The sequence below is a fragment of the Scardinius erythrophthalmus genome (genome assembly GCF_964197995.2).
Source record: "Scardinius erythrophthalmus genome assembly, chromosome: 7".
Lineage (NCBI taxonomy): Eukaryota > Metazoa > Chordata > Actinopteri > Cypriniformes > Leuciscidae > Scardinius > Scardinius erythrophthalmus.
The window spans coordinates 3836891-4125248 of record NC_138227.1 but is presented as its reverse complement, the minus strand read 5'-3'; the positions used below and the strand labels follow the sequence as shown (position 1 = coordinate 4125248).

The following is a 288358-nucleotide window of genomic DNA, read 5'->3' as shown; positions in this document are numbered from 1 at the left end:
TGAGATGAGGGGTGTGAGTGATTCTAATACTTATTAATTTTTCTTTCATGCTATATCTAGTAGTAAAGAGGAAAAGATACTGGTCCACTCACGCTCCGCTTGAACTGTGGTGCTACAGCGATCTGTCACGCCACGTTAAATAGTGTCAAAACTATATTTATTGTTTGAATTTCGTTAAATTTGACAGAATTTGAAAGCTGAGGCTTTTTCTCATCAAAAGTAACAAAGCATATTGCGAATTTATTGGACTGAAGTGGCACCGCACTACAAATAATGTTTAGTTACGTTTTATTCATGCATCAACTGAAAACAGCACAAACTACATTTATGGATTTTTATTAGTTCATTAAAATAAAGATATATTAAAGTCTTGAAATCAATATTCCGCATTTCTGAGCATGGTTAAATTATACATTTCTATTCTAACACATTTTATATGGTTACAAGCATATGTTTAAGGTTTGAGCAGTTGAGCATCAACTCTCTCTCTCTTATCTGCAAGGTCAGAGCACACAGGCATCACACAGCTGCACCTTTTTGTAGCTGCCTGGTTTAAGAAAGGTTGGACTCTTCGACTGATGATTCTCACACACTTTATTTGAATGTCCGTCATCACATACGATCACCGTCGGACACCATTGACTCGTTGAGAATCAACGTAAAAGCTTGTACAAAAGAAAACAAAATACCAAAATGAATAAACCTTGAAATGAGCATACATCAAAACCAAATAAATAAAGATTAAAAACTTAAATATACATAAACAACAAAGCAACAACCAACAATTAATCTTGATACAAAGAAAATAAATCAAAACAAAACATAAAGATAAAGATAACAGGAAGTCTATAACCGTACCTTGTTCTCCATTTAAACCAGGAGCTAAATCCTTTTAAACTCCTTGCAAACCGTAGACCTTTGATACCACAATCATGTACGTCTGGGTCTCGTTCCATACTGAAATGTTTGGACCATATGCGCATTATATCCGCTCACGCGGGCGAACGTCAAAATAAAAGACCTCTGTTACCGTAACACAAATAACCCAATATCAGAAAATCAAATACCATACAAAAATAAACAAACAAAAAAAAAGTAATAATAATTAAATTTAAGGACTATATTATTTACATACTTTCAAAACAGACAATATAACAAAGTCATTAACACTCCCACCAAATTATGAGTGCAAATCTCACACCAAAATGTACAAGCACGAGTAATTTCCCTTTATCCTTTTTTTTTTTTTACTTTTTTTTTGTTTTTATACTTTTTTCCTTTCTTTTTTTTTTTTTTACAATTTAACCTCAAACCAACATTAAAAATTCTAAACCATGAGTTAAGACATTAAAATGATACTCATTGACCTCTCAATCTCTCAATGGGAAATGTTCGAATGAAGAACACTAATGTCCCTCCATTAGTAAAATTAGTTTTTGCACTGGTCTTTCAATTACGGACGGTTTGCTAACACGCTTGCCCTTTGTATTAAGCTTCGGATCGCCTAGAAATATCTTAGCTCTTCTTACAAGTCCATCATCGCTAGAAATAGTTTCCTTTATTCTGCCAAGCCTCCATTCGTTTCTAGGCATTTCCTCTTCTTTGACGATAACAAGATCATCAACTTGAAGATTTCTCTTAGACACATTCCACTTCTGTCGGGCAGCTATATTCGCAAGATACTCTTTGCGCCAGCGACTCCAAAATTGTTCCGCCAAATACTGCACATGTCTCCATCTTTTCCGTGCAAATACATCCTCCCTAACGAAATTTCCTGGTGGAGGCAAAGCAGTAGTCGATTTTAATGTAAGCAGATGATTTGGAGTGATTGGTGCTAGACTTTGAGGATCAGTCAGGCAATCAACAGTGAGCGGCCTATTATTCACAATAGCCATTGCTTCATACAAAAAAGCTCGTAAGGAGGAGTCATTTAACCTTCCCGGATGAAGTGCAAGAGTAGCATTTAACACAGATCTGATTGTTCTAATTTGACGTTCCCACACGCCGCCAGCATGACTTGCATGCGGTGCATTCATGACAAAATCGCACTGCTTCTCTGATAAGAAGGTTTTCACTCTTTCCACATCCATTTCCTCAAGTGCATTCTTTAACTCATTTTTTGCTCCCACAAAGTTACTTCCTTGATCGGACCTTAACTGCTGCACAGTACCTCTCATGGCAATAAAACAACGTAGAGCATTGATGAAAGAATCCGTTGTCATATCAGTGAGCATCTCAATGTGTACAGCACGGGAACTGAAACAAGTAAAGAGAAGACCATACCGTTTATGAACACTTCTGCCCTGCTGGATAAGAAACGGGCCAAAGCAATCCATGCCAGTATATGTAAATGGAGGCGATGGAACCACTCTCTCCATGGGGAAATCCGCCATTTTCTGTTCTTCAACTGGTCGCCTGTGCTTTCTGCAAATTATACAACTCCTAATACAGGATGTCACAATCTTGTTGATTCCTGGTATCCAAAAGCCATTAGATCTTATCTCATTTACAGTAAATCCTTTGCCTTGGTGCGCAACTTTGTTGTGAAAGTGAGCAACAATCATTTCTGTGATCTGATGATTTCTTGGAATTATTATAGGATGTTTCACAGAATCTAGAAAGGTTGAGCGGCAAAGTCTACCTCCCACCCTGAGTAAACCATCTTTATCCATGAAAGGGTCAAGAGAGTACAATGCACTCCGAGATGAGATATTTCTTCCACTCTTAATCACCTTCAGATCATCCTTGTAGGAAGTATCTTGCAGACATTTGATTATGTGAAGTTCTGCCTTTTGACGCTCAAGCATAGTACTGAGATGATTAGATTTGTCTTTGTTAGCTCTCCTTAAAAGACGAGCTACAGCTCTGACTGCCTTTGACCAAGAAGAAAACTTTGAAAGAAGGTCTATCAAGCTCAGATTCCTTGTGCAATCAGTATTCAAAGCACAACATATTTTTACCTCTGGATCTCCAAGCAGAAGTTCAGGAACATGTTCTTCTGGTACAGACATTTCTTCATCCCACAAGAACTTAGGACCAGTGAACCAGTTTGAGGTGAGTAACTCCTTCACTGTTAAACCTCTGGATGCATGATCAGCAGGGTTTTCCTCTGTTGGAACATATTTCCACTGCTGGGGAGTCGTACTGAGATGTATTCTTTGCACTCGATTGGCAACAAAAGTGTGAAATCTGCGTGCCTCATTACTTATATATCCCAATACTACTTTGGAGTCTGTCCAGAATGTCTCCTTGACAACAGCATAGTCCAGTTCTCTCTTAAGCATACTGCTTACTTTAACAGAAACGACGGCAGCTGTTAACTCTAATCTGGGAATTGTTGTAACTTTAAGAGGTGCAACTCTTGATTTCCCAACAACCAGTGCACAGTGAATATCTCCATCCTCATTTTTGAGTCTCAAATATGAACACTGACCATATCCATGGACACAAGCATCAGAAAAGTGGTGCAATTCAATTTGAATAGCTCTTCCAAAACTAGAGGGTGCGTATGTTCGTGGTACATCTATGTTCTGCAGATGGTTTAAATCTCGTCTCCATCGCTCCCACCTTAAATTCAGTTCATCTGATAGAGGGTCATCCCATCCACTGCCACGCTTGCATACATCCTGCAGTATTCCTTTTCCACTCAACAGCACGGGTGCAATAAGTCCCAGAGGTCTGATTCTCTTTCCCATTGTATGCCAAGAGTTCTTTCCAGGGGTAACTCGTCAAATGAAAGATCAACATTCTTCACATCAGGGATTCTTTCTGAGATGGGAATGCTATCCAGCACTACTTTACTGTTTGACACAAATTTGTGGAGCCGTAGGCCACCTATAGCACAAAGCTGCCGTGCCTCATCTGCAACTTTAACAGCTTCTTCAGCATTCTCCACACTGATCACTCCATCATCCACATAGAAATCTCTTCTCACGAAATGTGAACCTAGTGGATACAACTCACTATTTTCAGTTGCAAGATGTTTCAAGCCATAATTTGCACACCCTGAGGATGAGGTGGCACCAAAAAGATGAACCTTCATGTGAAACTCGCTTGCAGGCTGGTTGAGATCGCCATCTTTCCACCATAGGAAGCGCAGGAAGTCTCTATCAGATTCGTTGACATGAAACTGGTGGTACATTTTCTCTACATCACACATGAGTGCAACGGGATGTTGACGAAATCGAATCAAGATGCCATTTAGACCGTTTATCAGGTCGGGACCTTGAAGCAGGAAATCATTTAAAGAATACCCCCTATACCTGGCAGAGCAATCAAACACTACCCGCAATTTATCTGCCTTCTTTGGATGGAAGACACCATGGTGCGGTATGTACCAGATTTCTCCCTCCTTGCCGCTGTCACGTACTTCCTCTGCATCTCCTCTCTGCAAGATTTCGTTCATGAATTCATTATAACGTTTTTTATACATCTCATCTTTAGTCATCTTCCTTTTGAGATGGTTGAGTCTGATAATGACACCTTGTTTATTGTTTGGTAAGTTAGGCCTCACTTTAAAAGGAAGTGGCATTTGGTAATGGCCATGAACATTCATCTGTATACCTTCCTTTAATTTCTCAAGAAAAAGGACGTCATCCTGGGAAATCTTTGCACTCTCTTCTTCAGTGTCTTTAAAATCACTCTCAAGGACACGAATGACATCACCTGGCGTGATAGAAGGGAGCTCCTTAACCGCAATGCGGTGACACAATCTACTGATTTCAGGTAGATCAAGGTGTGGTGAAGAACAACCTACTATACTCCATTCTAAGTCTGTCTGAATGGCGTAGGGTTCATCATCTCCTCCCACTATTACTTCTCTGGGGATCATTGACCTTGAGCAATTGTAACCTATTAAGAGAGCAACATCACAGTTCTGCAATGGAGGTATCCTGTCCGCAATGACAGTGAGATGATTCCAGTTTTTAGCGACTTCACAAGTTGGAATATGGCTACGATTAGCTGGTATGCAGTCTTTGGTGTAAGCAGGTGGTAAATCAATATAATTACCAGATTCGTATGCTCTCACTTGGAGTCCTGATACTCTCTCACTCTGCAGGATAGTATCTTTACCAAGCATGGTGGTAAGCTTAAATCTTACTGGAAACGTTGTTGCCTGTAGAGCATCGCACACTTCTCTGTCGATAAACGTAGTATCACTCTGAGAATCCAAAAGTGCATATATCAGCTTCTCACAACTTGGATTTTGTTTTACAGATACCCAGACAGGTACAATCATTGAAGTATAAGCATTTCGCTCTTCCGCTTTTACACTCAAAGTCACTGCACTCATTGTACCATCAGGGTCACTTTGAGTCTGAACTGCAGAAGATAAAGTCTTTACCACTTTCACAAAGTTGTCGTTGTGTAAACTAGTTGGATGCTTCCTTTTACAGGTATTACAAATGAGACGACAACGACACTCCTTTGCACTGTGACCAGACTTCAAGCATCCATAGCAAAGCCTCTTCTCTTGGATAAATTTCCGTCGCTCCTCCAACGGTTTACTGAGAAAGCTGAAACAATTGTCAAGTTGATGGTTATCTTTCTGGCAAAGCATACACAACATTTTATTCACTGGTTTGACAGCTTTTTGACTCTCGATGTTTGCGTGAGTGGTGAAAACTCTAACTCTGTTTCTTGTAGTTGTTTTCAGATTTGACTTTTCAGTGAAAGGTTCTGCAACGTGAAGAGCATGAAATGAAGTAACTGGGTTGCAAGCAATCTCTGCTTCAGTAGACACAAAAGCAGCAAATTCTTTAAAAGTGGGATACTCGTGATCTCCAGAAAGAGATTGTGTGACTTGACGATTCCATCTGCCAATTGCCCAATCTGGTAATTTCAGCACAAGTTTCTGATTTTCTTGATAATCACTTAAAATTTGAAGGGCCTTTGACATGTGGCATGGCATCTTGGCATGCATTTAAAAAGTCAGAGAAGGTTTGAAGACCAATGGCATCCTTTTGATGAATTTTAGGCCAGCTTGCCAGCTTTTCTCTGAACGCTTTTTGTATCACAAATGGTTGGCCGTAACGATCGTTCAGTCTGCTCCACGCATCTTTATAGGCTTCATCATCTGCTCTGAAGAATGTTCCTTCCAAAGCTTTCCTAGCAGGACCACTCACATACTTCTTGAGGTAAAACATCTTATCAGCAGGAGAGACAGTTTTCTTGTCAATAAGTGCAGAAAAGGATTGCTTAAACTCAATGAAATGAATGGGGTCACCAACAAAAACAGGAGGCTCTGGCACCGGTAACTTACTCATGGTCATGCCATCTTGAAATGCTTGAACAAGAAGAGGTATATCAGTTGCTGATGCTTCAACTCTCTCCCTTTTAGTTTCATGACACACCCTTTGAAACGTTTCTTGCCTTTTCACATTTGTTTGAGAGAAATCTGATTCTGATCCGTTTATGCTGCTACAATCTTTGGACAAGTTAGTCTCTTTCTCAACCTCTTGATTATAGACTTCTAGTTTAGCTTGAGCTGCTTTCAGATCCTTTTGCGCTTTAATCTGCTCTAGTTCCTTCAACTCGACGTCAAGAGCCCTTTTATGTTGTTCTTCTAACTGCTTTATCTTTTCTTTTTGCTTTGATTCTTCTAGCAAAACATTATATGCAGCTTGCTTAGCTGCCACTTCTGCCGCAGCGTCTACACGTTTGGCTTCTAAGCTTGATACAACAGAGCGATGACTAGAGTAATTACTAGTTTTCTGACTAACTCGTGAAACCGTTGAACCAAAGATTGAATGGGCATACTGATGGTCTAATAAGGTACGAAGACGACTTCTCTCCCTTTCACCATCAAAATCTCCATCTAAACCTGTTATTCTTTCATAAATGATTTTAATGATGTCAGCTGTAACTGCTTCACAAGCATCCATTTTTCTCCTCATTTCAATAGCAGGTGATACACGCTCTCTAAAGTCTTTGTAAGCACTCAGAACTTTGTTTTTGGCCGCCTCCAAAGTATCAATCAAAATAGCCAATTGAGTCCCTAGTGCGTCTGATTTAAGATGCTCACATGCACTACGAGCTTCTATTTTCCATTGATTATATAAAGATACAACCTTTTTCTCCTTCTTTGATAGCTCTTCTTGCTGATACGCTAACATTTTTTCAGTAGGGACATGCGTGCGCTTTGAATGGCGTGTACTCTCACTTTGAGTTTCTACTTGATGGCTCTCAGTTTGCCTATCTGCCTCCTTTGCACCTGCATCTGATTTTGACATTTTCAGTTCACCAAATTACATAGCATTATTCACATATAAAATTCAAATCAATTTGTTAAAATATGTTCAGCAAGTTCACTTTAGCCACATGTGCTGAAACATAACCCTTAAAAGTGAAACTCGTTTGATACACTTTAGTCCTTTAGTCCATTAATAGACGATCTACACGCGGCAATGTTCATTCACCCTTTAAATCAGACACGATAAATGAGAAAAGATTTCTCTTCAGAGTTCATTTCATATCTTTGTCTTTGGTACTCACTGCGATCCACCAAACAATTTGGAACAGTTCACGTCCCTTAATCAGTTCATTAAATCGCTCCAACTGCTGCCCGTAGGTTTGTAGAGCCGTCCTCTTGAACTTCACTTGAAACTTGATCCATATAGAAAACAGTCAATCACCTAGTCCATGACGAGCGCCGACATAAGTTCCTCAATCAACCATGGCGTTCCTTGAAGCAGTACAGCGGTTTGATGATGGCAAGCTTTTACTGTAGCTGCCTGGTTTAAGAAAGGTTGGACTCTTCGACTGATGATTCTCACACACTTTATTTGAATGTCCGTCATCACATACGATCACCGTCGGACACCATTGACTCGTTGAGAATCAACGTAAAAGCTTGTACAAAAGAAAACAAAATACCAAAATGAATAAACCTTGAAATGAGCATACATCAAAACCAAATAAGTAAAGAATAAAAACTTAAATATACATAAACAACAAAGCAACAACCAACAATTAATCTTGATACAAAGAAAATAAATCAAAACAAAACATAAAGATAAAGATAACAGGAAGTCTATAACCGTACCTTGTTCTCCATTTAAACCAGGAGCTAAATCCTTTTAAACTCCTTGCAAACCGTAGACCTTTGATACCACAAACATGTACGTCTGGGTCTCGTTCCATACTGAAATGTTTGGACCATATGCGCATTATATCCGCTCACGCGGGCGAACGTCAAAATAAAAGACCTCTGTTACCGTAACACAAATAACCCAATATCAGAAAATCAAATACCATACAAAAAAAAAAAAAAAATAGTAATAATAATTAAATTTAAGGACTATATTATTTACATACTTTCAAAACAGACAATATAACAAAGTCATTAACACTTTTCTCTCTGTTAGTCAGAAAGTATGTGCTAAGCAGTACATGGAAAATTCATAAGCCAACAATTATAATAAGTAAATAAAATGCATACCAGCTATAACAACATTATAGCATCTTTATCCAATTGCATATATAATATAATAAAAGTATCCTGGTAATGAATAACATCAATACACTGCATAAGTGTAAGCATCATAACATCAAATGTATTAAGTTCAGGTGTAATTTTGCGGTTGTCCTGCAGGTGACTGCTTGAGTCTGTCTCCAACACAGAAAAGCAGATTACGAATACTTCAGAGCACTCAAGATCTACAACTATTTTAAATGCTACTTCAGTTACGATGGTTTTGGCCAGAGGTGTAAAGAGTAGCTGAAAACCGTACTTGAGTAAATATCATACAGCGGAAATGACTCCATTACTAGTTACAATTAATCAATTCCAAAACGACTTGAGTAAATGTCTTAGAGTATCTGATTTTAACAGTACTTAAGTATTTTACTCATACTGAATATATTATTATTATTATTATTATTATTCTTTATTTCAGACACGTGAATAATGGTTCATATTACACACAAGAAGAAAGAAAAAACAAAAGAAAAAAACAAATGATGTGGCTGCTGCAGCCGAAACCAGCACATCCAGTGCAAGTCTTTGCAGTTTAATTTTACTTAACATTATTTTATTTATCCGTTATATTGAAGATAACTTTTTGAATTGATATTGGTTTACTTATGCCCTTTTATATAGGCTCAATGATGCACTAGTTCTCAACCAAAAAGAGACATGCCAGAGAAAAACAAGAAACAGTTGATTTGTGAGGAGAGCAATCATGTTTATTTTCTAAAATCAAAATAAAACTGAACACCTAAGCATTGCAATCAAGGTCATCACAACAGCCTCTAAAACATCTGCAAGCACACTGTAAAAAGTTTAACTATTATTTACTCAATTTTATTGGTGAAACATTTTTACACTCAAAAAAATTTAGTAAATTTTAAAGCTGTGAAATCAATGAAATATACTGCATGAATTGAGTAAATGCAAGTAAACAAATTAAGTAAATCTGAGTAACTGCATCAGGTACATTTAAAAAATAAAATTGAGTAGAAATAATTTAACATTTAAACATTTAAAAAACAATATTTATGAGTAATACTAACTGTTTTTATTAATGAGTAATATTAACTTTTTTATTTTCTCTAAACCTTTGTAAAATAGTATTCCACACAACCACCAGTATACATGACATTGGCCTTTATTGTCAATGACGAACTACAGCAATACAGCACATTTTACACTGTTTTTAACATGTATACAATATTGCTTGCATTTAAACTCAGTTGACAAACATTTTATAAGTAAAAATGAAATATTTAAACATTCAGGTAGCCTAATTCAAATGTAATCAACCAGTCTGGTATCCAATATCCACCGAATCTGCGCTGGTCCTCGTGCCGGAGACGGACTCGCCTCTCTGGGTGAACTTCAAACTTCATACCGCCGTCCTGCGTTTCACTCAGCCGAAAGATACTGCGAGCGACTGACATAACCTGCCAATAAACAAAAAGTGACAGTTCTGAGGACATTTTATCATCCAAATGATAATAATTATTTATATTCATTATCATTAGTAATGAAGTCGTGTGTTTATGCAAAGCGTTTCAATCACGCAAAAAGACAGGCGCGACTCTCGTTTAGGTGTCGAATGTATGTTGTTTTGCGTTAAATATGATTTAAAGCACAGTAAAGATTTTATAGATAAAATAAAACATACACAAACCTGAATTTCACAGAGGAAATGCACCAAATCTGCGACGCTGAGAAGAGAGCTGTTGTTCTGGAGACTGGAGACTGGAGAGAGTTCAAACAGCCCGCGCTCACTCAACCAACCGTCGAGTTGTCGTCACGTCAGAGGGTGGGGGAGGGGTGAATTATTTTAATTGAGTAAACTTACTCAATTTTAAGAGTGTGTTAAATATATTAATAATATTGAATAATATTTGAATTAAGTAATATTTTTGTTTCTTGAAACAGATCAGTTTAATTCAACATTCTCAAATATTTTGATAGAAATTTCACAAATATATTAAGTATATTATACAGAAATAATTGGTTAGTCAAATGCTAGTCAAGTCAAGTCAAGTCATCTTCATTTATATAGCGCTTTTAACAATGTAGATTGTTTCAAAGCAGCTTTACAGAGATAAGCGTATAATTTAAGGTAACAGAGATTGTTTTTGCTTTATAGCAGAGTTAAGTTATTTTCCATCTAAAGGTATTTTTGATTGATTTGCTTCCGTTGCAACGATCTCTCTTTAGAAAATACTAAATCATTTTATTGAAAAGAACTTAAAGGTGCTGTATGTAGGATCCAGCGGCCTCTAGCGGTGATGTTTCAGATTGCAACAACAGCGCTCGTGCTCGTGCTCAAACTCAAGAGCGCACTCACTACCGGCCACACTGAGACTTTCAACACAACGGAGAAAGCATCACACAACATGCTGGAAACTCATGTAAACTCCATGTCATTAGCTGCAGTGCCTTCGCATAGACTGAATAAAAAGGAGAGAGGCTCGGGAGCGCGCATGCACGTCACATCCGGTGGATTTTGCAGAAAATCCAACCCAGAGACTTCACATAAAAATAGGAATACTGGCCTTCAGAGGTAATATCAAAACACGACAAGTGGATCATTGTAATGTGTGATTACAACCCCTTCACAGAAAGGCAATAAAAAAAGGATTCATTTTATAAAAAAAAGTTACATACAGCACTTTTAAATATATCTGTAAATTTGAGATAAAATTAACTGTTGGATTTTTACTCAATTATTTTGGTATGTTTAACTCAAACAATCAAGTAAATGATATTCAGAGATTTTATTAAAGGTGCTCTAAGTCATGTCACGCGTTTTTTAGGCCAAAACATTTTTTGTCACATACCGCAAACATCTCCTCACTATCCGCTAGCTGCCTGTCCCCTGAACACACTGTAAAAAAACGCAGTCTCTGTAGACACCCCAGGCTCCACAAACTGCAACAAAAACAAACTGAGCAACAAACAGAGCGACCCGCAGCACGAAACATAACAAACTGTTCCAGCCAATAACCGACAAGAATGATGTGGGGGTGGGGTTCGGGGGTTAGTGCGCGGATGAGGAGGAGGGAGGGTCTAGCTAGCCTCCGTTTTGTTTGACAATAATTCGAATGTCAACATGAAGAAAAGTCTCCCGGGATCGCTTAGACAACCTTTAAGTTAATAAAGTTAAAAATTTCTGTAATATTTACTAAGCCACAGAATTATTTTTTACAGTGCACTCTCAGTTTGTACAAAAGTTTCAGTTAAGCTCAAGTGCTCAAAAAGGGCATAAACCAATATCAATTCAAAAAGTTATCTTCAATATAACGGATAAATACCCTAATGGGTAACCCTTCCTTTTACAGTCCCCTAATTACTAGGTATTTACCTGGTAAATATATGGTAAGTTATAGTTGGTTATTGGTAATTACCACAGGTAACAAGTATGTAAATGCAGAGAAACTACAAACTAATTACTATTTTTTGGGTGAAGTATTTACCTGGTAAGCATATGGTAAATTATAGTATTTTAGTGTGTAATTACTTAAGGTGATTAGTATGCAATTACAGAGAAACTACCAGGGAAAAAAAACAACACTGTTAAATATCAACTCAGTTAAGTAAAGTACGGTTGCACTTTACTTACTGAGTAAATTGTAAAAACATCTGCAAGAACATACCCAGTATTTAAGATGTGCCATGACATTAGGGAAAACTGTTCCTGTGGGGTAGTTACCAGGTAAGTGTAAGGTAAATTATTTGATAAACCCTCTATAATGGGTGTAGCAATGAACAACAACTATGTAAGACAAGGTAATTTATTGGAAACTACCGTCTTAATTTCAAGATAGTAATAAATAAACATGGACTGTTACCAACATAACCCTAGGGTAACTGATGGGTAATACTGGAGGTGTTTCAAAAAATTGGCTGCCTACATTCTGAAGAAGTACACAATTAAATCAGAGTTATTACCAACCTAAACAGGTAACAAGTACACAGTACTTTGTTGAGTTGATATTTAACAGTGGTGTTTTTTCCCCTGGTTTCTCTGTAATTGCATACTAATCACCTTAAGTAATTACACACTAAAATACTATAATTTACTATATGCTTACCAGGTAAATACTTAGTAATTAGTTTGTAGTTTCTCTGCATTTACATACTTGTTACCTGTGGTAATTACCAATAACCAACTATAACTTACCATATATTTACCAGGTAAATACCTAGTAATTAGGGGACTGTAAAAGGAAGGGTTACCAAATTGTCATAATTTAGAAATAAAAGGCATTTTTCCTAGCCTGATTTTAGCCCTCTGATTTGAACGCTCTATTTGAAGGGGCGTGTCTGCTGTGATGCTCAGTGTAAACGCCCACTGCTGTGATTGGCTAACAGCTCTGCATATGAATAGCTAGTATTACATGTGTAACTCTCTCGAAAAGATTTTAACATGTTTTTATTATTACAGCTCTCAATGTTAACTACTCGTGAAAAGTGATCATTATAGCATTACAATTAGATCTATGCCATTATATTTAGATTGTAGCATTTAAAGATTGCAGTGATGAGCATAGCCAATCACAGACATGCAGCGATCTTGCCGTTGCTATCATTATAACTAACAGTGCAAACTAAATATAAATAAGAGATTTGTTGATTTATTATGGGAGTTTTGGCGTGAATCCAGAACTCAGTCAATGATAAACACGCGCTGTTTGATTGACTGCTACAGCTATTGTAAACAGAGCGTTCTTTGATCACTTTCTATATATAATTCAATCAGTTTAATTAAAAGATTATTTACACACTACTAAGAGAAACAATGTGAAGTTGACAGATTTAATTTACTGACAGGACAACGAACATCTGACTGTAGTAACATGAATTATTACATCAGAAATCATTGGTCACAGATCAGGCATTAGAATGAAGGGTTACTTACATATTGTGGCAATATTGTCGAGTCAATATCGTAAAAGCGTGCAAAGCCTGCGCCGAGATTGCGGACTGATTTACCAAAGAATCCAGAGAAATGTACTGCATAAATAATGTTCAACTGAAACATTCACATTGTTGAAAGTAAATAACCAAATTCCTAGCATTAGGATCCTTTGGACTGTAATGTTATTTTTAGTCCAGTCAGTGACCTTATGATCTTGTCTCTTCCTCATCTCACTAACGCCAGTGGGTGGGGCCAAAGTAAATTTTCTTCTGCAGAGGTGGTCGTTCACCCTATCTATGACGTCATAAAGAGGCACATTCCAGAATGAGTCGTTCCCTGGGCCTAGTAACAATAAAAGCTGATTTTGGACTAACAAGGAAATTTTCAGTTCTGAAACTTTCAGGATATTCTTATAATATAATGACCTCTTATATTTCAAAACCTCAAGGAAAATTTTATTTCTCTGTTCATGACCCCTTTAAACAATAAAGAGCTGGATTTAATCGCATGCAGTGATACTTTTAATGAAAACTCAAAACAACACTTCTTATGAACACAATAATTGCAGAGAATGCGAACAGAACAACCATCATATTTACAAATGCGATTTTAATAGGATTTCAAACCACGTGTATGTAGCTCTTTATTATTTGATTATTTGTAATAATCACATTTCATGTGATTATTTTTTTTTTGCCATTCACAATTGCTAAATCTGATCAGATCTATACAAAAATGTCGGCTAAAATAACTAGCTTCCAGCAGATGGCCGTACGCATCGATTTACGCCAAAAGAGTAACCCTTGAACTTGACGCACAACTTCAAACAAACAGGGCTGGGCAACCGCGTTCATCATTATGTTGTGTGTTAAGTTCAAGGGTTACTCTTTTGGCGTAAATCGATGCGTCTGGCCGTCTGCCGGAAGCTAGTTATTTTTGTAGATAAAGTTTTAAATATGGATATTTTTCTAACACGAACGCATCGCTTTTTTCTTCAACCGTTTCCAGCACTTTTATCATGGATGGATAGGGTTTGATGGACTTCCAAAAAGTATATCCATTGACTCCCATTATAAAGCTTGGAAGAGCCAGGACATTTTTTAATATAACTCCGATTGTATTCGTCTGAAAGAAGAATGTCATATACACCTAGGATGGTTTCAGGGTGAGTAAATTATGGGCTGATTTTATTTTTTGGGTGAACTATCCCTTTAAATAGACAGACAGACAAACCAATCAAAGAAACGAGAAACAGCTGAAACTATTTAAACAATGGGTAACCAAGTAAACTAACTGAAACCTGGGGAAACAACTGAAAACTAAGACCCAGAACTGAAACATAATACAAAACCCACCCAAACAGAACACAAACTCAGAATACCTGTGACAGCAAAATTGCTTCTTTTGTATCAGAAATAAACTGCAACAGAAAAAGTTAGGTGCCATGCAAAATTTAACAAATAATTGCATTACTCATTACAAACGTATTGGAGTAAAGAGTACATATACTTATTCAAACATTTAATCTATTAGAAAGTAAAACTTGCTTATGTCTTTGATACTCAGTAAAACTATAAAGTAGCCAAAAATATACTTAAGCACAGTAACTAATTACATTTACTCAGATACTGTACACCACTGGTTTTGGGAAACCTACTGTAATTTTAGGATGATTCATACAATTGTTTCTACAATCTACTTAGGTTTATGATGTTTTTGGGAAATGCGGCCCTGTATGTTTTGATCTGAGTTAGTGAAGAGTGTGTCTTTGTTCTCTACAGGTTGATTAATTGTGGTGTCACAGGTAAAGGTTGTGCTGCTCTGGCTTCAGCTCTGAGATCAAACCCCTCACACCTGAGAAAACTGGATCTGTCTGGGAATAAACTAGGAGACTCGGGAGTAAAGCTGCTTTCTGCTGGACTGGCGAATCCTCACTGCAAACTGGAGGAACTGGGGTAAGATCATCTCTCTGATAGTCACATGATTTGGTGCTCAGAGAGACATATTTTAAATAGTTTATATTGAGAACAAATCAGTGATTGTAATTGTAATTAGCATATAATGATTTTACATGAATCACATTCAACATAATAACAGTTAATGTGTTTGAAATTTGAAGCTAAAGCTGATTTCATTCATCTTCACTCTCATCACATCAATGGCAAGGCAACATAAGGCCTGGGAGGCACTGGCCCACTTAGGGTGTATTCAGACCAGGAAAGTCCGATAGTTCACTTGCTTTGGTCCGGACCAAATAGAATGTTGATTTTTTTTTTGTTTGGTACGGTTCGCTTTCACACTGCTCTTTTTGCAAGTGAACCAAAATGTGTAAACAAAACCACACGTGTGCTAAGGTCGTCCATTCATTGGACAGGAATTCTCAAGCAGGGAAAAGCTGGAAGTGCACAAACAGGCTCAGCATGGAGATATTTCGTAATGTAGCCTAATATTTGTTATTTTACTGATTTGGTGTTATTCTCTACAAACGTAATATGAAGAAACTATATGGTATAGATAAAAGCCCGCCCGCACAGACAATTGATTGCTTGGGTCCTTACATGCGCTTCGTGAGGCACACTAGCTGGCACATACACGCAAGGTCTCTCGCTCCCTCTCTCTGCTGTGCGCACGCTCTTGCTCGCTTGTAGATTCCCGGAGATTTGAACTGATTCGCGGATATCAGGGAGCCGCTATCGACATGCGGGAGACTCCCGGAACTTCTTTATTATGACATTATATTACTGCAGGATTATGCCAAAATGTCCGTTTTGTTAAGTATCCTCATAAGAGCAGTCAAATAAAAAGACGCAGTTTTCTGCAGTTGGGTCGGTTCATGTTCACACCGTAAACGAACCGTACCAGAGTTCGTTTGGAACCGTACCGAGACCATCTCTTCAGCTGGGTCTCGGTTCGATTGTTTGGTCCGCACCAGAGTTCGATTGCTGTATTCACACCTGCCCAAAAGGTCCGCACCAAGGGGGGAAACGAACTAAGGGACCGTTCGGTATTTATGGAAGGGGCCACCGGAGGAAAATAGGGGAGGGTCATGTCTTTTTATTCTTTGTTGAGGGGAGGGTCATCCAACTTTTTTTAAGTCTAAGGGGAGGGTCACCCAACTTTTATATTCATGAAAATAGCAACATTTCAAAGTGGCTTGTTTGGTGCTATTTTGTTCCATTTAGCTCCATGGCATGTTGATCTCGCGTTATCAGCCCCCCTTCGATATCAGATGGGTCTGACCCAACAAAAATCACGTTTGCCGCTGTTCGCGCACTTCAGTTCGTGCTTAGAAAAAGTGCATCATGTCAGAACAGAATGCCAGAGAAATGTTTACCCGGCAAAGCTTTAAAGCACGAGCTAATAATGAACTTTTGTGAATGCGAATAAGTGCACAGTGTCCTGTGAGTGTACCTCTACCACTGCATTAACATGTGATGTGAACGTACGTCGAGTTTTACAGTATTGGGACTGAGGCAGAACTGCAGATAGAATGTGCGCTAGCGCGATACCATAGGCCTATTTTAGTTTCTATTCTTATTTTGTTTCCACGATGTGTAAGATGTAGGGCTACCACATCTTTAAATTACTATTAGTATTATTTAAGTTAACATTAAATACATAGACCTACACCACAAAAACTAGTTGAGGATAAATTTGGTTAAAATTGGGCGATTCCAGTGTTATGGACGTGACATTTGCAGTCAAAACTTGAAATATAAATTCTCAGAAAATGCATTTAATACCAATATGTTGAAACGTCTGAAAGGAGTCAAGACATTAGAAAAATATCAGTCTACAAATGCGTTTTATATTTAATATGAGGGAAATACACATGTGACGTGACACAAAAAATCTTTAACTTTTAGGTGGCAAAATATTTGTTAGTAATTCTATAAATTACACTGTGCAAACCAAAAGATATATACACACCGGATGAATAAAGATCGGCCTCCACAGAACATCAAATATTAGGCTATTTTTATTTTATTTTTCGTGTTCGCATTTATGTGAAAAAATAAAATAAAAACAATGTTACGGGCGTGACAGTTCTCCATTACAGACATGACTGCTCTGCGTCTGAAAGCGACTTTTAAAATATCCCAGAGACCTCAAACAGAAAGCACAAAGCCTTTCTTTAAAGTGAATTTCGATTCTTTATTAATTGTATCTTAATTTTAATCAATGTTTCATCTGTATTTAATAAATAGCCTAAGAAGTAAATATAGTAGAACTGTCTAGGTCAGGGGTTCCCAAACTTTTTCATTCGAGGACCCACCTAGACAAGTATAATCAATCTCAAGACCCACTTGCACTGGTGCTACCAACTTTCTCAGTTGGTCGCACCATGATTTGGTTGCACATTTTAAAAAAAAAATTTTTTTTGCTACATGCCATGGGATTAATCAATGCATGCTGATGGTCTTAATCTGTATACCCTAGTTTTGCACTGATGTAAAAAAAAACTGAGTGACAAGACCTCATGTTAGCAAAATATTTGAAACTTTTAACTCTTAAAAAAACATAAAAAATAAAATAAAAAAACATGAATTTTCTTTAATGTTTGATTATAATTTTACCGTCTTCACATAAGGATGGGAAATGATAAGATTTTATCAATAATAATAAGGCCACTGACGATTCTGATTATCGATCCGATTCTGATTATCGATCCGATTCTTTAACGATTCTCTTATCGATTCTTGATAGCACTGTGTGGAAAAATGTAGTCATGCTTTTAAAAAAAAAACAAAAAAAACAAGTGGTTTTATTTATTTTAAAGCCTAAGCTTGAGTAAGCAAACTGTACTTTTTATATAATTTATGTAATAAATAGAACCTATTGTAAAGTGTTACTGATTATACACCGATTCAGACGTCTCCTGAGTTCACTGTTGGAAAGATCAGTTGTTTAAAACCATTCATTAAAATGAATCGTTCAAATTTGTCGCGAATTGGACGTGTTATGAGCGTTGTGTGATTATCCCAGCAGTTAGGACATGGACATCCAAGATTTGTGTCAACACAGAAAACATTTCATCACTGGATAGTTTTTTTCGTTTAATTAAAGTGTTGTTTTATGTCAGCTGAATGTCCGGAACGCTTTTCAGAGAAGATAAGGCAACTTATTTAGCACAATTCACACCCAGCGGTAATTAAGGAAAAAAAAATCTCCGAATGCTCCACATGAAACTTTGGTCTTCCGACCTTTTACCACCGTGTCGATTTATTTTGATTAATATGTGCGAGGGAGAGAGAGCAAGACAGCGCTTAGTTTGGAGACGGTGAAGTCTTGTTTACACTTTCGCCTGGCTCCGAAGAGAGAAAGAGAGCGCGCGCGACCGAGTCTCTCTCTCTGCTCGACGTTCTTTCAGTTAAACATGCACTGTGACTCTGTCACAAGCGCAGCGTTCATCTACATTACTCACCGATCAAATAAGACTTTGGCGGGACAAAAATTCACTTTGGCGGGCGCTAAAACTCACTTAAGAGTCGTTTGGTCATTAATCGGACTGGTTTTGTTTCACTCATCGTAAGGTAAATTTAGCTGTAGCTAAGTGCCTTTGTGCGACCCACCTTTTCTCACTGTGTGACCCACAAGTGGGTCGCGACCCACAGTTTGAAAACCACTGGTCTAGGTGATCATGACACGGAGGCGCGGGCGAGTGAACTGGACTCTTGTCTCATAAATGAACCGAAACTCAGCGTAAGGTAAGCTACTTGCCTCACAGACCTGAGAAATATATAGAAAGCTTGAAATGTCTACTTTTAAACAGAACAATTCAAAACGAAGGAAAACAGACTGCTTTCTGCTTTTGAAATGTGCATTTCTCTCTGGCGCGTTCTGAGAAGATCAGGGCGCATCGTCAACTTCATTGTCAACTTCATCTTTGCAGTCGACACAGAACACACTTGTTTATTAATAAACAATTAAAATGTCTCCTTACTATATTTGCTATATCTGACATATTAGGCTAATAATCATTACTTTTGCCGGTTATTTTGTGACAGCTTTTAGATGTTTTGTTGGCAGCGCCACCCACATGGTGAACGAGTCACACCGCATCAGCACCGAAAACATTATTTTTTTCAAATCTAAAATCAAAAATCTTGATACGAACCGAATCGTGGGTTTGGTCTATCGTTACAGCCCTTGTAAGATGAGAAAGCAAGAGTTTATGGTGTAAAAAAAAAAACAATGGCTATCTGAACATCTTTGCAGAAGTAGGCTAATCAATAAATTATCGGGGAGGGTCATGCCTTTTTTCACAATCATTTTGGAGGGTCATAGAAAAAATTATTGCTGGCGAAGGGAGGGTCATGTCTTTTTTGACAACAGATCTCAAAACTCCTCCGGTGGCCCCTTAAATAAATAACGAACAGTCCCTAAGTTAAATGGACTAAATGGACTGCATTTTTATATAGCGCCTTCACAGACCTATGGCCACCAAAGCGCTTTACAAGGCCTCACATTCACCCATTCACTCACTCATTCACACACCGATGGCGGTGTCAGCCATGCAAGGTGCCATCCAGCTCGTCGGGAGCAGCTGGGGTTAGGTGTCTTGCTCATGGACACTTCGACACTTGGTCAGGTGGAACCGGGGATTGAACCACCAACCTTTCGGTTTGTAGACAATCTACATGAACCACTGCCGCCCCGTTCAATCGAACCAAACGAGGCAGGTGTGAATACACCCTTAGATTGACAGCTGTTCCACCTGATCAAGTGAGACACAAAATAGTTTATTTGAGGGAAAGGAGAAAAATCACACATAAATGACTATAATTACTGCTCAAATTCATGAATTTAGCGGATATCACTCCTAAAACTTTGCAGTGTGTACGTGGCCGCAAGTCATGCATAAAAAACTAAAGATTTATTCAAACTGAATGGATTATATATAATCTAGAAAGCTGGCAAAGAGCGCTCCCTTATAATCACTAAAACGATGTCACTCATCTCAGTTCATCGCGATGACGATCTCATGAAGTTGCATTATAATCAATGAAGCTGTCCACACTGCACAATTAATCTCTTATTTACAAAATGACTACACTTTGTTATAATGAGAGGATTTACGAGCGTGCAGAACTCAGCTCTCAACAAAAACTCTGACTTTGAGCAGTGAGTGGATTCTAACTTTAAACACCTCTGTTTGGCCATTGAGTTCAAGAAATCAACAGACATATCTGTTATTGGCTACATTGCTTAACGCTGCAAAAACATGTAAATAGAAACCTTTGATGCTCTGCCTATGATTATTTATCTTCATTTATTGTTATTTTGTTCATTGGTTATTTTATTTTTGAAAGGATTTTGTTGTTTTCATGAAACTGTTAGTGTGCTGGTTTCGGCTGCTGCAGCCACATCCTCATCTCATGTATGAAACACCTGCAATTCAGAAACTACCTGCTAATGCACTCGCATTCACGTAAAGTAGTCTTGTTGACAAGTTTGGGTGAGTAAAGGCAAAGCACTCAAAATATAGTACCTTCAGTGCCCTGTAGATGGCAATTGTCAGCATGGGTTGCAGATTAAACAATAAAGAGCTGGATCTAATCGCATGCAGTGATACTTTTAATGAAAACTCAAAACAACACTTCTTAGAAACACAAGAATTGCAGAGAATGCGAACAGAACAACCATCACAAATAGAAATGCGATTTGAATAGGATTTCAAACCACATGTGTTGGTAGCTCGAAACATATTTGTAATAATCACATTTCATGTGATTTTTTTTGCCATTCACAATTACTAAATCTGATCGGATCTATACAAAAATCGGATTTGGATGGACAGTATGAACATAGCCAATGAACAGAAGAAACACAAGGCTTAAATAGACAGACAAACCAATCAAAGAAACGAGAAACAGCTGAGATTATTTAAACAATGGGTAAACAAGTAAACTAACTGAAACACAGGGAAACAACTGAAAACTAAGACCCACTGAAATGAAAACTGAAACATAATACAAAACCCACCCAAACAGAACACAAACTCAGAATACCCATGACAGCAAAATTGCTTCTTTTGTATCAGAAATAAACTGCAACAGAAAAAGTTAGGTGCCATGCAAAATGCAACAAATAATTGCATTACTCATTACAAACGTATTGGAGTAAAGAGTACATATACTTATTCAAATATTTAATCTATTAGAGAGTAAAACTGGCTAATGTCTTTTATACTCAGTAAAACTACAAAGTAGCCAAAAAGATACTTAACCCTCTGGGGTCTGAGGTGTTTTCTGGGCCTGGAGGTGTTCTGACATGCTCTGACATTTGTGCTTATTTCTGTTACTTGTGACATTTTCATGGCTAAAGTCTGATTACACTGTATTCAGCACAAACTCTGCTACAATAATATATCAGCAGCATGTATGTAAAAGTTTGTAGTTTTGAGATAATGACATTTATGCGTGGTTTGTGAAAATACAAAAAAAAAATTGTCACTGAAATAAGGCCATGAAACCCATACTGATTATTTCTTCACAAGACTTTTGAAAATTGTATCACGTAACCTAGAATATTTGCTCCAAAACTATGTGAAAATCATCCTGACTGCTCATTCAGATAAGACAATTTATTGATTTAAAAACTGTAAGACGTGTTTTGTGTGAGAAAGCTTTATGCGAAGGGGCGTGATCACCTCATTAATATGTCAGCTTTTCACACCTGAGAAAGACAAAGACCCTCCCTAATGGCCCTATTAGGAGCTATCAGGCCCTATCATTCTGAGCGACCTTGCACAAAGAATGAGATTTAGAAAAGAATGGCTTTTTGATTGTTTGGATTTATTTACAACACAACATAATCCAAATATACACAACAAATGACAAAAAAAGCACATTATATAACACACTGAACTAAAGACAGAGACTTAACCAGTCACACACCTTTGTGTCATTACTGAAACATAGTACATACCTTTCATTTCCTTGGTGTTAGATTTTTCACTTTACCATGTTCATGTACAGAGACTTATGTGAATGTTGAAGTCAACAGGACTCCTCAGTGGGGCATCTGGTCCCTAAAAAAAAAAAAAAAAAAACGCTGTGAACATACTGATATCAAGAGAAACTATAAGGAACTATAAAAAAACTATAAAAAAAATGAAGCCTATTGTTTGGCACATTTTGCTTTTCAAACGCATGCAGAGAACATTTACTGAAGTGATCAAGCCGTTCAAAACTATTAAACTAATTATTGTTACCATATTATACATCTACGTTTGAGCAGATATCCACAAACACAGTATTTAACAGTAAACACGGTACTAAACATTATAATATTCACCATAGTAAACACTCATACTAGCCTACTTTTATCATGCTGTGTTTTATTATAGAATATAAAAACATCCTCGTGTCAGACATTAGCACTGAAAGGTTGCCTACCAGTCTAGTTCACATTTCAACAAGTTGTCTATTTATAGATACATATACATGTACGATATTAGGCTTAGTTCATGTTTTTACTACAATCTCATTTCATAACATACATTTTAATCTGGCACCACCAGTTTAACATGTCATACCTTAAAAATCGTCTCATCTTCAAATCACGTTCTTCTAATTCTTCTGAGGTAAATCCAAGTGAAACAGCACAGCACAGCACAAAAACAGTCTTCCAAACTTGATGAAAAGCAGAGAGGAGTAAGTTACCGAAGTCTCTGATTCTTTGTTTTGAGGTGATGAGGGCGTTTACAGGTCTGCGTTTCTCCGCGTTAATCATTTGCATGTCAAACGCTCGTGCGCGCATGGGCGTGGTCATATTAGAGTTAATGAGAAAGCGTTTGAGAAACTGTGCATGCTGCTGCTTTCATACAGATTACTTAAACAGAGAATATTTGTTTTTTATATAATTTACATACTTTAAAAATAGAGACTCCAAGCGTTGTATAGACATGCGTTTCAAGTCTGTGTGTTACGACCACGGCCATAACACAAGAGAGGACTTAGACAACTCAGCTCGTACAATAGGGGTTTATTAACAAAATGATATAGACATAACGATAGGAAAATGAACCGGGGTAGGACACCACAAGAGAGCACACAGAACCGCCGCCACGCAGGTTTGGCCGCTTAGACTTCTTATGCCAAACATACAGGATCCACAGGTGCCGGCAATCAGTGCCTAATAAAACAAAGACACAACATACTCGCCCCCTAGAGGACAAACCGATCATAACATAGAATAAATTAATCACAAATACATGAATATGTAACACCTTCACCCCCCCAAAAGTGAACCTTCACCTTTTTCATTACCTTTCTAGTTTATGCCCCTAACCCACCCGGGACAGGGCATCAGCCACCAGATTATCCTTACCTCGAACGTGTTTGATATCGAGGTCATATGGTTGTAATGTCAGACTCCAACGCATAAGACGCTGATTAGTGTTGCGCATTGAATTCAAAAACAGAAGAGGATTGTGATCACAATACACAACAATAGGATGAGAGCGAGGACTAAAGCCAAAGCCTCCTTCTCAATAGTAGAATAATTCCTTTGGGCAGCAACGAACTTCTTTGAAAAGTTACAGACAGGGTGTTCTACCTCATCAGAACCCCTCTGCTGAAGAACAGCTCCCGCACCCACGTCACTCGCATCCACTGCGAGGTTAAAAGGTCTTAAGTGATCCGGTGCCATCAAAACAGGCGCTAAAATCAACAAGGATTTAACATTCTCAAAAGCACTCTGACATGAGTCTGACCAGTGAAATAACAGCTTAGGACTTCGCAAATCAGTAAGGGGTGAAACCACAGTTGCAAAATTTTTACAGAACGCTCGATAATAACCGACCATCCCTAGAAAGCGATGCAGTTGTTTTCGATCGACAGGTGATGGAAACTCACAAATTGCGGTAACCTTTGCCGCCACTGGACGAACCTGTCGCCCACCAATCACTTTACCTAAATAAATTAGGTTAGCTTTACCGAATTCACATTTACTTAAATTGACAGTCAGATTTGCACGTGCCAAACGGGAAAAAACCTCCCTAAGCAAGTTCAAATGCTCATCCCAGGAAGAACTGTATAAAACTAGGTCGTCCAAATAGGCTTCACAACCAGTTACGCCTGCCAGAACAGTATTCACTAGTCTCTGGAACGTGCTAGGAGCATTTCGCATTCCGAAAGCCATTACCCTATAATTAAGGAACGCATCAGGAGTTACGAACGCTGAAACCTCCTTAGCACGATCCGTTAAAGGTACCTGCCAGTATCCTTTTAACAAGTCCAGTTTTGAGACGTATGTAGCGAAACCTACACAATCTACACAGTCATCCACTCTCGGCAACGGATAACAATCAGCCTTGGTTACAGCATTTACTCGCCGATAGTCAGTGCAGAATCGATAACTACCGTCAGACTTCTCCACCAACAAACACGGTGAACTCCAGGGACTAATACTAGGCTCTGCGATTTGATTCTCTAGCATATACTGAACTTCTTTATTCAAAAGAGATCTTTTAATTGGATTAACACGATATGGATGTTGCTTAATAGGTCGAGTGTTAACCCTCTGGGGACCAAGCTGTTTTTGGGGTCCTTGAGATGTTCTGACATGCCTTGATATTTGTGCTTTTTTCAGTTATTTATAAACATGTTAATGGCAAAGGTGTAAATTCACTCTATATAGCACAAACAGGGCTACCATAATATGCGAGCAACGTGTATGTAGATGTTTGTATTTTTAAGAGAATAATGTTTATGCGTGGTTATTGGAAAAAAATAAAAATGAAAGTTGCTGATTTAAGAACACAAAACACATATTGGGCCCTATCTTGCACCCAGCGCAATTGACTTTGTACACCGACGCACGTATCATTCCTATTTTGCACCCGCGCAAAGCGCGCTTTTCCCTCCACAGAAGCACGTCGTTAAACTAGGGAATGAACTTGCGCTCCCTGGGCGGTTCAGCGCAAAAAAGGAGGCGTGTCCCGGCGCAAACGTTCCTTCATGCTATTTTGCAGGTTTAGAAAACAATTGCGCCACAAACCAGGAAAAAATAGTTTAAAGTCAGTGGCGCGTTGCGCATGTTATTCATATGCTATTTTAAGGGCGCATGCTTGGCCATAATCAATGTAGCGTGTGCACAACGCGCATACACTTTGATTATCTCATATACACAGAGGCAGCAGTTTTCATTTTTGCAAATCATACATTATTACGATAGATAGATAGATAGATAGATAGATAGATAGATAGATAGATAGATAGATAGATAATTTATTATAAAAACATACATCTAGCTTACACATTTACCCAAATTATCATACGCCTTTTTAACCGAAGTTAATTTGGGTGGGTTTCTCCATCCCCAACGTCCCTGACGAGTCCGTTGCTCTCCTTGGCTGTGAACCGCTCCTGGCGCGCGCCTGGCAAATCCGCCGTTAGAATACGAATACGCTTTAGAACAATCCGCCTGCTCTTAAAGGGAATGTGAGATGACGCTCTGATTGGTTTATTTCATGTTACGCCCAAACCACACCTATGAATAATGAAGCTACTTCAGACCAACCCATTTTAGACTTGCGCCTGGCGCAAATGTCATTTATCCCGCCGGGAAAATAGCAACAGCGCCAAGACCCGCCCACAAAGTTACTTGCGCTTTGCGCTTTGACACTTGCGTTTCAGATCGTTAAAATAGGGCCCATTAAATATGTGTCAACAAGACGTTTGACTAATTGATGTTGTCCCTTTAAGTTCTAGCTTCAAAATTATGTGAAAATCATCCTACATAATTGTTCACATAAAACACTACATTGATTTAAACATTGTAAAACAGTTTTTTTGTCAGAAGAGGTTTATGCGTGGGAGTGGTAATGGGCCATCAATATTAATGAGATTCAGACCAGGGGTGTGACATAGACGCTCCCTCAAGTGCTAATGGGCCATCGAGTGAGGCAGCCTGAACAAAGAATGAGGAGATTCAAATGTTTTGTTTTTCAATCTGTTTTATTGTAATTTTGTAAAAACAAAAGTAAAGGCAGGTATCTCACAGTAAATGCTTATGCCCCGTTGATGCGGGCTCTAAGCAAATCAAATGTGACCAAAATAAATAATCAGTCGGCTATAAACAAAGCAATTGTGAGCGATAAATAAACAAAAGTAAAAGGCAGGTATCTCACAGTAAATGCTTATGCCCCGTTGATGCGGGCTCTAAGCAAATCAAATGTGAGGAAAATAAACAAAAGTAAAGGCAGTTCGCTATCCTTCGCAGACCACGCCTGCTATGCTAGCGGGCTAAGGCTAGTAGCGGAAGTTTGGAAAGGTGGATATAAGTAGTGAAATTAAAGCAATCCGATTGTTTTGAGAATACAGTTACATGTCTTGGTGCCATTTCTGAAAACAGTTCCTGTTCAGCTGAAGACACAAGTGAACATTACATGCCTGGCATTTCCAAGGTGTGTCCTGCCTTTTACCAAGCTGTCCTTTGCAAAGCACACAGATCTTGCGTCCAACTGTGCAAATGTTCTTTGCATCTGAGATCAGCTCCGCTCCTGGAACCGGCACATGGTCACTACTGGTTTGTTTTGGTGCTACTTTCTGTGACACACCACAGAGCTCTGCAATAAGCTGTTCCATGAACTGTTTATGGGTCATGTTACCAGATAGCTCTTTGTGGATAAGGAAAGCATTGGTGGCAGCAATGTCCAAGAAGTGTAGAAAGATCTTTCTGTACCACTTCATTGTTTTGTGTTGTGCAGTGTAGTACTGTAAGAGTTGATCGGACAGGTCAACACCACCCATGTGTTTGTTGTAGGCAGTCACAGGTGCAGGACAAGGAAATGTCATTGTCCTCCATGTATCTTGTGTTTTCACCCTCCTTTGCACAGTCTCACCAGTATAAGCAGATTGAATGGTGGAACAGACAGATACCTCACGTGTGTCCATCCACTTCACAAATACAAGAGGTCCATCCCGAATCCACCTGATGGATCCCCTGGCAGATTTTTTTGAGAGTGAATTAGTTGTATCACGTGGGCAGTCCTTCCTGTTGTCCCTGTAAGTACCACATGCACCAAACTTCATTGCAAACAAGTCTTTTAGGAGCTTTGGGCTTGTGTAAAAATTGTCCATGTACACATGGTACCCAGAGCCTAAAACTTTACAGTCTAAAAGAGATGTTACAGCATCATATGACAGTCCATGGCCTGTGGGAAAGTTGTTCTTTCCAGTGTACACAGAAAAGTCCACAGTGTATCCATTCGAGGAGTCTGCAAGAACAAACAACTTGAAACCCCATCTGGTTGGCTTAGCTTTCATGTACTGTGTCATACCTGTGTGTGCTTTGCATGCCACCATTCTTTCATCCACAGCTAAGTTTCTTCTAGGATGATAGATGGATTTACAAGCATGACGGATAGTTTCCATGAGAGGTTTGACTCTGAAAAGACGTTCATGTTCAGGTGTGCCCCTCTTTCTGTCATTCTCCTTATCTGCATCTGGGTGACTCATGTGCACATTCCATGAAATGGTGCGGTATCTCTCTCTTGCCATGATTGTGGCAGGAAAAGGCAAAGAGAAAAGACTGTCTTGCTGCCAGTAGTCCTTGATGGAGCTGACCTTCACCATGGCCATGTAAAACACCAGCCCAATGTAGCGGTACATCTCACTGATGCTGACATCAGTCCATTTAAATCTGCGCCCCTTTGCAATTGCACCAGCAGCCTGAGCATTGGTGTTGTGGCACAGAGTTGAAACTGCATTCTCAGAAAAAAACATTTTGAAGAGAGTCTGTGGAGTGTGTGTGTCAGCAGAACTCAGCTGTGGTCCAAGTTCCCGGGCAGGCAGGAATCTCAGAGTCTGTGGAACCATATCAATGTCAGTCTCTGTTTTCCATGACAGAGTGGACTCCTTGTTGCTCGTCTGAATGTTTGTCTTGGCCCTCTTTGCCACATTCCTATAAAAATAATAATATTAATAAAGGTTAATAAAGGTTGATCAAAGTAGTATCAGCATGTCAGGGCAGGGCAATCAGCATGTTGATAAAACAAAAAATATATAAGCTCTTTTATATTAACATTACCAATCAATAATTGTAATATTGTGCATGCATAACACATTTTTTGCAAAGCCACAGTAGTCGGTAAAAAAAAAATAGTAGATAAATATGTACTTACTCTTTTTGATTTCCGTTGCTCCGTGTCCTGCGAGTTGCAGTGGAAGGCGAGAGTGAACAAGCTACATTCCTTTTAAAAAAAGTTGAAAACTATTTTTATCATATATTTTACAGAGTACTATTCCAGCACATGCATAACTGATGGACATTTAGCAATGCTGATAAAGCAACACAATATAAGCTCTTTTATATTAACATTACCAATCAATAATTGTTATATTGTGCATGCATAACAACACATTTGTTGCAAAGCCACACAGGCACATATAGGCTACATTTGTATCATCACTAAGTATATAAACAAAATGTAACTAACATCTGTAAAATAGTAGGTAACTATGTACTTACTCTTTTTGATTTTTGTTGCTGCGTGTCCTCGTTGCAGTGGAAGGCGAGAGTGAACAAGCTACATTCCTTTTAAAAAAAGTTACAAAACATATGTAACATCAACCAATCTCCAAAAATAAATAATAAAGTCATACAGGCTCATATTATTAACACTAAGTATAAACAATATTGAACTAACATTTGTAAAATAGTGGTTAAATATGTACTTACTCTTTCTGATTTCTGACTGTGTTGCTAAGCGCACTCCGAGTTGCAGGCGGAGGTAGTGATGAAGCTACATTCCTTTTAAAAAAGTTGAAGAATATTATTACATAAATATAACTATAGTAGCATTAGTCTATAATGAATAACTGATGTAAATAATTTTAGACGCGTGCAATAAGCCTATATGCGTGTCAATGGGCCATTACCGGAGAGGCACACCGCAAACATTAGCCAAACACATTTGTGCACATCATTAACTGAGTATATTTACACATTTCAGCACATTTACACACATTTACAACTGATATTTGCGAGCATGCATCGTTAATGATAATGAGGCAGCATTTATATAGTCAAAATATAATCAAAACACCTACTAGGCCTACTTTCTAAAATAATTTCTAAATTCTATCTTTCATAGATAATGATCTAAACATATCATTTAGGCTACACATACAAATACAAATTTCCTAACCAAGGGGTGTAGCATATGTACACAAAAAAAAAACAAAAAAAAACATTTTTGACGTTGAAATGGTACGAGGTATTAAATTCATGGTATAGATATGCACTTTCATTAGATCGTGTTGAATATAGGTAGATATCAAATGTCAATACTCTGGATGGCAAGTCCATCCAGTATAATATGTAAGCTCATGTTTTGAATAGCTTGTCAACTAATGCAAGTAAGAATAAATACTTACTCATCCGAAATTCTATCCACGGCTGCATCAAGTCGCTCTTCAAAATACAAACGGTCGTCATCAGAGTAGTCGCGCTCCTCTTCTGATGAAAATCTGGACTCTTCGTCGCTAGTATCCAGGACGAACTGAAGGGCTTCCGCACCGGTGTACCGTGTCATCTTCCCAATGCGCAGGTGACAAAATGATGAAACTTGAAGCGTTTAATGCATTTGCTTGGGGGCGTTTACCTGTTTTGCATAGAGGGCTTAGCACATTGTCTTGTGAATAGCGCGCTCCGTGAGTAGGCGTGAACGAATTAAAGTCAATGAGCTCGTAATTAGCTCGACTGGAATCGCTCTCTTTTTATACAGATTACAGAAGCTGATAATATTTGTTTTTTATATAAATGACTTCATTTAACAGATGCGATCTCAAGCTTTATGCCCGTGGGTCTGTTTGCCTGTTTGACTGAATTTTCGCGGAGTTATAGATCATTTTCGAACGCGTTTCAAATGGGAGTTTACTACCAGACAGAAGGCAGAAATCGCATCATGTTAAAGTTTCTTTATTTGTCAAAAAGCTAAATACTTTATTTTTATTGTGAGTATCCTGAAAAAAAATAGAAACTGAACAGGATCGATTGATGTATAACACGAAAATTAAAGATCAAAATTAACAGAGCATTTTGTGTTTATTTTTCATTGCTAAAAAAAAAAACGAGCAAAACGCGCCGGCGCGTTTTTGGTCCCCAGAGGGTTAAGTCCCACATCTATATCGTGCTCTATAACAGACGTTTGAGTAGGAATATCACCAAACAATATCGAGAAGTTCTTCACTAATTCCAAAACGTCAGTTTGTTGCACAGCAGACAAATGTGATAGTTGACTGGACAATGTTAGTAACACTTCAGAATTTCTCAACCGACCCTCAACTACACATCTAGAAGGTCCCACCTCTTCATACAACGGTTCCTGTACAGCCAAGCATACAGCAGCAGTCAGGTCAACTGGTTTTATGCTGGGAGGAACACATTTCAGAGACTTCTCAATACTCAACTCCCTCTCATGATAGGTCTTTATCATATTAATATGGAAAACTTTGGAACTTTTACGGCGATCTGGGAGATGAATAACATAATCACGGTCGAAAAGATTCTTTTACACTACATAAGGACCACTATAGCGGGCTTGCAGCGACCCTCCCAGCACAGGTAACAAAACCAGCACTTTGTCACCCGGTCTGAAACTTTGTTCTCTAGCTTTCTTATCATACCAAACCTTCATTTTACCTTGTGCTTTCTCAAGATTTTGTTTAGCTAATTCACGGACTCTATGAAGACGGGTATGAAAATCAGTAATGTACTCAGGAAGAGATTTACATTTTTAGTTCGGATAGCCAACTTTCTTTCAAGACTGTCAAAGGTCCACGCGGAGTATGGCCGAAGACCAAATCAGCGGGACTAAACCCGAGTGATTCCTGCACTACCTCGCTTGAAGCAAAAAGTAGGCATGGAATTCCCTCCTCCCAATCTCGTTCTAACTCGAAACAGTAAGAGCGAAGCATAGATTTCAAGGTCTGGTGAAACCTTTCTAATGTGCCCTGACTTTCAGGATGAAATACAGATGAAAAATTATGTTTAATGTGGAGACGTTTAAGCACTTGCGAAAACATAAGAGATGTTTTCGAAACCTCGAAAACGAGATGATACATCTCAAGGGGTTAATCCTAATAAATTCCAATAATAATGTAAAATTAGTACCTTGATCGCTCTGGACTACTTTCGGTAAACCGAACAGTGTAAAGAACTTAACAAGTGCTTTAGATATCGTTCTCGCCGTTATAGTACGTAAAGGTACCGCCTCAGGAAAACGTGTAGTCGCACACATTATGGTCAGCAAGTATTTACAACCAGACTTTGAACGAGGAAGAGGCCCAACACAATCAATGATTATGTGCTCAAAAGGTTCAGTCACCACAGGAACCGGAAACAACTGAGCAGGAGGAATAGTTTGATTAGGCTTCCCAACCATTTGACAAATATGGCAAGTTTGACAATAGCGGGACACTTCTTTCTTCAAAGCAGGCCAGTAAAAGTTACGCAAAACACGATGGTATGTTTTTCTTACACCCAAATGACCAGCCGTACCATCATAAGCCACACTTAATATAATGTCTCGATAACCTACTGGAATCACAATTTGATCAACAACATTCCAGATATCAGACGAGTTAGAAGGCACCCACTTTCTCATCAACATCCCATCTCTGAGAAAGTAACCCTGGGGTGCATTCCCAAACGTCTGCTCTGTATGAGGGACTTCAAATAATGACGCAAGCGTAGGATCTGACCTTTGAGTGGCAATTAGTTTATCAGAATACGGAACTTCTGTAACTCCCATTTCGAAACCTCGAACTAGAGCAAAAGTACCAGTAGCGGTCTTCTCAGACAATGGTAATACTCCCTCCAAAATGAATGACAAAGCAGCCCCAGTATCTCGGAGGATGCTAACTGGCACATACTCAGTAGAACTAGACACGGACACAGTTCTACTATTCAGGAATGGCCCATATCCAGCCTTCTCGGGCTGAATCATGGAGTCAGATGAAAGAACAGATTTCGAAAGAAGATCACCTGAAATCAAACCAACAGACTTTGGGCTGGACTTCCTTTTAAGAATGGGACAGTTTGCAATTAAATGTCCTGAAGCTTTACAATAAAAGCAAGCCCTGTCATCATAAGGAACGACTGTTTTATTGCCAGATGATCTTTTCGAACTTAAAACTGATGAAGAAACAGGAGATCGGTCCCACGACTTCTTAAATGCTACCTTATGCGTCAGCACAAAGTCATCAGCTAACATAGCAGCACTCTTTCTCATGCGCAAACTCCACATTAGTCTGATCAGAAGGTTTTACCTAATGTCTGAAACGCTGTCTATACGCCTCCGGAACCAATTCTTAGGCTTTTAGAATTGCTGATTTCACGGTTTCATAATCTGCTGCTTCGTCTATAGTCAAGGCAGAGTAAGCTTCTTGTGCCTTACCAGTGATTACGCATTGCAGTAATAAACACCAAAAATCTGCAGGCCACTTTAAAGTAATCGCAACTCTCTCAAAATGACTAAAGTATTTTTCAACATCCCTTTCGCAAAAAGGAGGAACCATCCTCCGATTTCGTCCCACATCAAATTCAGAGACAGCAGCACCCTTCTTAGTGGCCATTTCTAATTCCATTCGTTTTAATGCAAACTCATGATCCAATTCATGTTTTCATAACTCTAACTTTGCATTTTCAAATTCCAACTCTTTTTCTTTCAAAGCTAATTCTCTCAAACGAATGGCATGATCCCCCATAGAAGGACCAGCCGTTTCCTCTGCTAAGGGCCTTTCTAGAATACCCAACTTAACCAGGTTACATTTCAGTAAGCTCCGCAAAGTTTCCGTTAAATTCCTGTCCTTAGAGGTTATTTCTATTTTATAAAACTCTGCTATCTGCAACAACTGCTCCTTTGTATACAATGAAAGCAGTTCTTCAGAAGGAGATTCTTGAAAAATATCCACCACCGAAGCCATTTCAAACTTTTATCCGCACTCGAATAAACGAATGAATATCAAACGTACATGCACGTAAGCAAACAACTCGCTCTCACTAATTAACCCTCTGGGGTCTGAGGGGTTTTCTGGGCCCTGGAGGTGTTTTGACATGCTCTGACATTTGTGCTTTTTTCAGTTATTTATAAACATGTTAATGGCAAAGGTATAAATTCACTCTATATAGCAGGGCTACCATAATATGTGATATGTGATCAACAATACAATAGCATTTTGTATTTTTGAGAGAATAATGTTTATGCATGGTTATTGAAAAAAAATTTAAATGAAAGTTGCTGCAATAAGACCACAAAACACATGCTAAATATGTGCCAATAAGACTTTTCACTAATGGATGTCATCGCCTAGTGTTTTTTCTTCAAAATTATCTGAAAATTATCCTGCCTAATCGTTCACATAACACAATACATTGATTTAAACTTTGTAAGTCAGTTATTTTGTCAGAAGAGGTTTATGCATGGGAGTGGTAATGGCCCATCAATATTAATTAGATTCAGACCAGGGGTGTGAAATAGACACCCCCCCAATGACTAAAGGGCCATCAAGTGAGGCAGCCTGCTCAAATAACAAAAGAAGTAGAGGTTCAAGATTCAAAGGTTTTGTTTTTCAATATGTTTTATTCTAATTCCTCTGTGGAGGAAATAAATGTTCTAAATTTGCTCTAAGCAAATCAAATGTGAGCAAAATAAAAAAATAAATCAGTCGGCTATAAACAAAGCAATTGTGAGCGATAAACAAAAGTAATTTGTACAATCCGACCCCCCAAACATGAAAATAGTTTAAAGAAGTTAAAGAGAAAACAAATAACGCACACTATAACCTTCTAAACAATTATATGTTATAAATTATATGTGATTTTTAATACTGTGGATCAGTAGCCTACTATTCCCGGAAGCAACCTCCGAGTGGCCCAGCCCATGGTCCCGTGTCGTCAAAAACGCATACGTATATTCGAAATAGTGCGCGCAGAAGCACATGCGCAAAACCGTTTTGTAAAATTATATATTAATTATTTTTATTTTATCATGTCATTTTACAAAAGGACATTTTACAAACCTACGTTTTGCGCATTTGCTCCTGCACGCACTTTTTCCAGTCAGAACACAGCAATCAGAGGATGACGCGCTGAAAACTGTAATGCTGTTCTCTTCCTTCATAACTCGTACTGAGAAGGTTTGAGTTGCAGAGGAATTTGTGACTGTTATACCTGTTCAACCACATCAAAGTTTCGTAATTAGTAAGTCCGTGCTTTTTCTCTTTTTGTTCTTATGTGCTGAAGGGCTGCTGTGCCTTGGTGAAACGGTGTTTGTACGTGATGAGCTCTTTTCCAAAACGCCATAAACCTAAAAAGCTGCCTCAAAGATCCACCAAAAGTAATGATTATGAATATGTAAAATATTGCAATACGACATTTTAATTGTTTATTAACTTCTGGCAAAGATGAAGTTGACGATAGGCTATTGACGGATCGGATCTTCGCAGTAGGCTAGTGAACGCACCGGAGAAATGCACATTTATTAGGCTACATAGTTTTTTGTTTTGGATGGTTTTGTTTAGAACCAGCTTTCTGTAAATATATTTCACATTTTTTAGACCTGTGAGGCGAGTAGGCTACGGTCTGGTTCATGATGATATAATCTCCAGTTCAAGCACCTTATGTTGTGATTGCTAGCCTATATTTACTTTTTAATGTATTAAATGTATTAAAGTAAATTTGTTAATGAAAAAAATATTAAAATTAAGATACAATTAATACAAAACGAAATTCGTTTTAAAGAAAGGATTTGTACTTTCTGTTTTGAGGTCTCTGTGAAAGTTTGAAAGTCTTTTAGTGCACTTTCAGAGCGCTCGCGCACATAATGGAGAACTATCACGTAATATTGTTTTTTCCTCATAAATGCGAACACGAAAAATAAAAGACAAAAGACTTTTTTAAAAAGACAAACGTGCGAGGCATAGATTACCTAAACTATTTACCATGTGAATAGCGCCGGGGTCGGGGCAGCCTCAGCTCATTATAGAGATAATGAAGGGAGAAGGAAAAACGGTACATCTCCTTGCTTTCAAACGGATTACATGAGTTGAAAACATTTGTTTTTTTTATATAAATGACTTCATTTAAAAGAAGAGATTTCAAGCTTCATAAAGACATATCTCACGTGTCTGTGTGAGAAGTATTCGCTGAGTTACAGTTCATTTTCGGACGCGTTTCAGAATGGAATTCACTTTCAGAGAGAAGGCAGAACTCGCATCACGTTTATTTTTCTTTATTTGGCAAAAAGCACAACACTTTGTTTTTATTGTGAGTATACACAAAAATAATACACATTTAACAGAATCGATTGATGTATGAAACTTGCTTGTAATATCAAAGTCAACAGAGCAAAATTAATTTCTTTTGAACTGAACTGAAAAAAAACGAGCTGGTATCGCCGGCGATACCACCGACCCCAGGGGGTTAACAATCGCATACACAACTAAACAAACGCGGCTAACAAACTAATTGTAACTAACAGCGATCCCACAGAAAAATGTATTTACCCTATAACAATTTTATTTTTACCATCTAGTCGTCAGTGGCATTAGGGGCTCGGGACGACTTTAAACGCTAAACTCATGCCCACCTGCGCACCGATCCCATTAACAAGATCAGCCACACGTGAACTGAAACGTACCCCCACTCCGAAGAACCACTAAAAATAAAAAAGGCAAAATAACAAAGTGGCAGGTCCAACCTACCCGGCAACTACAAAACTATAGGGCAAATACTCACGTGGGACCACAGCAGTTACACCAAACACTTTCCAGGACGGGCAAAATACGTCACACATTTTCCTCCACACATGAAAAAACAAAATAAAAACGTAATAGTTTTGGACGAGCCCCCAATTATTTTATGACCATAACACAAGAGAGGACATAGACAACTCAGCTCGTACAATAGGGGTTTATTAACAAAATGATATAGACATAACGATTGGAAAATTAACCGGGGTAGGACACCACAAGAGAACACACAGAACCGCCGCCGAACACCCCGCCCGCCACGAAGGTTTGGCCGCTTAGACTTCTTATGCCAAACATACAGGATCCACAGGTGCCGGCAATCAGTGCCTAATAAAACAAAGACACAACATACTCGCCCCCTAGAGGACAAACCGATCATAACATAGAATAAATTAATCACAAATACATGAATATGTAACACTGTGTGACAAACATTCGCTGAGTTACAGGTCATTTTCTGTCGCGTTTCAGAATGAGTTTCAAATTGAGAGAGACGGCAGAACGCGCATCATGTTTATTTTCTTTATTTTACGAAAAACAACATTTTGTTTTTATTATGAGTGTACACAAATAAAAGAAGACATTTAAGTGTTTTGATTGATGTATAAAACTTACATATAAAATCAAAATCAACAGACTATTTTGAGTTTCTTTTTTTCTGATACTGCCGACCCCAGGGGGTTGAGTACAGTAACTAATTACATTTACTTTCATTCAGTTGTTTCTACAATCTACTTAGGTTTATGATGTTTTTGGGAAATGCGGCCCTGTATGTTTTGATCTGAGTTAGTGAAGAGTGTGTCTTTGTTCTCTACAGGTTGATTAATTGTGGTGTCACAGGTGAAGGTTGTGCTGCTCTGGCTTCAGCTCTGAGATCAAACCCCTCACACCTGAGAAAACTGAATCTGTTATATAATAATCTAGGAGACTCAGGAGTGAAGCTGCTTTCTGATCTGAAGGATGATCCACATTATAAACTGGAGAGACTAGAGTAAGAATAGTTTTTAATAATTTTCATAATATTTTCATTTTAAGTTCAAATAGCTGTTTTACTCATTAGAAATAAAATGAAAATTGTGTGTGCATATTTTGTCTGAGATCATCAGATAATGAGTCTTAAATTCAGCTTCAGTTTCTGTAGGTCTCTGAACTTTAAACTGTGTTTGATGTTGAGTTTAATTCTGCTCATAGTGTTGTGACTGATTGTAAAAATAATATTTTCATCATTTTCCTTTAACTGTCTTTATGTGTGTGATAATCTGAGATATTCTGGGTTGTTTGTTATTAACTGATATTAAATTTGTAGTGGAGTGTACCACAATCATTTCTGCTGGTTCTGTATCAGCTGTCCGTTGTGTGAAAGTGACCTTTCATGTCCTTTTAATTTTATAAAAGTGACTCTGAACATCAAATAGAAGCTATATTATCATGTTTGAGAATGAATTAATATATCTTATCTAGTTAGTGCAAAGATTTGACAGACGTAATGTCTCATACTGCATATATGACTGTGTGTTTTATTTTAGGACTAACTTTCAGATGAATTACTGTCGGATCTTCTGATGATCATCTGATGGTGAATAAGGATCCTCTACAGAGACTCACAGTCAACAGAATCAACAGAGACTGAAGATACAGTGACTTCACTGTTATAAATTAAGACTTCATTTAGATTTCATTGATCCTTGGACAGACCCGATGAGGTGGCAGTGAAACACTTTTTATTCCACAGCAGCAAATTACAGTTTCTCATTCATAGATTAACCATTTTATTTGTATTAATGCACAGTATAAATTCAAAAAGGTTGGAGTTTTGTTAGAGAGAAAATATAGAATCTGAATGTGTGTTTTTGTTGTACCAGGAGAGGGAGATAAAGACTAATGAAATATAAATTTTCTCACCCTCAAGCCATCCTAAAGGGCCGTACACACCGGGACGAATATCGACGCGCGTTATTCGCTAGCGTTTTTCAACACGTTTTTGTGTTCACACCCAAGCGATTTTCGCTGACGATGAGCCGAGTGAACATGCAAATTCATTCCCTGACATTAGATGGCGCTTAATGTAAAACAGAACAGTTCTCTTTTATCAAGATTTTTGTAGTCGCTGTCGCGTTTGTCATATAGTTAGTTATGTTCCGACACCAACGAGACCAGCAGCTCTACATTCATCTTGCCTTGCATCTTCCTTGTTTTATTTCTTCCTGGCAGTGTAGACGCTACTTGGTGTATATCTTCTTCGCCGTTACGTATGTGTGCTCGGCAAGACCGTTTTGTGCTTGAGCGCCCCCAAGTTGTGTTTTACTGTAACTTCAGAAGCTCCAGACACGTGAGCAAAAGCGCCAATCTCATTGGTCGGATAGTTTTTGACGCCGCGCGTCAAATCAAAAAAACAAACCCGAGGCGTTTTAAAAAAAAATATGCTTTTACGCGTGCCGTTTTTCGCGGCGGTGTGCACTGGCGCCCTTTGTTTAGTCACAAGGCATTAAACGTTGGCGAATATAGCGCACAAAATTTGTCCCCGTGTGAACAGGCCTTAAGTGTATATGACTTTCTTCTTATAGTCACTATGGCCGCACTGAGAACGGAACTGTGCATATTTACATCATTGTACTATAGATTTAGATTTTTAGAGTACTGTATCCTATTATAATGTATTTGTGTCATTTTTTGTGTCAATAGCCAAATCTAAGAATAGCTATCAGCACATCTTAGTGCAACTAAAATTATTACCAACAATAATATTTCACAATATAGTTTTAAAAAACTATAAAGGAAATTGAAAGTGCAGCACCTTTAGCTTGTACTTGCTGGATTGATAAACAATGAATATAATTTCATTTTATATGTCTGGTTATTCATGTTTATTTTTTTTACTTAAATGAAAAAAACTTTGAATTAATGTTGTACTTAAAATACATACAGGTTTAATTTTTTCAATATCAGAATGATCCGTGATGATCATATTGGATCTGTGCTGATATAAACTCACTGCATCTATCCTGTTAAACACATTCCCTTGTTTAAAGTTTGTTGCCCATAAATCAACTGTGAATTGTTGTGCAGGATTCCGGCTCCTTCATTTGTTGATGAAATATTTCTCAATCCTGTAGATCTGCAGCACAAGAGCAACACCAGATATATCATGCAGACATTAGATTGGATTATCTTTATAAAGGTCTGTGGAACGAGCTTCTTTTGAGCTGCATTTACATGTTTACAGGTACAGCGTCTCTCGTCTGCAGTGCAAACGGCCTCCCCAACTAACGGGACCTTCTTGGAAATTTAGCTAACATTCTGTAGACACTGGAATCATCTCGAGAGAGGAAACATGGAATCTCTCGACGATGACCTTTGGAACCAGTGTTTAACCACACAAACTCTTGATAGTCCGTCGATACAGGGATCCAACCCGTTTGTCCTGACAGTAAAACTCTCAATGATACTGGAATCACCCCGAGTGAGGAAACATGGAATCACTCACCGACAGGCCCGGGGTGGGTAATCGGGAGAACTGCGAGAATTCCCGGTGGGCCGCTTCACTTTTGGGCTGGTCGAGGAATTTTTTTTTCTTTTTTTTTTTTCACATTTCACTTTTCACGTTAGTTACATTAGGCTACACATGTTCCGCATTCTGACACCGCAGCGCGCAGCCTCTGCATGGGTTGTACCACGTGAGGGAGTTCTCCCCTCCCATCCAGCTGCGGTGATGAGGGAAGTGAGTGCAGGTGTGGATCCAGGGGGATGCTGGGAAATGTAGTACTTGACAGGGCCAGGGAAAACGAGGGAAACCGTGACATCTATTTACAGTTTGAGGGTATTTTTTAAGTGATTTATCACGAGTAGGCCCATTTGATCTTATTTAGCACCAAATCTGGTGTCTCTGTTCTATTACTAGAGCAAGAGTTCCACCTAGTGGTTATTAGTTTAATTTTATTTAATACTGCAATTCCCAATTCAGTGTTACTTATTACTGCAATATATATTTGCCAGCTTTGTATTTAAATATTTGATTAATTTATTTAATTTATTTATTGTTATTCATTTATTTCAGAAACCACACACACACACACAAACACACACACACACACACACACACACACACAAACCTACAAACTACTTGTGGATTTATTGGAATAAATCAATACTTCCCAACCACGGCAGCTCGTTCCATCCCCCTTGCAAGAGGATTTACGCCATATGCATATTAGTGAGACTTTTTCAACTCCTGATAGACTTTGGACTGAGCAGTACACTGAGACTACAAGGTTTCGTAGAGTTGAGGAGTGTGTTTGGAATGTTCAAGAACAACTCAAAGAACTACAAACCACATTACAAATGTCTTTAGAGCAAGGCAAAGCTTCACCACGCATGCATCAAGATTTATTAAACTCTCATGCCGCAGGTGCTGGACATCAAAGGTGAGTCCCTCACTCAGGCAGTCAGCAGCAGTCCATCCAGCAACGTAGTGCCAGCTTGCCTTTTCTCTATGCAGACACAAGACCATGTACACAAAGCCCTGATAATCTTGGAAAATAAAGGTACTCCTCTCAAATGATACCTGCACACTCAACCACAGGATTACCTCAGCCACAAAGTCAATCTCCAGTCCACCTGCCACCACGGTTATTACCTCAGGCTCAACAGCCCTTGTCTCGTCCAGCATCTGTCCCTGTTACAGAGCGTCATGTAGCACAACATGTCAGCCTACCAGACCCCCAGAAGCAATACTTCAGCAACAGCCATATTCTGCAGCATTCTCTTCTACTGTACAGCCAACAGTTCAAGTTCCAAGCATGGTGGATATGGCTATCGCATCCTCTTATGGAATACCTAAGCCTAAACTCATTAATTTCACCACTGGGAAGGAGAGTGACTTTGCTCTGTTAAAAAAGGGACTTGATGGCATTCTTGGCCCAAATCTTCATTTGACAGAGGACTATAAATTCAAGTTTTACTTGACCATCTCAAATTACCAGCTGCCTTCCAAATAGCAAAGAGATACATGTATGATCCCATGCCTTATACTCGAACCATGCAAGCCTTGCAACATCACTATGGGCAGCCCCAACAACTGGTACAGGGAGAAATTGGCAACATTCTCCACACACCTCCACTGAAACCAGGGGATGCTCAAGGTTTTGAGGACCTTGCTTTATCAGTTAGCACTTTGGTTGGTCTCCTCAATACATTGGAGGGGCCTTCCAAGACTGAACTTATGTGTGGTTCCCATGTCGATAGATTGCTCACCAAGCTCACATCCTCTCATAGAGATAGTTTTGTTGAATACTGTATGGCCAAGGGCATTCTCCAGAATGGCACTGATATACACTCTTCCTGAGTTTGCAGAAAAATCACAAGCACTTCAGATATCGAGGAGAGCCGCTGAGATCTACAGTGTATATAGACCTCGCTTTGAGAATAGAGAACAAAAACCACCAAAGGTACAATCCACAATTTACCATGGCATGGAACATGCGAAAGAGAAGCCTTCTGCCTCCTCAACTTCATCTTTCCAGACAAAGGTAAAGAAATGTGAAAGTTTTAAGCCGTACTGCCCCTCCTGCAAATGTCAGCAGCATTACCTCAATTCTTGTCCTGAATTTGGCAAATTAAATGTTGCACAAATAACAACATGGATGTTACGACCCTTCATGATTTTAAAAGTCTAGGAAGGTAGAAGGGAAACATTATGTCACCCGTCAACAACCTTTACTATGAGAACACTGGGAAGTGAGTGATACAAGGAAGCAGCAGTACATTTGAACACATTTATTATGTGCGACTAGTCAAATAATATATCTATATATAAACATATATATATAGATAGTTAAAAAAAACAATTAAAGTTGTTTACAAAAAACAAATAAACCAAACAAAACAGCAAATTATATTATCCCAGACCTGGAAGGAGAAAAAGGGATTAACTGGACAGTGCCAACTCAAAAAAAAGAATAAAACAAAATAATCTTTCTAAGTCGTTTGAAACTAACCTAACTAACACGAAAGAAAAATGTAGAAAGGAAAAGTCTTCGACGTCCTAGACGTCGTATACTTCCCTACCCTAACTATCAAACAAAAATACAACGAATGGCACTTGCCCTCTTACTAGTGTATCTAAACAGAAAATAACCCTAAGTGCGATGTACGTCACGTGACATCTCTTACCTGTCCCTTTTCCTCTATCATTCCCAAAACACAGCGTTACCGCTCTCAAACATTTAGATAAAAGGAATAGGACGGCAACACAACGAGATCTCACATCGAACACATTAACAAAGCTTGATAAATTCTCAAAAGTTGAAAACAAGCAAAAACCAAAATCAAGCTTAACAGAAGAAAATATACTAAGCACACAAAGTCAAGTTCACAAACAAAAAGGCCGCCGCCGTCTAGTGCGTCCATGACTCCTTTTATAGTCCCCGGGTTTCCGGTAACCATAGACTGGATCTCACATGCAGACGTCAGCACGCCAGGACCCTCCTCTCCGATGGTTGTCAGCCAATCAGGCGACCGATCAGCACATCGCCTGCGAGAGCGAAAGTAAAACAAACAGACAGCGGCAGAAACAATACAAAAGAAACTAGAAACACCCAAAATCGCACAGCTTGGTGTCACATAATATCGTAACACCCCCACATTTAAGAACAAACATATATTGTTTGTTACAAAAAGAAAAAAAATAATCTTAACATGAAACAAATCATAACTCACCCGCTATAAGCCCTTTTTAAACCCTGGAAAGAGCGTCAGCCAGAACATTCTCAGACCCCTTTTTATGATGAATTTCAAGGTTATAACTTTGTACAAACAGAGCCCAACGCATCAAACGTTGATTGGTATTATACATCCGAGAAAGAAAAACAAGGGGGTTATGATCCGTATACACAACCGTAGGCAGATTGGAAGAACCTAAATAAACTTCAAAGAACTGCAAAGCAAGCAGCAACGCCAAAGTTTCCTTTTCAACTGTAGAGTAATTTCCTTGATGCTTATTAAACTTACGGGAAAAAAAACTCACTGGATGGTCCACGCCATCCTCGCTCTCTTGAAGCAACACGGCTCCAGCGCCCACCGCGCTCGCATCCACTTCCAACTTAAAGGAGCGATCGAAATTTGGAGCCGCCAAAACTGGGGTGCTGTACAGCAAAGCTTTAATACTCTCAAATGCAATCTGGCACTCGTCAGTCCACGTAAAAGCTCGTTTTGGGCTAAGAAGATTCGTAAGGGGGGCCACTACTGTGGAGAAATTTTTACAAAAATTACGGTAGTACCCGGCCATACCTAAAAATCGTCTCAATTCTCGCCGTGTCGTAGGTACTGGAAATTCCGTAATAGCTGCAACTTTCGTTTCCACAGGCTTCACTTGTCCCTGTCCCACCTGCTTGCCCAGATAGGTGACACTAGCTTGACCAAACACACATTTTGACAAGTTAAGGGTTAGTGCAGCACTATCTAGCCTCTCAAACACTGTACGAAGTAAGGACATGTGTTCTGTCCAGTCCTTAGAAAAAATTACCAGATCATCCAAATAAGCGTTGCAGTTGGGCACGCCAGCTAAAACTATCTGGATTAACCTCTGGAATGTAGCAGGAGCGTTTCGTAACCCGAACGCCATAACATTGTATTGTAGGAAGCAGTCCGGGGTTACGAATGCAGAGATGTCCGAGGCACGCGGTGTTAAGGGTACCTGCCAGTATCCCTTAAGTAAATCAAGTTTACTAACGAAATTAGCAGAACCTATATTATCGACACAATCTTCCATCCTAGGAAGAGGGTAGGAATCAGGTACGGTCACGGCATTCACTTTCCGGTAGTCCGTACAAAAACGGAACGAACCGTCAGACTTATTTACCAAAAGGCACGGAGAACTCCACGGGCTACAGCTGTGCCGGGCCAATCCATTCGTCAACAGATACGCAGTCTCCTCCTTCATGACGGATCTTTTGATAGCGTTAAGTCGATAAGCATGTTGTTTTATAGGTTTCGCACCACTAACATCAATATCATGTCGCAACACCTTCGTCTGAGATGGAACGTCAGAAAATAAAGCTGGAAATGCGGTGATAAGATCTACCACATCCTGCAGTTGCCCATCGGGTAGATGAGAAAGATGAGAAGACAAATTTGTTAGAATAGCTGAATTATCCAACTTATTACATTGTTGAGGAGTATTTCTCAGCACTAAACCATCCTCATCTGCATCCGCTTCACCCTCTGCAACAGATATAAATTCCGTCATTGCCATAACAGGTGCAATTTCTTTCCCAAGATCACATTGCACTTGTTCTCGTTCATGATACACTTTGAGCATGTTGACATGACAAACACGCGTTTTACGTCTTCTCTCCGGTGTACGTACAACATAGTCTGTCTCACTAAGTTTACTGACCACTTCATAAGGGCCAGTAAATCGAGCCGACAATGCAGACCCTTGAACGGGTAGTAACACTAAAACATTGTCACCTGGCTGGAACGACCGTGCGACTGCTTTGATGTCATAACGTTGTTTCATTTCACACTGAGCACTTGTCAAAGATTTCTGAGCAAGATCGCAAGCCTCGTGAAGCCTTTTCCTGAACCGACTAACATAGTCCAAAATATTAATTTCAGACTCAGAATTAGTCTCCAGCATCTTATCTTTAAGGACCTTTAATGGGCCACGGACAGTATGCCCAAAAACCAACTCGGCTGGGCTGAAACCGAGTGATTCCTGCACTGTTTCACGTATGGCAAACAACACCAAAGGGATTCCCTCATCCCAATCCTTGTTTGTTTCCATACAGTACCTTCGAAGCATCGCTTTTAAGGTCTGGTGAAACCTCTCAATTACGCCCTGGCTCTCAGGATGATAGGCACTTGAGACTCTGTGCTTTATAGACAAAGACTTAAGAGTCTGATCAAAAACGCGTGACAAGAAATTCGTTCCCTGGTCTGTCTGAATCACCTTAGGAAGACCAAATGTAGAAAAGAATTTTATTAGCGTCTTCAAAATAACAGGAGCAGTTATTTTGCGCAGCGGTATTGCTTCTGGAAATCGTGTCGCTCTACACATAATAGTGCATAAATACTGGTTACCTGATTTTGTCTTCGGTAAGGGACCAACACAGTCTACAAGCACTTCTTCAAATGCTTCACCCACAATAGGAATAGGAGAGAGAGGAGCGGGAGGAATTAACTGATTCGGCTTCCCGGTGATTTGGCATATGTGACAAGTTCGGCAAAATTTTGCAACATCACGTTTCAAACCTGGCCAAAAAAAATGGTGTAAGATACGATTGTAGGTTTTAGTTATTCCCAAGTGTCCAGATAATACATGCTCATGAGCCAGACATAATACCTGAGAATGAAAGATACTTGGAACAACCACCTGATACACAACATTCCAATCCAGATCATCATCGACCCGAGAACACCACTTTCGCATCAATAATCCATCATCTTCAAAATACGCAACATGTCTTGTCTTAGCAGCCTCATAACTAAGAACAGTCGAAAAACATTTACGCAAGGATGGATCTTCCTTTTGTGCTGCGATGATTTGAGACCGAGTGATGGGCAAATCTAACGAATTCAACTTCCCCAGAACAGTTTCTGAAGTTTTGAGATCAGTGTTTTGTGAGCTCTCTTTTACTTTCATTTCAGACCCAGAACTTAACACGCCGTTCGTTAGCGTCTGCCCCATCAACGAGTCAGCCAGAGCAACTTGATCTGTCCTCGCTAACTGAGCGCGCGTAACAGCACAGGCAGAAAATACATCAGGATATAGGCTAGCCACATCATCAGAAATTGCACACACATTCGGAGAATCAGTCACCTCTGGCACGGGCATGACTTTGCCTCCGGCCAAATCATTTCCGAGAATAAAGGTTATCCCTTTCACAGGCAACGAATTCCGAATACCGACCTTTACAAATCCTGAAACTAGTGAACTATCTAAGTGCACACGATGCAAAGGAACTGGTACAACCTGCATTTCAATACCACGAACTAGAATATTCGAGCCACAGTATGATTCCTTGGAAAAAGGCAAAACATCACACACCATAAGCGACTGCATAGCCCCTGTATCTCGGAGGATATGGACTTCTCTCTGATCTTCTATCTTTCCAGACAACGAAACTAACCCAGTCATTACAAAAGGTTTATAATTTGCATCAGGAACATCAGTACAGCTTGATAATTCGGATGACCGTACAGTTTTAAGTAATGCAACACTTTTAGGAGGCTGCACCTGCTGCTTTCGTTTAAGTATAACACAATCCGCAATCAAATGCCCCTGCTTATGGCAATAAAAACATTCTCTTACCTCCCTAGATTGTGAAGTTCCAGGCTTTATTCGGACACTCGGATTTTGCGGCGGGGTGCCAGTCACACTCCTTTCAACACGCGTTACGGAAAATACCGCCTTATGGGTGAGTACGAATTCATCTGCCAAGACAGCAGCCCGTGACAGTGAATCAACTTTTTGTTCGTTTAAGTACACCACCACCCGCTCAGGCAAACATGTTTTAAATTCCTCCAGCAGGATTAACTCTCTCAGCGAAACAAAATCATCAACTTTACTTGCATTACTCCACTTATCAAACAAAATACTCTTATCCCTTGCAAACTCTACAAAGGTCTGGTTAGAATTTTTTTTATGGCTTCGAAACTTTTGTCGATATGCCTCTGGGACCAGCTCATATGCACGTAAGATCGCCAATTTCACAGCATCGTACTTTAAACTATCCTCCAAAGAAAGAGTGGAAAAAACTTCTTGCGCCTTCCCAATCAACCTGCACTGCAACAGAAGAGCCCAATCCTCCTTAGGCCACCCAAGAGACAGGGCAATGCGCTCAAAAGCGTTGAAATACGAATCCACCTCTGTCTCTCTAAAATGTGGGACTAGTGTAATGTGCTTACTGACGTCGAACGACCCAGTTACTAACGACGGAGAAGCAGAAGACACGGTTGGTAACGGTGGAGTATGAGCAGAAGACACGGCTGCTATCGGTGGAGTATGGGCAGGAAGAACGTTATCTCGAGACGGATGCCGTTGCGCAGCAGATCTACCCACAATTTGCATTGCCTCGAGCTCCAACTCTCGCATTTTTACCTGTTTATCTGCCTCGATTTCAAGTTTGCGAATTTGCAATCGCAAATCCAGCTCACCCTGGCGATTCTGCGCTTTCTCCTGTGCTTCCAGCTGCAATCGGGCCAAACGAACTTTCAGTTTCGTTTCTCCTTTTGAGTTCAACGAAACAGGAGAGAACGGTTCGAATTGAGGTAACCCCGCTCTAACATCGGCTTCTGCTACAGGCAAAAATTCCTCACCAATCTCGTTCCCACGCCTCGGTGTTTCCACATCCACACCACCTTCAGCTAGCTCTCCCTCATCTGGTACCACGAGCACATTCGACTCCACTAACTGATCATATATCATGGATTTTATCTCCCTCTTAAGAGACTGCCGAGCCACAACAATCCGAAAATGATTCGCAATCGCCAACAAATCATCTTTTCTGCAGCAATCTAACATTTCTACACTTGGATTTTCAATAAAACTCTTCAAGTCAAACGCCGCCATCATGCTACCAATAAAGGCCACTAACCTACCACAAAATCAACTGTATACACTCACCACGCTTCCAGTGTAAAAATAGCAAATATGCCTCGAGGTGACTTATATTAACTAATCCGATATTAATTAATTTCCAGGATAAATTATCCCGGACGAGCCCCCATTAATGTTACGACCCTTCATGATTTTAAAAGTCTAGGAAGGTAGAAGGGAAACATTATGTCACCCGTCAACAACCTTTACTATGAGAACACTGGGAAGTGAGTGATACAAGGAAGCAGCAGTACATTTGAACACATTTATTATGTGCGACTAGTCAAATAATATATCTATATATAAACATATATATATAGATAGTTAAAAAAAAACAATTAAAGTTGTTTACAAAAAACAAATAAACCAAACAAAACAGCAAATTATATTATCCCAGACCTGGAAGGAGAAAAAGGGATTAACTGGACAGTGCCAACTCAAAAAAAAGAATAAAACAAAATAATCTTTCTAAGTCGTTTGAAACTAACCTAACTAACACGAAAGAAAAATGTAGAAAGGAAAAGTCTTCGACGTCCTAGACGTCGTATACTTCCCTACCCTAACTATCAAACAAAAATACAACGAATGGCACTTGCCCTCTTACTAGTGTATCTAAACAGAAAATAACCCTAAGTGCGATGTACGTCACGTGACATCTCTTACCTGTCCCTTTTCCTCTATCATTCCCAAAACACAGCGTTACCGCTCTCAAACATTTAGATAAAAGGAATAGGACGGCAACACAACGAGATCTCACATCGAACACATTAACAAAGCTTGATAAATTCTCAAAAGTTGAAAACAAGCAAAAACCAAAATCAAGCTTAACAGAAGAAAATATACTAAGCACACAAAGTCAAGTTCACAAACAAAAAGGCCGCCGCCGTCTAGTGCGTCCATGACTCCTTTTATAGTCCCCGGGTTTCCGGTAACCATAGACTGGATCTCACATGCAGACGTCAGCACGCCAGGACCCTCCTCTCCGATGGTTGTCAGCCAATCAGGCGACCGATCAGCACATCGCCTGCGAGAGCGAAAGTAAAACAAACAGACAGCGGCAGAAACAATACAAAAGAAACTAGAAACACCCAAAATCGCACAGCTTGGTGTCACATAATATCGTAACAATGGATAAAGGACAACAACAGATGCTGGTAGAGGACATGAGCCTTCAAACTGCACCCTGAAAAAGCCATGTTCCAATTGCGGTGAACAACATTTGTCAGTTCTCCATGAAATTGCATCCAACATCAATAAGAGCGCCCTTACTGTGAACACAGTGCCCCGCACAGTTTACCTTGATCAGGTTACTCATTCTGGCCGTGTCATGTTGAAAGTGGTTCAGGTCAGACTCTATAGCAAAGGGAGAATATTGGACACGTATGCCATTCTAGATGATGGGTCTGAAAGGACCATAATCCTTCTCACAGCAGTGCATTACCTTGATCTGGATAAGGCAGATTAATCACTTGCCCTCAGAACAATTAGACAAGAGGTAGTAAAGATCCAGGGTGCATCAGTCTCATTTGAAGTGTCTGCCTCTGTGAATTTGAGCATTCGTCACAAGATACACACTGCCTTTACGGCACAAGAGCTGAACATTGCCAAGCAATCCTGCCCTGTAGAGATTCAAAAGCACAAGTTTGCACATCTGAGAGATGTTCCTGTTTTACCTTACAAAGAGGTATAGCCCATGCTCCTTATCGGTTCTGACTACCCATAACTCATCACACCGATAGATCCAGTATGGGCCCATTAGGCAGTCCTATGGCAGTTAGTACACGTTTGGGCTGGGCCATCCAGGGTCCAACTATATTCCTAGATCAGCCATTGGAGACTACCTGTTTAAACATCTCGCTGTTCCATGCTCCTACACAAGATCTGTCTCATCATGTTGAAAAGTTATGGCAAGTAGAAATACTTCCCTTTCAGTCTATGAAAGACATTACACGATCTAAGCAAGACAGGGATGCTCTTCAGATGCTGGAAATGAAAATGAAGAGAGTAGAAGTAGATGGAGTCTCTCACTATGCAACTCCTCTTCTTCGCAGAGGTAGTGCAAAGGTCTTGCATGCAGGACCAGAATCAGTCATGGCTCTTTTAAGGGCCACTGAGCGTTGTTTGAATCAAAATTCAGAGCTAGCAGATGTCTACAATAAGGAAATCCACAAACTGGAGCAAGCAGGATATGCAATAAAACTCACTCCTGAAGAGGCTAAAGGTACAAAAGAGTCTTGGTTTATTCCCCACCACCTCGTGTATCACAACAACAAAGCTAGGGTTGTGTTTAACTGTTCTTATCAGTTCCACCAAGCTTCACTGAATGATCAGTTACTTCCAGAACCTATGTTGGGTCCATCTTTACTGGGAGTTCTCCTCAGATTCCGACAATATCCTGTGGCCATCAGTGGTGACATGTGGATTTATTGGAATAAATCAATGCTTGGGAACTGGAGCTGTCATGAACTTCTTTGCTTACAAACCTTCTGATCGAGGTTGAGGATTAGATGTTGACAAACCAGTACATATTTGCACATACAACTTTAACAGTTACAGTGTATATTTACCCAGCCCTTGGGTTGCTTTTAACCCAGTGTTTTTTAGAGAGTATAGATTAACTTGATTACGCCAGCTGGACTAAAAGCAGACTGCACAACCTGTCCAATTTAGAGCTAAATCGTGACTACAGATCGACCATGTTATGAAATGACACTATGTCTTGTATGTCTTCTACCAAATCCATGTGAAAATAGTTTGTATACATGAAACAAAAGAAAATTACCCTAATAAAATTGTAGGAGCCGTGACTTTAATAAGAATGCATGGTTCGTTACTTCCAGCCTGTGACGTTTGCAGCAGGATCCCTCTCAATTCAATTCAATTCAATTCAATTCAATTCAATTCAATTCAAATGTGCTTTATTGGCAAGACAATTATTTAAATGTATTGCCAAAGCATTTCCAATCATCATACATATTACATACGTATAAAATAAATAAATACCTTTAAAAAAACAAGGTAAGTTTAAAACAATTAATCAAAATTTCAGAATTCTATAAACAATTTAGAATTCATTGAGTGTTTGTGTGTGTGAGTGCGTGTGCGTGTTGTAACGCAAAGTTGAGATGTGGCCCAGAGAGAAAAAAAAAACAATAGGTGTAGGAGGAAAAGATGCACGAGAGACGAGAGATGGTGTATTTTCCCCGTGTTTAATAAAATTACTCAAACGTCACACACGTCCGTACACATGGGGATCGAGTGAGAAAAAGAATACATACAAACATCCAACTCTGGTCACAAAATATAAAAGGAAATAAAAGAAAGAGTAGGCTACAAAGGTCGGTAGAGCGGTTATCTCTTATCCTATCCTGTCAAATCTACAACTGACACTCTACGCACATGCGCAGCTCTCATCCCACCTCACATGAACTCAAAAACACAAAGTGACCGTTACAGAGTGAACTCTGTAACTCTGGTCACAAAATATAAAAGGAAATAAAAGAAAGAGTACAAAGGTCGGTAGAGCGGTTATCTCTTATCCTATCCTGTCAAATAAAATCAAACTGACACTCTACGCACATGCGCAGCTCTCATCCCACCTCACATGAACTCAAAAACACAAAGTGACCGTTACGAGTGTGTGTGCATGAGTGAGTGAGTGTGTGAGCGCATTACTGTTTAGTCGACTCCTCCCTCTTTTTGTGACAGGCATCAATATATCTGTCTGCTAGTAGGATACAGTCTATTTTTCCACAGAATAAATGTTTAAGTAGTGTTTTATTGTTTAATTTTATGAAGCTAGGGCAAAGTATTTAAAATTTTGTATGAATCTCTCTCTCTCTCTCTCTCTCTCTCTCTCTCTCTTTCATTCTGTGTGTGTTCTTCATATAATTTAAATGGATTAGTTATTAAAAACGTCACCCCCCTCCCTTCCGTTTTGGATTCAGTACAGAAACGGGAATATTGACCTTTGGTTCCGAAATTTGTGTCGCAGTTGGAAAACTGTAAACTGCACAACTTGAGCTCTGCACGACAAGATCGTTTGAGAATTCGAGATTCAGTGTCTGTGAGTTCAATGTTATGTCTGTGAGTTCAATATTATTATATTATGTTGATTAGATATCAGTATAGAGATAATCGAGTATTTTGTTCAGAAATCTCAGAAATTATGAACCATGCAAACTTACGTGTCAAAACCTCATTTTGGGTACAATGTACAAAAATTCACATGTAAAAGAATAGTGATTTGTTATTTGTCGGAGGGAAGAAAAGGCAGAGAGAGAGAAAACACCAAAACAAAAAATATGGCTCTAAGAAGAAAGGAAAACTATGAGGATGAATAACAAAATGTCCCTTTTAATATGGGAGAATTAAAAGGAGCATTAGCTAAAACTTGGAAAACAGGCTATATCATGTTGAAACGTTTGAGGATAGAGAAGGTAAGGAGAAGCTGTTAATGTTATTTAATAAATTATACACTATACACTATTTAAAAAGCATGTTTAAAAGCATGTCAAGTCATTACTTTGTTTTCCCCACAAGAAAGTGTTTATTTTAAAGAAATTGTTGGTTATATTTTAATAAAAAACACAAAGCCATTTTTTCATTTTAAAGAAGACCGAAGCCTCAAGTTTATATATATATTTTTATAATTTAATTTATTAAACAATTGTATAAATGATGGACCAAACAAAACTGATAAAAACAGTGGTTTAACTTTATTTAAAAATAAAATAAAAATAGTAACAGGAATGAACATTTGGTAACAGGAATGAACATTAACAGGAATGAGTGTCCATATGTGTGTGCATGTGTGTGTATAAGAGAGAGTGTACATGACTTTGTGTGCATAAGATTTCTGTGTTGAAGTGATGTACCATGTGCTAGTAGTACTTCACAGTGAAGGATGTGGAAAGAGAGAAGAAGAGAGAGGGAGAGAGAAAGAGGGAAGTTAAGACAAAAAAGGGAGAAAAGAGAGGGTTGCGGTGTGTTTTGCTCCTTCCATTGAAATATGCCATAGGTGGGTGTTTCTGGCACCTGCATAGTATGGGTTTTCTCCATCTTCTACAAAACATAGCCTAAAAAAGACAAAGACAAAATGTTTAAGTCACTTCGCGGTGGACTGGCTTCCTGGAAGTATGGTGTTCACATTGTAAACTAATGCTAATGTCTACAATATAAGTAATTGCAACCTTAAAACTCATAATTCAGGTGAATAGTATTATATCAACTAATATTTACAGCATTAAATCAACAAAACAGAGGACTCTACTCACTTCTGTTAATTAAACTCATTACTGTTATTTTTCATACAAGTAACAGTTACAGGACTGAAAGTAACAGGATTGAGTTTTTAAGCAAAAAGTTATCAAATACATGGCATATGGCCACATAGCATAGCCTACATGCTAATAGCATAAGGACACTGAGCAAATTCTAGTGACTTACCAAAATTTTATATTTTAAAATAAACAAATAAAATCTAAGGAATAATTTAGGTAACAGGACAGTATAGAAATTGACCTTCTCAGTCATAGTTACAATTTCATCAAATATACAGAAATTAAAATGAGAGGACTTCTTATTTCCTTCAGAAGATCCAGATGATGCAACTTCCTGTTGAAAATGTATCTTGTGGAATATTCCAAGTTTTTCAGAAGGGGGGGATGTGTTAGGGTAACATGACTGAGTGAAAACCCGGGGACACGAATACAATGTGTATTTTATCTAAAATATTATTTTCTCATAAAAAAAAAAAAAACATTTTAAAGCATAGAGTGGATATTAAGTCAGACAACAATGCAAAAAAAAAAGATTTCTTAAGGATTTTAATCATTACATTTCATGGTAAAATTTAGAGATAGACGGTGGGGACATGCAGAAAATGCTATTTTTTAGTGTTCTATGTAGTGTTGCTTTTGTCAATGAAAATTATGACTAAATATCGTCGCCAACAAACATTTATCACCTGACGAAAACGAGATGAGACGCAATGTAGGCCTAAATGCTGGTCATGTGATGATGACTATAATTAAATGTATAATGCAATTATAATGCAATTGTTGACGAATAAAAATTAGACTAAATGTGATTTACAAAATAAAAACCATGTTAAAATGTCTCTTCATTTTCGTTGACCAAAACGAGATAAGACAAAATGTTATAACGTCACGACGAATGAGAGAGTTGTGCATGAGTCGCTGATCTATATAGAATGACTGGATAGCTCATGACGTCATAAACAGTGAAGCCTCCGTGCCGCCATATTGGTATTCCCTAGTGAGCTCGGGTAATGTTTCAGAAAAAACTGAAGCTTCCCCGGGGGCCGCCATTGATTAGCAGACCATCACCTGCTGTTAGCATTCCATTAGTCTCAGCCTCAGTCGTCACGCCCACAGACCGTTGGCTGAACGTCTGATGCATATGGCACACTTTTCTGGAAACACTTCAGGAGTTTCGAAGTCGCGATCTGATTGGTTGAATTCTACAGGATGTCCGGGAGACGTGTGTGTCGCATTCTTTATCGGCCCGCCTGGAAACAAATGCTGTGATGCCAAAACCCCTCGTGGAAGAAGAAAGCCGTTGTGTTTACAACTGTGACAATGAGCGCTTGCCAGGATCAATTAAACGCTGGATTTTCAAAAAGTATATGAAGTTCGCGTTCTTGAATGAATAATTTATTAGGTGCACACCGGTCTGTTTTTGTAGGGACGTCGACATTATATTGCCACGCCCCTAAACATGACGTGGAACAAAGCGAACTGTGATTGGTTGCGTTACATGTCAGTCAAACGTCCTCTTGGGCGGTCCTTGGCCAACAAAAGCTGCGATAGAGTCCAGACCTTCTGCTGTCAGTCTGAAGGTCTGGCTACACGAGACTAGCATTCCATTAACTCCCATTCATTTTGGCGTCACTTTGACAGCGAATAACTTTACATCTGAGGTGTTTAAAGACTCCATTTGTCCATTATTTATTTCTAAAGAAACACGAAAATGTATAAAAGGCTCCATTACCTTGTATCTTACGTTATGGCCCCGTAGAAGCAGTTTTTGTAAAAATAGGCTAACGATTGCATCATAACCACACGACTCTCTGTCGCACATTAGAGAAATTACCGTATGGACAGGAGGAGAAGTTCGCGGGCAATCGGGGGGACGTGGAGGCAAAATGACAAAATAATTAATCAGAATACTTAGCAAAAGTTTCTCCTGCTCCAAGCTCATAGACAGCTCCTACTCACACTCTCTGTCTCTGCAAGTTTCGGAAGGGAATGATTCAGATTTCTCTTGGCACAGCTACTAGAAGACAGACAGGTTGCTCACGTCACATCTACGTTGCCAAGCTCAGTTTGAGTCTGCGCAGTACGCTCAGCCATCAGGAAGTGAGAGCTTCTAATTGATTTCACTTTTCTCCGTTGAATCCAATGGGGTCGCTGTGTCCATTTCTTTTACTGTCTAATGGGTATTTGTTTAAAGTCGAAAATGTTTCCTGCTTATTAAAAAAATTAAAAACGGCAATTTCTTTGCAAAAGGAATAAAAAGCTGTACGAGAACACTAGTTGGCATTCACTGAAGAGCTATCTTCACAGGTAAGAAAAACAGTTTGATACTATTAATTAAATAGTGAATGCTAAAGATCTATATTTTTGTGAATGGGTGAATATTCAGGTGAATATTGTTTTGTGGCCACGATTTAATAATAGGCTACCTCAGCATGTTTTGCTAATTTGTTCCCTAGTTTTACTATATTGTGGCCACGTTTTAATTCGTTAAATCAAAATGAGGGAGGGAATTAGTTAAATGTCCACGATTTATTAAAACGAGGGAATAAATAAGTTGTAACAACAAATTATTTAGATCAGTGGACAGGGCACATATAAGAAAGAGCAGAGAGAGAGAGAGAGAGACATGGCCGCGCGCGTGCACTCTCACCGTCTTCAGACAAAAGGAGAGCTATATTGCTCTCCTCGTGCATATCAAAATCAATTGAACAATAGTAAAAGGTCGGAAGACCGATTGTGTTTTAGTAGATCAGTAGATCATTTGTTCAAATAAAGTGTTTGATTAGTTAGCAAGTACATGTTCAGGAAATGCAAAATACAAATTGTATGGGTTAATGTAAGTAACGGTAAACGGACTCTGCACAAAGCTCATTGGAAGCTGTCAAATGGTGTTGCTATTGGACACCAAGTGGTGGTGATCGCAAAGAACACCAACCACTTGGTGAGTTGCACAGTTTTGAAAACGAATATTAAGAGTTGTTTTATGCATATCGTGCATGCCCGTAGCCAGCCACTCTGATGCGGTCAAAGGCGATTCTAAACGAGTCAAAAAGTCGAGACAGGACCCATCGTCAAAATTTCTGTGTCCACCACTATAGTTCATCCAAAACAAACCAGAAAAGAGACTCAAAGTGCTAAATTCCTGGAATTATCCTTTAATAATAAAAAGTATTTTAGAGTTAATTTTCATTAGCCTGGAAATCCAGACCCAAATCTGAAAGATTACGGGTCTGCCATCTAGTAATGAAAATCGGCCAGCTGGAGTGGCGGCAAAGCATGCATTTGAAAAACGTCCTTCTTGCAAAGGAACGATTCGAGCGTTTCTGTTCCTCTTTAGATAAAAAGCCAAGTCTAACTTGTTCATTGTAGCGGCCAAAGCCGTTTCAAACAACTGGTGTCCATCCATAGCCATCTTGCAATGTTTACTAATGACTTCGACGTCACAGCGCTGTTGTCATCTGTTTAGCCCGCCTCTGGCCCGCCTATATCAGATAACCCGATGTGATTGGTCCAGCTCGGATACAAGGGTATATTTAATGAGCATCATTACCCGACGCCAGAGTAAAATCGCTGAACAAATTCAACTTGTGCTCTCGCAAGAACTCTGGATTTCCAGGGAAAATTTTATACATATAATGTCCTGGGGACTGATTTTTTTTTATTTTTCACCCGACTGAACATGTTCAATTAGCGTTTTTCAGCGGTGTCAATAGGCCCATGAGCTTGAGTTAACGCAGTCACATGATCCCTTTTCTCCCCCAATCGAGATACAGTATGTTCAGCTAAATTATAAAGGTTGTTTAATCAATTATTTAATTTAGTGTGTGAATGTTTCTTTATTCAGAGTCAGTGGAGGAGATCAAACTCATCAGATTCTCCTGCAGCTTCATCATGGCTGATTCACAAGGATCAAGAGAGGAAGATTTTTCTCCAGGATGGAGGTACTTTCAACAAACACGGTTAAATAATGTATTACATAACAGGAAAAAATATTTTTGCACCCCCCCCCCACACACACACACAAATAAACAAATCAAAGAAAGTTTACAGAAAACATGTTATTTTAATTTTACCTATTTTTGCCTGTGTTTTTGTTTTGAAACTAACAAGAAATATTAAATAAAAAGATCATAAAGTTTCCTCAAAATGCTTTAAGATGAAAATGTTCATATTAATATGGTTCCTCTAATAAAGAATGAACACAGTAATCTAAAGAATTAAACTGAATCTGTTCTCTGTTCCAGTTCAGTCCAGCAGAAGAGCCCAAAACCAGAGTCCAGCTGTGTGTCTATGAAGAGTGACAGGTCAATGGATTCACCAATAAAGCTTAAGAGTGGAGACAAACGGCCTGGTCTCAGGTATGTCATTTCTATAAAAGTTATGCTTATAGTATGACATTTTTGAATTAGAAGCAAAATGTATCAATTAGTCAATCTAATTCTAGCAATGACATCAAGTAAGTGTAAGCTGAGGTGTTTTTGTTTTGAAACTAACATGAAATATTAAGTAAAAAGATCATAAAGTTTCCTCAAAATGCTTTAAGATGAAAATGTTTATATTAATATGGTTCCTCTCATAAAGAATGAAAACAGTAATCTAAAGAATTAAACTGAATCTGTTCTCTGTTCCAGTTCAGTCCAGCAGAAGAGCCCAAACCCAGAGTCCAGCTGTGTGTCTATGAAGAGTGACAGGTCAATGGATTCACCAATAAAGCTTAAGAGTGGAGACAAACGGCCTGGTCTCAGGTATGTCATTTCTATAAAAGGTATGCTTATAGTATGACATTTTTGAATTAGAAGCAAAATGTATCAATTAGTCAATCTAATTCTAGCAATGACACCAAGTAAGTGTAAGCTGAGGTTTTTTTGTTTTGAAACTAACATGAAATATTAAATAAAAAGATCATAAAGTTTCCTCAAAATGCTTTAAGATGAAAGTGTTTATATTAATATGGTTCCTCTCATAAAGAACGAACACAGTAATCTAAAGGATTAAACTGAATCTGTTCTCTGTTCCAGTTCAGTCCAGCAGAAGAGCCCAAACCCAGAGTCCAGCTGTGTGTCTATGAAGAGTGACAGGTCAATGGATTCACCAATAAAGCTTAAGAGTGGAGACAAACGGCCTGGTCTCAGGTATGTAATTTCTATAAAAGTTATGCTTATAGTATGACATTTTTGAATTAAAAGCAAAATGTATCAATCAGTCAGTCTAATTCTAGCAATGACATCAAGTAAGTGTAAGCTGAGATTTTTTCTACCTTTATATAATGGAGTAGGTGTAAAATTAAGCAGATTTTTCTAACTGCTGGTTCAGATTTGTTGAAAGCTTCACAGTGTCTGGTCAGAACAGTGATGCTTCACAGCAAGAGTAATGTTACAAGAGCACAGTAAGGTGGTTTATCTTTATAGGTCAGCAAAACATTGGTCTCTTAAGTCGGTTGAGCCTTCATCCTCCATTATGGCATTGAGAAGAGTCATGTGATCGTGGTTGATGTTCACTTGAGTTGAAGTCATTCTATAATTTTATAGTTGTTTTCAATTTGTTTGTTTTGAATTCCTAGTTCATTTCTCAAATAGTTATAATCAAAGTTTAAGAGACAGTGCAAAACACCACTGAGTTACAGACGTTAAAGCAAAAGTGTAACAAAACTCCCTGGTCTTTCCTAAAACAGAATATTCCTGTAAAAGTGCACAACATAAGTCTGTATACTCTTTATTTTACTTAGTTCTGAACTAACCAGTTCAGTTGAGCCGAAGAGATCAAAACCAGAGTCCAGCTGTGTATCTATGAAGAGAAACCGCACTATGGATCAGCCAGAAGAATTTAAGAATGGAAACACACCGTCTGATCTCAGGTATATCATTTCTTTAAAAGATATACTTATAGTATTTGATTTTTATGAAATTATTATTATTATTATACAGCAGTTTAATGATCTGGATTTGAACTGAATAATTCTAAGTTGAAAGTCTATTAATGATTACCATTGTGTTCTTGTGTAAAGCTCTATGTATTGTGTTGTTAATACATTCACACACTGTTAAAGCTGTTGGTCTGTTACTCAGTTAATGACACACTTACATCAATATCAGTGTGTCGGATTCTTTACCCTCTTCATTCTGATTTAAGGTCAAATCCTCCATCCAGACCAGTTGAAAACAAAGTTGTGTACAAGCCTGTGAGGCGACCACTAGACTTTAATGAAAGCATGTGTCCTGGTTCCAGGTAAAATGTAGGACTTTTTTTGTTGTTTAATTTTAGGTGCTGCAATTCACAGATCACTCAAACACATTATTATTAATTGAAACATTTCAGAAACCTAATGATGTTCTGTGTCCCATAATACAGCAAACAAACAATCAGTTTTGTAATTTATGGCTGTTTACTTCTCTAACTTTTGTAATGATCTGGTATTTTAATCTTACAGCCATGACTCTAAACCTGCTGAAGTCCTCAACACATTGAGATCAAATCTGAGAGAGAAGTTTGAGTGTTTGTATGAGGGAATATCAAAGCAGGGAAACCCAACACTCCTGAATGAGATCTACACAGAGCTCTACATCACAGAGAGTGAAAGTGGAGAGATCAATAATGAGCATGAGGTGAGACAGATTGAGACACAGTCCAGGAGAGCAGAAACAGAGGACACACCGATCAAATGCAGTGACATCTTTAGACCTTTACCTGGACAAGACAAACCCATCAGAACTGTGCTGACAAAGGGAGTCGCTGGCATTGGGAAAACGGTCTCTGTGCAGAAGTTCATCCTGGACTGGGCTGAAGGGAAAGAGAATCAGGACATCCAGCTCATATTTCCACTTGCTTTCAGAGAGCTCAACTTGATGAAGGACAAAACACTCAGTCTTTCAGATCTTCTTCATCGCTTTTTCCCTGAAACTAAAGAAATGGAAATATCCAGTGATGAGTATAAAGTGTTGTTCATCTTTGATGGTCTGGATGAGTGTCGTCTGTCTCTGGATTTTCAGAGCGATGTGAGGTTGTGTGATGTGACTGAATCAGCCTCAGTGGACGAGCTGCTGACGAACCTCATTGTGGGGAATCTGCTTCCCTCTGCTCTCATCTGGATCACCTCCAGACCAGCAGCAGCGAATCTCGTCCCCTCTGAGTGTGTCCATCGAGTGACAGAGGTACGAGGCTTCAATGAGCCACAGAAGGAGGAATACTTCAGGAAGAGAATCAGTGATCAGAGTCTGGCTGACAGGATCATCTCACACCTGAAGTCCTCAAGGAGCCTCTTTATTATGTGCCACATCCCAGTGTTCTGCTGGATCTCAGCCACTGTTCTAGAGAAGATGTTGAGTGAAGCAGAAAGAGGAGAGATTCCCAAGACTCTCACTCAAATGTACACACACTTCCTGCTCATTCAGACCAACATCAAACTTGAGAAGGACTATGAGAAGAAAGTGAAAGATGAAGACATGATTGTCAAACTGGGGAAACTGGCTTATCAGCAGCTCGTGAAAGGCAACCTGATCTTCTATGAGGAAGACCTGAGAGAGTGTGGCATTGATGTGGCAGAAGCATCAGTTTACTCAGGATTGTGCACTCAGATCTTCAGAGAGGAGTTGGGCTTGTGTCAGGGGAAAGTCTTCTGCTTTGTTCATCTGAGCATTCAGGAACATCTAGCAGCTCTATATGTGCATCTCTCCTTTATCAACAATAACATCAATGTGTTTGACCAGATTACCAAACCAACTAATGGAGACAAAGTGTCACTATCTGATCTCCATCAGAGAGCTGTGGATGAGGCTTTAGACAGTAAAAATGGGCAGCTTGACCTTTTCCTTCGTTTCCTTCTGGGTCTGTCAGTGGAGTCTAATCAGAGTCTCATACAAGAACTAAAGACACAGACAGCAAACAGCTCTCACAACAATGAGAAAACAGTTGACTATATTAAAGAAAAGATCAGTGAGAATCCCTCTCCAGATAAATACATCAATCTGTTTCACTGTCTGAATGAACTGGGTGATCTTTCTCTAGTGAACGAAGCTGAACCTCATATGAGCCGTGGAGGATTACGTAATGTGAAACTCTCCTCATCTCAGTGGTCAGCTTTAGTGTTTGTGTTGTTGTCCTCAGAGGAGACACTGCAGAAGTTTAACCTGAGGAGCTTAATTGGAGCAGAACATGATGAGTAAGTAACACTAAGTACAATCATTACAGTCTAAAACATTATGAACAAAGAGAAACAAAGAGATCGGAGGTTTTTAAGTCAAGGGGCAAAGATTGATTTCTGGGGTATTGTACATAATTTTCGGATGTTTCTCAAACGGAGGCTGTGTCTTAGTAAGGCTGCATATCTCGGCTGCCACGTCATCAAGCGCCTCTGAAGGCCGTCTCAATTTCAAGGATCCTTAGAAGGCATCCTTTGTTTCGCGTCTTCAATTCAGCTCATATTTAAGGATGCATCAAGTGTATCCTTCGTGTCCTTCAATTGCCTACAATGCTTTGCACACATTCCAATTCACGAAAAAGAATTGATGGAAAATGAGTCTTAATTTTACAGTATGTTCACTTATGTGTACTTAGAGTGTACTTACCTAAGAAAGTACTGGTTAATATAATGTAACTACATGGGTATAGTTTAGGTTTAGGAGTAGATTCAGTGTTAGTACCTAGTTATTATGGTTTTCGGATAGCCCGTTTTCACTGTTACATAGTAATTAAAGAACAAGTTGCACATGTTATTCATATGCTATTTTAAGGGCGCATGCTTGGCCATAATCAATGTAGCGTGTGTACAACACGCATACACTTTGATTCTCTCATCTACACAGAAGCAGCAGTTTTAATTTTTGCAAATCATACATTATTACGATAGATAGATAGATAGATAGATAGATAGATAGATAGATTTATTATAAAAGCATACATCTAGCTTACACATTTACCCAAATTATCATATGCCTTTTTAACCGAAGTTAATTTGGGTGGGTTTCTCCATCCCCAACGTCCCTGACGAGAGCGTTGCTCTCCTTGGCTGTGAACCGCTCCTGGCGCGCGCCTGGCAAATCCGCCATTATAATAGGAATCCGCTTTAGAACAATCCGCCTGCTCTTAAAGGGAATGTGAGATGACGCTCTGATTGGTTTATTTCACGTTACGCCCAAACCACACCTATGAATAATGAAGCTACTTCAGACCAACCCATTTTAGATTTGCGCCTGGCCCAAGAGTCATTTATCCCGCCGGAAAAATAGCAACAGCGCCAAGACCCGCCCACAAAGTTACTTGCGCTTTGCGCTTTGACACTTGCGTTTCAGATCGTTAAAATAGGGCCCTATATATGCTTATTTAACATTTTATTAGTGTTAAATAAAAAGTACCGTCAGATGAAATCCTGCAGGTGTCATTGCTTTCTCCCTCCATGCAATATATGCACATCCTTGAATGAGCACGGATTTCTAGTGCATTTACTTGAAGTTCTGAGGTAATATGGTTCGACCCATTTGAGAGGCGACCAAAATCAGAATTCAAAATGGACTGAATACAGCTCTCTACGAACTTGACAATGCCGCGCTGACTGACATGAGCACACACACACACACACACACACACACACACACACACACACACACACACACACACACACACACACACACACACACACACACACACACATGCGCGCTCAGATCAATATTGTAAGTTACTGCATAATACATTTTTAACTAACAGAATAATACAGCATCATGAAACAGTCTCACTTTTAGCTATGTCTTTATAGGAGTACTAAGGGCAAAAACATGAACTTTAACTATTGGCTTTACATCAGCTGTCACTTTAGCACAAGGCCCTGTGCTGTCGCACACTTGGCACAGCACTTGCAACTGTACTGCCAGTAGCATATAGCATTAGCTTCTTAGCCTGAGCTAACATGATCACGTCAAGCTAGCTGGGCGTGGTTTCAGCAACCAGGCTCCTCAGCTCCACCCACGTCCCACCTCTTTGCCCATTTTGTGTTATCTGGGAGTGATGTAGATGAGTGACGCACCCAAGATCAAAATGCGGGAGACTCCCGGAAATTTTGGGAGAGGTGTGATGTCTGAATATGGGAGTGAATTCACTAAATTATTGTTTTCTGAGTCACTCCTGAAATTGCAATGGTTGACAGAGATAACCAAAGCAACGGACAGGACACAAATATATGAAGGGCCCTATCTTGCACCCAGCACAATTGACTTTGTACACCGACGCATGTATCATTACTATTTTGCACCCGCGCACAGCGGACTTTTCCCTCCACAGACGCACGTCAATAAATTAGGGAATGAACTTGCGCTCCTGGGGGCGGTTCAGCGAAAAGAGGAGGCGTGTTCCAGCGCAAACGTTCCCTGATGCTTTTTTGCAGGTTTAGAAAACAATTCCGTGGCGTGTTGCGCATGTTATTCATATGCTATTTTAAGGGCGCATGCTTGGCCATAATGTAGCCTAGCATGTGCACAGCACAAAAATAATGTCAAAATGGATCTGTGCACTGTTAGTGTAAATGCAGACTAATAGACCGGCTACAGCAACATTTACAAGAAGAAGAATAAACAAATCTGTGTTGGCTTAATACATTTAGTAGCTTCCACAGTTAGATACAGGCTGCTGTCTTTACTTTCATTTTGTATTCATTTTATTTTATTATTAAAAGTCTTTAAATGTTTGCTGGTTCCCGACTCCTTTCTCCCATTCTGTGAAATTTGTGCTTGCAGAGTGGTATGTTTGTTTGTTTTTTGTTTATTATAGATTATAGACACAATGTTATCCACCATTTAATCATATTTGTCAGAAAACTGTGGTAATACAAACAGTAATTGATCACAAAATCATGGATAATTTTCCTAAGGGGTGGTGAACCATCTTACAAAAGCACTTGCTTACAAAAGCTACAGTAAACTAACACACTACGTCAATACTGTAATGTTCTCTAAAGCAACCTAACATGGCCTCACCCCCTTTTTTGTGTGTTCCTGGGGCCAGGGTTTATGTAAATTTTAGGGTTTGTGATGTCACCAACCTGGGAAGAAGCTCATTGTAGTCCCTATCAGCTGTTTGTTGTAGTCCTTAAGAAGCGATTTCTGTAAAAGAAAATATCTCCATTTGCATTGAACTTTTAGCATCGTAACTTTGCATATATTATTTATGCTCAAACAGCAACATTACACACTAATTAAAGTCAAAAAAGTGATATCATAACCAAGGACCCCTTTAATTGAAAAATATTTGAAGGTATTTAATGTAGTATTTACTTAAAACATGAATTATTACTATTATAAGCATTAATGATTAACTTATTTATTTTTTATTTTCAAATAGTGATGCATTTGTCACCCTGAAAGCACAAAACACAGCGGATGAAGTTCTTCAGAAGCTGCTGCCTGTGGTTACAGCAACTAGATCAGCTGAGTAAGTAACACTGATAACAATCATCACTGTTAAAACATTAGAATTTATAACATCATTTATAACATTATAAATTATTGGTTTAACAAAAACTATGAGTGTCACACTTCAGGTTTTAAATCCTCCAGCTATCTGACCTGCAAGACTTCTGTTGTAAGAGCATTACTTTAAATGTTTTTCTGTTCATTTTTACACACTGAGAAATTAAAATTAATTACTGTTATGTTTTAGCTGAAGTAAATATATGTTCTGTGCTGTGAGTTGAGGTGACTGAGTGATTCTAATATACATTCATGTTTCTTTCATGCTATAACTAGTAATAAAGAAGAATAGATAACCCGTTCACAAATGAACCAGTAATCAGGTAACAAGATGGGCGGGGTTAGACAATCGACAGGAGACCACATGGCACAAGGAAACATACATAACAAGCCATGTACTCATAACAAACATGACTAAAACACAAGCACATGGTCAGTAAAACAGATCACAAGCCATGTGCTCACACCAAAACAAGACATGAAAGCACACAGCCAGTGAAAAACACAAGCTTCTACTACACAGCACAAGACAAAACACAACATGAAAGCACACGGCCGATGAAAACACGAACCGCATGCTACAAAGAACACAACAACAGGCATGGACAGAAGACGTATGGCACGTGTGGTCCGAGCGAACTCGAAACTGCACGCTCACATGACAAGACAGAGCCCATGAGAACTAGCGAAAGCTCATCCTGTGCGCTCACAACAGAATACAAACAAGTGGAGCATGAGTTTCTGAATCCCGACGCAGAACCGAAGCCAAACTAGACCGAAGTGCCGGGATAACAGTAATTAACAGAGATGGAAACTCGCGTCGTACTTAAGTCGCAAAAAAAGAAACTTGTGACTCGACTTGGACTCATGAACGAGTGGCTTAAGACTTGACTTGGACTTGAAGACAGAGACTCAAGAAAAACAAGTAATTTTGGTCTGTCTGTCTGACTCATTCCCACAGATCGGTTTGTTGAGTCAGGGTATTATGTTGCCTTTTTAACATCCTTCGATGAGATGTGAAATCGAGGTCCTGACTCTATTTAATATATTTTAAAATGCCATTTATTCCTGTGATCAATTTTTAGCATCATTACTCCAGTCATATTATCCTTCAGAATTCAATCTAATATGATTTGCTGCTCAATAAACATTTTTGATTATCAATGTTGAAACCAGTTGTGTAAAAAATAAATAAAACAGGATTCTTTGATGAACTGAAAGTTCAAAAGAACATTTATCTGAAATAGAAAGATTTTTTAACATTATAAATGTCTTCTCTACTGTTACTTTTCAATATCAGGCATCCTTGTTGAATAAAAGTATTAATTTCTTTAAAAAAAAAAACTACAGCAACAAAAAAACTAAACTCTTACTGAGCCCAAACTTTTGAATGGTAGTGAATAATGTTACAATAGATTTCTATTTAAGATAAATGCTGTTCTTTTGAACTTTCCATTCATCAAAGAATCCTGAAAAAAACGTGTACACAACTGTTTTCACCTTTCATAATAATAAGAAATGTTTCTTGAGCATCAAATGAGCATATTAAAATCATTTCTGAAGGATCATGTGAAACTGATGTCTGGAGTAATAATTTACATCACAGGAATAACTTGGATTTTAAAAATATATCCAAATAGAAGTCTGGAAATAGTCCAACGAATATAAACAAAACTTACTAATCCGAAATTTTATCCACGGCTGGATCAAGTTGCTATTCAAAATGCAAACATTCTGTACCGCTCTTCTTCTAACTAAAATGCGATCTCTTCGTCATATCCAGGATTAGCCAAAGAGCTTCCTCACCTGTGTAGAGTGCCATTTTCCAAACACGCAGGAAAGTGAATGAAACTTATGATGAAACTTTATGATTTTTAAAGCATTGTTGGGGGCATTTACCATTTTACATAGATCACCTCAACACATTATCTTATGAATAGCGTGCTCTGCGCGTGGGTATGACCACATTAACGATAATTAGCTGAGCCTGGAGAAACTGTACATCTCTTTAGTTTCATACAGATTACATTGCAGTAGAATATTTGTTTTAAATGTGAATTATTTTATTTCAAAGTAGATATTTCAAGCTTTCTTTATACGCATGTTTTATGTTTGTGTGATAAGTATTCGCTGAGTTTCAGTTAATTATTCAGACAGCGACAGCTGAAAGTGCACCCTGTTTATTTTCTTTATTTTACAAAAACACAAGGATTTGTAGTTATTGTGAGTGTACACAAATAAAAGAGGTAAAGATGTATAAAAACTTATATGTATGGCCAAATATTGAGTATTTTTAAGTTGTTCAAGAACGTCCATCGGGCTCAGAGGGTTAAGTAACACTTTGTGTGCTTTATTAGACATTTTTTAAGTGGAAATAAGTTTTCCACTTATTTTCCACTTCCTCAATTTTTATATGTCAAAACACTGTTAAATACAATAACTAGCTGAAGGAACTATTGCTAAAAATATAACAAAGACTTGAGACTTGACTGGACCTTGGCCTTTAGGGACTTGTGAACATGTCTGGTAACTAATTATATTTGCTCAAATACTTCACACCACTGGCTTTGGGATATGGCCCTATATATTTTGCGGCCCTCTATGTTTTGATCTGAGAGAGTGAAGAGTGTGTCATTGTTCTCTACAGGTTAAGTAAGTGTGGTATCACAGATGAAGGTTGTGCTGCTTTGGCTTCAGCTCTGAGATCAAACCCCTCACACCTGAGAGAACTGGATCTGTCTGAGAATAAACTAGGAGACTCAGGAGTGAAGCTTCTCTCTGTTGTACTGGAGAATCCTCATTGTAAACTGGAGAATTTGAGGTAAGATAATCTCTCTGATAGTCCCATGATCTGGTGCTCAGAGAGACAAATTTTTAGCAGCCTTCGAAGGATGCATACTCTGAATTGGGACACAGCTATTGTGGTTTCTCTTTGTAGCACACTGTATTTTATTTTTGCATCCTCCTTTTAATTCTATATTAAACTCAAATGGCACTGAGAATTGGGTAAGAGACAAACATAAATTACTTATTTAGTTTAGTTTGACATGTAATTAAACTCAAGGTTCTGTGGGGTGCGGACTGGATCGATTCCATTCCTAGAGCTTCCGAACAAATTTTTGGGGTGCGGACTGGTGGGGAAGTGAACCCGAGGTTATCAGTCCTAGAGCTCCTCCTGTCCGATCTTAGGGAAAAATATTGGAGTCTATTGGAGACATCCGATAGATTTCATAGGCACGCCAACAGAACATAACAGACACAGTGTAATCACCATGGGAAAATCTCAGAGTAAAACAGGGAGCTGTGAAAAATATGTACCAGTGTTTTGCCAGATGAGAAGTTTATTTATGTATCATGTTTTTACTCTTTTAGTTCCTTTTACAAGTGTATCATTTTTATATCTCTCTTAATTCCTTTTATAACTTTTAATTTTCCTTGCTTTTATTTTGTGATTATTTTAATTCATTTTTGTGTAAAGCACTTTGAATTACCATAGTGTATGAAATGTGTTATATTAATAAACTTGCCTTGCCTTGCCTCTCCTACATTATATACAGAGATGCTTTATCAGTAATCTTTAAAACATATATGGGTTACAGAGAGAGTGAAGAGTGTGTCATTGTTCTCTACAGGTTGAGTAAGTGTGGTGTCACAGATGAATGTTGTGCTGCTCTGGCTTCAGCTCTGGGATCAAACTCATCACACCTGAGAGAATTGGAAGTGTCATATAATAAACTAGACTCAGGAGTGAAGCTGCTCTCTGCTGGACTGGAGAATATTCATTGTAAACTGGAAAATTTGAGGTAAGATCCTGTCTCTGATAGTCACATGATCTGGTGCTCAGAGAGACACATTTTTAAACAGTTTATAGTTAGACCGAAACAAAACGAATGAAATAAAATATTACACAAACAAATAAACACTAACAATAAACATGATGATGAAAATATAGGTGCAGAAAGATAAGGAAAATGTCTCATTCTATAACACTGTTAGTATGAACATGATTAGATGAATATCAGCTACATTATAGCATTCAAAGATCATTTGTTAATCTTTAAAACATATATGGTTTACAGAGAGAGTGAAGAGTGTGTCATTGGTAATTGTTCTCTACAGGTTGAGTTATTGTGGTGTCACAGATGAAGGTTGTGCTGCTCTGGCTTCAGCTCTGAGATCAAACCCCTCACACCTGAGAGAACTGGATCTGTCTGGCAATAAACTAGGAGACTCAGGAGTGAAGCCACTCTTTGCTGTACTGGAGAATCCTCACTGTAAACTGGAGAATTTAAGGTAAGATCGTCTTTCTGATATTCACATGATCTGGTGCTCAGAGAGAAATATTTTTAAATAGTTCATAGTGAGACCAAATTCAAGTGTTTTTGATAATGATTTTACATGAATCGCAAAAATCAATATAATCACAGTTAATGTGTTTGAAATCTGCTAAAGCTCTCTCATCACTTCAGTGGCAAGGCAACATAAGGCCAGGGTCAGATTGACAGCTGCTCCCCCAATCAATTGAGACTCTAAATAATTTATTTGTAGGAAAGGGGCAAAATCACGCATAAATGACAGCAATAATTGCTCAAATACATGAATTTAACGGATGTCACTCCCCAAACTTTGCAATGTGTACGTGGCCGCTGGTCAAGAATAAAAAACAAAAGATTTATTCAAAGTCGTTGAATAAATGGATTATATATAGCCTAGAAAGTGTGCGAAGAGCATGCCTTTATGATCACTAGAAAGCTGTCACTCATCTTAGTTCATCACAATGATAATCTCAAAAAGTTCTGTTACTATCAATGAAGCTCTCCTCACTGCAAAAAGAATCTATTTTTTACATAATGTCTACACTTTGTTGTAATGAGAGGATTTACAAGCATGCAGAACTCGGCACCGGACAAAAACTCTGACTTTGACCGATGAGTGGATTCTAACTTAAACACATCTGATTGGCCATTGTGTTCAAGAAATCTACAGACATGTCTGTGATTGGCTACATTGCTCAACTTTGCAAAACATGTTGTAATTTAAAACCTTTGATGATCTGCGTATGATTGTTTATCTTTGTTTATTATTATTTTCATTGGTTATTTTATTTATAAATGGAATTTGTTGTGTTTTCATCAATTTGTTGGCTGACAAAAAAATCACATTTAACTATCTTGATTTTTACAAAAAAAAAACTTAATTGTCATTATTTTTATGCCATGTGTTGTATAATGATGTAATCTGAGAGTAGGCATTGAGGTTGGCTCTATTTCACCAAGGTCCACTCACTTTAAAATTCCTGGCCTCGTCACTGCATCACACAACACCTTTGTTGGAGACTGTTCCCTTTCAAAAGCTACACTCAATGCTGCGCTGAACTGCTTTAGAAATACATCTTTATATGACCAGCTATGAATAATGTGTATAACACGTCAATGATATTGACATTGAACTTGACAGCCTCAGACGGTGACGTCATTGGAATGCATGCTCTTCAGAGGCTATAATTAGATGTGCCGTAGGTGCATCCCAAGGTTTCTTTGTCTTCAGAACCATACTGTTTGTGTGTGTGTGACAAGCTCTCTTTCTGTCTCCCTGCTGGGAGTTAGTCTCGCTATGCAGTGCACAGAAAACTCTTTCCTTCTCCTCTCATTCTTTGAAGAAGAAATGGAAAGAGAAAAGAATAATGAGCGACGTGCAAGGGGGGTAAGAGCATGCAGCCCTTGTGTTTGAGCATGGTGAGTGTGAGCATTGTGAAACATTAAAGTTAAAGTGCTTTGGCTCGCTTTGCTTATTTCCAAGGATTAGCACCCACTTTGAGATCATGGGGCTCATGCGATCTGGCTGAGAAGTGAGAAACGGGTGAGTCCCTATCGCTCACTCTCTCTCCAGATCACAATGTCCTCTCCAGATCACAATGTCCTTTTGCCTGGCTCTGAAGTGTGCCCCTGCACTTCATCGGCTCGGGCGGAAGACTCTGAATCTCTCATTTCGGTTGGAGTGGAATGTGAGTTTGCCGCCCTTGACCTTTCCTCCCACAATGACAAAGTTAGAGGAACTACTCGAGATGTTGACTTGTGCATTGATCAGATTGCAAATAGACTGGCCACACAAGAGCTCCCCAAATGCTCTAAATTAGAGGACAGATTTCTGTTGGGTGGCAAGGAGGAGGGACCTCAACAACGGTCTCTCCTCTTCTTTGAGGGAGTAAGGGAAACCTTATACATTGCGGGTCTTTCTGCTCTCGATGTCTACATATTTGACACATCGTGGGCGTGAAAGCCCACGTTATACGATGATGCCTCAGGTTGAAGAGACACTCGTGAGCTATCTCTCCTCGGCATCTGCAACTGCATCATCATTAAAGAAACCAAATCTCCCTACCAAGCCATGCAGGACAACTTCCATGCTGGTGGGAAAAATATGGCATCAGGCATACCAGATCTGCTGAAGGATTTGAGTGCGACTGGTACGATCGACGAAGAAGCTTTCTCTGAGCTTCGCCCCTCACCTTCCAGTCTGTTTGACAGTAGTCATCAGATTCCGGGAGATGAAGAAACATTAAGTGGCTTTTGTGAAGTTTCTTCTTTGCCACACTTAACCTGTTAACTGTTGCCAGTGCGCCCGCGCACTGAAGTGTTTTTTTTTTTATTTAGTTCAAAGTTACTATCAGATTTAATGTTATACCTTTACAAACTATACATCATTAAAAAGATAAAAGACTCAGGTTTCAGTATTTGACCACTATTGTATTCTGAGAAACTCATAGTGACAGTTATGTCTTAGTTTGTGTCAGGAGTTATGAAATGAAAAAATGAGTCAGTACCTTTAATATGAATAATGCGCGTCAGCCTCTCCCATTAAAAAAAAACTCTGTGCTGTCCTCATGACAGCGATTCACAAAACAACGTCCCTCAGGGCTTTAGCTAAATATTGATAGATTCTCATAGATTTACGTCGATATATTCTTTATGAGAGTTTGGTACTCTGATTTACTGTGTTTTCAATTCATACCAATAGCCCGATGGCGCTATATACACAGTAATAGTCCATATATGGAACATGAAGAAGAGCCATGATCATGTGGCAGTCCAGGAAGCCTCGAACACACACACAGCTAACAGAGATCTCGCTGTAACATGCAGATAAAGATGTTTTGAAGACAATAAACATGATTACAATTATATTTGATTTACCTGTGTTCTTCAAGCCATGCCAGGTATTTTCATAATAATAGATTATATTTATAATGTAATGCTAATCTATATAGACTTTATCATCATGCAGAATACTATAAAATAATATATTTTCTGTCTGATTTTTTTATCTGAAGCCAAATTAGATCACAGAAGATTATTTAAAACACTCGACTTGTGTTATAAAGTAAGTTTGGAGCATAAACATGGTTTTAATCTCATATATTGTCGTGTATTGATGGTGTGCTAAGCTAACATGCTAGCTAGCCCCAGGTGCACCTGCCACCTAGCAGTTATTCTTTTATGATTTTTTTCTAAATAGGAATGCTTACTGAAATGTTTCTTTATTCCAGAATGTCATTTGTTACAGTTTCAAATGTGAAGTGAGAACTTTGATAAAAGAAATTAGGGTTTGAAACCCTATGAATAGCCTGTGAATAGCCAGTCGTTAGTAACTATAATGCAGACAAAAGAAATGCATATTTAAAGCCATAACCAGGGCTGGAGAGGTGTGAATGTGTGCAGGAGAGACTGAGACTGAATGGGGCTCGTTTGCACCACAAAACAATAGAGACAAAAGACTGAATGGATGCTTAGATGATGACTAAACATCAGTAGCATTTTAGAGTCTAATCAAAATAAAGTCATGACATGATCTTGAAAAACATTTAACTAAATACAGAGTTTTAGACTTACCATCTTCAGATTTTAAATATAAAATGTTTAGACGTGGCTTTAGCTGTAGTGCATTTCTAGATTGCTACAGTGCCAACTTCAATTTTATTTTCATGAGGATAATTTTCATTATGACAATAATTAATTCTACATTTTTAATAAACTGCCAGGTGTCAGCTTTCAAATGAGATCATACTTGTGCTTTTAGTACAAAGGGTTCATGAACTGTATCTGTTTCAGTTTGGATATGTAATTTCTGGGGATTTTTCAAAAGTGGGGTTGCAGCTTAACAGGTTAAGGGGAGGGGCTGTCGACCAGGTCTGTGGGGGTGGTCCCCCTCAGGACAGGGCACGTAAAGATACATCAACCAGCTCTTTCCCGGCATCCTCACGAAACCACTCCAACACCCCCGCCACCTATGGTGATGTTTTGCTTCCTGCTATCTCTCAGGACAGAGAACATTTAACATCCCCCCCCCAACAGGAAGTATTGAAATTGGAACCCCTTTCAGAGAACTTGTCAGCATGAAAAATACTGTTGGTTATCCCTTCTTGGGTCTTAAAGACAGTTACAAAATTTTTATTTTTTTTAAATAATAATTAAAAAAAAGTGTCCAGAGGAGAACAGGCCGACTGAGCCTGGTTTCTCCCAAGGTTTTTTATCCATTCTGCTGATGGAGTTTTGGTTCCTTGCCACTATTGCCTTTGGCTTGATTAGTTGGGGGCACTTCAATTTTAATTTCACCACCCTCCGAATTTCAACGCCGTGGTCTCCACTACTGTACCGGAGCATGTGCATTTGCTGTCACAAGAGCTGTAATCTCTTCTCTCCCTCTTCGCCTCTCAAGGGACAGTGCAATGTCCTCTCTGCTTCTCCCTGAAAAAGCGGGAACGTGACGCTGCGCTTCTTTGCAGCACTGAGGATGTCCTAAGACCATTCTTCAGACAAAGTGATACCTGAGGATGCACCTCTGACAAGCATGCACTCCAATGAGGTCACCATCTGAGGCTGTCAAGTATGAAGTCAATTTCATTGTGTTACGCACATTATTCACAGCTGGTCATACAAAGATGTATTCCCAAAGTGCTCCAGCACAGCATCTCTTTCCCACTTTTTTAGGGAACAGGGTTATAGTAAAGTAACCTGAGATGATTTATTCACAACTAAACTAATGGAACAAAAAATAGTACACAAACAAATAAACTATCAAAAAACATGATGATAAAATAAGAGGTGCAGAAAGATAAGCAAAAGGAAGAATATTTCTGATAACTGAAGAGGAATCTCATGAGCAATGTTATATATTTTGTTGACTTGGGTATTTGCATTATCCCAAATGTTTCCAAAAATGTTTAAATCCAGAGAATTCTGGAATTTTAACCAGTGTAACTGCCTGTGTCATTGTGTCACCTATCAATGACGTCATATCCATGTTACCCTCTATTTCCGAGGGAAAATGTGAATTCCTTAGAAACCATGGAAATGCCAAAGATTTACTAAACAGGGTAAATTAGCGTGATTGCAAGCACCGATGGGAATGGAAAGTTCTACACATGATCTACTGATGGCTTGCAAAATTAAAGAACACAGATTACACTTTCTGTAAAGCTGCTTTGAAACAATATGTATTGTGAAAAGCGCTATACAAATAAATTTGAATTGAATTGAATTGAATAGATGCAGTGGGATCTTTCCATAGTGATTAGCACAATCTACCAAGAGCAGTTCAAATTAACATCTGGTTTATGGTAAATCATGTTGCAAATACCAGTAATTTGACTAGTACAAACCTTAGTAAATCACCTTGTGTGATTCATTTAAATACTCTCCTCCCAAAAATTCTGCGTCTGAAAGGGAAACTCTTACAAATGCATATGCAATAAGGTCAGCCGCAAAAATAACCCTGTCCACACCTTTTCAGTGCTGATTTTTCACTGCTTGTCTTTAGTAAATCCTGACAGTAGTTTTTTTAATGCTAAAAGAGGGTTTGCACTGGTACAAGCTGTTAGTAAATCTAGCCATATGTGTTTTATTAGACAGGTGAGCAACTGTTTGGTTACCTTTATCGTCAGAAAACTAATCATTGTTATATAGCTCAACACGGTTAGTCTTGTTGTTTGTATACCTTGTTTTCTTGATTTACCGCAAGTAACATGTTTGTACCAAGTGGCTAAAATAGTATAATCAGAAAGAGCTATATTTGTAGTAACAGCAATACAGCATTTTCTCTTCCAAACAATAGATTTTAAAATTAATTGCATGCCATTTAGCAACACAAGTCATCCATCTTTTATTAATATGATATTCTAATATCAATCTAACTTACTGCAATGTGAAAGTGTCTTATGCCAACCACCAAGCAGATGCACAGAGTAACGTTATAACATAACTTTCAACACAAAGTAGAAATTGTTTTCACCAAGTAAAAAAGCTGTGCTACCCCACAATTTTATTTGGTCAAATTAAGTGACCTGAATGAGTAATTCAGCACGTAAGGCTATTTCATTAGAATAGAATAAATTAAAATAATGTGATTTTAAGTGATCAAACGTAACTGTAATAAAGTTCAGGGAAGGAAGAGGCAGACGTTAAATATAACTTTAATTGTACAAATAAACAAACAACAAAACGAAAGAATCAGCATTGGCTGGCTGCGGCAAATAAGCCACATTTATATTGCTCAAATTCACCTTTTCTCATTTCCTGTTTTCATCTATAACACTGTTAGTGTGAATATAAGATGATATTAGTACATTATTTCATACAGAGATGCTTTATTAGTAATCTTTAAAACATATGGGTTACAGAGAGTGTGAAGAGTGTGTTGATGTTCTCTACAGGTTGATGAAGTGTGGTGTCACAGATGAAGGTTGTGCTGCTCTGGCTTCAGCTCTGAGATCAAATCCCTCACACCTGAGACAACTGTATCTGTCTATGAATACTCTAGGAGACTCAGGAGTGAAGCCACTCTCTGCTCTACTGGAGAATCCTCACTGTAAAGTGGAAAGACTGTGGTAAGATCATATGTGACTCACACATGAAACTGAATCACTGTGAATTTTGCCGTTTCAATAATTCATAAAGTGACATCAAAATGGAATAAATTGCAGGGAAAACAATCTATTATTACATTCATTACAAGCAAAATGTCGACTGTAACGTTGACTAAGAAACGACTGTAACCTTGGTTTCCTGAAAAATAATTGACACTGTCAGAACGCTGTGTGATTGCATTGTGAAGCACATATGGCATCAGTCCAATGGCGTGACAGGATGCCATAGGCGGGTGACGCCACAACCAGGAAACTGTAAAGCATGCCCAAACCAATCAATGCTAGCTTCTGATAGGATGAAGACAGGCATGCAGGAAGTATGGTAGTAAGAAATATAACTTTTTCAGGGAACCAAGGTTACAGTCGCAACTGAGATATTCCCTTTCAAGAGAACTCACGCTGTGGCGAGAACTGATGCTGTGGGAATGTTTATACCCATGCCACCATTATGACAGGTGCCTGCCTTGTGTGAAATAGAGAAGAGCAGCTCTAAGATGACAGCACCTGGGACACTGGTGTAGAGTTCAAGTCTAGGTTGTAAACCCTAAGGAATGTGTACGGAGAAGAGCAGCCCACCACATCACAAACATCTTGTAGGGATACACCTGATAAAATAGTAGAGTGGGCCCAGACTGAGGTGAAGTTTGCCCTGCCAACTCGTATGTAAGAGAGATAGCCTTAACTATCCATTTGCTTATCCTGTATGAACACATGAGCTGCTCCTCATTAAGGTGTTACTGCAGTACTGATAGTCCCATTGAAAAACATATTGATATCAACACCATTAATTTTAATGATGTTTTATTAACAAAGTTCGGGAGGATCACGTTCAAATTATCCATCCAATCATCACGTCATTCCAATCATCATGTCTCCTCACACTCGTACTTTCCTTACCAGAAATTCAGGGGGAGTACTCTGGGTTCAGGTCAAAATACAGAGCTCGGAGCCTTCTCCTCGGACAGCACGCCAAATACACATACTACTTTATCTGATTATTTGTAAGTGTGAACTCAAATTCACAATTTTTTGGAGAAAACTGAATAATGTTGAGATTTTTTCCAGGTTTACATCGTGTCAGTGTCACAGATTATGACATGGTGAAACACTATAGTACATTGATGACACATCAGTGTCATAATCATTCTTATTCTATGAGAAGACGTTGGTCCTAATTATTCATGACAGTATGTGGGGCTTTCCTATGACAGATCCTTCAAACTGTTAGATCACGTAGTAGTTCAGAGAGGCGTTCATGGGTTGCAAGTGTTTATGTCCATAGTGTAAGAGTTTGAGGGTGTTGCGTGGCTTTCCCTGCGATGCTGTCAGGGCTAGACTCTGACTGTGGGCGGATAGTTGGCCATCAATTATCCATCTTTATTTTCAGTGTTCTGAAGGTACATAGATTTGTATGTTGTATGAGTGTGTCATTGTTCTCTACAGGTTGTTGGACTGTGGTGTCACAGGTGAAGGTTGTGCTGCTCTGGCTTCAGCTCTGAGATCAAACCCCTCACACCTGAGAGAACTAAAACTGCCATATAATAATATAGGAGAATCAGGAGTGAAGCTGCTCTCTGCTGTACTGGCAAATACTCACTGTAAACTGGAAGAACTTTGGTAAGATCATATCTACCATTTAGACTCTGAGTGAATAAGGATTAATATAAAGATACATGTGCATGCAAATTTTCCTTTGGTGTAAACCCCATTCCTGCTTGAACTGTCAGATCCTGCCAGTGATAGAAGGCAGGGGTGAGGAGTCTACCCAAAAAAGGAACATTTAGAACTTAATATATTATTATCCCCTAGAATAAAGCAGAAAGGGTTATAGTGAAGAGTTTTTGTTTTTTAAATCACAAATGTTTGGTGTAAATCAACTTACCTTGCAATGCTTGTGCAAACAGACCCTCCTTGCAAAAGTGTGAGCATTGTCTCAAAATGTGTAGCTGCAACACAAAAGGGGGAAGTGGTGTGTGGTTCACCTGAACCAGGGCTGTCACAATATCAGATTTATCACTACATGATTATTGTGGCCAAAAGAATTCACAATAACAATACATTGCCATAGCTATAGAAATCCTGAAGAAGAAAAAAGCTGTCAAGTCAAAATCATCTTTATTATTATAATAAACATCACTGTTAGTTTGAATGTGATCATTAGAAAGTCCTTGTTGATCTAATCTGTGTGTCTGATCTGAGAGAGTGAAGAGTGTGTCTTTGTTCTCTACAGGTTGAGTTATTGTGGTGTCACAGATGAAGGTTGTGCTGCTCTGGCTTCAGCTCTGAGATCAAACCCCTCACACCTGAGAAAACTAAATCTGTCTGGGAATAATCTAGGAGACTCTGGAGTAAAGCTGCTCTCTGATCTGAAGGACGATCCACATTATAAACTGGAGGAACAATGGTAACAATAGTTTTTAACAATTTCCATCATGTATTCATTTAAAGTTCACATGGCTGTTTTACTCACTGGAAATAAAAGGAAATTGTATCAGTTTCAATAACACCACATGTGTGTGAATATTTTTCCTATGATTATCAGGTGAGTCTTAAATTCAGATTTGGTTTCTGTACGTCTCTGAACTTTAAACTCAGTTTAATTCTGCTCATAGTGTTGTGACTGTTTGTAAAAATGAAATAAATGTTATTTTCAGCCTTTACCCTTTAACTGTCTGTATGTGTGTTATAATCTGAGATTTGGGTTGTTTATGAACCTAGTACAATTTCCTTAACTGATATTAAATTTGAATTGGAGTGTAATGATAATTTCTGCTGGTTCTGAATCAGCTGTCTGTTGTGTGAAAGTGACCTTTAATTTCCTTTTCATTTTGTAAAGTGACATAAGATAGAAGCTATAATATCATGTTTGAGAATGAATTAATGTAGTATATCTAGTTAGTGCTAAGTTTTCTTATGAAAATACTGCGTATGTGACTGTTTGTGTGTTTTATTTTAGGACTAGTTTTAGATGACAGTCTGATCATCTGATGGTGAATAAAAATCCACTACAGAGACTCACAGTCAACAGAATCAACAGAGACTGAAGATACAGTGACTTCACTGTTATGAATTAAGACTTCATTTAGATTTCAACGATCCTCTGACAGAACTGATCTGGTGGCAGTGAAAAACCTTTTATTTCACAGGAAATTACAGTTTCTCATTCATAGATTAACCATTTAATCTGTATAAACACACAGTATAAATTCAAAAAGGTTGGAGTTTTGAGTGTAAATATAGAGCCTGAATATGTTTGTGTTTGTGTTGTACCAGCAGAGGGAGACAAAGACCAATGAAAGATGTATTTTTCATGATTATGAAAGAAAAAAAAAATCAGTTCAAGCTCACACATAATGGAATCTTGAGTATGTACATCACGTCTTTAATAGGGCTGTCAAAATTAACACATTAACACATTTTTTTTCAGTTTAATGCATTCAAAATATTTAACGCAATTAATGCAGCATCCTTTTTTTCTGTCATCCTTTGGCTAGTGTTACTTTATCATGCTCTTATTCATGTTAATGAATTTTAAACTTTGAACTTTTTTTTTAACTTTTGTAGCTTTAATAAGGATTAATCTATGTTTAATTTATAATTTATGCAGTGCAGACTTTTTGATAACTTTATTCAATTTCTGTATATTTCCTATCTGTTAGACATTTATTATCATGGGTTTATGGGAGAACTGTTTTAAGTTCACTTACATTAAAAGTTGTTAAATTTTTAAATCCTAATAAAATGTTCAGCTTTCAATTATACTGTAATATACTGAATGACTATAAATAATGTTTAAAATTAAAAAAAGAAAAAATCAAAAATGCTATTAAATAAATATTTTAAATATACTGTATGTTGTTTCTACATTAATTTGGAGATTAACTGGGAAATTACATTATAAAATATAATGTTTTTAATCGTGACAGTTTTTTAATGATAGTTGAATAAAGCTTTGTTTCATGTGCTGTTGACTTGTACATTCATTTATTTATTGTGATGTTTACTTTTATTAATTATTTTACAAATTTATTCATGTTTCCTATTGTTTTCAGTCAATAAAATATAATTATTTAATATATAATAGAGGTGGGGAGCTGTTGACCGCAACTGGGGATGTCTTTGGACGGTGGAAGGAATACTTTGAGGGTCTCCTCAATCCTGCCCTCTCGTCTTCCATTGAGGAAGCAGAGGCTGAGGGCTCAGAGGTGGACTTGTCCATCACCCAATCTGAAGTCACCGAGGTAGTCAAGAAACTCCTTGGTGGCAAGGCACCGGGTGTGGATGAGATCCACCCTGAGTACCTCAAGTCTCTGGATGTTGTGGGGCTGTCTTGGCTGACACGCCTCTGCAGGATCGCGTAGCGGTCGGGGACAGTGCCTCTGGGATGGCAGACCAAGGTGGTGGTCCCTCTTTTTAAGAAGGAGAGCAGAATACGGCCGATAGTAGAACCTCGGATTCAGGGCGAACAGTGTGGTTTTCGTCCAGGCCGTGGAACACTGGACCAGCTCTATACCCTCTACAGGGTGCTGGAGGGTTCATGGGAGTTTGCCCAACCAGTCCACATGTGCTTTGTGGATTTGAAGAAGGCATTCGATTGTGTCCCTCCCGACGGCCTGTGGAGGGTGCTCCGGGAGTATGGGGTCCGGGGCCCTTTGCTAAGGGCTGTCCGGTCCCTGTACGACCGAAGCAGGAGCTTGGTTCGCATTGCCGGCAGTAAGTCAGACTTGTTCCCGGGGCATGTTGGACTCCGGCAGGGCTTCCCTTTGTCGGCGGTTCTGTTTTTTATGGACAGAATTTCTAGGCACAGCCAGGGGCCGGAGGGTGTCAGGTTTGGTGACAACACGATTTCGTCTCTGCTCTTTGCAGATGATATTGTCGTGTTGGCCTCATCAAACCAGGACCTTCAGCATGCACTGGGATGGTTTGCAGCCGAGTGTGAAGTGGCTGGGATGAGAATCAGCGCCTCCAAATCCGAGGCCATGCTCCTCAGTCGGAAAAGGGTGTCTTGCCCACTTCAGGTTGGTGGAGAGTTCCTGCCTCAAGTGGAGGAGTTTAAGTATCTTGGGGTTTTGTTCACGAGTGAGGGAAGGATGGAACGAGAGATTGACAGATGGATCTGTGCAGCTTCTGCAGTAATGCGGTCGATGTACTGGTCTGTTGTGGTGAAGAAAGAGCTGAGCCGCAAGGCGAAGCTCTCGATTTACCGGTCAATCTACGTTCCTACTCTCACCTATGGTCATGAGCTTTGGGTCATGACCGAAAGGACAAGATCCCGGATACAGGCGGCTGAAATGAGCTTTCTCCGCAGGGTGGCTGGGCGATCCCTTAGAGATAGGGTGAGAAGCTTGGTCACTCGGGAGGAGCTCAGAGTAGAGCCGCTGCTCCTCCACATCGAAAGGGGTCAGCTGAGGTGGCTCGGGCATCTGTTCCGGATGCCTCCTGGACGCCTTCCTGGGAACGTGTTCCGGACGCGTCCCACTGGGAGGAGACCCCGGGGAAGACCTAGGACACGCTGGAGAGACTATGTCTCCCGGCTCGCCTGGGAACGCCTTGGTGTGCCCCCGGAAGAGCTGGAGGAAGTGTCTAGGGAAAGGGAAGTCTGGGCATCTCTGCTTAGACTGCTTTTCCCGCGACCCGGCCCCGGATAAGCGGAAGAAGATGGATGGATGGATGGATATTTAATTTATGCATTATTTCATTATTTGAATGAAAATTGAGATGTATTCACATCAGCGGTATGACAAAATGACAAAACATATTACATTTAGCTTGTTTTACTAAAATAAATAATTTTCAGTAAAAAAAGTAATATAATTAAGTATTGGTCAGCATTTATCATTATTATTGTGTGTAAGTTTTGGGGTGGGCTAGCAATGCAATTCATTCTCATTTGTGCAGACATTACAAACATTGCAAACGCAAGAATTCTCCACTGGATTCATGTGTCTGAGGGATGTTTTGGGGTTTTTGGAGCTCCAAAATCGTACTTGCGGAAGGAATTTTCGTGTAGCTTTATGATGTTAAAGCTGGAGGATTTGAGAACCTGTATCTTTGATGAAGGTGAGTGTTCATGTGTGGTGACTTTCTCATATTAATTTGAATCTCTGGAGGACATTTTAAGTGATTGTTTGTTTGATATAAATCTTTAATAAAGGGTTTCTTTCACTTCAAGGTGTTTCACTTCAAACACTTCTTCTGTGTTTGGTGATGTCTGTGATTTTTCAGGAGTTTAACAGCACATGTGTAAACATGTATAACTGAGCAGAGGTCATTGTATTTCAACAATCCTCTGCAGACCTGATGAGGCGGCCGTGAAACACTTTTTATTCCTTGAGAGCCACCAGAGGGCACTCCACATCAGACTTTTATGATTCACTCACAACTACATTTCCCATAATTCACGGCCTGGACTCATCTGCACTCATTATCACATTCACCTGTGTCTCATTAGCCGCATTTCCACTGTCGGGCCAGGGCCGGGCCAGGGCTTTAAACGGGCCGTGCCGGGCTAATAGCCTCGGGCCAATAGCACCGGGCATGCGTTTCCACTGTCGGGCCAGAAGCTCCACAGCGCTTCACTAAAACACGCCCGTAACACGCCTCTCTGGGACAACGTCACACTAACCCATCATTTCACCAACAAATGGAAGTTTTATCAGAAAACTAATCAGAAATCACTGGAAACAGCGTTGAAAACAAACACGATAAAAGTGGCCGTTTGCTAGCTTTTTTTGTTTGTTTGTTTAGCAGCTTTACAATAAAAAGTGATACATTGATCATGATGAATTAATTTAGGCTATGTAAAAATTGCACATTATTCACTCAGAAATAAATTACCGTTAGGTCTATTTCACAAAAGAAAGAGGACACACTTACTTTTTCAGTCGCGTCTGTTTCTTTATCATATTTACATCACATTTAGAAAAAAATGATAATTTCTACAAATATATGCCACGACCTGAGGAGCTTTAGCAATCTCTCGACTCCCATACAGATATTTTTAGTCATGAAACAGAGGAAGCTCCCGAAAAAAAAGTTACTTTATTTTATGATAGTCCGGTTTAAAGAGACGAGACGTAGGCTATGACAGATAAAATAAAAACATGACTGTCATAGCCTTTAAGATTGGTCTGATTTCTTCAAGCTTTCGCATTTTTACTATGCGTATCTTCAAGCGTTTACTATGTTTACTATGGTAACGGTTAGCGCGCATAGTCTTTTGCATCACAAACAGAAGGCATTCAAACATGAACGCGAGTTAAATTATTTTATTTTTAAGTCTTTAAGTCTGACAGAATCATCCAGCGCTGGTAAACTCCTCCTCTGTTGGTAACCACTCCTCTAGCCCGAGCTGGCCCGCTTTGGCCCAAGGTATTCGACGGGCCAGAAATCCTGGCCGTTGTCCTCGAGTAAGCCCCGATCAAGCCCCGGAAGTGACAGTGGAAACGCGACTGGCCCTGGCACGCACTAGCACGGCCCGGCCCTGGCCCGACAGTGGAAACGCGGCTATTGTCTTGTTTAGCTCACCCCATATAAGCCTGGTTCACCCCATTACTCACTGTGAAGTTTTTAATGTTGTTGTGCTGCATTTCTGAGCATTCTCCTTGGTTTCATTGTCTCTTGGTTCTTGTTTTTTTGCCTGTTTCTTGGATTCGCTTTTTGCCTCTGACCCCTGCCTGCCTGTTTGTTTGTTTGTTTGTTTGTTTGGATTGCCTTCCTGTGTTTGACCCTTTGTCTGTGTTTGATTACGATTCTGGATTACTCTAATAAACTGTATTTGGATCTCAACCTTCTTGTCTCAGTTGAGCTAAATATGAAGTTATTTTACAGAGAAAATAAAGAGCCTGAATATGTTTGTGTTGTACCAGTAGAGGGCAAGAAAGATCAATGAAGGATTTATGTTTTATGATTATGAAAAACAAACAAAAACAGTTAAAGCTCATAAATTGAGTTTCTAAACACTTAAATAAAAAAACAAAAACAAAAAAAAAAACAGCATTTTTCAGAAGACGGGACTAATTCACCTTATTGAGCGTTGCACTTTCTCCCATTTATAGAAATACGAGTTCAACATCTTTGTGTATCTTAAGTCTTCGGTATAATAAACCATGGTTAAAATTATTAAGAAGAGTATATCATAATTAACCATATCATAATTAAGAAGGATTATGTCTGTACTGAATTAAATGTTCAAGGCTTTTAAATCTAAATACAAACTACATGGATGTGAACATTTCACAGATATATGAGCTTTTGATTTCAGCTCAGAAATTAGCATGAAAATAAAAAAATATAAATGTGTAAATGTGATGTATGTGGTCCTGCACATAAAGCACAGCTGACATCATATGACAACATGCCTGATGTTCAGTCAGCATTTGTGTGAGTGTTTGGTGTGTGGAGGAGCACAAGAACTGGTAGAACACACTCCTGATAGACGTTTGAAGCACAGATGAAGGTCTGATTTCAGGCTTTTGGGATCTTGTCCTGTTTTTATGTCTTTCTTTCAACCTTTCCAGTTCTCTTTCACTTTGTCCACCGTCTCTTCAGGATTCTCCATGATTCTCTTTCTTCCTCGCTTCTTATACTTTGCTAGTTATTATTGCAATATGTTACAAGACAATGTTTTTATTTTTCCAACATTAAGTCATAGATCCTAAATAATATGCCTTAATATTGTTATGATAAAGTCACTAACAAAAATATTTAAAGGTAAAATATGCAAGAATTTTGCATTAAAATATCCCATAATCTCAAGGCCAGTGTTATATATGTTGTTAAGTTGATTACTTACAATATCCCAAATGTTTCCAAAAACATCTTGCATATTGTAGCTTTAAATTCAGACACTCTCAGAGGAATCTTGTCCCGACTGTCATCTGAAGTGTATAGAGTGTACGGTATAATATAAAGGGGCTATAATGTGTAATAAATTACTTTTTGGCTTATATTAAGTTAAACCACCAACTTTATCAAAACTGTTCCAATGGTATAAATCTACGGTGGCCCAGTAGTGCACAACACAACGAAATTTAAAAAGCAAACATAAGTTCACAACACATCGAAATCAAGTCACAAAAAAACGGAAATGCTCTATACCACCAGAGGGCTCTCGAGTCCTCTGTAAAGTTTTTTTTTTCTTGCCCAGTGTTTCCCTCACCATTGTTTTAACTTGACAGAAATATGTATTCTGGTGTACAGTAGAATTTAAATATGTCTCAATGTAATAATAATAATAACACTAATACAAATAAATTATCATCAAAACTTTATTTTATAAGGAATAACCCTTTAAAGGAAAATATTTTTGGGTATATATTTTTTGGAAGTCCATCAATGCGCATCAATCCGTGATAAAAGTGCTCTACATGGCTCTGGGGGTTAATAAAGGCCTTCAGAAGTGAAGCGATGTGCTTGTGTAAGAAAAATATCCATATTTAAAACTTTATCAAGTCGACAGCGGATCTACAGTGGAGGCTTATTCAGGGGGAGATAGCTTACAGACACGAGGCACACATGAATCCAGCAGTGGGTGGGGTTTTGTGGAAACCAAGAAGACAGAGCATTTCTTTTTAAAATATGGAAGATTATAAGGTCTTTTTAATTTTCTTAAAGATTTGTTAAAAGATTTTGATGAGGAATTTTCAGATAAAATATTTATTGGAGGTGATAAGTATAGGTATTTTATGAGAAGGATGACATGCTTATTAAATTACTTTTTGGGAACAGCAAAATTAACAATCTGGAAAATGAGAATGAATAAAGGAAAACAACTTGGGACTACTGAGGTGGAAATGATGTTTAGAAAACTAGTTGGTGTATCAAGATTGCATTTGCATACTACAAACCTACTACAAACAACAAAATGTGATATTTGGTGTTTTAAAGATATCTTATGTGTTGTTTTGAGGGTCAGATGGTTTTGAATATTAAACATTTTTTATGTTTTTTTTAATTTATTTTTATTATATTATTTCTGTGAATGTGTATGAGATATAAATAGTGACTAAATAAAAGTTTTTAATCCCCTCTCTCTCTCTCTCTCTCTCTCTCTCTCTCTCTCTCTCTCTCTTTCTTACACACACACACACACACACACACACACACACACACACACACACACACACACACACACACACACACACACACACACACACACACACACACACACACACACACACACACACACACACACACACACACACAAACAGAAAGTGAAAGTAAGTTAGAGTTCCCGTCACCATTTTAAACAGTTACAATAGGAATACGATACGGAAAAACAGAGCATCAAAGTTTTAAATAGAAATGTTTGTCAAAGTTTATTCAGGAATTTCCATGTAGTTGTTATGTATGATGTTAAAGCTGGAGGATTGGAGAACCGTTATCTTGTAAAAGTTTGATCGAGGTGAGTGTTCATGTGTGACTTCCTCATATTAATATGAATCTCTGGAGGACATTTTAAGTGATTGTTTGTTTGATATCAAATCTTTAATAAAGGGGTTCTTTCACTTCAATATTTTTTTTCTTTCTATGTACTTTTTCTGTGTTTGGTGATGTCTGTGATTCTTCAGGAGTTTAACAGCACGTGTAAACATGCATGACTGAGCTTGAGTTAACGCAGTCACATGATCCTTTTTCTCCTACACTCCAGAAATTTTCAGCTAAATTATGAATGTTGTTTAATATAATCATTTATTTAGTGTCTGATTGTTTTTTCATTCAGAGTCAGTGGAGGAGATCAAACTCATAGATTCTCCTGCAGCTTCATCATGGCTGATTCACAAGGATTCAGAGATGAAGATTTTTCTACAGGATTCAGGTACTTTCAACAAACACTGTTAAATATTGTTAACAAAAAGATAACAGATTTTTTCTTTCCCCTATTAGAGCACAGGAATTGTTTACATAAAATATTTAGCCTATGTTTGTCTGTGTTTATGTTTATTTTAATACTTACATGAAATGTTAAATAAAAATCCTTAAGTGCTTTTTGATGAAAGATGAATGTGTTTATATTAATATGGTTCCTCTCATAAAGAATGAACACAGTAGTATAAAGAATTAAATTGAATCTGTTCTCTGTTACAGTTCGATCCAGCAGAAGAGCTCAAACCCAGAGTCCAGCTGTGTGTCTATGAAGAGTAACCAGTCTATGGATCAGCCAATAAAGTTTAAGAGTGGAAACACACAGTCTGATATCAGGTACTAAGAATAACATTTCTATAAAAGATGTGCTTTTAATAATATTTTATTTTATAATTTTAGAATATACTGTAGGGAATATTTAGCTCAAAGGGTTAAAATTATTATTTAGTATTAAAGGATAATTAATTGATTCTTTTGGGAATATTTATCAATTCAACAAACCTTGAAGGAATCAAATTCAGATAATTAATCAATGTATTCATCCACCGAATCTCTCATACAAATATCTGTCAGTTCTATTAAATTATAACTGGTCCTTAAACAGTAACTATTTAATATTGGTCAGATTGATATTCTGTGCACGGTAGTAGGAATCTGCCCGAACCAGTGACCTCTATTTGTGAACATAAAACCAACAAACATCATCATGTGAATACAAACAAAACTTACTGAATACTCTAAGACACACTAACACTAAAAGGAAATACAACACATTAGTCTTTTAATGACAGATTATTCAAGTAATTTTATAGAAAAAAACAAACATAAAAACGAAACATGAATCAAACCTAAAACCATTATCCTTAGTTACACCCACACATTTCATAGATTATAACATGGGATTCAATTTTTCTCTTTCGTCTACTTGATACATTGTGTTTTTGCTGAGCATGGTGTTCAGATCCTGACATTTCTATCTAGTTCGGTTTCAGTTCAGTGTCTGGGTTCAGACATTCATGCTCCATGTTTTGTCTCTTGTTGTGAGCACACGGGTTGAGTGTTCATTCACTCGCCGTGTGCTCTTGTCTTGTGTGTTCTTGTCAAGTGATACACATATAGACTAGGCATTCTCATTGACCAATCTTTTCCCTGTTACAGTTCAGTCCAGCAGAAGAGCTCAAACCCAAAGTCCAGCTGTGTGTCTATGAAGAGTAACCACTCTATGGCTCTACCAGTAAAGTTTAAGAGTGGAAACACACGGCCTGATCTCAGGTATATTATATTATTTTTTATAAAATGTAGGACTGTTGTTGTTGTTGATTAATTTTAGGTGCTTCAATGCACATCACACATCTATCAAACAAATGAATAATGATTAAAACATTTCAGAAACCTAATGATCTGTGTCCCATAATACAGCTTTTTGTAATTTATGAATATTTACTTCTCTAAATTGTGTAATAATCTAGTATTTTAATTTTACAGCCAATACTCTAAACCTGCTGAAGTCCTCAACACATTGAGATCAAATCTGAGAGAGAAGTTTGAGTGTTTGTATGAGGGAATATTAAAGCAGGGAAACCCAACCCTCCTGAATGAGATCTACACAGAGCTCTACATCACAGAGAGTGAAAGTGGAAATGTCAATAATGAGCATGAGGTGAGACAGATTGAGACACAGTCCAGGAGAGCAGAAACAGAGGACACACTGATCAAATGCAGTGACATCTTTAGACCTTTACCTGGACAAGACAAACCCATCAGAACTGTGCTGACAAAGGGAGTCGCTGGCATTGGAAAAACAGTCTCTGTACAGAAGTTCATCCTGGACTGGGCTGAAGGGAAAGAGAATCAGGACGTCCAGCTCATATTTCCACTTGCTTTCAGAGAGCTCAACTTGATGAAGGACAAAACACTCAGTCTTTCAGATCTTCTTCATCTCTTTTTCCCTGAAACCAAAGAAATGGAAATATCCAGTGATGAGTATAAAATTTCGTTCATCTTTGATGGTTTGGATGAGTGTCGTCTGTCTCTGGATTTTCAGAGCGATGTGAGGTTGTGTGATGTGACTGAATCAGCCTCAGTGGACGTGCTGCTGACGAACCTCATTGTGGGGAATCTGCTTCCCTCTGCTCTCATCTGGATCACCTCCAGACCAGCAGCAGCGGATCTCGTCCCCTCTGAGTGTGTCCATCGAGTGACAGAGGTACGAGGCTTCAGTGACACACAGAAGGAGGAATACTTCAGGAAGAGAATCAGTGATCAGAGTCTGGCTAATACAATCATCAAACACCTGAAGTCATCAAGGAGCCTCTTCATTATGTGTCACATCCCAGTGTTCTGCTGGATCTCAGCCACTGTTCTAGAGAAGATGTTGAGTGAAGCAGAGAGAGGAGAGATTCCCAAGACTCTCACTCAAATGTACACACACTTCCAGCTCATTCAGACCAACATCAAACATGAGAAGGACTATGAGAAGAAAGTGAAAGATGAAGACATGATTGTCAAACTGGGGAAACTGGCTTATCAGCAACTTGTGAAAGGCCACCTGATCTTCTATGAGGAAGACCTGATCGAGTGTGGCATTGATGAGACAGAAGCATCAGTTTACTCAGGATTGTGCACTCAGATCTTCAGAGAGGAGTTGGGCTTGTATCAGGGGAAAGTCTTCTGCTTTGTTCATCTGAGCATTCAGGAACATCTAGCAGCTCTATATGTGCACCTCTCCTTTATAAACAATAACATCAATGTGTTTGACCAGATTACCAAACCAACTAATGGAGACAAGGTTACACTATCTGATCTCCATCAGAGAGCTGTGGATGAGGCTTTAGACAGTAAAAATGGTCATCTGGACCTTTTCCTTCGTTTCCTTCTGGGTCTGTCAGTGGAGTCTAATCAGAGTCTCTTACAAGAACTAAAGACACAGACAGCAAACAGCTCTCACAACAAAGAGAAAACAGTTGACTATATTAAAGAAAAGATCAGTGAGAATCTCTCTCCAGATAAATACATCAATCTGTTTCACTGTCTGAATGAACTGGGTGATCTTTCTCTAGTGAACGAAGCTAAACCTCATTTGAGCTATGGAGGATTATGTAATGTGAAACTCTCCTCATCTCAGTGGTCAGCTTTAGTTTTTGTGTTGTTGACCTCAGAGCAGGCAATGCATCAGTTTAACCTGAGCAGCTTAATTGGAGAAGAATATTATCAGTACGTAACATGAAGTACAATCAAACAGTCTAAAACATTATGAACAAAGAAAAACAAGAAGTTCAGAAATCCTGCAGATGTCGCACAGAGTGTTATTTTATTTCTCTCTCACACAAACACTCCCAAAAATCATCCCTCAATACAGAAAGAAAGCACAGGGATGCATACTTGTCTGTTTTGAATCTGAAATAGGTCATTTGTGTGATTTTTGTATGAGATTTTGAAAATGGGGGGTGGGAGGTCTTTAAGGAGTACAGACTCAATTTTGTACCGCATAGAGACTACTGCTTTAAAAAAATTGTTTATTTAAGGAAAGTGTTTAATGTATTCTTTGCTTATATTATATATATATATATATATACAAACTGTATAAATTAGTGCTGGGCAAAGATTAATCGCGATTAATCACATCAAAAATAAAAAGTTTGTGTTTGCATATGTGTGTGTACGGTGTATAATTATTTTGTATATATAAATACACATATATGCATGTATATATTTAAGAATTTTTCTTTATTTATATAAAAATTATATTTATATATAAATTATGTATAAATATATATACAGTATATACATGCAAATATTTCTTAAATAAATACATGCATATGTGTGTATTTATATAGACAAAATAATTATACACCGTACACACACATATATTATGCAAACACAAACTTTTATTTTGGATGCGATTAATCTTTGCCCAGCACTAATATATACAGTATATATATATATATTTCAACTTCTTTATTATTTATTTTTAAATAGTGATGCATCTGTCACCCTAAAAGCACAAAACACAGCAGATGAAGTTCTTCAGAAGCTGCTGCCTGTGGTTACAGCAACTAGATACGCTGAGTAAGTAACACTGAGAACAATCATCATTGTTAAAATATTATAACATTTCTTACTTAAACATGATAATTAATTGTTTAACAAAAATATGATCGTTACACTTCAGCTTTTAAACCCTCCAGCTATATGACCTGCTAGGATTCTATTGTAAGAGCATTACTGTAAATGTGTTTGTTCATTTTTACAAAAAGAGACATGATAAAATTTACTTTTTGTATTATGTTTTAGTTAATATGTTTTAGCTGAGGTAATTGTATGTTCTCTGTTGTGAGATGAGGCGATTGAGTGATCCTAATATTCATTTGTTTATTTCATGCTATAACTAGTAGTAAAGAGGAAAAGATTGCCGGTTAATTTTCTGGACTTATGGACTGATATCGGTTCATTAAATTAAACATAGGTAAATTTAACAAACGTAATGCAAGCGGAACGAAACTGCTCGTTATTGTGTGGTTGAGGGACCGTTTATCAGTTTGGACCAGTGCAGCGCCAGCTGATCGTGATCATGCGACACTGTTACTACACAGCGCTAATAAGAGATCCAGTAAAGAAAGCATTTGAATTCGCCACAAGTAATAAGATCGCTGCGAGATCTAGTGAGATACATTCATGTGGAAACCAGGAAGAAACATTATGCCATGAATGAACTATCCAGTGTCCACAGATCAGCAACATTCACCATGGATTTACTGTAGTAACACTAACTGCAACCATGGAAGTTTGGCAGGAATTGTCACAGTGTCTGGTTGTGTTTCCCCGGGTACCCACTAGATGTCCTCCTTACCCCCACGGTGTCTTGCACTAGGAACTACCTTTCCCACAATTCCAGTCTGTTATTGCACCCAGGTGTTTGTAATCTGTTTACCCAGCTGTCTCTCGTTGTCATCTCGTCTGTTCATGTATTTAAAGCCCTGTTTGTCCCATGTTCTGTGTTGTATCATTGTTTATGTCACACCGCGTTTGGTTTACCGTGTTCCCTGCCTGAGTCTGTTTGTTGTTTTTGTACTGCCTGTCTGGATATCGAACCCTGCCTGTTTTTGACTACTCTTTTGGATTACCCATAATAAACCTCAATTTGACTGCACTTGGATCCACCTTGTTTTTTCCCTTGAGCGGATCGTGACAGAACGATACAACCATGTATGGATCCAGCAGTACGGGGTTTCGGATCCTTCCCCCCACCACTGAGAAGGAGAGGAGGGGAAGACTCCAAAATTTAATGGCCCTACACCAGCAGGGTCAGACAGTGAGTTGTTTGTCTCAAACTTTTTGGACCTTATCGAGAGGCATGAACTATAATGATGCAACCTTGAAGGACCTTTTTAACCACTGTCTTGATGACCCGTTGCCGCAATGGGAGATGAAGGGGCTGGAGATCCTTGACTTTTGGGGGTTTATTAGGTATCTTCACCATCGTAGCCAATGGGATACACCAGCCTCGCCTTCATCTCCAAGCGAGAATGCATCGCCGCTGCCCAGCCCGGAGAGTGCATCGCCGCTGCCCAGCCCGGAAAATGCATCGCCGCTGCCCAGCCCGGAGAATGCATCGCCGCTGCCCAGCCCAGAGAATGCATCGCCGCTGCCCAGCCCAGAGAATGCATCGCCGCTGCCCAGCCCGGAGAGTGCATCGCCGCTGCCCAGCCCGGAGAATGCATCGCCGCTGCCCAGCCCAGAGAATGCATCACCGCTGCCCAGCCCAAAGCTCCATCAGTCATTAATTCTGTCCAGACCTGAACAAGCATCTCACCATCGAAGACGGCGGAGGGGGAGGAAAACCTCGGGCCTCTCCAATGACCTGGAGGCTGTCCCCAAGCAGTCCGTCGTCGTCCCGGAGGTCGTCCCCGAGCAGCCCGCCGTTGTCCCCGAGCTGCTCGTCCTACCGCCCCCGCCCACACCTGCCGAGTCTGTGTCTTCGGACAAGATGGCCGCCGCCGAGCCTATTCAAGTCACGTCTGCCCAGCCAGAGACTGTTCACGTCACGTCTGCCCAGCCAGAGACTGTTCACGTCACGTCTGCCCAGCCAGAGACTGTTCACGTCACGTCTGCCCAGCCAGAGACTGTTCACGTCACGTCTGCCCAGCCAGAGACTGTTCACGTCACGTCTGCCCAGCCAGAGACTGTTCTCGTCACGTCTGCTGAGCCGGTGTCTTCTGACAAGATGGCCGCCGCCGAAAGTGTTCCCGTCACGTTTACCGAGCCGGTGTCCATGGACAAGATGGCCGTACAGCCTGTGTCTGAGCCGGTGGTGTCTGTTCCAGAGTCGGTGGTGTCTGTTCCAGTCTCTGGGCCGGAGCCAGTGTCTGTTCCTGAGTCGGAGCCAGTCTCTGTTCCTGAGCCAGAGCCGGTGACATCTATTCCTGAGCCCTCAGTGACCGCGACACTGGCCATTATGGCCACAGCCATGTGGTGTGTGTGGGCTGCGCGCACGCTCGGACCGGTGGTGTCGGTTCCAGGGCCAGTGGTGCCAGTTCCAGTGCCCGAGCCGGTGGTGCCAGTTCCAGTGCCCGAGCCGGTGGTGCCAGTTCCAGTGCCCGAGCCGATGGTGCCTGAGCCAGTGGTGCCAGTTCCAGTGCCTGAGCCGGTGGTGCCAGTTCCAGTGGCCGAGCCGGTGGTGCCAGTTCCAGTGCCCGAGCCGGTGGTGCCAGTTCCAGTGCCCGAGCCGATGGTGCCTGAGCCGGTGGTGCCAGTTCCAGTGCTTGAGCCGGTGGTGCCAGTTCCAGTGCCCGAGCCGGTGGTGCCAGTTCCAGTGTCCGAGCCGATGGTGCCTGAGCCGGTGGTGCCAGTTCCAGTGCTTGAGTCAGTGGTGCCAGTTCCAGTGGCCGAGCCGGTGGTGCCAGTTCCAGTGCCCGAGCCGGTGGTGCCAGTTCCAGTGCCTGAGCCGGTGGTGCCAGTTCCAGTGCCCGAGCCGATGGTGCCTGAGCCGGTGGTGCCAGTTCCAGTGCTTGAGCCGGTGGTGCCAGTTCCACCGTCCGAGGGGTCGTCTCCGCCGTGGCCGCCCGAGGGGTCGTCTCCGCCGTGGCCGCCCGAGGGGTCGTCTCCGCCGTGGCCGCCCGAGGGGTCGTCTCCGCCGTGGCCGCCCGAGGGGTCGTCTCCGCCGTGGCCGCCCGAGGGAAAGTCTCCGCCCTGGCCGCCCGAGGGAAAGTCTCCGCCCTGGCCGCCCGAGGGAAAGTCTCCGCCCTGGCCGCCCGAGGGAAAGTCTCCGCCCTGGCCGCCCGAGGGAAAGTCTCCGCCCTGGCCGCCCGAGGGAAAGTCTCCGCCCGAGGGAAAGTCTCCGCCCTGGCCGCCCGAGGGGTCTTCTCCGCCCTGGCCGCCCGAGGGAAAGTCTCCGCCCTGGCCGCCCGAGGGGTCTTCTCCGCCCTGGCCGCCCGAGGGGTCTTCACCGCCCTGGCCGCCCGAGGGGTCTTCACCGCCCTGGCCGCCCAATGGACTGTTCGCTTTGCCCCGACCACCCGATGGACTGTTCGCTTTGCCCCGACCACCCGATGGATTGTTCGCTTTGCCCCGACCACCCGATGGATTGTTCGCTTGGCCCCGGCCACCTGAGAGACTTTTGGCTTTCCCCTGTTTCCCCATTCTATTGTCCATGTTTCCCTGTCCCCTGTCTTATCCTAGTTCCCCCGTGTTTGTTTCCCTGCATGGACCTGGTCCCCTGTCCCTCCCCTGGATCCTCCACCGTGTTACCTCCCTCCTGATCTCTTTGTTTGTTCTGTGTTCCGTCTTGGAGTGTCTGGGAGCCACTCCGTAGAGAGGGGGTCATGTCACAGTGTCTGGTTGTGTTTCCCCGGGTACCCACTAGATGTCCTCCTTACCCCCACGGTGTCTTGCACTAGGAACTACCTTTCCCAGAATTCCAGTCTGTTATTGCACCCAGGTGTTTGTAATCTGTTTACCCAGCTGTCTCTCGTTGTCATCTCGTCTGTTCATGTATTTAAAGCCCTGTTTGTCCCATGTTCTGTGTTGTATCATTGTTTATGTCACACCGCGTTTGGTTTACCGTGTTCCCTGCCTGAGTCTGTTTGTTGTTTTTGTACTGCCTGTCTGGATATCGAACCCTGCCTGTTTTTGACTACTCTTTTGGATTACCATAATAAACCTCAATTTGACTGCACTTGGATCCACCTTGTTTTTTCCCTTGAGCGGATCGTGACAGGAATAGTAGGCATAATGCCTTCAAGTAACATTGCGTCGGTTTTATTTTGACATTATGAATACAATTGCTGGCCTCAAATGTTAATCTGAACTAAAATAAACCTGTTTATAACAGGTTAAAATAATGGTAATAATAAAACAGGTCTGGAGCTTTTTTGTTTTATATGCTCCTAAGAAGAGTCAATTATAGCTCTAGAATTGCTCAAAGTAAAAAAAATCATACTTTATGATGTTAGTTTTAATAAAAAAAAGAATTAAAAAAAATTAAATCAAGGAAATTTCTCTGGCATTTCTTTCTTTTTGCTGTATCAAAAACGTACCGAACTGAACCGTGACACAAGTGTATCATATCGAACCGAACCGTGAATTTTGTGAACCGTTACACCCCTAATATATCTATATATATCTATATATATATATATATATATATATATGTAGATATATATATATATATATCTATATATATATATATATATTAGTGCTGTCAAACGATTAAAATATTTAATCGCGATTAATCGCATTAATGTCATAGTTAACTCGCGATTAATCGCACATTTTTATCTATTCTAAATGTCTCTTGATTTATTTTTGTCCCATTGTTTTTTTTCTCATTTTAATCCTCTTATCAACATGAAAAAAGCGGATTGGCTTGCTTTGTGCAGATTTTTTTATTATTGAAAACAACATTGGCAATACTGTGTTCAATTTCACACTAACATTAGAGCAAATAATCTCTCACACAATGTAACACTGTCCATCAATAAAAGGGTGAAAGAAATCCTGACGAGGTCCTGATATTGACAAGGGTTTGGAGAATTCGCATCAGCTGTGTGTGTGTGTGTGTGTGTGTGTGTGTGTGTGTGTGTGTGTGTGTGTGTGTGTGTGGCCATCATCAAGTGGTGTTTCAGACTGGACGTACTGCGATGATGATCGCTCAGTTCACAACGACAAAACACACAGATCACGTTGGTCTAGTCAATGGAACCATTTGGCAACTTTTTAAAAGTAAACTTTCCATTCAGAATCTTATTGGCATCCATTTCGGCATCTCGCGCTCGTCATCCACTCAAAACGTAACGTTAACCTACTATTTGGCCGGCTCGCAAGCCCAAACAAGTGTGTGCGCGTGCCTGCTGTTTTGTTTCCGGTCTAGCTAGATCCGCTTGCGCTTTGGTCGACGAAGCAACAAAACGTCCTCGCGCTGCGCAAGCCATTGAAATGAATGGGTTTCATAGAGCAGCGCCGCGCATGCCGCGTCCTGTTGCAAAAGCATGTGAAAAAAAAATACAAAGTTTGCTAGGACAAAAAGACCGTTAATCTCGCGATAAAAAAATTAATCGCGTTAAAATGGGTTTGCGTTAACGCCGTTAATAACGCGTTTAACTGACAGCCCTAATATATATATATAGATATATATCCATGTATGTGTATACGTATGCGTACGTATGTGTGCGTATGAAAGTATCCTGATATTAATGTCACATCAGCCATATGCCAGCAGCCATATCACCCTGTAGCCCAAGACTGGTTGCCCACTGAAGCTAAGCAGGGTTGAGCCTGGTCAGTACCTGGATAGGAGACCTCCTGGGAAAACCAGGTTGCTGTTGAAAGCAGGGTTATTATAGTTTTGCATTTTTCATTAGTTTTTATTTTTATTTCGTTTTGACTTTTTGTTTTCAAATTCAGTTTAGTTTTAATTAGTTTTTAAAGTGGGTTTGCTAGTTTAGTTTAGTTTTTATTTTTTGAAAATGCTTAGTTTTATTTTAGTTTTTATTAGTTTTAGTGTTTAATTTTAGTCTTTTTTTGTAATTTGGGTTATTTGTCAGGTGCAAGATTCAAAAAGGTCGGAAAAAGTATTGTGTAATAATAACTCAACAAAAACATCATACAATTTTAGAAAATAGCCAATAGCCTACTCATCTGGATTTAAGCAGGAAACATTCAGTGTAAAAGTAAAAAAATGACATAACATTATTTAATATTTGAATCAAAGCTAATATAGTGTTTTGACATCGACAACCACAACCAAAAAGTGCATTTTACCTCAAACTTGCGACTAGTTAACTTTCTAAAGAAGGCCAATCGCTTCTCGGGTCGACATTAACACACTGACAAAATTATATTCAGAATTTAAAATATTTTTATACCAATTTTTAATGTGTGATTGTGTAAAGGTGTTCACGAGATAGAGATACCAACCTTTCGCGAACTTGCTTTCAACGTCGAACGAACACTCGTTCTCATGGAGACGCGGTGTGCACGGAGGGGAGGGGCTCTGTGTGTGTGTGTGTGTGTGTGTGTGTGTGCGCGCGCGCATGTGAGAGACGCATGGGGAAAGGAAATGCAGCTTAATGAATACGCTGCGTGTTTTAAATAGCGTTAAAAAATGAAAGACCTTGACAAAGACGAAAACTAAGGACATTTACTCTATAATTTTATTTTATTTTAGTTAGTTTTGCCAAACACACATTACAGTTTTAGTTAGTTATCGTTTTTTTTGCAATGCCTCGTTTTTATTTTTATTTCAGTTAACGACAATGTTTTTTCCCACCTAGTTTTCGTTTTTTCGTTCGTTTTCGTTAACGATTATAACCTTGGTTGAAAGAGGTGTCAGTGAGGCCAGCAGCGGGTGCCCTTTGGTCTGTGTGGGTCCTAATGCCCCAGTATAGTTATGGGGAAACTATACTGTCAAAAAGCACCGTCCTTCGAATGAGATGTTAAACCATGGTCCTGACTCTCTGAGGTCATAAAATCCCAAATTTACCCACCCCTGACCATCAAGTCAAGTCAAGTCACCATTATTTATTTTTACAATACAGATTGTTTCAAAGCAGCTTTACAGAGATAACAGGAAAATAATGCAACAATACTTGTTTCCAGAAGAAAATAGCATCACAGTCCAGCTTAAGTAAGGTCAGTGATGTTTCATTTTTGTTGTAAAAAAGTTAATTTAGTTAATTTATATATATATATAGCCACTCTGGAGAAAAACGTGATGTCATCGTCCAGCTCAGTTCAGTTCTCATATAATGTTGTTAATGCAGGCAGATCAGCAATATTGTTGAATATTAAATGTCCCCAACTAAGCAAGCCATAAGCCAATGGTGACAAAGGTGTAAAAAGCGACAGTGGCAAGGAACCAAAACTCCATCAGGTGACAATGTAGAAAAAAACCTTGGGAGAAACCAGGCTAAGTCGGGGGGGCAGTTCTCCTCTGGCCAACAAACGAACAGTCTATGATTATGATTCAGGCAGCATTATAGGTCAGAAGTCAGATTGAATTGGAACATTCAGAATATTATCCAGTTCCATCTGGTTGAAGATTGGAGTCATCATGTCGGTATGAAGACGGGTGACAATCATCATGGCTTCCTAATCATCCCCATATACTGATTGGCTTCATCACTCTGTCTCCTGTCCACCAATAAGCTGGTGTGTGGTGGGCCTTTTGGCGCAATATGGCAGCCCATCGCATCTTTCCGGTGGATGCTGCTAATTGGTGATGGTTGAGGAGATTCCCTCCTTTCATATGTACAGCGCTTTGAGTGCAGAGAAAAGAGCTATATAAATGTAACTTGTTAGTGTGAACATTATTAGATGAATATCAGCTACATTATATCGTACAGAGATCCTTCATTAGTAACCTTTAAAACCTATATAAGCTACTGAAAGAGTGAAGAGTGTCTCATTGTTCTCTACAGGTTGAGTAAGTGTGGTGTCAGAGATGAAAGTTGTGCTGCTCTGGCTTCAGCTCTGAGGTCAAACCCCTCACCCCTGGAATTTCTGAATCTGTCATGTAATAATCTAGGAGACTCAGGAGTGAAGCTGCTCTCTGTTGGACTGGAGAATCCTCACTGTAAACTGAAGCGACTGTGGTAAGATAATCTCTACCATAAAGTGAATAAGGATTAATATGAAGAGTTCAGATGCAAAAACCTCTAAATGCCATATGAAATTTTCTTCTAGAATGATTTTTATGAAGCTCGTATATTTAAGTTCAATAATTTCACTTAAATGGCAATTAATAGGTCATTTTCATTGCCATTTAAGTGAAATTACTGAACTTAAATATACAAGCTTCATAAAAATGATCATTCTAGGAGGAAATTTCAGATGGCATTTAGAGGTTTTTGCATCTGAACTCTTCATATGTAGATATGATATTTTCTATGCACTTTGGCATAAGCCCAATGGAGAACTGGAAAAATGTACTGGAGAATCCTCACTGTAAGTTGGAGAGACTGAGGCAAGGTTGTCTCTCTGATGGTCACATATTTAGATCATAAGGCCAGGATGGCACTGGCCCACTCAGATTGGTTTCTGGTCCAAACAATCAAATGAGACACATTTCAATAAAATCTAAAATAAATGACAATAATCAGGGATGCACATAAGTGGTGCGCAGGTGCGCATGCGCTACCCAATTAAACAATGCGTACCAGATGAATTGCCGCAACCCTCATTTGCATACCTAAGATTTGGGGATAGATAGGTGCGCAATCTGTGGTGTTGGATAGGCCTCAGAACTAGAGATGCGCGGATGGGCTATTGCAACCGCATCGCAAAACTCATCATCCGTCCGCCATCCATCCGCATCAACGTTTTTGACTAATTTTCAAAACCGCACCCGCCCGCCATCCGCTGATTGGGCAATGCAAGGCGCTGCTGATGACAGCCGCGAGACTAGAAAACTCTCTTACCTCAGAATATCAGCAGTGAACTCCGTCTCCGATCGGCGCACATGGACAAAAATGAATGAATTATTTAAATAAATAAATAGCCTAAATTAAACGAACTTCGGCAAACCTGACCGTACAATATTTTCATTGTAACCTAATAGAAAACGCTTTTTTGCACATCATTTAGGATTTTTCGTTGGTGCGCCATCAGCTAGCCTGTGCCTACAAAAGACAGATGAAATTTAATATTAATAATTGATCCATGACCATGTCGGTATACACAGCCTAATATTTTACACTTAGGCTATAATTAAAAAATAGCTTAAACAATCAAGATAGCCTATTTACTTTATTTATTTATTAAAACCAGGAAATAGGTTAATGAAACATGGATTAAAATTAAGATACAATTAATACAAAACGAAATTCGTTTTAAAGAAAGGCTTTGTGCTTTCTGTTTGAGGTCTCTGTGAAAGTTTGAAAGTCTTGCCGTGGCGCTTTCAGAGTGGTCGTGTCCGTAATGGAGAACTGTCACTCACGTAAGATTTCGAGATTTCCTCATAAATGACAAAATACTTAAAAAAAAAAAAAAAGACAAACCATCAATTTAAAATATATATAAAAAAGGATGGATTTATAGCGTTTTGGGGGAAAAATGGATGGATGACCTTCTATTGCCTTTGTTTTTAATTCTTCTTTTTTGAGTTTGTCAGTAAAGTTACCTCCTTCGCCGGCGTTGCCATCTCTGATAATAACAAGCAGTCTGCATAGACTCGACTAGGCCATATTAGCCTACTGCCTGATAAAAATCAAATGACTATTTTAAAGTGTGCTCTTTTTTTTTTTTTTTTTTTTTTTTTTTATTTGGATGTAGGTATAGTCAGATAACAATATTTAACAATATATTATGCATCCCTCTAATTTGTTCCTCCCGTGAACTGGGTTAAGGAAAAAATGCATTTGAAAATGTGAGGACCAAGCAACAACCCCAGGTTCTCCCCTGAGAACAAGACCAAAAATGTTATGTGCACCCCTGACAATAATAATGGCTCAAATACCTCTATTTAGCAGATGTTACTTTATAATCTCTTTATAATCACTAAAAAGTTATCACTCATCTTAGCTAGATTATTCTTATTTCTTTTTATTATTCTAATTTCTTCTATGTAAAGCACTTTGAATTGCCATTGTGTATGAAATGTGCTATATAAATAAACTTGCCTTGCCTTGCCTAGCTCATTGTGATGATCTCACGAAGTTCCGTTACAATCAATGAAGCTGTCCACACTGCAAAATTAATCTTTTATTAACATAATATCTACACTTTGTTATAATCAGAGGATTTACGAGTGTGCAGAGCTCAGCACAGGACAAAAACTCTGACTTTGAGCAGTGAGTGGATTCTAACTTAAAAGGATAGTTCACCCAAAAAGGAAAATTCTGTCAGTAATTACTCACCCTCATGTTGTTCCAACCCCGTAAGACCTTCGTTCATCTTCGGAACACTCGAGGCCCAGAGAGAAGGAAATGAATAGTTGAATAAAGTCGTTATTTTTGTTTAAAAAGTATTCTCGTCGCTTGATAAACTTAAGATTGAGCCACTGTAGTCACTTGGACTATATTAACAATGTTTTTGATAACTTTTCTGGGCCAGCCAGTTTCAATCCCTTAGAAGCCTATGGAGGAGTGATCCAGCTCTCAGATTTAACCAAAAATATCTTAATTTGTGTTCCGAAGATGAACGAAGGTCTTATGGGGTTGGAACAACATGAGGGTGAGTAATTACTGACAGAATTTTCATTTTTGGGTGAACTATCCCTTTAAACACCTCTGACTGGCCATTGCTTTCAAGAAATCAACAGACATGTCTGTGATTGACTACATTGCTCAATGCTGCAAAACACGTTCTAATTAGAAACCTTTGACTCTCCAAACATGATTATTTATCTTCATTTATTGTTCTTATTTTGTTCGTTAGTTATTTTGTTTATGAATGGATTTTGTTGTTTTCATGAAACTAATGACAAATCAAATTTAACTAATCTTAACTGTTATTATTTTTATCCCATATATTGCAGAATGGTGTAATCTGAGAGTAGGCATTGAGGTCGGCCCTATTTCACCAAGGTTCACTCACTTTAAAATTTCTGGCCTCGCCACTGTATTATATGACACATTTGTTGTGTGTAAATCAGTCTCCAAAACTAAACTAATGGAACAAAAAATAGTTCACAAATAATTAAACACTATCAATAAACATGATAATGAAAAAGAGGTTCAGAAAGATTATTCATTTCTTATAACTGAAAAGGAACCTCATTTAATTCACTTTTTAATTGATAAAAATACTTTTCTTACTGTCTGTCTCAGTCTATAACACTGTTAGTGTGAACATGATTAGATGAATATCAGCTACATTATATCTTACAGAGATCCTTCATTAATAACCTTTAAGACAGCCATTCTCAAACTGTGGTCCGCGGACCACTAGTGGTCCGTGAGGGTACTGCAGGTGGTCCGTGGAAAGGCAAAATAAAATATAAAATAATATTTTTTTACCTTCATTTTACCAGGAAATTCCCATAAAAAAAGAAAAGTAAAAAGAATATGTAGGCCTATATTGATATAACATTTTAATTAAATTGTCAAGTTATTGTGTGATTACTAAAATAGCCTAGTGGTGTTCGGCCGTGACATTCAAGTTCAGTGCCGTTAGAACCACAACATTGGTTCGGTGGATAGCAACAGGTTCTCTGAAGAGAAAAGGGCAGAGGCAAATATGTTCTCATTATCACATCACACGCATAGCTTTTAATGGTGCGTTCACAACAGACGAAATTTCGCTTCAAACTTTTGTTTTTACGCGCGTCAATTTAGCTCTTGACGCGCAAATTGATACAAAGTGGTCAAGCGTATTACTAGACGCGGCAGGCGCGAATTTGACATAATCCCTTTTTGAATTTGACGCGCTATTCGCGTCCGGTGTGTGAACGCACAGTTGGGCATAGGCAGTTTATATGAAACGAAATGTTTATAAATGGAATGAATAAGGCCTGTTATTATTTTAATTTCCAGTTAGTTTCTTGATCTTGCGTTTCTGAAATGTTTTGCAGATGTGCTGTTAAGTGGACAAACTTTTTGAGGACTTGTAAAACTCTGAAGATTAATAATCCCCTAAAATCGCCAAAGGTTTTGAAATGTTGACTATATTCCAATGTTCTCATTACTGTATAGATTTCATACTACATTGCTATGTAAATAAGCCTGTTGTTCAAATGAACCTGATTATGCCCTTGGGCGCTTGAGTAGCCTAAATAAATAAATTAAATATGTGGCAGCCGTTGTGTGCAGTAAACTTTCCTTTGACAAGCCTGTGATGTGATGACCAGTTATAGTTTTAGTGCTAGTAAGCCTATTTAGAGGTGCAGATTAATTCAGGTAGGACTGTGTGTAGACATATTTTATTATGTGTATTATGAGGTGGTCCGCGAAAATTCTTGATTACAAATAGTGGTCCACACACTCAAAAAGTTTGAGAACCCCTGCTTTAAGACCTATATGAGCTACTGAGAGAGTAAAGAGTGTGTTATTGTTCTCTACAGGTTGAGGGATTGTTGTGTCACAGATGAAGGTTGTGCTGCTCTGGCTTCAGCTCTGAGATCAAACCCCTCACACCTGAGAGAACTAGATCTGGCTGAGAACAAACTAGGAAACTCAGGAGTGAAGCTGCTCTCTGTTGGACTGGGGAATCCTCACTGTAAACTGAAGCAACTGTGGTAAGATCTTTTCTACCATAAAGACTCGGAGTGAATAAGGATTAATACGTAGATAGTGCATAGAAAATATCATTTGGCATAAGCCCCATCCAGCGGTTCAACAACTGCTTCCTGCTTGACCCGTCAGATCCTGCCGGTGGTAGAAGACAGGGGTGAGGAATCTACCCAAAAAAGAACATTTAGATCTAAATATATTATTGTCCCCCAAAAGAAATTATATATTAAATATGAAAGTGATGGCCAGAGGGTGCGGCAAGGTACTGTCTTAAAGTCAAAATAAAGATTTACTTGAAGCAGGAGTGTTTTAATCATCGAAATCATTGACATTTTAATCATCAGGCGCCCTACGACGGCCGACACACTGGCTGCGTGGTGTGAGCGTGGCGTTTCTGTTGCACGGCGTTTTCCATGTCTTTGCACACCAGAAACGTGTCTGATGCGGCGCTGCTGCTGCTAGGTGACATATGATAAGCCTCATTGGTGATATATTTGACATATGGGGAGAGAGTTGTGGAAGGCCTATACTTCATGTTAAACGTAAATATATTGCAGTAAAGACCACGTCGGCAGTATTGACGGCAAAATACGCTACAGAATATTTTGTTCTGTATTGACAGGTGCAATATTTGAAAATCGATAATAATTTTTTTTTTTTATTACATTTATATCTGCATTTATGTCAAAACCTAAACTTTCAAACATCAAAATGTCATTTATTAATATGTATTCATGTCAAAATGACATACAAACAGCTTTTCCTATTCTATTTTGCCTGGAAACGCTTCCAAAATGCTTGCGTGTCGCGTGAAAAATAGGCATCGGTTCTATTTCTAGCATGCACGTGAAGACACTACCACACTTGCGCCTGAGACGCGCGTGTCACGCAGGCAGTGTGCAAGCTCTAACCTGTTAACCCTTTAGGCGCCAGAGGTTTTTCCTAAAACTTTCGATTTTGACATCTTAATTTCAAAAGGCTATATCTTAAAAGTTATAAAAGATAGAGACTTTTTGTAAATTAGAGAAATATTAAGGATGACCCAGAGTTTATGTAGGGATTACATTTTCCCATCTAATTTGCATATTATGACGTGGTGGCAGCCGTCTTGGATTATAGAATTTTCATGAAAAGTCACATGTTTAAATGATAAAATGCAGCACTTCTTTCCCCCCAAAATGTCCCTCACCTTCTGTATGCTATATTGCACAGTAAGTAGTAAGTAGTAAACAAACTGTGTAAATTATTACTAATAAATGGTAGAAACTGTTGAGATTTTCCATTTACTACATACAGTAGGCACTCTGATTCCATGTATGGGGCACAAATATATTATTCATATGACACACAAAGCCAGCATTCCCATCAGCTTGCGATAGACTGCATAATAGCCCCTCTGCCCTGTGTCACACCGCCTCTGCTCCTGCTACGAGCAGCCCGGGCATGGCCAGATCTGCCTCGCGCGCGCCGAGTGTGCACAGCTCGGACTACTGTCATTGTCATTGCGACTCCCCACCCTGCCTCCACGTTGCTCCCTAACTGTCCTATGAATACTTCGACCTTGTCTAACATATCCAGTGACATTAGACAAAGTCTCCACCACAATACTGTCGCCGCGATTGCGGAGAGGCACACGGTCAGAAGACAAACGTTTCATGGCTAGCGCGGTAAAACTCTCCCGCCTCGTTCCCCACAACACTAACACGCCTGCTAACTTCGCGATGAACACTCCGACCCGGGAAACATTGTTCCCACCACTGACATTGGGCAAAGGATTCACCGTTTGTGCTTGGTGTAGGGCTATACTTTCACTTTCAGAATCACCGTCATCTTCTAGGCAGATATTCCCCTTCAGAATCAGGGTCCGCGAATAGAGTACCCAACACTTCATTGCGGGTAAGCTTTATTGATGCCATTAGATAATAATAATAATAATGATAATAGTAATAATCTAATGCAAATACTTGCTGACGTTGACAATATTGCTCTGATAAAATGGCTCACTCGCACACTAGCTCTGCTTTTGTTCGCACTGATTCAATGCGCTCTAGCTCGAAGATTTTGTATAGAAGCATGACGTTTTTTTGAGTCGGGGATGAAGTATGACATGTCTGCCATCTAGTTGAGGGGAGGTCGAACGAAATTTGACACCCTATTTGACAAAAACGGCCGTTTTATTCAGTGCCGCATCTTGTCGAGTAAACTCGGCCGTGGCGCCTAGAGGGTTAACATGGGAGCCGAAATTAAAATGGACACACCACGCAGCCAGTGTGTCGCCGGCCCGAGGAATCCCTTCGCCTGTGGTTAAAAGCTTTATATTTGAAAAAACCACCGAAACGACTGTATGTTTGTTCTTTTCATTTTGTGAACACAAGACCTACAGAAGACCATCCGATACCAGAAAAGTGGCTGGGCTACGAAGTCTCAATAAAAACTCAGAGGAGAAACAAAATCATTATAGTAACCACTGTGTAAAATCTAGGCATCATGGCATGATCATGGCATTTATTTTGTATGATTTACAATTATTTATAGCCATCTACTAATTGCTATTCTGTGCTTTGGTTGCATTCTGATGGCATTATTAATACATTTGACATGACAAAATACCTCCATAGATATATTAGGCCAGCGTTGGCTCGACCGTGTTTAGGGTGGTGCTGAAGGCGTCGGCGAAGGTTTGGCACTCTGCCAGCTAGATGCATGAGTTTTTCAAACAAGTTCCGGTACCCGAACTGGGTGAGGCGGGGCTTTAGTTCTTTGTTGTATTCATCTGCTACGGCATGTGTAACATTTTTCTGTCAACTCTGCATTATCCTTCGCGATAGATATCGTTAGTTAGCCCAGGGAAGCGAGGAAACGGAAGTGCCGCACAAAAAACGGAAATTGGACCCATATTTACTTCCGCGTTTGAAAATAAGGTGAATAGACAGGAGTAATAGCCAGAAGGAGCGACGTGGGGCCGCCTTCCCGTGGGCTCGCCTTCCCGTGGGCTCACCACCTACAGGAGGGACCGTAAGGGGCCGGTGCTTAGAGGATCGGGCGGCAGTCGAAGGCGTAGGCCTCGACAGCCTGATCCCTGGACACGGAAACTAGCTCTGGGGACGTGGGATGTCACCTCGCTGGCGGGGAAGGAGTCTGAGATTGTGCGTGAGGTTGAGAGGTTCCGACTAGAGATAGTCAGGATCACCTCTACGCACAGCTTGAGCTCTGGAACCACACTCCTTGAGAGAGGATGGACTCTTCACCACTCTGGAGTTGCACATTGTGAGAGGCGGCGGGTTGGTGTGGGTTTGCTTATAGCCCCCCAGCTCAGCCGCCATGTGTTTGAGTTCACCCCGGTGAAAGAGAGGGTCGCTTCCATGCGCCTTCGGGTCAGGGATAGGTCTCTCACTGTCGTTTGTGCCTACGGGCCAAACGGCAGTGCAGAGTACCCGGCCTTCTTGGAGTCTCTGGGAGGGGTGCTGGAAAGTGCTCCGACTGGGGACTCCGTCGTTTTACTTGGGGACTTCAACGCCCACGTGGGCAACGACAGTGACACCTGGAGGGGCGTGATTGGGAGGAACGGCCCCCCTGATCTGAACCCGAGCGGTGTTCAGTTATTTAGTTACAGCTTGTCCATAACGAACACCATGTTCAAGCATAAGGGTGTCCATCAGTGCACGTGGCACCAGGACACCCTAGGCCGTAGGTCGATGATCGACTTTGTGGTCGTTTCATTTGACCTCTGGCCGTATGTCTTGGACACTCGGGTGAAGAGAGGGGCGGAGCTGTCAACTGATCACCACCTGGTGGTGAGTTGGATCCGATGGCAGGGGAGGAAGCTGGACAGACTCGGCAAACCCAAGCATACTGTAAGGGTCTGCTGGGAACGTTTGGCCGAGTCTCCTGTCAGAGAGATCTTCAACTCCCACCTCCAGCGGCGCTTCGACCGGATCTTAAGGGAGGTTGGAGATATTGAGTCCGAGGGGACCATGTTCTCCACCTCCATTGTCGAAGAGGCCGCTCGGAGCTGTGGCCGTAAGGTCTCCGGTGCCTGTCGAGGCGGCAATCCCCGGACCCGGTGGTGGACACCGGAAGTAAGGGATGCCGTCAAGCTGAAGAAGGAGTCCTATCGGGCCTGGTTGGCTTATGGGACTCCTGAGGCAGCTGACGGGTACCGGCAGGCCAAGCGGACTGCAGCCCGGGTGGTTTTGGAGGCAAAAACTCGGGCCTGGGAGGAGTTCGGTGAGGCTTTGGAGAAGGACTATCGGCTGGCCTCGAAGAGATTCTGGCAAACCGTCCGGCGCCTCAGGAAAGGGAAGCAGTGCCCTACCAACGCTGTCTACAGTGGAGGTGGGCAGCTTTTGACCTCAACTGGGGATGTCGTTGGACGGAATGGAATTGGAAGGAATACTTCGAGGATCTCCTCAATCCCGCCGTCACGTCTTCCATTGAGGAAGCAGAGGCTGAGGGCTCAGAGGTGGACTCGTCCATCACCCAAACTGAAGTCACCGAGGTAGTCAAGAAACTCCTCTGTGGCAAGGCACCGGGGGTGGATGAGATCCGCCCTGAGTACCTCAAGTCTCTGGATGCTGTGGGGCTGTCTTGGCTGACACACCTCTGCAGCATTGCGTGGCAGTTGGGGACAGTGCCTTTGGACTGGCAGACCGGGGTGGTGGTCCCTCTTTTTAAGAAGGGGGACCGGAGGGTGTGTTCCAACTACAGGGGGATCACACTTCTCAGCCTCCCAGGGAAAGTCTACGCCAGGGTACTGGAGAGGAGAATACGGCCGATAGGAGAACCTCGGATTCAGGAGGAACAGTGCGGTTTTCGTCCAGACCGTGGAACACTGGACCAGCTCTATACCCTCTACAGGGTGCTGGAGGGTTCATGGGAGTTTGCCCAACCAATCCACTTGTGCATTGTGGATTGGGAGAATGCATTCGACTGTGTCCCTCGCGGCGTCCTGTGGAGGGTGCTCCGGGAGTATGGGTCCTTTGCTAAGGGCTGTCCGGTCCCTGTATGACTGGAGCAGGAGTTTGGTTCGCATTGCCGGCAGTAAGTCAGACTTCTTCCCGGTGCATGTTGGACTCTGTCAGGGATGCCCTTTGCCGCCGGTTCTGTTCATAATTTTTATGGACAGAATTTCTAGGTTCAGCCAGGGGCCGGAGGGTGTCAGGTTTGGGGACAGCACGATTTCGTCTCTGCTCTTTGCGGATGATGTTGTCATGTTGGCCCCATCAGACCAGGACCTTCAGCATGCACTGGGAAGGTTTGCAGCCGAGTGTGAAGCGGCTGGGATGAGAATCAGCACCTCCAAATCCGAGGCCATGGTCCTCAGTCGGAAAAGGGTGGCTTGCTCACTCCAGGGTGGTGGAGAGTTCCTGCCTCAAGTGGAGGAGTTTAAGGATCTTGGGGTTTTGTTCACGAGTGAGGGAAGTATGGAACGGGAGATTGACAGACGGATCGTGCAGCTTCTGCAGTAATGCGGTCGATGTACCAGTCTGTTGTGGTGAAGAAAGACCTGAGCTGCAAGGCGAAGCTCTGGATTTACTGGTCAATCTACGTTCCTACTCTCACGTATGGTCATGAGCAGTGGGTCATGACCGAAAGGACAAGATCCCGGATACAAGCGGCCGAAATGAGCTTTCTCCGCAGGGTGGCTGGGCGATCCCTTAGAGATAGGGTGAGAAGCTCGGTCACTCGGGAGGAGCTCAGAGTAGAGCCACTGCTCCTCCACATCGAGAGGGGTCAGCTGAGCTGGCTCGGGCATCTGTTCCGGATGCTTCCTGGACGCCTTCCTGGGAAGGTGTTCCGGGCACGTCCCACTGGGAGGAGACCCCGGGTAAGACCTAGGACACGCTGGAGGGACTATGTCTCCCGGCTGGCCTGGGAACGCCTCGGTGTCCCCTCGGAAGAGCTAGAGGAAGTGTCTAGGGAGAGGGAGGTCTGGGCATCTCCCCGCGACCCAGCCCCGGATAAGCGGAAGAAGATGGTATGGTATGGAATTTGTACCCAAATGTGTCGATGTGATAATTATGAGTGCTGGATACTCTTATGTACTGTGTTTTCAATCCATACCAGCAGCCTGAGGGCGCCGTATGCACAGTATAGTCCATATATAGACCACATGAAGAAGTGCCATAATCATGTGACATTCCAGGAAGTCCCTGACACATACAAAGCTAACAGAGATCGCTGTAACATGCAGACAAAGGAGTTTTGAAGACAATAAACATGTTTGCAATGATATTTGAGTTACCTGTGTTCTTCGAGCCGTGTCAGGTATTTTCATAATAGATTATATTTATAATGTAATGCTAATTGATATAGAATTTATCATCGTACAGAATACTATAAATAATATATTTCTGTCTGATTCTTTTATCTGAAGCCAAATTAGATCACAGAAGAGTATTTAAAACACTCGACTTGCGTTATAAAGTAAGTTTGGAGCACAAACATTATTTTAATCTCATAATTTGTCGTGTATTGATGGTGTGCTAAGTTAACATGCTAGCTAGCCCTAGGTACACCTGCCACATAGCAGTTATCTTTTATGATTTTTTTTCTAAATAGGAATGCTTACTGAAATGTTTCTTTATTCAAGAAGGGCATTTGATACAGTTTCAAATGTGAAGTGAGAACTTTGATAAAAGAAATTAGGGATTGAAACAGTGTGAATAGCCAGTCATTAGTAATTACAATGCAGACAAAAGAAATGCATATTTAGAGTCATAACCAGGCTGGAGAGGTGAGAATGTGTGCAGGGGAGACAGAGACTGAATGGGGTTCGGTTGCACCTCAAAACAATAGAGACAAAAGACTGAATAGATGCTTAACATCAGTTGACTTAGAAGATGACTAAACATCAGTTGCATTTTAGAGTGTAATCAAAATAAAGTCATATGACATGATCTTGAAAAACATTTAACTAAATACAGAGTTTTAGACTTAACATCTTCAGATTTTAAATATAACATGGTCAGACATGTGGCTTTAGCTGCAGTGCATTTCTATATTGATACAATGCCAACTTCAATTTTATTTTCATGAAGATGTTTCATAAAAATAAATTTCTAATAACTTTACAAAATTTTTAAGCTATTTATAACACTTTTTTTCATTATGACAATAATTAATTCTACATTTAGAATACACTGCCAGGCATCAGCTTTCAAATGAGATCATACTTGTGCTTTTAGTACCAAGGCTTCATGAACTGCATCTGTTTCAGTTTGGGTATGCCATTTCTGGGGATTTTTCAAAAGTGGGGTTGCAGCTTAACAGGTTAATTAATGATTCAATGACCCATTCAATAATGACGGTCACTTGCTTCCTGAACAAATCAGCCGTTTGAACAAATTAGTTGAATAAATTATTCACTCATTAAGATGCTTATTATTTACTCATGCTGCCACCTACTGTTGGTTTTAGTTACAGGTTCCTTTTCAAAGTACCTTTTGATTAAAAAGTTAAAATTAGAAGTAATTTCAGTCAAGACCTGCTTGGCGGTCAGGAGGAAGAGCCCAGGCAGACTAAAGCTGGGGCGGACTAACTTGTCATTGAGACTCACGATAGAACGGCGTCTTTTCAGTTTTGAGTCGACTAGTAGCCTATTTGTAGCTATAGGCTACAAGTAGCTACTAGTAGCCTGCTTTACTGATTATGTTTTGTAAATGCACTGGGATAGGCGCAATAAGCTTTTGCTTCTGCCTATTCCATTTCAGACTTTATGTTGATTTATGTCATCATTTGTTAAATGTTTAAATGTCTGAATAAAAATAAATCTGAAAATCAGAAATCTGAAATCTGAATTTGTATAATTTCTTCCTATACTGCCGTCTGTAACCGGTAGGCGTGGCTTGGGAGTGGCCCCGTAGGGCAGCGAAGCAAGTGCATTCTGGGAGTTGTTGTCTTTCATCCACATGAGCCAGAAATACATTTTCTGGCTTTCTCAGTCTAGAAGGCACCAACTTCTAAAATAATTTCACATTTATACTACATAAATGACCAATTTAAATACACATTCATCTTTCCAGCGGTGAAGTATCCCTTTAAGGAGTCTGTGTTACAATGTAATTATACATTTAAGTACTGATTAATATTGATTAACTACTGTATTTGTACTTACTGTATGGCTATGATGAGGGTTTGGTTTAGGGTTAGTTGCATGTAATCATGCACAGTTTATAGTAGTTACTATAGTAACTATATGTAACATGTAACAAGGACATTGTAAAAGTGTTACCAAATATTGTATATAAAAAACATCTTATAACATTATTTATGTAATTGTAAATGCAGTGTAAATATATCAGTATAAATGCCACTTCTGATGCTGTTTCTTTGTCACCTCTGCATTGCAAAGATTGATTTTGATTGATAATAATTTAATTTGATTGGTAACAGCCCTATACTGTTATCTCATTGAATTTATTTGAATGTTAGAATTTGACATAAAAGGTGATATAATTTAATCTTTATCAATAAAATCTTTAACAAGAATTTTTTTGCACACCCCTTAATTTTGCACACCCTCTTAATTACTATTATAAATCTGTAGTAGAATTTGATGTCAGTGTTTCAGTGTCTGAATGTTGTGTTCAGGGGCAAAAAGAATATCACTTTCAGGATCACTTGAAAATTAAAGGCAGGTGTGTTTGATTAGGGTTGGAGATGAACTGTGCAGGACAGTCAATCGCCAGGAGCAGGATTGGGCACCCCTGTTGTAGATAAACCCCCAAAAAAGAAAAAAGTTGGCACAAAACAGTTCACAGTTTGCGTGGATTGCCTCAGCCATTTGCGTTTGAATAGCGCGCTCTCCGTAGGTGGAGTCACATTACAAGTAATTAGATGAGATGAGAAAGACTGACCTCTCGCTCTTTTCTTACAGATTACTTGAACTGAGAATATTTGTTTTTTATATAAATTACTTCATTTAAAAGAACTGAGAATATTTGTTTTTTATATAAATTACTTCATTTAAAAGAAGAGAATTCAAGCTTCATGCCTGTCATCAGCTCGAGAAAACAAGTTTATTCAGATCATTACTTGTTTACACCGTCTCGCAGCGCTGTGAGGAATAATAATAATGGAAAATGTACCTCAGAAGTGCGGGTATATGGAGCGAGCTGAGGAATAGTACGTTTTTTTTTCCTTCTCACGTGAATCGGGTTTCTGTTTATGAATGAATGAACGGCAGAGATGCGCTGTTTACCACAGCTTGCAAAAAGACAGTTTAAATTTGAATCGGGTTTCTGTGCTTGAATGAAGGATGTTGTTTGAACAAACTGTATTGCTATACTGAGATGAGTAAAAATCGACTGAAATATATTGAAATAAAATGTAGGCTATTTGAATATGCAACATTTTAAACTGCAAATTAACATTTATATGCCCTAATTTTTCATAAAAACAACGTTACAGTCAGGCGTTTCTGTGTGTGAATGAATGTTTCGCTTTTAGCAAACTGTATAGCTATAAAAGTCGACTGAAATATGTTGAAATAAAATGTATTTGTATAAGCAACGTATTAAACTGCAAATTAACATTTATATTTCTTATAATAAAAACGAAAGACATATGTTACAGACATATGAAAGACAACATTTCATTGATTAGTTTTGGATAGATTATAATTTTTTACTGTAAAATATCTGCCACCTCAAAAAAGCTTTTGTTTGCCAAGGATTTTTCAAATCCTTAACTTTGAAATATGTATGATAAAATGTATACTTTAGTTTTTACAAAGAAAGATTACACTTGAATTGTTGTTGTAATTGTAACCTTTTTAATAAAAAAAAAAATACAAGGTAGATGTAAACAAACTAATAATAGGTAAAATAATTTTTTATTGTGTTTTATTAGTGACAAATTTGGGGAGAGGAAAAATATTCCAAAACTGAAAATACATTATGAGATTTAACTGCACAATTACTAGACACGTTTTCCTTTTCATATTATAGGCCAATGTGCAAGCACAATTTGTGAAAAAAAAACAAAAAAAAAAAACATGAGATGCTTCCAACTGTTGCTCTTGCATTCTTTCTTGTGACACTCCTGATTGAATGCCTCATTAAGTATGTGGGCCCCATTGTCTCCAGGTGTGAACCACTAAATATGCATGATCGTTGACGCCCACTCCGCATATTGCCTTTCCAGACAGAAAGTGTTTTGCAAAATTTAAATCAATGTATTGTGTTATGTGAATGATTAGGCAGGATAATTTTCACAAACTCTAGGTGATGACATCCATTAGTCAAAAGTCTTATTGACACATATTTAGAATGTGTTTTATGGCCTTATTTCAGAAACTGTAGTTTTTAGTTTTTTCAATAACCATGCATAAACATTATTCTCTCAAAAATACAAACATGTACATGCATGGTGCTCACATATGATGGTAGCCCTGTTTGTGCTATTTAGAGTGAATTTACACCTTTGCCATTAATATGTTTATAAGCAACTGAAAAAAGCACAAATGTCAGGGCATGTCAGAACATCTCAAGGACCCCAAAAACACCTTAGACCCCAGAGGGTTAATTAATCATAAAGTCCCCCCGGGGACCAAACGAAATTTTTCCGTAAAAGTTTAGTAGACCAACATACCATAAAAATTTCTTCAGCCTCGGTGCCACGGTTCAGGTAGTTATTTAGGAAAAACTGCATTTTTTGGGTTTGGGGGGGCCCAGCGCGGGGGGGGGGAGTGGCCCCCGGGGACCAAACGAAATTTTTCCGTAGAAGTCTAGTGGGGCTACATGCCCACCAAATTTCATGTTCCCCCGTGTTTCAGTGTCCCTGGTATCGTTGACGTAAAATTTACGGGGGCCCCAGCGCGGGGGGGGAAGTGGCCCCCAGGGACCAAACGAAATTTTTCCGTAAAAGTCTAGTAGACCAACATACCATAAAAATTTTTTCATCCTCGGTGCCACGGTTCAGGTAGTTATTTAGGAAAAACTGCATGTTTTTGGGTTTGGGGGGGCCCAGCGCGGGGGGGGAGTGGCCCCCGGGGACCAAACGAAAATTTTCCTTAGAAGTCTAGTGGGGCTACATGCCCACCAAATTTCATGTTCCCCGGTGCTTCGGTGTCCCTGGTATCGTTGACGAAAAATTTACGGGGGCCCCAGCGCGGGGGGGGGAAGTGGCCCCCGGGGACCAAACGAAATTTTTCCGTAAAAGTCTAGTAGACCAACATACTATAAAAATGTCTTCATCCTCGGTGCCACGGTTCAGGTAGTTATTTAGGAAAAACTGATTTTTTTTGGGTTTGGGGGGGCCCAGCACGGGGGGGGAGTGGCCCCCGGAGACCAAACGAAAATTTTCCTTAGAAGTCTAGTGGGGCTACATGCCCACCAAATTTCATGTTCCCCGGTGCTTCGGTGTCCCTGGTATCGTTGACGAAAAATTTACGGGGGCCCCAGCGCGGGGGGGGGGGGGGGGCGGGGTGGCCCCCGGGGACCAAACGAAATTTTTCCGTAAAGGTCTAGTAGACCAACATACCATAAAAATTTCTTCATCCTCGGTGCCACGGTTCAGGTAGTTATTTAGGAAAAACTGCATTTTTTGGGGTTTGGGGGGGCCCAGCGCGGGGGGGGAGTGGCCCCCGGGGACCAAACGAAATTTTTCCGTAGAAGTCTAGTGGGGCTACATGCCCACCAAATTTCATGTTCCCCGGTGCTTCGGTGTCCCTGGTATCGTTGACGAAAAATTTACGGGGGCCCCAGCGCGGGGGGGGAAGTGGCCCCCGGGGACCAAACGAAATTTTTCCGTAAAAGTCTAGTAGACCAACATACCATAAAAATTTCTTCATCCTCGGTGCCACGGTTCAGGTAGTTATTTAGGAAAAACTGCATTTTTTTGGGTTTGGGGGGGCCCAGCGCGGGGGGGGAGTGGCCCCCAGGGACCAAACGAAAATTTTCCTTAGAAGTCTAGTGGGGCTACATGCCCACCAAATTTCATGTTCCCCGGTGCTTCGGTGTCCCTGGTATCGTTGACGAAAAATTTACGGGGGCCCCAGCGCGGGGGGGGGGAAGTGGCCCCCGGGGACCAAACAAAATTTTTCCGTAAAAGTCTAGTAGACCAACATACTATAAAAATGTCTTCATCCTCGGTGCCACGGTTCAGGTAGTTATTTAGGAAAAACTGAATTTTTTTGGGTTTGGGGGGGCCCAGCACGGGGGGGGAGTGGCCCCCGGGGACCAAACGAAATTTTTCCTTAGAAGTCTAGTGGGGCTACATGCCCACCAAATTTCATGTTCCCCGGTGCTTCGGTGTCCCTGGTATCGTTGACGAAAAATTTACGGGGGCCCCAGCGCGGGGGGGGAAGTGGCCCCCGGGGACCAAACGAAATTTTTCCGTAAAAGTTTAGTAGACCAACATACCATAAAAATTTCTTCATCCTCGGTGCCACGGTTCAGGTAGTTATTTAGGAAAAACTGCATTTTTTGGGTTTGGGGGGGCCCAGCGCGGGGGGGGGGAGTGGCCCCCGGGGACCAAACGAAATTTTTCCGTAGAAGTCTAGTGGGGCTACATGCCCACCAAATTTCATGTTCCCCCGTGTTTCGGTGTCCCTGGTATCGTTGACGTAAAATTTACGGGGGCCCCAGCGCGGGGGGGGAAGTGGCCCCCAGGGACCAAACGAAATTTTTCCGTAAAAGTCTAGTAGACCAACATACCATAAAAATTTTTTCATCCTCGGTGCCACGGTTCAGGTAGTTATTTAGGAAAAACTGCATGTTTTTGGGTTTGGGGGGGCCCAGCGCGGGGGGGGAGTGGCCCCCGGGGACCAAACGAAAATTTTCCTTAGAAGTCTAGTGGGGCTACATGCCCACCAAATTTCATGTTCCCCGGTGCTTCGGTGTCCCTGGTATCGTTGACGAAAAATTTACGGGGGCCCCAGCGCGGGGGGGGGGAAGTGGCCCCCGGGGACCAAACGAAATTTTTCCGTAAAAGTCTAGTAGACCAACATACTATAAAAATGTCTTCATCCTCGGTGCCACGGTTCAGGTAGTTATTTAGGAAAAACTGAATTTTTTTGGGTTTGGGGGGGCCCAGCACGGGGGGGGAGTGGCCCCCGGAGACCAAACGAAAATTTTCCTTAGAAGTCTAGTGGGGCTACATGCCCACCAAATTTCATGTTCCCCGGTGCTTCGGTGTCCCTGGTATCGTTGACGAAAAATTTACGGGGGCCCCAGCGCGGGGGGGGGGGGGCGGGGTGGCCCCCGGGGACCAAACAAAATTTTTCCGTAAAGGTCTAGTAGACCAACATACCATAAAAATTTCTTCATCCTCGGTGCCACGGTTCAGGTAGTTATTTAGGAAAAACTGCATTTTTTGGGGTTTGGGGGGGCCCAGCGCGGGGGGGGAGTGGCCCCCGGGGACCAAACGAAATTTTTCCTTAGAAGTCTAGTGGGGCTACATGCCCACCAAATTTCATGTTCCCCGGTGCTTCGGTGTCCCTGGTATCGTTGACGAAAAATTTACGGGGGCCCCAGCGCGGGGGGGGAAGTGGCCCCCGGGGACCAAACGAATTTTTTCCGTAAAAGTCTAGTAGACCAACATACCATAAAAATTTCTTCATCCTCGGTGCCACGGTTCAGGTAGTTATTTAGGAAAAACTGCATTTTTTTGGGTTTGGGGGGGCCCAGCGCGGGGGGGGAGTGGCCCCCAGGGACCAAACGAAATTTTTCCGTAGAAGTCTAGTGGGGCTACATGCCCACCAAATTTCATGTTCCCCGGTGCTTCGGTGTCCCTGGTATCGTTGACGAAAAATTCAGTAAGGTGACGGGAAAAAAAAAAAAAAAAACTTTGACAATCCCTATATGACCGCTTTCGCTAGCTACGCTAGCGGCGGTCATAATAATGGTGATAATCGTGAAACCATGATTATCTCTCAGACTATAATCGTACCTACAAAATCTATAATCTTTGCATCCCTACTGTACAGCCAGAGCGAGTGGCAGGCAAACAGTTGTTTACGTTCGTTATTGTAGTACTTTTACTCACTGTAATGTAAGGTTTTCATACCGGTGAATGATGCATGTAATCCAATAACGTTATCTCTGGTCGTCTTGCTTCTGATCTGATCATGTGTTTTGGAGGAGGCGTGGCTTTGGATGGCGATTTGCAGGGAGGGATCATATGTTTTCAATGCTAGCAGGCTAAAGTTAGCATTTCCAAGATCACCTATTGCACCTTTAATATACACCTTTTTTAATTCTGCCCATAGTATTGTGACTGATTGTGAAAATAATATTAATGTTATTTTCAGCCTTTACCCCTTTAACTGTCTCGTGTGGGATTAATCTGAGATTTGGGCTTTTCGTTATTAACTGATATTAAATCTGTAGTGAGTGTAATGATCAATTCTGCTGGTTCTGTATCAGCTGTCACAGCTGTTGTGTGAAAGTGACCTTTCTTGTCTTTTTGATTTTTTTTTAAAGTGACTTTGAGCATCAGATAGAAGCTATATTTCATGATTGAGAATAAATTGATACAACGTATCTAGTTAGTGTTAAGTTTTCTAATGAAAAGATGTGACATATGTAATGTCTCATTCTGCATGTGACTGTTTGTTTTATTTTAGGAATTTCTAGCATCAGATGCCTGACCTTCTGATGATCATCTGATGGTGAATTAGGATCAACTACATAGACTCACAGTCAACAGAGACTGAAGATACAGTGACTTCACTGTTAGAAATTAAGACTTTATCTGGATTTCAACTATTCTCTGCCAGACCTGATGAGGCGGCAGTGAAACACTTTTTATTCCTTGAGAGCCACCAGAGGGCACTCCACATCAGACTTTTATGATTCACTCACAACTACATTTCCCATAATTCTCGACCTGGACTCATCTGCACTCATTATGACATTTACCTGTGTCTCATTATCTTGTTTAGCTCACCCCATATAAGCCTGGTTCACCCCATCACTCACTGTGAAGTTTTGTATGTTGTTGTGCTGCATTTCTGAGCATTCTCCTTGGTTTCATTGTCTCTTTGTTCTTGGTTTTTTGACTGTTTCTTGGATTTGCTTTTTGCCTCTGACCCCTGCCTGCCTGTCTGTTTGTTTGTTTGGACTGCCTTCCTGTGTTTGACCCTTTGCCTGTGTTTGATTATGATTCTGGATTACTCTAATAAACTGTATTTAGATCTCAACCTTCTTGTCTTGGAGCAGTTTGTAACAAAAATACTGTTTTTCATTCATAGATTAACCATTTTATTTGTATAAACGCACAGAATAAATTCAATAACGTTGGAGTTTTTTACAGAGAAAATATAGAGCATGAATATGTTTGTGTTGTACCAGTAGAGGGCAAGAAATTGATTATGAAAAACAAACAAAAACATTTGAAGCTCATAAATTTAGTTTCTAAACATTTAAATCATATAAAAAAGAAGACGGGACTAATTCACCATATTGAGCATTGCACTTTCTCCCATTTATAGAAAGATGAGTTCAACGTCTTTGTGTATCTAAAGTCTTCGGTATAATAAACCACGGTTTTTAAGATGATTAAGTAGAGTATATCATAATTAAGAAGAATTATGTCTGTAATGAATTAAATGTTCAAGGCTTTTAAATCTAAATACAAACTACATGGATGTGAACATTTCACAGATATATGAGCTTTTTATTTCAGCTCAGAAATCAGCATGAAAATAAATAGAAATGTGTAAATGTGATGTATGTGGTCCTGCACATAAAGCACAGCTGACATCAAATAACAACATGCCTGATGTTCAGTCAGCATATGTGTGAGTGTTTGGTGTGTGGAAGAGCACAAGCACTGAGAGAACACACTCCTGATAGACGTTTGAAGCACAGATGAAGGTCTGTGATGTCCAGCTGCTGTTTCCCTCCATCAGAACTGATTGTGCCCTTCACACTGTCCCAGGGTTTAGTGTGGCATCAGTAGCAGCTGAGAGTTCAGTGCAGGTGTGATGGTGTGATTGACATGCCAGCCACAATATTATTCAAATAGCTTTCAAAATACTGACCATAGCAAAGTTTTTTATTTGTTTTTTTATAGCAATCATCTTCATCAAAAGACTGGGTGATTTATGATTTATTACTATTATGTCATGCAATATCTGGGGGAGCAGCATGAATTTTGACTAGAAAATGCCATTCAAGAGTCGTACATGTAATGTGACTATACTACTTGAAGCACAAACATGAGCCCAGCCCTTCCCATTATGAAATAAAGAAGACTTTTGAATGTTTTGGAAAGTATTCACAGATCTTCACTTTTTCCACATTTTGTTATTTTACAGCCTTATTCCAAAATGGATTAAATTCAATATTTTTCTCAAACTTCTACAAACAATACGCGATAATAACAACGTGAAAGAAGTTTGTTTGGAATCTTTGCAAATTTATATATAAAAAATTAAATAAAAAATAAATCACATGTACATAAGTATTAACCACTTCGGGGTTAAGGGGTTAATAAAGACACTAAGGCTGATTTACCCTGCATATTCTTTAGGTATCTTGGACAGATGGATAAAGGATATTAATCAAATTCAGATGAATTTTCTTTGGAAAAACAAACACCATTACATAAGAAAGTCAGATGTAGTGAAGCCAATCAGTGAGGGAGGCCTGAACGTAATTGATTTCGATGTTATGAATGACATTCTTAAATTGAAGTGGCTCCAAGCTTTCCTTAGGGATAAACATTCAGTTTGTCTAGTTTTTCTTCAAAAATCTTTGATTATTTTGAGGCGTGACATTGAGTCATCAAAACTAAAGTGTAAACTTTAATTAAAACTAGTAAAACTTTTTTACTATTATAATATAATATATCATTATTATACACAATTATATTGGAAACTCCTATACATACACATTTTTTCCCCACATACATGTTCTTTGTGTAATAATAAGTGTATCCTTCATAATAGGAAATCTGTGTTCTTTCAGGACTGGATGGATAAAGGTGTCTGGTCCATTGTACACATTATGGATGGGGAAGGAAATTTCCCTTTAGTTATGACCATTTTTTGTGAAAAATACCATTTTATTTGTACTCTGAATTTATATGTCTCTGTTAAAAGGTGTTCCTAATGGTTTGGTTCAGTTGGTTAAAGGTGCATTGTGTTATTCACCTGTGAGTTTAATTATTTCTGGTCTTAATTTTACAGAGGAGACTCTTGAAAAAGATACTAGATATATCAGATGTATGATTGATTTTTGAAACAATATGCAAAGTATAGATTCCATTGTTTTACGAATTCAAGTGTTTTTATAACTCTGTATTCCCCTATTGTTAACTCAATAAAAAAACAAATGTGTTTTGGGAGATAGAAACTTACTTACTGGCTGTAATGAAGCACAGATGGAAAAGGCAAAGAAAATGAGCAAAGTCTATGACAGATTAAAATGTTATCTGATCTAATAAAAAAATATATACAAGACAAACTAAAATATTTTCTCAATAAAATACAATTATTAACTTTTTCATATAAAATAATGGCATTTTTTAATAATTAAAAACAAAATATTTTTTGAGTTTGACAACGAACACACCGGAAAACACAGCTATACAACATAGTTTAAAACAATAATAATTAATAATTTCTGAACATAGACTCAGTATTTATTCACCTTTTTCTCGTGTTTTCTCAATAGAATTCATTAAAGTATAGAATAGAATAACAGTTCTAATAGGGGCTCGTTGTAATGCAGTGTTACAATTGGGATTTAAACCCTGCTAATGTGTTCTGCTGGTTAGTGAAGCATTAAAGAACCATATTAACTATTAAATAACATATTGGAGATTAAAAAAGTATCAGATTTGTCTAGTTTAAAATAAATTTTAAATTATAAATTTATAACATTATAAATTATACATTATAAACATTATAAATCACTATTCTTTTATATATGAATTTGTGCTAACACAATGATTAATTATCAGTTTTGATAATAAAATAACAGCACGTACAAACAATGTGGATAAGCATTCTACAATGACGTTTTGCTCATTAATTAAGTTATAGTTAATTTTAACCTTATTGTAACGTGATTTTTTTAAAGTAAAGTTTATTGTGAATTTAAAAATATATATATATATATATTTAACATTAAATATCTATACTCTGTGTCTACAAAATGAACATGAAGTGAATATTATCTAATAGTCAAATGGAAAACACTATACTGTTACAGTAAAGGTAACTGCATTAATTAAAATGAATATCAATAAATAATCAGATCATGTATTTTTAGTAACTACGGTATTGTTATAAAATATTGTACATTGCCTATATAAATCCTACCAAATCCACGCAAAAAAAAAAAAAAAAAAAAGCTCGTATTACATGAAACAAAAGAAAATTACGCTAAAACAAACTGTAGGTGGTGAGACTATCGCTCTAAACCATATATGGTTCGCCTTACTTCCGGCCTGTCACGTGTGCAGCTGGATCACCCTCTCTCTCTCTCTCTCTCTCTCTCTCTCTCTCTGTTCTTAATATAATTAAAACGGATTAGTTATTGAAAAATTCACCTCCTCTCAGTTGTCTGCTTTTTTTAATTTAGTTTTTTTCTATGTCATCACACTGTTTAGAGCACAATAAACAAATGGTAAAAAAACATTTTTGAAAAATAATATTTTATTCATACGTTATGCTATGTCCTCTGTAGTGGACACCTAAGTTGTTTAAAAAATAAAATGACATGAAATTATATGTATAGGCAAAAACAATGGGATTTTTTTTCAATCACCAATAAATTGAGGGGTTTCAGGATTTTTTCAACCAAAATTTGTATAAAGATTATTCTCAACTATGTTATAAAAGAAATAACGGAATGAATTGATACACCATTTTACTTTTATGCAATATGTGGGTAAAATGGCCATAAATTAATATTCCCATTCAATGCAATGTATCTATACACTGTATCTAATTTGCACATTAATGTGTTCTTGGAGCAACATTTAATGAAAAAAGAAGTGTAATAATTGGAGTAATAATTGGCAACATTTTAATAATAATATCTAATATTTCATAGGAATATTGATGTATAATTTATTTCCATATTCACTTGTTGTGTCTCACAAAATGCCTGATAAACATGATTTGAGTCCTGATGTCCTCTACAGTGGACACGTATGAAATCAATGCCCTGTTCTGGAACAGAAAGTATTTTTTTTTTATTTGAAACCCCTTAACATTTTCCTGAGATGTTGTTTTAGATACAATTTGAAAAGTAGTCCAATTTAAATTATAATTACAATATATTATCATATTTCCATAAGAATGCTACATTTGATCACTAAATTAATGTCAGACATTTTTAAAGACCAAGGAGAAGTTGTTTTCATGGTGAAACCTCCAAACATTTGGTATCTCTGAAAAGTCCTCCTGAATGTGCTCTATACAGGACACCCAGGTTGTGACATGTGACATGTATGATGTCAGAGAAATTCATTAAAATATAATGTCCACTACAGTGGACAAAAGTCTATTCTTGGGTCCCAGGAGGATATAGACCAAAACCACTTTTTTTACACCAGACTGTAAACATTATTTTTCTGCTGTAAAGTTGGGCATTTTAACATGTGGGTCTATGGGATTGACTCTCTTCTGTTGCCGTAGTGGCCAGTCGATGAACTGCAGTTTGTCACTTCAGTGTTGGATGGATTCAGGGAGAGAGACTGGGATGCTGTCGCTTGGTTCTGAAACTTGTGGCGCAGCTGGAAAATTACCGTAAACTGCTCAAACTTGAGCTCTGCACGACTCGATCGTTTGAGAAGTCGAGATTCATTGTCTGTGAGTTCAATATTATCCCTTACATGTTTAAGATTGATTAGATATCTATAGATAATCGAGTATTTTGTTAAGAAATCCACTCTAGAGAAATTATGAACCATGCAGTAGCAGGATACAGCTGTCTGGCTCATGCCCCCCTAAGTGACATTTCATTTGCTGTGCTGTGTGGGTGGTTCTGGGCAGTTAACTCTGAGCCAATCGCGAGGGCTAAACCCTAGGGAAAGCGTACTATCCCCGAGGGCCGCCAGCCAGTGGCTAACAAACCATCGTGCTGTTAGCATCCCATTGACTCCCATTAATTTTGGCGTCACTTTGACAGCGAATAACTTTACATCTGAGGCGTTTAAAGACTCTATTTGTCCATTGTTTATTTCTAAAGAAACACGAATGTATAAAAGGCTCCATTACCTTGTATCTTACGTTATTGCCCCGTAGAAGCAGTTTTTGTAAAAATAGGCTAACGATTGCGTCATAACCACGCGACGTCACATCTACGTCGTCAAGCTCAGTTTGAGTCTGCGCAGTTCGCTCAGCTAACGATTGCAATAGGAAATGACCTCTGCTGTCCATCCACTGATATCCACTGTCCAGCAAGAAGTGAGTCTGCGGGGCTGCAGCTGGATGCCTCTCAACGATTGCGCCATAACCACGATTATACTACTATATCAGCAGAGATCTGTGTGCTCGTCACCTTGTGAGTTCATTCTTCCAAGAACAACTACTTAGCAAGAGCGTTCTCCAAGCACACAAGTCCGTTCTTTGCATTGTTGGTTTTGAGAAACACCCATTTTCCACATAGACCTATACAAAATGTAGTCATTCACTATATTATAGCTACTCTTGTCAGACAGGAAAAAGATAGGAAATGAGAACAGCTTTATTTGACATTCGGCTACATTAGCCTATCTATAGCCTATATTATATTATATTATATTATATTATATTATATTATATTATATTATAAATATTATATTAAATACAGTTGTGCGCATTAATTTAGAGAAAACACATTAGGCAGGCAGAACGCAAGTACGAAGCGATTAGGGCGTTAGCTACTTTTCTGAGAAAATAGTTGGCAACAATGAGAGACTGGAATGCATGTTGTCGCTTCTTGGCTCTGAAACTTGTGGCGCAGCTGGAAAACTACCGTCAACTGCACAACTTGAGCTCTGCACGACAAGATCGTTTTTATAAGTCGAGATTCAGTGTCTGTGAGTTCAATATTATTTCTTACATGTTTAAGGTTGATTAGATATCAGTATATCTAGAGATAATCGAGTATTTTGTTCAGAAATCCACTCGAGATAAATTATGAACCGGCAAACTTCGTGTCAAAACCTCATTTTGGGTACAATGTACACATTCATATTTAAAAGAATAGTTATTTATTATTTGTCGGAGGAAATAAATGGCAGAGAGAGAGAGAGAGAGAGAAAACACCAAAACAAAAAATATGGCTCTAAGAAGAAAACTGAGGATGAACAACAAAATGTCCCTTTTGATATGGGAGAATTAAAAGGAGCATTATTTAAAACTTGTACAAGCTATATCATGTTGAAACGTTTGAGGATAGGAGAAGCTGTTAATGTTAATAACACTATATTCTCTCTCTCTCACGTCACACATAGAAAGTGAAAGTAAATTCTCCTGCCGCCATTTTGAGAAGGTAAAATACCATTCCACCGAACTCTTCAAAACTAAACTTGATTTTTTATCATTTTTCAACACTGGATTTAATACTACACATATTTAAATATTCAAAATGTGTATTGGTCAATCTCAGGCAACTTTATTTATTTTTTACAAGGTTTCTAAGCAGAAGATAGGCGCATGTTTTCTCAGTCCTGTTACCGAAAATCATGTGCCATTTAAAAAGCATGTTTAAAAGCATGTCAATTCATTCCTTTGTTTTCCCCACAAGAAAGTGTTTATTTTATAGAAAGTGTTGGTTATATGATCAAATAATTGATATTTGTGACAAATCACTATCTATTAAGGCAAGGTGTATTTTAATAAAAAACACAAAGCTATTTTTTCATTTTAAAGAAGACTGAAGACTCAAGTTTATAATTTTTTTAATAATTTAATTTATTAAACAATTGTATAAATGATGGACCAAACAAAACTGATAAAACAGTGGTTTAACTGTATTTAAAAATAAAATAAAAATAGTTACAGGAATGAACATTGTGTAACCGGAATGAGTGTCCATATGTGTGTGCATGTGTGTGTGTAAGAGGGTGTACGACTGTGTGTGCATAAGATTTCTGTTTTGAAGTGATGTGCTTGTAGTACTTCACAGTGAAGGAGGTGGAAAGAGAAAGAGAGAGAGAGAGAGAGAGAGAGAGAGAGAGGGGGGGAGGGGGGAGGGGGGAGGGGGAGGGGGGGGGAAGAGGGAAGTTAAGACAAAAAAGGGAGAAAAGAGAGGGTTGCGGTGTGTTTCGCTCCTTCCATTTGCAATATGCCATAGGTGGGTGTTTCTGGCTCCTGCATAGTATGGGTTTTCTCCATCTTCTACAAAATATAAGGAAGACAAAGACAAAATGTTTAAGTCATTTCGTGGTGGACTGGCTTCCTGGAAGTATGGTGTTCACATTGTAAAACTAATGCTAATGTCTACAATATAAGTAATTGCAACCTTAAAACTCATAAATCAGGTGAATAGTATTAGATTATCAACTAATATTTACAGTATTAAATCAATAAAACAGAGGACTCTACTCACTCCTGTTACTTAAACTCATGTTATTTTTCATACAAGTAACAGTTACAGGACTGAAAGTAACAGGATTGAGTTTTTAAGAAAAAAGTTATCAAATACATGGCATATGGCCACATAGCATAGCCTACATGCTAATAGCATAAGGACACTGAGCAAATTCTAGGGACTTACCAAAAGTTAATATTTTTAAAATAAACAAATGAGTAAATGTGGATAGGAGCAGGCTTCACTCGAGTAGCCTATATTTGTTAACTTTAAGAGTGCTGGCCTAAATAATTATAATCATGAAATGGGAGGGAGGCCGCACTATGCTTAAATATATTTTATTTTTTATTTTTATAAAATTTTTATAAAAAAAAATATATATATATATATATATATATTTAAGCATAGTGCGGCCTCCCTTCCATTTCATAAAATAAACAAATAAAATCTAAGGAATAATTTAGGTAACAGGACAGTATGTTGAGATTGACCTTCTCAGTCATAGTTACAATTTCATCAAATAAACAGAAATTAAAATGAGAGGACTTACTTATTGTCTTAAGAGAACACTAGTTTATTAATAAACAATTAAAATTTCTCACTGATATATTTGACACATTCACATTAGTTATTGGCAGCATCACCCTCCGGTTACATGAACGCGTCACCACCGCATCAGCACCGAAAACATGGAGATTTTATTTTAGAGAATAATCGCACAACCTATTCGATATTCTATAATTAAATAAACTAATCAAATATTAAAAAATCGTGACTCATCCCTGCATGGGGGTGATTTAAGTTTCACTTTCTCTGGCAGCGCAATATCAAACATAGCCTAAATGTCTTGCCCTTGTGGAGGATAACATTCGCTCTTCAGACCATTTACATAAAGTAGAAAACGTGAAGATATCAGAAAAGAGATCGATGGTCTCTTTCCTGCTCGTGTCCCACATGCCTCTCAGTGCAGAGTGCTAGGCTATATGACGCGTCTTTGTGTGGAAATATAAAACCAAAGTTTTTTTTTTATAGATTTAACTTTATTATATTATTTAAGTTACCATTATTTACTGATATTTATTTAAATGCTTACATGCATAAAAATGTGTGTTGTTTCTTTGACGGAATCGCTCAAATAAACACTTAGGCTATTGTTTTATTTTTTTTAAAACAACCCCCCAACCCCCGCTGGTAGTTGGTCCATTACCACCGCGTTGGTAAAAAAAAACTGCCACCGTCACAGCCCTAAATATAATAAAATTACCATGTTTGAAATACTAGTGACTGAGTTAAATTGAATTGCATTACTAAAAAGAGAATAAAATACAATTTTCATTGACTAAAACTAGACTAAATGTCATCAGTTTTCGTCGACTAAAACTAGACTAAATGTCATCAGTTTCCGTGACTAAAACTAGACGAAAATAGTCATGGATAATTCTGACTAAAATAAAACTAAAATGCTCAGACTTTTAGTTGACTGAAACTTTAGTTGACTGAAACTTGACTAGACTAAGAAGAGTATGATGACATTTGTAGTTTTTATTTGTATATATAACTACAAATATATACTATTTGTAGTTAATATTTGTAGTTATCTTAATGTGCTGGATATTTTGCTTAATAATAAAATTATTTTAGAGTTAATTTTCATTAGCCTGGAAATCCAGACCCAAATCTGAAAGATTAAGGGTCTGCCATCTAGTAATGAAAATCGGCCAGTTCGAGGGGCGGCACCAAGCATGCATTTGAAAAACGTCCTTCTTGCAAAGGAACGATTCGAGCGCCATCTTCTGTTCCTCTTTAGATAAAAAGCCAAGTCTAACTCGTTCATTGTAGCGACTAAAGCCGTTTCAAACAACTGGTGTTCATCCATATCTTGCAATGTTTACTAATGACTTCGACACAACAGCGCTGTCATCATCTCGCCTCTGGTCCGCCTATATCAGATAACTGGATGTGATTGGTGCAGTTCGGATACAAGGGCATATTTATTGAGCGTCATTACTCGATGCCAGAGTAAACTCGCCGAGCAAATTCAACATTTCAAGGGAAAATTTTCATGCAATTTTATACATATAGGGCCCTATCTTGCACCTAGCGCAATTGACTTTGTACAGCGACGCATGTATCATTCCTATTTTGCACCCGCGCACAGCGGACCTTTCCCTCCACAGACGCACGTCGGTAAATTAGGGAATGAACTTGCGCTCCCGGGGGCGGTTCAGCGCAAAGAGGAGGCGTGTTCCGGCTCAAACGTTCCCTGGTGCTATTTTGCAGTTTCAGAAAACAATTCCGCCACTGACCAGGAAAAACCTAGTCTAAAGTCAGTGGCGCGTTGCGCATGTTATTCATGTGCTATTTCAAGGGCGCATGCTTGGCCATAATCAATGTAGCGTGTGCACAACGCACATACACTTTGATTCTCTCATCTACACAGAAGCAGCAGTTTTCATTTTTGCAAATCATACATTATTACAAGGAAAAATATTAACACACGACGGAAATCATTGTGGTGTCCATGAAGATGTGAAAAAATAGGCATAAATCTAGCTTAAACATTTACCCAAATTATCATATGCCTGTTTAACCGAAGCTAATTTTGGGTGTGTTTCTCCCGTTTTTTTTCTTCTTTTTTTTTTCTTTTTCATCTGACGGAAGATGTTCAATTAGTGTTTGTCTGTGTCAGTTATTTAATTGTTTGTCTGCGGTGTCAATAGACCCATGAGCTTTAGTTAATGCAGTCACATGATCCCTTTTCTCCCCCAATCGAGATACAGTATGTTCAGCTAAATTATGAAGGTTGTTCAATTAATTATTTAATTTAGTGTCTGAATGTTTCTTCATTCAGAGTCAGTGGAGGAGATCAAACTCATCAGATTCTCCTGCAGCTTCATCATGGCTGATTCACAAGGATCAAGAGAGGAAGATTTTTCTCCAGGATGCAGGTACTTTCAACAAACACAGTTAAATAATGTATTACATAACAGGAACAAATATTTTTCACCCCCCCCCCCCCCCCACACACACACACACACACACACAAACAAACAAACAAATCAAAGAAAGTTTACAGAAAACATGTTATTTTAATTTTACATATTTTTGCCTGTGTTTTTGTTTTGAAACTAACATGAAATATTAAATAAAAAGATCGTAAAGTTTCCTCAAAATGCTTTAAGATGAAAGTGTTTATATTAATATGGTTCCTCTAATAAAGAATGAACACAGTAATCTAATGGATTAAACTGAAACTTCTCTGTTCCAGTTCAGTCCAGCAGAAGAGCCCAAACCCAGAGTCCAGCTGTGTGTCTATGAAGAGTAACCAGTCTATGAATACACCAATAAAGTTAAAGAGTGGAGACAAACGGCCTGATCTCAGGTATGTAATTTCTACAAAAGTTATGCTTATAGTATGACATTTTTGAATTAGAAGAAAAATGTATCAATCAGTCAGTCTAATTCTAGCAATGACATCAAGTAAGTGTAAGCTGTGGTGTTTTTGTTTTGAAACTAACATGAAATATTAAATAAAAAGATCATAAAGTTTCCTCAAAATGCTTTAAGATGAAAGTGTTTATATTAATATGGTTCCTCTAATAAAGAATGAACACAGTAATCTAAAGGATTAAACTGAATCTGTTCTCTGTTCCAGTTCAGTCCAGCAGGAGAGCCCAAACCCAGAGTCCAGCTGTGTGTCTATGAAGAGTGACGAGTCAATGAATACACCAATAAAGTTTAAGAGTGGAGACAAACGGCCTGGTCTTTGGTATGTCATTTCTACAAAAGTTATGCTTATAGTATGATATTTTTGAATTAGAAGCAAAATGTATCAATCAGTCAGTCTAATTCTAGCAATGACATCAAGTAAGTGTAAGCTGAGAGTTTTTTCACCTTTATATAATGGAGTAGGTGTAACCCCCCACCCCCCAAACACACACAAACAAACAAATCAAAGAAAGTTTACAGAAAACATGTTATTTTAATTTTACCTATTTTTGCCTGTGTTTTTGTTTTGAAACTAGCATGAAATATTAAATAAAAAGATCATAAAGTTTCCTCAAAATGCTTTAAGATGAAAGTGTTTATATTACTATGGTTCCTCTAATAAATAATGAACACAATAATCTAAAGAATTAAACTGAATCTGTTCTCTGTTCCAGTTCAGTCCAGCAGAAGAGCCCAAACCCAGAGTCCAGCTGTGTGTCTATGAAGAGTGACAGGTCAATGAATACACCAATAAAGTTTAAGAGTGGAGACAAACGGCCTGGTCTCAGGTATGTCATTTCTACAAAAGTTATGCTTATAGTATGACATTTTTGAATTAGAAGCAAAATGTATCAATCAGTCAGTCTAATTCTAGCAATGACATCAAGTAAGTGTAAGCTGAGATTTTTTCCACCTTTATATAATGGAGTAGGTGTAAAATTAAGCAGAGTTTTCTAACTGCTGGTTCAGATTTGTTGAAAGCTTCACAGTGTCTGGTCAGAACAGTGATGCTTCACAGCAAGAGTAATGTTACAAGAGTACAGTAAGGTGGTTTATCTTTAAAAGTCAGCAAAACATTGGTCTCTTAAGTCGGTTGAGCCTTCGTCCTCCATTATGGCATTGAGAAGAGTCATGTGATCGTGGTTGATGTTGAAGTCGTTCTATAATTTTATAGTTGTTTTCAGTTTGTTTGTTTAAAATTCCTAATATTACCGCTTTTCTCAGTTGTTTTGGTAATTTTTTTAATCATGCTTAACATTTGCAAACCAGTAAGTTCATTTCTCAAATAATTATAATCAAAGTTTGAGAGACAGTGCAAAACAACACTGAGTTACAGATGTTAAAGCAAAAGTGTCACAACACTCCCTGGTCTTTCCTAAAACAGAATATTCATGTAAAAGTGCACAACATAAGTCTGTATACTTTTTATTTTACTTAGTTCTGAAGTAACCAGTTCAGTTGAGCCGAAGAGATCAAAACCAGAGTCCAGCTGTGTGTCTATGGATTCACCAAAAACAATGTTTAAGAGTGGAGACAAACGGCCTGTTCTCAGGTATGTCATTTCTACAAAAGTTATGCTTGTAGTATGACATTTTTGAATTAGAAGCTAAATTTATCAATCAGTCAATATCAGTCAATTACATCAATATCAATGTGTCTGATTCATTACCCTCTTAATTCTGATTTAAGGTCAAATCTTGAAAACAAACCTGTGAGGCGACTACTAGACTTTAATAAAAACATGCATCCTGGTTCCAGGTAAAATGTAGGCCTTTTTTTGTTGTTTAATTTTACGTGGTGCAATTCACAGATCATTCAAACACATGATTAATAATTGAAACATTTAAAAAACCTAGTGATGTTCTGTGTCCCATAATACAGCAAACAAATAATCAGTTTTGTAATTTATGGCTATTTACTTCTCTAACTTTTGTAATAATCTAGTATTTTAATCTTACAGCCATGACTCTAAACCTGCTGAAATCCTCAACACAATGAGATCAAATCTGAGACAGAAGTTTGAGTGTTTGTATGAGGGAATATCAAAGCAGGGAAACCCAACACTCCTGAGTGAGATCTACACAGAGCTCTACATCACAGAGAGTGAAAGTGGAGAGATCAATAATGAGCATGAGGTGAGACAGATTGAGACACAGTCCAGGATAGCAGAAGCAGAGGACACACCGATCAAATGCAATGACATCTTTAGACCTTTACCTGGACAAGACAAACCCATCAGAACTGTGCTGACAAAGGGAGTCGCTGGCATTGGAAAAACAGTCTCTGTGCAGAAGTTCATCCTGGACTGGGCTGAAGGGAAAGAAAATCAGGACGTCCAGCTCATATTTCCACTTGCTTTCAGAGAGCTCAACTTGATGAAGGATGAAGCACTCAGTCTTTCAGATCTTCTTCATCTCTTTTTCTCTGAAACCAAAGAAATGGACATATCCAGTGATGAGTATAAAGTGTTGTTCATCTTTGATGGTCTGGATGAGTGTCGTCTGTCTCTGGATTTTCAGAGCGATGTGAGGTTGTGTGATGTGACTGAATCAGCCTCAGTGGACGTGCTGCTAACGAACCTCATTGTGGGGAATCTGCTTCCCTCTGCTCTCATCTGGATCACCTCCAGACCAGCAGCAGCGGATCTCGTCCCCTCTGAGTGTGTCTATCGAGTGACAGAGGTACGAGGCTTCAGTGACACACAGAAGGAGGAATACTTCAGGAAGAAAATCAGTGATCAGAGTCTGGCTGACACGATCATCTCACACCTGAAGTCATCAAGGAGCCTCTTTATTATGTGCCACATCCCAGTGTTCTGCTGGATCTCAGCCACTGTTCTAGAGAAGATGTTGAGTGAAACAGAGAGTGGAGAGATTCCCAAGACTCTCACTCAAATGTACACACACTTCCTGCTCATTCAGACCAACATCAAACATGAGAAAGACTATGAGAAGAAAGTGAAAGATGAAGACATGATTGTCAAACTGGGGAAACTGGCTTATCAGCAGCTTGTGAAAGGCCACCTGATCTTCTATGAGGTAGACCTGAGCGAGTGTGGCATTGATGAGGCAGAAGCATCAGTTTACTCAGGATTGTGCACTCAGATCTTCAGAGAGGAGTTGGGCTTGTGTCAGGGGAAAGTCTTCTGCTTTGTTCATCTGAGCATTCAGGAACATCTAGCAGCTCTATATGTGCATCTGTCCTTTATCAACAATAACATCAATGTGTTTGACCAGACTACACAACCAACTAAAGTTTCCCTATCTGATCTCCATCAGAGAGCTGTGGATGAGGCTTTAGACAGTAAAAATGGGCATCTGGACCTTTTCCTTCATTTCCTTCTGGGTCTGTCAGTGGAGTCTAATCAGAGTCTCTTACAAGAACTAAAGACACAGAAAGCAAACAGCTCTCACAACAATGAGAAAACAGTTGACTATATTAAAGAAAAGATTGGTGGGAATCCCTCTCCAGATAAATACATCAATCTGTTTCACTGTCTGAATGAACTGGGTGATCTTTCTCTAGTAAACGAAGCTGAACCTCATATGAGCCGTGGAGGATTACGCAATGTGAAACTCTCCTCGTCTCAGTGGTCAGCTTTAGTGTTTGTGTTGTTGTCCTCAGAGCGGACAATGCATCAGTTTGACCTGAAGAGCTTAATTGGAGCAGAACACGATGAGTAAGTAACACTGAGTGCAATCATTACAGTCTAAAACATTATGAACAAAGAGAAACAAAGAGATCAGAGGTTTTTAAATCAAGGGGCAAAGATTGATTTCTGGGATATTGTACATAATTTCCGGGTGTTTCTCAAAAGGAGGCTGTGTCCTAGTAATGCTGCATATCTCGACTGCTACGTCATCAAGTGCCTCTGAAGTAGGGCTGAACGATATGGACAAAATTTCATATCTCGATTTTCATGCCAGATATCTCGATATCGATACAATACGATATGACTACGTAAGTACTAAAAAAACAATACATTTAGAGTTTGTAAAATACACACTGATGTCTATGGAAGAGGTAATAATAATCCTTTCCATTATAATTCGACACGTTTTATTCATATCAGATACACATTGTGAAAGTAACTTCAATGTTTACTCTATTCTATTCCCAGTTCACCAGCCACTTACTTTTAAGTATTTCGGGAGAAGTGGATGAATTCAGGTGTTGTAAACATAGAGGTTGTAAATCCAACAGATCCGATTCTCTGAACTACGTCTGTGGCACAAACTAACACGGCGGTGCCCATCGCGCATACAGCTCAACTAACGCGATCGTTATAAAGGTGTTTAACCCCCTGAGGTCGGCTATCGCGCCGGCGCGATAGGCTCGTTTTTTTCCGTATGAGTGCAAAAAAATAATAAAATAAAAATATAAATTTTTATCTTATATGCTTGTGTTATACATCAATCTATCCTGTTAAGTGTGTACTATTTTTGTGTACACTCACAATAAAAACAAAGTGTTGTGCTTTTCGAAAAATAAAGAAAAATAAACACAAAGCGAGTTCTGCCTTCTCTCTCTCCGTGTAGACCAGTCTGAATCGCGTCCGAAAATGAATCATAACTCAGCGAATACTTCTCACACAGGCACGTGAGATATGTCCTTATGAAGCTTGAAATCTCCTCTTTTAAATGAAGTAATTTATATAAAAAACAAATGTTTTCAACTCACGTAATCCGTTTGAAAGCAAGGAGAGGTACCGTTTTTCCTTCTGCTTCATTATCTCTATAATCAGCTGAGGCCGCTCCGCCCCCGGCGCGATTCACATGTAAATAGTTAGGTGATCTAGTATGCATCGCATACGCCCCTCGATCAATGCCATAAAAAGTTTCTTCATCAGACTTACTGATAGTTCATCGCGTTTTGAGTAGGCCTATGACACGCTTCTCCGGTAATAAAGATGCCCTTCAGATGATTCTGGACAGCGAGGAAGAATGCACTTTTTCCTCAGAGGAAGATTGTAACAGACGACGAACGGCAGCATATTGAAGAGCGAATTCCGCCGAGAACACAATTTCGGAGTAAGTTTTACTTAAAAGTCTTTTGTCTTTTATTTTTCGTGTTCGCATGTATGAGGAAAAAACAATATTAGGCTACGTGACAGTTCTCCATTATGGACGTGAGCGCTCTAAAAAAAGCACTAAAAGACTTTCAAACTTTCACAGAGACCTCAAAACAGAAAGTACAAATCCTTTCTTTAAAACGAATTTCGTTTTGTATCAATTGTATCTTACTTTTAATAATTTTTTCATTAACAAATGTGAGCCGATCCAAACAAACCTGTGAAACGCCCACATCAGCTGGATAACACACACCGCGAGTTCACTTTCAGACTTCTGTACTTTACGATGCTGTGAGGAATAATAGGCTACTATCTTGATAATAATCCTGCAAAAATTTACCTCAGAAGTTCTGGAAGTATCATTTCGAGGAGCAAATGGATCCCGCTGAGGAATTAGGTCAGTTCAGTTTGCTTTGTTCTAATCTGAATGAATGAACGCACAGATGCGCGCTGTTGTGGAGCTACTACAGCTGGCAAAAATACTGTTTTAATATGAATCGCGAATACAACGAAAGATTACACTGGAAATATTGTTACAATTTTAAATGTTGTTGTAATTGTATAACCTTATACAATATAAAAATTGTATGTATATATATATATATATATATATATATATATATAAAAAATATATATATAAAAAATATATATATATAATATATAATATATATATATATATATATAGCCTATAGATGTAAACAAAATCTTAAAAGGTCATTATAAGCCTTCTCTTTAAATAATTTTATTAAGCTTTATTAGTGACACATTTGGGAAGAGAATATATTCCAAATCTGAAAATACAGTATGAGAACAATTAACTGCACAATTACTAGAAATGTTTACCTTGGATTAGGGGTGTGCGATATGACGATATTTAATCGTGGACGATTAAAATGTCTCCACGATTCACTTTTTCGGAAATATCGTAGAATCGCGCTCCAGTGCGCGTTCTATCAGATGCAGATCTATGGCTATTTTTCAGCTACGTATACAACATGCGATGCGCGGCGCGCTAGATGTCAGCGTGTTAACAGGATCATAAACTACCTGCTCGTGAGATTAAACAACGCAAGGATGATGGATGAAAACACAGAGGAGTTGATCCCTAAAAAAAATTCAACATCGATAATATGGAAATGGTTTGGATTTTCTATAACAGACACGGCGCAAACGACCGTTATTTGCAAATGTTGCAATGATAAGATTCGCACGTCAGACGGCAACACAACTAATCTTTTTAACCACCTCAAGAGAAAACACCATAAAGAATATGCTGACAGTCAAATTATGAAGGGACCCCACGCGAGTCCATCAGGTACATCCACGCAGCAGCCAGAGGCTAACGTTACACGGCTTAAACAAACAACTCTAACGAAGGAGGTATTCGAGAAGGGAACTCCGTATGACAGGACAAGTAAGCGCTGGAAAGATGTAACTGATGCAGTGACATTTTACCTGGCCAAGGATATGATCCCCATAAAAACTGTGGAAAACGAGGGCTTCAAAAGACTGCTCAAAGTTGTAGATCCGCGTTACGAGATTCCAAGCCGCAAATATTTTTCTGCCACGGCCATTCCACGGCTGTATTCCGAGTGCCGCAACAAGATGGAACACAAAGTTCAAAATGTAAATTTTTTTGCCACAACAGCTGATTTATGGTCTAGCCGCACTTCAGAACCGTATTTAAGTCTGACAATTCATTTCATTGATGATTGGAAGTTGTGCAGTGCGTGTCTAGAAACAACATACTTCCCACAAGACCACACGGGAGAGCTCATAGCACAAGGCCTAAAGGAAGCACTTGAATGTTGGGGACTGAAAGAAGTGAACATGACCTGCATGACAACTGACAGTGGGGCTAACATGGTGAGGGCCTTGGAGCTCAACAATTGGACACGTCTGCAGTGCTTTGGGCACAGACTTCACCTAGCTATTGGTGAGTGAAACTAAAAATAAAATATTGTCACTGGCATTTAGAAGTTTGTTTGTAATACTAAATATTTACTAATAAGGGTAGATTAGGAACACTGAACAGAGTAAAATGATAAGACTAGTCTACTATATAAATTTGATTATTATATTTAAATGTTTCGTATATGAAAAACATATGGTATTGTAGCACAATTTGTTTGGTTTCAATAAAATATTACAATTGAAAAATATAAACCTTTGTTAATTAAAATGTAAATAAATCTAATCAATGAATGTTTTTTTTTTTTTTTAGAAAAAAGTGCCAAAGACCCTCGTGTTGAACGCATAACATCTATCTGCAAGAAAGTCGTCAGTACATTCTCTTTCAGTTGGAAGAAAAAGAGGGAATTAATTAAAGCTCAAACAGAGCTGAAACTACCTCAACATAAACTCATCACTGAATCCCCTACACGCTGGGGTTCCAGACTCAACATGATTGAGAGAGTGCTTGACCAGGAAAAGGCCATTTCGCAGGTCCTGAAGGCAGACCGGAAGGCGAGGCATTTGGTCCCATCATGGCAAGACATCGACGTGATGGAGTCTGTGAAAAAAGCACTGAGTCCACTTAGAGACTTCACTGATGCACTCTCTGGTGAGGACTATGTGAGTGTGTCCTACGTAAAGCCAGTGCTTTACCTGTTGAAAGTCAACATCTTGAGCCTGAATGATGATGACACTGAACTAACAAAAACAATGAAGCAAACAATTCTCAATTACCTCACTGACAAATATCAGGATCCCACCACTGATGACCTGTTGGATATGGCTTCGCTTCTTGATCCCAGGTTCAAAACCCAATACATTGCCAGCGACAAGATAGAGGCAATACAAGCCAGAGCTGTATCTGAGCTGGAGTCTTTGCTGACCGTACAGTATCCATCAGCATCGGTTCAACAGCCTACATCTGCCTCCACATCACAGAGCCCTGACGCAGAACAAACACCACACAAGAAAGTAAAGAAATCACTTGCCAGCTTTTTGAAAACCTCAGGTGGAGCAAGTGCATCTGCTGCAGTTTCAGGATCAACTTCCTTTTCTCTAAAAGAGGCAATAGAAGGGGAACTGAAGGGATACGTGTCCATACCGAATGCAGAAAGTGAGGTGAATCCCTTGGAATGGTGGAAAGTCCACGAGGCAAACTTTCCAAGAGTTAGCCAACTTGCTAAAAAGTACTTGTGCATTCCGGCCACAAGTGCTCCCTCAGAAAGAGCTTTTAGCACTGGTGGCAATATTGTCACATGCCAGAGGGCAACTCTCAAGCCAGATAAAGTCAATCAACTGGTTTTCCTCTCTAAAAATTTGTGATTGGGATCAGTCATACTTTACGTTCTTAGGATATATACTTTGTAGGAATGTGAAAGGTTTGTTCTAAAGCTGCTACGTTTAAAAGAGCCAGGATTCAGAATATGTTTGCACATTTAGTTGATTGTTTGGTTCCTGAATCACATTGCACTATTTATCGTGTTGTTCTACCTTTTGAAGCAAATGTTTATTTGGGGATTTATCCTATAGTCTCTGACTGTACTTAATTTATAACTAGTTAATATTTTTTATTTAAACATTTTTATTTAACTTTTTAAGCTTACTTAATTGTTTTTGATGCATCTGTTGATCTATATTTTTCATGCTAGATGCTACCTCAAAAAAATAGAAAGATGAAAACATGCTGACATGGGTTTTGCTCAGGGTCAGTCTATTGACTGTTACAGCTGTTGCCAATGTTTGATTTTTTTTTTTTAACAATGTTCATTTTGTGATGAGAAGTCTGATTGTAATGCAAGTCCTGTTGACTGTTCTTACTTTGCACAATTGCACTTCCATTAAACATACACTTGATTAAAATATGCTACTTTGTCATTTTTTTCCCTTTTATATTTTTGTTACCTTGTATGGCTATATTTTTTAAATGGGAATATAAGTTTGCTTGTATTGCGGCTCAGTAATTTGAAAAATAGTCTTAAAAAGCAACATGAAAAAAAATCGTGATAAAATCGTTAATCGTGATTTTTCCTGAAAAAATCGTGATATGATATTTTTTCCATATCGCCCACCCCTACCTTGGATATTGTACAATTTGCAAGCAAAATTTGTGGAAAAAACAACAAACCAGTTATATATTGTCCTTGCATTCTTGTGGCTCAGTCACACACCTGAATGAAAGGCTCATTACATATGCAGCCTCATTATGCGGTCCCATTGACTCTGCAGGTGTGAATCACGCCCACCCGCATATTGCCTTTCCAAACAAAAAGTGTTTTACAAGATTTAAATCAATGTATTGTGTTATGTGAATGATTAGGCAGGATGATTTTCACATAATTTTGAAGAAAAAATTCTAGGCAACGAAATCCATTCGTCAAAAGTCTTATTTACATATATTTAGAATGTGTTTTATGGCCTTATTTCAGAAACTTTAGTTTTTTGTTTTTTAAAAAACCATGCATAAACATTATTCTCTCAAAAATACAAACATGTACATGCAAGTTGTTCACATATTATGGTAGCCCTGTTTGTGCTAAATAGAGTGAATTTACACTTTTGCCATTAATATGTTTATAAGCAACTGAAAAAAGCACAAATGTCAGGGCATGTCAGAACATCTCAAGGACCCCAAAAACCCCTCAGACCCCAGAGGGTTAAACAACAATATACTTCCACTTGCATGTATTTGACAATCGGAATATCAGATATTTCATGCCATAGCTAACACATTTGTGAATATTCTGAATAAAAAAGGAAAAATTACATAAAAGCAGATCATCATTCATTCAGCGCTGTTGTGTCACGTGACAAGCAATGACGCGTCACCATGGAAACGCCGCCCCCCCCCCCCCTCACAATATAGTTCCCACGTCCCTGGTAGTGTGCGCGCGCTGGCTTTAGCGGTGCATTCAAGGGCACTCGTAAAACTGATGTTTGTTGTGACTGCCAGAGTTGTATGCAGGGCGAGCGCGGAGAGGGGAAATCTATATCGTCTATATCGTTGCTTTTTTCGATAGTAATATCTTGAAAGTTCATATCTCGATATAGATACGATAACGATATATCGTTCAGCCCTACTCTGAAGGCCGTCTCAATTTCAAAGATCCTTAGAAGGCAGCCTTTGTTTTTGTGTCTTCAATTCAGCTCATATTTATGGATGCATCAAGTGTATCCTTCATGTCCTTCAATCGCCCACAATCCTTTGCACAAATTCCAATTCACGAAAAAGAATTGATGGAAAACGAGTCGGCTAATATAAAGATTTTTGGTCGCACTTAATTTTACAGTATGTTCACTTATGTGTACTTACAGTCTACTTACCTAAGAAAGTACTGGTGTAATGATATTAGCTCAAAGGGGAAATATTAATAATAATCCATAATTACCAATTATGATTAATTATTAATATTTGGGTCAGTTAATTAGATTAACTTTGAGGTATGCCAAATTAATATTACAATCAATTAATCAGTTCCAACAAACTGATTGATTATTAATTGTTCTAAGAACAATGTATCTTTCATGGCATGTAATAAGATCAAGATCGTAAAAGGGGACTTTGTATGCAAACAGAGAATCAGAAACCAAATGCATAATTGTGCACAAGTTTTATTAACCCTTTAGGCGCCAGAGGTTTTTTCCTAAAACGTTCGGTTTTGCCATCTTAATTTCAAAAGGCTATATCTTAAAAGTGATAAAAGATAGAGACTTTCTGTAAATTAGAGAAATATTAAGGATGACCCAAAGTTTATGTAGGGATTACATTTTCCCATCTAATTTGCATATTATGACGTCATATGGTGGCGGTCATCTTGGATTATAGAATTTTTATGGTTTTTGTTGATGTTTATTTGTTTTTGTTTTTTGTTTTTTTTTTAGCTGACAAAGACGCACACATCACAAGGACATGAACACACAAAAAAGAACACATTGTACACTACTAAATGGTCAGGGAAATAGATAGTAAATCAACAGTGTAATAAATGGCTGACAAATACAATTGTTGCAGGGCTTTTGCTGTAGAGATAATGACTCCCTATTCATCCAGGTGACATTTCTTGTAGTGTTTCATGGTGTGGTCTTGCGATAGACTATGCATAATAGCCCCTCTGCCACGTGTCACATCGCCTCTTCTCCTGCTACGAGCAGCAGCGCGGGCGCGGCCAGATCTGCCTTGCGCACGAGCCGAGTGTGCACAGCTCGGACTACTGTCATTGTCATTGCGACTCCCCACCCTGCCTCCACGTTGCCCCCTAACTGTCCTATGAATACTTCGACCTCGTCTAACATACCCAGTGGCATTAGACAAAGCCTCCACCACAATACTGTCGCCGCGATTGCGGAGAGGCACACGATCACCATGGCTAGCGCGGTAAAAATCTCCCGCGGCCGCCTCGTTCCCCACAACACTAACACGCCTGCTAACTTCGCGATGAACACTCCGACCCCGGGAAACATTGTTCCCACCACTGACATTGGGCAAAGGACCATCTAACGTTATATTGGGCAAAGGATTCACCGTTTGTGCTTGGTGTAGGGCTATACTTTCACTTTCAGAATCACCGTCATTTTCTGAAGGTAGATAACGTTATTCCCCTTCAGAATCAGGGTCCGCGAATAGAAGACCCAACACTTCATTGCGGGTAAGCTTTATTGATGCCATTAGATAATAATAATAATAATAATAATCTAATGCAAATACTCGCTGACGTTGACAATAGGGGTGGGAATTGGCAAAAATGTGACGATTCGATAGTATTGCGATATTTGGCCCACGATTCAATATTATATTGCGTATAATAAGTATTGCGATTCGATTCTGCGATATATTGCGATTCATGTCTCCCATATTATTCGAAGGCATTACAAAAAATGAGGAAAAAAAGACTGCTCAACTCACTTCAAATGTCACATTTAATTATGTTGACATTATCTTTTACACATTAATAACAGAAGTGCAAAAACTTAGGAGGGTAGTGCAAAAACTTTGTCCTTGAACATTCAGGACATGACCTTATTACAGGACAGGACACAATTATTCTCTGAATAGGAGACCTCTCTCACATAAATGGTGAGCTCTCAGCACATAAATTAAAATGTAAATAAAATTTAGTAACATAAACATGAGAATAATTATATAAATAAGAGTAACTTAGAGCTTCAATCAAATTGAAAAAAAAATGTGTACTGCTAGAGTCCAGTCCTGTTGGCTTCAAGGTCATCAACCAAAACTCATTTGGGAATATTGGCATTTTTGTTAAGAAAAAGGAGTTGGTCAACATGCTCTGATGTTAAAGTGCTCATCTGGGCCGATACTATGTCTCCTGCAGTGGAGAACACTCTTTCAGCAGACACACTAGTGGCTGGAATGCTCAGGTATCTTTTAGCGAGTTTGGCTAGGTAAGGATACGTTGTCTCATGAGCTTTCCACCAGTTGAGGGGGTTTTCTTCTAGTGGCAGTGGAGAAGCCTCCTGGTATCTCTTCACTTCCTCTTCAGCTTGGGTAAATGGTGACCTTTGTGGGGCTGTGGTAGAAAATGTTTCTCCCAGTAAATCAGCTAGCCCAGATCTTCTTTTAGGTGTAGGCTCTTCAAGCTCCTGTCCATCCATTTCTCCAGAGGCACTGCTGGTCTCTTCTTGCCTAATAGTGGGCTGTAGGGAAACATTAGATATATGTTAAAAGATTTTCCATTAAAACAGATTAAAACACATTAAGAAAATAATGCTAACCACCAATATAGAGATTAATCACCAGATGAACATAGGCTTGGTTGTAAAAAATCAGATAAATAATATAGCATTAAATACTTTGACATTTTAAAATAACTATTTAAACAATTGCATTAAAAAAGATATAAGAAAATAATGCTAACCACCACTAAAACCAGTATAGAGATTAATCACCAGATGAACATAGGCATGGTTTTAAAAAAAATTAGATAAATAATATAGCATTTTTAAATACTTTGACATTTTAAAATAACTCTTTAAACAATGTAGTTAATTAAATAAAGCCTACCTGAAGGCTGGCTGCCTCCACAACCAGTCTGGAATAAATGTCACTGATGTCATCTGTGGTCAGGAAAGGCAGTGACTTAAATCGTGGATCCAGGACAGATGCTGTGTGGAGGTTTTTTTTTTCTTCAACAGTGCTGTATCTCTTCTGCAGATCTTGACTTATTGCCTGTTTGATGTCCCTCACAATTGGTTTGTCCCCCATTGTCTCTCGTGTGTCATTTAGCAGCTTTGCCTGCACTGGAGCAATGATAGACAAAGTGGGATTCTTCTCCTCTGAAACAAGTTTTGTGGCTACTAACATCGGTCGAAGTGCTAGCATTATATCCTCAGCATCTGTAATGTCATTTTCGTTTAGGGTGCAGATATCACTGCCTGACCTCCTAACCTCAGAGGACAACAGAGCAGCACAGATCGCTGGTTGCTGTTCCAAAAAACGTTCAAGCATTTCGTACCCGCTGTTCCAACGTGTCACAACATCGGTCTTGAGCTTGTGAGTGGGGAGGTCCAGAAGCTTTTGTTTTTGCTCCAACATGAAGTTGGCGATTGCACTGCGGTGGAAAAAAGTGCTTATGCGCCGGACTCTTCCCAGTAACCTGGCGACAGCAGGCAGCTTTAGTGCGCGCTGTGAGGCGAGGTTGAGCGTATGGGCAAAACATTTCACGTGAAGATACCCCCCCACCTGCGCGGCCACAACCATGTTGGACGCGTTGTCCGTAACCAAAACAATCTGTTTGTTAGCGATACCCCACTCTTCGGTTGCCGTTTTCAGCAACTCGGCCACACTGGCCCCGGTATGGCTCTCATGCATCGCCCTGGTTTGTAAAACATGAGTTAAAAGCTGCCATTCATTCGTGATGTGATGCGCGGTTATGGTCATGTACGATTCCGTAGCTCTTGATGACCAACCGTCACACGTTATAGCAACTCCGTCGGCTAAACTCAAAGTTTCATTTACCTCATCTCTGACTTCGCTGTAGAGTTTGGGGATGGCAGAGTCGGTAAAATATTTACGTGAGGGGATCACATATCTGGGCTCCGGTATGCTAAGCAGATTCTGGAAACCTTCGTTCTCCACAACACTGTAAGGCTGCAAATCTTTAGAGATAAAGTAGGCAATCGCCTCCGTGATTTTCTTAGCTCTTTCGGAGTTTGGAGGTAACTTGATCATTTTTGTTTGGTCCAAGGTGCGTTGATTTGGGGGTAGGACAACAACTTTGGGGCGTTTCACTTCCTCAGTGGCGGCTAACTCCAAATGATACCTTGTAAGATGGGCTCTCAAGTTTGTCGTATTCCCACAGTACTTAATCTTCATATGGCATTCCTTGCATATAGCATGCTGCATGTCAAGGTCTTTACTATTTGCTTTTTGATGAAACCCAAAATTTACCCACACTTTAGATTTGAAAGACAACGGAGCGTCGTGTACAACCGGTTGTGATGAAGCCATTTTCATTTTATTTTGTTGTTGAATGCACGAGCACGACTACAAAGCGCCACCCTGTGGATGTAATACGCGAATGTACATGATCAGAGTAAACTCCGAGAAAACCAATGAAGAAAACCCGAAAGTAAAACAGATAATTTTATAATTAAATATCGCAATACTTTGCGCTACTGTATCGATATAATCGCGTGCGCAAAATATCGCGATACTAAACAGAATCGATTTTTTCCCCCACCACTAGTTGACAATATTGCTCTGATAAAATGGCTCACTCGCACACTAGCTCCGCTTTTGTTCGCACTGATTCAATGCGCTCTAACCCATGTAGTTACATTATATTAACCTCTGTAATGAATCAGAGCAGATCAGACACACTTATTTGGTACATGTACCATAAAAACTTTAAAACTTCTCTGTGATCTGCGTCCCATCCTCCAAACAGGACAAGATGGTCTCCGTTACCCGGACAACGATCAGATAAGGTTTTATGGGTGTTAAAGAATGTGGCCAAATGCAAGAGAGAGACCATGAAAATAAGGAAACAATCTTCCATGCAGACTTCACTGCATTAGACAGAAACAAACTGATCTAGAAATGAACGTGCATTCCAGAAACTGTGTGAATGATTGTGATGTTTTGTGTACTATTATGTATATACACCATGGTATGTATTTTATTATACAACCAACAGTCAGTGTAACTTTACCTGTATCATGTCTTCTATCTAATTAAAGGTATTTTAAGGGCGCATGCTTGGCCATAATGTAGCCTAGCATGTGCACAGAGTGCATAAACTTTGATTCTCTCATCTACACAGAAGCAGCAGTTTTCATTTTTTGCAAATCATACATTATTACAAGAAAAATTTTAAAGGACAAGTTCGGTATTTTACACTTAAAGCCCTGTTTACAGATCGTTTCTGATGAAATAGAACGGTTAAGATTAAAATTTGGACACATTCTCCTGTCCCGAGAATTTTAGGTTTATTTCGCTTTCCCCCCCACCTCCAGAATGGCAGCCTATGGGCACTGGAACATTCCTTCCTAAAACACATTAAACTTTCGTTTACAAAGACGTGAAACTCACCGAGTGGTCAGGGGTGTTCACTGATATGCTCACACAAAAATCGCTGCAAAATATGCTTTCCAACAGGTTTTATCGTAGTTTTTGTCCAACTCCATTGACTTCTCTTGAAAGAGCTGTGTGAGGTACGGTATTACTCCGCCGCTTCTTCTTCTGCTTCTTCTGTGTATTCAGTCAATGCCAGTGGTTTGCTTGCAATTGGCAAAGGTGTATTATCGCCACCAACTGGGCTGGAGTGTCTATTATTCAAGCTCTCAACGGAAGAATCTACGGGTGTGAGACGTTTGGAAAAATAGATCCACAGTTTTAAAACGAATGGTAAAACACCTGTTGGAAAGCATCTTTTGCAGCGATTTTTGAGTGAGCATATCAGTGAACACCCCTGACCACTCGGTGAGTTTCACGTCTTTGTAAACGAAAGTTTAATGTGTTTTAGGAAGGAATTTTCCAGTGCCCATAGGCTGCCATTCTGGAGGTGGGGGGGAAAGCGAAATAAACCTAAAATTCTCGGGACAGGAGAATGTGTCCAAATTTTAATCTTAACCGTTCTATTTCATCAGAAACGATCTGTAAACAGGGCTTTAAGTGTAAAATGCCGAACTTGTCCTTTAACATACAAGGGAAATCATTGTTGTGTCCATGAAGATGTGAAAAATAGGCATAAATCTAGCTTAAACATTTACTCAAATTATTATACGGCTGTTTAACCGAAGCTAATTTGGGTGGGTTTCTCCCATCCCCAATGTCACTTCTCTGTCATTTACGGCCCTGATAAGAACGTCGGTCTCCTCGGGTGTGAACTGCTCCTGGCATGCACCTGGCAAATCCGCCGTTATAATAGCCATGGAACAAGCGCACCTGCTTTTAAAGGGAATGTGAGATGATGCTCTGATTGGTTTATTTCATGTTACGCCCAAACCACACCTATGAATAATGAAGCTACTTCAGACCAACCCATTTTAGATTTGCGTCGGGCGCAAGAGTCATTTATCCTGCCAGTATAATAGCAACAGCGCCCAAGATCCGCCCACAAAGTCACTTAGTTTCGCGTTTGATACTTGTGTTTCAGATCATTAAAATAGGGCCCGATATGTCGAAATGGATCTGTGTACTGTTGTAGTGTAAATGCAGACTAATAGACCGGCCACAGCAACATTTACAAGAAGAAGAATAAACAAATCTGTGTTGGCTTAATACATTTAGTAGCTTCCACAGTTAGATACTCAAAAAAAAAAGTTTATTATATGTGGCAACAGTTGTTCGTGAGGGGATGCTGCCTTTCTTTTTGTATTTGTTTTATTTTATTATTAAATGTCTTTAAATGTTTGCTGGTTCCCGCCTCCTTTATCCCATTCTGTGAAATTCGTGGTATGTTTGTTTGTTTTTTGTTTCTGATAGATTATAGACACAATGTTATCCACCATTTAACCATATTTGTCGGAAAACTGTGGTAATACAAACAGTAATTGATCACAAAATCATGGATAATTTTCCTAAGGGGTGGTGAACCATCTTACAAAAGCACTTGCTTACAAAAGCTACAGTAAACTAACACACTACCTTTTTTGCGTGTTCCTGGGGGCAGGTTTTATGTACATTTTAGGGTTTGTGATGTCACCAACCTGGGAAGAAGCTCTTTGTAGACCCTTAAAAAGCAATTTCTGTAAAAGAAAATATCTCCCTTTGCATTGAACTTTGAGCGTTGTACCTTTTCATATGTTGTTTATGCTCAAACAGGAACATTACATGCTAACTAAAGATAAAAAAGGAAATCATAATCAAGGACTAGGACAAGGATTTTAGGGTATTTAATGTAGTAATTACTTATAATATTAATTATTACTATTATTAGCATTAATGATTACGTTATTTATTTTTGTATTTTCAAATAGTGATGCATTTGTCACCCGGAAAGCACAAAATACAGCAGATGAAGTTCTTCAGAAGGTGCTGCCTGTGGTTACAGCAACTAGATCAGCTGAGTAAGTAACACTGATTACAGTTATCACTGTTAAAACATTATAATTTATAACATAATCATTTATTACATTATAAATGAATGGTTTAACAAAAATTATGAGTGTCACACTTCAGGTTTTAAATCCTCCACCTATCTGACCTGCTAGGCTTCTATTGTAAGAGCATTACTTTAAATGTGTTTCTGTTCATATTTACAAACTGAGACACGATTAAAATGACTTACTGTGTTATGTTTTAGCTAATGTTTTAGCTGAGGTAAATGTATGTTTTCTGTTGTGAGTTGGGGTGATTGAGTGATCCTAATATTCATTCATGTTTCTTTCATGCTATAACTAGTAGTAAAGAGGAATAGATAACCCTTTCCCTTATGTTCTGTGTTGCCGCTTTAACTGAGGTGCTACAGCGATCTGTCATGTTAGGGGTGTACGATATAATGATTTTTGATCGTGAACGATAACATTTCTCCACGATTTACTTTTGAAGAAATATCGTAGTATTGTGCTACAGTGCATTCTATCAATTGAAGTTATCATCTTCAAACTGCTCCAATCAGACAGACGTTTCCGTAGTCTGATGGCTAAAACTGAGAGGCTCAGGAGGAGCCTCTTTCCTCAGACCCTCAGACTCCTTAACATGGACCTGAAACACAATGCACTTTAAGGACTCTGATGATGATGAGTTGCTTAGTAACACACTGCACTGCAGTTGTGAACTTGTGAACATGTCTGGTAACTAATTACATTTACTCAAATACTTCACACCACTGGCTTTGGGAAACGGCCCTGTACTTTTTGCGGCCTTCTAGGTTTTAAGCTGAGAGAGTGAAGAGTGTGTCATTGTTCTCTACAGGTTGAGTAAGTGTGGTATCACAGATGAAGGTTGCGCTGCTCTGGCTTCAGCTCTGAGATCAAACCCCTCACACCTAAGAGTACTGGATCTGTCTGAGAATAAATTAAGAGACTCAGGAGTGAAGCATCTCTCTACTGCACTGGAGAATCCTCACTGTAAACTGGAGAATTTGAGGTAAGATAATCTCTCTGATAGTCCCATGATCTAGTGCTCAGAGAGACACCTTTTTAGCAGCCTTCGAAGGACGCACACTCTGAATTGCTCATGAAGCTACCCTGTGTCATGCAGCAGCAGCTTATTTGCATTTAAAGGGCACACACTAAAACAGCATGTTTTTCTGAGCCCCAAAAAATGTCAATTTAAACATACTGTAAAAAATGATCTGTTGGGTATTTTAAGCTAAAACTTCACATACACACTCTGGGGACATCAGAGACTTATTTTACATCTTGTGAAAAGGAGCATAATAGGGGACCTTTAAATCTAGTGTATGATTAAGACGATGAGTGGGACCAGTGACGTTTTGCTTGACCCCAAAGGAGTTTAATAAATCTGTAAACGCAGCCCCTAACACAGGGTTCACCAATCTCTGTCCTGGAGGGCCGTTGTCCTGCAGAGTTTAGCTCCAACCCCAATTAAACACACCTGAACCAGCTAATCAGGGTCTCATTAGGCATACTAGAAACTTTCAAACAGGTGTGTTGGAGCTGGTTGGAGCTAAACTCTGTAGGACAGCGGCCCTCCAGGACCAAGATTGGTGAACCCTGCCCTAACACATCATTTGTGTTATCTACTTGTATGTTAAAATCACCAACAATTAATGCTTTATCGACATTGATCAATAGATCTGAGAGAAAGTCAGCAAACTCTTTTAGGAAATCAGCATAGGGCCCAGGAGGTCTATATACAGTAGCCAAGGCTAGAGAGGATTTCTTTCTTACATCCAAGAGCGTAACATTTAGCACAAGTACTTCAAACTTACTTGATTATAGTGTAAACTCCACCCACTGGCCCAAAAACTGTATCTGGTGTCGTGGTCGAAGGGAATTCAGCGTGTATGTCTTTTTGGGCGCTTCTGGAAAAATCACTTTAATCTGATTTTAGTCAGTGGATGTAGGGTTTGCTAATACCTCTTAAGTCGGTTGCCTACTGCTCACTCGTACAAAAAAAGTAGTTTATTTTAGCCATTTCCATACAACTTGCTAAATTAAAGGGGGGGTGAATTGCTGTTTCATGCATACTGAGTTTTTTACACTGTTAAAGAGTTGGATTCCATTGCTAAACATGGACAAAGTTTCAAAAGTTAAGTTGTACGTTTGAAGGAGTATTTTTGTTCCAAAAATACTCCTTCCGGTTTGTCACAAGTTTCGGAGGGTTTTTTTCGAGTATGGCTCTCTCTTACGTAAGAGAGGGCGGAATTTCCTTATATGGGTCCTCAGGGCACTTCTCTGCGGGCGCGCGCGCACTCGTAGGCCAGAGAGAGAAGAGAGCGAAAGCAGTACGTTACCTCAAAGCGCTATGCTCGGCTTTTAGGGAAGTCAATGTCACCAAAGAAGTGTGTTTTTGGTTGCCAGGGCAAGACAACCCTGCACAGATTCCCAAAGAACCCAGCGTTAAGGGAACAGTGGATGGAGTTTGTTTTTCCTGAGCATAAACGGAGTTGTGTAGACTGTTTGTTCCCTGCATTTCGACGATGATTGTTTTATAAACAAAGCCCATATCGACGGATGTGCAGATCGTCTAATGCTTAAGGATCGAGCAGTCACAATGATAAAGGTTCGCTGTCGCATGCGGTGAGTAAAGTGCTTCAAATGTCTCTCTGTGTTGTTGTTAGCTCGGTTAGCACTATAGCACACCGCCCACATGGCCCGCCCCCAGCCGCTCGGTTTTTTCCGGAAAGACTCGGTACAGCCTATCTTTACATTATAAATATAATAAAACTAAAGACGTTTTGGAGATATGAAGGATGCAATACTACTCTATAGGTACTCAAGATTAACAGGAGATTGAGTGAAAATGAGCAATTCACCCCCCCTTTAATGATAGACAGAAATCAAAAGGTCTTCAGATGACGTGCCTACTGCTCCGTTCATACATGTGCCTTTAGTTTGACCTACCTTAACTAAGATTTGCGGTAGCACCAGCCTCCTTATAATCCATTAAAATAATGATTTCAGAATACTTCAGAATAAATCAAGATGTAACATACTTTGTCAGGCAGAATTAAGCAACAATTAAAAGGATTAAACAGAATACACAATACATAACTGATCAGCATAAAATACAAACATAATTCAAAATGCATTATCAAAAATAGTTTAAAAGAGTCAGCATACCTGGCAATAGAGACACACAACAACAGTGTGGGAAGTTCTGTTTACAGATGCTTCCTTGAGTGGTTTGCCAATTCCCTTTAAATACCCAAGTGGAACAAAAGAACAATAAACATCTAGCACCCAAATATTTATTCAGCTTTTGTTGGACCCTTTCTCATGCCCAAAGTGGTAACTTCTGAGTTTGGGGGATAAAGATAAATGGTTATCAACGATGTTCTCTGTCCCATGGATCTTTTCTTCAGATTAGTGAATTTTATTGTTTTATTGCAGGTTTGAATTCTTGAATTTAGTCTTAGTAGAAATCCATCCTGGTTTATTGGAGACGTTAAATAGATTTCTTAAGCGAGCCTGAAGAACACCACAGACATGGTACAATCAACATGGAAAAATCTCACAGTAAAACAAGCAGCTGTGCAAATTATTATACACCAGTGTTTTGCCAGATGAAAAGTTTATCCATGTATAACCTTTTTACTCTTTTAATTATTTTTATAACTGTATCATCTTGATATCTCTTTTAATATCCTTTTTAAATCCTTTTATAACTATAACTGTACTATATAAATAAACTTGGCTTGGCTACATTATATCATACAGAGATGCTTTATCAGTAATATTTAAAACATATCTCGGTTATAGAGAGAGTGAAGAGTGTTTCATTGTTCTCTACAGGTTGTGGAAGTGTGGTGTCACAGGTGAAGGTTGTGCTGCTCTGGCTTCAGCTCTAAAATCAAACCCATCACACCTGAGAGAACTGGAAGTGTCATATAATAAACTAGACTCAGGAGTGAAGCAGCTCTCTACTGGGTTGGTGAATCCTTGCTGTAAACTGGAGAATTTGAGGTAAGAGCCTGAGTAGGAAAGCCACATGATCTGGTGCTCAGAGAGACACATTTTTAAATAGTTTATAGTCAGACCAAAATTAAACAAATAAAATAAAAATAGTACACAAACAAGTAAACATGATGATGAAAATAAAGGTGCAGAAAGATAAGCAAAAAGAAGAATATTCATTTTTGATAACTGAGGAATCTCATTTAATTCAAATTTATATTGATCAAATTAATATTTTCTTGGTTTCTGTCTCATTCTATAACACTGTTAGTTGATTTGTGTAGTCTACACATGATTAGATGAATATCAGTTACATTATACCATACAGAGATTCTTTATTAAACGTACAGTATGGGATTTTTTCTCCACTAGGTCGCTAACCTATTTACAATAACAAAGGCGTAGTTTGATGACGCAACATTTGCTAAGAATTATGGATCTTGTCGTCAACGTCAAGCCGACCGATCTAATAATGTTTATGGATGACTGAATACATCGATGCTTTTATCATGACTGTGATATGAAGCAGGTCGGGATTGCTAAAACAGCTATCAGCTCCAAACGCGACGCGAGCTCCCGCGGATATAAAAGGAATATATACATTTCATTCTACCGAACTACACGCAGAATTACTACTCACAGGTCAGTTTATTAGACAAATTAAACTTGTGAGGTAACGCAGCGCTGTTTCACTTGGTCTAACATTAGCCTACACTAGCACACTAAACTGCATTTGAATGTGTTTGAATGTATGTTTTAGTCTGCCTGTATGAGACTAGCAGTAAGCTAGATCAACATTAGAATAACATACAGATCATATTCTAACATTTTATCATTGTTGAACTATAAAACATTGATTCGTTTTATGTAAATGTGCTCACCTGTTTAATAAAGTACATGTAGGAGCGGTCGAAGTCTCGGACGTGGAGGTCTCGTTTATATACTGTCTATGGGAGCTCTAGGCATCTCGAAAACAATGCGCTGATATTGATCCTCGTTTTAGTTCTCCTTTTTTATCCAAAGTCTGCTTGCCATGGTCCATAATGTTTGAACGAAACAACAACAGCGTGCAAATAAACATTGCGAACTACAGTGGTCCACGCCTGTCGCTTTGGTTACTATCAGAGGGCTCTGGTTCATAGCTCTGGTTGCCATGGCAGCACGAGCGGAAACCAGGGACAACGCGGATATGATGCCATTGACTGCGACAAAACGGAAATAAAGACACGGTCCGTGTCTTCGAATTAAATTAAAATTTCTCCTAGTTTGAAAGTTGTTGGAAACAGTTGGGATAATGTAAGTACACAACTAAAAAAATATATAACATAGATATAGTGATTTTTGCTATTTTTAAAGCAAAAAAGTTACATATTGTGCCTTTAATCTTTAAAACATATATGGGTTACAGAGAGAGTGAAGAGTGTGTCATTGTTCTCTACAGGTTGAGTTATTGTGGCGTTACAAATGAAGGTTGTGCTGCTCTAGCTTCAGCTCTGAGATTAAACCCTTCACACCTGAGAGAACTGGATCTGTCTGGGAATAAACTAGGAGACTCAGGAGTAAGGCCACTCTTTGCTGTACTGGAGGATCCTCAGTGCAAACTGGAGAATTTGAGGTAAGATAATCTCTCTGATCGTCCCATGATCTGGTGCTCAGAGAGACATATTTTTAAATAGTTCATAGTGAGACCAATCAGAGTGTTTAGGATTGTAATTAATGATTTTACATGAATCGCAGAATTCAACAATCACAGTTAATGTGTTTGCTATCTGAAATAATTACTTTTTTGAACCTAAAATCACGTAAACACATTGCATTAAACCAAATACACAAAATAATGTTCTTTTTAGAACCATCATATGACCCCATTAAAGAAACCAAATCTCCCTACAAAGCCATGCAGGACAACTTCCATGCTGGTGGGGAAAGCGTTTCAAGCAGCAGGTCAGACTGGTGGTGTTACAGGCATACCAGGCTAATCTGCTGAAGGATTTGAGTGCGACTGGTACGATCGACGAAGAAGCCTTCTCTGAGCTTCGTCGAGCCATAGACTAGGCGACGGCTAATTCAATGGGTGCGCCCCTCACCTTCCAGTCTGTTTGACGACTCTGTTAACACAGTAATCAGCAGATTCTAGGAGGTTAAGAAACATGAAGTGGCTTTTGTGAAGTTTCTTCCTCACCAGACTCAAGGGGAGGGGCTGTCGGTGCTCCAGCCCCAACCTGGTCCTTCTCAGAGAAGAGAGGCCCAAAAAGAGAGTGTGGTGGTCCCCCTCATAAAGACTGAGGGTCGGCTCGTCGCACTCAACAGCCTCAAAAGAGACCTGATGTTAATACTGTCGTCTCTTAGAAGAGGAAGTCCTAATAGGCTTGTGCCCATGTCTGTGGGGGGTGTTCCCCCTCAGGATGGGGCATGTAAAGATACATCAACCAGCTCTTTCCCAACATCCTCACAAAACCACTCCAAAACTCCCGCCACCTCTGGTGATTTGAGAGACAGTGAAATGTTGAATGTTCTGTCACTTCCTGCTATCTCTCAGGACAGAACATTTAACATCCCCCCAACAGTAAGAATTGAAATTGGAACCCCTTTTGGAGAACTTGACAGCATGAAAAATTCTGTCGGTTATCTCTTCTTGGGTCGTAAATTAAATAATAATAATAAAAAACTGGAGGACTGGAGAGTAGAACTGGCCTGGTTTCTCCCAAGGTTTTTTTCTCCATTCTGTTGGAGTTTTGGTTACTTGCCACTGTCACCTTTGGCTTGCTTAGTTGGGGGCACTTAAATTTTAGTTTCAACAGTGTGGTCTCCACTACTGTACCAGAGCAGGCGCATTTGCTGTAATCTCTTCTGGGCAAAGGGGCCATGGAACATTCTCCCCTCTCAGAAAGAGAGTCAGGCTGCTACAGTTGGTACTTTCTGGTTCCTAAGAATGATGTGAGGTTGCATCCGATTTTAGATCTTCGCGACTTGAATCGTTCCTTCAGAACATTCAAGTTCAAGATGCTAACTATCAAGATGATTGTGTTGAAAATCCAACATCACGATTGGTTCGTCATATTCAATCTCAAGGAAGCATATTTTACACATAGAAATCCTGCTAACACACAGGAAGTTCCTGAGATTCCCTTTCAGGGGCGAAGCTTACCAATATCGTGTTCTTCCATTTGGTCTAGCCTTGTCACCCCGCACTGTCCCAGTCTCAAGAGCTTGCGCTTCGACGTATAGATCAGTCCTCGCTCATCTTGTCTCTCTGGGGTTGAGATGCAGCGCCAAGAAAAGCGTTCTCTGTCCCTCCCAGGGGGCAACATACTTAGGGTTTAAATTGGACTCGGTCACCATGCGGGCACAACAGTCTCCTGCTCATGTTGAGACCATTTTAACACCCTAAGCAACATCAGGCTTGGTCAGGACATTACTGTTCATCAATTTCAAAAAGTCCTGGGTCTCATGGCAGCTGCATACACAGTGATTCTTATGGGCCTTTTGCACATGAGACCACTTCAGCTGTGGCTCAAAGCAAGGGGATTTCATCTAAGGGCCAATCCCCATAGGCAAATAAGGGCAAGGGCACACGCAGAGTGTTTCGTTCCCTTTCTAAAATCCATGTTTATGGGAAGTTTTATGCGCTCCGGCTTCATTCCCTTTTTATGTGGCTCAGACTCCGGTCTCTCACCTTGAGTCCAACTCTAGGTGCGTGTTGTCATTGCAGATGCTAATGTTGTCAGATGCTAACAACAGATGCTTCCCATACGGGCTGGGGAGCAGTCTTAGGTGGCCTCCCAGCCTAGTGGATCTGGTGAGGTCATCATCTTGATTGGCACATCAATTGCCTTGAATTGATGGCTGTATTTCTAGCCCTGAAGTACTTCCTCCTCCAGTAAAGGGGCTACCATGACCTAGTGCGGGTGGAAAACACTACGGTAGTCACCTACATAAATCATTGTGGCGGACTGTGTTCGCACCGTCTGAGCAGTCTAGCGCAGCAGGTTCTGCTTTAAGTGCAGGTTTTCCTATAAATTCCTGTCCTTTAGGGTGAATTACACACTTGCAAGCAGATTTGGGAGAGATTTTTCGAAACAGTGGTGTCCTCTTCGCCTCTCAAGGGACAGCGCAATGTCCTCTCCACTTCTCCCTGAAAAAGGGGGAACGAGATGCTGTACTTCTTTGCCGCTCTGAGGATGTCCCAGGACCAATCTTCAGACAAAGTCATACCCGAGGATGCACCTGCGGCACATCTAATTATAGCCTCTGACAAGCGTTCATTCCAATGAGGTCACCATCTGAGGCTGTCAAGTTTGATGTCAATTTAATTGATGTGTTACACAAATTATTCACAGCTTGTCATACAAAGATGTATTCCCAAATCACTCCAGGGGCCGGTTTCACAAAGCTATTTTAGACCGGCCTATAGTGTTAGACAAGTCTAAAATTTGTTCATAGACTAGTCTAATGCAAGTTAGACTGTTTCACAAAAATAAAGACTGACTTAATTTTGACCAAAAAAATCAGACACCTTACCCTCAGGCTAACTTAGGTCTAAGACTCTGTTACCTTGGCAACCAGCAGTAACAATCAGTTACATTACAAACTGCCAAAAGAAAAGGGAAAATGGCTCATAATTTAAACATTTCTTCTTGTTACTACATTCCCAAGTAAAATGTCCTTGTAACTGTTAGGGCCATTACATAGTCAACGCGAGCAACGATCGACGCGCTCCCTTTCACGCAGGCGTCACGGGCGATGCGTGAAATGCAATACACTGTGACTGCTCAAACAGGGGGTAGCAGTAACGTTAGTACAGTCATAGTGGAGTCATAGCTCTGAATGCCCGTTTATTTTGCTTCAATCGCTCGCTTTATCGCGAATGGATTCAAAATGTTCAAGCGTTGAACTAAATGCGAATTTGACGCTCTATTCGCGTTTGGTGTGAACGCTGCATAATAACAGGCTTCGATGTCAAGATTGCAATGCTGGAATGTGTGTGTGTGTGTGTGTCAGAGAGAGAGAGAGAGAGGCACGGGCGCGATCGAACAGTGGAAACATAAAAACATACTCCGTCATTTACACTCCTCCAACAAACACATATTTTCCGCTGGGGTAAACTGCACTGAGCGGTTGAATGCGCTTACTCGATCCGCCATGTTTTTTGTTTTGAAAAGTGTCTTATTTTACCCAGAATGCATTGCAGTGTAGTCCTACTTAAGATAGTCAGAGTCTTAAGTGCTTTGTGCAAAGGTCTGATTTAGGTGTCTATCTGAAGTCTGACTATCTACTATATCTAAGCCATAGTCAAAGCCTATCTTTGTGAAACCAGCCCCAGTACAGCATCTCATTCCTGCTTTTTCAGGGAACAGGGTTACAATAAAGTAACCTGAGACGATTTACACACAACAAAACTAAACTAATGGAACAAAAATAGTACACAAACAAATAAACTATCGAAAATATGATGATGAAAAGAGGTATAAAAAGATAAGCAAAATGAAGAATATTAATTTCTGATAACTGAAGAGGAATGATATATATTTTGTTGACTTGGGTATTTGCATTTTACAAAATGTTTCCAAAAATGTTAAAATCCAGAGAAATCTTCAATTTTAACCAGTGTAACGGCCTGTCATTGTGTCGCCTGTCAATGACATGTCCACATTACCCTCGACTTCCGGAACTTTACTAAAGAGGGCAAATTAGCGTGATTGCAAGTGCAGATGGGAGTGGAAAGTTCTGCACGTGATCTACTGATGACGTGCAAAATTAAAGAACACAGACGCAGTGGGATAATTTCCATAGTGATTAGCACAATCTATCAAGAGCAGCGCAAATTAACATCTGGTTTATGGTAAATAATGGTGCAAATACCAGTAAATTGACTAGTACAAATCTTAGTAAATCACCTTGTGTGATTCATTTAAATGCTCATCTCCCAAAAATTCTGTGTGTCAAAGGGAAACTCTTACAAATGCATATGCAACAAGGTCAACCACAAAAATCACCGTCCACACCTTTTCAGAGCTAATTTTTCACTGCTTGTCTTTAGTAAATCCGGACAGTAGTTTTTTTTTTAACGCTAAAAGAGGGTTTGCGTTGGTGCAATCTAGCCATATGTGTTTTATTAGACGGATGAGCAACTGTTTGGTTAACTTTATCAGCAGGAAAATAATAATTGTTATATAGCTCAACACAGTTAGTCTTGTTGTTTGAATACCTTGTTTTCTTGATTTACCACAGGTAACATGTTTGTACTAAGTGGCTGACATAGCATAATCAGAAAGAGCTATATTTGTAGTAACAGTAATACAGCATTTTCTCTACCAAACAATATATTTTTTAATTAATTGAATGCCATTTAGCAACACAAGTCATCCGTCTTTTATTAATATGGTATTCTAAAATCAATCTAGCTTACTGCAATGTGAAATTAGTGTCTCATGCCAGCGACCAAGCAGACACACAGAGTAATGTTATAACATATCATAACACAAAGTTGAAATTGTTTTGACCAAGGAAAACAACACTGTGCTACCCCACAATTTAAATTAGTCAAATAAAGTGACCTGTATGAGCATTTCAGCACTTGCGGCTATTTCATTATTAGCAAAGTTCAGGGAAGGAGGAGGCAGACATTAAATGTAACTTTAATCGTATAAATAAACATACCGTATTTTCCGCACTATAAGGCGCACTTAAAAGCCTTTAATTTTTTCAAAAAACGACAGTGCGCCTTATAATCCGGAGCGCCTTATATATGGATAAAACAACCGCTGACTTAAACCTTGTTTATACTTTCGCCTGGCAACGGAGGCGCGAGCCTCCGCTGACTGCGCGCGCAACTCCCCATACAGACGAGGCATTTATACTTGACGCAACTGTTTTGTTTTAGACTGAACACCAGACCATACAACTGATTAAGACGCGCAAACTGGGTGCCGGTGTGATGAGATATACTACTAATATCCGTCTGCTCGGGCAGATAATGCTCAAAGTCATGCATCTTCGCACACGGAGGCGCGCGCGCTGTTACAATGACGTCATTTTTGCCGCGCACGCGCCTCGGCGTCCGGAGATGCATGACTTTGAGCCGAATCTGCCCGAGCAGATGGATATTGTTTTTTTATTGCCTACGCGCTCATGCGGACGCGTCGAGTATAAACAAGGTTTTACAGCTCAGCCACTTGTTTTTTCATATTTTTTTGCAAGTGGTAGATCTTGGTTTACCTTTGGACTTTGGATGTGATCTTAGGCTTGAAAAGGTTGGTGACCACTGCATAACGCAAACCAAGTCAAACGTTTGACTGCAGTATCTTCTATTCTATGCGCCTTATAATCCGGTGCGCCCTATATATGAAAAAAGTTATAAAATAGGCCATTCATTGAAGGTGCGCCTTATAATCCGGTGCGCCTTATAGTGCGGAAAATACGGTAACCAACAAAACGAAAGTGGCACTGGCTAACTGCGGCATATAAGCCACATTTATATTGCTCAAATTCACATTTTCTCAGTGTCTATCTCCATCTATAACACTGTTAGTGTGAATATGATTAGATGAATATTAGCTACTTTATTTCATACAGAGATGCTTTATTAGTAATCTTTAAAACATATGGGTTACAGAGAGTGTGAAGAGTGTGTCGTTGTTCTCTACAGGTTAATGAACTGTGGTGTCACAGATGAGGGTTGTGCTACTTTGGCTTCAGCTCCGAGATCAAACCCCTCACAACTGAGAGAACTGGATCTGTCTGGGAATAAACTAGGAGACTCAGGAGTAGAGCCACTCTTTGCTGTACTGGAGAATCCTCACTGTGAACTGAAGAATTTGAGGTAAGATCTTTTAATGCGTTCTGGTTGTTCATTTGCATGACAACAGTGTTTGGTGGCTCGAGAACACAAACTTTGAAATAGGTTCCAAGATGCAAGTTTAGAATTTAGAATTTTATCATCTCCATGTAAACTTCAAAAACGTGAATCTGTGAAAGTGGTGACGACATGCACATGCATATTACGTGTTTAATCTTTAGGTATGTGCGAACCTATAGGAACTGGAATCATTTTGATAACGTTTTATCTGTACAGTGGTAAAGGAAAAGGAAGGAAGCCTTAACCTGTTAAACCCGTAAACCCGGTACCGGGTTGCAATTGCGTTATTAAGATCGTTATTATGATCGTCCTTTAATATTTAAAGGTCCTGATGAAACATTAACAGTCATATGTCAAGTTTAAGTTTATTTTTTTATATGTGATATCATTACAAAGCTTAGACCCTCTAATTTTCACAGAAAACCATAATTTTTTCATTCATTTTACATATCGCATAATTTAAATGTTTAAATTCCTCCACCCGCAACCGAAATACCGATCAAAAATAAGTGTGATTATGAATTTGAATATTGATGGCATTGGTCAAATTTGATGAACAAAGGCAAGTCATATATCAAACAAAAGCTTTCTTTCTCAGGATTTTTGCTATATGGTTTATTTAGTTGACATAATACAACAGATCAAATGATTGCAGAATGAGTCGCGAAGTACATCTTTGATTTTTGTAAACAAACTAGGAGAAACGTAGCATTTCATCTCCAATTACAGCATGTCTGAGCTAAAAGTAGTCAATAAGATACAAAGACTTTCACCTTAGACTGTTTTCTTCAGAATGAGTCCATTTTCACCTTTATGTGAGTTTCGCTTGAGAAATAATCCATCGTTATGTCTCATTTAGGCCAGTAATGCAGGAAATAAGTCGATCCTTATGAAAATGGCAGTCGATCCACATGATATGTCCACATGATATATGTTATCGCCGACGGATGATGACGAACTACGCATCATTGGAGAGCTACTGATCTCACCATTACGTGAACATGTCGTGAACACACCTTTCCTCTAAACCAACCAGAGTCTGAGAGCGCGCAGTGTATTCAGCGCGCAATTTTACCTATATTCTGCGGCGCGCAGTTTGGACGCATTTAAAGTCGTGCACGCATTACAGATCTCACTCTTGCACTCACTCACAAAATGTTAGACACATAATATTTTTTTCAGTGCTTGGCGACATCTAATGGAATCAAATGGAACTTAGGTAGCTGTTGCACACAATACCACAGTTATACACTTTCAAAGAAAGATTCAATGAAAAAAACACAAAAAAGCGCCTACTTTTTTGTGTTTCTTTTGATATTTTAAACACATACAATAGTTTTTATTACATTTGACACTTGATTTTGTTTGTTTAAAGGGTTTCCTATAAAATGACACCAATATTTTGTATTTACTTCACTGTATGTGGGTAAGGGGAGCCATCAGATTTGGGTATGTCCAATTTCATGCGGAATTCCAAAATTACACAAAGAGTTTAAGGGGTTAACAGGGGAGAGTCTAGTTGACACTTCTGGGCTGCGTTGTCGTCGTGTCTAGGCGTAGACCCTTCATCAGATCTGGATACAGCCTAGATCCAGGAGAATACGGTAAACATGGGGATAGACAGAGAGACTAATATTAGCATAGACTAATGCTTCTTATGATGTAACGAGTACATTAGGTGTTATGGGAAGTGTTCCTGGTTCCGGCTCACCTAATTTATGCAGCTGAACATTTGACATGATTTGAATTATAGAAGTTGGTAATGTGTGTTGGTAATGTATGATAGGTTAAAGAGATGTGTTGTTAGTCTAAATTTAAACTGACAAAGTGTGTCTGCCTCCCTGACAATGTTAGGAAGACTGTTCCTGTTCCTGTTCCTGTTCCTGTTTTGGTGCTAAATAGGAAAAGGATCCACCGCCAGCAGTCGATTTTGGTATTCTAGGTATTATTAACTGGCCAGAATTTTCAGATCGCAATAGACGTGAAGGATCATAATGTGTTAAGAGCTCGCTCAAGTACTGGGGAGCTAAACCATTTAGTGGTTTGTAAGTAATCAGCAATATTTTAAAATGTATACAATGTTTTATAGGGAGCTAATGCAGTGTTGACAGAACCGTTATACTACCTGGTTTTAGTAAGAACTGTAGCTGCTGTGTTTTGGACCAGCTGTAGTTTGTTTATTGTGTGCAGGGCAACCACCCATTAGAGCATTACAATAATCTAGCCATGAGGTCATGAACGCATGAACTAACCGTTCTGTTTTTTCAGAATAAAGTAGTTGGAAATTACGAATCCAGTTTATTATATCAGCTTTGCATTCATGATATGATATCTCCCAAGGGTAACATGCAGGGATGCAAACAGCGTGCTTTTCGGCGCCTCCCGCTTTTTTCACGTCAGTTTGGATGTCTTTGGGTGACAGTCATCTGAAGCCATTCCATAGCTTAATGTGAGGGACAGAAGTCTATTTACAGAAACTCGTTTTCCCTCCTCTGCGGCTGTCAATCATTCTCTATTCAGTATTCAAACAGCGCGTGCGCCTCGTCCGGTTACAGCAGGATGCACGGTAAAACTCTCTCCAATTTGATATATTCACATTATAATGCTTGATCTGTAGAGAAAAGGCTGTGGATTTGCATAAAATGACTTTATTTTGTTGGAGTTTGTTGCTGTTTTTAAACGACTCGCTACCGTGTGCCTGTTAGATCACACACATCACAAGGACTATGAATCGGCATCAAACGCACAATAACTGGAATTTAAAACTGTGAAGAAACAAATGATCAATAAACTGTTGGACAGATATACACTAGGATTTGTGCACTCGACATTCCTTCGCTTTGTGCCGTGAACTTTTAAATGCGCACTTGTGCAGCACATGTTGCTTTGAGCACATCATTCTGCACCCGCGATCCGCATACGCGCTTTGTGCGCTCTGTTTTGAAGAGTTTCATATTTTCATGGTTTTGTGTACTGAAAGATTATTAAAAGCCTATATTTTTTTATACCTAGCCTGCACAATACATTTAAAATAAGCATAATTTAATTGTTTGTTATTTCTGTGTTGTGTAGTGTAGGCTATATAAATAAACTTCTGAATTCTTGACATTCATAGATAAATATAAAATTGTGAAATGCATGATTGCTTGAATGAATTTTATAAGAGTACTAATAATAATTTGTTTTTATTAACATGTTTAGATTTTATAAAATTACTGTGCAGATTTTTTTTCAAGAATTACTTTTTGCTGCTGATTTATACACTCACTAAGTTTAATAAAAATACATAATAATAAATGTATGTAATATTTAAAGGTGTTAACTGCAAAATGATATCTTACAAAGGATTAAATTCATCACAATTATGTAAATATCTGGATATTTGCCGCGGGGTGAGGGCTTCGATAACCTCTCTCTTTTTTGACCATACATGTGTTTGCATCCCTTAACATGGACAGCGTGAACAGCAACAGTCCTAGTACTGATTTAGTACAGCAAATCATTTGTAACTCTAATGAGAGTTGTCTCATTACTATTAGTTAGAATTAGTATGAGTTACTATGAGTTAGTAGTTAGGTACGGTCTAAATCCTGACTGGAAATCCTCACAGATACTATTTATTTTTAAAAAGGAACATAGTTGTGAGGATTCTGCCTTTTCTAGTACCTTTGACAGAAAAGGTAGATTCGAGATCAGCCTGTAATTTACTAATTCTGTAGGATCAATTTGTCGTTTTTTTAACAAGCGATTTAATAATAGCCAGCTTAAAAGTTTTTGGTACATATCCTGTTAACAAAGATGAATTAATGATATTAAGAAGAGGATCTATGGCCTCTGGAATCATCTCTTTCAATAGCCGGTATAAGGTCTAACATACATGTTGTTGATTTAGATGATTTAACAAGTTTAGACAATTCTTCCTCTCCTATAGCAATGAATGAATGGACTTTTTCTTCAGGGAGACTACAGTGCACTGTCTGATGCGATACTGTAGTAGACGGAGGCATGGTTATAATTTTCTTTCTAATATTATCAATTTTGTAAGTAAAGAAGCTCATAAAGTCATTACTGCTATGCTGTTTCGAAACTTCAGAGGTAGAAGCTTTATTTTTCATTAATTTAGCCACTGTTTCAAATAAATACCTAGGGTTGTGTTTGTTTTATTCTAAGAGGGTTGAAAAATAAGCAGATATAGCAGTTTTTTTCTAGCATCGTACTCTCTCTCTCCACGAAATGCGAAAAACCTCTAGTTTTGTTTTCTTCCAGTTGCACTCCATTTTTCTGGCTGCTCTCTTGAGGGCCCAATTTTGCTTGTTGTACCAGGGTTTTGGACTATTTTCTTTTCCAATTGTCTTTGAATCCTTTGTTATTTTTTGTTTACCACTTAGACAACCAAACATAGAGTATGATGACAGTCTGTTAAGTATCTCATCACTCTGGTGAACAGGAAGGGGTCCAGAGCAATTTACAGTTTCTAAATTTGTACTTGCGAGTTGACACACCTCTTTAATGTTAATCTTAGTGATCTCCGACTGGTGAAGTCGAACATTATTAGTGCCGACGTGAATTATAATCTTAGAGAATTTATGATTACAATTAGCCAACACTTTTAAATTTGCTTTGATGTCAGGTGCTCTGGCTCCTGGCAAACATGTGACTATGATGGCTGGTGTCTCTATTTTCACGTTCCGTGTAATAGAATCACCTATAACTAGGACACTTTCAAAAGGATTCTCAGTGGGTGCGTCACTGAGTGGGGAGAACCTGTTTGATGTTCTAATCGGAACTGGAGAGCGGTGTTTTACCCCACGACTATGCCGTCTCACGACTCTACAGCCAGAACCGAACAATGTACACAGTGAATTTAGCTAGTCGCATCCAAAGCAGTCCCTAAAGCCCTTGCATTCTTACTATCCTCAATTAAAGTTTGTATATGTGTCTATAATTCTGAAATATTCTCCGTCAGCCTGACTAATTCCCTGCATTTATTACATGTGAAACACTCTTCGCTGACAGAGAAGGCTATACCGTACATGTGGCAGGCAGTGCAAGTGACAATAACAGGAGAAGATGACATGACTCACCGTGTTTGTTGACTGATCCAACTCACCACAGTAGGGCTGTCACTTTTGAGAAAAATCAAATTCGAACAGATATCGAATATCAAGCAATGTATTCGAATATATTCGAATATCTACGAGTAGGCTAAAATGTAAAATTAAGTTAACGAACAACCTCGATCCATCAGGAAACGCCACATGGTCACTGAATTTCACTGCGCTTCATGAAGAGTTTTTCTTTTGCGTGAAAAAGCCGTTCGTCGGAGATGTTAAAAGATAGCGGAGTGCAATCATGATTATTAGGCTACCGGTATAATAATCCTCATGGCGCCGGGTCTGAGTGAGTAATTTACTCTCTTACCTTTTTAATGACACTTTAAGACCAGCCGCTGCGTCAGAGACGCGATCTGATTTTCTCTCTCGCATTTTCTCACATCTCTACGTTAATTTAAGACTTTATTTAAATAATTTAAAACTGCTCTTATGAGGACACTCAACAAAACAGACATTTGGCATAATTTGTATGTTGTGGTTTGTTCAAGCCCGAAAGAGAACTCGATTACTGACACGCGTCTTGGGTCGTGTGTGTGTGTAATAGGCAGGAATTACAGCGCGGTCTCTTTAGTCTTGTCGTTATCTTCCATTTTCAAAAAAAGCTGGCTATTGGCTATTATTCGCATGTTTTGGTCATAGGCCTACGCTACAATCGGTTTAGAGCGGCCGCTACTGGATGAGATGGCAAAAAAAAAAAAAAGAAAAGCAAACCAGACTAATAATAGACTGTAAAAGATGCGCAAAAGATGCGTAAAACATGGCACTTTAAAAACCGGATAGTTTATTTATAGTTTGATTTCGGATATTTCACATCATGTTCGAATGCATATTCGAATATCGAATAAAAAGTGACAGCCCTACACCCCAGTCATTTGATGGACCTGTAAAAGGCTCAAGTGGAAAATATGGCAAGCATGGATGGCAGGTTAACAGGCTAGCAAAATGCTTAGCGCATTGCTAGCGTGTTGTGCTAGTGATAATGATTTAGATAAAAGCTAACGATGTCAGATTAATGTGAATGATCAAGTTACCATTCAACAATTTAATATCACGTCTGTTCATATGATGTAAGAGAATTAATAATTTTCTGTTTGAAGCGTTTACTTTCTTTGTCCTGCTGCTGTGAGTTTATATCATTGATATGTAAATGTCTGAACACATGAGCTGCTCCTTATTAAGGTGTTACTGCAGCACTGATAGTTACACTGAAGAACACACTTTGAAATCTTTTAACTTTTAACACACTCAATCTCAGCACAGTCATGATTAACACTCCGTTAATTTCAATGATGTTCTGTTAACAAAGTTAGGGATGAACACATTCAAATTATCTATCCAATCATCACATCATTCCAATCATCACATCATTCCAACCAGCTGTCAACAATCAGCAATCAACATGTCTCCTCACACTCGTTTCTGGTTACTTTCCTTACCAGAAATATGGCGGAGGAACTCTGGGTTCGGGCCAAAATACCGATCTCCCTCTCCTCGGACAGCATGCCAAATATGCATACTACTTTATCTGATTATTTGTAAGTGTGAACTCGTGAAATCGTAGGAGAAAACTGGATAATGTAGAGATTTTTTCCAGGTTACATCGTGTCAGTGTCACAGATTATGACATGGCCAAACACCATAGTACATCGATAACACATAAGTGTCATAATCATTCTTATTCAATGAGAAGACGTTGGTCCTAATTATTCATGACAGCATGCGGGATGCACGTCGGTAAATTAGGGAATGAACTTCTGCTCCGGGGGGGGCGGTGCACTGAAAAGAGGAAAACCTAGCCAGTGTCAGTGGCGCGTTATACAGATAGTATTTTAAGGGCGCATGCTTGGCCATAATGTAGCGTGTACACAACGGGCATACACTTTACTTCTCTCATCTACACAGACGCAGCAGTTGCCATTTTTGCAAACCATACATAATTACATGGAAAAATATTCCACACGAGGGAAATCATTGTGGTGTCCATGAAGATAGGCATAAATCTAGCTTAAACATTTACCCAAATTATTATACGGCTGTTTAACCGAAGCTAATTTGGGTGGGTTTCTCCCATCCCCATACAATGTCACTTCTCTGTCTTTTACTGCCCTGACAAGAACTTCGGTCTCCTCGGCTGTGAACAGCTCCTGGCGTGCGCCTGTTAAATCTGCCGTTATAATAGCAATCTGCCATGGAACAAGCGTGCCTGCTTTTAAAGGGTATGTGAGATGACGCTCCGATTGGTTTATTTCACGTTACGCCTAAACCACACCTAGAAGTAATGTAGCTACTTCAGACCAACCCGTTTTAGAGATCCACCCACAAAGTTACTCGTGTTTCGCGTTTGATACTTACATTTCAGATCGTTAAAATAGGGCCCATAATCTTTTAGAATAACAGTGAAAATAACTCAATGACATATTGAATGAATTGTATAAAAAATAGATATTGCAAAAATTGAGCATACAATTAAGAAAAAAAAATGTCCTGCTTGATTTTGACTGCAGGTGTGTTATGATAATGTTTTGTGCTCTGTGACACAGACCAAGATCCATCTAACATGGTGATTTGAGCTTGTTATTGGTTTCTCTTTGATAATGAAGTCTCTGCTGATCTGAGAGAGTTAAGAGTGTAAAATCAGATCAAAAGCATGCACATCCATAGCAATATGTTGCTTCAATTGTGTGCTTCGTCTGAGGAAGAGCCTACGCGGTTGAAACGTTACCACCTGTGTATGAGTCTGTTATTAAATGTTCATATTTTTGAAGCCTTGGTGAGACGACTTTTTTCCTTTTTTATAGAGTTAAGAGTGTGCCATTGTTCTTTACAGGTTGTTGGATTGTGGTGTCACAGGTGAAGGTTGTGCTGCTCTGGCTTCTGCTCTAAGATCAAACCCCTCACACCTGAGAGAACTGACACTGTCATATAATAATCTAGGAGACTCAGGAGTGAAGCTGCTCTCTGCTGAACTGAAGAATCCTCGCTGCGAACTGCAGAAACTTTGGTAAGATCGTCTCTACCATTAAGACTATGAGTGAATAAGGATTAATATGAAGATAGTGCATACAAAATATCCTTTGGTGTAAGCCCCATTCCTGCTTGAACCGTCACATCCTGCCAGCAATAGAAGGCAGGGGTGAGTCTTCTACCTGAAAAGGAACATTTAGAACCTAATATATTATTATCCTCTAGAATAAAGTAGAAAGGGTTACAGTGAAGAGTTTTTTTCTTTTTTCAAACATCACAAATGTTTGGTGTAAATCAACTTACCTTGCAGTACTTGTGCAAACAGACAATCCTGGCAAAAGTGTGAGCATTGCCTCAAAATTGTAGCTGCAACACAATAAGGGTAAGCGGTGTGTCACAGCATCAGATTTTTCACTACATGATTATTGTGGCCAAAAGAATTCACAATAACGATATATCACCGTATCTATAGAAATCTTTATAGATTACGCAAAGATTTGCGTATTGAAATTCAAAATGGCATAAAAAGTTTCATGACGGAAAATGATGTCATAGGGTGCAATCGAATCGGCTTGAGCCAAAGGTATCAGAGGAAAATTTAATTCTAAAAAATTCTAGCCCTTACAGTTCAAAAGTTATTAGCATAAACATGAGTGCAACTTTGGACAGTTGGTAATGCTAGAGATACATGGCCTCTGAGAGTCTCATGATAAGACCATAAGCCCATACTTTATTGGGGGGATATTGGAGGGAGTATAGTAAATGTATGTACAAAAAATTATTTACGGTGATTCTCACATCATTTGTTGCTAGGAGAGCCATAGATTTAATATAAATTATTCTTAATCACTATTATAAATCTGTATTATAATTTGATGTCAGAGTTTCAGTATCTGAATATTGTGTTCAGGGGGCAAAACGAAGAAGAATATGATTTCAGAGGAACTGACTTTATTCTATTTTAAATTGATTAAATTTTTCTTATGTATCTCTCATCTTATCATCAGTTAGTTTGAATGTGATCATGAGAAAGTCCTTGTTGATCTAATCTGTGTGTCTGATCTGAGAGAGTGAAGAGTGTGTCTTTATTCTCTACAGGTTGTATGAGTGTGGTGTCACAGATGAAGGTTGTGCTGCTCTGGCTTCAGCTCTGAGATCAAACCCCTCACACCTGAGACAACTGAATTTGTCTGGGAATAAACTAGGAGACTCTGGAGTAAAACTGCTCTCTGATCTGAAGAATGATCCAAATTATAAACTGGAGACACTATGGTAACAATATTCTTTTAATTTTTTAAATGATAAATTCTTTTTAATATGAGTTTAATTCTGCTCATTGTGTTGTGACTGTAAAAATAAAATGTATAGTTATTTTCAGCTTTTACCCTTTAATTGTCTCTTTGTGTGTGATAATCTGAGATTTGGGTTGTTTGTTATTAACTGATATTAAATTTGTAGTGGAGTGTAATAGTAATTTCTACTGGTTCTGTATCAGCTGTCAGTTGCGTGAAAGTGACCTTTATTTTCCTTTTGATTTTGTAAAGTGACTTAAGATAGAAGCTATATTACCATGTTTGAGAATGAATTAAGTTTTAAGAATGAATTAATCTAGTTATTGCTAAGTTTTCTTATGTGACAGACGTAATGTCTCATACTGACTGTGACTGTTTGTGTGTTTTATTTTAGGACTAGTCCTAAATGATAGTCTGATCTTCTGATGATCATCAGATGGTGAATAAGGATCCACTACAGACTCACAGTCAACAGAATCAACAGAGACTGAAGATACAGTGTCTTAATTTAATATGAGTTCATTAGTTCTCATTGGTTAAATTAAATTAAATTAAGACTTTATATAGATTTCAACAATCCTCTGCCAGACTTGATGAGGCGGCAGTGAAACACCTTTTATTTCACAGCAGCAAATTACAGTTTCTCATTCATAGATTAACAACTTTATCTGTATAAACACAAAGTATAATAAAGTTTTGTTAGAGAGTAAATATAGAGCCTGAATATGTTTGTGTTTGTATTGTACCAACAGAGGGAGACAAAGATCAATGAAGGATTTATTTTTCATGATTATGAAAGAAAAAAAATCAGTTCAAACTCACACACAATGGCCTTGAGAATGTACATTGTGTTTTTAATATGGCTGTCAAAATTAACACATTAACGCATGAATTTTGTTCAATTTAATGTGTTAAAAATATTTAACGCAATTAATGCAGCATCCTTTTTTTCTGTCATCCTTTCGCTAGTGTTACTTTATCATGCTCTTATTCATGATTATGAACTTTGAACTTTTTTAAACTTTCGTAGCTTTAATAAGGATTCATCTATATATAATTTCTAATTTATGCAGTGCAGACTTTTTGATAACTTCCAAAAACTAATCAATTTCTGTATATTTCCTACCTGTTAGACAGGTAGGAAGGGTACAGGTAAATATGACATTTATTATAATGGATTTATGGGAGAATTGTTGTAAGTTCACTTACATTAAAAGTTGTTATTTTTAATTCATGGTTTGAATGAAAATTTAGATTTATTCACATCAGCTGTATTTGTCTACTGTGTATTCATGCTTATCTAAGTCATATGACAAAACATTACATTTAGCTTGTTTTACCAAAATATATAATTTTTTTTGTAAAAAAAAGTAATATAATTAAGTATTGGTCAGCATTTATCATTATTATTGTGTGTAAGTTTTGGGGTGGGCTAGCAATGCAATTCATTCTCTTTTGTACAGACATTACAAACATTGCAAACGCTGGGGAAAACTGTTCTAGGTAGGGTTGTGGAGTTACTGGTGTAATGAGGTGTTAGTGCACCTATTGCTCATATCATTTTTTTTATTGTAGAACTTATAGTTCACAAGTTCAGGGAACAATACCATGGTTGTATCTTGAACAAAAAAACAAAACAGAAAACATAAATATCATGGGTTTGTGTTTAACATAGCATAAGATTATAGACACAGGAAAAAAATGGCAAGGTTAAATATCTTTGAATAATTCATCATAACACATAAATGATTTTTTGTATTGTTGTAAGCCTGAGGGATGAAACAAGAGTTAAATCCAACCAGAAAAAGAGGAAAACATAAAGGAGATTTAAGCCACTTTTGAAAAAATATATTTTCTAGTAATTCACCAAAAGGTTTTTTATTATTTATTAAATTATTATATTAAATTATACGTTTTAACCACTTGGTGAAATTGACAGACGTTCCCCCTTAGAACCGCCGTGGAAGCGCGTCAAAGCATTCTAGAGTATAAATACGCAGCTATAATGCACGTAGGTGATTTTGAATTAATATTTCATGTTGTTATACAATGGCTACTGTTACGACCCTATGGTGTCAGAGTGTTAAGAGTATTTTGAGAGTGTTAAGAGTATTTTGTGAGTTTCAGAGTGTTAAGAGTATTTGAGACTGTGAGTATTGTTTGTTTGTTTGGATGGAACAATGTTTGTATCTGAATATCTTTGTTGGTATATTTGACCCTTTGCCTGTTTCTGACACTGATTTGGACTGCCCTTTTCAGTTTGTTTGCCTGATTGTAAATATATTGTAAATACTGATTTTTTGGGGGAAAGTAGGGAGTCTGATGCCATTTTTGTTTATTGAAAACTGTTTGATCTCTGTTTTTGGTTAGGGAGTCAGGTTTACAGATTGTATTCTTATTTTCTTTTCTTTTGGGTTAGGGTTTAGGAAAGAGGTTTAAAGACAAGGTTGTTTTGTTTGTTATTTTGGCCTAATCAGCTCCTGAATCAAAAGTCCCAAATTAAGTAAATAAATTGACCTTTGTTCAAATACCCTGCATATTTCTGAGTCTTTCATGTTGCACCCTTTTCCCCTAGACGGGGTGTAACACTACATATAGTTAAAACTAATCGTGGTGTTGATATCTATGAAACACTGCCGAAATCTATAGAACAGTGGCAAGAAAAACTAACTTTACCACGTTTTACATTGTGTTGTGGCTTGATTTCTTTGTGTTGTGAACTTATGTTTGCTTTTACTTTCGTTGTGTTGTGCACTACTGGGCCACCGTACAATGGGGACCAGAAACGGTTTGGTTTCTTCAAAATATCTTCTTTTGTGTTCAACAGAACAAAGAAATTCATACAGGTTTAGAACAACTTTAGGGTGATCGAATGATGACAGAATTTTCAGTTTTGGATTAACTAACCCTTTAAAGGAAAATTAGACCATGATTTACTCACCCTGAAGCCATCCTGGGTATATATGACATTCTTCTTTCAGTCGAATACAATCGGAGTTATATTAAAAAATGTCCTGGCTCTTCCAAGCTTTATAATGGGAGTCAATGGGTATATTTTTTTGGAAGTCCATCAAAGCGCATCCATCGTGATAAAAGTGCTCCACATGGCTCTGGGGGTTAATAAAGGCCTTCAGAAATGAAGCGATGCGCTTGTGTAAGAAAAATATCCATATTTAAAACTTTATCAACTAAAATAACTAGCTTCCGGCAGACGCTGTATGCAAGTCGACAGCGGATCTACAGTGGAGGCTTATTCACGGGGCGATAGCTGACAGACACGAGGCGCACATGAATCCAGCAGTGGGTTTTTGTGGAAACCAAGAAGACAGAGCGTTTCTTTTTAAAATGTGGAAGATTACAAGGTCTTTTTAATTTTCTTAAAGATTTGTTTAAAGATTTTGATGAGGAATTTTCAGATAAAATATTAATTGAGTTAAAGTATGTATTTTATGAGAAGGATGACATGCTTATTAAACTATTTGTTGGGAACCGCAAAATTAGCAATCTGGAAAACGAGAAAGAATTAAGGAAAACATCTTGGGACTCATGAGGTGGAAATGATGTTTAGAAAACTAGTGGGTGGAAGAATCAAGATTGAATTTGTGTACTACAAACTTGTGGGAAAAAAAGTGATATTTGGTGTTTTAAAGATATCTTATGTGTGGTTTTTGAGGGTCAGTTGGTTTTGAATATTAAATATTTTTTTATGTTTTTTATTATTTATTTTTTATTATATTATTTCTGTGAATGTGTATGAGATAGAAATGGTGACTAAATAAAAGGTGTTTAATCCTCTCTCTCTCTCTCTCTCTCTCTCTCTCTTTCTTACACACACACACATAGGAATACAATACGGAAAAACAGAGCATCAAAGTGTTAAATAGAAACGTTTGTCAAAGTTTATTCAGGAATTTCCATGTAGCTGTTATGTATGATGTTAAAGCTGGAGGATTTGAGAAACTGTATCTTGTAAAAGTTTGACTGAGGTGAGTGTTCATGTGTGACTTCCTCATATTAATATGAATCTCTGGAGGACATTTTAAGTGATTGTTTGTTTGATATAAAATCTTTAATAAAGGGGTTCTTTAACTTCAATGTTTTTTTTACTTTCTTTCTATGTCCTTTTTTTCTCTGTTTGGTGATGTCTGTGATTTTTCAGGAGTTTAACAGTAGGTATAAACATGCATAACTGAGCTTGAGTTAACGCAGTCACATGATCCTTTTTCTCCCACATTCCAGATATGTTCAGCTAAATTATGAAGGTTGTTTAATTTAATCTTTTAATTTAGTGTGTGAATGTTTCTTCATTCAGAGTCAGTGGAGGAGATCAAACTCATCAGATTCTCCTGTATCTTAATCATGGCTGATTCACAAGGATCCAGAGATGATGATTTTTCTACAGGATTCAGGTACTTTCAACAAACGCTGTTATATATTGTATAACATCACAACAAAAATATAACGGATTTTTTCTTTCCCCTATTAGAGCACAGGAATTGTTTACATAAAAATATGTAGCCTGTGTTTGTCTGTGTTTATGTTTATTTTAATACTTACATGAAATGTTAAATAAAAATATCCTTAAGTGCTTTTTGATGAATGATTAATTAATATGGTTCCTCTCATAAAGAATGAACACAGTAAATATAAAGAATTAAACTGAGTCTGTTCTCTGTTCCAGTTCAGTCCAGCAGAAGAGCCCAAACCCAGAGTCCAGCTGTGTGTCTATGAAGAGTAACCAGTCTATGGATCAGCCAATGAAGTTTAAGAGAGGAAACACACAGTCTGATCTCAGGTACTAAGAATAACATTTCTATAAAAGATGTGCTTTTAATATTATTTTTTATAATATTAAAATAGTATTAAAGGACGTGGACAACTGCGTTACGTCCAGCGGCACACTCACACTGTTGTTGTTTCGTTCAAACATTATGGACCATGGCAAGCAGACTTTGGGACAAAAGTAGAAATAAAACGAGGATCAATATCGACGTGCCGTTTTCGAGATGCCAAAAGAGCTCAGCGACAAACTTGAACTTGACATAGCTTCACGACTTGACAGAGACGCCGCTCTTGCATACTTTATTAGACAGTTGAGGAAATGTACATAAAACGAATCAATGTTATATAGCTCAACATGATGAAATGTTAGAATATGATCAGTATGTTTTTTCTGATGTTGATCTAGTTTACATATAGCCAACAAACTAACACAGAATAACATTATAACTTTCAACACACTCAAGTGCAGTTTAGTATGATAGTGTTGCACTTAGACAGATTTGTCCATTAATTAGTGGAGAAAATTCCATTTCTATGGGTATGCATGTCTGTTTGTTGTAGCCTCTACTTTGCTGTGCAGGCACTATCTCCCACCGGAGTATCTTTGAAGTGTATCTGGTAAGCAAAAGGGTGATACTTCTCTGTGGGGAAACCAGACATCATGGAGTCTGCCTGGGTGAGGGGTTGGGAAGATTAAGTGGAACAGTGGAGTGTTTGATCGGTCCAGTCGTTACAACATTGAAAAGTAACAACATTACAGTAATATATTACTTTTTGCTGCAACACAGTAATATAACGAATTAGTAATAATATTTTGGTAATATTATACCTGTTACAATCTCAGTTATGCATGTTACAACAATGCATTTTAAAATCAAGTGGTCTTAGATTTCTTAAAGGATTTACCAATGAGATATTCCAGCACCAGAGAACAAATTCCGCGGGTAAAAAAGTATGTCTATTTCCTGTTGCTGGAATTCTATAGTTGAGATAACTGCAGAGATGGATTCTACATTTGTGAGATGGACATACTTCCATTATTTTCAGTTAGTCAGAGAGAAGGACAAGAACGTAATTGACAAGTGCAATCTATGTGCGACACACAACTTTCTACATTGAGAAATCGCATGAATAATTTGATGTAACACCTGAACTAGATTTGCTGCAACAATTGACTCCAATGAAGTGCTATTAACCGCTGTCTCCCTGCCCAAGTTCAAGTTGCGCTGCATAAAAGAAAAAGCCAGAAGAGACTCAATCAAGTTCCTCGTCACGATGGAGTGCAATAAATCTTTCACTATAAATCTTACTCCGCCGTTTTTTCAGGGGTCATCTTCCCACACATCGCTATGGTGAATGGGCTGCTCCTGTGTGTCTGAGACTGTGTCTCCAGTCTCGGGAGTCTTGTGCTCCCCCCGAAATGCAACCATCTTGGTGATGAACACTTTCATTGCCTTGTCCTGATGCGCTTCAACAGATATTTCAGTCAAGTGGCTAATGGATAGGCTAGCCCCCCACCATAGAAATATAAGTATGCTATATGTCTAGGTCATAAGTGTCTTCATAATTCTGTTTATTTTACCAGCCTTGTTCGGCTGCATGCTACCTCTGTTGTATATCTGGCAGTAACAGCTTTTATGTTTAGCCTTTATTTTTTAATTTCAGGTTTCTTATATGTGTGTTTAATATAGCCAAGCTTAATTTTTTTTGTTGTTGTTATTAAGATGGACTGAAATGACTGGGCTATATTCCATATGAGGCCTAATAGGCCCAAGTACTTTTATTGTATTACTTATTTGTATTCTTGAAAAATGTGCTAGGTCCACAGAGCCATTAGCTATAGGTCCAGCTATAAGTTATTTAAAATTTCCAGCCTTTCTTTGGTAGGCTATATATTTTGTATATTTATTGTGTTCCTTTTTGGCCTGTGTTTTATTTATTAGCAATTGTATGTTTAACCTACGTGTTCATTTTTAAGTTGGACTGAGATGACTGAGTTGTATTCCTTGAGGCCTAAACCACCAATAGCACTTGTTGAAGCTGTTTCCACCAAATGCATGCCAGATTTGTGCTGTGAACTTGAAGGAATAGAAACAAAAAGAAAAAGAGGCAGTGCATCTTGCCATGATATTATGCTACTTCTGTGGTTATTTTGGTGAAAGTAACACAAAAGAACGCAAAATTAGAGCAACACATTACAATTCAGAGACAGTAATATTGTAATGTAACTAATTACTTTCAAATGAAAGTAACTAATAACATATAATGTATTGGAAGTAACTTGCCCAACACTGTTTATTATTAACTGATATTAAATTGTAATGGAGTGTAATGACAATTTATGCTGGTTCTGTATCAGCTGTCCATTGTGTGCAGTTTTCTTAGGAAAAGATGTGACAGACGTAATGTCTCATACAGCATATATGATTTTTTGTGCGTTTTATTGTAGGACTGACTACTATTAGATGACATTCTTCTGATGATCATCTGATGGTGGATACGGATTCAATACAGAGACTAACAGTCAACAGAATCAACAGAGACTGAAGATACAGTGACTTTACTTTTATGAATTGAGACTTCATTTAGATTTCAACGATCCTCTGACAGACCTGAGGCGGCAGTGAAACACCTTTTATTTCAGAGCAGCATATTACAGTTTCTCGTTCATATATTAACTATTTTATTTGAAAAATGCACAGTATATAAATTCTATAAGGTTTTTTTGTTATAGAGAAAATATAGAGCCTGAATATGTTTGTGTGTGTTGTACCAGCAGAGGGCAAGAAAGATTAATGAAAGATTAATTTTTCATGATTATGAAAATAAAACTAAAACAGTTAAAGCTCATACATTTTGTTTCTAAACACTCAAATCATGATAAAAGCAGCATTTTTCAGACACGCATCTCAGACCACTGACTATTTCTATAGCAATCGGAGCTTCTAATGGCAGCTTTAGTGACACAATGACTTTACCAATCAGTGATTGGCTCTTTTACTTAGATAACTTACTTGGATAATCAAAGAGGCATTTTGTTAAGATCAAAACTGCATCTAAGAAAAAAACTGATAGCTCCAAATTGTTTAAATAAATGTTCAGGGAAAATATTTTACATAGAGCAACTCAACTTTTTTAACCAATTTATTTTAAAAGTAAAGTCAAAGTCAAGTCAAAGTTTATTTAAATAGCACTTTTTAAAAACAACAGGTGTTTAACAAAGTGCTGTACACACATATCCTTTATCAATAATGCAAACAACCAACATGACTTAAAATAAAAGGACTATAAAACAATACTCTCACATAGCATCAAATGCCAAACTGTAATAGTGAGTTTTGAGATTCGATTTAAAAATAGCAAGGGTTTGAGCCTGTCTGATGTGCAGGGGCAAACTATTCCAGAGCTTCGGTCCTGCTACTGCAAATGCTCTTTCAAGTGCTATTCAAAGCTGTGAAATCCACAACATTCAAACCACCCTGATTATGTGGATTGCATATAAGTATTTTTCTTTGAATAATGAGGTTTGTTTTTCCAAACTCTTTGGTAAATGTCTTCGGTACGAATAGAGCTTGGGAGAAATATGATAAACCTTCGGATTTATACAATAAGACACAAGCATAAACAGACAAACTTTCAGACAAAGTTCAACTTTCTTTTTGTACTGTTGAGAATGGGGTGAAAGTTAAGAGAAGCATGATAAGATTCATTTTACAAAGTTTAAGTTATGTGTTGACCTCTTTAACAGGGATTTCCTCTAAGTTAACACTCTTAAGTTGAACTATCTCACATTTGCTAATATTAAGGTTGAGACCAGATATCTTTAAAGAAATGGTTTGCTTTGCTAACCATTTTTTAAAAATAGTGTAGTGTCATCAGCCAAATGACAAATGTTTAATTCATTCCCAAAAACTTTAATACCTTGAAAGAAGTTCAGATTTCCATAAGGAGAAAGAAGCCGTGTGACGAGCATAAACACAAACGGTGAGATTGGGTACCTTGTCTGACGCCGAGACAGAAAAATCTACTTTAGTCCCATGAATCTGTTTAAAGGGTTATAATTGACTCTCTAAAAACATTTCCAAATTTAAAGTATTCTAATGTTGAAAACATGAATCCACTGTATCAAATGCCATATTAAAATCATTAAATATTAGGTTGTCATCATTGAGAAGGTGACTGTAATCAATAATATCAAGAATAAGACGAATACTGTTGCATATATGCCTCCCTTTCATGAAATCTGACTGAGAATGATCAATTAGTGAATCCAATTAGTTTTAGCTGCTGTCAAAAATAAGAGAAAACTATTTTGCATCAGTGTTTTATAAAGTTAAGGGTCTCCACCCATCTACAGATAATGTATCTGTCACAAACTGTCAGTTTAGTTTTCATTTTCATGGACTTTTAGTTTGCTTGTCATTATTTTCTTTTTCTGTATTTTTCTGTCTATTTTCATGTTTCCCGCCACTTGTTTGTTACCATGGATATTAATTTAATAATCACAACTGTTTGTATTTGAGGTAGTTATCATTGTATACTGAAGTTCCTGTGTTTCCTCAGTTCATGGTCGGTTATTTTTGTGTTACGCTCTGTTACGCTTTGTGGATTATCTGACAATAACCGACCAAAAAATTAATTTTGCAAAGTCACTGCCGAAGCCAGCAGTGTCACACGTTTCCATCTACCCTCCATCTGCGCCCAGGAAAAGATAGTTTGCTATACTATAATTAAACAAATGGATGAAGTAATACTTAAAGCAATATCATATTTTTTAAATAAGATATGGGTGGAAGGACACAAGCTTATTAAGATTATCATGCTGCAACATGAGGTGATGGTTGTCGATGAGTGGAACATCAATGGGCCTCAGGATCTTGTCACAGTATCTCTGTGCATTCAAAATGCCATCAATAAAATGCACAGTCTGTGTTCGTTGTCCATAACATACGCCTGCCCATACCATAATCCCACCGCCACCATGGGCCACTCGAGCCACAACGTTGACATCAGCAAACCGCTCACCCACATGACGCCATACACGCTGTCTGAGACCGGTTGGATGTACAGCCAAAGGTATTCGAAAGGTATTCGAATTACAGAAAGGTATTCGAAATTTAGTATTCAAAAAGGACAGAATGAGAATATCTAGAGCTATACAATAGAATATATCAGAACAGTTTATTATGCATTTCTTCCAATTATACAAGATGGCTCAAGAAACCATCTATGCCGTACATTCTATGTTCCATAATATAAAATAGGAAAATATGGGAGGTTGACAAATGGGACTTCAGTATACACTGCAGAAATGGTGACCATTCAGTTGGCACTTTGCTAAGAAGTGATGGCAAATATGTTAGTGATTTGTTACAAGCCTTCAAATATTTCGAAGAGTTAGATATGGTATCTTCATAGAAAAATTTAGTATAACGTATAGATTAAGACAGGCTGGGATAATAGTTCATTTTGTTTGGGTACCAGCACATGTTGATATCAGGAAATAAAAGATCTGATAAAATGGCTAAAGATTCACTTAAACTGAACATCCCTATTACAGTTTAATTAAGTAGGATGAAGGAAAAAGTATACTAAAAGAACCTTGCAATCAGAAATGGCAAGGAAATTGGAATGAATGTAAAACAGGAACACATTTTTACACAACAGCGTGAGACACAGTAAAATGACACAAAAATTTAAGCAGAAGATCAGATACTTTTTAACAAGACTAAGGACGGACCATACAAAACTTAACCCTACACTTCATAAAATAGGAAAACACAGTACAGGATTATGTGAACAATGCCAAATGCAAACAATTGATCATATGTTGTTATTCTGTTCTAGGTATGAACAGGAATGAAATCAACTAAAAAGAGAACTACAGAACATAGGATGTAAAGAATTTACAACCAGTAACATATTAAACACACAAAAAAGGGTCTGATAAAACTACAGGAAGTTTTAAAATTCATTAAGAATAGTAGACTTAAGAACAGAATATAGATATCATCATGTTGGACATCTATACTGAAATCACTTCACACTAGAGGTGGCGCACCTAAAAAGCTGCGACCCGCCAATAATAAACACAAAGAAGAAGAAGGTTTTGTGACAGAATTTAGTTTTTTTTTTCTGTTTTTTTTTTTTTTTTTTTTTTTTTTTTTTCCCTGGAAGTTGAGGAGCTCAGGGTGGAAGCTGGAGGAGCAGAACGCAGCGCCAGCTGAAGCTTGGGCTTTTTTTTTTTTTTTTTTTAAGCTTGGGCTTTGGTCCAATAGGATGTTCCCTTTTCTTTTTTTTTTGAATGATGACGTCCCAATTTGATCACTCCTCAGTCCAGTAGATGGCGGTAATGCACAATGATTGCAAGCTGCCAATAAAATTTACCGAAGAAGAAGAAGAAGAAGAAGAAGAAGGATTTTTTTTTTTTTTTTTTTTTTTTTTTTTTTTTTAGAAGAAGGTTTTGTGACGCTGACGCAGTGAAGTTTGTCCGGGAAGTCGCGCTGCAGTGTTTACCAGAGACTGTGTGCGTCCACTCGAGAAAAGTGAGTTCAATATTATTCCTTACATGTTTAAGATTGATTAGATATCTCTATATCTGTTTATTATAATCTGTATATTATAAATAATCGAGTATTCTGGTCAGAAATCCGCTCGAGTGAAATTATGAGTCATGGAGAACTTACTCCCGTGTCATTAGCAAATGAGCGAAACGTCTTAACGAAATGAGCCAGAGAGAACACCAAATCAAACAATTAAACCCCCCCAAAAACCACATACCCCCCCCCCCCCAAACATACTCTCTCTCTCTCTCTCTCTCTCTCTCTCTCTCTCTCCGCAAATGGAAAGTGAAAGTAAGTTAGTTAACCTGTCGCTATTTTAATCAGATAAAAAATGAACACGAAACAGAAAAACAGAGCAGAAAAGTGTTTAATAGAGACGCTTGTCAAAGTTTATTCAGGAATTTCAGCGTGTCTTTATGGTGTTAAAGCTGGAGGATTGGAGGACCGTAGTCTTGTAAAAGTGTGATCAAGGTGATTGTTCATGTGTGGTGACTTGCTCTTAGTAATATGAATTTCTGGAGGACATTTTAAGTGCTTGTTTGTTTGATATAAAATCTTTAATAACGGGTTTCTTTCACTTCAATGTTTCTTTTGTGTTTGGTGATGTCTGCGATTCTTCAGAAGTTTAATAGCATATGTGTGTAAACACGTATGACTGATCAAGAGTTAACACAGTCACATGATCCTTTTTCTCCCACATTCCAGATATGTTCATCTAAATTATGATGGTTATGAAGGAAATGATTAATGTTTTTTTTTCATTCAGAGTCAGTGGAGGAGATCAAACTCATCAGATTCTCCTGTATCTTCATCATGGCTGATTCACAAGGATCCAGAGATGGAGCTTTTTCTACAGGATGCAGGTACTTTCAACAAACACTGTAAATATTGTATTACAGAAGAAGATTTTGCCCTTTTGCAGCATTTGCTATAACCGGCCACATGCTAGTCAGACAGTCCACCATGAGCAATTGAAAAATCTTTTGAAAATGCAGTGCAGGTCACTATACATGTGTATATACATGCGTATGCATAATTAGTTACTGGACAGACCTAGGGCTGGGCATCGTTCAGAATTTTTCGATCCGGTGCCAATTTCGATACCTCAGTTTCGATACCGATTCCTAACGATACTTTTTTCGATACCATATGTTTTAAAATTAATTTCAACATCAACAAAAATACATTAAACACAAAGCTTTTATTTTCCACCTTAATTGTGAATCAAAACAGTTATCAAAATAAAAATAATAATGGTAAAACTGCTCACTCAGCATGTCCACAAAACGTATATTTTTCTCTCCGTTTTGGCCTTGCGTCCACACTGAGACGGCGTTTTTATTAATGAAAACGAAGCTTTTTTGAAAACGCACTCCAAAGTGGATACATTTGAAAACGCGGCAATACATGAGAGCAGTTGCGTTTTAGACCAAGCATACGGTGACTGCGTGCGACCTGGACCGCATCAGTGAATGGTGAGATATTTTACTAAATAAAATTATCCTGTCAGACGAATTGCGCGATAACTTCATTATTTATTTTTCCATCTGAATCATATCAGTGATCTTTTGTGGGGTTTAACACATGCGCTGTACGGTGAATTAAGCGTTTTCAGGCGTTTCTCAAAAGTTTCTCATCCACACTGAAACGTCCGAATACGCCTGAAAACGCGTGGGCGGAGAGCGTTTATAAACGAAAACGCCATTTTCAAATGTATCCGGATTAATGTAGACGTAGCCTAACATTAATACAATGACTGCCTGTCAGTCGGTCATCAGGGCAGAGAAAACACCATTGTGGCTGCTTGTTTAGTAAGAGGAAGTGTAACGTCAACAGCACCGCGACCGCTTTCTGCTCGCCATTAAATTAATATCATATCGCAGCAAACGCTGTCTGCGTGAAGTTTTAAAAAAACTGTTACCACACTTGAGACCAACCGTGACTCTCTGTGACTTCAGCAAAACTGTAAACAGTTTGATCCGTCCGCACCTCTCCGTGTGTGTGTGGGTCGGAGCTCCGCTCTTTGTCAATATGCAGAGAGGACAGATAAGCTTGCGCTTACGCGCTCAGATGCTTTTGGAACCGAAATTTGGCACCGAAAGATAAAGAATTTTTCGATACTCATAGTATTGGAGTATTTTTTTCGATACCATAAAAGTATCGAAGTTCGGTACCCAGCCCTAGACAGACCCACTGATAACCTTTTTTTTTTTTTTTTCTCACTCAGATCTATATTTGGAGAGCCTCTTGCATTTAACAGGCAGACCTATGCTTGGTATGATTTTAAAAATTTGTGGGTTTGCGGCGCATGATCTCACACTTGAAACTGAAATGCAATCACACACAAATGAGCTTCTTTACGACTTGTGAAATGTATTAATTTCTTTATATTTGCTATTAGGATTCAACTATGAATCCATAGTGTTTATTGAACTATGTTTGTAGGCCTATGTAAAATGCAGGACAAATTGCCCCAAATAAAAAATAAATTAATAAACTAATTTTTTTTAAATATAGCTAAAATAGCTCCTTGTCACAAAATTAATATATAACTCAGCAACAAGGATAAAGACGTTAAATTAGGTGATCCCCAAATTGGAAACACTGGTGTTACCCTTTTGGGTTGGAGGCGTGTTTGTTTGGGTGATTTTTAACTTATTGCACCTTTTAAATGTAAGTTTAATCATAAAATAATCATAAAACAACAGGAGTGGCAGTGGCATATAAGCATAATAAAAACAGAAATGTAAAATGTCTCAGTCTCTCGGCATGCCCTGCTTCATACCACAGGAACATTAATAAAACTTTAATACATTACCTCATCTATGAACATGGTTTACTGTCGGATTGCTGTCCACTGTTTAATCTGTATCTTTGTTTTGTATATGGGATTTTTAGTGGCGAAACTTAAATGTGCCTTTATACTAAAATTAAATATTAAATAAAAAGTTTCCTCACAGTGCTTTTTGATGAAAGATGAATGTTTATATTAATATGGTTCCTCTCATAAAGAATGAACTCAGTAATCTAAAGGATTAAACTGAATCTATTCTCTGTTCCAGTTCAGTCCAGCAGAAGAGCTCAAACCCAGAGTCCAGCTGTGTGTCTGTGAAGAGTAACCAGTCTATGGATTGGCCAGTACATTTTAAGAGTGGAGACAAACGGCCTTATATCAGGTACTCGGAATAACATTTCAATAAAAGATGTGCTTATAGTATTAGATTTTTGTATTAGAACAGGTTTTTTTCAAAGAGGAGGTGCGGAGTAGGGCTGGGCGATATGACGATGTCAATAGATGGACATTTTTCTACATATTTTTTCTGTTTGTAAATGTATCCATGCAGTGCAGGACTGCTTAAACACCATAGAGTGAGAAGAAAAAGCGGAACGTGTTTGAGTTATTAAAAGCACAATAAACTGCGACAGAGAACTGAATTCAGTTCTAGCAGGAGGCTTTCTGTAGTGCACATCTACAGAATTCAGTTTGGCCGAACCGGTCAAATACACACATTTTTGTGTCAAAATGAAATGATCCATGTGTAAGGTCTTAAAGTGACAGCAGCCTCATACAAGCACGTCATTGTTAATCAAACAACAGAAAACAAAAATAAAAATTAAATCATTCACCGACTTTGAAAACCTCTGTATTAGAATTGTTACGATTTCCTAATTGGTCTAGGGGAGGAATGAAACAGTAAAAATGGATGGTGGTGAAATGAATGTGCAACAGCATGAAGCCACCCCGTCTCCAGACCCAGAGTTGGTTCACAATAACCACACAGTGATCTCATTCAAGAAAGTAGTTTTATTTACAAATTAGGCAAAAGAAAAAGAGAGGTATCAAGTTCAGAAGGGGGTATAGCCAAAACAACAAACATAATCAATCTTACTCCTCATTAATCAGACTACCTAAACTAAAAGAAAAGAAAACAAAAGTACAGCAAAGTAAGCTAACTCCCTTTCTAGCATAAACAGGAGAAAAAAGTATAATTCAAAATAAATGGCACCCACCTCCCTACTAAACTCACAAAATAAAGAAATAAATGATTAAGTAACAAACTTCAAATAAACCAAGAGAAAATGATCCATTAAGTCAAACAATGATTAACCATTAAAGGTAACACTCATTTCTGCCTTTAAAGTCTCAATCAAGGATTAAAATAGAAAGAGACTAAAAAGAGACTAAGAGACTAACTACTTCACTAAGTAGTAAACACAATATAAGGTAGAGATACACTGTTCACTACTGGCTTCAACAAAGTTTCAGGTCTGGGGTTGAAGAAGGGACCCCATTGCTGCTGCTGCACACAGTCAAGCCACCACCAACACAGCTCTGATGGTGTTTGCAGTTTAAATACTCCTAGCATCCAATCACAGCAGGCCATTGATTATCTGTACCAGGTGGAACCATTTCTCCTATGAAGAGAGACAGGGATAGAGAAAAAGAGAAAGCAGCACAGCTGAACACACACAAACAGATCCTTACGGCTCTGGACGTAACAGAATAAATGGAAAGTTTAGCTCGACGGGTTAAAATGGTGTTAAACGACATTTATTTGGCAACTGATACGGGTAACTCTGTGGTTCTCGTTCTTTTAGATTTATCATCTGCTTTTGACACTGTTAACCACTCTGTATTAATTAATAGACTGAAATCTTGGGTGGGTCTCTCTGGCACAGTTTTAAAATGGTTCCAGTCATTTTTATCTGACAGGAAATTTGTAGTTAGGACAGGAGAATTTTTATCTTCCACTGCCTCTCTCCCCTGTGGCCTTCCGCAAGGCTCGATTTTGGCTCCCTCTCTATTTTCATTATATATGCTACCTTTGGGATCTATCTTTAGAAAACATGGGGTGTCGTATCACTTTTATGCCGACGATACGCAGATTTATCTGCCTTTTAAGAAAAATGATCCACTGGCCTTGACTGCTCTCTCGTCTTGTTTAGATGAGGTTAAATCCTGGTTGTCTGAAAATTTTCTATCCTTAAATAATGAGAAAACGGAAGTAATTGTTTTTGGCCCCTCTGAAAATACGAAAGCATTTAATCTGGATTTGGGATCACTAGCGCCTTTTAGGTCCTCGCAGGTACGGAATCTGGGTGTTATCCTGGATGACTCTCTAAAATTTGACAAACAAATTTCTTCAGTAGTTGGTTCCAGCTTTCATCAGCTCTGTACACTTGCAAAAATTAAACACTTCCTCACTGATAAGACTTTGGAGATGGCTGTGCATGCTTTTATTACGTCACGTCTTGACTATTGTAATTCATTATACTGTGGAATTTCTAAGGCCCAAATTGCCCGTCTCCAGCTGATTCAAAATGGTGCCTCAAGATTTCTCCTGAAAAAGAAAAAAAGGGATCACGCCACTCCACTGTTAAAGGCACTTCATTGGCTGGCAGTGCAATCTAGAATACATTTTAAAATTTTATTATTTGTTTTTAAATCATTGCACAATCAAGCACCTGCCTACCTATCTGATCTGCTGCATCAGTATTCCCCCTCAAGAAGCCTAAGATCTGGAGACCAGAATCTTATTTCAATTCCACAATCTAGACTTAAACGTAGAGGTGATCGTGCCTTTTCGGTATTTGGCCCGCGTCTCTGGAATGACTTGCCTGTGGAAATTCGAATGGCTCCGAGTTTGACCATTTTCAAGTCTCTCTTAAATACCCATTTGTTTTATTTGGCATATTAGTTTTTTGTTTTTTTTTTAACTCTCGCTGTTGTCTAATCTGTCTGTTTGTTTTGTTTGTATTTTAATGCTTTTCCTCTGTTGTGAAGCACTTTGGTCAGTCTTTGGCTGTTTTAAATGTGCTATACAAATAAAGCAAACTTGAAACTTAAAATGATGAATTAGTATTAATCGTAATTACCTGATTCATTTGGGAAAATGTATCAATTCAAGGAACCTTGAAGGGATCAATTTCGGATATTTAATCAATGTATTCGTCGACCGAATCTCTCATACAAATATCTGTCAGTTCTATTAAATTAGCACCGATTTGTCCATAAACCATAATAATTCAATATTTATAAGATTGATATTCTGGGCACGGTAGTGGGTAGGGCTGGGCGATACAGCAAAAAAAAAAATTCTTGTGGGTTCAACTGGGTTGGCTAACAAAAGTATTGTTGGTGATTTTCAGTGATATAGCCTTTGGTGATGTTGAGATTTCTTTAAGTTTCTTTCTGAACATACCCTGTTGGCCCAAAGGTTACAAAGTCCTGTTTAGGAAATATCCATAGTGGAATTTTTACAGAAGAGATTTCAGTTTGTTCTTCCTGTATTGAAACTGTTGAAAAACCTTTTTTACTATATTGTGATTTTTACCTCAAAATTTTTGGAGAATGTCTTTAATTGGCTTTAGATGAAAAATAATCATAGTTATTCCTTAGTTTTATAAAATATCCTGTTTTTGAAAAATATACTGAATCCCCAGTTTACTGCTGTCCTGATTTACATCTCGGAGTCTATTCCATTTTTTTGGATGTTAGTAAGTGTGGTGTGACTAATGATATAGTTATGCTCTCTTCCTCGCTGTGTAAATTTTCAATCAAATTTTTAAAAAGACACTTAAGTCATTTATGTTGTTAACATTTCTATAACATTTCTATTACCTTCCTTTCTAGATGACAGGTGAACATAATGAATTATCACACAACTCTGACACTAATATTTATAGTAAATATAGATGGAAGCAGCGATGATGGGCCCAAGCCCCGGTGCCACCGCCACCCCAGCATCTTTAGGGCAACTGTGTACAACAGGCAATAGGCATTTAAACTGTGTAAATGTAAATAGCCTGTCAAAGTCATTTGAATACGCCACATTAACAGCAGCAGCTGGTGCCACTATCACCATTAACCTAATTATTAAACTAATTAAATAGAACTAAAGACTACAACTCCCATGATTCCTAACTCATTCACGGTGTTATTGAGTTACGCCTTTGTTTTAAATGAGCGATTATAAGTGGCGAAACTTGCATAATGAGCCTTTAATACTAACATAACATATTAAAGAAAAATATCAAAGTTTCCTCAAAGTGCTTTTTGATGTAATATGAATGTGTTTAGATTAATGTGTTCATTCTGTATGATAGGAACCATTTTAATGTAAAGAATTAAACTGAATCTGTTCTCTGTTCCAGTTCGGTCCAGCAGAAGAGCTCAAACCCAGAGTCCAGCTGTGTGTCTATGAAGAGTAACTTCTCTATGGATCAGCCACTATATTTTAAGAGTGGAGACAAACGGCCTTGTATCAGGTACTCAGAATAACATTTCTATAAAATATGTGCTCATAGAATTAGATTTTTGTATTAGAACAGGTTTTTTTTTAAAGAGGAGGTGCGGAGTAGGGCTGGGTGATATGACGATGTCAATATAGAGATTTTTCTACATAATGTTTCTGTTTGTAAATGTATCCATGCAGCACAGGACTGCTTAAACACCATAGAGCAGCAAAGAAACACTGGATGAATGAGAAGAAAGAGCGGGACATGTTAGAACTGAATTTGGTACTGGCAGGCGGCTTTCTGTGGTGCACATCCAAAGCGCACTCGTGCTGAATTCAGTTCGGTCAGACTGGTCAAATACACACGTTATATGTCAAAAAAAAAAATCTTTATATTAGATCCATTTATATGGTCTTAAAGTGACAACAGCCTCATATAAGCATGTCATTAACAGCCCAGTCTCACCCCAAAACGTCACATACTGACGGGTCTTGACCATACGTCAACATACGACGAAAAGGGTACCCCTAAAACGTCAATATGAGACGAAGACATAAGCGCACCACCAGCGTCTCCTAGCGGTACCCTAACGCATACCTAAACCTACCCATAACCCGAATCGTCACGCATGGACGTTAAAGGCATAGGCGGAAATCGCAGGGGGGTCGGGGGGGTCAGGACCCCCCCTATCTGAGGGTTGTCCCCTCCTAAAAATATAATTAAAATATGTGTATTGTAAATAATATAATGATATATACTTAAAATAATTGTTTAAGTAGTAAAACAATAAAAATGCAAACGGGGCAAATACAAATAAACGTTTTAAAATTTTGATTCCCCCCTCCCTTGCCTCAGTGCTTCGGTCCACTGCCCGCTCCCCTTTTACCTCATCACAAACAACTCCAATAAACTCCAGTAAGTCAAGGCTATTTTATTTACTTTAAACCTCGGATGAAGTATTTATTTTCTCTTTAATACAGAATATGCTGCGTCTGCGTCATTAATAAATCATTGACATACAATGTTATGATAACCAATCACTTACTTTTGTCACCGATGTAGTCCGCCTCGCTATGTTGGCGATTATAACCTTGTTTTATACAGTCTGTGCGTTAAACGTTACCTAGATTGTTTAAAACCGTTCTCTCACACACACACACGCAAAGAGTGTACGCATACACCTTGTGTCTTGTAGATTAGACAAGTGCGGGTGCGCATTTAGATTTTCACGCTTTCACTGTGTGATTTAGCCTAGTCAGTTTATATCATTTAATATAGTTAATCTAATATAATATCACACAAAGAGTGCAGTTTTTCTCCAGATATTAACATGATAATAAATGTGATTTAATAAACTGATAATTGAAAAGTTTACTTTTAGACACCATATTGCCTGTTTTAACTCTATTTCGCCAACGAAAATAGTTGAAAACTAAGCGAAAGCACTGTATTTGCGTCTCTGAGAAACACTGAGGTATTTCCTTACTGAATTATGAATCAGCTTTTTGAACGAATCAGTTGAATCACAATGACTCACTCATTAACAATGAATTGCTGCCACCTACTGGCGGTTTTAATTTCACATTTAAAGTATCTTTTCATGTTTTAAATAATTTTACATATCAATATTCAACGTTTTATGTTTTAAACAAAACATTATTTATGTCTGTGTAAAATCTAAATGCCATTTCAAATGCAACTTTTGTGTTTCCTCTCCATTGCAAAGATTTTGTTGATATTTAATTTGATTGGTAACAGCCCTATTGTGACATTATTATAATTTTATTTTTATGTATGAAATTGACACAAAAGATGATGCATGCATATATTTAGGTTAAAAATGCCAATGAAGGTAAAAATCTATTGAAACTTATTGGAAAAAAGATTTCTGTCACTGCTGTGAACTGAACCGCCACACAGAATATGAAGAATATCAAAAACTTTAGGAGTCGGCTGTCCTCGGCAGTCCTAACAAGTTACCAGCACAATAACACACTCAGCAAAATATTGTCTAGGCTAATTATCGTTATCGATAAAATCCCTGAATTAATCATCAACCATAATTTTTTTTTGTCAATTTTGCACACCAATGAAGAATATTTTGGTCAATTTAGCCAGCTTTTTCAATGAACCAGAGAGAAACTTTGAGAAGAAGGATAATGGAACGTTCTAGCTACACTAATAATAGCAGTAAGGCTTTCCTCTGTGTACACACATATCCATAGAAAGTACAATTTTGCCTATATTATTGGTGTCCCCTTCAAAAAATTGCTCGTGAGGAATGTTATGTTTATTGTCCCCCCCAACATTTAGATGAAATTTACGCCCCTGGTTAAAGGGGTACCCTTTTCGTCGTATGTTGACGTACAGTCAAGACCCGTCAGTATGTGACGTTTTGGGGTGAGACTGTTAGTCATTAATGATAATCAGGCAACCAAAAACAAAGAAAAAGAAAATCATTCATTGACTTAACTGAAAAAGACTAAAAAACTTCTGTATTAGAATATAGGTAAAGTTAAGCTTGAAGGGTTAAAATGATGAATTAGTATTAATCGTAATTACCTGATTCATTTGGGAAAATGTATCAATTCAAGGAACCTTGAAGGAATCAATTTCGGATATTTAATCAATGTTTTGGTCCACCGAATCTCTCATACAAATATATATTGTGAATTTACCTCAACATGTTTGGAGAATGTATTTAATTGTCTTTCAATGAAAAATAATCATATTTATTCCTTCGTTTTAGAAAATATCCTATTTTTTAAAAATATATTAAATCCTGAGTTTAGTGCTGTCCTGATTTACATCTTGGAGTCCATTCCATTTGAAATCTTGTTTTTTTTTGTATGTTATTTAGTGTGGTGTGATTAATTATATAGTTATGCTCACTCGCTTTGTAAATGTGCAATCAATTTTTTAAAAAGACAGTGAAGACATTTATGGTGCTAAATATTTCTTTAACATTTCTATTAACATTTCTAGATGACAGGTGAACATAAAGACTTATCAGACAACTCAGGAAAACTAGTTCACAGGGAAGCACAAAGAGACACAACTCTGACACTAATATTTATAGTAAATATAGATGGAAGCAGCGATGATGGGCCCAAGCCCCGGTGTTACCGCCACCCCAGCATCTTTAGGGCAACTGTGCACAACATGCAATAGGCATTTAAACTGTGTAAATGTAAATGGACTGTCAAAGTCATTTGAATACGCCACATTAACAGCAGCAGCTGGTGCCACTATCACCATTAACCTAATTAAACTAATTAAATAGAACTAAAGATGACTACTCCCATGATTTCTAACTCATTCACGGTGTTATTAAGTTACGCCTTTGTTTTAAATAAGCGATTATAAGCGGCGAAACTTACATAATGAGCCTTTAATACTAACATAACATATTAAAGAAAAATATCAAAGTTTCCTCAAAGTGCTTTTTGATGTAAGATGAATGTGTTTAGATTAATGTGTTCATTCTGTATGATAGGAACCATATTAATGTAAAGAATTAAACTGAATCTGTTCTCTGTTCCAGTTCGGTCCAGCAGAAGAGCTCAAACCCAGAGTCCAGCTGTGTGTCTATGAAGAGTAACTGCTCTATGGATCAGCCACTATATTTTAAGAGTGGAGACAAACGGCCTTGTATCAGGTACTCAGAATAACATTTCTATAAAATATGTGCTCATAGAATTAGATTTTTTTTTATTAGAGCAGGTTTTTTAAGAGGAGAGGTAGGGCTGGGTGATATGATGATGTCAATAGATGGAGATTTTTCTACATAGTTTTTCTGTTTGTAAATGTATCCATGCAGCACAGGACTGCTTAAACACCATAGAGCAGCAAAGAAACACTGGATGAATGAGAAGAAAGAGCGGGACTTTTTTTATTATTATTATTATTATTATTATTATTATTATTATTATTATTATTATCATTATATTAGATCCATTTATATGGTCTTAAAGTGACAACAGCCTCATATAAGCATGTCATTAATGATAATCAAGCAACCGAAAACACAAAGAAAAAGAAAATCATTCATTGACAAACTGAAAAAGACAAAAAACCTCTGTATTAGAATACAGGTAAAGTTAAGCTTGAAGGGTTAAAATGATGAATTAGTATTTATCGTAATTACCTGCTTCATTTGGGAAAATTCATCAATTCAAGGAAGCTTGAAGGAATCAATTTCGGATAATTAATCAATGTATTCGTCCACTGAATCTCTCATACAAATATATATTGTGAATTTACCTCAACATTTTTGGAGAATGTATTTAATTGTCTTTCAATGAAAAATAATCATATTTATTCCTTCGTTTTAGAAAATATCCTGTTTTTGAAGAATATATTAAATACTGAGTTTAGTGCTGTCCTGATTTACAACTTGGAGTCCATTCCATTTAAAATCTTGCTTTTTTTGGATGTTATTAAGTGTGATGTGACTTATTATATAGTTATGCTCTCTGACTCGTTTTGTAAATGTGCAATCAATTTTTTAAAAAGACAGTGAAGACATTTATGGTGCTAAACATTTCTTTAACATTTCTAGATGACAGGTGAACATAATGACTTATCAGCGGTTTAAGGACTCACTCAAAGACAGTCCCTTGCCGCCAGCTCAACAGCTCAGGCATTTAAGTGGCACCCAAATGAGGTGCTGAAATCTTATTTCTGATTTGGTTCGTTACATGCCGGTCATATATGGTTTCTGTAACCAACCCTAGGTACAACAGGTGGCACAAAAATTCAGCTCAACACTTTTCTTCACAAGCGCTTTTGATGATGCACATGGAAATTTAGATGATCATTGACGTGATTGCGGGCAGCAGCGTCAAAAGTTTATTCTGTGCCAATTTAATATAAAGATTAATGCTTTTTTAAAATGTACATTTAGGTAGAAAATGAGAACAGCTAAATTATATACTATATTTTGAAGCAAAGGTCTTGTTAATGATTTTTCTTGTTAAAGGACCAATTTTTCAATAATTGAATATATAAAAGTATTGTATTTGAGGTAAAAGGCGTATATGCTAGGGATGTGTATCTCCATAACTGAGGCCGATGCGATGCGTATCTCAAAGCATAGCAAACGATACAATACATTAAAGATGCATATGAAGCAGTTGCGATACGATTCACCCCTATTACAATGCAATGCAATCCAATACAATGCAATGGAAAAAAAATATGATGCAATGTAATTCAGTATAGTTCAGATAGTTTGCTTTTTTTTTTTTTTTGGTTCAGACAGACAGCAAATTATAAATTAACTTATGTGCTTCTGAATTGTGAATCTGCTTCTATGAATCTGCCACTAAATTTTAAAAATGTGGAAAAACACAGCCTGGTCTCAGGTTTATAATTTCTGTAAAAGTTATGCTTAAAGTGTTTGATTTTTATGAAATTGTTATTAATATACAGCAGTGCATTTACACACTGTAAAAGCTGTTGGTAAGTTACTCCGTTAATGACACAATTACATCAATATCAGTGTGTCTGATTTTTTTTTTCTTCATTCTGATTTAAGGTCAAATCTATCCAGACCAGTTAAAAACAAAACTGTGTTCAAGCCTGTCCTTCAGCCACAAGACTTTAATGAAAGCATGTATCCTGTTTTCAGGTAAAATATAGGACTTTTGTTGTTTTTGTTTAATTTTAGGTGTTGCAATGCACATCACTCAAGACTAATAATTGAAAGAAACCCAATGATGTTCTGTGTACCTTAATACAACAAACAAGTAATCTATTTGGTAATTTATGGCTTTTTACTTCAATAACATTTGTAATAATCTGGTATTTTAATCTTACAGCCATGACTCTGAACTTCCTGAAGTCTTCAACACGTTGATATCAAATCTGAGACAGAAGTTTGATTGTTTGTATGAGGGAATATCAAAGCAGGGAAACCCAACACTCCTGAATGAGATCTACACAGAGCTCTACATCACAGAGAGTGAAAGTGGAGAGATCAATAATGAGCATGAGGTGAGACAGATTGAGACACAGTCCAGGAGAGCAGAAACGGAGGACACACCGATCAGATGCAGTGACATCTTTAGACCTTTACCTGGACAAGACAAACCCATCAGAACTGTGCTGACAAAGGGAGTCGCTGGCATTGGAAAAACAGTCTCTGTGCAGAAGTTCATCCTGGACTGGGTTGAAGGGAAAGAGAATCAGGACGTCCAGCTCATATTTCCACTTCCTTTCAGAGAGCTCAACTTGATGAAGGACAAAACACTCAGTCTTTCAGATCTTCTTCATGTCTTTTTCCCTGAAACAAAAGAAATGGACATATCCAGTAATAAGTATAAAGTTTCATTCATCTTTGATGGTCTGGATGAGTGTCGTCTGTCTCTGGATTTTCAGAGCGATGTGAGGTTGTGTGATGTGACGGAATCAGCCCCAGTGGACGTGCTGCTGACGAACCTCATTGTGGGGAATCTGCTTCCCTCTGCTCTCATCTGGATCACCTCCAGACCAGCAGCAGCGGATCTCGTCCCCTCTGAGTGTGTCCATCGAGTGACACAGGTACGAGGCTTCAGTGACCCACAGAAAGAGGAATACTTCAGGAAGAGAATCAGTGATCAGAGTCTGGCCGACAGTATCATCTCACACCTGAAGTCATCAAGGAGCCTCTTTATTATGTGCCACATCCCAGTGTTCTGCTGGATCTCAGCCACTGTTCTAGAGAAGATGTTGAGTGAAGCAGAGAGAGGAGAGATTCCCAAGACTCTCACTCAAATGTACACACACTTCCTGCTCATTCAGACTAACATCAAACATGAGAAGGACTATGAGAAGAAAGTGAAAGATGAAGACATGATTGTCAAACTGGGGAAACTGGCTTATCAGCAGCTTGTGAAAGGCAACCTGATCTTCTATGAGGAAGACCTGAGCGAGTGTGGCATTGATGTGACAGAAGCATCAGTTTACTCAGGATTGTGCACTCAGATCTTCAGAGAGGAGTTGGGCTTGTGTCAGGGGAAAGTCTTCTGCTTTGTTCATCTGAGCATTCAGGAACATCTAGCAGCTCTATATGTGCATCTCTCCTTTATCAACAATAACATCAATGTGTTTGAACAGAATACCAAACCAACTAATGGAGAAAAAGTTTCCCTATCTGATCTCCATCAGAGAGCTGTGGATGAGGCTTTAGACAGTAAAAATGGTCATCTGGACCTTTTCCTTCGTTTCCTTCTGGGTCTGTCAGTGGAGTCTAATCAGAGTCTCTTACAAGAACTAAAGATGCAGACAGCAAACAGCTCTCACAACAATGAGAAAACAATTCGCTATATTAAAGAAAAGATCAGTGAGAATCCCTCTCCAGATAAATACATCAATCTGTTTCACTGTCTGAATGAACTGGGTGATCTTTCACTAGTAAATGAAGCTCAACCTCATATGAGCCGTGGAGGATTACGTAATGTGAAACTCTCCTCATCCCAGTGGTCTGCTTTAGTTTTTGTGTTGTTGACCTCAGAGCAGACAATGCATGAGTTTAAGTTGTACAACTTAATTGGAGCTGAAAATGAACAGTAAGTAACACTGAGTACAATCATTACAGTCTAAATCATTATGAACAAAGAGAAACTAAGAGATCCGAGGTTTTTAAATCACAGGGCAAAGATTGATTTCTGGGATATTGTACATAATTTCCGGGTGCTTCTCAAATGGAATTAAGTCCTAGTAAGGCTGCAAATATCGGGTGCCACATTTTCAAGCACCTGTGAAGGCTGTCTCAATTTGAAGGATCCTTTGAAGGCAGCTTTCATTTTGCATTATTAATTCAGCTCCTTTTGAAGGATGGATCAAGTGTATCCTTCGTGTCCTACAATCTCCTACAATCCTTTGCAAACCTTCCAATTCAGGAAAAAACTGATGGAAAGTGAGTCGTCACTGAGCTTATTCGAGTTCATTATGAAATATAAGACAAAAATATTGTTTTTGGAGATGAAGGCATATAAGTTATCTTTTGTTTTGGTGTAAAAATCACTTAACACTAAACTGGCAATAATGTAAGCCACTGGGAAGCACACAGAGCTGTCATTCACTTTATTGCATTAAAGGGGTGGTTGATTGTGATTTCACTTTTTTCATTTTAAATAGAGTGTAATGTTGCTGTTGGTGCATGAACATTATCTGCAAAGTTGCTGCGCTGAAAGTTCAATGTAAGCAGAGATATCGACTTTTAAAAATCAGGAAGTTTAATGCCTACAAAAACGACTCGAATGGGACTACAACGAGGTACTTCCCGGGTTTTATACGTAACTAACCCATGCATAAAAGGGGGCATGGCCATATTTCTGCGGCTTTGTCGAAGAGGAGGAGTTATAGTGGAGAGCTGTAGCCAATACTAGCCATGCTGTCGAAAGTGTGTTATTTTCACCCAGCTGCCAGGTCTTCTGTGTTCGGGCTTCATACGGACGCTGTAGTTCGTCAACAATGGCTAAAATTTATGTTTGATTATGTTCCTGAAAATTACAATCGTAATAGCTCTCTGTGCTGCGCATTTTACGGAAGACAGCTTCCAGAATCTCCACGAATTCAATGCCGGATTCAACAAGAAACGGTTACTAAAACATGAAGCAGTTCCAACTTTACAACCAGAGACAGCAGTTGTTGGGCCACAACCTGTAAGTAAGACTTAATAATTTGAAATGTATTTGCATGTATAATTTCAGACGTAATGTTTTAGTTTTATCAAGGACGTAAACAAATGCCAGCGCTGGCTTTAGTAGCCACTTACACGTACAAACGCATACAAACATTTTGAACCTGAATTTGTAATTATGCACTAATTTTGTAAATGTATTTTCCATGTATATTTTATGACGATCGATTTGATAAAGAACGTAAACCAATGCCAACGCTGTTTGTTTATAGCCAGTTAGTTCGATGCTATTTTGTGTGTATAAGACAAACGTGTATAAAGTTAAAAAAAATATATATGTAGCCTAATCGCAACAGCAAACTTCAAACTGCTGAAGTTAAAACAATAACTTTAAAAAACGGTATTACTCAGTCATTTATTCAGTTATATTAAATGTTTAATCAGGAGAAAACCGTATCTCAAAAGCTAACAAGCAGCAGTAGCATTTTCAAGTAACAGCATATCGAAATACATATATAATAATAGTAGATTAGAATAGAATAATAATAATAAAAAATGTACCATTCAGAAACGTTTTGTAAGAGCCGTGTTTGCGGAGGTTGCTTGACTCTATTCATTGCCGCTTTCTGGGTCTGATATTTACATTTGACCGGAGCACATGTAACTTTCGCCCGTAAAGGTAATGGGCGTGAAGTTTCCGGACAACATGCACTACGCAGTTTAGCCAATTACAACACACCGGCCCAACTAACCAATCTGAGCCCATTGCCTGTTTCCGAGGGAGTGTTTTCATAGAATCAGGAAGTCAACCGGTCGTTCAAATGACAGAGGAGAAAGCGGCTTACAATAAAGGTGAAATTTATGAAAAATAAGACTTAAACAAAAATAAAAACCCCGAAGACATGTTATATTGCACCCCATAAACACAATCATGCAAAGAAAAAAAGCAGTAAACCACCCCTTTAATAAAAAAGCCAGTTAATATAAAGATTTTAAAACAATGTATTTTTCCAAAATTTAAATTTTAATAGTATTTTAGTGCCGTTATTCTGGGGGGTGGGAATGTGTGACGGAACCATGCGCACCTACTAGACCGTCTCACTCTAGTGTTTAATGCTGAGGATTCAAGCCTACACGCCTCAGAAGGACTGGACCAGGAAAGACACAACCTCACTAAGATGCAGCCTTCCATTTGAGGAGTACCCAACATCAATATATGGGAGACACAGAACTTCCGGGAGAGGTGGGATGTCTGATTGTGGGAGTGAATCCGTTAAATTCTTGTTCTGTGAGTCACTCCTGAAATAGCGATTGTTGACAAAGTAATAACCATAACAACGCATAGGACAAAAAAAATCTGGTATGTCAAAATAGACTAAAGTGTTTTAGTGTAAATGCAGACTAATATACATGCCACAGCAACATTAACAATAAAAAGAATAAACAAATGTGTTGGCCGAATACATTTAGTAGCTTCTACAGTTAGATACTAAAAAACTTTTTCGCCTACCCTTTATAAAGAAGTGCGTAATTTAACAAAATATATGAGGGTGTTTAGAAATAGGCCTGTCACGATAACAAATTTTGCTGGACGATAAATTGTCCAAGAAATTATCGCGATAAACGATAATATTGTCGTTCTGAGACCATTTTCATTTAATATAATTATAATGGCATAATAATGCAGGTACACCTTTTCAACGATCTATAAACTTTTATTTCTAAAGAATATTAAACATTGAAAACGGAAAACATTTTAAATATCCAAAAAAATGAACAAAACAACCAAAAACAATGAAAGCAATGGACTCTTAGTGTCTGTTAACAAAATAAATGTCTGTTAATATATAAAATGAAACAAAATTGCACTTCAAAAAATATTAAACATTAGGCTTTAGACATTATTAAATGGTGATACATTCCATAACAGGCAAAACTGACAGTTAGGACCTTTGTAAACAAATAAAAAAAAGCCTCAACAAGCCATATCGCACAATTTTGCACTGTTACTTTGTCCTCCTGTTACTTTGTCAAGTGATTGTGTACTGTCGGGAAGACGGAGACGCACTTTATTGCGTGTGTATGCTACGCACTGAAAATACTTGGTTAGGATTAGGGGTGAGGAGTGCGTGCGTATTACACGCCATAAAGAGCGTATCATATGCACGCAAAAACTATTTTTGGCGTATAAATGGCACGAGAAATAACATTCGTGGTATAGATATGCATTTTCATGTGATCGGGCTCGCTGTCGCAACTCACAACTAGCGTCTTCTCTCTCTCCCGGCAGTAGCCGCAAACAGTCCCGCCTTTCCCACACAAAGACCATGTGACTGACAAGTGCCGCGCCGCCGCCTCCCCACACAAAGACCATGCAACTGACAACAAGAGGGTTCACTCCTCCTATACGCTAAAGAACCGAGAGTGGTCATCCAGTCTCTTTGGTAGAGAGAGAGAGAGACGAGGAAAACAAACAAGCATGCAAATGGAATTATCGCGGCCGGAAAAATTATCGAGCTCATTTTTTTTATCGTGCGATTAATCGACTTATCGACTATCGCGACAGGCCTATTTAGAAATGTATGTAGTGTTTTATTTGGTTATGATATTAATTATTATTAGCATTAATAATCATCTTGTTTTTTATTTTCAAACAGTGTCACTCTGAAAGCACAAAACACAGCAGATGATGTTCTTCAGAAGCTGCTACCTGTGGTTACAGCAACTAGATCAGCTGAGTAAGTAACACTGAGAACAATCATCACTGTTAAAACATTACAATTCTAAATGGTCTAACAAAAAAATATATGAATATCACACATTTACATTTACATTTTTGTGAGAAATTTTTCATATATAAACATTTATATTGTATGTATATAAACATTTATATTTAGACTTTTATTTATATTTTTGTATATATCAGTTATACCATTATATCAGTTTTATATAATTGTTTTCTCTCACATAGAGACATAATCTCTTAGAATAGCAGTAAAACTAACTGATATATTGAAAAAATTGTTTAAAAAATTGTTCCTAACAAAATTAGGAACAAACTATTCTTTTTTTTTTTTTTTTTTTTTTTTTTTTCTATTTTGATACAAGAGTGATCTGAGTGTCATTGTTCTCTACAGGTTTTATAATTGTGGTGTCACGGATGAAGGTTGTGCTGCTCTGGCTTCAGCTCTGAGATCAAACCCCTCACACCTGAGAGAACTGGTTCTGTCTAAGAATAATATAGGAGACTCAGGAGTGAAGCAGCTCTCTGTTGTACTGGAGAATCCTCACTGTAAACTTGAGAAACTGTGGTAAGTTCATACGTGACTCTCACATGAAACTGTCACTGCAAGTAACATCAAAATGGAATTAAATGCAGGGAAATGACTATTATTACATTAGTTACAAGCAAAGCTATTGAACCATGATCAAATTCATCAAATTGACATCACGTCTGTTCATATGAATTAAGAGATTAAAAATGTTTCAGTTTGAATCGTTCATGTGATTGATCTGTAAATGATTGAAAACATGAGCTCCTTCTCATTAAGGTGATGCTGCAGTACTGATAGCTCTTTACTTTAAACACACTCAATCTCAGCAGTCAGGATTAACACTGTCCATTAATTTTAATTGGAGAAAACTGGATAATATAGAAATATAGAGGTTTAAGATCTACATTGTCAATGTCGCAGATTATGACTTGGTGAAACATTCCAGCACGATTTAACGAGAACATACACTGCATAGTCTTTGTAATAATAGTTTACTTTTTTTATTACGCTGTTTTAGTTTGTGCTTTCATGTTTCAAGACAAGTAAAAGTATTGTATAACTATAAAGTATAACTTTTTTTTTTTAAATACTGAGGAAATTTACTCTTGTTCCATGTAGTTACAGGGTTAGTGTAACATTTGCAGCCTGTAAATTAAAGTGGTGCTTGTTACCCTCTTGTTAGATGTAGTTATAGGGTAAGCACAATAAAAACTGATACATAATCTGATATCACTCAGAAACATTTTATTTGAAAAACAGCTTGACTTCTTCCTCTTTGTTCCTTTTCTTTTTCTTTCTTTCCACAGATAAATCTTAAGAAGGAATACCTTTTATCTTGCTATTCGTCATGTATTAACTCCTTTGCTTGAAACAAGCTAAATTATCTGCCAATGGGTTAAAAAAATTAATCGTAATTCAAATGGAAACAAGATTATTTTTCTTACCCCATTTGGCAGATAATTTTGCTTGTTTTAAGCAAAAACTCACTTAATTTTAGTAATTGCACCTGGATTTAAGAATTTTTAGATATTTGGACTTGAAACAACAAAAATACTAAATAAGAAAAGCATTTTTTTGCAGTGTAGAAAGATTAAAGACTCCAGCTTCAATATTTGACCACTGTTTATGATTCAACTAGGTTGCAGTGACATTCATTTCTTAATTTATGTCAGGATTGCAAACTAATCAATTCGTAATTTTTTATATTTTGAATAGAATAATTTTTTTTACTTATGTTCTCTCACATCTGCTGCGGTTTATTTGTCTACATAGCTTCACTGAACAGTGCCCGTTAGAGCTTTTAGTCCAAAAGTGCGCTTATCTGGAGGAATATTGATTTATTCTCACATGTTTGCAAAATATTTTGTCAAAGAAAATAATTTCTATTCATTTCCCACTGAATTATGTGATCTGAAGAGCTAAAACAGCGTAGACAGCACTGTCTGTTCTTTTCCTGGTTTGCGTCAGTTATGATCTCAGCGCTCTCACTGCGTACAGCTTTCAATCATCTTACGTAGGTCAACATGACCATAATTCCTGCCCTTATGCATGCCGCTGTCCTGTACACTTCCTCGTTCCGAGCTCTGTGAAAAACAAACCTAAAGAAACATTTCTACACGTGAAACAAGAAGCTAATAAACACACGATTACCATAGTATATTGTTTGTGTGTGATTTTCATACGATTTGTATATCAATAATGGATGTTTAGATTTACAGTATGAATGCTAAGCAGGTGTAGCGATTAGATGCAAATAAAAGGCTATACAAAACATTTCAACAACATCATATGTCTAAAATCCACATTAGATCGCGATCTGAAGTTTATACAAACACTCGATGGTGATTTAAATTGAGTTTTGAGCGTAATATTAATCTTTAAAAATTGTAATATTAATCTTTTACATTTTGTAGCTTTAATGCTCCTTTCACGCCTGGAGCTATTCTATTCCATAATCTGATATGTTAAAAACTCACATAAGGTCCCAAGAATATGCTCTTTTTTTGTTTGTTTGTTTGTTTGTTTCCTAGAAAGACTTCAGATAATAGGTGGATTAATGTATAGTGGGATGAAAGTGGTGTATATGTGCAAGCCATGCAATGCAGAATAAAGGCTAATAATGGCTGAATACAAACAAAAGAATAACTATGAAAGAATAATGAAGATTAGGTCTATCGGCAGATGTGTGAAAAGTTCATTGAGTGAGAACAATAGAACATTAATAAGGCAGTTCACCTCCCCAGACATTAGACAATAGACTGCAAATGGGTGTTTACAGGGCAATAAAAGATTTTATGAGCATCTCATATGCCTTCTCTAAAAACTCACTCTGACACGGTCTAACAAAATGTTTAAAGGGGTGGTATAATGCCCTTTTCAGATGTTAAATAAGTCTCTGAAGTCTCCATGTGTTTGTGAAGTTTTAGCTCAAAATACCCCACAGATATTGTTATATAGCATGTTAAAATTGTCACTTTTTGAGGGTGAGCAAAAAATGCACCGTTTTTTTTTGTCTGTCCCTTTAAATGCAAATGAGCTGCTGCTCCCAGCACAGAGGGCGGAGCTACAACAGCTTGTCCTTTTACCTCACGCATACATTCACTGAACATTTCAAAAACTTTTAGCCTTTTATGTTCAAACCGGTGTCAGACAATGATGTAGAGACTCAAGAAGAAGTGACAACATGTAGAATGCAACGGCATTTCTGAATGGTTAGTTGATGAATTTATGTAGCTTATGTGTAGTTATCTTTTAGTCATTGATTAGCGTATCCTGTCATGATAATCTATAAATCGCTTTCCCGGGGAGGGGTTTATGTAGATTTTAGGGTTAGTGATGTTCATGCTCAAACAGCAACATTACACACTAACTCTAGTTAGAAAAGTGAAATCATAATCAACCACCCCTTTAATAAAATTCATAGTTTTAGAGCTAACATCCTCATATTTGAAAGCATGAGCAGACTTGTGGCTTGGCCTTGTGTTTCTAAGTTTCTACAACACAGATAAATCATATTTTTATACATTTAAAAAGATTTTCTGCATATTTTTTTTTTTGTTTTTATGTTTGAGCTTGTATATATCCATATTAGTAACAGTCAGTGATTCTGAGTCCTGAACTGTAAACTCTCAAGTGTTGGCTTTCTAAATATATGTTGGTTATGTGTCTATTCAGAATGACTTATAAGCAGCAACCTTTTTATTTTCATCTTGCCAAAATGAGGGGTGTGCAGTAAGGGGTTAAAAGAAAAACATTACACTCAGAAATGTGCTCAGCATTTATTCATCTTTTACCCTCATGCCATCCAAGACGTATACGACTTTCTTTCTTCAAATGAACATAAACAACGGTTTTTAGAAACATAAATAATCTGCTAATGCAAGCTCATGGGTTCCTCAAAGTTGAAGCATCAAACAGCACATACAGCAATAACAAAGTTGATACATACGACCCCAACATTTCTGGGTATACTGTATTTTCTTTAAACACATAATACAGAATAATAGCAAGAGAGATGTGATTCCTTTTTAAGTAGGGATGGGAACGACACGGGATTTGGGAAATCGACTGTCGAGGCCAATGTGTCGACTTTTTGTCGGATTGTTGGCCTTTTTTTTCTTTTTTTTTTTTAAAGAGCAGCAGCAATGCGGAGGGTGTAAAATATTCTACATCAGGGTCCGAAATTAAGGCCAAATGCGGGTAGATTTTCTGTTTGGTGAGTAAATCTCAAAAGGCTATCCGCCACACTGGCGGGTGAATGTACATTACAAAATATGAAATTTTAAGCGCGCACGCACAAGCAGAGAGAGAGAGCGAGTCCCGGCCAGGCGTCCTTTTGACAAGCGTCCTTGACAGGACGGCCAGAGCTTCTTTGCAGCTCAAGTCGGCGGCGGTGTGTACGTACCTACAGTTAACGCTCTTTGTGTTGACGGCGCTGAGGAAAAAGCTCCCGCCACTGTAAGAAGCTGTCGCCGCCCATTTGTGTCCTCCTGCGCACCCATCAAAGCTGTGCAGAACGTCTTCAGCACTCGCGGATCGTGCATATTTCCGCTGCTGCTTCTGTTTACACACCATGGTCGTTCTTTTCTCGAGAAAAGGAGTTTTCTCATAGCGTTTGCAACGCAATACTCGTTCCCTTATCTCTCAGGGAACCGAGGTTAAAGTAACCGAGGAAATGTAATAAATTAAAAGCCAAAAAAAAAAAAAAAGCAATTTGGAAATCCCACAAGCCCCGCCCCCTCGACATGTCGACACTGTTTTTTTTGTCGAGTGGAGCATGTGTCGAATGTCGGTCGTTTTGTCGAGAAAAAGTCCCATCCCTATTTTTAAGATTCATAAGTGTAAAGAATGAAAATGAAGAGGAAGAACAAGAGTAGGATGAAACCAGAGAGCAAGAGAAACAAAAAAAAGGGACAGAACGTGCTACTTTCTGTTAGGACTTTAGTATTTAAAATGAAAAGTTGATTAAAAAAAAGATGAATAAGAAGTGTTGTAAATGTTTTCAATTAAGCTGTTTTTCAAATAAAGGTTTCAGATTCAGTAATATCAGTTTTTTTTTCCTGCTTGAGTTTGACTGCAGGTCTGTTATGATTATGTTTTGTGCTCTGTGACAGACCAAGATCCATTTAACATGGTGATTTGAGCTTATGTTATTGGTTTCTCTTTAATAATTATTTTAAAGTCTCTGTTGATCTGAGAGTGTCATTGTTCTCTACAGGTTTTATAATTGTGGTGTCTCAGATGAAGGTTGTGCTGCTCTGGCTTCAGCTCTGAGATCAAATCCCTCACACCTGAGAAAACTGAATCTGTCTGAGAACAAACTAGGCGACTCAGGAATGAAACTGCTCTCTGCTGTACTGGAGAATCCTCACTGTAAACTGGAGGAACTGAGGTAAGATTATATGAGACTCACATGAAACTGAATTTTAAAATTTCATTTATCCATAAAGTAACAATGGAATACGGGATTCAAACTATTATTACATTTATGGCTGTCACTAACAATTATTTTGGTAATCGAGTAACTGGATAATTTTTTGTGGTAATAAAAATTGACCAAAGCAAATAATAGCCTTTAAAATGACTTAAAATACATATATAATATCAATGGGGCAATAATATTTGGTTCAAATAAAGTATCAAAAGCAAGTAATCATATGGTTTTATAGAACAACAGAGTTAAAATACACAATAAACATTGTATAAACAATCAAATTATGGATTATAACAAACGCCTTCAGAGGGGGCGCCTGGTGATTGTTGTTGTCCCACTTTACAGCAGATCAAATACTTATTTAATATAGGCCAAATGATGGATTATAACAAACGCCTTCAGAGGGGGCGCCTGGTGATTGTTGTTGTCCCACTTTACAGCAGATCAAATACTTATTTAATATAAGCCAAATGACATGTACATTTAAATGTTCACTTAATCTTTATTATTTGACAACTTCTTTACTGCTACAGCCACTGTAATTTTTCGGACAAGAATATTTGAACAGCAAACATGCAAACTCAAACTCAGATATTAAACTTTTATTTTTAAATTGCGATGAACAGTTTGCATATTTCGAAAGATAATGACATTCTCCTGTGTTGGCGTAGGTTTATAAATGATTTACCTGATAAATTTGATGAAATGGCACACATTGCATTGCCAGATGTAGACTATAAGCCCTAAAGTCACAGCATATGCAGAAATTGAGTTAGAGACGCTTCACATATATAAATGATTATAGTTCATGTGGAGCAGCATTCACTGTGAACGAAGCCACTCTTAGATGCTGAGAAATATTGCAGCTTTGAGAATTATTATACCGGAAGGGCATATATTTATTCAATTGAATCGCAGCCTAGCCTTAGTAAACGTTCTAATAATGCGGTTCATAGATTCTCATCCTTGGAATTAACCACTTCCAGTATTTTACCGGATACTCGACATGGGTAAATTGCATTTGAGGATTTTTTTTAAATCAAGTACTCAAAATTAATAGAAGAATTGTGAAAGTCTTAATTACATTCATTAAAACAATTGAGAGTCAACATGATTACCATTAATTAATTTAATATCATATCTGTTTAAATAAATAGTAAAACGAGCAAGAAGGTGGATGGCCGCACTCTGGATTCAGTACAGACTAGTCTTTCAAAACATTCATTTTATTTTATGGATTGCATCGGGCAAAGTGTAAGTGAATTAAAACAAATGAACAGGGGCAAATGTTTCAGCACATTGCTGTCTATAGTGCTCACTCTGCAACAAACATTCACCCTTTTCTTGATAAATTAGCATTTAGGGGTCAATAACTGAAATTAATTATCACAAGTAAAACTCTATCACAGGTGGTGCTCCAAGAGAGTCTGATAATTAGCATACATGACACAATATTACAGGTATTCAATTATAACATAAAAGAGTATAAAAACAATATATTAGAGAAAAGGAAAGTTCTAGTTCTTCATTCTTCTTGTTACTACTTTCACTAAATATTTCAAATGTAAATCATTCACACATCTTTCTACATTAAAAACACACAAGATTAGATAATTGATTACTTGCAAGAGTATATATGTGTCATGTATATGAGTCTGTTGATTCAATCTGTGTGTCTGATCTGAGAGAGTAAAGAGTGTATTTTTCTTTACAGGTTGTGGAAGTGTGATGTGACAGATGAAGGTTGTGCAGCTCTGGCTTCAGCTCTGAGATCAAACCCCTCACACCTGAGAAAACTGGATCTGTCATTTAATAATCTAGGAGACTCAGGAGTGAAGCTGCTCTCTGCTGGACTGGAGAATCCTCACTGTAAACTGGATGAGCTGGGGTAAGATAATCTCTACCATAAAGACTCTGAGTGAATAATGATTATGTATGTGGTGTGCACAAAATATAATTTGGAATAAGCCCCATCCGGCGGTTTAGCAAGAGATTCCTGAATGACCCATCAGATTCTGCCGGCGATAGATAGCAAGGGTGAAGGGTCTACCTGAAAAGGAACATTTAGATATAATATCCCCCAAAAGAAAGTAAAACTAAGATTTAAATAAGCCAAACAAACCAGACAACGCAGGTTAAAGTGAAGTTCTTTACTTTTTTTCCCACAAATATTTCAGTGTAAATCTTCAGTGTAAAACTTACCTTGTAATGCTTATGCAAACAGACCACCCTTTCAAAAGCATAAGCATTGCCTCATAATGTGTAGCTGCAGCTGAAAAGGGGAAAGTGGTGTGTGGACTGTCACCCTATTAGATTCTACACCACATGATAAACGTGACCAAAATAATTCATGATAACAATATATCGCGATATCCATGTAAGTCTTGAAAAGCTAAAATAAATAATGCTATCAGTCAAATTCATCTTTACTTTGCTTATTTTGTCTTTTTGTTTTATTTTGTAGAATCACACCATTGCATAACAAATGAACAATTACACTTAAGGGCAACCAGTTTGAAATAACGGTAATACTTAATCATAAGTATATAGTAACTAGAGTTGGGTATCGTTTGAATTGTAACGAATCTGATTTCCATCCTGCTTATCGTTTCCGATTCTTATCAATTCCTAATTTCATTTACAATAAGGTAAAAAAAACAACAACTTCAAAATCCATTCACATTTTGTCTTTTTGCAAAACATTTAATTGTAGCTGAAAATCATAAACAAAAACCAACAGGCTAAAGAACACTTATGCAAGAAATGTTTGCCTGTGGTTTAAAAATACTATAGAAAAACAATTAGCCTGACTAATATACATTTCAAGCATTAATAAAGTCAAGTAAACACTAAGTAATAAAAAAAACAAATACAATTTTTTAATCACAACAAATAGATACAACTAAATAAAGAAACGATTGAAAGTGTTTTAAGATTTTCACGTATTTAGGTACAGAAACTGTAATCAAATGTTAAATAACAATGTACTTTATAAATAAAATATACATTACAAATATAGTTACAAAAGTTATTCATCAAGAACAAGTTAATTTTGTCTTGTGTTTGATTTGTGTTATTATAGAGATTGCAGCAGGAATAAAAAAAAAACAGCATGTGAGTCGTCTCGTGCTTGAATGGTTTAAAATCACATTAAAATCAAATTTTCTGTGAGCGTGCTTGGATGTGTGTGCAGCACAGAAAACATTGCGAGAGTCGTCTCTCAAGAGGCAAGATCTACCTATAGATTTTTCAATTCTGATACCCGCTGCTTTTTTTTTTTTTTTTTTTTTTTTAACCAAATTTATTTGTTGTTAATTTGCTCTATAACAGTCCAAACTGGCCTTAAAAAACTGAAATTAGTCAACCACTATTTTTTAATCACAATCCAAACAAAGATGCTACACACATGTAGCATGAACAGTTGTGTTTGATTTAAATTAGATTGCATAATTTCAAGACTTGGTGCAAATACAGAATGGTCTGACTTTAGCTTTGTGAAATTTTTACATAAGACACGTACACCTGCATAAACAGAAACAGATGGACTGAATGAAAATGCAAATTCACTCTCACAGCAGGTGGCGCTTATGAAAAAAAAAAGCGTTTCTTTGGGTGTTTTTATTCCTATATTTCAAGCATCGCGAACAGTGATCTTGCTGTGCCTGGTAGTTTCTCTGCTTCCCGTCTGCGCTCTCCTCTTTGCATCTGTCTTCAGCGTGTCCCGTCTCTGGCCTGTGTTAACATCCTGTTAACAGACTTCGTAATATTTTCATACAGATGATAATTCGGGTAACGAATGCAATGTAGTTTGTTTGCGAGTCTGGAATAGAGATCTGCAAAAATTAAGCTAAAAACCGTCCAGTTGCCGATCGTGTGTTTGGAGCACAAACCGTCCATTTCCAATTTATGGCTGGTCGACTGGTGTATCTCTAGAAAAAAGGTTGCATCACAACAATTATTTGTACTCTCACAAATGCTCCCAAATAAATTGAGGTTGCACAGTTCAATTTTCGAGCCTTGATGTGTTTTTTGTACTTATTTTTCTGTTATTTTTGGGAGCTACCGGGACAGTGATAAAGATCTACATCGACGGTTTGGCGACTACTGGTTTAAAGTCATATTGAAATGCTCTCAAAGAAACTGATGAGAGGAATCAATTTTAATTGTATAATAACAAGTATCCTATTCGTGATCTGAAGTATTCGATTCTAGTATTGGAATCAATTTTCTATTCCCAACCCTAACAGTAACAGTGCACATATATAATTTGCTATTATATCAACTATTATAGCTAATTATTTATAAACTGTAGTTAATACATTAATAGACTATATCAAAATTGAGTTCCTCATTCATTATCACTGTAATTAACAAAGTGTTCTTTTTTAATTAGCTCATATGTTGAGTTAGATAATGAGTTTAAAACTTATTGACCATAAATAGTTCTCACTTTAGGTCACAGAAAATCTGAAAATATCATTAAGTGCTTTAATACAGCCTTTAATAGACATTAATTACAGTGGTATTATGAGTTCCTTAATATTTGCAAACACACACACACACACACACCAGAGGTTTTCCTGGGTCACAAATGGTCTTTGGTGGTGGCCGACAGACACTGTCATCCTTTCTTGCCCTCTTTTTTTTTTTTTTTTTTTTTTTTTTAAAGCTGCTTTTACCACTGGATTTCATAGCTTTGTAAGATAAAATTCTTCTTTGGTAGACCTGATAATTATTTTGGTACATAATCATATCAATATTATAAGGTAGAATTAAAAAAGTAGCATTAAAAGGGTTATTTTAACTAATAGTCTAAGTTTCTACCATATAAACAACAATCGATTAAAATTAGCAGCTAGGTAACAACAACTTGCTTTGCGCTTTTTTTATGGTTTCACCACAATCCAGTCAGAACTAAATAATTTTTGGGTAATTTTTCTACACATTGTCAAATAAATAACCTGAAAATACTGTATATTATTAAGGCTAAATCTTGCTAACAACTCTTGCTAAATAGGGTAAGAACACTTATGTTCTCATTTCAGAGGTGTTCTGATTAAATAATTTGTTGATAACACTTTACAATAAGCTTTGATTTGTTAACATTAATGTATTGGGCTAACTAACATGAACTATCCACGAGCAATACATTTATTACTGTATTTATCAATCTTTGTTGATGTTAGTTAATAAAAATACAGCTGTTCATTTTTGTGAATAATGTGTAATATGTGAGCAGCATGTATGTAAAAGTTTGTAATTTTGAGAAAACTACGTTTATGTGTGGTTTGTAAAAATAAATAAAAAATTAAGTCACTGAAATAAGACTACGAAACCCATACTGGTTATTTGTTCATAAGACTTTTGATAACTGAATCACGTAGCCTAGTATATTTGCTTCAAAACAATGTGAAAATCATCCTTCCCACTCATTCACATAAAACAATGTATTGATTAAAATCTGCAAGACATGTTTTACTTAAGAAAGCTGTATTAAGATGTAAATCATCATGAATATTGATGTGTTTCACACCTGGGAAGACAAAGACCCTGCCATTATGGCCCTATCAGGTGGGACTGTGAGGGAACTTAAACAAAGAATGTGGAGAAATTAAAAGAATGGCTTTTTGATTTTTAGGATTTATTTACAACACAGCATAATACAAAGATACATTATGAAGGACAAAAAGGCAGATTATTGAACACACACCTTTGTGCCATTCCTGAAACAATTCCATTATGTACAAACTGTATATTTCATCCTTTAATCCTAACTGATGTAATGAGTATTTGCATATATTTCATATTGACTGCATTGTTATTATTTTTTTAAGTAGTTATGTTTAACTTTGGATATAAGTTTAATTTGTGTCATTGTTCTCTACAGGTTGATTAATTGTGGTGTCACAGATGAAGGTTGTGCTGCTCTGGCTTCAGCTCTGAGATCAAACCCCTCACACGTGAGAACACTGGATCTGAATGGGAATGAACTTGGAGATTCAGGAGTGAAGCTGCTCTCTGAGCTGAAGGATGATCCACATTATAAACTGAATACTCTATGGTAACAATAGTCATCATATTTTCACTTCAGTAACACAACTTGTGTGAATATTTTGTCTGAGATAATCAGATAATCCTTAAATTCAGCTTCACTTTCTGTAGGTCTCTGAAGTTTAAACTGTTAAATTCTGCTCATATTGTTATGACTGATAATAATAATATTAATGCAAATTTCAATCCTTTAACTGTCTCTGTTTGTGATAATCTGAGACTTGGGTTGTTTGTTATTTACTGATATTAAATTTGTAGTGGTGTGTAATGATCGTTTCTGCTGGTTATGTATCAGATGTCCGTTTTGTGATCTTTCATGTTCATTTTGATTTTAAGTGACTTTGAACATCAGATATATTATCATGTTTGAGTATGAATTAATATAGCTTATCTAGTTATCTAGTGCTATGTTTTCTTATGAAAAGATGTGACAGACGTAATGTCTCATACTTCATACGTGACGGTTTGTGTTTTATTTTAGGTATTAGATGACAGTCTGACCTTCTGATGATCATCTGATGGTGAATAAGGATCCACTACAGATCACTCACAGTCAACAGAATCAAGATACAGTGACTTCACCATTATAAATTAAAACTTCATTTAGTTTTCAACAATACTTTGGCAGACCTAATGAGGTGGCAGTGAAACACCTTTTATTTCAGAGCAGAAAAATACAGTTTTTTATTCATAGATTGACCAATTTTATTTGTATAAATGTACAGTATAAATTTAAAAAGGTTTGAGTTTTGTTACAGCAAAAATATAGAGCCTGAATATCTGTTTGTGTTGTACCAGCAGAGGGAGACAAAGACTAATGAAAGATTCATTTATGACTTTCTTCTTTTAGTCACTATAGCCACACTTAGTTCTGCACTGTGCATTATAACATCATTGTGCTTTAGATTTTGATTTACTCTATCCTATTATAATGAATTTGTGTCTTTTTAATTGTTAAAATCTAAGAATAGCTATCAGCACATCTTCGTGTAACACTACTGTAAAATTGTCACCATCTAGTTTTGAGGAAAATTATTACTAAACTATAAAGGAAACTGAAAGTGCAGCACCTTTAGCTTGTACTGGCTGGATTGATGAACAATGAATATGATTTAATTTATGTATTCATGTTTATTTTTTATTTATATGAAAAACACTTTAAACTAACATTGTACATAGAATACATAAAGGTTGAATTTTTTCAGTATCAGAATTATCCGTGATGATTATATTGGATCTATGCTGAAATAAACTCACTGCATCTGTCCTGTTAAATGCATTGCCTTATTATCCAGTCATAATATTTGTCTGCATTATTAAAGTTAACTTTTGGTCCTCTAATCAGGATAAGACAAAACACATTTTGGAAGATGGATTAATTTTGTATTGATTTATTATTTAAATGTAGTTAATTTTGAACAAAATTCTAGTATAGAATAAAGCATTAGTTGCTAATTTGTATCTAGAGAAAATGTGCTTTAAACCAGTTATCAGAGAGGCAGATGGGGTTAATCGGGTCTTTGAACACACACACACAGGTCAGTAATTATAGTGCTTTGGTTTTAATGTAACAGCAGGGCGGCTACTGAACTGCCTTGCCGTTTTGTTGCAATCACACAAACTCAGATACACTACAATCTATTTTACATAATACTCATTAGGATATGCAGGATTCTCCATCCTGTTCTGTTGTGAAGCATCTAAATCAGGGTTTAGAGTAAGACATCAATCACGTCTGAGATCTAGAGCATTTTACTACAAACAGATATTCACTAGACTCAGAGATGTGTGCGTGTGTGCATGCAGAGATGGGGAGTATTTTAATTGAATGTATTTAAAATGCGTATTTAATTACTTTTGTGTATTTTGTCATTTGTATTTCCATAACAAAAATAAATCAAATTTTATTTGTATTTAAATACTTTGAGGGACTGTATTTTACTAAATAAAATACTTATTTAAATATGTAATTTTATTCCCGCATATAATAATTTTAATTATCAAGCTTAATAGAACCATGGACATATAAAATACATATATGACTACCAAATAGCCTATCACAGTTTTTGGCTAGATGCAAGCAAATCACGTAACACGTCCTACTGGCTCTTAATATTTCTGGGTTTTTCAGAAGTGGAAGTCATCATTGTTGGGTAAACTTCTATAGTGGTGAATGAGAGACTGCATTAAATGTATTTTTTGTGTTCCCATTTGCTCAAATAGAAAAAAGAAAAATGGCACAACAGTGTTTTCACAACTTTCAAAAAGAGGTAAAAAGTAGAGAGAGATTGATAACGGCAGTCAGAAGAGAGTAAGATGTCAACTTTATTGTCATGTGAGAGAAGCTCATTCTCGCTGTCTCGCAAATCTTCCCCGTCACAAGCGCATCTTCTGCACTAAGCAATGATATTCTGATATTCTATACTCTTACGTGTATGTAACTCCACAGTTACTCTTGCACTTCAAAATAGTACTTAAGTATATTCTGTAAATTTTGTATTTTCAAATTGCAAATTACTTGAATTTTAATTAAGTACATTTTTCACAGCATTATTTTGTATTTTATTTAAATACATTTGATGAGAAAGTATTTTAAGTATGTTTAAGTATTTTAAGTACATAAGTAATTTGTAACTAAAAACTTTTTGATGGATTTGTGACAATCTCTGTGTCTGTGTGTGTTACTGGACATGAGTCTAATGATCCAGAAAGAGGGAGTTTAACACCTCGTCTGTGTGTAAAACTACACAACATAATTAACATGAAAAATACACATATGAATGATTAGAGGATAAACATTAAAGCACTGAATTCATTCGTCAGCATTCTGTAGAAAGATCAAAGAAAAAACTGAACAAATTATGGCAAGAGTGAACAAATTAAAAGAATGAATGAAAGATTGAAAGTGTGAAGATAACAGAAATAATGAACTAAAGGAAAACAGCACACAAAAGAAAGAACAAACAAACAAGAAAGACAAATGGCAGAAGAAAATGACAACAAATGAACAACAAGAAAAAGAATGAACAAAAGAGCAATGAAAAAACAAACAACTAATTAAAGAAAAATAAGAACAAACAAATTTAAAATAGAAATTGAAAAGAATGAGAGAAACACAATTGATTAAACAAAAGAATGTAAGGAAGAGCAAAAATATAATCAATGAACAAAGATAAAACAAACTAAAAAAGAGCAGAATAAACTCAAAAATGAGCAAATAAAACCATCAGAAAAGCAAGAGAATGAACAAAAGTGTGAACAAATTGAAAAATAAACAAATGATCTCATCTCACCATCATCGAGTCCATCTGTGATTACATGAAGAAACAGAAAAAACTGAGACAGACTAAATCCAGAAGAACTGCGGGAACGTCTCCAAGATGCTTGAAGAAACCATACACACTCTGGGGACATCAGAGACTTATTTTACATCTTGTGTAAAGGGCATTATACCACCCATTTAAGAATTTTTCATCATTATCATGATCTTTTGTGTGTCACAATGAAACAAAATCCTCTTTCAATCACAGTCACTGAGCTTCAGAAACACAGCGACTTTACTTTAAAACACAAGCAGTGAGTTTACAAACTTACTCTGCACAAGAACACAAACAGATAGAGAATCTATATTGGTCTCACACACATACAGAAATATATACGCTGCACACATACATTCTCAGTGTTTAGTGCTGGTAATTACCTTTAAAGTTTGTTGCCCATAAATCAACTGTGAATTGTTGTGCAGGATTCCGGCTCCTTCATTTGTTGATGAAATATTTCTCAATCCTGTAGAACTGCAGCACAAGAGCAACACCAGATATATCATGCAGACATTAGATTGGATTATCTTTATAAAGGCCTGTGGAACGAGCTTCTTTTGAGCTGCATTTACATGTTTACAGGTATAGCGTCTCTCGCCTGCAGTGCAAACACAGTTTGCAGCGCAAACTAACAGGGAACCTTCTTAGAACTTCAGCTAACATTCTGGAAAGGTTTTTTTAAGTTGTGAACAAACATTCTTGCAGTAACATTAATAGAATATTTGTTCAGAGTTATCTGGTCTTTAATAATCTCAAAATAATGTTGCTACTTGTTTCAGAATTTAAGTAACATTCCCATAATGTTTGCTAATCAATGAAATGGAATGTTCTCTTAATGACCGTATAACCATAAAAGACTTCTTAAAACATTTATATATGTTTCAAATCTTCAGAGTATTTCATTTTAATAACTAATGGGAATGTAAGCTAAACTTTCTTAGAACATATTTTTGTTATCTGTATCTATGCATTTAGATTGTAGATCAGCACGACGTCTAACAAATCCACCATAATTTAAGAATTACCAACGATGCTTTCCACTTCAGCTCTAAAGCTTTTTCTTTTTTTATTCTTTACTCATAATGTACTCTATATACAACTCCCTCATTAGGACTAATTGTTGTTTATAGACTAATTTTAAGGCCTTTGCATTCAGTCGCACGATTACAACAAATACTTTTTATAAAGAAACGTGTGACATCAGGAAATGCAGAAATCTATAGCTGTAATCTTCAGTCCTCATTCATGTACACACACACACACACACACACACACACACTTTTTAAGCTTCTCAACCAAAATAGAAACATATTCCCTTTTTATTTCAGCCTCAAGTGTTTTCAGAAAGCAGGGTTAAACCTTGAACTTAAACCTTGAACTCTCACCTTGAACCTTTCTTACTTGCGGTAATCGATAAAAAAAAAAAGCAATTACATGCTGCAGTTTTTGGCCCCTTATAAAGGTGCATCTCATAAAAAGGTCCAGGTCATATTTCATTCAAAAAAAAAAAAAAAAAAAGTAAGAAATGACAAAGAAAAAAAGTTTAAATATTTAGAAAATGCAAAAGGCTATAATGGTCCTAAAACAAGCTTCATTTATGCAAACTACTTAATATTTTTCTTTACAGTTTTCATGAGATTCACCCATAAAAAAAGTATCATAACCTTCACCTGATTTTAAAGTGATTGATTGTGGTCAGTCTCTGCATTTTGTGCGCAAATATCTGTATGTAATGACTGCCAATGGTCAGTATTTTGTTTGTTGGCTACTGTGCCGGTACTGCTACTGTCATGATTCTGCCTTCTTGTCTCTGATTTTCCCTGGTCTTGAGGCAGGATCATGACAGGCCCATGTTTTGTGTGTAAGCACATGGCCATTTGTTTGGCTGTGTGCTTGCGTTGTCTCGTCATGTAACCCCGCCCCCTTGTTATCTCATCTTGTTATCATTATTGTATCATCGCCGTCACCTGTTTCCCTCATTAGTTTCTCCCTATTTAATCCCCTTGTGTTTGCTGTCCTGTGTCGGTACATTGTCTATCCTTGTCTGATACCCTCCGTGAGTTACCTGAAGAAAGTCTTGTCTTGTTAGAAGTATTTGATCCTGTCTTTATTGTCTAAGTTTATCGTCTGAAGTGTTAGTCTAGTGTTTGTTCATCCTGTCTTGTTTTGCCCCCTCGTGGGTTTTGTTTTCTGTTTTTGTGTATTAATAAATCTTGAGTGTCTGCACCTCGTCTGCTTCTGGGTTCATCTCTGCACATCCCATGACAGCTACGGTATTTCTAACAATCAAAAAAGGTAAAAAACGAAAAAATATATGAATGGATAAATATATATCACACTAGTGCTCTTAATTTATATAGCATTATAATTAGTATCCAATTTTTTTTCCATCATCATGTCAGGGGCTCTGTAGTCTCTCCACTTCACATTATCATCTCTTACATAACTTAGTGAATCACTAACACAACTTAAACAGCATAAACATCATGGAGATAAATCAAGAGTTTCAAAATACCAAAAATGAGGCGAGATTTCAGTCAGGAAAGTTTGCGCTCCCTCTGGAACCGGTTCGTGTCTCTGCTGTTGTTTCATGTGTTTCAGGCTTTGAGCTTCAGTCCCTCATTGGTCCTCTCACTCTTTCTTCTGCCTTTTCTCCTCTCCTCCATCCCAACCTTGTTGTCCTCTCGATCTCCAGAGTTTTTCTGTTGTGGTGCCCTCAGTGGATTCTGCCGCTGCTGGTTTGAAGTTTTAAATCACTCATCGGTGACGCGTGTCTTTGAATGTCAAAGGAAACAGAGGGAAACCTGTCAGCTGCTATTATTATTAAAGGTTCAAATTAACAACTCATTCTCATACAATTAATATAATGTGTTTTTTATAATGATGTTATAAAACGTTTTGAACGTTCAGAGAACATTCAGAAACAACGTTTTCATAACCTAATGGGAATGTTAGAGAAAAGTTGTTTTTTTTTAGCTGTGTATTTGGGTCATAAATAAAATAAAAACTATTTTTATTTTTTGCATTCAGTGAGTTTACACAAAAATAAACCACCAATAACCCTGACAACTCAGGTTCACTTCAGATCACACAAGGCTCTATTGTGTGAATTTAAATCAACTTTTGGTCACCCAGAGCACTTCTCCTCCCGCCTTTTTAACGCACGACAAGTCTCTGGGGTGTAATTAAAATTATTTTCAGGTTTTCGCTGCAGGGCAGATGCATCATACACTTGTTTGATGCGAACTGCTAAGAAATTAGCAACCATTCATTAGCATCCTGCTAATGAGAGACAAAGAGATGCAAGTTTTGCCTTAAATTTCTGTTTACTCAAACAAAACGCTGTGCGGACAGATGGCGCATAATGAATTAGCAAAGACTCACGAGAAACAGATCATACAAGGAACTTCGTCCACCACCTGCGAACTGAGGACAACTTAACTAGACAAATGTGGAAAAACTGCACATTGTCAAGAAAACAACTAGCTCTGACTAAACTAACCCAAACACCAGATGCTTGTGTAACAAAACCATTCTTTTTAGTTTGAGTCATCAGTTTGCAATGCTGTCCGTAGTTGGTGCCGTTTTCTCTGAATAATGGGATGCATCATTTAAGTGGCCCCAGAGAAAGTGAATCACAGTCGAGCTTCTGAAGACAGATGATTCATGCAAACCTTTAGCTATAAAGGGGAAGTATTTCAGCTTCTCCGTTTGGTGGACGGGGCTGTTATTTCTATCTTTAACACAAACGAAAACAGGCTGCTACTTCACATATTACCTTTACATGAACTCATGACACAGTATTCAGTCTTTCTGCACACTGGGTTAAAAACAAAACAATTTGGGCTGTTTTTTTCCCCAAGGGCTGGGTAAATATAGGACAGAACACATGTTGGGCTAATTTTACCCAGCAAATTGGGTTGTTTATTTAACCCAGCATAATGGGTTGATTTTATTATTGAATTGTTTCTGTAATACTAGCTTATTTTTTTTATATCATACATGAATTAGTGCTTACAGATTCATTTAAATCCTACAAGGCATCAGGCGTTTCCATCACATGAAAAGACAGATACGACACTCATTTGACTCATATTGCGTCTCTGTATGTTGCTTTGTAAATTAAATGAACACAGTAAAATTTTATAGATAAAATAAAATGTACACAAGCCCGTATTTTACCGATGAAATGCACCAATTAGATGGCACGGAGAACAACTCTCTCCTAAAGAGGACGCAAAAAGGAACACAATAAACAACTCAACCGCTGGATTACGTCTGACCCAGGAGCTGGGTAACACAAAAACTACCCAAACACTGAAAATAATAACCACAAAAAATTATACAAAAGGCTCAATCCAGCGTTTGGGTTAAAAAACAACAAAAAAACAGGATTTTTTAGAGTGCAGGTTTAAGACATAAGACAACCATGACCTCATCACAGTTGACTTTTAAATATACAACCTGTTTTCTGAGCTGCTATTTTAATTGTTTATTCCTGTGCATTCCTTCCTCTCACACAGTTCACTGCCATCCATTTTATTCTTATTGTCGATAAAGTTGTTTGTCTCTCTGCTTTTTCATCTGACTTTCCCTCAACACATCAGTTTAGTCCATTTAGTCACTTCTCAAGCAGACATGGAGGGAAAAGTCACAGCAAATTACTGTCCATCTTCAGTCCTGTAGGCAAGGATGATGTTTTTCTCTGCTGTAAAACCATTGGTGAGTCCAGGCAACACTTTCTGCACAGATGCAAAAAGAACCAATGACCCGTTGTTGAAGGTCTGCGCAGCGGCAGCAAATGAAAGGGCAACAATAACTAAAATTGTATTTCCTGATGCTTGTAGTAAAACCCCAGATGAATCAAATGTGCAGGCAAAATTTATAACGTTTATTTTTCTACTGATTCATTCAACAGTGTTCATAATTTGGTATTTAAATTGGTATTTAAATTTAACATTCTAAGAATGTCAAATAATAGTATGCAAATTTTACATTCACAAACAAGTAAAGTCTTCTCTGTCTTTTAAAAAAAAATGGAAAATTGCCTGAATGTGATTTCAGTCTCTACTACTAAGAAAGCTTTGAGAACTGTTACAATTTGTTCTGCTTTTGGGCTACTTTTAAATATCTTTTGATATATTGGCCATTTTCTTTTTTTACTATTCTAATTGTTATTGGACATTTTGTATTGTCACTGTACACTCTTGTTCATGTTCTCTGCAATTAAGCAACAAAAACAATGTTGAGTAATAGCAGATTCAAATGAATTAGGCTGCGATGCTCTTTATCCTGACATTTATTTCATCTACATTTACCCATGACAAACTTGATCTAAACACAATAATTAAACCTCTAACAGCATTAAAATTAAGATGGAATAACTCCATTCGGAATGTTCAGTTGGATTGTTGTTAAGCAACAGAAGAATTTCATAAAAGGTAACAATCTCTAATTAAAACTCGTTCAGGCCGAAGCAACAGTTTAAGTTTTGAATTAGTTTATTAACTAACATTGGTACAGTATTTATTAATCATTGTTAATGTTAGTTAATAAAAATAAAGCTGTTCATTGTTAGTTCATGTCAGCTCAGGTCCGGTAAAGGGGTGGTATAATGCCCTTTTCACAAGATGTAAAATAAGTCTATGATGTCCCCAGAGTGTGTATAGGAAGTTTTAGCTCAAAATACCCCACAGATATTTTTATATACCATGTTAAATTTGTCACTTTTTGAGGGTGAACAAAAACGCACCGTTTTGTGTCTGTCCCTTTAAATGCAAATGAGCTGCTGCTCTCGGCACAGGGGGCGGAGCTTCAAGAGCTCCTGTCCTTTTACCTCACACACACATGCACTGAACATTTCAAAAACTTTTAGCCTTTTATGTTCAAACTAGAGTCAGACAATGATGGAGAGACTTAAGAAGAAGTGACAACATGTAGAAGCAACAGGACATTTCTGAATGGTTAGTTGGATGAATTTATGTAGCTTATGTGTAGTTATGTTCTAGTCATTGATTAGCATATTCTGTCATGATAATCTATAAATCTTTATGGGGTTTATGTAAATTCTAGGGTTGGTGATGTCACTAACCTGGGAGGAATGTCGTGTAGTCTCTAACAGCGTTTGTTGTAAAAACAATTTCTTTAAAAGCAAATATATTCCTTTGCTTTGAACTTTGAGCTTCGTAACTTTGCAGATGTTGTTTATGCTCAAACAGAAACATTACACACTAACTAAAGTAGAAAAAGTGAAATCATAATCAACCCCGCCTTTAAATAAATAATGTTTTAACATAAATTAACATGAACTAAGATGCTTTAGAAGTATTTTTCATTGTTTCATTGTTAGTCCTTATTGTAAAGTGTTACCAAAGTTTGTTAAAGTGATGTAAACATGCATCCTGAATAACTTCTGTAAGCTCTCGTGAGGTTTTTCCCCGGCTCGATCAAGGTTCAGTCAGTTCAACAGGATGCAGTGCATTGGCTGAGTGTTGATCTGCTTAATGCTGGATGACATTCAGGAGAGAGCAGCGGATAATACAAACAAAGAGTCTCAGGTGAGACGCCAGTGTCACGGACACAACCTTTCACATCTTAAGAGCTCAGCTGAGGAGATGAGATTGCCAGACAACACTATCTCACTCTCCTCCTCATTTTTTTTCATTCTCTCTCTGCACTGGTTCACTTAATGACTCCCCGTGGCTCCTGCACACTGATTAAATTAATGAACGGTTCACTTATTTTCCTCTGTATGTGTCTTCATACATCGACACAACTCATGCCATTAGATTTAGAGGGTGAATTCAGTGAGACACTCGATACCAGAAAAGTCAAGCAGAAATGGAAATTATATGAAACCCAGCGTTATTTTTGTTGTCTGTGGTCAAATTTATTGTGAATAAATGTGCCTTATTGATCCACAAGCATCGCTAAAAGTACTGAAATATAATTCCCTATATAATTCCCTATAAGCAGACTGATCCCAGCTAGAGCAAGTTCAATTTAACTTTCACTAATGGTTTTTAAAGGTTGTGAAAATGTTAGGACAAAACATTCTTAAAGTATATAAAACTTTATGTTTGAAACATTGAGTGAACGTTTAAAAATAACGTTCTCATTAAGGTTTTTAAAATGAAAAAATGGAATGTTCCTCTAACTTTCGTCTCTCGTCTCTCGTAACTCTTTCGTCTCTCGTAACTCTCGTCCAGGCCCTGGTCATTTCTAGGCTTGACTACTGCAATGCTCTTCTGGCTGGACTTCCATCATGTGCAACCAAACCTCTACAGATGATCCAGAACGCTGCAGCTCATCTTGTCTTCAACGAGCCCAAGAGGGCACACGTCACTCCTCTGTTCATCTCTCTGCCCTGGCTACCTCTCGCTGCTTGCATCAAGTTCAAGGCATTGACGCTTGCTTACAGATCTATCACAGGCTCAGCTCCCTCCTACTTTCACTCACTCCTACGAGTCTACATCCCTACCAGAAGCCTACGATCGGCCAACGAGCGACGTCTCGTGGTTCCATCACAGAAAGCCACAAAATCTCTTTCCAGAACATTCTCATACACAGTTCCATGCTGGTGGAACACTCTCCCCACCCTCATCCGGAATGCAGAATCCCTGACAACATTCAAAAGACAACTGAAAACCCATCTCTTCCGTGAGCACTTAACCTCTTAAAAAAAAAAAAAAAAAAAAAAAAACCTTCCCTTTCCCTTTCCAAACCTCGCTTACCGGGCTTATGCTACTCTGAATAATGCCTGAACTTCGTATTTTGAGCACTTCTTGCGTTGTTTTTGCCTCTTCATGATGACTCGCTTAACTTAGTCCTAATCTGTAAGTCGCTTTGGATAAGCGTCTGCTAAATGACTAAATGTAAATGTAAACTTTCACATAATCAAGAAGAAACATTCTCAAATACATAAAATAAAAACTGGACGTTTGGAAAGTTTAAAAAACATTCAGAAGTAACATTTTCAAAACTACCTTTTATTCTGATGATTATGGGCCATTTTAAAGTTAACATAGTCGTAATGTGCAATCAATTGCATTTTCACAAAAAAAAGGGTCATGTTTTCAAGTGAAACAGAATATTCAAGATAAAAACTGGATCAACAAAATAAAATGTTGGATGTGAGGTAGTTGAAAAAGTCTGAAATGGAGCAAGTTATTAGATTTTGATGAAAAAACATGACAACAAACTCTTGAAAATAATATGCACCAGTGAATCATTCACAATAATGTGCATTAAGGAAGCAAATAGAGTCAGTTCTGATTTCATGTTGACTTCATTCATCATCTGAACCAGAATAACCCAATGCACTGTTATTCAACGAACACTGTATATTACTAAAGCTGGCAAGATCTCATAAACTTCTCTGTTCTTAGTGGCTCATAATCAGGTTTCACAAAACTGCTGAAAATCTACAAATAGAATCACACAGAGTTTTCTGTTTCTACCCTGCATAATTCACTCACATTCAATTAGAGTGTGTAAATGATTGTCTTTGCTGAACCGGTGAGTCCTGAAGTCTCCTGAAGCTCTGAAGGACAGCTGGTGGGAGACTGGGAGCCGCTTCAACCCTCTGAATGCTTGTGCACAAAAATACTGTGCTTATAAAATCCTGCAAACACACACACACACACGCACGCACACACACAGCCTAGAAAGTGGCTTGCACTTCTTTTTGAGTGTTTTTGTAGAGCTCGTTCTCTATGCAGTTCTCTTACTGCCTGCAGCCTACATACACTGTAAAAGGTGGTAACCTACAATATTGTAGATGTTTTTTACTTCATTCAGTATAACTTGGCTGCCTATAGAATAGAAAGGTGATTTTTTTTTAAAGAAATCTGTGCTTTATTACAAAACAGAGAGAAAAGGCTGTCGTCTTCTCTTTTGCCAAATAGGAAGGAAAACTTCAACACAATCCAAGGCCACTCCCACTGGTCTGCTATGGATACGCTTACCAGAGTCAAACACCGTCTTGCTTTAGTAGGAAATACCTCTTAGCAAACTTTTAGTCATAATGGTGTCAACTTGTGTTGTTCCCGGCTGCAAGAATTTAAAGAGTGAGCGTTTAGCGAGAGTGAGTTACTTTCGGTTTCCAGTGAGGATCCATTGCAGGCAGTGTTGTAGATTAAGTTAGTTTTATATTTGACATTCGTGAAAATGGCCATTATATTCTGTGTTTTTATCACATACTCAAGCCAAAAGAACTTGGAAATTCATGAATAGGTTTTCTTTGCACGGCACAAAATTGATTTTCCCCCATTATTTTATTAGCTCTATAAATCAATTAAAGCTCCAATATGTAACAATTTTGTAATAAAATTTCCGAAAATAACTTGCACAGTGTGATATATTTCCTCCAGTTGTGTACTTACAATATCTCAAAAGTCTCCAAAGATTTTTTATTTCAGAGAAATTCCGATTTTAAATAACTGTCCGTCCCGGAAAAGAAATGTCGCCTCTCAGTGACGCAATGTCCGCACTATCCTTTTTTTCCGGTGTGGACCATGTGATATTCCACCACACCGGAATATCACATGGTCAAATGCGGAAGTGGTGGTTATAGCGTTATAGTCATAGACTGTATGGTTATAGCTGTTATGGATCACGATTACTCTTTGGCGAGTACTGAAGTGCAAACAAAACGAAAGCGTCCATATTCGGATACACGCAGACTGTGTGACAAACGGAGGAATAAAACCCGGATAAATATCGGCCAGGCGTTTTCGAGATGGAGAGAGCTGCACGACAATCTTGGACTTGACAGAGACTCTGCTCTCGCAAGTGTATTGATAGACAGGTAAACAAATACATTTTTTTTTATTGCACAGGTAATGTAATAGTTACAGTAAAGATGATTTTAATAGATATGAATTACACCACATGCCTGTACATTCTGTCACTGTAGCATTTTTTATCAATAACGTTATTATGGCAGTACAATTAATACAATCGGATATGTGTTGTTAAAAAAATATATTTAGTCATTACTTGCAAATGTTCGTTCAAATTTACTTTTAGAACGATTGGTTTGAACACATTAAACAACACGGCATTAACCATAAACACGTAAAACTGCACAACATTAACCCAACAAATCATTTGACAAATAGCTAAGTTGTAACGGGATAATATAGCATAACATTTCACGTTCCTTGCAGTTCATTAATTATGATGACATAAAATAATACGATCAGGCATACAGGTAATACAAAAACGAATAAATTACCTCATCCATGATCATGATTCATTAATTCCATTTAGATACATCGCTAGATGGTGAAAACGCATTAAAAACGACATCTCCCTTCGTCACCTCCTTCATAGCGTCATCAAGCTTCGCCTTTGTTATTGTTGGAAACTGCACCCTCTTGTGGTGAAAAAATATTACATATTGGAGCTTTAAATTTTTTTAACCCTTTCTCATGACAAAAGTATATTGAGAGTGTAGTGAGATCGACTGGATTATGTCATTCGGAGTGCTTTATGGGTGTAGGCGGATCTAAAGAGCTCTTTTGCCTTGTGTTTCTTGTTTCAACTCTCTGATTGGTGTAATTTTCTGTATGCATCATGGGTAGTGTAGTTTCTCACCAGGAATTCCACTGTTAAACACGATTATTTTTAAAAAATAAGTTGAAATAATGCGGGCTGGCGGCTTCAACAGATGAAAATACTATCGATGAACAACCTTGTAGCTCACAGTAGGTCTGTAATAATTTTTACTACATTATTAGCTCTTTTTTTTACCCTATGCATGGGTTAATATATCTAGAGTAACTTAATTCCTCAACACATTTGTTAAATATGCCACACAACCACTGTGTTTACATGATACCTCCTTTAAGGTGCATTTACATTTAGTAATTTAGCTTACTGGATGAGGATAATCACAAGCAATTTGTCACATAACGATTTACTTAATTAACCATATTCTATAAAATCATTAAAATACACAGCACACACAAACATTAATTTAAATTGTCCATTTTAAATGAAACTGAACTATATATTTTCAAGATGTTGTTTGAATTTTGTTTGCCCTCTTGGATGTTTTTTTCTTTTTCTCATCTCAATTCAGCCTGGGATTGCTTCAAAAAAATACATGATAATTTGGCCAGTATTGGTATTTAAACTAGAATTAAATGGTAAGGTTTTAGTTTTAGTAAACTATAATAACCCTGCTTGGTACCTTTTCACTGGGTTTTGGAGCAGATCTTTGTGATTTCGTCCTCAACGCTTCACTACCTGAAAGAGTCGTTCCACTTCCTAATTTTAACCAGAGCAATAAAGTCTCTCATAAGGGCACAGATAAACTTTCTCTTGGCCTGAAGCTGAGTGTGACGGGTAAATCCATCCTGGTGTGGTCAATTAAGTCAGTTAAGGCCACATGTGTGCAGTCCACTGATAAGGTCAAGCATAATCGGACTCGGTGCGAACAGTGTTCGCAGACATGGGATCATGTACCTTTAGGTGAAAGAACATTTAGGTCAAAGGCCTATGAAAAGCATTTCAGAACATTTACTGGTTCTTCATAACAAGCAGCTTGATGAAATGCCACACGTCCGGCATTGTGACGTGAGGAAAAGACCGCAGGGGGAGCTTTGGAAATATCTGTTGGTTTTTTATAGCATCTTGAAGGCATGTGCTTGACAGGTAAAGAGAATGAGTTTGTTTCCCAGGCCAACGAGACGAGCTGTGGAGCGCCACTATTCAGATGCGGTTTATAAATCACACAAGAAGAGAATTTCCCTCCCTAAAGGGCAGAAAACTGGATGGGAATTGCCTGTCTGTCTTAAAAGCCTGTCCTAGTCCTGTCACAGCCTGTTATCTTAAATGAAGATTATCCATGCAAAGAGGTCTAAAACACATCCGTTTGACTGTGATATCTAGATATCTAGGTATCTAGTGAGATGTTAAAATATCTTGGGTATCTAAAGGAGACACATATGAGATTATCTGAGACTTTTTCTCATGTGAAACATCTGAGAAGCTGGAGACCCTGCTGAGTCAAGTCACCTTCATTTATATAGCGCTTTTAACAATATAGATTGTTTCAAAGCAGCTTTACAGTGATAATAGGAAATTAAAGTAACAGAGATTGTCTTGGTTTTACAGCAGCTCTAGAATAAAGTTATTGTCCAACTAAAGTTAGTTTTGATTGATTCACTTTTGTTGCAAAGATCATTAGTTATTAACATAGGGGCCGCTTACTCGACACCGTTTTAACAGAAAACTTTTAATGTGTTCTGGTCATTCATTTGCACGACAACAGTGTTTGGTGGCTCGAGAACGCAAACTGCGAAGGTTTGAAAAATTTTGAACAACTTTATCATCTCTGTGTAAGCTAACAGGGAACATTTTCAGAAGGTTCTAGCAAAGTTATTAACAAACAGTCATCCAGTGGCATTCGTTCAGTGTTCGCAAAACAATAGCACAAAAACGTCCTTCACACATCGTTCATGGGTGGGGGTGTAACGGGACATGTATTCATCCCAAACTGTCAAGCTACGGACGCCACGGTTCAGTGCATATAGTCAGATGACGAATACAGTCAGTCACAAGCGATCCACACTCCAATCCAGAAGGGGGCGCACAGTAATGAAACGCTGTTTGCTAACCGGCACAACAGGAGAAAGAGCAGAAGAAGAAGAGAAGATCTATGCACCAACCCAAAACAAGAGTTCAGATGAACGCAAGAGCTTGATTGAACCAGGAAAGGATAAAATGAATGTCAAAAGCTACAGACCAATAGCATTAACGTCTAACCTATGTAAACTCATGGAGAGGATGATTACTAAAAGGTTAGTGTACAAATTAGAAAGCAGAGGACTGGTCACACCATATCAGAGTGGGTTCCGTAATGGAAGAACAACTATGGATCCGGTAGTCTGCCTGGAGAATGAGATACGTAAAGCACAAGTTAACAAAGAATCTGTCTTGGCAACCTTTTTTGATATAGAGAAGGCTTATGACATGCTGTGGAAAGAAGGACTTTTAATTAAGTTGAATAAAATGGAAATAGGAGGTAAAATGTTCAACTGGATCAAAGATTTTTTAAAGGGTAGAACCATAGAAGTCAGGATAGGGTCAGAGTCATCAAGCACATACCCAATAGAAAATGGCACCCCACAAGGTAGTGTATGCAGTCCAATTCTGTTTAATATAATGATTAATGATGTGTTTGATGGAGTGAACCAAAGGATAAACAGGGCATTATATGCAGATGATGGAGCATTGTGGGTAAAGGGCCGTAATATTGACAATTTACAGCAAAGGATGCAAACAGCAATTAATTAAGCAGGAAAATGGTCATTTGACTGGGGGTTCCACCTTTCAGTGGAAAAAACGCAATTCATCTGTTTTTCTAAGAAAAGGGTAAAACCCACAATAGATCTTAAGATATATGGACAATCTCTCAAACAGGTTAATGAATTAAGATATCTTGGTGTGTGGTTTGATAGTAAACTTACTTTTAAAAATCATGTTCAGAAAATGGTAGACAAATGTAAGAAAGCAATCAATATTTTAAAATGTCTTTCAGGGTATAACTGGGGGGCGTCAGGCTCTTCTTTGAAAAGAATATATATTGCATTAATCCGATCAGTGTTTGACTATGGATGTACAGTATACAAAACAGCAGCAAAAACTACATTAGCTGAACTGGACAGGGTGCAGGCCAAAGCTCTCCGGCTGTGTAGTGGAGCCTTCCGAACATCACCTATCCCGGCACTGCAAGTAGAAGTAGGGGAGATGCCTTTAAATCTTAGGAGGTTAAAACTTTCTCTAGCATATTGGGTAAACTTACAAGGGCATGAAATTACACATCCTACAAAACTGGTGTTAGAAGAATGCTGGGAATATGGTCGCATTGTGAACAGTAGTTTTGGATGGAACAGCAATAAAGAGGCAGATGACATGGGAATCAGTACTATACATTGCAGCAAAAATGTCAACTTGAGCACAATTCCACCTTGGTTTTTCTGCTATCCTGTAGTTAATCTAGAAGCTAAAAATGTAATCAAGACAGGTTTGTATCAAAGTGTACAGCAGTATCTAGAAGTAATGTATGATGACACAGTACAAATATTTACAGATGCATCCAAAGAATCAGCAGGTAAAACGGGGGTGGCAGTATACATTCCTAAATATAAAGTTAAAATACAAAAAAGAACCTCAAACCACCTCTCAATCTTCTCTGCAGAGATAATAGCCATCATAATGGCACTACAGTGGGTAGAAGAAGTGAAGCCATATAAATCTGTTATTTGTTCAGACTCTATGTCCTCCCTAACTAGCATCCAGACTGGGAAATCTGCAAGCAGACAGGATCTTTTAGATGAAGTTCATCAGATGATTTTCAGGATAACTCAACAGAAGCTAATAATACAGTTCACTTGGGTTCCAGCGCACACAGGTATTGAGGGCAATGAGAAGGCAGACGAGTTGGCAAAAGAAGCACTTAAAGCAGAACAAGTAGAAGTACAGGTTCCACTCAGCAAATCAGAATTGAAAACAATAATTAAAGATGGTATTCATAAACTCTGGCAAGATAAATGGGATAAGGGGGAAAAAGGTAGGCATTTATATAGTATTCAACAGAATGTAACAGTTAAAATGATCAGTTCACTTTCACGACAGGAGGAAACCTGGTTCACCAGGCTAAGGTTAGGACATACAGGACTGAATAGCGGCTTACACACAATAGGGAAACATGAGACAGGAATGTGCCCATATTGTACGGAAACAGAAACCGTGAAGCATGTACTTCTGACATGTAGGCAGTACTCTGAAGAGAGAGAAAAATTTAAGAGGGTAACAAATAACTCTGTTACTTTGAGCAACTTGTTGAGTGTACCTGGAACACAGTCTACAACCAAAGCAGTGATAGAGTTTTTAAAAGAAACACAACTAGCAAGAAGACTTTAGTTTTTTTTTTGTTTTGTTTTTTTATGGAGGTTTGAGCTGAGGTTGAAGCTGGAGGAGCTGAACACGCAGCGCTAGCTGAAGCTTGGGCTCTGATCTCCTTTCTCCTTTTTTTTTTATGACTTCCCAATGTGATCACACCTCAATCCTGTAGATGGCGGTAATGCACAAAGATTGCAAGCTGCCAATAAAATTCACTGAAGAAGAAGAAGAAGAGCTTGATTGTAGCCTATATGCTGAAGTTTGATTCATTTTTGTGACGCGAACTTCATGGAAAGGAAGTGACATCCTGTTTGTTTTCTTTATTTTACAAAAGCACAATGTTTTGTTTTTATTGTGAGTTTATACAGAGAAAAATAGATCCTTTACAGTTTCAAATGATGTCTTACTCTTATCTGTATGACCAGAAATGACGGCGTATTTTAAGTTGTTTGCGCTGTTATAATTAGACAAAATCATTTGGCATTGTGCGTTTTGTGTCGTGGAAGTCTCACTACAGTCCAGTGATGAAATATGTGTGTCCTGGAAATGGCAATCCTCAGGTGCCGCTTCACTCGCTGTTTCCTTGTGGAAAGGTAAAGTAGGCTCTTTCCCTCTTTCTTTCTTATAGCGTAATATTAAACTTTGTGCATCCGCCATTGTCACCGCATGTTAATGAACTCTTACGCACAAAGAAACCTAATCTCTGCACAAGTTTTCATTCTATTTATTTTGTACTTTTATAACACAAGAGATGCTTTTCAGTTTTGTGGCTGATTAAAAGAAGCCTAGCATTTTAAAGAAACCTAGCATTGGGGATTTGTTGCTTTCCCCTGTTGCACCGAACTCATACCGAACCATGACTTCTGTGTACTGTTACACCGCTATTCATGGGACCCTTATTTCTAAAGTGTTTTAGTTGGATGTTCGTCTAACATTTTTTAAATGTTACTACTTGTTTCCGAATTTTCAGAGACCATTCAAAATTAACATTCCCATAATGTTGGGTAAACATCATTTTCATTAAAAACATTTCAATAACTGGATGTTTTGAAAGTTTAGAGAGCATTCAGAAATAACGTTTTGATAATGGGAACGTCAGGAAAGTGTTCTTAGAACGTTTTGTTATCTGGTGAACTCTCTGCTGTAAAGTAGCAAACAATGAGATATTAAAGAGACTGTGATGTTTTCCCTGTACTGTTATAAAGTTAAAGTGCGGCAGAACTGTGCAAGCTGATATGGTAATGGAAAAAGGAGAATTACTGCGTAATTGAGTGACAAATATATTAATAGAACAGATCTCTTCTCCTGTCATTCTGCTGGGCTGTTTTAAAATGTAATTGCACACACGTCCTATAATCCATCATGTTGGGTTTGATTACGCCACAGGAATGACAGTCAGTCTATTTCTCACTCGACAAGGTTTATAATGTCATTTCAGGTTGTGTGTCATGTTTCACCAAAAACAACATAACAGTATCCATATGATGTATGCACTACATTTAATGAGGGACAGACCCAAATTTAAGTTATAATTCATATGCCAATAGCTTTTTTCATCTCAAGAGTTAAATGATGATGCACTATTTTTGAAGTTCATATAACTTTGGTCGAGGTGAATATAATACATTCGCATAAGGAAGTAACATGGGTTATAAATGGTGTTTATGTTGACTACGATTTCACAGATTATATTTGCAGAAATTTTAAGACGACGTTTTGACATGAAAAGTCAAAATTCTGGCTTAAAAATCCATAATTATGTTACTAAAATTAAAAAATCTTACATAAAAAGTCAAAATGATTTTCATGTCAAGAGTTAAATGATGATGCACTATTTTTGAAGTTCATATAACTTTGGTCGAGGTGAATATAATACATTCGCATAAGGAAGTAACATGGGTTATAAATGGTGTTTATGTTGACTACGATTTCACAGATTATATTTGCAGAAATTTTAAGACGACGTTTTGACATGAAAAGTCAAAATTCTGGCTTAAAAATCCATAATTATGTTACTAAAATTAAAAAATCTTACATAAAAAGTCAAAATGATTACAAACTAAGTCAAAACTATGACATAAAAAGTTAATTATGATATAAAAATGTTAAATGATGACATAAAGTCAAAATCATGACATACCACATAATATTTATGAGATGAAAGTCCAAAAAAAAAAAAAAATCATAATTATGACATAAAAAGTCTAAATAATGACATATGTCATTTACGAGATAAAACGTTGAAATTCGGACTTAAAAAGACAACAGTGTCATTTTTTCTTGAAAAGTCAATTATAATATTAAAAAGTTGAAAATGAGTTTAAATTCTGGTGTAAAAGGTCAAAATTGTGACAACTAAGAAAACTAAATCTAAGTATGTGTTTAATATAAAAGCACAGTGAGGAATTGAGAAAAGTAGAGAAAAGACATCCAAGGGTAGATGAAGGATAAATGTGTGGTCCCGGTGAGATCTCTGTAGGACTGTGATTGTTGAGGAGTGACTCTGACAGTCACACTGAGCTGCAGAAAGCGGCCGCCGTCCTCCAGAGGTTCAACAGCCCATAAAAAAGCCAAGAAATGAGCAGAGAGTCCTGGAGGAGCTGCTGTTTACTGATGCGCTCTCACATCTGATGCTGTCTGAGTTTCATCTCTCCCACACTAAACAGAGAGAGAAGAAGAAAATCTTTCTGTTCAGACCTGCCTGACCTTCCCACAGCCCTCTGCTTCATGTGTTTAATTACAGTATTGACGTTCCTCAAGCATCCTGCTCTAAAAAACACTAATGATTCAACGTGTGCTGCATTCTGAGACATTTTGATAATTGCATCTATTTTTAAGAAAATTATATTTAAAAATCTCTCTTCGACATTGTTTAACAGACAGTGAGGACATCATTGGACTATATGCTAATAATTTTCTAATGACCGGCTCATCTATATTTCCATATTAAATTGTGATTGTTCTCTCTTTCTTATCTCTATGGTTATATATCAATAACCAATATTATAAAATATAAATGAGTAATCTGTAATGTGATTCTGTGGCGCTTTTAAAACATAAAACTGTTTGTTTGAGCAACATTATGGGGTCGGTTTGTCTGACCAATGACAAACAGGGGCGGAGCATTTGGGAAATCCATTTGAAACAGTTATGTATTCTGTTATTTTGTTTATTGGTGCTAATGTAAAACTCATGCTTTGAAAATCACAATTATAATATGAAATAGCAAAATTATGATTTTTAAGCTAGAATTTCGACATGACATAAGTCAAAATTATTACAAATGGTTAAAATTGACATCATCAAAATCAATGACATAAAAAGACAAAATTATAGCTTAATAAAAAGTCAATTATGATGATTATGGTCAATTATGAACATATGAGATGAAATGTCAAAATATGACTTAAAATGTCACATTTAAGAGATTTAAGAGAGATAATAAGATTAAATATCAAACATGATATTAAAAATGTGAAATTACGACATACGTTGAAATTCTGGTGTAAAAGGTCATTATGACAAAAAGTTAAAATTTTGACTTGAAAAAGTCAAACACGATATTAAAAAGGTGAAATTACGACATACGTCAAAATTCTGGTGTAAAAGGTCATTATTATGACAAAAAAATTAAAATTATGATAAAAAGTTTGAGATAAAATCAAAATTCAGACCTAAAAGTCATAATTATGACATAAAAAGTCAAAATTGTGACACTATGTCTTATGAGATGAAAGTCAAAAATAAGACACATAATTATGATAATAATATTAATAAGTTTAAATTGTAACAAAAGTCAACATTGTGGCATAAAAGGTCAAGATGAAAAGTCAAAATTATGACATAAATCGAAATTATAATATGAAAAGTCGAAATGAATAATCACAATTATGACATAAAAAGTTACAATTATGCCATGAAAGGCTGAAATTCTGGCTTAAAAATTCATTATCATGCTAAAAAGTCAAAATTAGTCGAATCATGACATAAATCAAAATTAGAACAAAAAGTTGAAAAAGTTTAAATCATGACATGAAAATCAAAATTAGGATAAAAATTGAAATCATGACATGAACATCAAAATGATGACATAAAAGTTGAAATTATGACATGAAAAGTAAAAATTCCGGCTTAAGTCATTATGATACTACTGAAAAGTCAAAATTATGACAAGAAGTTGAAATTATTACAAACTAAAGTCAAAATTATGACAAAAAGTCAAAATTATGACAAAAAGTAAAAAATTATGACAAAAAGCGTCCAAAGCATGATTTTTTTTTTTTCTGTGTCATAAATGTGCTTTACAGAAATCACACTCTTTAATGAAGTGGCAACGCTGAGCTCTCTCACAGGCAGGACCTTCATTTGCGTGACTCACTGATAATTGCTCTGAGAACAGGACCGTCAGCCTGCCAAACCAGTGCAAAAAAACCGCCAACACATTCAGGCACGAAACTTTACCTGCCAGCAGATCTCAACCAGGCTGTTTGCCAACCACTCTCCCTCCGAGACTGCAAATATACAAGAACACATCAGTGAGTAAATCCAATCAACTCATCGCGCTCAACACCCTTTCAAAAGCTTATTTGCTGCTAATGAGGATCCTGCAGCACAATGACTCGCTTGACACCAGAGATCGGATGTGTAAGCTATCAATTCCTGCCTCCTTCTTCAGTTCCATCCCAATCAATAACCACGTCCTCCGCAGCATTTTTAACAAGTGCCACATTATCAAACACTGCGGTGACTGTACAGAGAAACAAGCACTAATGTTTTCCATTTAAAGTTCAAAACTAACAACAACATCTGGAAAAAAACCTGTAAAGTTCGATATATAAAATCTAACATTTTTAAATTGATCAATTATACCATATAATGTGTTTTTTGTTGAGTATCATATTTAATGCATCAGGCTTTTATGGCTTACAGAGTGAGAATATGGAGGGAAAACAGCTCAATTTTATTCAGAGGTTGAAACTGAGCAAATATATGCTGCAGATGCTGATATTTAAATGGCCAAAAAAGTAAGCTGAAATTCTAATGCAAGTGATAAATCAATGAGATCTTTATAACAGTATAACAGATTCTTACATAAAATGCATTTAATCAGTCATCACTCTGTATCTGCCAATAATATATCTTAGCAAGATTGTATTTAATACTTAGTTTTATGATCAAATCTCTGTAGTTTTAAAACATATAATTGTAATGCAATACATTGATGATTGAGAGACGAACAAAATAAACCTTAACCAAAAGCCTAATTATCATATTTGATATGGATTTGTCTAATAAATGATGAATGGATAATCAAGTAAACCTGAGTTGCTTCAGTGAGTGTTCATCTTGAAATATTACTAACAATATCAAAGTTATTCTTACGTTTACTTTATATAAATATCACAGCAGAAAGACACGCGAGGCATGAGCTGAAGGAGGATGTTTGTACAGTTATACTAAAAGACTTTTACTTACTAAAAGACTTTTACTTGCTAAAAACAAGTCTAAACTATCAATCAGACGACAGAAGGCATGTAGCAGATTGTGTGAGAAAGTTTTGATCATGTTGATCGTTTAGAAATCTTCATATCAAAGGGACTGATAGGACTGAATCAACTCCATCAAAAGCAATGTAAAAATCATGCTTTGTAAATCATAATTATGACATGAAAAGTCAAAATTATGGCTTAAAAAGTCCTAATTATGACATGAAAAGTCAGAATTATTACAAACAAAGTTGAATTTGGAAAAGTTGAAAGTATGACAAAAACACGAAATAATGACATACTACGTCATTTATGAGATGAAAAGTTGAAATTATGACTTAAAGTCAGTTATGATATTAAAAATGTAAAATTATGACATACGTCGAAATTCTGGTGAAAAGGTCATTATTATGACCAAAAAAAAATCTAAATTAGTCAAAATGACTGTATGACATCATGTTTATGAGATGAAAAGTCTAAATTGTGACTTAAAAAGTCACATTAAGTCGAAAGGAAAGTCAATTATGATATTAAAAACATTATGATTTATCTTTATGAAATTACATAAGTCATAATAAGTCATAAAATTGCATAAGACATAAGTCGAAATTCTGGCGTGAAAGGTCATAATTATGGCAAAAAAGTCCAAATTATCAAAAAATTATCAAAAAGTCAAAAGGTTTATTTGTTCATCTCTCAATCATCATTGTACTGCATTGCATTAAACTACAGAGATTTGATCATAAAACTGAGCATTAAATATCAACAAAGGCATTTCTGGATTAGATCATGTGGAAATAGTAAAGGAACTGCAAATAAATCTGTGAATAGGCAGATCAGCATCTTTTCTTAAGTGTGTTTGTGATCTGCAGACTCGTGTGTTATGTCTGCTGTGCCCGTGACATTTCTCCACGCCTCTCTAATGGGGCGTCCTGCCGTTTGCCCCCAGGAGGGGCATCAGGTGTGTGTGCCGTAAGTGAAGGCTATCACGACGACACGCTTCCGCTGCTGAAGAAATTGGATCACTCATCCCTGTCTTATCGGTTCAGCCTTCCTCGTCCTCCCTCTCTTTACTGATGAATAACGGGCCGCTCCGATAACTCTTCAAATGTACAGTCCTGCTGTGTGTGGGATCTGAAAGAGCATGTGATAGTAATGAGAAATGAATGAGATGTTAGCTGATCCCTCAGCTCAGAGGCTGTAAGTCATTCCTCCAAACAGAGTTTGAATTCCTCAAACTCACATCTAGGTTTGTGCAAAATTCAGATCTAAAGAGTTCATACGTGTGAATATGGATTGAATTGGCCACAACACACAGTAAGTTTAACCTCATCCTTCCCTCGGGTCATGTTTTAAAAAATGTTGTGTTCATCAGAGGGGTCCAAGACCCCAGGACTTTTGTTGCACTTGAACCACGAATACGCACAAAAATTTTTTTAATGGATTCGAGGAGTTTTGTGGTTGAAATTTATAAAAGTAACAAATCAATTTGACCCTCATAGGAATGAATGGAGTGCGAGGAATGCTCCAGTACACACAGAACAACCTAAAAATGCACACAATTCAAACTAAAAATGCTTAAACTTTACCAAAAAATAATTGTATAATCCAAATGCATACGGAAAAGAAACTGACTTTAGGACCCAGCGGAACAGCTCATTTGCTCCATATAGAGCTGTAAGGCCATCTAATGGCTAGAGTCATCAAATATCATGTTATGTATATATATTTTTATTACAAGTGGTCGCAAAGACACCCAATGTAAGATATTTTAAGCTGAATTAAAAGGATTATGCATGAAATTGTGAGTTATTTTGAAATTAAGTTGAAAGAATGTGAGGAATGTGCTTAAATTACTAAATTACTATTTATTTATTATTTGTTGATCAAATTTAGTAATTTAAAGAAAAAAAAATTGCTTTACAAAATAGAAAAAAATATTATCAAAATGAAATAAAATAGGCTTTCTGGATAAGTGTAATTTTAGGGCTTCGGGTTATTTTGACCCGCGAGGGAAGGATGAGGGTTAGGTTGAAATGAGAGAGGAATTTACTGAATTGCAGTTTAACAGGTAATGTGTTCTGGGAAAATAACTATTCTTTTCAGACTGAAAAAATTGGTGATGGAAACTTTTAAAATTTTCACTAAAAACTTCCAAAGAAGGCATTCAAAGTCTATCTTGACAAAATGCCCCCTTTTTTTGTTGTTGTTAAAAAAAAAATCCAGTTATTTGAGTTGGATGTTAATTCTACCTCCTTTAAAACAAAAACATTAATTACAATCAATTAATTTCTGTCATTTTCTAACAGCCTGTGATTCTGATTATTATATCTGGTTATATTTTGTGCACAAAAAAAGGTTTAACAGTGACATTACTAATGTAACATTTTTCAGAAGTGTGATGGTGCTCAGCTTTTTAATAAATGAAACAATGTAGCTTTTCCATTAACAGTTCATTTTTCTCAACAAGTAGCAGTGTAGCGAGACAAAATGCCACATGTTGTTTTTGTCACATTGTCTTGCACACAAGTGAACCGAGGAAACTCTCAAATACTCTCTCCTCCCTCCTTCTCTCTCTCTAAAGCATCAATGTGAGATCCGATTCATTTCAGCAAATCAAATCACTTCTCTCACTGAACCGATTCAAACCACTTTATTTGAGTTATCAATCAATAATGTTCCCAGAAGCCCCTGCGTGGCATTTCACGTTGATTTGAACTCGCATTTTGAACTGATGATGTCAATTGTACGAGGACTGTCATTCTCATCTGTAATGTTTCCGACTAGCTGAGTTGAAAGCAGGCTCACGAATCCATCAGCTCTGTTGCACATTCAGAGGGAAATTAAGAGATCCATTAAAAGGACTGTAGCTTCTTTACTCTTGTGTAATTATGAAGAGTTTGATGTATGATGAAAACAGCCACTGCATCTGAAGTTAGAGTTCGTTTCAGTGAACCGTTATAATGTGATTAAGGCTGCAGCTCATAGAATACTGTGATTATAATGCTCATAATTACAGTGATCATAATCAGAGTAAGTGTGTCTAGTTCTGCAGTTTTAATCAGTCTACACTGTAAAAGGATTTTTCGAAGTTGTAAATAATAGATTATTGGAGTATGTTTTACAAGAAAACAGTATTTCAGCCTTTCTTGCTAAAAATTTCAGTGTGTTATTTGCTATTTCCTTGTGTTTGTGAAATTTACTAGCAATTGTTTCAAAGTAAATCCTTTAAAAAAAAAAAAAAAAAAAAATATATATATATATATATATATATATATATATATATATATATATATATATATATATATATATATATATATATATATATATATATATGTGTGTGTGTGTAAAGGTTACAACTGTCTAGGGCCTGCCATACCATAAATTAATGTGTGCTCCAAAATTATTTTCAAAGAAATATAAATATATATATTATTAACACAAATATAGTGAAAACCAGAAACAAAGGGATTAAATTCAGCAGTGTACAAGGCTTACAATAACTTGTACAATAACTTGTTTTATTACCCTCTAAATTCCCTAAAATAAATAAAACACATTAAAAGAAAAAAGACAACGAAACTTAACCCAAAAAATAGAACAAACATATATGCAAAAGAAATGGCATCAAACTCCCTACTCCCCTTAAACTGAGTATTTAATAATGATATTTACACAATATAACTGAAGGCCAATGTAATTCAAAACAGCCTAAAGAGTTATAAATCAAATGAACAAAAGCGAGTTTTACAAAATGCACACAATCACAGAGGAAACCAAGACAGAGCAAAACAAATGGCACCCATTGATAGAGTTCAGGTCACACCTTCTCCTGCAACAGACACTCAGAAACACAAACACACACTTCTAAAAGACATAAGACCGTAACCCCTATGGTTCTACTTGCAGCACTTCGAGCGGGAATCGAACTGGTGTCTCTGTCATGGGAGGTGTGCGCTCTAGCAAGGACACTAAAGACGACAGGTTTACCTGCACCGCTCTTTACTAGCCGGCCTACGTTACAGAACAAGCATGTTGAAAACTTTAATTGCATTTCTTCCATACTAAAGTGTGCTGCCAATGACGTGTTACACTCATGAACGTCTTTGAAAACATCCAGCGAACAGTTTTTGGTTATCGGACATCCTAACATTCTCTGTTAGTTAGCCAGGAAAGTTTGCTTTACATAATAGAAAGTTAAATTTAGGTTTGTAGAACATTCCCCTAACGTTGTCATTCGGTTCCCAGAAAAATAAACGGATTCCAAAAGGGAACCATGCGGGAACGTTAGGGGAACACTCTGTGTTTGCTGAGAAGTTATTGCACTTCTGGATCTCAGAAAACTCTTGCTTAGCTTTATACGACATGGACATCATGCATCATGCAAAATATCAGAACAGAGACATTTTTGGCACATTCCGAAAAAACCCTAAAACCATTGGGCCGTGTGCATTTGAAGCAGACAAACAAAGAAACAAAAAGCTGCAGCAACAAAGAGGTCCACTGCATTTTTCTTCACATCTTGATTGTAAGTGTAAATTTGAACATCTATATCTGAATATCATGTTTTCCAACATTTTTACCTCCATATAAAGACCAGTGTCAACTATATGAAGGTAAAACAGTAGCAAAACTCGAAAGCTTGCTAATTTGAATGTGAGAACTTGTAAAATTAATATTTGTATTTGTAAGTTGAAATTTATACTTGCAGCTCTGATGTGAAAAGCTGCATCTATCGATTTGCACACACAGACAATACTCAGAACACCTGTGTTTTGAATTCGAAGTTGCAGATTAATAGTTACAAATGTGTAAAGTGTCATTTACATAAACAAAATGACAGGCACAATTGTGTACTACACATTTATCTTTGTGCTTTAGTTCAGTTTCGTTGTACAACCACAAGTCGGCACTCACAACCTCTCATATCTGGCAGTACAGCTTCAAATCCTAGCGCTTTGACTTTTGCTACTCTTTTTGCGATATGCCTGTAGCAAAACTCACTCGTGCACTTGTAAATGCAGACTTGAGAGAGCAGAGTCGGGGGCGGGGCTGGGGTCGGAATGAAGTCATTTTATTGGTCGATGCCTCACCAATGAACAACGCCAGCCACAATGAAAACATTTATGCTTATGTATCAGCTATTTTTTAAAACGCTTGGAAAATATTTTTATGAAATATCATTAGTTTTACTGGAATAGTTTTATAGAATATGAACGCAACGCGTTTAATTGAGACAGTGGTATTAAAAGACCAAACTCAGGAAACACCATAAAGCATACAGAAAAAAAATGAGCACAGAATATGAACGCAACGCGTTTAATTGTACGTTTTCCTCGAACCCAAGAAAACACTTAATGAGGCTTAATGGACCAACAGTTATAAAATAAAAATTAAAAACAATAAAAAAACACATAATTTGTTCCTTTATTAATAAAACACAGGCAGCGAGTTTATTTGCACTGAACACACATTTGCTTATATATATGCCAATTCCAATGAAAATGCACCTAAATTATCTGATAAGAATGTAAAATGTATACCTTGAAATGCAATGCAAGTCGCTTTGGAAAAATGTATTGTAAATGTTTTAAATATTCACCCTAGCCTAACTGTTGGACACACAAAAACAAACAAAACATAAATAAATTATATATATACGTACGTACGTGTGTGTGTGTGTCTTTTAGCCTACAGTCTATGGTATATATATATACCAGATATGGCAAATATGTATGGCATACGTCATATGTTTTACGTCATATTCTGTGCTCATCTGCTTTTCTGTAGTATGCATTATAAGCATTGTGTCTACTGAGTTTGATAATATCGTTTATTTATTTTAATATCAGTCTAATGCATTAAGCCATGTTAGTGTTTCAGTGCACGCGGGTTTCGTGACATCATCGAACTCCCATTTCATTGGCTAGGTGCCAACCAATAAAACGTCTCCTTTGACCCCCCCTCCTCCCGCCCCCCTTTCTCTCTCACCGCTTCTGAGTTTCAAGTGCACAAGTTAGTTTTGCACCTGATATATCGCGAAAAGAGTAGCAAAAGTCAAGGCGCGAAATTTGAAATTGCAGTGACAGATTTGAGAAGTTGCAAGTGCCTATTTGAGGTAGTACCGCGAATGTGAACGTAAGATTAAACGCAAAATATATATTACAAGTTTGTGCCTGTCGTTGTATTTCTGTGAATGGCATTTTACACATTTGTGTCTACTCGTCTGCAGCTTCAGATTCAGAATACAGGTTTGTGACTATTATCTGCGAGTGCAAATTTCAAAATTCAACTTCAGATTTTTATTTTACAGGTTTTCACATTGGGGCTGTGAGTGTAAATGTTCATGTACAAGTACGAATATTTATTGTACAAGTTCTCAAATTCACATTTACATGCTCTCGAGTTTTGCTACTGTTTTACCTTCATACAACTACATCAGATCCGACCGCAAACCTGCAACACATGATGACCACTGTCACTCATTCCATGTATAATAATTAAAGATCCAGTTTGCAATGTTTTGCCCTGTAAAAAGAAATGAGTAGCACTTTTTTTTTAGATCAGAAGAGATGTTGAGATCACATGACCAGTCTACTCACAAAATCTTCATATTTTTGCAAACTTTTAATTGCAGAGTAAAGTATTATGGTTCACAGATGCATACTTGAAGAGAGACTCTTTTTTTTTGAAGACATCTGTTATAGAAAATGTTTGTTTTCTGTTTTTGCGTGATCCTGCATCCAAACCAACAGGTGTCAGTTTATAAGCATTGGAAACATAATAAGACTTACTGTATGAGTACCATCTAACAAGGAACGCTCTCAGAACTTCGGCTTATGTACAAGGTTCTCAAAGTTATGCACAAATGTTCATCCAGTAATGTTAATACAATGTTTGTTCAGAGTTAACTGGTCTTTAATAATGTTCTCAAAACGATAGCACAAAATGTTCCACATTTTATTTCTGAAACCTTTTAGTTGGACGTTCGTCTAAAATTTTTAAATATTACAACTTGTTTCAGTTAACATTCAAATGTAACGATTCCTTAATGTTTACAAAATGGAACATTCATGTAACCAAAAATGTTTTGAAAACTTTTTAAAAAACTGGACATTCTAAACATTTAGAGAACGTTTTCAGAACATATTTTTGTTAGCCGGGATATTATTCTCGAACAAGAGGATAAAAGTTCAAGGTCTGTCAGTGACATCACCTGCTGACAGGCATTAACTGTGATTTTCACAGACGTTGGTTTACACGCCTGTTCTGGAATCTTCTCATCTCTCATGTCTCTCATTCTCTCTGAGAGCCTGAGGGCGAGTCAAACACACGTTCACTCAGCGTCTTGACAGAGAGCAAACGTTAGAGAACAAGTGATAGACTTGCATTTGTATTCACAGTCATATAATGTTCTCTCAGAAAAATAAGCTGTTGAACGAACTTGAATTAAATTAAGGTAAACTTTTCCACGAAAATTAATTACATTTTTCCCACAAAATCTAATTAGTTTGAAATGATTTGTTGTTATCTTGTTGTATGAACTTAAATTCATTTAGTCATTCCTGCTAAAGTTTTGTCAGGTTAACTACATTTAATTTGTGCCCTGCCTAAAATTGCCAACATTATAATTTTAGCTAATTTGACTCTACAGGTATTTCCAATGATTTAAGCTACTAGTGTTCAATTTAATTAAAACCACTTTTTACAGAGTAATATTGAATATTACTTATGCAGGTCAGTGAGTGAGGTTTAAAGGGGTCATGACATGGTTTTTGTTTTACTATGTTCCCTTAGGTGCAATTACAGTATTACTATAGTTTTTTGGAAAAAAATCTTTAAAATTTTAGTGATTTATGACCTCTGATTCAAACAGTCTGTTTTGGGGGTGTTTCCCCTTTAAGAGTTTAGTGTTAACGCCCACTGTTATGATTGGCTAACATCATTAGCTAAAAGTAGTTTTAAGATGAAATACATTACTTACAGTTTGCGGCGTCATTGTTGGGCCCAGAATAGTCGGCACGGCCTGATCTTTAAGCAAAAGTTTTCTGGCAAAGCCAGCATCATTTGTTCCCAAAACAGTCATCCTAGAGAACACATGCTTAAATTAACACTGCCGTGACTGGGACGTCCGCAAAAAATAAACTGCATCCAGTTTTCCCTGACGTCTGCATCGTTCGGACATTTTGTTTGTCCACAGCCAGGAACAGCACATCTGCGTCATCGCAATCTTCTTGTAAACAGACCCACTCGCTGCACGTCGACTAAACACCTGTGGGGTGACAACCATGCAATGATGCGAAATGAGGCGTAGTTGTCTTGCATTGGAGGCGGTCATATGCAAACGACGGGTACGTCACTTCATACCATGACGTCACTTCTTACCATGGATCCCCGACGAGCTGTAATTGGAGCTTGATTAAATAAATGCTTCATTTATAATGGGGAGGACGTCTTAAGCTGTGAAACTTGCAGGGAGTTTTAATGGTACAAAGACATCTTATATACCAAAAGATCAAGGCAAATTTGGTTTCTCATGTCATGACCCTTTTAATGCATATATAGTGTATACTGAGTGCCCACAGCCTAAACACACTCTTCTGCATAATGGTAACCACAAAATTCAAAAACATTACAGAAAGTCCTCTAAGTTTCTAACATAACTGAATATTAAACACTAACATTAACTAACAACATCTTTCCATTTACAGAAAAACACATGAAATAACACTTTAATCCCTAAATTTACCCTCCTAATGCAGTCCCTTGCAAAGTTGTCAACAAAAATGATTCATGTAGTTTTCACACAAATTAATTAAGTAAACTTCAATTTTAAATATATTAGGTTGATTTAACACAATTAAATTAAGTTGTGACGAAATATTAAACAATCGTGTTACTTTTGCTTATTTTAATTAATTCAATTTAACAAGAGGCAAAAATTCATTTTTTGAGTGCCACTGAAAAGTTCCGTATGGAACTTTTAGATTCAATTAACTTGTATTATTCAACCTTTCAGGGGATCAAATATATGAAGCCAGTAATTTAATAACCATTTCTTTTAATTTGTTGTTCAAGGTTGTCCGTTGAGTAAGTGATGTGGTTTGCAGCACAGTTAAAACCTGATCTGAACCTGTTAAAATCACTTTCAGGAAGGTACAATAAAAAATAATATATAGAAATATTCCTGTCAACACCTTTGATTCACACGTTAGTTTCCTGTCACTGTCTGTTACTGTTTCTGTCTAAAAATCAGTTTCTGCGCTTCACTGGCATGACAGAAACTGCACATTTCTTTTTCTGGAACATTTACAATTTAGCTGCATGCGTGAACAATTTGGCTAAAAAAATAAAATAACAAGAATGCAAAGCAAGCAAGTAATATAGTGGGAAAAAATATCACTTAGGAAGTAGCAATTAATCAATAAGAAATACTTAAGTAATTTATGTAAATATATAGAAGTATTTTTATTTATTTATTATTTACATCAAGATACAAATTTTAATAAAAAAAAACTAAAACAAAATTAACACGGAAAGATAATAAATCTGCTCATATAATATTTAACAACATTTGAAGATTTAGCACCTCCTTTCTATGATACTTTGAGAAAGACAAAAAAATCTATTTATAATTATTCACAAAGTATTTTCAATAGATCAAGGCCCTTATGTCTCTCTCTCTCTCTCTCTCTCTCTCTCTCTCTCTCTCTCTCTCTCTCTCTCTCTCTCTCTCTCTCTCTCTCCCCCCCCCCCCTCCTCTCTCTCTCTCTCTCTCTCTCTCTCTCTAAAGAATGTAAGCATGTTTGTGAAGCTCAGACAGGAATAGCAGAAGCATCTCTATGACAGACTGTGAAAACTGTCACAGCGGTTTGAGTTCAGACACATTTACTCATCCAAATAGAATAAGAGTTTAGAGTGGAGTAATCACAGACAGACAGATTTAGATTACAGAGAACACAGTCTCGTTTCAATGAAATACTCCTCATCAAGATATTCACTGCAGGAGGTGCAAAACCTAATCTCTCACACACACACACACACACACACACACACACACACACACACACACACACACACACACACACACACACAGCATCTGAGGTCTGTTTCGCACATGGATGCTCTGTCGTTGTTGTCTTTCTGTTAACGTTTTCTCATTTTCAAGTTCATTTACACAATTATTTACACATTGAAGTCGTCACAAAAAGAAGTTCTTCTTTTCCTCCCTATTGTGCCGTATATCCGTGTGAAACTGCTTCTCAAACAAGAACAAATGTGGGCGGGGCTTGATTTTGTCTGTGGGGAATTGATTGAATGGTAGTGGTTTGCTATTGGTGGAACTCATGTGAGTGACAGGTTGCCCCGCCCTCATCATCAGAGAAGAGAAGAGGGGAAGTTATTCTGATTCAAGATTACCAGGAAAATGAATTAAAAAAAAAGATGTGCACTGATAAATCATTTAGAATAAAACACTTTAATATTCCATAAAAAAACCCAAGAATTGGCCATTTTGATTTCATGGTGAATTTAATGTTCCAATAACTCACACATGGGATCAGACTAAAATAATAAATTCTGTCATCATTCACTTCCATTTATGTTGTTCCAAATCCATATGACTGACTTCTGTCAGACACAAAATACCATATCTCAAATATTTTGATTTTCATGTATGGACAAAAAAATAATACAATAAGGTTTTTAATAACTAACAAGGTTTTTAATGCTAACAAAGGTGAAATGATATGGTAATAATTGATTCATCATTGCTAGTTAATGCATTAACTAATACCACCTTATTATAAAGTGTTACCAAAATAGTCTCTATTCTTAAAGAAACGCCTCCTTCATATCTGACAGCATCTTTTCACAGTCATGTATCTCCAAAGATCATAATGATATAAGCTTTTTCCCCGCAATACTGTACAGTCTTTACATTATCTTCAATTCATGTCTGTATAATTATGGTCACAGTAATTATTTCTTACACAGATACTTAAGCTGTGGTTTTACCGGTCGGTGTGTGAATGGAAACTCTTCTAGGATTATTAACAGTGACTCTTACTTGTACGCAGCTGCAGGAGATGCTTAATTATAGTGTCCATGTCTAATTACATACAAACTCAATAAACAGAAACAAACAACATTCACTTCATATATAATTATATGGAGTTTACTGATGCGTTTACTTATTAATTCTTTCAAAAAGACACACTTCATCATTTCATCAGATCAAGTGTGTGAAATGCTCCAGAATTTTATCTTGTCTCTAACGTCACTTTTCTTCATCATGTTTGAAGTCTCAATATCTCAACTTTGGGTGATTATTAGCGGATGTAGGAAGTCAAGATCACAAGTGTTCAGCATCTGTTGTTTTAGGGTTTACAAGCCAAGAAACTTCTGTCTGTCAGACGCTTTGCTCGTAAACTGTGTCTGTGCATCTTCTCTGATAAAAGACACTTGATTTGATACTTAATCTAATGCAACATGACATTCAGTCATTTTTAAGTGTCACTTCAGTTTCCAAACACTTTTTGGAGCCGCTCTTGTGGCGTTTCTCCACTTTTACAGCTCACAGATTCATTACAGGTCTCTTGCAGGTTTGGCTCTTTTAACCGGTATACTTTTGAGTTTGACAGTTGTGCATATAAAATGCAGCATGAATCATTTATGTAATGTAAGGAGGAGCGTCATGACAGATCTGACTCACACAGACTCATGAGTTGTTAGAAATCCCATTGAAAACTCTCAAAAACCTTGAATGCGCCCCGCCGTCCACATGGCAGCTGCAATCATCTCATTTTCAAGGCACTGAACTACACGAGTTTCTGAATAATTTGGTATTTACACATACAATCTGCTGTTGAGCATGTAAACAACATGAACTATCTCTACCACAATATAATATGTAATTTTCCACCACATTATGACACATCACAATATAGTAATTCAGCCTGAAATCACAGATGTTACTGATTGAAATTAAAACCTTTAAACCTAAAAACTTTATATTCATCAACATTGTCGCTTTCGGAAAATTACTTCTATAACAAAAGTTGAAAATGTTACATCCACATCAGCTTTGCCATCACAGGAATAAATTACATTTTAAAATATATTCAAATTGAAAATATTTTATTTTAAATTGAAATAATATTAGTGTTTAATTAATTTTTGATCAAATAAATGCAGCCTTGGTGATCAGATGAGACATCTTTCAAAAACATAAAAAATCTTACGACCCCAAATTTTAAATGAATTGACGATGGATGGATGAATGGATGGATGGATAGATGGATGGATGGATGGATGGAGGGAGGGATGGATGGATGGATGGTGATAGAGTAATAGAGTGAAAATGCCATCCAGTTTTTAAGTGGCTATTAACAGTGAAAGGGAATAAATGGAGAGGAGCACTAGGGTAATTGCTCTAATTGCACCGCCTGCGGTTTAGCGCTGCTGAACGCCACATTGTCTCTATTTGCTGACATTTTTCCTTTCATTCACCCTACCCGAGAAGGTTTTAAAATGAAATCTAAAACACCAAATGGAGAGAATAATTTTATGCTGTTGTCACTAACACGTCTCAAACTTGCTAGATCGAATTTATTTGCATGGACAGAGAAACGTCTGTATAATTGCTGCTTTTAAAATTCATTTCTGCTCCACTCTCTCCCACAGGTCTGCTATTCCTGTCTGAGCTTCACAAACATGCTTACATTCTTTAGAGAGAGAGAGAGAGAGAGAGAGAGAGAGAGAGAGAGAGAGAGAGAGAGAGAGAGAGAGAGAGAGAGAGAGAGAGAGAGAGAGAGAGAGAGAGAGAGAGAGAGAGAGAGAGATAAAGCATTAAAAAAACATGGGCCTTGCAGCACAAACCGCGTGAGTGACTGACTAAACGACAGCCACCTGTTCAGCTAATGGCCGTTGAGGGAGAAAATCAGACTGACGTACAAACACTGACTCAGAAAGCAGAAATCCACTCTGGGCATGTTTGTGATCTCAGGAAGTGACATCATACATGTTTATGAGCTGCCGTGTCCCTCGAATACGGTCGGATGGGGACCCTGAAATACGCCTGTCAAACGGGTCTATAATACGGCATCAAACAAACAAACTTCATGTTTTATTCAGAATGAGTTTGGAGAAACGTCTAAACGCACTCATCTGCATGAATTATAAATGTACCACACTTAAATTTTACTAGTAGCCTAATGAAAACACAGCTAGATTGGAAATCACCCTTTAGCATGCGCTGGGTGTCGTCAAGTTAACGATATTTTGAGGGAAGAAAATCAAGTATGGCTTCCATAAAAGGGTCGTAAGGGCTGGGAATATCAAATCGCTCCCTAATGGCTTTTTCTGTGGATTTGATTTATCTTAGCCTTTCCTTTTTATCGATGCTGACCTGATCATTTACATCTGATGCATGTAAGAATCAATCATATTCCGGCTCAATGCAATTATTTAGCTTACAGCTGCAGTATAAATGAATGATTTTCAACATATAATTTCTCAAGTCAACATGTTAGTCATTTACATGTGGAAGTCTAAAGTACGACTGCATAATCAGTGGAGATCAATCGACGATGCCATCGTCATCACAAACTGACATGGTTTTTCTCATTGGAGCAATGACCAGTCAAAGTCAGCTAGCAGTAAATTCACTTCAAGAATGACATTTCTAAACAGTCATTATTTTTTGCAATTCTGTTGATGTAGAAGTGAATGATTTTGTATTTAAAAGCTATTCTCTAATCTCAAATAAAACCCATCAAACGGAACGTTTTCAGAACTTCGGAACGTTCTAATACGATTTTCTCAAATTTATGAACAAACGTAACAATGTAACAACGATTTTTAAATGTTACCACTTGTTTTGGAATGTTCAGAGAACATTCAAAAGTGACGTTCCCATAATGTGTGCAGACTGATGAAATGGAATGTTCCCTTAACATTCGCATAATAACAATTTTTTTAAATATTTTGAGCACAATTTTTTTTAAACAGGGTTCAAGAGTGTGAGGCAGCAGAAGCTCTACCATGACGAAGTGCTTTTACAGAGACTAGCTCTTCTGGTGACATGCGATTAGTCAGAAATTAGCAAAGCCATTACTGAACATGTGTGAATCAAAGGTCAGCAATTTTTTCAGTTAATTTGCATATTTCATTAGCTTGCGGAGGAGGGTGGACTGTAATTCGGGAGTGTCGGACAGTTTTTCCAGTGAGATTAACGATCACACAACGATCACTCGTTAATTTTAATTAGCATGGAAAGGTGGAGTTTTGTCTGTGTGAGGAAAACACACAACATTTCAGGCTCACATCTGGAAAAACAAAGAAGATATTTTGAAGATATCTCTATGTTTTTGACCACAACAAATAAGTCATATAGGTCTGTAACGACATGAAGGTAAGTCATTAATGATATAATAATTTTTGGGTGAACTATCCCTTAATTGGAATAAAATGCAAAATAACTGGCAGTGTCAATTTAAATTCAGTGTAATTCAGGCTATTTACCCTGAATGTAGTTGAAAATCCTGTTAAAAATCAATAAACAGCATCTTGTTTATAGTAAGTGCAACTATGCAATTCATGCAGCAGAAGTGTAAACAGAAGTGATATGATATTTGTACTGAAGGAGAAATATCAGAGTAATGGTGGGTAGAGTTTGTGATAGCATTTGTCAACAGGGCTATTTGAACTGAGTGTATATTGACATTTTGCATCTTTAGTCATTGAGTTAATCATTCAAAAACTCTGGTTCGTTGACGAACAAAATAAATGACTGTATTTGAGTCAATTCACTCAAATCGCTGATTCATTCATAAACAAAAATGTGACCGTCTTGATGAATGAGTCAGTAAGTCATGAAGCATCTTATCAAGAGAAGAGGTTTGAGGGCTGAGATATGGGAGAAAAAGCTTTTTTTTTTTTAAAGAATAAAACTATTTGAATGAAAGGACTATATAAAAATTGAACAAATGCACTTTTTTAAAAACACGTGATCTTAACATAAGAAAGTAATTTGGCAAATCCAGTGCAACATTGGGCTGCTTTCTTGCTTTATGATGAGGTTTCAGCATGTATAAGGTGGATAATGAACTCTGATGGAAATGTCCTTTAAAGCAGCCAATGAACAGGAGTTATGCAAATAAGTTACAAACCAACACAGGTTCAGCTGCAAGTGAGACTGGAATTACCGACGTCTCGTTTCAGTTCAGAATCACTTCTTTCTTTTAGGAGACAAAAACTCAATTTTTCTGCACTTTGATCTTTCAAACTTTGCAGACCAAACTGAAAAAGCATATTACAGGCATTTTTAAAACAGAAACATTGGCTCAACCAATAGCGTGAGTTTGGGGTGGGACAACATGTTTGTCCGACCAATAGAAGACAGGAGAGTGTTTGAGAAACCATGTTTTGAAACAATATTTATTTCTGCAAATGATTTATAGATGCTAGTGGTGCAGAAATGAAAAAAATCATCCAAAAATTTCAATGATGTGATCATTTACGCAACCTCACGTAATTTCTGACACGCCTGACAGACTTGCTTTCTTTCTTCTGTAGGCCACAACAAGACATGACAAAAAGTAATTTTCCAAAACCAAAAGTATTGAAATCTCATGTTGTGTAAGTTGGAAAGCTAGCACAGAAACCATTATGACAAACCCTATACAGGCCTTGTTATTTCTTCATGAAGGAAACTCACAAATACAAAACACTCTTTCCACTCTTGTAAATCTGACATGATTTTTTTTTTTTTTTGCACTTTTTTCAACACATTCTCGGTTGAGCTGTGAACTAATTTACACTCCCTGTATTTTTGACGAATGCCACAATGCCATATTGTAATCCTGTACCCGATTTCATCCTGAACATCAGGGTTTTATTTGCTCTGGTGTTCTTTAATGTTCCCAGCTTGAAGGATTCGCATTTTTGAAAAACCACAAAGTCAAAACCGGAGCATGTTGTTTCATGCCTTTGGAAGGTGTTGCATCTCATATGTATTCATTCATTCATTCTGAAAGCCACTGAACACATCTGTCTCCGAAGAGCAATTATCCCGATAAACAGGCCGTTCAATTCCCCGTGTGTCCCAGAACAGAGTGTGTTTTCTATTAAAGAGCCTGTACCTCATAACTCAGTGTGATGTTATGCAAATGACCTGCAAAGAATCGGCAGCTGAAAACTACTGTTCTCCAGAACATCTTAATCTGAAATTGAAAATCTGAGAGATCAGTTCCGACTCTTTTTCAAGTTTTTGAAGAACACATCCACAAGAGAGGGCAGATCGCCTTGAAGAGCAGACTGACATTTAAAAGTAAGATCCTAATCACTTAAGATGCCATTTTCAAAGCTGACTGATAGCTGACAAGCAGCGTGTGATAACTGCTCTCTCTTACTTTAGTAATTGCACCCAGAATTTTAATGAATTGATAATCCACGTTTAACTGATGCACTCCCTGGGCTTTACATCAAAATAGAAATGTGACGTTGTTCAGTGATGCCTCACTATAATCTGTACTGTATTTTAAAGCAATTTAGATATATGGACAGACAGATTAGCCATTTTATGCATCATAAGTGTTGTTTGCAGCTTTTAAGATACATCATTTTGCACCAGTGTTATTTATCATTTATAACTAAAACTACTTTTGTTAATTGAAAACTAAAGCTGAAATAAAACTAAATTAAACCTTAATAGTAATTAAAAGCATTTTAAAGCATTTATTCTGGTTTCACTTATGTTCAGGGTTATTATAAGGAAGCTGAAATAAAATAAAACATAAATATTAGATGGAAAAACTTCTTCTTGGCAAGCTAACAAAAGCGTAAAGAGCTAAAATGACTAAAACTAAAACTGAAATTGAAAATAAAATGCTTTGTCGGTAAATGATGGTTTTATATGGATAATATTTTCAATAGCGAGTGGGCGTTGATACTGTTTCCTATGCAATGACGTTAGCCAATCAGAACAGTGGGCGTTTACTGACAAGCCTTAAAGGAGCAGCGCCTTAAAAACTGAACATTTCAGACAGAGATTCAGAATGAATGAACACAGCTGTACTTCAAAACATGCATTTCTCACATGATCAAGGCCTTTGGTAAATTCGCATTACACCTGCAGTAAAACACCAGATTGCTGCGGGACAAACCCACCCGGGGACGATGAGAAAACGCTGGTTAAAGCTCCATTCATCAGGCCGAGTCTGAGTCTGTGTTTTGAACCTTTTCTCAAACGTATCTTAAACAAGTTTATGTGACAGAATAAACTGAAACACACAATAAAGATCAAACACTCCTTCTGAGATCCCCGATTAAGTTGAGGAAATGCCTCTGAAACTGGTGTATTTAATAACAGTGTCCACTAATTGAAAGAAGTCATATTCATCTTCTCTAGAGTGCTGCAGGGATGATATATATTTATAGGCCAAAATAAAGAAATTAGTTGCATTTTAGCACATGCCATGGTTCTGAAGTCAATGGGATTTTTGAATGGATTTTTGGTTAAATGATATTTTAGATACTTTCACATTTTATTCAATTAGTTTGGGTGGTTTGTTGAGCAATGGAAGGAATGAAACCACTTTTGTTTCCTGGTGCTTATGCAGTAGAAATTACTGCTAAAGATTGTTGTTTTTCCTGTTCATTCATTTATTTCACATTTATTTATATAGTGCTTTATTCATTATTCAGATTATGCGCTTATTCTGTCACTTTTCAGCTCAATTCAGTTCAATGTTGATTCAGTTCAGCTCAAAAACTGTGCCAATGTTGCAAAGTTAGTGTCATTTTTCCAGCTCAATTAAGTTACATTTTTGTTCTCATCCGATAGTGTGAGTGCAGTTAAACTGATAATATTACTGCATATTAATTGTCTTTTAATCCCCAAACTTATATCCTTCATTATATCGTCTGTGCTTGACTCCAGTCATTTATTTCATGCACAAAAACAATCTTGTTTTTCCTCTGAATTAAGATTTTCTGAACCCACTGGTAGACATTTTTCTTGTTTTAAGCATGAACTTACTTGATTTGGATGATTTTGTTTTACAGAAAACAAAACAAACAATTTAGTCATTTTGCTTCTCAAGTGAATGTGTCTTTATTTCAGAGAGTTTAGATGTTTATACTGGAAAACGAGCCAAAAACACGTTTTGCAGTGCAGATACGGGTTCTCCTTCTCGCTGCTGTTCTTTCTGAGGGTTGTGTCGTATCTCTCATGCGCCTCTCTGAAAAAACACTCTGAAGCAGCTGGAGGGATGAGTGTGTGTGTGTGTGTGTGTGTGTGTGTGTGTGTGTGTGTGTGTGTGTGTGTGTGTGTGTGTGTGTGTGTGTGTGTGTGTGTGTGTGTGTGTGTGTTTCCGGCGAGGAAGTAATGGTCCGTGGAGCAGGTATCCTGTGCTGTTTATCCCCAGAGCAATCTCAGTCAGAGACTCTGCTAATAATAAACGGCACGGGCCGCTCTTCAGACGGGCAGACAGCAGTGTCTCCGCCTCCCAAACTCACACCACACCTGACAGTCTTCTGGATTCTCTTCTGTAAGCACAAACGTTGCTTTTATTGAAGACAAGTTGGCATTAGTCAACAATGGACTAAAGGTCAGACGGCAATGACGTTGCGTCTTTTGCATGCTCAAGTCCATTATTTTTAAATGTAGATGTACGACAACCCAGCAAGCAATAGCCGTCATTTCACCGTCTATGTTAAATATAGACCCGATAGTCCGGCTATGAGTAACACACTTCTAGCCAAAATAACCTTGATTTTGGTTTGTTTTGCCAAAATAACTTGCGAGATGATATTCCATCATGTAAGCAAAGTCAACAGTGATTACAAGGTGTTTGATTTCATTTCTTCACTCATTTCATTTCTTTGTTATCTAATTGATGACTAGTCTATTTTTGGGCGATGGTTTAGCAACTATTAAATTTTCAATGACAGCCCAAATTTTGCCTTGTTTTAGCCTAGACATATGGGCTGTGTTTGGACTATTAGACGTCTTTTAAATGAAAAATTGCTTGCTGGGAAGTGTGCCCTCAATAGAGAACCGTGCCATTGCAGCGCTCATGCGTTGCGACACAGTAATTTTTTTCCAGGAGGTCTACGCCACAATGACATGAAAAAAAAAAAACTCAACTTTTTTTTCAAAATGCTGCAAGGCCACCACTGGCCATGTGACAAGAACCAACCAATCAGCTTCACCCTTTCCATAACAACATTAAAAGCTCAGCAAAGATGGAGGAAGAGCTGGGAGACCGAGAGCTGCATAGCAAGGAAATCCATTTATTCTTTGCTGAAACTTCCTCGTTATTTTAAACGCGACGTGAACGGCCCTTAATGCAGTTTACATGCAATCAGTGTGAAAGCTCAGCACGTTTGCTGCATGATGCCATTATGCAGTGAATGTTTACGAGCTATAAATAAAGATGTGTTGAACGGGCCTCACAAAAGCAGAAGATCCGCAGTAATAGCCACACCTTATTTTAGTGGGTTTTCATTTAGCCACAGGTCCAGATGCCACAGCAAAACACATCTGTGAGCGATTAAATGGCATCGGAATGAAGCCTGGGAATCTCCTGCCGATGGGACACAATAAAACCTCTGTTTGTTGTTTCCTCCAGTGAGTCAGTAAATGAGTTCAGGTGAGGTTTTCACGCATATACGCGGATAGTACTGCTGACTTCACATCATCACGCCAGAAGCTTCAGGAGAGACAGATAAAGAGATGAGAGAGAATCCGGATGTAATGGAACTCAAGCTAAAGTTCTTTCCTATTGTTATCTTCCAGTTGTTCTTTGATTGGTTCATTCTGTGACAGACTGCAGATAGCCGCTCTCTCTTATATATATCGCTCTCGGCACTGACAGAAAAAAAAAAAACTCATTCCCAGCCAGAAAATGAAGGGCTGTGTAAACCAGTTTTATCTGTTTGCTTGGTTCTTCTGTGTGGTTCACAAGAAACTAAACTAAAATGCCCCGTTGTTGCCGGCGTACACAAGAAAGCTTCTCAACATGTCTGTGCATTGGAGTTTTAACCTTTAAACAAATTTGTATTGTTTTAAAAAATGTTTATTGTCAAATAAACAACCAAATTTCAACCAAACGTATTACACATCTTCTGAAAGAGTACTGAATCTCCTGATCAAAACACATGTGAATAAAGAGCAGAAACAAGCGGTCTCATATGTAAGCAGATGCATATGTAAAATAACGTGATCATCACCATCTAAAACTGCCTAATGTTACTGAATGAAATGTCAACCCAGGATAAGTAACAGGACTGTGAAGTGTTAGTGGTGTTGATGGACTAGATCTACTCCATCTGTGTTTTGATCATCATTCTGAATCCCATGAAGTCTTTGACAAAAACGCGATTTTTTCAGCTTTTTGTTTAAAATGTTGATTTTTTTATGAAACATACCCTTTTAATTATTATTATTTGTTTGTTTGTTTGTTTGTTTGTTTGTTTAGAAGCAGAGGGTCTGTTCTTTCATGTGATATATTGCATATTCAGATATTCATACAACAAAACATACTGGGGTCGATGAAACTTTTGTGAAAATGATATAAGATTCTAGCGGTGGCTGGCAAATTTTTTCATAAACGCTGGCGGGGAAAGAGTGCAAATGTCTCATCACACTACGCGATTCTCTGTGAAATCTGTCAACTCCATTTGCCCAAAATCTAAAGACTGGCGCAGACTTTTGTCATCTATTTTCAGCTCATCTAGACTGCAAATGGGGCAAAAATCTGAGCAAAAGTCGTGGAGTGAATTCCAGTCGACACCATTATGACTAAAAGTTTGCTAAAAAGTATTTCCTACTAAAGCAAGTATGCATATACATAGCAGACTGGTGGGAGTGGCCTTGGACGGCAACATGCCCAGTGCATTATGGGTGATGTAGTTTTCCAAACTATTTGGGATATCTAATCATTTTGCCATTTTGTTTGTTTGTATTCTTCCAAACAAATGATAATATCCTAAATTAACCACATTTTTATGGAAAGGTCTGCAACCCTGGTTCATACACATGGTCTGCAACCTGGCTTTACACATCAACAGGTCTGCCAGTAAAATGTCACAGTTAATAACATCCGGCAATGAAAACTTATCTTCTTTTCAAACACATCCTGACATGGCGGTTTAATAAACCTGCAAATTCTAACGCCGCACCAAAGCTATCACAGTGTTCTTCTGGGTGCCATTTAATGCTGAGCGAATACGATTACAGTTCTAATTAAATTGTTATCTCAGTGGAAGGAAAGAAAACTAGAGAGAGAGATGGACTGAGACCAAAGTTGGGCAGCGTGTGTGTGAAGCGACAGGTAATTGCTTTGAGGACGGACAATGAGATGCGGATGGGAACGGTTTTAATGCGGACACGAGGTGGAGAAGGGAATGGACCGTCACAGCGGACAAGCTTAATTAGCATATAATGAAAACACAATGTTACCTTAAGGTTAAACTTGCCGGTAATTGAAATCCCCAAAGATAGGGCATTCAATCCCACAATCCCTCATTTATTAACTGCGTCTGATTATTGCGTCAATTTGGGTAAAATGTCGGCTAAATGAATAAATGCAATGTAAATGTAAAAAAAAAAAAAGCTTGAGTGAGAAAGTTTTGTTGGAGAGTATGAATCTGTAGGGATGTTCCTTTTAAACTTTTTAATCTTTAAAGTGTGCTTATGTGCATCATGTTTGATACATCAGGGTTTTATGGCTCATATAGTAAGATATAGTGAATATGGAGCTCATATTGCTTTAAAATAAAAAACGTTTCTACATTAGAATGCATTACAACATTTTTTGACAGAATGTTTATGAGCAAAACACCAAACATTTGTGGAATGTTTTGCTTATATATTGTTAAACCAATATTCCCTGGAAAACATAAAGAAAGAGCTGGAATATTTTAAAATAAATTTGAATAAATCAAGTGTAAGTGTTATGAACATCTGCTCAAGCCAAAGAAGAGAAATGATTCACTTCACTGTGATAATATGGTTACAGTAATATTCTTATAGAAAGAAAACTAATATGATTTACATCTTTAAAAAGTGAATATTTAATCCAATATATACTGTATGTAGGCATGAAAAAGTACTGTATAGTAAAGAGAGAGAGAGAGAGAGAGAGAGAGAGAGAGAGAGAGAGAGAGAGAGAGAGGGCGCAAGCTTGTAAAATGAAAATTGTATTTCTTTGATCCGAAGCCCCTCTAGAAAGTTCTGGCATAATTGCAGCATTTTATATCAGCAGCAAGAATCAGCGGGGCTTTACAGCAACAGCAGATTGGCTAGTGTGTGTGTGTGTGTGTGTGAGAGAGCTCTGTGTTCTGTCTCAGCTGATCACAGTCTGTTCATCAGCATCTGTGATAAACTGAAAGAAAAATCATTAAGTATTTTTGTCTGGTTAAAAATATCTATGTTCAAAACAGATAATCATACTCGAGAAGTCAAATTGTATACAATATTAGAGGGGTTATGACCCCGATTTTTTTTGTAATGTTAATAAAGTTTTTGCACTTATTAAACTCTCTATTACACTGTGCCTCGATTACAAAACAATCTGCTCCGAACAAACATATAATTCACAGACGCGATCCGGGACGCCATTAAATTAAATGATCCACTTGTTTCAGATGCTGGGATCTTCTGAAGTCTGTACAGAGACTCAAACCAGCTGTTTAAACTGGATTTCTCATGTCATGACCCCTTTAAGATGATGAGCCATGTCATGTCATGACCCCTTTAAGATGATGAGCCATGTCATGTCATGACCCCTTTAAGTCACACACACACACACACACACACACACTCAGTGTGCATGTATTATACAGATGATGCACTCAAGCTACAGTCAAAATGATTCAATAAAGACTAATATCTTCACATTCACAACACAAGCATCTATAATTAACACCACTATGATAAACAACATTTCTAGCCTGTCATTTTAAAGGTGCAATCTGTAATTTAGTCTTTATATTGTGCTGGTCAATATTTGATTTCATTTGCAAGACGCTCTGGATTAATGAATAAATGTAAATGTCTGAACCTCTCGGTTTGCCATCAGTTGTGATTTACGTGAGCAAAAGTGACCAATAAAAGGGAATCTGTGCATTTTTGATCATTTTTATCTAATGATGACAAAATGACTGAGTGCACCTTTAAATGTATAAATGTATGAGTATAGTTAACCGTTCAGTTAATTTAATTCGACCTTAAACAAAATATTTACGATTTTACAAGATTTTCACACTAAACCTATCGCTTTTACTTAAAGTGTAAGTTGCAGGTTAAATTTTTCACGAAGATAATGCAATGTGTTTATTAAACATAAAGATAAGAACTGCCCACCATTGTTTTTTATACCAAAATGCTGATATAATATGAAAAGTTGGCACTTTTAACAGTGGTTTTAACCGCTCCCGCTCCCTTCCACTAGATGGAGCGTGACGTCACAAGAGGAACTCACTAGTAGAGTTACCGGCATAGTCATAGCTATAGATGCCTTACATAACTACAGACAAGTTGGTTGTATGTTTTATTTGATAAAAAAATTATGGATAAAATAACTCAACTGTTAACATACTCGTGTGTGCTGACTTCAAGGGGACCGTGATCCTGCCTGAAATGAGAATAAGCTATTCGCAAAACAAACGGGTTCAGGCACGTCAGATCAGCCGGTCGCGGGTCGAGCTGCTCCACTAAACTAAACGCGTTCACCTCACGGCAGCACACACTCTCCACTGCTGATAGCCCACACACACACAGTGATGGGGACATCGATCTCTCTTTTTCTTTTCTGACAATAAACATCGCTAATTAAATCGTGAGAAATTGATAACGCGTGGACTGAGGAAGGGTATTACATGACGTTTGAGGCGTCGATGAGACTAGCGATTGCGCCTGACGTGCATCTCTAACGTGCAGCTCTGATTTGGACTGACTTAACGTTACTGTAAGTAAATAATGTCTTCAGTCGTTGTCCCTCCTTGCTATTCTACATGACGGCAATATTTTGAAAAGACTTGCTTGTTCTGTTATATTATCCGGGTTAAGTTTGCACCAGGCTAGACTTGCTCTAACGTAGCTAACGTTACTCACCGGGACACCTGGCTAACCCTCCACTCATTCTCCTCACACCAAGCATTAATAACTCTTTGAGTGCCATGGCTCCCCTCTCTCACGCCTGACCAGTTAAAAATTGTAGGGCTGTGGTCCATAAAGAATTTGATGGTTTCCCACATCCTCAGTCGTTCTCCAAATAGCCATAATACAGTAGGAATCTAGCAGAGTATGGGTTGCGAGTTCCTCTTGTGACGTCATCACCCAGTAACTGAAAAACACGCTACGTTTGAAGAAACCCTAATAAATGTTATTTTAACGCATTTTAAGACAGAAATAATTAAATATATACATATAGAGCACTTTAATTTACACATTAATTGGCTGTGGTGGTTAACCTGCAACTTACACTTTAAAGCCTTTCTGTATCATGCATTATAAAAGTAATTCATAATGTACATATAATTCATAATATCTTGACATAAATAATAGTAACCAGAGTATGCATTATAATATTCACAGATTCTTGTACCAATTGAAACTGGTTGTTTGTCATGTGTTTTAATGCATTATACTTTCTAAAGGTGTGTTCAATTAATAAATAAGCATTATAATATATTATACCAATTATTCATGAGATCATACAATTACCAAACCATTCTTTCACCAAAACCCTTAAAACAGAGATTATATAATGTTCTTATAATGAAGATTCACGAGAAGCAAATCTCAAATAAATCTATCTTCCTTCGGTTACATTCTCTTGTCTACTTTGCAGAAATCATGTGGGTTTGAGAAATAAATTAAGGCTATTATAAGTGTCACGCAGTGTTAACAGTAATTCATTCACATATCACAAGTGGGAAATAATACAAAAAGTTATTGTTTTTTTTTCTTTGTGTCTCTGACATTAACGGTAACATCACATCGGATCGTTTGCATCCCCTCAAGGTAAGAGTTAAAACTTTAGTGAGTCACATCTTTTTGTGTTAAACTCTGAGAAGATCTAACCTTTTGCACTGGTTTTGTTGTTATCAGTTGAAAGATGAAGACAGAAAGATGCAGAAAAGATGAAAATTGAAGAGAGAGAGGGAAAAGGCGTTCAGTCAAGATTGGAAATGAAACCCTGCGGCGAGATTCGTTTCTCCTGATCTTCTTAATGGTGTTTTTCAGACCCTCCTGCCCAATTATGAAGCATCGTAACACAGATCAAACTATCCAGACACTGTCTGAGCTCAATTCCTGACTGAAAACCACACTCTTGTCCACGGTTATATGAGGACATCACGACTCGCACTGCAGGACATTATACTTAGACCCGACAAGCACAACCGTTTTCACAATCTCTTAAAGTGCCCTATTATGCTTTTCCAGAAATTCTCTTTTGGCAGTTTGTACTAGAACTGTCTGTGACTGTAAAAGGTCTGCAAAGTTTCAAAGATCAAAGTGCAGATACATGGAGTTTTTGTCTCCTAAAAGAAAGTGATTCTGAACTGAAACGAGTTGTCAGTAATTAAATACGTAACTAATTAGCATAAAGCCAGTCTGTGGTCTTGATTGGCTGAACAGCGTCTCTTAGCTCCGCCCTCAAACACTGCAGTTTATCTGAGACTGGAAGAGTTTGGTTCGTGTTGTTCATGTGGAGAAGACGCTGTTTTCTGCTGACAAAGCAAATCCACTTTGATGAGATTGATACGGTAAAACCCACGCCATCGTCACTGTTCGTATCACTGTGTGTCAAGAGCTGAGATTCAGATATGATCATGAGCGTTTGATTTCTGACCAATCAGAGCAGAGCAGCTCTCAGAGAGGCGGGGTTTAGAGAGACTGAATCTTCAAACAAATCATTTCAGACACTGTGAGAAAAAGAGCTGATGTGCAATATATATTATGAGATAATTAAAATGTTTATTTATATATATATATATATATATATACCTTGGATGCATGTGAACCTGTTGTAGGAGACTTCAAAACAAAATTAGGAACATTTAAAATAGCATAACAGGGGCACTTTTAAAGGATTGTTAAAGTCTAATATGCACACGTACACTTGGCTTATTAAAGGCATACAACATGAATTAAAATTATTCAAGGGTGTAGGTTTTCTTTTAATGTTGTTAAGGACAGACTGTAAAGAGGCAGGAGCCCTTGAAATATAATTTTTAAAAACAAACCAGCAATTAAAGCAATGAGTCAAACGACCTCAAGCTTTTTCAAAATGTTGGTGTTGAGAAAATGTCATTACTTGGAAGCAAGTCTAAAAATGTAGTGAAAATAACATTACTCATTTCCTAAACCTTTCTTTGACTAGTAGTGATGCATGAAAGTTTCATTTTAGCCAAAACCTGAAACCAGAACGTTTATTAATAACAATAATTCAATTGCTTAAAAAAACAACATAGTCACTGATTTTGGTCCTCCAATTTAGTTTTACCTGGACCTGAAAATTCATTTCCAGTTTGCCAAAATTTCGGCGTATCATTCAAAGCTTTACATTTTATTACATTAAGCATTAGCCTTCTTCCCTTTAGTCAGCAGCAGCTAAATCACTATTTACAATACAGCCAAAAATATGCTTTTTTCCCATTTATTTAAAAAAAAGGTTCAGTCAAGCAAAATTCAGATTCATTCACCTCCCTTCTGTCAAACACTTAATCAGAGTGATCCACGTAAATCTACGCCTATGGCACAAATGTAACCTAGATGATGAAAACAAAAACCTGTGAGCTTGCATCAATCAAAAACTGTTTAACGCATGTGGCATGATGCAACGAAGAGATGTTCCTATTAAAACTGGAAACGTCAGGTGAATCACAGCACCTCATCATGTTTCTTTTCTATTTTTAATCTACCTCAAGCAGAGTTTTTGAACTATTTCCAAATTTATTTGATGCATATATATCTAATGTGTGAACGTATTGCTTTGTTTTCGTTTGTGCTGTTTCTGCTCTATACTGTAAAAAAAGTTTTTTCAAAGTTTAGAGTCCTGCTACTAAACTCTTGTGAAACTTTTCTGTCTACACACAAGCTGTCCGGAATGAGAGACAGCAATGCTCTGCACTACTGTGTGTCATTACGCGTGTCAGCACTAAAGTCAATCTGCTTCTGAACCACTTCACTCCAGGTACCAGCATCATCCACACACACACAGATAAACACATCCATATGCTGCTGTCTGAACCCATCGCCTGCAACAACACAGCTGAGGTTCTCGTCCAAAGCTGCTCAACTGCACAGTGCACTATGAAAAGTGTACATTACAAAATAAGAAGAAGACATTATTCAAAACAAAAAGATAAACTTAATTTCGAAGCAAATTTGCATAAGACATTGAGACATGTTTCAGAAAATAAAAGCCTGTTTACACCAAGGGCGATAACTATAATAAGATAGTTCTAAAAATCATTCTGTTTATAAGAAAGAGTCCTCTATAGCGATAACAACACAGAGTAACGAATGGAAGCTTGTTTCCGCCACTGAATAAAAAAATAAAGGTAATTGCGACTTTTTATCTCACAATTCTGACCTTTTTTTCTCTCGCAATTTCGTGATATAAAGTCGCAATTCAAAAAAAAAAAAAAACAGTCAGTCGTCTTTTCCTTATAATTGAGACTTCATAACTAGCAATTGTGAGTTTAAATCTTGCAATTCTGAGAAAAAAGTTGATATATAAAATAAAAATTCCAAGAAAAAGTCAGAATTGCGACTTGCAATTGTGAGGGAAAAAAGTCTGACATTAAAAGTCACATTTGTGGAAAATAAAAAGTCAGAATTGTGAGATAAAATCACAATTATTTTTATTTTATTTTTTATTCTATGGTGGAAACAAGCTTGCATAGAAACAATATTGTTAAAATCACTTTCAGAACAATTTTTTCCCGCTGATGACACTGACAGCCAATCAGAATCCATCCTGCTTTAAAGCGGCTTGAGCATATTTAAAGTGACAGACGACAAAACTACATTGTACTTAGAATGATCAGAATGTCTGTTATAGACGATGTCGTTATCGTTCTTGGTGTGAACAATTAAATATGATTAAAATAATTTGACAAAAATGAAAAAAGAAGAATAAAAGCCCCCCCCCCAAAAAAAAGAATATATAATATATAGAATATAGAATATATAATAATATAATATATATATATATATATATATATATATATATATATATATATATACATATATATATATATATATATTATATAATATATAATACCTAAATACATTCTAGATATATGATCTCTAAATATATAAATAGTACATATAAATTTAATATGTAATTATATTATGTTAAAAATATATATTTTTTTCTACATTTTTTAAGTATTTAAAGCAGTTATGGCTTTCAAACCTCTTTAAATCCATGCATAAAAAAATAAACAAGAAAAAGAACAATTGAAAATATAATCTGAAAACATAACAATGAGTCTTAATATATTTTTCACAACTTTTGCTTTAACTTATCGATGATCATTTTATAAAAGCAACTAGCTTTTTGAATGACTTTACCCTAGGTAAACCGTAGGCAGTTAACTGTGGTAAAAAAAAAAAAAAAGAAAGAAAGAAAAAAATCATACCTCTTCAAGTGACTTATTGCTCTAAAATGAAACTCCTGAGAGAGAGTCTGTCTATAAAGTCTGCAGTTTCTTTCCACACAGTACGAACACATAAATCCGGTAAAGTGAAAGTAAAGCGATGCTGCTGTATTTCACTGCTCACTGACCGATGAAGTGTTGCACATTTATACACTCACAGTCTGTCCAAACTCATCCGCTTCTCTCTCCGTCTCTCCTGCCGGATGAATATGTGCGTGACACTCTTGTTGTTCTGCCTGTTTGCTGGAGTGGGATGTGGACATCAGGCCCTCGAGCAAGTGTGTGTGTGTGTGTGTGTGTGCTGTCTATCTGAGCGTAAAGCAGTGGGCGGAAAGGACACTGCATAACTAATGTGTGTCACATTACTGAATATGTGTGTGTCTCTCAGAACCTGCGGTGTGTGTTGCACCAGGACTCACGGTGGTTAACATTTTCTGTGATGCTGGCAGACGGGAAAACAGTTTGTTAGTGTGTGTATTCGTGTGTAAAGTACATGTCCGATCTGATTTTGAGAATAGTGAACGAAACCGTGCGCTTACCTCCCATTATTACACAATAAAAGTTTAACATGTCCTCATCACACTGCGTGTGAGTGAGTGCATGATTCCCAAACTTTTTTGTCAGCTGAACCCCATTTGACCCTCTCTTTTCAACATGGTTCTCTGATGTTTGTTTGGCATGCAAAAAATATCATACACTGCCCGGCCTAAAAAGTCGCTGTTTGGATTTAAACAGGCAAATGCTTAAGAGTCTATGATTGGATCATTATTGCAGTGATTATTATGTTTCTAGCATGGTATATGTTTGGCAACTGTTCTTCTAACCCAATTGATGGAGTGTGTAGCTTTTTATTTCTTATGTAGTGTGATGGATTTTTTAAGTAATCATAACTAACATTTATTTTTCTTACAGGAACAACATTCATATGCTTTTGAATCTTAAATGTTTCCAAACCCTTTGGTCGAAAACTCATGACGTTGAGTGTGTGTGTATAAATAACAAATAGGGGAAATGAAACTAGACAGATGCCTAGGTTTGAAAACTTGTGATTAACAATGAAGTAATCAAGAAAACTTTTTTTGTTTGCTTCTACCTAGTAACAGAAGGGTTTGCCTATGAAGAACCAATCAAATTGTAGGGAAATTATGTAATGTATCATGTCATTTTCGCTCCCACTCTATAAAAACTGTTGTATTCCTTTTGCTGGGGGGATTCTCTCTGAAATTTGTCTGAGATCCTCCAGGCCGTGATTAAAGCATATTCGAAGTCATTGTCTGAAGTATGTCGGTTATTATTGCTGCGCAGCAAGTTAGTTAAGGGAACAAGTTAGGGATTGCGAACTCGAAGCCAGTTGTCGACTGTAGACGCAGAGCTAGAGTATAAAGATATTAAATGTCGAATGTAGACGCTTGGGTGTCGATTGGAGACGCCCCAGGTAATTAGGTTCCAGGTACGTAAGAAAAATCTACCACAGTAGGAAGATACATCATGGTCATATTCCTGGAGGACAATGTCATGATTCATCAGGCTCAAATGGTGAAAGAATGATTGTGAGGAGCATGAAGAATCATTTTCACACATGAATCGGCTCCTCTGAGTCTAGATCTTATATTCACTGAAAGTCTTTGGGATGTGCTGGAGGAGACTTTACAGAGTGCTGGACTCTTGCATTGACAATACAAGATCTTGACCAAAAAGGGATGCACCTCTTGATGGAAATAAATGCTGTGATGTTATGAGCCTACAATTTGAGCCTGATGTCCTTAACAATCTGGAACATGCAGATGAAGGAACCTTGAAGTGATGGTTTGCTCTCCTGAGCTTAAACTTTTTGCAAATGGCTCTGTGTGTTATTGGTTTTATAGGTAACACTTTACAATAAAGCTAATTAGTTAGCATTAGTTAATGTATTAACTAACATGAACTATCAATGAGCAATACATTTGATACAGTATATATTAATCTTTGTTAATGTTGGTTAATACAAATACAGCTGTTCATTGTTTGTTCATGTTAGTTCACAACGCATTAACTAATGTTAACAAATACAACCTTTGATTTTAATAACGTATTACTAAATGCTGAAATTAACATTAACTAAGATTAATAAATGATGAAGAAGTATTGTTCATTCTTAGTTCATGTTAACTAATGGAGTTAGCTAATGTTAACTAATGAACCTTACTGTAAAGTGTTAGAGGCAGACAAGGCCAAAATAACAAACCAAAACAATCTTCTTTTTTTTTACCTCAACAATTCCTAACACAAAAATAAAGAAAACAAAATACAATTTAAACTTACCTACCTCCCTAAACCAAAAACAATGTGAGAAGATAGATATATAAAATAAAATTGCGTCAACCTCCCTTAATTTGACAAAAATACAAGAATATTTACAGAAGCTATATACAAGTTCGTAGCAAACACATACAAAATCAGAATAAAAAATCGTAGTCAATCAGGAGTGGGTCAAGTTAACAAGAATAATCACAGGTCCAAAATCACAATCAAAATCTCAAACAATCACTCACAATTTCTTTGGTACGAAACTCTAGGCTAGACAAAACGGCGACAATAAGTAATAGCAAAAGCAGTCAACAATCAATCACAATATGGCATGATAATAGCCGAGGTTGAGTGTTTGGTGCGGTCCTTATATCTGGATCAGGTGTGGAGGAGAACCAATCGTAGGCTCCAACAAATTATCAAGAAACCGTCCACCTGTAACACAAACATGCACAGAGACAATATATACAGGACAGAATTGAACAATTGACTCAGGCTCATAACAGAGTGTCTTCTGCTTCTCTGGACCAGAGACTCGGTCGATCCGCTTTTGTCTCTCCGGAATGGAGACTCGGGACGTGCTGCATCTGTGATCGTCTCGTGGGACGAAGACTCTGAACGTCATTGTCTTTTTCCTCACAGACTGGAGGCTCAGACATTGGTCGAATCTGTTTCTGCCTCACAAGATGAAGACTCAGATCATGGAATCTGTTGTTGTTTCTCTGGGACGGTGTCTCTGGCAATGTCTCACCGGACGGGAGACTCAGAACTTGAATGTATCTTTTGCTGCCGTCCCTGGAACATTGGTGTATCTGTTAATGTCTCACTGGACGAACAGGAGACTCAGAACTTGTATCTGTTGTTGCCTTCTCTGTAACGGGCCGCAGGCTCAGAATAAAGCGACAACCTTTGAGTCTCTCTTGAAACCAATACAGAAGTAACTTTACTGCAATTCATCTAATGGCCACTAGAGACAGGCTGCAAAAGAGAGTCAATCCCATTATCTCCCTTGTTAAAATGCCCAACTTTAGAGCAGAAAAAAAATGTGTTTACAGCCTGGTGCAAAAAGTGGTTTTGATCTATAAAGCTAATTTTGCCCTTCATAACGACTGTGAGGGGGGTGAATTTTTTTTATAACTCATTCGTTTAAATGATATAAAGCCTTAAATTTCTGTATAATTAAGGGCGTGGCCACTTGAGTGACAGGTGGATTGCCGCTGCTTTACTATTAGCCGTTTGTCTGCTGTCTGTTAGCGTCACGCCACCTCAGCTAATCCGCCTCTTTGCCCATTTTCGTTTATCCGGGAGTGACGCTGCCAATATGGCGACGGCCGGCTCTGCCCACTTCGGGCTTCAAAAATGCTCTTCAGAAACCTATGGGTGACGTCACACACACTACGAACATATTTTTTTACAGTCTATGCTCAGAACGTGGTTGATCTGTTACAGTCTCACCATTGCAGGCCGGGACTCAGAACAAGGAGTGTCTGTTACAAGGGTACCTTTATCTCTTTCCGATGAGGAGGAGATTGCAATTTGGCGCTTCTCCATTTTCTTCTTTCTCAGTTCCAGTGCTGTGATTGGCTGCTGGCACACACAATGTGGCCCACCCTTCTTCTGCATAAAGCAGAAAGCACACAGTTAGTAGTCTTTAAAGTGTCTTTTCAAGTTTTACTGATGCATTTCTCACTTTTCGAAGCACTGCTACTTCTGTGGAGTGATTTACTCCAACTCTGAGCGAACTCTCTGCTCCTCACCACGGGGCTTCTCAGGTGCTGCGAGCAAATCACTCCGCCCAATTAGCAGTGCTTCGCCTTCTGAGAATATAGTTCCCAGTATGTATACGGTTAGAAGATGGCTGTGTCTCATGTGACCTTGTTATTTGTACACGCTGTGACTATACAAATCACAACATGTAAATAGGAAAATGTTGGCGTTATTTTGTCACTTATTGGGAGCAGTATGCTAGCTGGAGCCGTTTACCTCTAGTATTTGTGATAAGCTAGGCTAGCGGTGGTTGCGTCAGACAGAGCTACAGCACACATGGAGATGAAAAGGGTATGTATGGACTTATCTAACTCTGGGGGATACGGTGAATAAGCTAAAGTCCCAAAAAGTCATCATGTTCCTTTAAGTTTTAATTAGCAAGAATTTAACCACCGACATCATAGATGGAAAAGTCAATTTACAGCCAATCCTGGCAATTTAACATAGGAAATATATGTTTTTCAAAGCTTTTTGAAAGTTATAGTGCCACCTATGCTCCGATCTCCATATCATTTTGCATGCTTCTTTAGAATGTTATATATGCTCACCAATTTTTGTGAAGTTCTGAGTTTTCGTTTAGGATTTATAGGCTTTTGAGTGTATTTTGCCACGCCCATTTTCTAAATAGCCAACCAAATGCAAAATTTCAATTGATAATTATTGATCTAGAGAGTCCAGTGAATTGTACTGCATTGGTTTGGTTCCGATCGGGCGAAAAACCTAGGACTAGTGCGCTAAAGTAGGTTTTTAACATATTCGCAAATATTTAATGAACGGTTTGATTGACAGCAGTGGATCTTGAGGCAAAGTTGTTCAGTATGAGGAGATCTATCAAATTATATGAATATTGTGTGGATGTGTGTAACACCACGTTATCACAGAGCTGTAAAATCGTTAGCACCAACCAGTGGCCGATTTCTTTCAAAATTCCCACAGAACTTTAGAGCCATGAGTCGAACATGCTCACTGAGTTTCGTTCTGATCAGCCTTTGGTAACCTTGTCTGATAGCTCCTCAAATTTCATTGGCGCCCATGTTTTTTGAGATACGCCAATGTCCTCATAGACTATCATGGCACCTCATACAAAGACAGCACATGCCAATTTTCAAGTCATCTGGGCTAATGGTTGGGTGGTTATAGACATTTTTATATTTTATATTTGGCCACCAAGTGGCCAATCATCGCGATTTTTTTCAAGTCACCTCAGACTGAGCTCATACACATGTGTCCCGAGTTTGGTGAAAATGTCTAGGTCCGTTCATGAGTTATATTGAGAAACCCTGGTCTAGGGAATAAATAAATAAAATGATTTAGCATTTCAAATCTGATTATTCAGCAAAAATGTCTGAACATCCAAAAAAAAAAGAGAAGTTAAAAATCACAACTGATATCATTTATCACACCAGAAATGGAAGGTCATGTTGAGTGCATTGCATTGTGGGATATATCTCATGCAGTTTACTGTGATATATCCTGCACATTAATGCAAATGTAGAAGGTCATCCAAGTTTTCATGCATATAGAACTTCAGCATCAGTTCACACACTACAGACTCCAGCAGAAGAAAGAGTTGTGCACGAGTGAATGTAATGAAATGTTCACTATATGCAGAATAGTACAGAATCATGAGACGTTTCTCTGTGTTTGGTGAGTCTCCGTCTCTCTGTGTTGGCAAAAAAGGCAGAAGCAACTCCCCAGGTGGACTGATGTGCAACACGCTGCTGAATTCACAGTTTTCAGGCCAATAAATCTGTGCTTCACCTCAGGTCTGTTGGCAGACGGCGTAATTGCTTTAAGCTCAAATTAAATCACTCGATAGATTTCTCACAGACATCTCATCACTGCTCGTTCATAAATACAGTACAAACGCCGTGTAATAAATTATCAGACAAAACCGATGCTAAAGCACGGGGTTTCAGCTGGTTTCACCGAGTATCTCAATACAGTAAAAATACATTGTAAAAACGTCTGTTGATTTATTCGTCTGGGGAGACTTTGAAGTAAAATGTCAGATTTGATTAATATTCAGAGATCTGTATGCTTTTGCAACAAAGACGTTTTTGACGATAAGTGCAGACTCTCATGTCTGCAGGCGGGTTTTGTGGCTTAAATCTTTCATGCCTCTTCCTTTTCACCAAGATACTTCAAAGTAATCAGACGTCATTTGAGTTCACCTCCATCAGGGCCTGACGTTCCCAGACTCCATGCTGTTATTAAAGGGTTAGTTCACCCAAAAATGAAAATTCTGTCAGTAATTACTCTCCCTCATGTTGTTCCAACCCCGTAAGACTTCCGTTCATCTTCACAACACAAATTAAGATATTGTTGATGAAATCTGAGAGCTGGCTCACTCCTTCATAGGCTTCTAGGTAATCAATATCTGCCAGCCCAGAAAAGTTAGTAAAGACATTGTTAAAATAGTCTACAAAAAAGTTAAAAAAGTGACTACAGTGGCTCAACCTTAAAGGCACACCGTGGACTTTGTGACCTAAAGAGTTGACGCATACGAGTTATTTTAAATGATTCCTCAGGCCAATATACAGCGTTTGACACTATTAATGCTCCGAGCGGGGCTGCCCTCTTGAAATACCGCCTATGTAAGTTTGGAGGAGACGGACCGTCGTTGAACAGGTCATGTGACCTGGAGAACGTATCGCTTTACGGCCGTCACGTGACCATAGGCTCTGATATACTGTCTTCTAGACTTTTGCGACAGTGCTGCGGCGCTTGTGGCCTCTAGGTGGCGCTCGACGTGAAAGTTCCAGGGCTAGTGCCCCTAGCGCCCGCAAAAGTTCTGCGGTGTGGCTTTAAGTTTATCAAGCGATGAGAATACGTTTGTGTGCGCAAAAAAAACCCCCTAATATAACAACTTTATTCAACTCTTCATTTTCTTCTGTGTGTTTCTCTGAGTGAGTTCACATAGTGTAACAGCGCAGCGTTTCTGGGTTGTACGTCAGAACGTAGGCTCACTATTGGCCAGCATCACACACATCACACACATGACCATCATTAGTTCATCTGTATCACCTGTGTCCTATTAATTATCATCTGTGTTTGCTATTTAGTTCCTCCCGTTCACTCTGTCTTTGTCCGATCTCCGTTGTGTATGGTTGTTTATCCTGCCTGTCTGTCCGCTTGGAGAACTTTCATTAAAATAGATGTATATTGATCTTAATCTGTTTGTCTTCGTCTTCCTATCTAAGCTAACCGTGACAACTATCATAGATTGTGTTTTGCGCTGCAGTTTCTTTTGAAGTTTCCCTACATTTTTGTTTTGTTTGGGTTTAGTAAATGTGTGCATTTTGTTTCTTTTGCTGCAGAAATTCAATACAAAAAAATAAATAACGCTTCTCAGAGTAGCTTTATAGAATTACGGTTTATGAAAAAAAGAAAAAAAGAAGACAGACAGAATTGCTGCAGTAAAGGCTTTATTTGCAACAGGGGCATTTCTGCAAGATAACAAAAATATGCAATATAGCTGCCATTTACAGTATTACTGCATGTGAAAATACAAAATATACAAACAGAAAAAGCCATCTTCTAATCTGCCCGGTCTTCTGCATTTGGCCACTTGTGCTCATCCACATCACACCTGATATTTTCCCTGGCAAGGCATCTTGGGAAGAATCTTTTGGCATGCCTTATCCACCCCTGGCGGTGTTCAGCTATGATGTCTTGGTGTGCAGCATCCATTGCATCCAGGAGGGACATTTGGTCCTGTGAAAGATGGTCAAAAACCTTCCATCTCCAGGCTGAGGAAACTCCTCAATGGGGTTGAGGAACGGGGAGTAATGGGCAAAGAAAAGGGACATCATCCTCTGATGGGATCAAACCAGGCTGTGACTGCACGGGTATGGTGGAATGCCTCATTGTCCCATATTTGCATAACTTCAATCAGCTGTTTCTCAGTCGCATTAGAATAAAATACAGCGGATGTATTTGTGTTTCAGTTCACAATATGAACAGCTGTTCAAAAGACTTTAGCCTATCGATTCTCCAATCTCAAGGATCTAGGTGGAGCATAAAGTGACAGCATATTGGATATGTACACAGGTGCCTGATTCTGGAGAGCCTTAAAAGCCAGAATAAGGATCTTGTACATAATTCGGAATCGTACGGGCAGTCATTTCAAAGGGATCAAAAGCGGTGTAACAGAGTCATACTTTTTGGTAGACTTGATCATCCTAGCCGCTGCATTTTGGACTTTCTGAAGGCGGGCTAGAGATCTCGACTCAATTCCATAAAAAAGGGAGTTACAATAATCCATTCAAGTAAAGACCAAAGCTGTAATTGCTTTCTCAAAATCTGTGACTGATAAGAATGGTTTAGTCTTAGCTAAAAGGCGTAAATGAAAAAAAAAAAAGTTCTCACCACTGAGTTTATCATTTTTAGATTACTATCTAAGACAAAACTCAAATTTTTCACATTAGATTTCATAAAGCCAGACAAAGAGGTTGACTTCAAAGATTGTCTCACATCATCGCTATCAGGGCCGAACACAATTACTTCTGTTTTATCTTCGTTAAGTAAAAAAAAAAAAAAAAACAGCCATCCAGTCCCTAATGTCCTGTAGACAAGCTGATAAAGCATCAATAGAATTTGTATTTAACTATCTCACTGGGACATAGATCTGAGTATCGTCCGCGTAGCAATGAAATGATACATTGAATATAGTCCCCAGACGTAACATATACAGCGAAAAAAAGTAACGGAGCAAGGATAGACCCTTGCGGGACACCCCAAGAAAGAGGTAGTTTTGATGAAAAGCAGTTCCGCATGCTAACTAAAAAAGATCTGTCCGTAAGGTAAGACTTAAACCACTTCAGGACATTACCCTTCAAACCAACCCAGTATTCTAACTGTTTCATTAAAATCTCATGGTCCACCATTTCAAAAGCTGCACTGAGATCCAGTAAAATCAAGATAACATTTCTCCGTTGTCCAATGATAGAAAAATGTAATTTAGTACCTTGACCAACACTGTCTCAGTACTATAGCATGACTTAAATCCTGATTAAAGAGGCTCCGCTATTGAATTCAATGTAATATAAGTTTGCAACTGTTTAAAAACTTTGGCTAAGAAAGGTAAATTTGATATCGGTCTGAAATTTTTGGGATCATCTGTTGCCAAGTTTGGCCTCTTTAGAAGTGGGGGGACTGTGGTGTGCTTAAAATCAGCAGGACAAATGCCCTGGTTAGGCATGACATCGCCTTTAGAAGAAGGAGGTTTGAGATGTGCGACTATTTCCACTAGAGCTGGAAGTGTAATGAGTTCAAACTCTCTTCATTCTGTACTACAGGTCAATTGTAGGCTTGGCTGTACAGTTTTTGGCTCTTCCCTCTTCCCTCCTCTTATATCTTCCCATTAAAATAAATAAGAAAGTCATCGCAATTCAAAACATCAGTCGGGATACCTATTTTGAGAAGGATTAATAATAGAATTTATAGTCGTAAATAGCAATTTAGGGTTATTTGCATTACGTGTAATGATCTCAGAATAATATTTATGCTTAGCATCTTTGGAAACCCTCTGGAAGTTCGCTAAGGAGTCCCTAAATATCTTATAATGGGCCTGTAATTGAAGTTTCTTCCATTTCCTCTCAGCTACGACCGACCAAAGCCTCTGCCTGGACACATTAGCACTTATTGTTTTCACCTGTGTCTCATCTTCTTGTTTGCTCACCCCATAAAAGCCTTGCTCTTTCTATCATTCCCTGCAAAGTCTTGTTTAGTGTCACACTACAATTTCAAGCATTCTCCTGGTTTTCGATCTTCTGTCTGGTTTTCTTGGTTTCCTCTGTATTTGCCTGTGCCCCTTTGACCCTGGTATTGTTTGGACTGATTATCCGGTGTTTATGACCTTGGCCTGTTTTCAAATATGATTGTGGATTACTCTTTCAATAAAACTGCCTTTGGATCCTCAACCTTCGTGTCTCGGAGCAGTTCGTGACACATACAGTGTGAAAGTATTGGTAAATTTGGCAGTAAAAATCCATGGTTTTGGTCTTTGCTTGAGCTTATATGTGGAAGAAGGTCAAGCATTTTAAGTTTGTGTTAACTGTATGCATTTTGTGTCAAAGCATCAAGAAATGTGTTAATTGAATTGCCCACACAGACGGATGTTGTGCCAACTGTGTTAAGAGTTTAGGAAAATTGTTAAAAGTTTTGAAAAAATTGTCATAGCGATCGTAAAAAACTGTAATGGGAACATTAGCTAAATGTTCTTATAACGTATTTTTGTTAGCTGGGATACTGTATGCTAAATGAAACAGCGATCAAGCACCAATCTGAAGAGTTGCAGTCATAAACAAACACCTGCTCATCCATATGAGAGAGACAAGCCCCCAGTAATCCCGCTGAATTAAACCACAGGTAGTTTAACAGAATGAAGGCCAACACAGATGTAGTTTAAGAGCACACCTCTGGGAAACCGGATCCATCACATTTCTGCGGCATCAATTAGAAAATCAATAGGAGAAAAGACAGAGGAACAAATAAACATGATTACAGACACTTAAAATGAACGTGCAATAAACGGATCCGCTTGTTACCGCGCGCAGATTGACTCATCCGTCACTGTGCTTCGGCTGTCTTCTGAAATCACTCCGCCGAGATGTTAGTTCTGCTGTCATGTTTCGTGTTTCTCAGGAACACATCAGCACTGGTATCTGGTACACACCGCATTACCATGGAAACCCATCGACGATCCAGCGTGATTTAGGGATGGCTTATTTTCTCATTTCCTTCAGGAGGGAGGAGATTGTCTACGGGATAATGAAGCAGTTAAAAGAGAATTACAGAACAAGAGAATCAATGTATCAGACTGAGATCTGCAGGAACCAGCAGACATGGGGAGAGAGAGAGAGAGAGAGAGAGAGAGAGAGAGAGACAGACAGACAGATAGATATAATAAATTGGTAATTACCAGATTTGCATAATGACTTTTGAAGAACAAATTAATGAGCAATTAGTATGCAGTATCAATTACAGATCTCAGTAATTAACAACTGACGTAATTGACCGTGTGTAAGTTCAGACATTGTCAGATCTCACACAACTATACTGTCATATTCCAAGTTCTCTCCTACACACACACACACACACACACACACACACACACACACACACACACACACACACACACACTCACACACTCTCTCTCTCTCTCTCCCTCTCTCTCTCTTTTTCTCTCACTCACTCATTCACACACACTCACACACACACACACACACACACTCTCTCTCTCTCTTTCTCTCTCTGTCAGTGCTGTCGGGTACTCTGTCTGTCGAGTTGCAGTGATAAGTCATGGCCAGAGTCTCTGTTTCTGAACGCTGCTGCAGATAACGCCTTATAAAGCATCTGCCGCTCTGAAGTGTTCGCCCGGAGCCGGACCAGCAGCGAGAGACACACACACACACACACACACACACACACACACACACACACACACACACACACACACACTTAGATAATTGGCTCTTTAAACTGAGTCCAAAGCAGAAATGTCAGACTTCAGTCCTGCAAGCAAAGTGGCCAATTTTTTTTTACACAACATTAAACACAAATCCACTTGTTCAAACTAAATTCACAAAACCATTGACTCTTCTGGCAAAGTCAAACAATCGCTTCAAAACCATTTCACCTGTACTCAAAATCAAACTATGCTTTCAGATCATACACTCATGAGTCAATATTATAAACACTACAGATCATTCATTAAACACTACAGACAAAAATGGAGAACAACATCCAGAACGTTACAGTAAAAAATATATTGTATACAGTAAACTATATTTGCAATTACATAAAGAAGTATATAGTTATTGCAACTGAGTAAGGTGAATATATTGACAGGTGAATATTGCACTGCAAGTACAGTATTGTTCTGAATATTGAATAGAAGGCCTGTTGAATGTATATTCAGCACTTACTGTGACAATACTGCAGTCCAACTGCAAAAGCCAAAAAGGTTATAAATCTCTCAATGAAAAGCATGTTACAGTACAATCAAATACTGTAAGTTTTGCAACTGCAGAATCAAGGTCAATGAGAGGTTGATTCAGCATTTATCGGAAATAGAAGCTTTTGCTACATTATAAATGTCTTTACTGACACTTTTGATCAATTTACAGTTTTTTCCAATTGCTAACACACAATTTTGCAAACTAGGCTGGTTTTATCAAAATACTTAACACAGTTCACAAAACCACACACCCAAACTGCAAAATACCGAATTTATTCTGCAAAATGAAGCACTGAAACCAAAACTAACATTAGTTAACAATAACATTATCAAAATCAAACTTTTGCACGAAATGGCACACACATGGCATTTATATTACCAGATTTTTGTCTAACCAACTACACACTGTTGGGCATAATAAAAAGCACCCCCCATCTTTAGTATGCTTTGCCATAATACTAAAATAGTTGAAATTGTAGAAATTTCTTCAGATTGTTCACATTGATACACACACATATGCTGTTAAAACATTTAATTTTTTATTTTTCACCAAACAAGTCAGTGCAACATATGCACAGCAGAAATATTTACATTGGACTGAACAAAAATATACTAAAAAAAAACGTAAACTGAAAAAGATTGAAGTGTTAACAATTACAGTTTTTCTCAATTGTTTACACACAAATACTGGTACTTGAGACACAATGACCACAACATGTAACTCATTCACCAACCCCCCGAACCAATTCTGCTAAACTACAAGCACAATTCCTGCTTTACACTCAAATTGCAGTTCTAAAACACACTTTTTTTCAAAACACTACACACAATTCTCTGCTTTTGGCACAATTTTCATGGAGAAAATCTCTTGTTTTCACAAGGAACACACTGCCAAATATGCACACTGACTCACATGGGCAAACACCCGTCACACAGTTTTACAATTAGCAATCAGAGCTTTAGCATAAAAGGGCAACAGGTCAGCTCTTCAACAGGTCAGCTCTTCAATGAGCAATGGATGCCAACATTGGATTTTTTTTTTTATTACTGTAACTGTATACAGTCAATTCTTCTGTTGTTTTGTATGTAGACCACTGTATGTCCTACTTTGTGTTGGTTGGGATGTACACTGTGCACATTGTTTTTGTGGGAAAAATAAAATATATTTGTTACCGTGTATTTGTGTGTTCTGAGTATAAAAACAATATTCTCAAATATTTTACAACACACTTATGTATGTACTGTCTGTAGTAAGTGTAACACTGAACAAAAAAAGGCCTAAATCATTATGATGAATGGAGAAGAAGTGTTTTCCATTCATCATAGTGTTTTACACTGAGCACATCAGTGTTCAACTGGTTCTTATAAATGTCTATTCATATGATGGTTTGTGTGTGTCATTTGAAAACAAAATACCATTTTGAGAAGAAATAACATTGTTTTGAATGTAAAGTTTCATTTTGCAGGAGAATTGAGGGGTTTTGCCCATTGTGTTTGTGTGTTTTGATTTGTGTGTAGAGTTCTGAGAATATGAGGCATGCTTTCAGAAAATGTGTGTAAACAATCGAGAAAAACTGTAAGCATTGAGATGTTTGGTCAGGTGACACATGTATCGGCCAATCAGCTCATGGAGTGTCATTTTGAATGGCAGTGTTTTGAAATGGCAAACATGTGACTTTATGTCAGATTGTTGAGTCTTATGCAGAGAACCGTGTTCAGTGTGTTTAAAAAGTGCCATTTTGAATTGCAAAATGTGTGTAAAGCAGAAACTGTGTTTAGACTTTTGGAGACTTGAGAAGAGGTTTTGATCTCTGAGTGTCAGCTTAAATAATTGTGCTGTGCATGTCATTTTAGTGTGTTAGCAAATGGAAAAAACTGTAATGCATCCTTGATTACAGTTTTTCGGAATTGCTAAAACACATTTCGTGAAACCATCACTCACTTCCTCAAAACCTTACACACAAAACCAAATTTTCAAACCACATTCAGAGAATCTCTGACTGGCAAAATCAAACAATTGCCTCAACCATTTTATCTGCTCAAAATCAAACAATGCTCTCAGATCATACACACAGCGAGCCAATATTATAAACACTACAGATCATTATTAGACACTACAGAGAAAAATGGAGAGCACAGAATCCCAGAAAAAAAAGTATATTGTGACAAAGTGAACAATTTTTGCAGTTACGTAAGAAAGTATAGTAATTACAACTTACCGTAAATTGTATACTGAATACACTGCAAGTATAGTATTGTACTGAATATTGTATAGTATTGAATGTCTGTATATTCAGCACTTGCATACTGTAAAAACACAGTGACCCAACTAGAAGAGCCAAAAAGGTGACAGTAAAAACTCTAAATGAGAAGCATGATACAGTCATTCAGAAGAGTTGTGCAACTGCAGAATCACAGTCAGTGAGAGAGTGATTCTGCTTCAGCATCAAGTCTTCATGTTGGGTTCAGACTGAGGACTTTCTCCACATCACAGACAATATCATCTCTGCTGGCAAAGAGAAAAACCCTAAAGCAGATCCAGCCTTGACAACATTCTCCACACCTCCTCTTCCACATACTCTTCCTTCTCTCCCTCTTACATTGTTTCCATCCAGTTGGTTTGATCACATCATTAGAAATAAGTGTGAACAATTCGTTGTGTGTAAACGATGACAACTGTGTTGTGGTTGTGTTTAACTTTAGCCTGTCTGTGTTTAGCGTTTTGAAACATAAGTGCATCACAGTGCGAAATGAGTTTTAGTGAGTGAGAATGTGTTTAGAGTTTTGCAAAAAGAGCGCATGAGATCTGCAAACAGTGTTTTATCTACCTGAACTTGTTTAATGTTTTAAAAGAAAGAGTGATTTATTTGACAATTTGGTTTAGAGAATGGTGTTTAGTGTTTTAGCAATTCAGTATTAATTTCAACAAAAAGTATTAATTTCTTTCATAATTTTTTTTTTATGTGGCATCAGCTAAATCGATCTTGCATTCAAGTCAATCATTTAATATGACAATCAACTTGAAAAGTAATTTTAAGAATCAGATCAGGTAGGCAAGGAAAACAACGGCACATGTTCACTGTTTGCAATGAAGTTAAGAATGAAGTACAAGACATTTCTCTTGATGTCACAACAGATTTGAAAGTAAAGCGTCTCTCATGTAGCTGTTGTTCAGGCAATCAGGCTGTAGATTTGGCATGAGGATAAATTTGGTATCCCGCTCTCAGCCGTTTTCAGATGCTCTGAAATTGCACCTTGATTGCTTTGTGTAACGCCTGCTGACATCTATCTGCAAACTCCATCTTTTTTTACGAGCCGACCCCTCTGCAATCCCAAATCAAGCAATTTATCTCCGTAAACAAAGGGAGGAAATTCTGGAGTATATTGGACGGAGGCCTAATGGAAATAAATCATATCACTGTGATTCGGGAACACAAATGAATCTGTTCACATTCAGGCTTAAAATGTCATTTTCAATTGAGTAGCAAACTGTACGTTTCTGTTTTTTTTTTTTTTTTTTTATAAAGCCGAGAAAAGGTCAAGCAGAAAAATTAATCAAAATTTATTCCCTGAATAAAATAAAAAACACTACAAAAATAATAATTTTATTAACCAGTAATTTATGTTGTTTTCCAGGAAAAATATTGAAACACCTGTACAAACACTTGAGAAGAACATTTGCATAAGATCATTTTATTATTTCGAGGATAAATCAAATGAATCCAATATTTCCAATCCAATGTTTCTGTCAAATAAAGGAATGTACACCACTGGTCAAAAGTTTTAGATCGGTAAGATTTTGTATGTTTTTAAAAGAAGTCTCTTCTGCTCACCAAGGCTGCATTTATTTAAAAAATATATATATATATATATATATATATATATATATATATATATATATATATATATATATATATATATATATATATATATATATATATATATATATATATTATTGTGAAATATTATGAAAATTTTAAATGACATTTTCTATTTTAATATATTTTAAAATGTAATTTATTCCTCAGATCAAAGCTGAATTTTCAGCATCATTACTCCAGTCTTCAGTGTCACATGATCCTTCAGAAATCACTCTAATATGATGATTTTATGCTCAAAAAACATTCATTATTATTTTCAATGTTGAAAACAGTTGTGTACAAATTTTTTTTTCAAAATTATTTGATGAATAAAAAGTTCAAAAGAACAGCATTTATTTAAAATATAATATTTTCTAACATTATGAATGTCTTTACTGTAACTTTTGATCAGTTTAACTCATCCTTGATGAATAAAAGTATTGATTTATTTTATTTATTTCCCCCAAAAAATAAAATTAAAATTCTTACTGACCTCAAACTTTTGAACGGTAGTGTTTAATGTTACAAAAGCTTTAGATTTCAGATAGACGCTGTTCTTTTGAACTTTCTGTTCATCATAGCATCATGAAATAAAAATGTAAAAAACTGTTTTCAACATTGACAATAATCATAAATGTTTCTTGAGCATCAAATCATCATATTAGAGTGATTTCTGAAGGATCATGTGACACTGAAGACTGGAGTAATGATGCTGAAAATCCAGCTATTTTAAATTGTAATAATATTTCACAATATTACTGTTTTTTTTTTTTTTTTATCAAATAAATGCAGCTTTGGTGAGCAGAAGAGACTTTTTTTAGAAACATAAAAAATCTTACAGATCTAAAACTTTTGACCGGTAGTGTATGTGTAAAAAGATTAAGTCATTAAGGATATAAAGTCAAAATCTACCAAGGGCTAATTAAATGTAACAAATCGTGTAAAAAAATATATAAACTTTTATTGGAAAATTAAACAACATTTTATCAAACTTTGATAATGGCCTTAATCTATAAGAAGATATAGTGATCAGACTACATTTGTATAAAAATCACCTGTCAAGTTTATAATATATATCACATCAGCATATATGAGAGTCAAATTGGAGGACTACATGGACATCTAATGCCAAAATTATAAAAAAAATTTTAATTAATTAATTATAATGAATATTTAAAGAAAATTGGTTTAAATTAATGATTCAGTGACTCATTCATAAATACTTCAATTGTTTCATTATGAATCAGCATTTTTGAACGAATCTCTTGAATGAATGTTTCAATGACAAACACATTTTTAACAGTCACTTGTCGCCACCTACTGGTATAATGATACAATCTTTATTTGAAGCAGTGATTTGCTCTATTTTGATCACTACTGTAGACATCAGTGTTTATATCTGAACTATAAACTTTTTTTCCAGTACTTCTGTGATAATATGAATTATTGTAAGACAGAAATAATGATACTGTGTGGTTAAAAAGCTGTTTCATACCTATTCATGACAACTGCTCTCTCTGGATCAGGCAGCTCATGAATTCAAATGATGTGGATTTGTAAAAACAGATGGATTTTAAGGTAATAATCAGTTATTTCTCAAGTAAGTGTGAAAGTGTCTCGAGTGAAGTGATTGATACACATGAGTGTGTTTTGTCCATGTTTTTTTAGTTCTAATAGCCGACAGCTGGCCTGTGTTTTTGACTGATGTGATAAAGTGCGTGATGGGTGAACTATATTTGATTTTTGGGTAATTATAAAACATGCAGGAGACATTCGAAATGCTTTTTGCTTAGTTCATTATACTTATTTTCTGGAATGAAGGTCATTTCGTGGCTTAAATAAATTACATGTTACTCAGAGACTGACTGACTTGCCAAAAATGTTACATTCAGCTGTCGCAAATTCATTGGCTTTAGAAAATCAAGTTAATTATTTAACCAGAAAAGGAGAGGTTTTGATGCACAACTTATTCTTTATTGGCTCTCATAACAAAAATCTTTTATTTAAACCCATGAAAATGCAGATCCTGCAGTGAATAATAGTGAAAAATCACTTTTAAACCTGTTGTTCTAGCAGGATGGCAGAACAATTAGTTTTATTTCTGCTAGTATTTTTGTATGTGTTTGTATGTAACTTTATGTGTGGGTGCAACTGGATAATCACAACGTTTTCTTTCATTTCAATGGAGTTGGCAGGGATTCATACCTCATTTTTATGGCAATGGTTCGAGTCAATGAAAAATCATTCCAGACTCAAACATCCCATGACCTGACAAACATGTTCAGTCAGTCTGTGGAAACAAACACCAACAAATGCCAACAGGATCAACACACTGACCCAACAAAACCCAACACCTGTTAGAAGTTTGCTGGCGTTTGTTGTCAGTGTGTCTTTGCATTCTTACAGTTGTTCATTTAGCAGACATTTTTATACAAAGTGACTAACAAATGAGGATTTTTTTTGTCAATGTCATTCAAATGACAAGATTTTTAACAATCAAAGGTTTTTGTTGTTGTTGTAACAATCGGATACTTTAATTACTTATCTTTCGTGACATTATATACATGTCTTTACTGCTTGTTTATACTATATTTATCTCTTTACTTTTGATCATTGTAATATATCCTAGCTGAATAAAAAAATGAATAAGTTTGGGGTATCACAGTTTCCTCAAAATCATGAAGCTGTTTTTTAACATTGATAATAATTATAAATGTTTCTTGAGCATCAAATCATCATATTAGAGTGATTTCTGAAGGATCATGTGACACTGAAGACTGGAGTAATGATGCTGAAAATTCAGCTTTAATCACAGGAATAAATTACATTTTACTCTATATTCACATAGAAAACAGCTGTTTTACATTGTAATAATATCTCACAATTTTACAGTATTTTTGGTCAAATAAATGCAGTCTTGCTGAGCAGAAGAGAATTCTGCAAAACATTTTAAAAAGCGTAATTATTCCAAACTTTTGACTGGTAGTGTATGAATGATATGAAGAGGTGCCTTTCAAACAGTAAAACCAATGAAATCATCTTATACTGAAGTGCTAAAGTTTAACCTTACAGGCATGAGGTCTCAGAACAAGTGATGATAATGATCACAAGAAAGGTGACAGCGTCAATACGAAAGGAAAGTAGAAGGGAAAAAAAGAAGCAAGTGAAATTGCCTCCATTAGCATGCAGCACAACATCTGGAAGTTCCCTGTTTCTAATCAGTCTTCCTGTCGGATGCAGATATAAGTGGAAGAGAAGAGCTCAGTCTCTCTCAGGTATAAAGAGGGAATCGCTGGCTGTTGTGTGCTCAGTATCAGGAAACGCAGATGCTTTCCTCTCACGGGCCCTTTGATGTCGTCTTGAAGACTTTACTGTGGATGTGCAAGATGGCGTACTTATATAACACATGCACAGAATGCTAGCGAGACTTGTGGGTTTTTTTTTTCACAACAATGCATTTGCATTTGGATTTGAGATTCTGTACACAGTGTGTCATGTGGTTTCGTACTGATTCAAAGGCTAATGGTCTAAGATGAGATGTTCCTCCGTGAAAGCCTGCATTGATCAGTTTACACAGCTGTATAAACTCACCTCGCTTCAGGGAAACACAAACCATTCCTTTAAACTTTAAACATAAGCTGCTTTTATGTTGTCGAAATATATCCACATTCTGGTGCTTTAAAGAACCCTGAAACCAAAACACTTATCTAAAGAAAATATTTTAAATCTCCAAGCAACTATATAGCACCTCAAGAATCAAATACAGTCAAAAATGGCCTCTGTTTATTCAGAAATACATACATTTTGATCAAAACTCTTCAATATGTCAGGCTGACTTGTATTTGTGCTTTAATTAACAGATTTAAGTGCAAAAAAGAAACTTGGCAACAGCAAAACTTTTCAAATCTCAGGGCCACACAACAATTTTTCTAAACTTTTATATTCATCATCTTTCATTGCCAAATTACATCCGAAGTCTTAGATTTGATGTGGAATGAAGATGTGACCCTGAGAAAGCACGATCGTAATTGAATTCTGTTCTTTTAGAAACACAACACAAGAGCGATGAAAAGCAAATGATGAGCAGACTTTCACGTGGCCTTAAAACCCATGAAAAACGTTATAAGGATGAATCAGGCAGCAGGTGTTTCACTAGTTCTCTGGGTTTATGTGAAACAGGGCTCAATTTGTGCCAGAACAAGACGGATCTGAATCTGGCACCTCCGGAATTGGATCGGCCACTTATTTTAGTGAATTTCCAACCAAATATGCCTCTAAAAGTCATTTATGCCATGTAACGTGTATGCTCTATGCAAAAACAAGTATATCGACAATAATGTTGTCAGTAACTTGCAATATACATTGTTAAAGGGATGGTTCAGAGTAAAATCAACCTAGGGTTCCTTTGCACCATGACCTCGAGCCAAACACCCCCCCCCCCCCCCCAGAAGCCCTTTTTCCCTTGGATGTACATTTTTAAAGTTAGAGCTTATTTAGAGATATATTATGATCCTTATGCATCGCTTTCTGCCAGGACTTTTACGTGCTTTTCTCAACTCACTGAAGTGACCTTGACGTCCGGGTTAACGGTAGCATGAGCCGTCAGGCAAGTGTTATTTAAATAAACTCCTGATGTACTTACAAACTTTCCAATGCCTCGTTTTATGAGTACAGAACCTATTTGTACTACTTTAGAAGTTTGGTACCATTCTTGGCATTATTAGTGGGGTCATTTACGAGATACAACCTTGGATCCATTAGCGCCTGCACTAAACCATCCGGCTGATATCTCTAAATAAGCTCTAACTTTAATAATGTTCGACCAAGGGAAAAAAGGCTTCTGGGGGGTGTTTGGCTTGAGGTCATGGTGCAAAGGACCCTAGGTTGATTTTACTCTGAACCATCCCTTTAAGTGTTTTGGAGGTGACGGCAAAAGGTCATTCAAATGTAAAAATAGGAAAAATTAGCATGAAATATTCAATGTCGACCAAAGCCAATAATATTGGCCAATAACCAATATGGCCCTGGTATACAGTATTGTGCAAGTCACTATAATAACTGCTAGCTCCATCATGCTTTTCAGCAAATAGATTTGTTTATATAGAAAATTCATACACAACTAGGAACATGCAAAAAAAAAAAAAAAATGGCAGTATAGAACCACATTACCAAATCTCTTCAGTTCTGATTCAGATTCAGTATTGATTCATTTGGATCAGGTTCAGTACATGTCAATTTCTCTGAAGGAAATAAATACTTCTCAACTGAAACTTTAAACTGTACAGGGAACCAATTAATAAAGGTTCAACCTGTTAAAGGGTAAGTTTACCCTAAAATGAAAATGAAGTCATTATTTACTCACCCTGGTGTTGTTGTAATGCTGTATGCCCTTCTTTCTTTCTAGGACCACAAAGGGAGCATTTGTGTCCTGAAATGTAATATAATGGCAGTGAATAGCAACCAGCATCAAGCTTTTTAAAAAAGCCGACAAAAGTTTCACAGAATGATCCCATGCGACGCGTGTCATATGTTCTGCATGTTCTGGGGGATTACGATGGTTTAGTGAAAAACAAACTGAATAGTAATGTATTTTTTAACGAAAATCCTGACATTGGCCGTTGATCTTCTGTGCATGACCAGTTCAATCCGACTTGTCCAGGAAAACACACAAGGTTGTGAGAAATCAAGATTAATAAAAACACGGCATGAAATACAACACCTAGAAATCCCCAAAAAAGTATCCGTGTGCTTTCTTCACTGAGTCAAATATAAACCTGACCAGACGAGCACAGAAGACCAACGGCCAAGGTCAGGATTTACGTTAAATAACACATTACATTTCAGTTTGTTTTTCACCAAACCATATCGTAAATCCCAAGAACACTTGGAATAAATGAAGTGTAGCATTAGACCATTATGTTGTACATTCCTTGTTTTTTTAAAAGCTTAATGCTGTTCGCTATTTTCTGCCATTATATGGGTGAGCCAGACTTTTGGGATATACTAATCAACACTCAAATAAAAACTGAATTGTATATTAACATTTAAATTGCACATAAGCAATTTTTAATGGTATAATTATGTTTCTACTCAAATTCGTTTTTGAATTATAAACATTTAACTGGTGGCTATCATAAAAACTTGTTTTCAAACAAATGAGAAAAATAATATAAATAATATGTAATATAGTGCATATATTTATCAAAATACTCCTTTGTAAAGTTGTTTTTCTAACTTACGATTTTCCTGTGGTAAATATAATGAGACATTGATTACAAACTGTTTCAATGACGTCTTTGAAACACTCAATGATTAATTGAGACATGATTCGTTTCAGTCTCGTTTTCAGCATTCCTTCTGACGTTGATTTGGTGCTATAACTAGTAGTAAAGAGGAAGAGATGATCGATTCAACTAAGGCGATCTGTCTACACCACATTAAAGAGCCACATTTATTGTTTGAATTTTGTAATAAAATTGACAGAATTTGTACACTGAGACTTTCTTCCATATCAAAAGTAACAAGGGATGAAGCTTATTGCAAATACTGGATGAAACGCACACTACAAATAATGTTTAATGAAGGTTTGCCAACCGCATTGACTAAACAAATCAATATCGGTTCATCAAATTGAAGTTCAGTTAGAATTGGGAAAATCGACCCAACCCTACTTGTTGAGCATTACATTTCAAAACCATTGACTTAAAGAGTAATTGTATCCACGTTCCTTGCAGAGAAGATCCAATGCAAAAGCTTGAAGATCTACAATGTCCTGCAATGTTAGCAGTTAAATGTGTGTGTGTCAGTCAGCAGATAAATAATGCAACATGACTCAATAACCGTTTCAGGCGAGTCGATGTGTCAGCACACTGGAGGCAGAAAATACACTAAAGATCCAGAAAACATACAAGTACAACAGTCAAAAGCCCTATTCGGACGGGACTAGTGTAACATGGAGAGGTGGGGTAAAGTAATAATTACCAGAGCTTCTCTGTGATTTTAGTCCCGTCCGAATGTGCATCTCAGTGATCATTACGGACAATGTCAGTAAAGATTACGGCGACTTTTACCTTCAGTAAAAAAGGTCCGGAAAAATGACCTCAGGTAATGCTAATCTGTAAATATCTGCTGTAAATATGTACGTAAATATTTCAGAAAGAAGATCGAAAGCACTTGTTAGAGGCACGAAACATCTTTTAGCGTTAGATAAGTGTCTATTACCAACACAATCCAAGCTGAAGTAAATTAATACATCATTCGACTGGACATAACCGTTTTATATATATAAATATAGGTTATATGTGCACGTGATAACAGGAAGCAGCGTAATACACACGAGTGTGACGGCGGTGTGTAAATCGAGTTACTCCTCCCACTTCTGCTGGTTTTACTCCCGTGCAAATTGGCCATTAATATTACAGACGTCCTGTGGTAAAATAGCATTGCTCCATCTACCCTTGTAAAGCTAATCCCGTCCGAATAGGGCTAAAGAAGGCTGATCTAAACATTAGATCTGTGGGGGAATTTGCCTCCTGCCATTGAATAAATGAACAATTAAAATAAAAATAAAAAATTGAATAATGCCATCAAGTAAGTTCCCATTTACAAGTTTAGAATTTTTAATGATGATTTTGGTGCATCTGCCACCAAACTAAAAAATATTCTTGTTTATTAGTGTTGCCACAGAGGATGGTGGGAAATGCTCTTGTCATACAAGCCCAGGCGGTCTATAACACCTGGAGAGACCAACAGCAGTTACCTTCATAAATGTTTTAATTGACACGCCACCAACATGGAAAGTCAATGCAGAGTTTCTCATTGGTAATTATGAGACTGTGGTGGCGTTCATGTGCTCATCTCAAATCATCTCCACAAGATCTGTTCAACACTTTCAGCCCAAAACAGAGACTTCAGCACCTGTTTGACTGCCCTGAATTCATTTCGTGAGAGAGAGAAAGCACTGATGGAAAGGACAGAGAAGAGATAGTTGAAAAGTTAAGCTTGTGACAAGACAGTTCAATCAATAGCTTCATTAGCTTTGCCATCTCAGAGCGACAGCTTTAAGGCTTTTATCGCGCAGAAAGCAATTAGATCAACAAAACCGAAGCTCAAAACCACTGTAGTGCCACATGTTGGGCAGGTGAGCGCTTTCATCTGTCTGTCAAACACCCTGATGGCAGGTAAAATCAGGAATCGCAAAGAAATCACCTTTTCCTCCCGAGATCCTGGCACCAGATCGATGAGCTGATTGATTCCTCCAGCACCTGAGAAAAGACGATTTCCTCGTTTCACTCCAGCTGAAGCTCCGCTGTCAGTTTCAAGAGGTGAAACACATTGGGGAATATTTATGTTTTTTTTTTTTTTTTTTTTTGTGAACAAATTCACGAGTTAATGAATGCTCTGGTCTGGAATTGACAGATAACATATTTAAATAGTCAGTGCAGGTTTGAAAGTGCCAGCATTTTTGCGCTCATCATCAAATTTGAAATCAAAATGAAAAACCCATGAAATCAGATTTTGAGTTTCGTGGCTATTAGCCCATGTCTATTTGCTCTAGAGCCATCTATATGCAAATGTACAGAGCTATTTTAGAAAATTCTTTTAAAAAACAATTGACCAACATATTTATGACTCATCCCGCACTAAACAGACTTTCGACCAATCAAAAACTCTCTAGAAGCATGTCCCTCCAAGTAACATAATGTAAAGTTATTTTAAGTGATGAAGACAATTAGTTTGAATATATAGTGTGATCGGAACAGAACAGTTTGTTTGCATAAAATATTTGTATGGGAAAAAACACATGAATCATTCCTTGTCAGAGAGTAAAAAAAATCCACAAGCTTAATAGTGTTATAGTACAAATCTAATGTCTCAATTTCTTGTGACATAATTATATTGTTTCACATTAAAACACCACAATAAAAAGAAATACACATGCTGCTTTCCATATATGGCAGCACTGAGGACGGATATCCGCACATGTCATCTGATCATAATAATTGCGCGAAATCAGTATGAGTGAATCATAATTAAATCGCGTGCATGACCGCTGACTGCAGTATTTAGTTGATGATAAGAGAACATATCTATCAATATTGGATCATTAACTCCACCGGATTTTGTTTCCAACGCTTGACAAGACACATTTACCTCAGCTCGATCGCGTGATAGAACAGGTAGGCTACGTGCAGTTTTATTACATTTTAAAAAGTTTTGATTTGTATTCCTGTCACAAATTAATATATTTATTTTAGATTTAATGTAGATACTGTATGTGTTATCATAGGCCTACATCAGTTGTCAGGTATCAAAGCTGAAGACTATCTTAAAATGGCATAGCTAATATAAAAATTAACAATGAATCTGACAGTAGGCTACATACAGTAGCCTAGATGTAAACAAATCTGAGGTCCGAGCGCGGGAATTATGTGTACGCAAACATACAAACATAATTTGTGTATGTATTTGTTTATAAACGTGATTAATCGCGATTAATCAATTTGACAGCACTATATACATTTTTGTTGTATGCACTTTATAAGGACCTCCAGCCCCAACTGTAACCTTGCGGTTGTCCCTCTTGTTTACAGCTGAGTGTGTGTGTGTGTGTGTGTGTGTGTGTGAATGTAACAGTAGGCCTAGCCTATATTATTTAGCGCAGGACTAACTGTGTATTCTGCTGCCGTGAGTCTTTGCTCTAGGCTTAGTGTGTTTGGCCTAAAGGACATCACGGTGACACTGAGGTCAAGGCAGTGCTTCAGGTTAAGATGTGTGTATTCCTGATGTGCTCTGTCGGGTTGTGTGCGACAGTGCTGTTAAGCAGGAACTTTCTGCTCTAACTTTAAAGCTAATAACTCACAGTGTTCACCTTTAAAGCTAGCATTTATCTGCTATGCTGGGCTTGGAAGTGGCTGACCGGCCTTTTGAAGGGTCTCTTAAAAACCCTCAGAATAGTATTGTCTGTTCTTTGAAGTTTGAACCCACAGACGTGCACATGAGCAATGATTGCCTTCTATTATAGGAATTTTGAATTTCATGGAGAGCTTAGATATGGCCCACTTCTCTGCTAAAATACATGAATGATAAACCAATTAGGAGCCTCTGTGTGTGCTGGAGGTGTGTGTGTGTGTGTGTGCGCGCGCATGCAGAGTCAAGAAGTTCAATGATGGGCCATTATTTGAATGTTAATAGGCATGCCATTGTGATTGTCGTTAGTATTCAAAGACATTCATACACAGACTTTTTTTAATGTTTGGATGAACACTGGAATGTGCATAACGCATAGTTATACTATTCAGAGCAATTCCAAGAGGTGCTCGGGTCCTAATAACGTTGCAAAACCTTTAAAATGTAAAAGTTGCGAAACCCATGTTGGGTTCCATCCGTCCATCATTAAGCAAAGGCTCAACACTGTCTTTTCCTCCAGCAAACTATGGTAAAACCTTACCTTTTTAATGTTACATTTATTCATAACTTAAATCAGGTGGGAGTTTTCAAAAAAGTAATTTGCCATTTTAAAATTTGCATGGCATTTACTGATTTATTTGTTTAGTTAGAGCTTGAAAATAAATAGTCTCCAGAGATGAGCCAAGACAAAAAAAAACAGTACAACTGGCAAAAAATTAATAATAATTCTTAAGAAGCAAAAACTTTTCTTTTACATTTATGCATTTTGTAGGCTAGATCCTTCTATCCTAAGTGGCTTACTGTACATTGCATTTAAGGGTTACATTGACTGGGAACTTGTGCTTTACTGACAAGCATTAGTTCTCTGATACTCTGCCTTTTGATTTCTGTCTGTATGAATTCAACCCGAATGCAGTCCTCCTTTTTCTATAATAAAATACACTTAAAATTGACTTTGGCAGCATTTACAGCCTTGAGTCTTTATCAGCTTTACACATCCACTGCAGTTTTCCCTGAT

General features: G+C 37.8%; 6 protein-coding genes across 20 annotated transcripts in view; all 6 read left to right on the top strand.

The window, feature by feature from the left end:
• LOC308694114 (NLR family CARD domain-containing protein 3-like) overlaps positions 1–39202 on the top strand; it is a 93305-nt gene extending 54103 nt beyond the window's left edge. For 2 of the 3 annotated variants that reach the window (XM_081371442.1, XM_081371443.1), the window contains 3 exons: positions 15158–15331; positions 36960–37133; positions 37669–39202. In XM_081371442.1, the coding sequence (XP_081227568.1) occupies positions 15158–15331; positions 36960–37133; positions 37669–37705 (385 nt within the window). In that variant the 3' untranslated portion in view covers positions 37706–39202. Of the gene's footprint in view, positions 1–5396; positions 5836–15157; positions 15332–36959; positions 37134–37668 lie in introns of all 3 variants that reach the window. The other variant, XR_014030558.1, reaches the window with a different exon arrangement.
• A 10282-nt stretch (positions 39203–49484) lies between these two features.
• Positions 49485–81903, top strand: LOC308693242 (NACHT, LRR and PYD domains-containing protein 3-like; the record flags this gene model as incomplete). Its single annotated transcript, XM_081370036.1, has 16 exons — positions 49485–49959; positions 56865–56961; positions 57265–57378; positions 57652–57765; positions 58039–58152; positions 58746–58874; positions 59150–59245; positions 59448–61175; positions 64343–64432; positions 67118–67291; positions 68103–68273; positions 68590–68763; positions 75179–75352; positions 76835–77008; positions 77622–77795; positions 81843–81903. The coding sequence occupies 16 exons, from the start codon at positions 49485–49487 to the stop codon at positions 81901–81903; spliced, it is 4059 nt and encodes a 1352-aa protein (XP_081226162.1).
• A 3691-nt stretch (positions 81904–85594) lies between these two features.
• Positions 85595–118064, top strand: LOC308694116 (NACHT, LRR and PYD domains-containing protein 3-like). The gene is made up of 9 exons (XM_081371451.1): positions 85595–85796; positions 86115–86210; positions 86480–86593; positions 87416–87529; positions 87743–89470; positions 90236–90325; positions 98173–98346; positions 102753–102926; positions 117491–118064. The coding sequence occupies exons 2-9, from the start codon at positions 86161–86163 to the stop codon at positions 117498–117500; spliced, it is 2454 nt and encodes an 817-aa protein (XP_081227577.1). The 5' UTR covers positions 85595–85796; positions 86115–86160; the 3' UTR covers positions 117501–118064.
• Positions 118065–122545: 4481 nt separating this feature from the next.
• On the top strand, positions 122546–169484 carry LOC308694103 (NACHT, LRR and PYD domains-containing protein 3-like). Of its 5 annotated transcripts, none has more exons than XM_081371390.1 (16): positions 122546–122692; positions 128251–128347; positions 128668–128781; positions 129055–129168; positions 129563–129676; positions 130327–130440; positions 130578–130646; positions 130849–132567; positions 146350–146439; positions 147287–147460; positions 150295–150465; positions 151898–152071; positions 158105–158278; positions 166256–166429; positions 167491–167664; positions 168079–169484. In XM_081371390.1, exons 2-16 carry the CDS (start codon positions 128298–128300, stop codon positions 168092–168094), a joined length of 3441 nt encoding a protein of 1146 aa, XP_081227516.1. In that variant the 5' UTR covers positions 122546–122692; positions 128251–128297; the 3' UTR covers positions 168095–169484. The 5 variants fall into 5 exon arrangements, with proteins under 5 accessions (XP_081227516.1, XP_081227517.1, XP_081227515.1 ...); XM_081371391.1 differs by lacking the exon at positions 122546–122692 and adding an exon at positions 123213–123386; XM_081371389.1 differs by lacking the exon at positions 122546–122692 and adding an exon at positions 123763–123903.
• Positions 134665–138650, top strand: LOC308694118 (E3 SUMO-protein ligase ZBED1-like). The gene is made up of 2 exons (XM_081371453.1): positions 134665–135895; positions 136184–138650. The coding sequence occupies exons 1-2, from the start codon at positions 134764–134766 to the stop codon at positions 137233–137235; spliced, it is 2184 nt and encodes a 727-aa protein (XP_081227579.1). The 5' UTR covers positions 134665–134763; the 3' UTR covers positions 137236–138650.
• A 9434-nt stretch (positions 169485–178918) lies between the features above and the next one.
• Positions 178919–210432, top strand: LOC308694107 (NLR family CARD domain-containing protein 3-like). 9 transcript variants are annotated; one of them, XM_081371402.1, is made up of 14 exons: positions 178919–179011; positions 179796–179892; positions 181257–181304; positions 182092–182205; positions 186185–186298; positions 189813–189926; positions 191808–191900; positions 192091–193818; positions 197552–197632; positions 198032–198205; positions 202887–203060; positions 204817–204990; positions 208990–209163; positions 209635–210432. In XM_081371402.1, the coding sequence occupies exons 2-14, from the start codon at positions 179843–179845 to the stop codon at positions 209639–209641; spliced, it is 3045 nt and encodes a 1014-aa protein (XP_081227528.1). In that variant the 5' UTR covers positions 178919–179011; positions 179796–179842; the 3' UTR covers positions 209642–210432. The 9 variants fall into 9 exon arrangements, with proteins under 9 accessions (XP_081227528.1, XP_081227530.1, XP_081227534.1 ...); XM_081371407.1 differs by having other exon boundaries at positions 178939–179011; positions 189813–190008; XM_081371403.1 differs by lacking the exon at positions 178919–179011 and adding an exon at positions 179352–179500.
• The last annotated feature ends 77926 nt before the right edge of the window (positions 210433–288358 follow it).

Bases quoted from the DNA above. Each gene is read 5' to 3' on its own strand.
- LOC308694116 (XM_081371451.1), top strand. From the start codon at position 86,161: ATGGCTGATTCACAAGGATTCAGAGATGAAGATTTTTCTACAGGATTC. The intron at 86,594-87,415 runs GTACTAAGAATA...TCCCTGTTACAG, and splicing joins AACACACAGTCTGATATCAG to TTCAGTCCAGCAGAAGAGCT. The intron at 98,347-102,752 runs GTAAGATAATCT...TGTTCTCTACAG, and splicing joins TGTAAACTGAAGCGACTGTG to GTTGAGGGATTGTTGTGTCA.
- LOC308694118 (XM_081371453.1), top strand. From the start codon at position 134,764: ATGAGAACAATTAACTGCACAATTACTAGAAATGTTTACCTTGGATTA. The intron at 135,896-136,183 runs GTGAGTGAAACT...TTTTTTTTTTAG, and splicing joins CAGACTTCACCTAGCTATTG to AAAAAAGTGCCAAAGACCCT.
- LOC308694107 (XM_081371402.1), top strand. From the start codon at position 179,843: ATGGCTGATTCACAAGGATCCAGAGATGGAGCTTTTTCTACAGGATGC. The intron at 186,299-189,812 runs GTACTCAGAATA...TCTCTGTTCCAG, and splicing joins GACAAACGGCCTTGTATCAG to TTCGGTCCAGCAGAAGAGCT. The intron at 204,991-208,989 runs GTAAGATAATCT...TGTTCTCTACAG, and splicing joins TGTAAACTGGATGAGCTGGG to GTTGATTAATTGTGGTGTCA.
- LOC308694103 (XM_081371392.1), top strand. From the start codon at position 128,235: ATGTTTCTTCATTCAGAGTCAGTGGAGGAGATCAAACTCATCAGATTC. The intron at 129,169-129,562 runs GTATGTCATTTC...TCTCTGTTCCAG, and splicing joins GACAAACGGCCTGGTCTTTG to TTCAGTCCAGCAGAAGAGCC. The intron at 146,440-147,286 runs GTAAGTAACACT...TGTTCTCTACAG, and splicing joins ACAGCAACTAGATCAGCTGA to GTTGAGTAAGTGTGGTATCA.